Source organism: Dromaius novaehollandiae, chromosome 7, assembly GCF_036370855.1.
Source record: "Dromaius novaehollandiae isolate bDroNov1 chromosome 7, bDroNov1.hap1, whole genome shotgun sequence".
Classification (NCBI taxonomy): Eukaryota; Metazoa; Chordata; class Aves; order Casuariiformes; family Dromaiidae; genus Dromaius; species Dromaius novaehollandiae.
In genome coordinates, this window is record NC_088104.1 from 2,322,176 (window position 1) to 2,573,741 (window position 251,566).

At 49.0% G+C, this 251,566-nt stretch overlaps 2 protein-coding genes and 1 long non-coding RNA gene across 8 annotated transcripts; 2 read left to right on the forward strand and 1 right to left on the reverse strand.

Moving 5' to 3' along the window:
* The first annotated feature begins 1,640 nt into the window (after positions 1–1,640).
* On the forward strand, positions 1,641–122,112 carry CACNB4 (calcium voltage-gated channel auxiliary subunit beta 4). Of its 2 annotated transcripts, XM_026103036.2 has the most exons (14): positions 1,641–1,689; positions 1,797–1,880; positions 86,777–86,896; positions 87,682–87,804; positions 91,623–91,753; positions 93,902–93,978; positions 94,350–94,369; positions 94,490–94,570; positions 96,800–96,858; positions 100,626–100,735; positions 102,675–102,826; positions 107,700–107,795; positions 114,383–114,568; positions 118,575–122,112. In XM_026103036.2, exons 1-14 carry the CDS (start codon positions 1,681–1,683, stop codon positions 118,833–118,835), a joined length of 1,509 nt encoding a protein of 502 aa, XP_025958821.1. In that variant the 5' UTR covers positions 1,641–1,680; the 3' UTR covers positions 118,836–122,112. The 2 variants fall into 2 exon arrangements, with proteins under 2 accessions (XP_025958821.1, XP_025958822.1); XM_026103037.2 differs by lacking the exons at positions 1,641–1,689; positions 1,797–1,880 and adding an exon at positions 44,260–44,411.
* Positions 121,560–129,183, reverse strand: LOC112984860 (uncharacterized). Of its 4 annotated transcripts, none has more exons than XR_010389880.1 (3): positions 129,033–129,183; positions 127,189–127,332; positions 121,560–124,816 (listed from the first exon to the last, which is right to left on the reverse strand). It is a non-coding gene; the product is annotated as an uncharacterized LOC112984860 (long non-coding RNA). The 4 variants fall into 4 exon arrangements; XR_010389879.1 differs by having other exon boundaries at positions 121,560–125,937; XR_003259600.2 differs by having other exon boundaries at positions 121,560–124,155; positions 129,033–129,180.
* A 104-nt stretch (positions 129,184–129,287) lies between these two features.
* On the forward strand, positions 129,288–146,026 carry ARL5A (ADP ribosylation factor like GTPase 5A). 2 transcript variants are annotated; one of them, XM_064514545.1, is made up of 7 exons: positions 129,537–129,671; positions 129,903–130,005; positions 131,215–131,275; positions 134,308–134,455; positions 135,598–135,681; positions 139,225–139,376; positions 140,168–146,026. In XM_064514545.1, the coding sequence occupies exons 4-7, from the start codon at positions 134,312–134,314 to the stop codon at positions 140,214–140,216; spliced, it is 429 nt and encodes a 142-aa protein (XP_064370615.1). In that variant the 5' UTR covers positions 129,537–129,671; positions 129,903–130,005; positions 131,215–131,275; positions 134,308–134,311; the 3' UTR covers positions 140,217–146,026. The 2 variants fall into 2 exon arrangements, with proteins under 2 accessions (XP_064370614.1, XP_064370615.1); XM_064514544.1 differs by lacking the exon at positions 129,903–130,005 and having other exon boundaries at positions 129,288–129,671.
* The last annotated feature ends 105,540 nt before the right edge of the window (positions 146,027–251,566 follow it).

The window sequence follows — 251,566 nt, forward strand, 5'->3', positions numbered from 1 at the left end:
TGGGCTCACGGTCCAGTACTTGTCTGTAGCATCTGCATTCGCAGCTTGAGTCTGCCAAGATCTTGAGTGTGGGATGCAGTGCAACAGAGATCTCCGCGATGGGGACAATTACCATTTGTGCAGAAAACTGAATGCCATAGCATTAGTTATGGTAATTACCGCTAGTTTATGATTGTTTCTGTTCATAATAAAACAAATTTGTCTAAAGATAAAGTATTGTCAACTCACTTCTGAAAATTAAATATCTAGCTAAATACAGATAGACCACTCTTACAGGTTTCAGGTTGTCCGTAAGGGACCTAGCGTAGTTTCTTCTGTCACAGGGAGAGTTGAATCTGGGTGTAATGTCTGATACAAGCTGGGATAACTTGAATGGTTTCACCTAAACTTACTTTGTGCTCTTTAACTTCGAGACAATTTTTCACATGGATGCGTTTCCATCTGTTTTCTCCCATCGCACGCCGTGTCGATGCCAAACTCGGCGCGCACCAGACTGAAGCGTTCGGGCCCGAACTCCCCGCTGCAGAACCGCGTTACCTCAGCTCCCTTCTGCTCCCCGCCGAACCTGCAAAACCAGACGCTGCGGAGCTGCGGGCTGTGCGGGAATCGCCGCGGAGGACGAGGCCACGGCTTGCAGGAGACCGCAACAGGGCTTCCCGGCATGGTGAGCTCTGGTGAGCCTTACCTGAGGTTAGATTCAACCGCGGAGCGTCTGCTACAGGTACATTCAACTTTATTATCATTAGTCGACTCCTGTCCGTGCGGGAACCCCGGGCGGCCCTGTTGGTGGGCCCAGCGGCTCCCCTGCGCCTCGGGGCACCAGTTCCTAGCTGCCCACCTCCGTGCGGCGGGGAAGCTGCTCCCTCGTCAATCCCCTCGGACGCCGAGACCCCGTCACCGCTTCCCTGCGGCACAGAGGCAGCTCGTAAAAGCCTGACAAAACAGAAATGTGTAAAATTTAGCGACACCCATCCCTGATGACCTGGGGGGGTTGGGGCACTTTCACGGCATCGCTGTGGGGCAGCTGCGACGCCATGACTGGGACCGGGGCTCGGGAGGGGCAACGAGGGGCCGGCGCTGCCCCCGGCCCGGCCACGCCGCCTCAGGGGCTCCCGCCTCGGGGGTCGTCGCCTCACGGGCCGCGGCTCCCACCTCAGGGGCCGTTGCCTCAGGGGCCGCGGCGGCCGCCTCAGGCGCTCCCGCCTCAGAGGTCGTCGCCTCACGGACCGCGGCTCCCGCCTCAGGGGCTCCCGCCTCAGAGGTCGTCGCCTCAGGGGCTCCCGCCTCAGGCGCTCCCGCCTCAGGGGTCGTCGCCTCACGGGCCGCGGCTCCCGCCTCAGGGGCTCCCGCCTCAGGGGCTCCCGCCTCAGAGATCGTCGCCTCACGGGCCGCGGCCGCCGCCTCAGGCGCTCCCGCCTCAGGACGGCGCCCTCGCGGGCCGGGGCGGCGCCGCCGCCTGAGGAGCCGCCCGCCGCCCCCGCCCGGGCGGCGCGGCCCGCCTCGCCTCGCCCCGTCTCCCAGGTAGCTCTCTCCTCCCGCCCTGCCTCCTCCTCGCCGCCGCCGCCGCCGCCGCCGCCTCCTCGCTGCTCGCCCGGCCCCTCGGCGCACTCGCTCGGCGGCAGGCAGGCGGGCAGCCCGGCTGCGCGCAGCTCCGAGGTGCCGGCGCCGATCCTCGCTGTCATGGCTGCGGTGGGTGCTGCCGCGGGGGCGGCCGGGGCCGGGGCCGGTGGGGGGGGGGAGCGGAGCGCGGCGGTGCCGGGGGCGCGACCTTGATGTCTTCGCCTTCCCCGGCGCAGGTGACGAGGGGCACGGCGACGCGCCGCAGCCGCCTGAAGCGCTCCGACGGCAGCACCACCTCCACCAGCTTCATCCTGCGGCAGGTGAGGCCGGGCGGCGCCGCCGGGGGCTCGGGGGCCCCGCGCGTCTTTATTCCTCCCCATTTGTTTATTCTTTTTCTCCAAATGCCCAAAACCGTAACTTATTTCCATACCCGGTGCCAGGCTGGCGGGTTTGGGGGGTTTGGGGTTTTTTTTTTCCTCCTCACACCGCCCGGGAAGCGCCGCGGTTCGTCGCTTGCGCCGTGGAGCGAGGACGTGACGGCGCCGGGGCCGGAGCCGCCTCGGGGGCCGGAGCCGAAGGCAGCGGCGTCCCCCGGGGGCTGCTCCGTCGCACTTAACACTGCCCCGTGTACATATACACCTTAACAAACCGTTGGGAGCGCCTTAAGGCATCCGCAGCTGGTGTCTATTTGCCTTTTCGTGTAACTCCGGTTTCAATCGCAAGTGCAAATCTTGATGCAGGAGCAAAGTTAGCAAAGTTTGGGGGCTTTGATGCATTTGTGTTTTTCTTTTGCTTTTTTTTTTAGCGCTGTGTTTAGCAGGGTTTTTTGTGGCGCTGTTACATGGCGCGGCGGCTCCGGGGTGGGGAGCGTAGGGGTCTGGCTCGAGGCCTCGGGACCCCCCGCGTGTGCCGAAGTCGTGAGTACCGGGTGTCCGGGCTCCCCCAGCCCCTGGGGGAAGCTCAGACACGGGGAGCTAAAACTCAACCCCGAGTGCTCAAGCATTATGGGAGAAAGGCCCCAAAAATCTGGCTGAAGTTACAACTGCTTTAAAAAAAATAGCTTTATTGTATTTTGCCTGCAGATTCTGAGCTGCAGTTTATGCTTTGGGCAGATTTTCTAGTTATTCCCTGTGGCAGTGAGGGCAGGAAATACACTTTTCTTGAAAAACAGAGGCTGCGAGTTTAGAGGAGCGGAGGATTTTTGGAAAACGTGCTTGCAGTGCAGTGTCAAGAGCCCTGGCATCTCCGTTTGGGGCTTCAGGCTCGTTGGTGCTAATTATACAGTAGTCCTGCTTCCCCTGGCGCTACAGGAGTCACCTTAGCAATTTAGGTGAAACCTCCTGCTAACAGTTACCTTTTCTTTTTCTATTTCCAGTCGTACACCCTTGTCTGTTAGTTTTTACTTTATCAAGGAGGAGCTAACATCTGTATTCTCACTGGAGCTTTGCTTGCTTTCCGAAATGGTGCTTGCTAGAGAAACTTTGTTAATTTGCTTTAAAAGCAAGTGAGATGAAGTGTTTCTGAGGATTATTCCTTTTTATGTACAAAAAATTTGCCTGGAGCGTGAGCCTGTGTGCTGCACGGACACCCAAACCTCCCAGTGCCGTCAGGAGAAATGTAGGCAATTTCAAGGAAAGCAGGATTAAGTTCTTGAGGAATCTGGGGCCGCCCGTCGTGCGTGGACGTGTGTTTCGCGCCGGATGTGGAAGTTGGGTTGGTCGGTCAGAAGAGGAGACGTAAACGACCCAGGAAAGGTTCCTGTTCAGCAGATGCTGCAGGCCCTTCTTGGAGGTGTCCTGAGGAAGCTTTTGGGTGTCAGAAACGTTGATTTTGTGTCGTACTCGCACAGGCGATTGAGGGCTTGATCCCTCAGGCTGCTGCCCTGGCTGGCTGGTCTCGTTCTTGTGATTTAGACGGACGAGGTGAGTGCGATGGGCTCACACAGCCCCCGGTGTCCGAAGAGCCGAATCTGCAGCATGCGGTTTTCGAAACTGCGTGCATGTGTGCATGCTTGCACGGGCGCCCGGGAGGGCCGCTGCTCGGGTGCGGCAGCCTGGCTTCTCAGGCAGACGAGCAAGAGGTCGTGTTTGAATCGCGCTGCCTCTAATACCCTTTTCGTGTAGAGTGCACTGAAATGTTTCCTGTGATTGGCACTTTCTTCTGTGTCTCCTGCTTCAGGGCTTGGTGTGCTCTGTGAGTACCGTGTATTTCAACGTGTCCTTATCCGTCGTCTTTTGGGCACGTAGACTAGTTTTTACTCCCGAAACCTCCCTTGAAGGATTGCTTTATATTAGATAATACATTGAAGGGGCACTGCCAAATATCTGAGGCCCTTCATTTTGATATAATTGAATTATAAATAACAGTTTGTAATTCTTGCATCCTACAGTTTACCAAATTCAAATGGAAATTGAAGTGTGCAAGGATTATTTAATTGTCCTTTATAGAGAAGGTCCTGTGGCTTCCAAGGATCTGATTTCCGAACTTCAAATACTCGTGTGGATGGGGTGCACCTATTATTGTGTTCTTAACTGGCATGCTTAGCTTAATTACAGAGCTCATAAGCATGTGTAACAGGAGATCGCGACATGAAAATGCACATTTAAATGAGACTGAGGGCAGCTGTATGCCTAAACTCCTAATCAGACCTCGTTAATCTTATTAGAAAAATCAGGTGGCTAAATGCTTATTACTGTGTTTTTTTATTTTTTTTCCTTGTAGCATCATTCCGTATCTATCAATTTCCCTTCCCCCCCCCCCAAAAAAAAAAAAACCCAACTTTCCTTCTGGGCCCAGGGCGATGGTTCGTGTTCTCGGCGCCAGCTCTGCAGCGGTGGCAGCAGCCGCTGACGGAGCGAGCGGTGCAGTCGGGCCGACACGGCTGCTCTTTCCGCGCCAGCATCCGTCCTGCCCCGGCAGAGCGAGCTGCTGCGTGCGTTCAGTCTGTTACATAAATACAACTTCAGCTCCATTCAAAATACTATAAAATAATTGGATCCCTAGCAGACCCCACCTATCCCAAATGAGAGAGAAACCGGCGAATTACTGTCGTTTTCCAAGATGAAACGTCAGAAATTTAAAACAGTAGAAGATCTGCAGTGTTTTACTATCCAGATGCCTTTTACACAGGCAAGTGTGAGAGTTTTCTGTATGAGATCAGTAAGATTTCACTTGAATTGTGTGAGCTGAGCAACAAAAATAACTCTCGGATTGCCTCCCACCTTCCCCTCGCCAGGGAGGGTGTGCAGAAGAGTTAACTTAGGGGTGTTTGGGAAAGGGTCACCTTAGCTCTGCCTGTGAATTTAATATAATATCCCTGCCCATGGGATAATTCGGTTCCTCAAGACAATATTTCCCTTGCGCAATGATGTTTCTGCTGTTCCTTTAGTGCTAGAAAAGGCATTTTTCTCAATCTTCATGACTAATAATTTTTCCTTGAGAATGAGAACAGAAAATTTCAGCTCACAGGGTACATACGTGGAGCAGCTCCAGGTGCACACTATTACTGTGCTTTCAGCCAGGTGTGACATTTTCTCTAATGGTAAGCAGGCTTTTGAGGTGTGAGTGAAAAATGTCCTAAAACGGAAATTTTGTTATTGTCTTCCTTTTATTAAGGGGAGACCGAAACCCCACAAAATGGAATTCTTCACTTCTCATTATATTGCATTTAATTTTTGGTTTAAATTCATTGGTCAATTCAAAGAAGTCTTTACTAACAGAATAATGTGTGGACAAACTTGTAAATTTGTATTTTTGTCAACATTACATGGTGGTAAGTAAAAACAGGCAATCATTTTGAGTCTTCTTATGCATGTGTCAATAAAATGGCAGAACTACTAATTTTGGTATCATGAGTGTGGAAAGCAGACAATGCCCGTAATTGCTTCTTAGCTTCAGAGAAGCTGCGCTGAAAGCGATGGATTAAGTGGCGTACAAATGGGAACAGATAGGCACGTGCTGGAGATCAGTGGGCTCGTAGAGAAGTTTATCACATTCAGTGAGTAAAATCATTCTTATCCTTGGATGACCTGGGGTGCAGCCTGCTTCACAGCCTCGTCTGAGGGCAACTAATTTGCAAAAAGTGAAAAGCGGTGAAATTCATGGCCCTTGTTTCTGCTTAGAAAAGCTTTAAGGCATTTGCTGTGAGTATGTGAATAAAGGGACAGCTCGTACGTGTCATGCCAGGAGTGTGTGCGGGTGCTTTGCTCTGCCAGAACTGTGGCTTTCGCAGTGTCCCATGGGTGTCTATGGGAGCTGCTTCATGCAGAGCTGTATGGGCTGCTCAGGGTTAATCGCCAAAGAGCCTGGGCTTTTTTCGTTGTTGTTTAACGGAAGAAGGGAGAGCGAGGCTGGTGCGTGGGCCACGTGTCCCCGGAGTTGTACGTGAATTCCGGTGGAAAGGGGGTTCCTGTGGTCTTTTTCCCCTGTATTGTTGTAGAAGGTGGCAGTGCATTGAATTGGCTGTTGTGTTTGATACCCCACTGGTTGCCCGTTATGGGCAGTGGCACGTGTTGTGTGCATGCAGTTTGGATAACACTTGAATTCGTATAATTTTCTATCAGAAGTCCATTGAAGTCAGCAGTATTCTTTCTCCTTGATTCCATTTGGATGCAGTTCAGGGCTAAATTGCTTTAGGATACATGGGGATAAATGTTATTTCATTTAATGTCGGTAACTACCTATCAATTAAAGAGCTAATTTGTGAAAACGTTTGCAACTCTTCTTCATTTTAGCGACTGAAAGTTTGCCTTCTACTTTCCTGAAATAGCCTGCGATACTATTTGATCGTAGCGAAGCAGGATGGCAGCTCGCGTGGAAGTTCTTGGAGCAGTCGGGGCACCGCTGGCTGTTGCGCTGTGGAGGCCGAGCGCGGTAGGTGAGCCGGCTCCGCCGCTGCCCCCCGATCCCAGCGATGCCAGAGGGCCCCCGTGGGCTCCGTGCTGCAGAGCCACGGTCCGGTCGTGCTCTGAGCAGGACATCCCGTGTCTGTAGAGCTGCAGAAACTGCATAAAAATTTCAAGCTGTGAAGTGGGCAGCCTCTGTCTTGAGTGGCACAACCAAAGCCATGAGTAAACCTGGCATCGAAGCTGTTAAGCACGATATTTGAGTGAAGAACTGGTGTATAAAATTGTTCTTCTTATGTGGCAGGTGCTGCTCAGTTATATTTAAGAAGCCCCTTAAGGGACAGAAGTCAATTATCGACATGGTGACGTAAGAGAATAAGTAGGTCAGCCGAAAACATATGCTTATAATTTTGCAAACACTGTAATAATAATTCATTGTTTTTCTGGTCAATTTTATGTTTCTACTTCTTACTTGAACAGTGTGGGACTTGTAAGGGTACGCGGCTATCTTTTTATCTTTGTCTTCTGATATCCTAATTCTTACTGCCTATGATTTTTAATGGAATTTATTTCCTTGAGAAAAGTCACGTTACCTGTGAATGGCAACAAAAGTCACCCAAAGGTTATGTGACAGCACCATGTTTTGTCAAAGGAAAGTGACACATGACGTCTACTCCTTTATTGCATGTGACATCTGTCGAGTTAGCTGTGCGGAGATGCTGCAGCTTTTCTTTGTAGGTGTGTGTCGCAGAGGTCATTAAAATCTCTTACAGTATGCTAATACGATTTTGGGGGGAAAAGCCCGTAGAGAACCTCCAGTGCAAGTTTTCTTTAAATATACTAAATGGCTCTATCTGCAGAACCTGGATTACGACCCCCTAGGGGAAAGTTAACGTCTGAAAAAGACTTTCATACGTGGAGGTAGGTTGAAAAATATATTAGAATGGGTCTGCGCTTGTGAAGGTGAAACTGTAACCTCCATTCCTCCTTCCCTTCCCGCCTCGAAACACGGCTGGCGGAGTATGTGCTCAGGTTCTGCCTCGGACCTGGGTGTCTCACTGGTGTTGCGCCAGCGTAGTTACTTTGGTTTGGCACGTGTGAAATGTTTTATGATTTTTTACTAACCAAATTGCAGCCCTTACTGCAGGTGCAATGAAGCGAGCTTACAGTCCATGTGATTCTCTGCGAGAAGAGTAGGAAATGCCTGGATGAAGAGTGTTTTATAAAGAAGTATGTGGAGGGGAAACAGTTCTTCCCTGCTGTAGCTGAGAGTTAAAATGGTGCAACTGCAGCGTGTAGGTTATGGCATGTCTGAGCATGTATATGCTGTTGATCGCCATGGTATCTGATTCTCTGCCTCCTCTTAGCAGATGGATATTTAGTGATAGGGAAGGATTTCTGGTGACTTCCTGGTGCTGGTCTCTACAGGTCCTGTCTCCTCCTCTCCCCACGATATCTGTCTTTCCCTAATTCTAGGTCTCCTTTTGGGGTGCCCTTTTCACTTAGGGAAGACTTGGTTGGATTAAGTTTGGTGAGGTGGAGAATGGTTTTCTTGGTTAAAAAGGTGTCGCATTAGAATAGTTCTGCTTCTGCAGATGTAACCAAAATTGAAGTCCAGTAGTCGGCCCTGTGTTTTGGTCCTTATTCTGCAAAGCTGCTGCCTGTCTGCGTATGTGCCTGACTGCTTTGCTGTGTAAGCTTTGTGATAGTCTGCGTGCCTGAAGTGAAATACCTAGTTATCTGCTCTTTGATATTAGCAGGGTCTTATAACAAAATCTTGCTGAAAAACTCATAGTAGTTAGTGGAAATCCTTCTAAGCTAGCATCAGAAACTTAAAGTGAAGGCATTGAGTGTACCTGTTCATTCCAGGTACGTTTGACTTTAGATAAAAATATATCTAAACATGCAGTTTATTTCTGGAGTTTTTTGGCCACTGTTGTTTAAAGATAGCTGAAGTTAAGCCAATTTCCTTTTGAAATAGAGCAACACAGTGTCGTATCTCACAGTGCTTGTGCTTCCTTCAAATGCAATATTGGGAAGAAAAACATGGTTTTCCATTACTTCACCAGCTCTCAAACTCTAAGAACATTTAAAAAAAAGTAATCACATTCTGACAAAAAAAAAAAAAAAGAAAAGTAATAATCTTTCAAAAGGCTTTTGTTTTTTTGTTTTCGGGATCAGCTTCTTTGTGTGTGGACGTGGGATTGTGTGGTCCTTACTGCAGGGCCAAGCAGGACTCTAGTTGGATGCTGGCATCCAAATTCAAATATCATCTTGTGTAGCCAAGAAAAAATAATTTTGGATATCAGATTTGGGAGGCTTTAAAGGAGTTTGAGTTTTGTTTCTTGTTGTTAGTAAATCTGAGAAGCTTTCCCGTGGCACGTGGGCTGTTACATCCCAAGTGTGCTGTCTCAGGTGCGTCTTCTCAGAGATGATGTGCCCGGCTTCACTTATCTGCTCTGAAAAATGTTGAAAATAAGGGTGTATGTAATGAGAGGAATGCCTGTCCTGAATTGCAATTTTGATATTTTTCCTAGTAGTTCATCGTAGTATTTTCAGACCGTACCGTAAAGTAGTGATTTTATTTAGGGGGAAGGGTGGTCACACTGGATTCTGTTGCCAAACTAACAGAAAAAACACATTCCTGGTACCAGTTAAGAGGAATCGAATTTCATCTTGGCTTGTCAGTGACACATGTAGGCAACTTTAGTGACCAATTCTTATCAAGCTTTTTACAGACATTTGATTTCTTGCTTTGTTCTTGCAATTTTTGTCTTAAAATAAGAGTGAAACAGAAACATTAATCGGTGATCTTGAGGTTTTGATCTTCTGTAACGTGGGTTTTCTGACATGCAGGAGGTGCGTGATGCTGAGGGCTGTCGTCCGTTCCAACCTCAACATTCAGAGAACAGGGCAGTTCTCAAAATCAAACGCTGATTAGATTAGTTACATACATATCTGCAACAGAGCAGATTAGAATTTCAGAACTTACCAGGATGAGCTCAATTCTACTGTGAGTCATTAATGTCTAAAATATAACTTACTGTCATAGAATATGCCTATTCCTCAGACACAGGACTGGATCATTATTTTTCTCTATACAGCATTTAGAAACTGTTAAAGCATTTGACAGGTGAATAAAAGATTCGGTCCTTTCTCCGAAGAAGGTAAGCCTTGTCTGCGTGGCAGAGTGACATTGTTTCAACTCACATTTATTCTTGTATCAGTGTAGCTTAACTAATACAACAGTGAAATCTTTTAACTTAAACCATAGGTTTAAGACCAGTTTACTTCAATTTAACCTAGATCCATAGACTTGCAAAAAACCAAAATAAGCCATGCTTGAGTCAGAAAGATTTCCATGGAGCCGTTGGTTTGAGCTTACCAACCCGCATCTGAATTTGGTGTTGGTTTGCAGCGATGACACTTGCTCTTTTGCACAGCAGCACAGAATAAGTTTACAAAGGTACCTCTGGGCTTTGGGAGGAATTGGTGAGTGTTTAGTGCTGACGTCGCCGGGGCCTGAGTTTGGTTTCCTAACCGCGGAGGTGTTTCTCGGGACAGCCCATCCGCGAAGGGCAGGCGGCTGCGGCCGCCCGGGCTGAGGAGCGCCAGGAGCCTGCGGATGCTGCTGCACGATGCAGCGTGGCCACCAAAATGATCTGAGCCAACATGGCCGGATTTGCCCACGATGGATTGGAGAGCTGCTGTCTCCTGCCGGCTGGTGAGCTGGAGTGACTACAGCCAACTGCTGTGTGGTACGAACACAGCAGGTTAAAAACCTTTTACAAGCACAGCTAGGTTGGAAGAAAAGGTCTGCTGTGACCCTGGTGAGACAAATGATGAAAACTGTCATAGATTATTGAAATGATGAAGGCTGTCAAATGAAATGGTGCTTTGCTAGTGCTGTGTGTGTGTGTCAGTGGTTGAGGGTGTTATATCCAAACCATGTTCAACCATCGTGCTCACTGGTGCTGATGACTCTTAAATAACCTCTCTCCTCTCTCTCCCTTCCCGCTGGACGCTGCCTAGGCAGACTCAGAGTTGCAGGACACGCAGCCGATGCCTTCCTAGAGTTGCTGTGTCATTCGGTTCAAGAGGCTGGTGGACTTGGAGCGTGTCGCCCGCTCTCGGACCCTGTGTTCGGTGCCGCTGGCGGTGTTGGGCTGCGAGCGGCACGTGCGCTGCTGTCTCCTTCCCACCACGGTGCTGAGATCACAGGCAGCCCCAAATCTTGCCTTCACTGGGTTTTTCCTCCCACCGTTGGGCGGAGAAAAGGGGGGCAAGCTTCAAAAGTCTGAAATAACAGTGGAGGCAAATTTAAGCAATTTTTTTTTAAGCGCCTCTTAAGGAGGTTCGCTCGGTTATATTAATAATAAACTCTTGTCCGTACTACTCCGTGAACATGGCCAGCGCAGCACGTGGAAGTGGAGCATGATTCATCTCCCCGGCATGCCAACGTTCAGAAAGCGGTGTGTTCTCCGCTAGCAGTTACTGGCGCAAAATAATAGCTAATAAGATTGTCAGAAATCTTGTGGATGACAGCTAACCACATTAGCACTCTCCTTTATGTGTATTTGATGGACTCATTGGCACAGATTCATAGAAGTCTGAGCCTTTAAAATTCTCACTTAAAAAATTTATATCCTGTTCTTCAGCAGATGTGCTGACCGGCTTATTGTCTCCATGGCAACAAGGTTTCGTTTTTAAAATAGCCTAAAGTCACAAAAGAGAAGTCAGATATTAATAGCAGAATCAGCGTAGGTATGAATAAAGAAACAGGATTTGGCTATTCTGCATCCAAAATTTCCTCTTTTTGGAGTTGTCTGTGTCTCTGTACATAGTGTGGGTGTTTGTTTAAATGTATTTTTCTAGTATGACCTATAAAATTAATTCTCTATTCATGCAATGTTATTACAATGGAATAGTTACATGATTACAGTAACAAAATACTAGCATAATACAAAATACGTAATATTTAATATGTAATCATTTAAAAACGTCTTTACAAACATGGGCTGCATACAATAGTAGCAACATACATTTGTACCATCGTCCGCATTTTTGCAGTGGGGAAGCTTGAGGCAGAAGCTCTTTGTGACCTGAGAAACCCGGCGTTAATAATGGGGCTGGAGTGCCTTTCCCAGCCCGGGTCTTCCACGACCTTGCGACGGTCTCACTGCGATTTCTTTTTCCCCTGGTATTTTTGCTGTATGGTAACAGAATGCGCCAAACTCCGCTTGTGTGATTATAGCGTAACAACGAGAGCTGGAGCCATTCTAACAGATTTTGGGAACTAAAGCCATGAAAAGTCTTTGACTGCATTTGCTGTCATGCAGTTTCTATGGACACGAATAGTTTGTGTCAACTGCAATCTTGATGTGATTGTCTATGCTGAATATAGAGGAAGCAGAGATGATTACATGGGACTCCAAACCTGTATTTGTTAAAATACGTTCTGTTGCTTTGAAAAGAACATGGTACAGACAGAAATAGCTTTTTTCCTAAAAGTCTTAGGCCTCGGGTGACCTGCAGGGTGGAAAAAATAGCTTCCGAACTCCTTTTTGTTTGTTTCGGGGCTATATGGGGAAGCCTGAAATGTATTATCTTCCAAATTCTGCTTTAAAAAAAAAAAATCATAATCTTATTTTGCTGGCGTTCTGCTTTGGCATGCTGGCGTTTAGACTGGAGCTTCTTCGGCCACGTAGGACATTGAAAGGATCTTTTAATACGCTTGCTGCGAGCCAGGAACTGTCAGAAGATGACTTTGATAATAGATATGAGATAATTTGAGAATTGAGAAAAGATATCAAAAACGTATTTAGAGTCTGAGTAGCAATGTCTGTTTTTGTCAGTTCTATTCAGTTTTTGGCTGCTTGCAGTGAGCTCAGCAGCTGTCCGTGATGTCCCGGCGGGGAGCGGGGCGCACGGTCGGATAGGGCTCCCGTGCCGCCGCCTGTCCCTGTTGTTTGGGTAAATCTGAAGCTTTCTTAAAACGCGTTGAGGGAAGACACAGATCTCCTCCTGCTTTCTTCCCGTCCCATTTCTCTGCAAGTCATCTGTGTTGTTATAAAGAACGTGTATTTTTGCCACTGCCTTACTTTGCAACCTTACACAAGCCGTATGACGTGTAAGATGGTGTTGCTCCTCTGTCACGTTTCACCTGCAGAAACATTTTTGGTGGTTTGTTCCCTGGGAGGAAGAGGAGGCAATTTGCTAAGTCAGCAAGCTCTGTGTGCCTGAAATGTTGTAGCGAGGCGTTGCTGCACCTCCGGCCTTCTGGGCACGGTGGTGCGATGCCCTGTGAAACACCTTCTTGGGGACATCATGCATGGGATGCTTCCACTCCTGTGGAGTGTTTTGGGGGCCTTTTGGGGTGACAAAGACGCTTTATACGTGGAAGGTCGCAGCTGGAAATTGTGTGTTAGGGATCAGTCGAAAGGGGTCCGCTGGAGCTAGGCTGGCTGCACATGCTGCTGAAGCCTTTAGGTGTGTTGTGGTCAATTTTGTGATCGTGCTCAGAAGTGAAGGGTGCGTCTGTACGTAATTTAGAGGAAAAAAAGTGATTTTACTTAGACATGGAGATTCCCTTGCCCTGCCTCCCCCGGTTCAGTGTAACGTGTCAAATACTCCTAGGAGGTGCAGCCAGCTCCTGCAGAGCAGCTGTCTGGGTAGGGTGGTGCGAAGGGAAGCCTGGAAGTGCTGCAAGGTCCCACGTCCCTCCAGCAATAGGTTCCCGGCTGCCAGTCATTGGCACAACACCGATCGTTCATGTAGCAACCCATGAAAGGGATAGTTTGTTCTTAAATATGAAGGATGTAGAGGACTGAAAGGAAACCTAATCCAAAATTCAGTTGTTATAAACTGGGTGGCTTGATCTGTCAGGCTTTGAGGGACGTTCGTTCTGCGAGTGATCTGCTCTTAGCAGTTGGAACCGAATCCCCCCCTAAGAGAAATGCCATAAGCCTGTGGGCTTCTTCCTTCTTTTATTCATCTTAGAATGATGAAAATGACCTTGGCACGAGGCATTTCTTGGGGATTAATGACCAGTTGGGGTTAATGGCCCGAGTTATATTAAACTTCCAGCCAGCCATTAATCTTCAAAGTGCCTATGGCTTAAATATTCTGTTCATATATATATATATTTTTATCATCTTGGGCCATTAGCAATAGCTTCACCCCCTCTCTCCCCTCCCTATCTGCCTGGATCGTAGGGAGAAAATCGACGCTGCCCCGTGGGGTGATAATGCAAATGCTCGAGCTGGGCTGGCTGTTTTCATGAGAAGACTTATCACCCCGGGGCGTTTGGCAGGAAACCGCTGGCGGCGGTGACGGTGGTGCTGGGTGCCAGGGATAATGAAGCATGTCTTTACAGCTTTCTGCGGCCTCTGATGGGATGAGACGAGGGAATCTAGGTCTTCTGAAGCTAACCTATTTCTTTCAGAGAGAAAGGTCAAGTCGGAGACAGAGAAAGGAAGAAGGAGACGGGTTAAAAAGAAGCTGCAGGACGATGAGGGAGCTGGAGAAGGGACTGAGGCTGGAGCACGGTCAAGCGACGGCCAGGCTATCGGAGCATGTTTCTGTGCGCTGTCCAACCTCAGCTCCTCACCTTGCTTTCCCCTCCTTCCAAAAATTCCCTCTTGTCCCTGGCCTTGGTTTCCCCGTGCTTCCTCCTCCCGCGTGCCTCTCGTTCCTCCCCCTGAATCCCAGCAGCCTGCGCCTTGCCCGGTTTTGCCTATCCTTTTCCCCGGAGCTAGGCAGCTCGCGCAGACAGGAGCGTTCGCTAGGCAAAGCGCAGGTCAAGCGCAGCTGCTGTAGGACTGTGGCTCTCCAGCCTCTTAATAAATCGTCAGCGTTTGCCGATGGTAACGTACTCCATCTGCCGCGTTTGTAATTGCACTGTTGTACTAGACGGAGTAGGAGAAGGGAAAATCGCAAGTTTTGATTAAAATAACTATTTAAATTTGACCACAGACAATGTGTTTTCAATTTTTCCCTCTCGCGTTCTGTATGTCAAATCTTGTATTTCTCTCTTAAAACTGACAGTGGACTCAGCATGTTGTGACACTCGCTAGCTAACGAGAGCTGCCTGGTATGTGGAGTGCCAGCGTCAGCCAAGCAGGGTGATGCGAAGAGGCTAAAAAAAAAACAGGCAGAGAAAAAGGAGATAAGAAATGGGGAGGGGAAAGGAGAGACTGGGAAAGAAGAGGCAGAATATGTCCCTAGCTGAATGTAAAAATGTTTGCACAACAAAAAGTATATGAACTGAGAGGGTTAGTAGAGGCTTGCCAGAGTGGCCAGCTTCTACACCACTGTGGCCTTCTGTGACTTTATTCATCCATGTTTGTAGGATCCTGGAAGGAAGACTTTTTTTTTTTCCCCCCCCCCTTTTTGAGGGCTGTTTGCAACTGGATGAGTCCTAACCATGCTCCCTGTAGAGTTAGGGAGAGGATTGGTAGAAATATTGGCAAAAAAGAGGCAGAGGGAAGGCCAGAGGAATCTGCCACCACTCTGGTACACGGTGGTCCTGAGGGCGTCCAGTCTCTGCCTTTCTCTTTTCCCAGGGCATTTCTCCAGGCCTAGGATCTGGTTTGTGAGGCTTTTGCAATGCACTGTGATTTTTTTTCCCAGTGTCTTGAAGTCTTGGCTTCAGTCCAGCGCATGTGGCACTGTTTTCTCAGTGGTAAGGACAAGGTTACTCTGTGACCAAAGCTTCAGAAAGCAAAGCAAAGTATACTTAGCCCAAAAGCCTTACCAAAAACCCCTTTCCAGACAATACATGCTGCATGTCTAACTTGTCAGGCACTCATCCAAACTTCATGCAAGGCTCTTGTGATAGGACTAAAATACCTCACACCCTCTTACAGGGTCTGTCCGTCTTGGCCGTGGTCCCGTGTCAGTTCCTGCCATTTCAGCTGTTGGTCGGAGCGTGAGTCTCCTGTCTTTTCCGATTAAGGTGGTGGCTTTATTTTGTGTCGGGCTCTTTGCATTGCCGTGCAGCCCTTGTTCGAGGTAGAACTAGCAGCAGTGATTTTCTCAGGGAATGATGCTCCGAAAGGTTAGGCGCTGCTGCCGTTCCAGTATTGAGGATTTGCAGGAATTGTTCCACAAGGCCTTTAACTCTTGAAGGGAGGGCACCGCTGAGCTGAGAATGCAGTTGGTATCTACCCCATAAAGATACATTACAACAAAAAATGAAGCTGGAATAATGTTCCCAAAGTTACTGCAGTAATTTTAGACTCTTTGCCCATTCTCTCTCTCTTTTTTTCTTCTTTTTAAGTGAAAGCATGAATTTTGAATCTCAATGTTGAGCCCCCAAAAGCTAGTCTCAAGTGTCTGATACAGCAGAGGAGATAAACTAGAAGAGGGTGCTTTATTCTTAGCTGTATTCAGTAGTTGGGAGGTAGACAGTGTTCACTGTCAAACGGAAGATTTTCAGAGCCTGAGTGCATTAAAAAAAAAAAAAATTAATGATATGACCATTGCTGAGCAGAGCACACCCATCTGTTTGAATATCCAGGCCCTCCTTTGTATGATTTTTATAATAATGAATTGCTTCTCATGTCAAGTGCTGAAATAACTATCACGTAGGCTGATTTTGTCTTCCAGGGAACATTGTGAACAGCAGCATACACGTGACGTGTCCCTGCTACGCAGCTTGGCTCCTTGATCCTTACCTGCTTCCCTCTCAGTTCACTTTTAATGTGCTGTTTCTCTTTTGTCAGATGTGGCACTGTGAAGGTATTACTGACGTCCCCACTGCATATCTTTGTGCAACGTTTATACTTCTTATTAGTGCTTATTTTTTGCCTGGCTTCTTGTTTAACAACTGAAACATGGTCAATTTTCTGTTCTTTTCCTCTTTGCTTAGAGCAAAGACTCGTGACTTCAGCAGAGGCCGTTCTGTCCATCGGACATTCCCCGGTGCACTGTGAATTTGAAGTGCTCCTCTGTGCACCTGGAGCCTGATTTCTGCTGGTAGGAGCATTGCTCCCTTCTCTTTCACTTGGGTCTACCTGGCCTTGAGAAATGCATTTGGCCTCTGAGGCCCCTGTGCTGCTTTTCTGGGGGTGTAGACACGTGCTACTTTTATTACAAGGCAAATAGCTGTACATTGTGCAATGAGCTGGGTAATTGCTCATTATGCAGTTTTTATTCCATGTATCAGATTTGTGTGGGTTTTATCCTTATTAGAAGCTAAGGTGTTTTATTTATTCACTTAATGCACTTTAGTTTTTTTCTACTTCAGACCATTAGCAAGTAATTGAGCAGCTTACATCCCTCCATGACAAATCTCCTGGCGCTTTAAACTTCTGTCTAGTCTTGTGCTTTGGGTCCTCCCTGAGATCAGCGCTGGTGATGTGGAAGGACTTCTATATTCAGTTGTTAACTGTGGTCATTAAAAATGGAATAACACTGAAAAGTCATCAAATAGTGAACCTGTTACCAGGAAAATGTTACCTTTTCTAGCTGTCTTGGACCACAGTGTAAGACCTGCAACTATTTAGCTTGTAAATACTTCATCTTGCTTTTTGCAGATGATTGTGTTTTCTGTGATCCATAAATGAGAGGTTACCACTTACATGCAGGAAAAACAGAAGTGTGATGAATTACAAGCCAGTGTAATTTATGCAGAAGCAGTGTGGGGGAAATTGCAGCCCACTCTTGTTCCACATAAATTATGCATGCATCGCCTTGAAAATAGCTACAGAGGGTGTTCAGATTTTTTTGGCTAATGAATCATGCCCTAAATTTCTACAGTACATACATTGACTCAAAAGTCTCACTTTTGCCCCACCATTATTTTTGGATCATCTATGAACTTTTGCTGAACATGCAGTTCTAGATGCTTCTTTATTTTCCTTTTAATAGACCTGTTCTATGAAGACCCTGTTTTGAAAAGGGGCTTCTAAATTTACTACTTCTCCCAAAACACTCCCACGTGAGAGTTTACATCTTCTGCTTTGTGGATCTCTGAAGAGATCCCTTGGCTGTTGTAGTAAGAATATCCATGAATAAACATGTACTTAGCAAGATGCAGCATAGTCTTGTTTATAGTTTTCTCCCCACAGACCATGGCTATAGACTTTTTTAGAGCTGCAGCCTTCACACATGGGTCATGGGGAACATGAAACCTTTAATTCTGAGTACAGAAATAAAAAAATTACCAACAATCTATGATAAAAGCAAAATGTGATCTTGTCCACACCATAATATTGACTTGGTGTTATTGTCCATGACATTGGAGGATGACTAGAGGAACACTGAATATAGCCTAGTCGCTATTCAGCTATGAATAATAACCTGGGAGCAGCAGCAGGGGCATGGTCTAAATTTCTTCCTTCACCTAAGCAGCAACTGGCAAAACAGGAGCTCCCTCTATGAAACAGCAGCTGTAAGAGCAAGAACCGGTGATGGGCAATTTCTGAGGGACGTTTTTGAAGAAATGTGTTTTGAGGAGAGACACCAGAGGTGAAGAATTGTTGTCTGGAACATGAGAAGATGAAACAGCTTGGGACCTAAAATCAGCTTGCTAGAAGAGTATGTTGGATTATAGAGAGAACAAGCAGGAGAAATGTGGTTTTTATTATAATGAAGATGTGGGTAGAGCAGTGTAGGCATTCCTGCAAGAGTGATGAGATGCGGCTTTGGCTGCAGTAGAGGAGCAGAAATGTAAGTAAGCAAGGGCTTTAGCTATTGAGGGAGGTAGTGATAATCATGGATGATGATTTTAATGTCAGTGTGGATGTGAAAAAAGGGGATTTCAAGATGCTGAAGAGTAATACTTAATATATTTTGTTTTCAGGTATTAGAAACTTTCCTAGGGTGTATATATGGTGGATCTCCTGTATGCTTTCTTGATTTTCTTTTTTCCTGTGTTATTTTCCCCTGTTTTATGTTATTTTTAAGCACGATTACTACTTTTTCTTTGTGTCTAAGCAGAGAGTGGTTGCATATTTAGGGCCAAATCTCTTTTGCCTCAGTCCTGCTGAAATCAGTGAGGGCTCTTCCATGCCTGCAGCAAGCAGGGGTGCATGAGCTAATAACACCAAGGGATTTTTTTCCCCGATCTGTCTGTCTCTGCTGAAATTTGCTGCCCTGCACGTCTACATTTTGATAAATGAAGGAAAACCTTGTGTGGGAATGGCACCAAAACCAATTTGGTATAGAACAGAAAAAGAAAATATGATTGGCTTTGGCGAATGATGTATGGTATCAGTCAACCATTAAAGACCTATTCATATTTCATAAATGTTACAGTTGGGAAAAGTAGTTATTTACTTCGGTTTACTAGATATCAACTGAAGGGTCTGTCAGACTAGTGTTAATTTGTCTGGTAAAAATAGTGCTAGATCTTGCAACTTGGTTTGAGGACTTCACGGGGATGGGTAATGCACTATTTTACTAGGTAACGAGAATAATTCTCTTTTGGAATACTTTGAAAAGGGACTTCGGAGTCGTGCAGCGTTGTCTTCCAGCCGGGAGCACCTTGCTGTAGCAGGCTGCAGATGCAAAGCCAACGAACAAACCAACCAATCAACCCAAAAAAACGGGATCAAGAAGTGACCGGACAAGCTAGTAGCAGAAAACTCAGTCAAAGGCTGTCAGATACCTGGTCCCAGCTCCTGGCTCGGGGATGCTGGCGGCTGCATGCCGGGAGCTCAGAGCACACTGCTGGGCACTTGTTCTCCCCGGACACCGTCCTGTACGGACACTGTTGGTCACCGTTAGAGAGGGGACGCGGGGGTAGATGCATCTTTGGTCTGCCCTGAGATAGCTTTTCTTCTCCATGTAAGGGAAGACGTTTCCTGATAAACTCAGTAAACTGTATTTCACACATCTCTTGTCAAGGCACGCGTTTCAGTGCTTTTATTGTTTCTGTAGCTTATTTCTGAATTATTTCAGTTTCTAACATCCTTTTGCTAATGTGGATAATAGAAGAGAGCGTATTCCAGTGATGGTCTCAGTAATGCCCTAAACAAGGTAATGCTGTTTCTCCCCGAGGAGCTACTTGATGCTCCTTTTCTGTTTGTTTCTTTTTGTTCTGCCTAGGCCTCCAAGGGCTGCATTTACCTTATTAAGCACAGTATTGTTCTGGAGCTGCCTAGTCACCTTTTACTCTCCAAAGCTTTTCATGGTTTTGTGGGGTTTTTTTTCTTGATGTTGCTATATTTTAGAAATTGTCTCCAGACTTGTGTAGGCCAATGTTACTTCTCTGAGGTATGTAGACCTTTTATGTGCTTGTGTGAAAACGTATACCTGGCAAGTGCGTTCCCACTCTGCCTGATGCTCATGCGAAGCTGTTTTATGGAAGTTTGCCCAGGATGGAACATTACAGTACTTGCATTATATGCAGGTTGTAGCAGAAAGACAAGACGTATGGTCTCGTTAATTAAGAAAGTACTAAGAGAGTGAAGATATATTGAGGTCTGGTGCTTTTCTAACGTGTGACATATATACACGATGAAGGGAAAATGAGCAGAATTTGTGACCAGGGAGGGAAATGCTCTATAAATTGCGAAGAGGTAAATGTGCTTTTGCCTCACACCAGCCCGTGGCTGCAGCTGCTCCGTCTCGGCTTTGGGGTTGTTCAGTGTCGAATGATTGTCATTTTAACGGCTAATCTTACTGAGCTGGTCAGTTGTTTTGCCTCAGCGTTGGCTTAAAGAGCGCACACTTATGGGAACAGTAGTCTGGTCCATGTTTTTGTTTTTAAATAAGTGGTTTTGCATATGGCTGCACAAAGTGTATATTGTTAAAATGGATTCAACTTACTCGGCGGTCCAGCTCGATCTGTACAAATGACCTTTCTCCATTATCTTTTACTACTGCAACAGTTTTTGCCATTGCAAATTTCATGTGCTGAGTGTGTATTTCCTCCAGATCATTGTGAAGGAGTGATAGCATTTGGCCAAGCTTGGGTCTCCGCAGGACCATGTCATAAGCGTTTCAGTAACTTGTAATGGCTGCTTTGCTGAGAGCTATTGATTAAGCATTTTCTAATCTCTTTAGTATAGACTCGCTCGATATTTGGGTAGTCCAGTCGTCTTATCAGGAATGTCATGCAGATCTCGACCAAAAACCAGTATATGTGAAAGAAAAATCTTTACACGTTTTCAGGTCAACGTTTTCAGGTCAAAACCATGCAAAATTCACTTTATTTGCTGTAAAACCATGCTGATTGACATTATTTTGCTCATTCTCTTTAATTCTTCAGTGACTGTGTTCCAGCTCAGCCTTCCCATGATGTTTTCTGGAGATTGTTCCCGTTTAAATATTTACGCGAAGCTACCTTACTCCTAGTCGTTTGAACGTTCCTCAGTATTTTAAACATGCGTGAAAAAAAAGAGAGTCAGTCTTTAATAATTCAGGGCTCTTTGGCCAATTTTACTGACAACTTTGGGTGCAAATTATCTTGTGTGATGACCTAAAAAATTAATAGTTGTTTTTTCACTCCCCTCATAGTTATTCAAGGAGAAAAAAGGATTTCTTTCTGTGATATGAATACATCATATTACTTATCTCTAAATATAAGACAACAGTATTTATTAAATAATCGTCTCTTTTCTGCATTATGACTCTCATCACGTCATCCTTGTCACTCCTCCTTTTAGTGAAGCTGTGCATGAAGCTGATGATAATGATTTCTTCTGTTTGTTTGTAGCTCTTAGTTTCCCACTTTGTAACCTGCTCTACTTCAAATTGCTCCTTTAGTTTCCCGAGCAGCCCAGGGTGGTTCTGGCTGTCTCAGGCTGACCATGCGTCGTCTTCACTTCCAGCTAGCCACATTTTTCATGTTTGCATTTGTACAGGGCTCCATTTTACCCTTCTTTGATTTCAGCTTTGGTGCTAAGCTGTTCCAAGCACTGCGTATGCACTACTCAATGGGATTATTCTGTTTTAGCAGAGCAAATTGAAGTAGGTCACGGTCACTTGCACGCTTGCAGTCCTGAGTGTTTTAGTTCCACGTCCAGGGTAATCTTTTTTGTCATATTTTAAGTACTTAAGTTCAGGCCCTGAAAATATGCTAATCTAACCGCTTAGAAGCAGTGAAAATTGCATGCATTGTATTAACGTCTAATCATTAATTTGGGGGGTTTTTTTGAAGTTCAACTAAATACGTCTTTTAGGGACGGGTAACATTGCTGTACTCAGCAGTTTCAAGCCATATTTTTGCAGCAGATACTTCTTAGGGTCCAGCAAACCTGAGTTATTCCCCTGGAAGCTCAGTGCTCTGCAACGCAGCTGATTTAATTTCCGAGCCTATGTGACGGACACAACCGTGCACGTGCCGGCCTCGGCCCTGGGAGCGCCGCTGCCCCGTCTCGCCGTCCCGCGCGCGGGCGAGTGAGGCCGGGCTGCCGCGGAGCAGCGGCCCCGGTACCGGGAAGGGACGACGGCGTGGCATGAAACGGTGTTCCCTGGCACTCCGGTTTCCGTATCGGGAAAGGAGTCTTGCCTCCTCTAGGCTATTTATGTCAGAAGTGACCTTGCTTTTTGGGCAGATAGCCAGCAATAATAATAATCTTCCAAAATTTGATGTTTTGACAGAAGTAAATCCTGTATCTTTGCCCGTAATGAGGACAAGGACTATTTGGACTGTCGCGTCAGGACTGTTGGTCAACTGTTACTCTTACCTAACGCAGGAACTGAGCGCAGACGGCTGGGGATATTGTCTAAAACTCCCAGCTCCGACGTTGCATTTATTCCCCAGTAACCGACCAATTTTCACACTGTTTTATGAGATCTTCCGCGTATGAGCAGCTGCCAAGTACCCCCGGGCAGACCTCGCTCAGGCTGCCTGTCTTGGAAAGATGGACGAGACTGAATTGCTTGGGAGTGAAGTATATGGTTGTGGAAAAACAGGAACAGTGCTTGAAATAAGATATTTAGACCTCTGGGCCAGCTGTTCATTTACATAGGAAGTCATTAATTGTTATGCTTACTGCGCTTTGCAAGCCTCTCCTGACCAAAGGTCTCCCTTAGTATCTTAGACGAGATTAAGCTGGCAAATTCTTGCTGCTGTGATGACTGCATTTCTTCATAGGTAAATGTGAATGTAGTTACTAGGGATGTTTTTATCAATCACTAGTGGTAAAAAGTAGCTCGATTTTTCCGGACTGTTGTGTTCTGGTGGCAGCGTTAAGATGCAACGAGATAAAGATCCTCTTATTAAAAGGTGTTGCATCACTTGCCAAGCACGCCTGGTGCCCATTTCCTTGTAATCTCAGGTAAAGCTGTAATAACAGTGCTTGTCTGACAGATAAGTGCCTGCAGGAGGATTTCGCAGGCTGCTTCCCGCAGCTCGCTGGCAGGGAGAGCCGCGCTCAGGCGCGGGAAGGCTGTCGCTGTGCGGTGACGGGCCACGCGAGGGGGCTCTCACTGCAGGGCTGGCTCCAACGCGGAGCGTCCGCAGCCCTGGAGGTTTGGTCCTTTCTCCAAGTTAGACGCAGTCCGCATCCTTTTCACCTTCCTCCACAAAGAGTTTGGCTCAGGTTCACAAGCCCCATGAAGTTCACTTCCAAAAATTAATGCTTGTGCTGAATTTTCTGTAAAATATGCTGAATTCGATGTTTAGTGAGATGCCTAGGTTGTCTCAGGAAATAGAAATCTGCTATTATATAATTGTTCAAATTGCAAGGAGTGCTGTTTCCTGGGATTTGCTCTCTGACTGGCGTAGCCTGGCTGAGAAAGGTAGGAGATCGTGCCCTCGCCCTGAGTTTACGTTTGCAGGTAGGGAGCTTGCAGAGCGCACAGGGCAAAGGGAAAACTTGTAAAAGACAAAACATCTGTTAACCCCTCAAATGGGATATTCCCTGTCCCACTGAGCCGCAGGACAGGGATGTAGATCCTGACTGCTGGGTAGGATTCACAGCACTTTGTGGTTACGTGAACCTACCTGCAGATGGGTGCTGTTGGGTGGCCTTGGGGTGCTGCTGGCCGTGCGCCACAGCTCCCGCTGCTCCCTGCTCCCCCGTTCCTTCTTTAGAGCCAGGCGAAGGCAGAGGAGGGGGAAGGATGGGTTCTGTTGTGCCTGGCTTTTTACCCATGCAGATTTTAATGGGGAGTTTAATTAAACAGATCTTGCTTTTTTATCAGCTCTCAGTAAACACATGGAAATTTCAAATGAATTGGGTAGATTTTTACTTTCCATGAGCAAAATGTTGTATTAGGACTAGTTTTATATAAGGACTTTATATATCAAGGGATTAATATTATATAAGGAACAATTAAGATATTTTTTGATGGGAAATCTTCAATTGATGGTGGACACTGTAAGAGAAGGTAACGTCATGCAACTGTGTGATGTCTCTGCAGTCCTGGATGTGCTGCTCTGTCTGCTTGGATCAAGAAAGCTTCAAAGCGTGTAGGTAGCCGAGTTCAGCTCTGCCTCCCCGTGGAAGAGGAGCGTGAAACTCACCTGAAGCTGGAAACGAGGGATGATTTGGTTCCTCTTTCCATTCGTACCAGGTCATTTCCATTGACCAGTTGTAGTGTTAATTCCACTGGCCTGTTGTAGCTCTGAACAACAGCAGTAACGTTTGTAGTTTATCTAGACTGAGAAATGGGCTAAGACCCCCTCTCTTCACCTTCCTTCACCCCAGGCTGGCTGCTGGTTAGATGATCAGATAGAAACAACATGTTGCTACGGGTGATTTTGATGCAAATCAAAAGGTTTCTGCCCTGTTGAGCCATCCAGGTTGACTTTTCTGCTACTCTTCTCTATACTCTGTATAAAATCTATTCCCTGGAAAGAACATTTTCTCCCAGATGCTCGGGATTCACCATAGACCACCAAGTCGGCTACAGCCTGTTTCCTAGACACGTAAGAAAGCTCAAGTGGGTGAGGAGTTTGCTTGGAAGCGTCTGAGTCTTATGACAGGTCATGTATCTCCCAGACAGGGACAGCAAAATGAATTATATCGGAGGCTCCTCAAGTGCATGAACCTCCTCCTGCTTTGCTATTTAAACTCCTCCTGTCTGCCAAGGCCTAAATCAAATTCGTTGCAAGCGGGGAAGGACTCCCTGCAGACCCCTGACTGGTCCCTGCGCAGGGACCCTTCTTGCATGTTTATTTTGGAGACTTTCTCGCCAGTGACAGAATAAAAGGCACTGGACTGTGATGCTTTCGAGTGCCAGTCCGTGGCTGTTACCTGTTTAATGGGGTTATGGGTAGGGGCCTCAGTGGTGCTTGCTAACACAGTGGTCTTGTGCAGGGTGTTTTCGGGGGGGGGTCATCGCTGTTTTTTTTCATCCACCCTGGCACATACATGTTGGTTCTCTGTTCCTCTTCCCATACTTGCTTCAGTCTGTGCCGTGGTGTGGGGCTGATGCTATCTTATCTGGAGGTTTATATTTTGTACCTTTTAATTCAGCGTGTGCATACCCTAAACTTCACTTGATGAGCTGCTGGATTTTTTGCTTGAAGAATTTGTGACCTGTGAACACATACTTCTCTGAACGGTCGGGTTTGGGTCACCGTAAAATTGTCCAGAAGAAAAGTCTTCTGACAGTTGAAGGTTGGGAGCTGTGAGCTTCAAATATTTCCCCCCTCTTCCTCACTACAAGGAGGAGCTTTTCAGCTGGAGAGGGAGAGAAAATTGTCAGCTCGGTTGCTGGTTTGAAAGGAAACGTCAAATTCTGTACAAACTCAGATCTGGAGCTTTCTCTTGGCACTTCTTGGCAGACCCACAGGTAGAAAAAACCTCTCTGATTGTTGGAAAAACACGCTTTAAAGGGTCTAAAGAGAAACAGACGTAGCCACCGAGCTGTCTCCAAAATGTGTCCTGTGAAGGGGAGATGTGTTGAAAACCTTTCCCTTGATTTCTGGCACCAGCCGCCTTGGGCGTGCGATGGGGACTGCTCCTCCCAGCCATACCTGCGGGCTTCCCCCAAGCCTGTTCCTGTCGTCTCGGCCTGGGGTAGACCTGAGCCACGTGTCTCCGTGCCGGGGGCTCCTGGTGGCCTGTCCCTGTGTCCCCTGCCCCTCTCAGCCGCTGCTCAGAGGGGGGTTTCCTCTTCTGCCGGGACGGGCAGCGCTGCCCGCCTGTTCGGTTAGCGTGGGCACCGTGTTTTACGCAGCCGACACCTCTTACAGCCCAAAGAAGCTCTCAAATCCCTAAAGCTTTACTTTGCCGTGGTGCCCACAAAAAGTGACAATATTTGGCCACCGATGGATTGAAACTGGGAATTAATCTTCTGTTTTATAATCCTGTCTGCGCATCCAAGCATTTGGCTTTTGTTTTTCTACTTACGCCACAGCTAAGTGTGATTTTATTTTGGTGTGTTTTTGATATGTCATTGGGCTGTGGGTCCCTGGAGAGGGGCCGTGGTGACCCTGTCCATCTCCTGTCCATCCTCCCTGATGGTCATCAGGCGACTTCTGCTCCATGCTGGTGCCTGGCCACGGCTGCTCCCCTGGCCACGGCTCACCTTGCGAGTGAGGGCCCAGCACACCCCTTCTCTTTCCAAGTTAGCTTGGTTTTTCTGCGTGCAGTTGTATTGCTTCACGTAAACGTACCCCTGCGCTGTCACTGATCGCAGGATTTGCCCATGAAGTCAACCTGATGTTTGAGAACCTTTTCTCCAGTGCTTATAGCCATGTATCCAGTCTCCTGATGATTAACGCAAGCTGCTGAAGACCACGGGAGAGATGAAGCAGGTTTCATTCTTTGCGTCTTGTTAGAGTTTCTGCCCAGAGCATGTGCTTGTGCTGCGCTGACCCTGCTCATAAAAACAGTTGAGAGTAAAGGACTGGAATTACAGCACACGCTATTAGAAGAAGGAAATTACATGCTATCAGACCGCTAATATACGTGTAGTTTACCATTAAACATCTGAATTTGGAGTTCATAAAAGCAGGAACTCGCATGCAAAGCTTGTTCTGCCTAGTTTGTTTAGCCCAGGGAAATGTGATACGCTGCTGTGCTCAGATGTCTAAATATCCACGGGGCAGTGTGGTAGGGACCTGTAACGTATGGTGTAGTTGCTGAGATTTGCAGTTATGTGAATTAAAGCCAACTTTAAGCTCTTGGTTTTTCTTCCCTATTAAGTTGTAAATAATAATTGGTGGAAGAGAGCCAGATCTGCTACTTCAGACGAGCCCATTTCTGCTGCTTCGGCAGTACGAGGTGGTGAGAAACCTGGTGAAAACGGTTCTTGACGTGTGCTTGCCACAGCAGAGTGGCTGGCGTTGTGCAGAGCTACAGGCCTCTCCGTTGATGTGCCCAGTAAAAGCTTTTTAATGGAGAAAAAAAGATTGTGCACGTCATGCTGTACTTAAAATTTCTGTAGGGAGGAGGTACTGCCTCTGTAAATAGATTCGGCTTGGCAGCGAAGGCAAGAGAGCACTGGCTTGTCCGGAGTCACCGTCCCCCTCCGCTGTTTTCTGTGCTTAGCTACCTGCTCCCGGTCAGTTTATTGCTGCCTCCAAGCTTGCTGGAACGTGGACCATGTACAAGGAAACTAGCAGAGGAAAAGGTCTCACAGTCTTCTGCATGATGACTTTATAGATTTCTAATTAAGTACAAAAATCCATGCCCTTGCAGTCCCGTGTTACATCACGGCTTTGAGGGCTCGGAGTAGTGTGGTGGCTCAGGTTCAGTAAGTAATTCAGTGCTTTGGGCACCAACTAGTCCCTTCCGTAAGAAGTGACTTGACTGGGAGCTTTTGGACGTAGCTGTTCAGCGCTTTCCAGCCGTGTGTGTCGGTTTGTTTTTAGGGCATTTCCTGCGTGTTTGGGGAGCGGCGGGGAACAGGGCTTTCATCTCAGGGTGTCCCACTCGCAGAACGGTTCAGGCCAGGAGGGACCTTGGGGCGGCCGGTCCGAGCCCCTGCCCAGAGCAGGCCCCAGGGTTCAGGCCAGGCTTCGTGTTTCCAGGGCATCAAGAGGATCTCTGTCCTCTCATCAGCTATGCCGCAGAGCGAGGGGCAGCAGGCTGTGATGGTCCTCAGCGGCCTTTGGGGTGCTCCTGCCTCTGCGGGTGTTCGAAAGCCCCGGTCACTGCGGGCTGTGAACACCTTTTCGCATCCATGCTGTGTGCATGCAGGCACCACAGGCAGCTGTTTGGAAAGCCCACGTCCCCAGGCTTGTTTTTCCATCATCAATGGAAACAGAGCTGAAGTAGGTTTTAGACTTCTTGGTGGGTTTGGGTATTAGCCTTTTCTGAGATTGCTTTTGCAGGGTGAGGAAACCACCTCAGGACTTAAAAAAAATCGGTTCACCAACACACCCTTAATCTGTTCTTTAGCTTCCCTGGTGTTTCCCCAAATTCACTCTGGCTTTCAGCCCTTTGCTTTTGTGTTTTTGAAACCCCCAAACACAGTGTGCTGGTATGCAAATCCCTCTGCTTCCTCCCCGGACATGGCATGGCACAGAGAAAATCTTGACTATTCTTTGGAGATGGAATTGTTTTGAGTCATGGAAACACTAATAAATGAGCCTACACGCTTGCAAAACTCAAGCTCAGTTGTTCTAAATAATTATCATTGCTTTAATTCATCGTATTTTATGATGGCCTGTTCACTAAATCATGAGTTTCATGAAAGCTCCAGCCACTGAGTATGTCTGGTAGAAATAGTAAGATAGTATTTAGCTGTTTGCACAAAATTATGCAGCAATTATGACGAAACAAATTCATTCCAGATTCTGCTGATTACCATGGTAACCCACATTCAAAATAGCAGTATAAAAGGCCACTTAGCATAAGAAAAACAGTTTTTTCCCCTTATTAACTGCTGCATACTATAGATTTTGATAATGTAATCCTTAAAATGGAGACACTTCCCGTTTTAATTGCAGGCGCATTGTAACACTGTGAATCTCCTTAGGAAAATGCTAGGAGCGGTCTTGCTGGAGAGTCCCTGTCGCATGATAGCTAGCCTTCTGCTTTGCGTAATGCAATGTGTTACATATTTTTGACTTTCCTGACTAACAGCACTCGGTATGGCAGGACAAGCGGTGTTACAGGCAGAATTCCCAGGTCAGCACGGCCGCCTGTACCTAGGTGCATCCCGAAGGCTGTTGCATTCCTCACCCTGCTTCCTGCAGCCTCGGCTGATACCTCTGTGCTCGGTGGAGCTTGAGCTGTGCGATCGACTGGGCGAGAAGGATCTCGTGCAGGGGCAATCCCTATGGTCTTGACAGCTCCAAGGATTTAGCAATCAAGTGTTGACTCCAAAATATGAAGTTGACTGGATTATTATGAAGCTGAATAGTTTGGGTTCACTCTCTGCCTGTGTGTATGGTGTACTTCTGTTTTCACGTGGTTTGCATTTGAGATTTTTAAGGTTTTTTCCCTCATCGTGTGGACCAGAAGCTTTTAATTTAAAAGCTGGGATTTTTTTGGTGTATTCTTCCCTCTCCAGAAATGTAAGTGTTAAGGAAAGCATTAGGTGTCCTAACACTCGCAGTGAAAGTGAAAGACTTTCTCATCCTGTAACTGTTGTACTCATCCTTGGTGTAAAAGTATGAGCCTTCTTCCGCCAGTCATTGCCCGGCGTAGCTGAAGGGGGGATGCCGGGGCGCTCTGATCGCGGGGTTTGGGCTCGCGGTCGAGTCCCTCGCTGTTTAATGAAGAGCACGAGCCGACACCGAGCCGCCAGGAAGGGGTGCTGCCAGGGTGAGGTGGGGACGGGTCCCCTGCTCCTTGGGGAAAGGCAGAGAGGGTGGAGAGGGGTTGGTGGCAGCAAACCCATGGATAAACGTGCCTCGGGGCAACTGGGTTCTCTCCTGGGGACAAACCAGCTGTCACGGGTGCAGCTTCTCCAGAGCGGCAAGGTGGCTAAAGATGAGTTTAATGGGCGCATAGGTACATATTTTTAAATATCTACTTTCTCTTTGCGATTTTAGTGAAGAGTAATAAGAAGGTATCTGTCTTTCAGGTCTTCCCGTTGTTTTACTTGCCATACACCCACAGCCAGGGCAGGGGCTGGTTAAATGCAGTCCTCCCTGAGGAAGCGGATGCCCAGAAATGGTCAATGAGGTTAAAATGCTGTTATAAGAACACAGCTTTAGCCTTTGAAAATTTGCCCTTACGTACTTACTCATGTCTCCAGGACTTGATGTCTGAAATTCAAGTTCAGGGTACATTTTCACTGTATCTGAAACAGTGAGGTGGAAGCTGGTTCATTTGTACATCATAACTTAGCTGAAACCACATGGCGGTCGTCTTACAAAGACGTCCTTGAAATACTTTCCTCCTTCCGGGAATGGTAGGTGCAAGCATAAAGCCATCTCCCCCCGATAAACTTAGCTAATGGTGCCGTTTCTCCACTCTGCAATGTTATTTACAGTGGTTTATATTACTTTGTAAGGCGAGACGCAAGCTGGCAGTTCAGTGCTCTTGTGCAGGCTGCAGCTTTTCGTTTTCTGGTTACTGGGCCAAATCCAGTCCCAGCTGGGCTGAGCAGTATGTCCGTCTTCCTCACGTGGGTGTTCGGTGGCCTATCAGAAATGCAGGTAGTTGGGGTCCAGGTCTTTAACGCTGCTGCGCTTGGCATTTATTGACGCTGGTTTCAAGTGTCAGACTTCAAGTCTCAGCAGAGACCAAAGACTAAATTTCTTTAGCTCATTTGAAACGAGAAGATGGCCCAGCGTGCATGAAGTACGCCTGTGCCACCCATGTCTGCAGCACATTTATTCCACAGATACTGTAAATACAGCTCATTCATAGGGGTTCTGGTAACTTTAAGGGGTTAAATGTCTTTCAGAGGCTTACGGAAGGGTTGCCGGTGTTGTACATGACCGGTGAAAGAGGAGGAGTCTGGCCGTATTTGCAGGCTGTTTGCCGTTTGTGGCTGGCAAACCGTGCCTGGGACTTCTGCTACAACAAAACCTCCTTCGGGAAGTAGCTTCTTCTCATGTGTAGTATCTCTGAAAATTGACATGTTAGTCTGCTTCGTGGACTTCAGCGAGATGGAAGAGACTTCTGTGAACTAATGCGTGTTAATATTCAGAGGGGAGAGCAAAAATTACCTGCAGATAGAGAGGAGTTTTTGTTATCCCTGCGTCACTGTTCACGTAAGATGAAGGTGTTTGAATGTCTGTCGTCTTATCTGCACGTAGCTAAAGATACTTGATATTTTAAGAAAACGTTATTGTGAAGGTATCAGACCCGCCAGGCTTCGCCTATTGAGCTCGACAGTCGTGCGAGTCAGCTTGCAGCTACTCCTTTGTCACCTGTGCCCTTGCCGCCTACTTGCCACCGCCAAGTCTTAGGTGGGTTCTTCAAAGGATGAATAAAACCGAATGAGTTGCACGAAGAAGAATTCAAGGCTTTCACATTCAGCGGGGAGAGCGGGCGCCTATGTGTGTGGGAAGGAGCGAGTCCACCGACAAAAGACCCTATTAAATCTTTAACGCTTGCTTCCTGCTACTGTGAAAAATATTAAGACTTTGGATAAAAGTCTTACTTTTATTTTTGTTAATGACTAAGTCTGTGAGGCAGCCGTGCTAGTGCTCATTTCCGCAGCGAGGAGATGCTGCACCTCCACACCCGTGTGAAGGCTTGCTGCCCGTTTTGGGTTCTTCGCAGTGTTTGGCTATATTGCTGTCGTAAAAGGTGACTGCACAGAATTTCAGTTATAATGTATTTTTAACTTAACGGTAGGAATTGCTTCCTGTACATCTGCAAAGCAATTACGTCTTATTACCTTCAACGAGTCCTAGCGGTGACTCCCCCGTGCAGTGAGGAGACGCCTGAGCGATACCTCCTCGAGTGACGAAGCAAGGCTGGCGCGCGGCTTCCCGGGACGGCACCGTAGCCAGGCAACTAGCAAAAGCAGAAGTGGTAGCAGGTTATCTTGAGGAACAGCTATGGTGGCATCTGAGGAGAGTTTGTAAAGAATCCAAATATACTGAAATACCTATAAAGACAAGGAGCATCACACAGAAAGGCAGTTGCAGCAGGAAAAAACACGAATTTAGCTTTCTCCCATAAGGTCCCTGTTGATTTTGGGCTTAAAGACACGTGGTGCTTCAGCCTGTGGTTCAGCCGATTCACCTCTCTGATTAGTAGCCAAAGAAAACAGTGAGCACGGGGGATTTTCATTGTTTTATTCCCTGGAGATGCCTGCCATGCCTGGTCTTCACCCAACACATCGACAGTTAGTCAGCAATTATTTAGTTATTTCTGCATTATTTTTGGGCAGGGACGGTAGCTGCATCCTTCCCTGTCACCTCTCCACACCTCTGTTACTTCCCTGCGCCCTCTTTGCAGCCCCTGGCACCCGAATCGAGCCCGGCAGCCCGTGCTGCGATATTCCCACTGCGCTGGGAGAGGCAGCGCTGTGGGTGAGGGAGCCCAACACCCCCCACCAGCAAGACCCACCGGTGTTTCCTTTTCTGGGTAAAATCTTCTTGTTATGGACTAGAAATCCTGCTCTTTGGGCAGCCTGTCAGGCCAGAGAACTAATTGGAAGGGATCTTGACAGGTTATAAACGTGGGCAGAAAATAAAATGCTGATTGGCTTGCAGAAATGCAGTCTGTAGGGAGCAATCTTAAGCATGCATTGAGCAGATAGAGGGATGTATATTAGAAAAACAAGGCCAAAAGTCATCTCACAGAAGATGAGCATAAAACATGCATAGTGTTTCTCAGAAACACAGGTCTCCTGTTAAAGCAGTAGTTCCCCATGAACGTGAGATTTTAATGCTCCAAGTCTTGTCCCTTTATCCAGATAGTTAGAAAAATAGAGCAAGTTTCAATGGTATTTTTATTTGTAAACTGCATATTTTATATGAAAGGAATAATTATCCTCAGTAACCTTTCCTCAGGGTACTTTAAAAGGAATGGAGACAACTCTTCCCAAAAATGAGAGGATAAAAATCTGTGGACTGGGCCCCCGAGCAGTTGCTGTCAGCTGTATTTTAATAGTGAGGATGATTAACCTCCGGAGCAAAGGGAAGCAGCGGATTGTCCTTTTCCTGATGCCTTCAAAATAAGGCGAAATACCCTCCTGGGAACTCTTGTCAGTCCAGTATAAGTTATTCTTCTAACACTATTTTGGGGGGCTCAGTAGAGGGGTGTGCTGAGTAGGCAAAACTCTTTGGCCTGCAGTTTCCAGCAGCTGAAGCTCAGCGGTGGTCTGCTCCGAGCATCTGAACGCGTCCGCTGTGACCTCAGAGGCACCAGAATTATCCCCCTACCACATCGTTTTGGAAAGCCATTCTAAAACCACAGCTTCCCACGGGCCAAATTTCTGACCACATGACTTATGTTGGAGGTTAAGGAAACCTACCCATATATATACGCCAGGGGATTAAGTTTTGTCGTGTGCGTATATCTGTGCATACACAAAGCAGCTCCATCTGCAGAACACCACACGCTAATCTTACTTTCCTGCTCCTGTTCTGCTGAACCAAGAGGTGGCAGCAATATTCATTACTTAAAGATTGTATATGTATTGCTGTACTGTAATGTATCATAGCAGTAAGGAGGGTTCAAGTCATAATTTTATTTCTGGTCTGAATTAGAATCAAACCAGTTTTTCACCCTGGCTGCATCCTGGCATCCCTGCACTTGGAAATGATCCTGCTATGCTCCTGTTATTTTTTTGTTTGTTTGTTTGTTTTGGGTTTTTTTTGTTTTTTTGTTTTTTTTTTTTAGGATAAGCTTTTTTTCTTGGCTCCATCATCATTTATTTTAATAGATTCTAGAATTTTATTACCGTTTGGATAAATATTCCCTTTTGTTGGTTTTGATTTTGTCACCTTTTGATTCTGTGCTCTCGCATCTGGATGTTGCGTTGGACTCTGAGGGCTTCTGTCACTGGCAGTGGTTGCAGGCAGGGCTGGCAGAGCTGCCGTTATTTCATAACTTCCAGTTAGACTGTTGTGCTTCCAGTTGCTTGTAACCATGTCAGTCTTAGCTATTGAAGCTGAATTTTTCCATGGTTCTTCCCAAACGACTTTGTTTTATGTGAAAACATTGCTATCATAATGATAACTCTCTTGCGGACTACACCTAATACTAAATGTTACGTATCGATCCTTCTCCATTTATTCCTGCTTTTTTAGCTCCTGTCTCTTAGATGGTTTTAGATCTAGGACATAACTTTCTTCTCAGCCTTCTATTTAGGGCTTTTTTAAGTAGTCTCTGTAAGGAGCCTGCCAAAGGCCTGGATAAGCTAATTGTTCTGCCTCCCTTTGTGCCTGACTGTGTGTAGGATTGGAGAGACTAGGGAAAACACGTACTTAGCCCCTGCGTGAAGGAGGCAAGGAAGAAAGATGCTGGTGTTTGCACAAATGTCCAGCGCATCAGGAAGGAGCTGATCCGATCAGGCTGCTGCCTGCACCTGAGCTGTCACAGGATTGCACCCTCAGTGCAACGCGTGTTGGTGCATTCATTTCAAACCGGGCGTTTTAAAGGTTTAGCTATGGGTTCAGATAGATATCTGGAAGCTGAGGAGCGGATCCTGTTCTAGTCTGATTCGGTAGCGCCTCGTGCATCGAACCCCTTTTACATGCAGGGCTCTTCATGCCTCCAGCGTGAAGGTGGGCTCTGCTGCGAGGATTTGTATTACTGTGATTGTTCCCTTTTGTACGGAAAAGGCAGAAGATGTTTTTATCGCCCTATGGGGATTTGTGTTTCACACCTAACCTTTCTGGGGGTTTTGGAAATACCACAGATGGGAAGAATTTGGAGCAGGGGTTTGCAGGCAGCGGCCTGGTGGATGCGGCAGAAAAGGCATGCTGCACGCAGGATCGGTGGGAGCCCCGGGTGCATCTGCGGGGATTTTCACCCGGGGGCTTTTAGAGGTGGAACTGCCTGAACAACGAGGAAAGTGGTTGGTATGAAAGAGGATAAACAAGAAGGGTTTTGTATGCGTGTGAGAGATATGGTGAAGAAGGCCTCTTTGTAAAGGAGGAATTACGCAGCTGAAGAGATGAGTCTGCAGAAAGGGGGGGGGGCAAGAAAGGATGGGTTAAGGCCAGAAAAGAGGTTGACTTCCAGAGAGGAGTCTCACCGTGGAGATTCTGTCCAGGAAGAAATGTCAATTTTACCTCCACCTTGATGCGAGAGGCTACAGCGCACTTATGTGAAAGGATGGAAATCATTCCTGTGGCCGTGGGCATATCTTCATGTTGTGACTGAGCCCTGGGCACTGCCAACGCGGGAGACGGCGTGGTCTGTAGGTGAGAAGGCTAACGCTCTTCGTATGTGCTGAGCTATAGCGTCTGTAGGATCCCAGCTGTTAACTGACTGTAGTTCGCCCTGGGTTAGCTTGTTAAAAGCTGGTGAGCCGCAGTCTTTGCATATGAGCTTAGGCTGACTGGGAGAATAACTGCAGAGAGATGTGAACTGGACAGTTTCTGTGACAGGAAGGAACAGAAGTACCCACTGGTGAATCTGAAACCTGTGGTTCAAACATGAAAAAGAAGTGTAACGTTTCATGCTGTATTTTGTGATCGAAATCTCCCAGGCCAGCTGTGGCGACGGAGAAATGGAGGGATCCTGAAGCAGAAGGGCAGGCTGCAGTGAATCCTCTGAATGCAATGCTGAAATAATAAAAAAGTTGGAGGAAGAAAACCGAGAGGACAAAAATGGTCTCAAGAACACTGTAGACGATGATACTGCATGTAGCAGGCCAGGCTGAGGGTGATGAAATACCAGTTCGGAGATTTGGCTGGGAGCAGGTCGGACTTCGGTTTGGAGTGGGCTCTGGTGAACTGGAAGAGAGAAGCTGGAGATTGTGTGGTGGTAAAGGCAAAAAGCTTGAGTTTAGAACTGGATCCAGTTTCTAAGATTGCTCTGATTCAGGTCTGTCACCCTAAACCAGAAATTTTAGCGCTGCAGTGTTAAATTTTTAAATCTGTATTTAATAGCCAAGACAATATGCTCTGATTCCGAAGACAGTGAACAGTATTGCTTTATTTAATGCCCATAATCGGTTTAATTTTGAGGAGTGTTGTTTATTTGAAGTAGCTGGTTTATCCACTTGGATTTGAAATTCTCGTATTAAGCTCTGTGAGCTTTAGTTTTCCATCTATTAGGCGGAGTGGATAGCTATCTCAGGGGCTCTGCGACAAAGACTGGTACCTGTTTTTGAAGTGGTTAGAGAACCTTGGCTGGGAACAGCTGTAAAACTAAAATGTTTATTATTGCGCATTCATATATTTGTTTAAAAGGTTTCTTCTTCCAAGACTAGCAAGAAATCCTTAGTGGGAAGGAGAGGTTGTGAATGTCAGCTGAGAACTGAGAAATTCTGCAAAGGGAAGACGCAAGCGTCTTGTGAGACTCCCCAGTGCCCAAAGCAGATAAGAAGAGGTCTCCCAGAGACTTTACAGCCAGGATCTCCTTATTTACACATGCAGAGCTGAATTCTTGAATCTTTGTTCTTCTCAGCTTGGTTCCCAGCTATCATGCCTAAATGTTTAAAGAAATCAGGTTGGATAAGCAAATGCTCATTCATCGAGCTGTTTCTGGAGCAGTGTCTCCCCTTGGACAGGCGTCATGGAGATCTGCTGCCGGGAACTGAAGAGCTTCCCATACTCCCTTGCCACGAAACTCAAAAGTGCTGCGCTGCGCTGCAGCACATACTGATCAGGTTATAAAGCATAAGAACATGCAATAAATAAACAGCACACTCAAGCCATCCCTGTAAAATCTGGAGAAGAAACAATGTAGGTGAGCTGGTGTCAGGTTTATGTAGTTGTATTTTTTTTTTATTTTGTCCTTTACATTTACCTTTAATCACTTAACAAGAAGATAAAAATGCTCCTTATCACTAGGACTTTAAAATTTTTTATCTGGCTCCTTTTAAAATATCGTTGTCCTAGCCTGTTACCTTAAAAAGGACAGAAAATAGAAACTGTAGATTTGCCAGTTTTCCTAAGAAACATTTCCCATGAGATGGTGTTTTCTAAGGAAGTTGGCTCATCATTTTAGCTAGCAGGATCATCCTTACCAAACCCCAGCTGCTCAGTCTAGACGCTTGTTTTCTCTAAAGAACTGATACTTGATATTTGTAGTTTATCAAAAGTGTATTTTAAGTAACAGTCCCATGAATGATTTCTGGCAAAATTACAAATATTTGAACGTTAATTTGAGAAATTAACACTGACCAGGAGCTTTCTGCGCTGTATGTCTTTTATGAGATCTGAAAACCTTTCTGCTGACTGCTCTGTAGCCTCTGTGACATCCTCCATCTCACAAATTTGGGATTTTGATCAATTCACTTAGGATAACAGCTTAGTACTGCCGCCAGCTAATACAGTCATTTATTCTGATGCATATCAGGTGATGCTGCAGATTTGGATGCAGGCCACATGCGGAGTAGGTAACATTAGCATGTAACGTTAGCCGGGATGCGCCGTACCTGGGGATTCCTGGGCCCAGCGGCCCTGCGCTTGCCGTGCTCCTTCCCCCATCACGCCCTGGCGCCGAGATGGTGCCGTCCGCTCCTCGCTCCGCGGAAGTGCTGCCGGCAACTTTGCTTTTATCAGCCCCTGACTGATAATTGTTGGGTTTTTTTGCTTATTCCGGTACTGCTGAGGCTTTCCAGATTGCAGCGGTGGCTTTAACTGCTGCTGTAAAGCAGCACCAGCTTCCCATAAAGTTTGAAATTGGCTTTTATTGATAGTTTTCCTCATAACTTCATCAGTTGCAGTCTGAAGTGGTATACAGCAACACTCAGCATCAGCACTTAACAGCAGTTACAAAACTGATTAGCACTCATAAGAAGAGGAGCTTAAAGTAAGAAATAAACGCTTAATCCTCTGGCCCATATGGGTTTTGGCATGGAAGTTAAAAAATGTATACCCACTCTGAAAGCCAAACTCCCCTGTCTTCCTTCCAACAAAGACGTGTGACACAATTCAAGCCAAAAAAACAGAGTTTTTTTGAGCTGGTGCCTGTAGCATGAGTCTGTATTTTGGAGCTTTGGTCAGTAGCAGCTTGGTGGTGGGAGCTGCTCGTCAACGGGAGCTTCGCTGGCGGGGAAAAATAAATCTCACAACCTGTTAAATATAGAGGATACCTACAAATGTAGCCCAGTTACCTCTCATTGTAGGTGCTTTACACCAAGGAAAAGTGACAATGAAGTCTTCACACTCCCTTTAATTATAGCAGCCTTTATGTAACAGTGTCAGATAAATGTGTTTTAGAATAGGTGGCACCTCACTTCCTCCAGAAGAACTGTCAAATTAGACCCTACCAGCCTAATTTATTACTTGAAATTCAAAGAATTAAACATACGACCCAGTACTCTCTTTGAATAAAACCTTTAAATGCAGAGAATCCTCTGTGCCAAGACATATCCCAAACATAATACTTTTCTTTTGAAATATAAATACGTAGTTATTTATCTGATTGCTTCTAGGGCCACCAAATACCACAGATGTCATCTAATTCTCATTGCTCATAAGCTGTAAGAAAATAGGGTTAGTGGGGATCTCAGGAGGTTGTCTTACTCATACCTCTGCCCAAAGGCAGGAGCTGTCCTTACTAAACCAGATGCTTATCTAATCTATATTATAAAACAGAAAAAAAAGGAAAAATAACTTTAAACAGAGGAACAGTAAGAAATAGGGCTATGCCAAACACTTAGAAGAGTGCAAAATTGGACTTTTTCCAATTGCTGGAAGCAACTTTGGCCTTGGGTGGCTTGCTGGAGAATGCTGACGGCCCTTTTCCTTTGCGCCGAGGAAACGGTGCTTGGGCTGCTTTGCTCATTTCAACCAGAGCAACGTTATATGGGGGAGAGCGATTTCTTCCAACAGTCCCAAAATTAAGGCTATTGCAGGTCCAAACAAACGCTTATGTTTCATATAAAGTATGCTGATAAATACTGTAGTTTTTGGAGTATTCCACGTGCTTAAAACCGCTAGAATGAGTGAGTTTGTAGCCAATTATGCTGTTAATGTAAATACTAATGCTTTTAGTTAATATGCTCTGAACCTATATGGGATGCTGTCTCATTACCTGTAAATAATGTTATGATTGCAGGATCATAATCTTACTGTTAGAGGAGGAAGAGGGTGGGAAGAACTTCCACCCTGCTTCATTGGCGCCTGTGAACCCAATTTCTTTTTGTTGCTTGAGGGTTAATATTCCTGCCAGTCCTCCTCTCCTGCAGAGCAGCAGGGTAAGGAGGCAGAGAGCAGCCTGTAATCCTGCCGTGCTGATCACAGTGAGTTAGCAGCAGCGAAGCCCCAGGTGAAAGTGAAATGTGTTGAAGTAAGAAAAACAGAGAACTTGCTGACTTCTGTTCTGGCTTTTCGCACTGCAGTGCTGAGATATATGCTTTACTTGGGAATCTAGTTACTACGATTCTATTCAAATAACACTTTAATGTGTTTATGCAGATAGCTGATTGCTGTATCTACTGAAAGCACCATACAAGTGCAGTCATTAGATTGGGCTTCAAATAAAATTTCATATGGTTCTGTACAAAATTCATGCTCTGGGAAAAAATACTATTCCCACATTCAGATAGCTCAGAAATGACCGAATAATTGATATTCAGGAATATATGGGTGCATTTCTCAAAGAGGAATTATATCTTTTTCTGTCGTACTTCAGAAAGGGTCCGTTCTAATCAGAATATGAATAATCTCTAGTGGGATCAGAGTATTTGGAGGAAGCCAAGTATTTCAGAGGTCTGTGGGATGCTCTAAGTATTCTGACTTCGAGTCCTCTCCTTTCTTCCTCCTCCCACCAGTAGAGTGCAATAAAGCATGGACTTTAATGCTAATGCTGGCTCAAAATGCCACAAATAGCTGAATGAGTATTGAGCCCACTGACTTACGTGGCCCCTAACTTCAGGATTAATTCTTTCTTTAGAGTAATTCTTGTTTTGCTTTCAAGTCTGTGCCTGTGGGTTCCTGGATTCCCTGCGTGGCCACGCTTTCAAAGCAAGAGCTGCTGGGAGGAGGAGGAGGAGGAGGAGGAGGAGGAGGAGGAGGTGTAATTCCGTTTCTCTTCGTGAGATCGCTTTCACTTTGGCTGTTGATGAGTTTGGGAACAATATGGACTTCACCTGCCAGCGGTTGTTTCCCATTGTGCTCAGAGGCCAAAGCACCTCTCCAGCAAGCTTGTCCTTGTGACTCCAGACTGCTTGTAGAGCCAGGAAAAGGTCCAGAGGAGGAAGAGGCTTTTACTTCACCACCACTAACAGTACGCAGCCCTTACGGCAATTCCAAATTACACCTTCCTTGTTAAGCTACACGGACTCGAGTTACGCACCTTTGGCAAGGGCACAGTCTAGCTTCTGACAGAGACATTGGGTAGGTCCAATAGAAACCGCATAGATTGTTTTGTGGTCTTTTGTTTTCATCTCCTCCTAAATCCCCTGTGCCTGTAGGAGCACGTGGAGTCGTGGTCTGTGATCACAGGAAGATGTACGTTCCCCACATACCATATTGCAAGAAATTGTGTGAAACTTGCTTCATAGCAGTCCTGCTGACATCGCCCAAGAATGGCAGTCCTCAGACGTGGTTACAGTGATTGCACCGTGATTAAATCCCATTAAAAACAGAGACTAGAATGCTTGTGAAAATACCTATTTACCAGTCTTTGAAGATTAATATTATAAATAAATAGAATGCTACAAACAAAAGGAATAATGCGGCAGCTGACGCCATCTGACAAAAGCAGTTTTGAGGTGCTAGACCTTAAAAAGACTCCGTTCAGCTCATTTATCCATTAGATGTTTTCATCACGTCTCTTACAGCTACATATGCGTGCACACAAGCCTACGGTTTCCTTGGATGCTAGTTCCTTTAGCATTATCCAAGCGCAGGCTGAAGCTGGCAGGTACTAGCGTCTCTCCCCATGGCCGGAGGCAATGGCACTCGCCACCTGGTAGTATCCGATCATCTGTATTTTCTTTCAGAAACAGCCTGAAGATGACTGTGGTCTCTCAAAACCTTCAGTTAATATGTGACCCTCACCTTCTATTGTGCTTGATTTTTTTCTTTTTTTTTTCTTTTAATATTTGAACAGCCTTTTGGGAAGCTCTTCTGAGAAAGATTAAGCTTATAACTATCTTTCTATACGCTTTCCATTTTATTGGATAGCTTAGCACAGGCACGTTGAAATCAAAGAGATTTGTCTTTCTGGAAGCTGACAGAGATGACCACAAGTATATCCAGTGTAACAGTGGTCACTGACTATAAAAACATAACACTTTTATTGAACTAACATCCTGTACTCTAGCAGTAATGTATACAGTCACCTGCATATGTGTAACAGTGAAATAGTGACAACTTGTCACTGAAATCAATAGATCTTGAATTATTTTCTTTAGGCTGATTTATCTCACCCTTTGCAGACCTCGATTGCTTCCTGGGTTTGAGCTGCATGTAGCCCCCCGTTCCTTGTGTATGGTTTAAGGGCCTCATTGACTTTTCAGACCACTTCCAAAGAGTCGGACTTCTTCCCGCTCACCTCAGCGTGCAGCACCTGCACAACGCGGGCACGTGTGCAAATCACCAGTGCACACGCAGGCGCAAAGCTATCCAGGGGCCAAAATGCTCCCTCCCACGTGGAAGCCTGGATTCAGCCGTGCCGCTCCGTGGTGCAGCCGGGCAGACTGCAAGACATGGGCAGGCACGTGTCCGTGGCTCCTGCGTCTGTCTGCACAGGACGTTACCGTTACTGTCCAACAGCAGAGCCGCGCAGCAGCTTCTGCAGAACGGTCCCCCGCGGGGTTCCTTTCCGAAGCTTGGCACCCCGGTCTCTGCTCCACAGCAGGCAGGGAGGCAGCTTCCCTGGAGCTGCCATGCTCTGTTACTTGCTTTGTTTTTAATTGCCCTCCAGGGCAGAATTAACAGTGTTTCTTTGATAAGTTACCTCATAATATTCAAAATCAAACCTGTGATGTAGAGTTCCTGTGTAATTCAGGTATTCATCTTCTTGCGCTTTCGTCTCATACTTGGAAAATACCCCGTATAAATATAGGGGTTCCTTTATACGTACAGCCGTCGCGTTGGCACCACGCAGCTGTGCCAGCCTGCTCAGTGGCAGCGTGGGAGCCCTGGGCTGGTGCCGGGGACGTGTCAGGGGTTGCCCTGTTTGGTGGCAGCACAGACCGCATCGGTTTAAGCAAATTGCGAAAAAGGAGCGTTAGACTCCGCAATGGCGATGCAGAGCACGCGTGTAAGAGCTGCCTGTCCACACTGCACAGGAGGCCACGGCCCACCTAAGCCAGCTGCTTCAAGTCGGTTGTGTGAATGTCCCTTATGTTTAGACCTTTCAAGTACAATCCCTGTTTAATGAGTTATTTGAAATTTTATAGCATCTTTTAGAAGCCTTTCAAGTTGAGTGATTAAATATATATTTTTAATTACCTCTGTATCTGAAAAGGACAGCATGAAAATTTAAGTACTGAAAATCAAATAGTGATTCCCCTGACTTTTGAATTACATTTTCATTACAAATTTATGTGAAAGTGCAGGTTTTTCTTTTTTTTCCTCCTCCTGATTTCACATCCACCTTTATTTTGAGCTGACAAATGATTCTGATGTTGCACTTAGAAATTCCTTCCAGTCTGAAATGTTAATAGTCTCCTACTAACAGTGTATTTGTTTCTTTAGATTCACAACATCACACATTTTAAAGGTGAGGAAACCTGATATATAGCACAGACATTAAAAATTGATCCAGTAACTCCTGTATTGGGCATTCAATGAGCAATTTAAAGGCAGTCTTTAAAAAACCTCCTTCATCTGAACAGCCTGGCTCAAACCAAAACATGCTGGCTGCCTTCTGAACAAGTGATCAGAAGCGGTTTGATAGAAGCGCTGTCTTGTTTGACACAGGCCACTGAAAAGCCATCAGAGGATCATTATTAATTAATTTATTGTTGTGTTTTGTTTGTTGGTTTAACATTGGCAATGTGCTATTTGCACAAGGCTGGAGATGAAGTTGTTACTCTCTGGAAGATCTCGTAGGCTGGAGGCTCTGTCCTGAAAAACACCAAGGGAGACACAAACTTTAACCATGAAGCTGATCAGTGGGATTATGCTTTTTCTGTGTGCAGGCAGGTAAGCTCTTGCAGCCAGGTTGTAGGGACAGAAGCAAAGAATGCACTGGGAGCGTAGAGGAAGGAGTAAACTGTGAATAAGGTTTATTATAATTTGGGGGAATCTTTGAAGAAATTTATAAGAGATTGCAAATGCAGGGAGAATTGTCCTTTTGCTCTGCTTCGAAAGCCTATTGGCTGCTTACCAAAGTGATTAGTGGTAACTTTTCAGAGCTAAATAATTAAGTGTTTGGAAGGAATAGCAGATGAAGCAAACGGAAAAGAAAGATAGGAAGTGTTTATAAACACAGACATGTTTGGTCAGATTGTACTACAGATGGGATTTAAAGTAATCATTTTAATAACCATTTAAGTAAATTACTTCCCTGGGTTTTTGTTTGGTTGGTTGGGTTTTTTTGATCACGTAAGGCTATTCCTGAGTTTTACGCTTACCCACTACAAGTTCTGGGAAGGAAGAGCAGTCCGCTTAAGTATGAGATAGGAAGTCAAGGGGCATACTTAAGTGAAGGGCAGGCTTTGCTACCTGCGCTGATGCTACTTTAGCTACTTGTGGACTTTAGCTACTTCTCTGGACATAGTTTCTTCACCTGTGGAATAAGACGTGCTCTCTCACCGACGTGCTGTGAAGTACAGCGGGTGTTTGTGTAGCTGACACTCTGTAGAAACCAACAGTTGTTTAAAATGAGAGGCAGAACCAGAAACTTCAAGATTAGAGCTCCAGTGGGATCTGTTTTAGAAATTTGTTTCCTAATTTAGTTATAAATAAGGCCAAAACTTTTTTTTTAATTCTTAGGCTATGGGGGGTTTTTTGTTTCCAGCATCACCATACAACATCAGCAGATAAATTAATTTATTCTCTAGAATGGAAATTACTCATGAGAAAAGCTTTCGGATTATTATTTAATTAAAATCTATAATAAGCAGAAATCTTCCAAACACCGCAAACAACGCAAGCGTACCGGCTACGTGCTTAATTGCCCATTTGCTAATTTGGGAAGCTCCAGCTCGTGTTGCAGTTTCCCCACGCTGTCGTCCTCGTGCAGGGATGGCATGTCGCTTCTGCGTCAGCGCTTTGACCCCAGCCCTGTCCAGCAGGTCATCACGAAGCTCGGCCCTGCGCGCAGGCAGCCGCTTCCCGAAATCCCATTCCCTTTGGGAAGCGAGTGAGGACAGACTTGTACCGGACAAAGGCCGTGCTGGCCCCGGCGGCTGCGCAGCTGCCTTCCGGAGGCCGTGGAGGCGTCGGGCGTCCCCGCGGTGGAAAGCGGTGGCACGAAGCCATTCACCCCAGGCGAGCGGAGGAGCGTCACCCCGCCACGTGTTGACTCTCCCCAGCCCCCGCCTCTCACCCTGGGCCATTTTTGTGCAGAACGACAGAGCCAGAACAACCCTCTTTTCAAAGGTGTTTTCAAAGAAAAACGCCATGCGTGTTGCGTGTTTTAAAATAATATAATTTGGTGTTGAAACGCGAGGGGAAGGGCTGGAGCCCCTGCGAAGCGGCGTTGCCTGGGCGGTCCGGTCTCTGTCTCCCCAGGCCCTCGAGGGGCTGCGGAGGGAGGGAGCTGCCCGGGCCCGGCGTCGCCTCTCAGGCCGAGCCCCGCGGGCCGTTGGCGGGCGGTTGGCTCGGGGGAGCCTCGCGCGGCGGCGGCCAATGGGGGCCGGGCGGCGGCGCGGCGCGGCCAATAGGGGCCGGGCGGCGGCGCGGCGCGGCCAATGGGGGCGCGGCGCGGGCTGCGGCGCGCGGGGGGGGTGGGGGCTGCGGGGCGGCGCGGCGCCGGCGGCGGCACCTGCGGCGGCGGTGGGCGCGGGGAGGCGGCGCCGCGCGGCTGGGGCGTCCGCAGCGCTGACAGGGCAGGCTCGGCCCCGCCGCCGCCGCCGCCGCCGCACAGGCCTCCGCCGCCCGCCAGCCCCCGCCGCGGCGCCTCGCAGCGCCGGCTCCGCACCCAGAGAGGCGCCCGGCGTCAGCGGACCTCCATGTACGACAATTTGTACCTGCATGGGTTTGAAGACTCGGAGGCGGTGAGTGTCGCCGCGGCCCGGCCGGGGCGGGGGGTGGGGGGCGGCGGGACACGCACACACGCAGCTCGGTTTCGGGCCGAGCTCGGCGAGCGCCGCGGAGCCACCTGGACTGATGCTCCGTTACGTAACTGCAGCCGGGGGCAGGCGAGCAGCGTAGATGCGTTTGGTTTTTCCTTAACGAAGAAGCGGTGCGAGGGCTCCTGACGTTCAATCCCGCAGCATCCTGATGGCCAAAGGGATCGCCGAGGTGCAGCGGGGCCGGGAAGGCCGGTGCTGCTCGTGAGGAGATGGTTTCCCCACCGCCTCCCCCCGCGCCGGTCCCGCGAGGAGACCTGTGGCCACCTTGGCAAGATGGTTCTCTGGCAGCGCGCGGGCCCCCAGCGCTTTGGTCCGGCTCTGAGCCTCAAATAAGGAACCTTAATACCGATTTCCCGAGTGGCGACTCTGTTCAGCGGCAGCGCCGCGGGAGCCTCCTGGAGCAAAATCACTTGGGGCAAAGGAAACTGCTTCGATCGCCACGGCGATGAGCAGGCTGCTCCATATTAAGCAGGAGCGTGTTACATAAGGTTTTGTGGCCAGCTCATAAAATACACAGATTATAACATAAAACAGAGTGTACGTCAATGCAGACGTATGTGTCGTGTGATGTGGTACCCACAGGAGGACAGATAAGATTGTGTATCTCTTGAGATGAGGCTTTTTCGCTGCCTGACAATGAGGTCTTATCAGTCGAGGACTGTGAAGTGTAGCCTGTCTACGTGTTGCCTCGCATGCGAGAGACTTACCTTAGCAGCAGCTTATTTCAGAGGGAGAGGAATCAGAGCTGTGCAGAATCTGAAATTAATAATGCAGGACACCGTGCTGGGAGGAAGCCTGAAGTATTTGAATCTTTAAAACCTATCCTTCTTTGGGCTGATTTAGGAACTAGTTGATTTCTGTAGTTCCTGCCTTTTTAGATATGCTAATTTTTGTTTTGTGTTTTCTCTCATTGCTGCTTAGAAGCTGCTATGCCAAATGCATATAAGTGTGTTGCTTCCTTTAGAAATGTGTCTTAGGATCCAACTGGATGTTTCTGTAAACCAGGCGTTTATAAGGGAAACCGTGAATTCTTGGGAACTGTTATCATTCCTGAATGCCTGTCTTGTAATGGCATTGTGTCTTTCGGCAGAGTATAGATAGGCTGTAAGAAGATGATTTAAAAGGCATAGTAGTGTGTTTAAGAAGGGTGACTTGCTAGATGGTGGTTGCCGTAGGAGAGGTGATTCATGTATAAAAGCTAGATTTTAAAGGTCACTAAAGATCGCAGATAAACATCTAATGGGATTCTTGGGTGCTTCTGATGTGCTTAATGCCACCTGATTTCAATCAGGCCCCGCTAATTTCTTCCAAGAACATTATTTGGGAAAAGCGGTGCTTGTGATGGCAGAAGCCCAGAGACCTACCTGCTGTACAAACATCCGTGCTATGATTTACACTGTAAGAATCATGTTAGCAACAGAAGATAGGATGTAGGTCTTTAACTGTCAACTTTGGGGGATTGGGATAAAGAAGTCCTTTCTAGGTTCCTTAATATTTCTTCGTGATAATGGTGTTGACAGCTTTTGTAATTTTACAGTCTCTCAGTACTTGACCATGTTTTTGGTAGACTCAACTTCTGGAATTGTGGGAATATGTGAGAATCTCAGCTTTCATTAAAAAAAGAAAAAGAACAAACCCTAAAAACAATCTGGATTTCACAGTCATATGGAAAAGCTAGAGACTCTAAACCCCAAAGGCTCAGACTCAAGGCAGATAAAATTCTGTTGCTTAAAACATTATACCTTATTATTATTTTGGACTCTGACTCATGAACTCAGAATGCCTGCAGTGACAATGCTCTGACAAAGCAGGTAGCATGATAGGTCGTATGAGTATTGCTTTCAAGCCGCAAAGGGACGATGTAATAGAATTAATATACTAAAATATTAATCAAGGGTAGAATACTGGGTTTCCTGCAGTTATTTTCAGAGAAAATGTACTGTGAGTGTGCAAAGATTAAAGAAAAGGGCTCCATGTATTGTTCTGGATTTTAGGACTTGGAAGGCTTTGCCCAAATGTGCAGCTAGTGAACTTAGGGAGGTACGAGCTCCTATACTGTACCTGCTCTTTCATTTGCTGAAGTAAAGGGAGATGTGTTCAAGTACTTGTGCTGCTTACAATGCTTCTAGCACAAAACAGACTGTGTCAGTGAGTCACCCTAGTACAGTAACATTTTCTTAAGGTAGGTATTTGCCCTTATAAAACTCATACTGCAGTTTTCTGTAGTAGTGGCCCGGTGTAAGAAAATCAACTAGTTTCTATGCTTTTCTAGTAAAGAAAAGGTTCATGTTCATAATAAGAAATACGAACCAACAAAATTACATCGTGCTTTTTACCCCAGCTTTCATTATTTTGCACAAGTGCACCGTATTCACTCTGCACTTTCTCTGAAGGAAACCCTGGTGCATGTCCTGAATAGCAGAAAGCTGTGGCAAGCAGGTGGACTGACACTTTTCACTCAGAAGGTCTGTTTCTACCCAGAAGTTGGATGGCAGCTGCTCAGCAGTGAGCACAGCCGGGGTGGCTGCTGAGCGTGTTTTAGGATGTCTCCCAAGCAGGACTTCCCATAGAGGTGCTGCAGGAGCCAAAGCTGTGCGCAGCTCTGATGGAGGGACCAAAATGAAACGCTGCTCGCCCTCCTTTGTTGTGGTTTATGGAACATAAAGAGCCTGGGTAATGTGCCGGGATTGTTGCAGTGGATCTGTTCCTCCGGGCTTTTCCTTTAAATGTATCATTGCATACATTCCAGTAAATGAACTGTCTAGTATGTTTACCGCACTGTAGCATGTCTGCCCTCAAAGGCCCTCTCCAGTGCTCTGCAGTCAGCTTTTTAAAATTTATAGCACAAGATTTTTCTTTACTCCTCCAAAGGCCTGCTTCATCCTCAGTGCAGCCTGTGAAGTTTTCTTTTTTCTACAAAGTATTGCTTTCCGTGTTTGAAGGACTCCTAACAAATGTGGCCGAGAGGGATTTTCAGTGACTAAGCCGCTCCATGGTCTCATATCTGCTTCAAAGATGGTTTGGGCAGATGAGCTTATTGGTGCATAATAGGCCTTATAAATGAAGACAGAGAGAACAGCTGGAAATGCAGCTGTGATCAAGGGTTAATCTTTTAAGATTTTCACTGGGCTGAAATTGATGCATGTTGTTGACTGTCTCCAAATTCTGCATAGCTTCAGGCTAGCCTGGCAGTATAACAATTAGAAATCAGCTGAATGGCACGGTGACCACAGATACCCATAATGAGTTTTTCCCTGATGAAATTTCACCCATTTTGAAGTGCAGTATGTACATATCAATTTTTAATTTGCATTCGAGGAGAAGGTGAAGGATCGGTTTATGGCACCTAAGCAGAGTAAGCATGCTCACTTTAGGAAAGTTACTATAAAATCACAGCATTTAAAGATAGGAGAGCTGATTTTTGTACTAAATTTATCCCTAATTTCTTCTGGTGGAGAGTATACAGGTTATCTGATTAGAGAACACTCTAGGAGAAATGTGCAAAAAGTGAAGGTAGATTTTCCTGTTAAAACCAGGAACAAAGTTGATGTTTTATAACAGTGAACAGATACCTAGATAATAAAACTTTAACCAAAAAAACCCCACACTTATAGTGCGTATGTATATATAAAAGGGATTGGGTGTGTGCATGGGTATTAGAATACATTACCAGCTGTGGTGATTAATGCGAGGTGGGTGACGCACTAGCTAGTATGAAGCTTTTCGGAGGAGGAAAATTATGATGTTGATGCTGAAAAAAAGCTACCAGCGATTATTGGCAAAAAAAGTTGCCACACTGAAGAGCAGAGGTACAGAGAGATAGAAGCATGCAACTTTCGCATACGCAAGTCTCCTTGTAATGAACACGGAGAGGAGGAGGTAGGGTGCAGCCTTTCCTGTGATGAAAGAAGGGGGAAGCATGCTTCTAATGAACGTGAAAGGTTTGGTTTAAGTCTTGCGCAAAGAGAGAAGGCAGCAGAAAGTATCAGGGTGCAGGTGGTCTCAGGGCCACTTGCCGTTTCCAGGAGCCCCAGAGCGGCTGCCTGTTGTTTTGCTGTGCGTTAGGGTAAAGCACAGTGTGTTGAGTTCGAACTTTCTCTGCACTCGTGCAGCGTGACCCAAGGCCGTTTGCTCAGTGTGTCAGTTTTTGCCATGTTTGTTGCCCTGCCCTGTCTGATTTTGGGATTGTTGTGGGCTTTTTTTAGTACTTTGAGTAGTTCTAAAAAGGGTCAACGTTTTTGGAGTGAAAGCTTGTTTGCCTTATAGGGAGTCAGAAGTCTTGCATTCCTGATAACAAGAGAATAGGATAGAAAAATGTAGCACAGATGCTTAAGACAACGAGGTCCACTAAGTAAGAAAATCGTATTGCTTTACTTTCACAGTTATGAGGTAATTGGTATGGTCTGTTTACAGTGAAAAAAATCTGAGCGCTGTTTGGTGGGGCAGTCCAGAATTTCCCAGTGGTCCTTGGTTTCAGTAAAGACTCCATCTTTTTCAGACACAAACATTTATTAAACTTTCTCGTAAGAAATTGCATTTCCTGTAAAGTTTAACTTTGCCATTGAAACAGTGTTTCATTGAAAAATTCTTAGTTAGCAGTGAGCACCCTCTAAAACCAAGTCCATCCCAGCCCCAGCAAGACTGGAAATGACATCCCGTGTAGATAATAGTGTCAGCTTCTTTCCGCATCTGTGAAACCCTCAGGCCAGACCCTGTGTATGTCCAGAGCACTCATTTCAGAGCAACACCTGAGCATGTGAAATGGGTTTCCTCACTTCTTACAAGGTGTAAGATTAATACTTGTCAACACGCAAGCGGCTTTATCTTGTGCACTTCAGTCGGTTGTCAGGGCTGTTGGAAGTTGCTGCCTTTGGGTAGGTCCTGCTTAGAAGTTCAACTTCGTTTTGCATGAGGTGGGGGTGAGGGGATTTTTTGTGCTCCTGCCCAGTTAGGAGGGGTAAGAGTTGGGGGGGAAGGAGGAGTAAAGGACAGAGATGTATTTAACAGAAGAGTACAGAAACGGAGAGCGAGGGGTGGCCTGGCACAGGGTTAGCAAAGAGCCAACTGTGGGCAGAGCTGGGGAGCCAGCTTGGGTGAGAAGCCGCAGTTGCATAGCTGTCGTCATCGTCTGGATGACATGAGGGGCTGTACAGCATCCCAGCTCAGCTGGGACCGGTGACAGACCCCAGGACACTTCACATTCCTTTCTGTTTAATAATGCCAGTGTTTCCCGTTCAGATCATTTTCTTCCTCCTCATGTTCAAGTTATTTAGGATGACATTTCATTTATATCTTTGTTTTACGCCTGTCTTATCATTTCACACTTCTACCTATTCAGTCTTTCTGCAAGGTTGTCTCCTTTTCTAAGCCTTGTATGCACCTTCTTTTCTTGGCCTTATTAGCAGTTTGACCTGCATCCAACCTTTCTCTGGTTTCCTTCAGTGTCGTCTTAGCCCTGCATCCACAGCCTGCCTCCCGCTGCCAGTGCTAGCGGGGGCTCTCAGTGCGACAGAGAATCGGGACCCTTCAGTTACTGGTTTGCAAACCAGTTGGTGATGTGCTTTGATCAAAGGTACTAGGTGAGTTCAGACTCTGTACTGCAAACAGTTTGATAAACATCTTCAGTGTAATTCATTCCCCAGTCCACAAAAGCATTTAAATATTGAAAGCGTCTTGGTGTTTTTAGCAACTAAACACTGGTAAGACCTGCGACCCTGCTAACTGATATTCAAAGTTTGCCTTAAAAAAGGCAGTGCAAAGGAGTTTATGCATGCTTCTGTACACACACTTCAGTAGTTTCTAAAGCCCTAGCACGTTAGCAGAGACCTGGGAAATTGTGTCTGGCAGTGCAATATATAGGGTATCATTTTAATGCTGGTGGTATGGTGGAGATCGGTATGGATATCATCCACAGTGTTACTGGCTTTACATCATACATCAGGTAAGAACGCTCTGCTTGGTGTCACTTCAGTGTTTTCCTGCACTACTAGTGGTGCAAACTACCTGCAAATTTGATAAAGAAAAGGTCCTACCACAGCTGGAAGACAGTGTGTGTTTGCTACAGGAGCCAGAGAGGAGACTGCTGTGATGCACAGCGATAGCACTGGGCATTCCTTCTGCTAGATAAGTTTGTTGTGACATCCATTTAAAAACCATGTTTATCTGTAGTTTTTGTCTCCTGTTACTGCGTATAATCTTTTGAGAGAAGTGTTGCTGAGAAACCTTAGGAAAAGAGGTGGCAGGATTAGTAGGAAAACAGTGTTTATTTTCCCTGTATTTGACAGCACCACATAAATGGTCAGTGCCAGTGTTTTGAGGACAGTCTCCGGTTCAGTGACATTACTCCTCTTGCCAGTTAGTCATTTCTTTTGTTGCTAGTATAGATTTTTCTCATGGCAACTGAGACAGGAAGATTTTCTGGGTGATGCTTAAATAGAAAAGCATTATTGTAGAACCACAAACCTTGGCAGGGGAGTTCGTGTTTAAATATTGATTAGATTTCTGTGTCGTACCTCTCTGATCTTTAGAGGAGGAGAAGAGGTTGTCACTTCTTGCACTATATGTATTCTCAGTTGTGATAGATTGAGTGCAAAAATAAAAATGTTTATACGGAAATGTTCTTCATTCTGTATCCTCGGTGATTATACTACAAAACTCTTTGAGTGTAATTTTAAAGATTTATGTTTTGCATTCTGTTTACTTATAAACTATTCTACAGTAGTGCTTGCAGTAAGTATAGATCCATGCAGAAGGTGCAGCCTAAAACAGCAGTCCCCTGTTTACACAGTGAATATGTTTAAGCTGGCAACTGATGGGCCCTGGTTTCTTATCTCTCTCAAAGGTGAGGTGCCAGGTTGGTTGTCCTGGGAAGGGGGGTGATGTTTATAGAGCACATGACTACAGCCCACATCATATAAGAGTTCTCTTGCACCATCTTCTCAGATTCACTCTCCATGCCCGTAAAGTCATCTTTCTGCTATCTCAGGGCCTGTTAATGCAGTGAGCTTTATAATACCAAATTTCGTACAACATCTTTCTACGGCATTCAGCTGAGATCCAGCAGAAGGCTTCAGACAGCTGCCAAATAAAGTCTGGGATTTTCCAAGGGGTCAGAAGGACTGCAGTGGGTATTTGGTGCATGGTTTCTGCAGGTCTCTGCTGAATTTTTCAAGCTAAAGATTGAAGGTTGGCAGTCTCGACCTGATTACCATTTTGTGTGGCTGGATGGATTTTGCAGGCAGGGATAAAGGCTGCTGGTGAGATTCAGTAACTCTTTCTTTTTCCAGTATGTTTGCCAGCAGGATTCTCTGGTGAAAAGTCTGGTGAAAAACACTGTTTTTACAGTGTACAGAAGAGCTTTCAGGCCTGTAAAACCTTTGCTTGACTTGTAGGTAAAATTAATTGTAGTGTTAGACTGGACAGGGATAGTATGGTTGAGTTGCCAGCCTTACAGACAGCCTGTGAGATGTTGGACGCTGCTTGTGGTTGGTGACGTGAAAGGGTGTGTGAGATGAAGACTGAAGTAGTCTTCCTTTGAGAAGTCTCATTTCGCAGAACAGAGGGTGATCTGGTAAGACCCTGAGCTGTGGGGTTGTTTATGTGCAAAAGGTGCTTAAATTTCCTGTTCTCTCTCACAGAGAAGGTGGGTGTATACGTGAACATGCATATGTGAACGGAGACAGCATAGATTGCAGGGCCATTCATTCACTGATGACACTGTGTTTCTTTTCAAACATAGATACTCTATTTTCCCATTTGAGTTAAGTTTTCTAATGTTTAATCCAAAAAGGTTGAGTAATATCAGGACATAGGCAAAGATCCTGGAATAACTATTTGCTGCAAGTTATCTACTTGCTGTTTGTTCATGTGAGGTTTTTCTAGTTTCAAACACACTGTAAAGTCTGTCTTGACTGCGAACATCTCTGATAATTTCTGTTAATAAGAAATGCTGTTCATCCTCTGTCCATTAAGTCTTCTAAATTCTCATTTAGATTTGCCTTGTAAACAGTTGAAACATTTTGCATTTTCTTGACAGTTTTGAAGTTGTTTCCTTTCCCAGTGGTTCTTAATAGATTCTCACGACTACTATCATGATCTTTCTAACATTTTTCTTATATTTATAGGGCTGTCTGACAGGGATTGGAAGGTTAAACTGTGTTCTGTTTTGGAGCTTCCCCCCCCCCCCCCCCCAGTTTTTTCCTACTAAAATTTCCAAGTTCCTAGTACTGTTGCAATATGAGCTATTTTAGCAGTGTGTAATGTTTTGCTCACATTTAAAATGATTTTCTGTCTGATTCAGATCTTCTGTTTGTTGCGTGTAATGTTGTTGATTTGATAGTATGGCAGTCATAACAAAACTTTCAGTAAAAATCATAAATAATTTTTATTGTCTGCTCTTTCCACTGAGGTATCTTCTCTTTTTTAATTGCAAAAATGTGTTAAAATGCAAAAAAAAAAAAAAAAAAATTAAGTCATGGAACCAAAAAAACATAATGAGGGATAGCTTTAAAAAAAAAAAAAGTTTAAACTGCATGTAAGAACTCACCTGATTGGGGTAGTATATGGGATAGTATATATTTAGATATCTTGGTTGCTCACATGAGGGACTAAGGTGTTTAATTAAACTATGGCTTTAATCCTGCTTTTGAGAACTCTTGAATTATCATGAAGTCCAAGTGAAATGACAAAAGGCTTCCCACAAATGTGCTGATCCTGGATTGTGGATTGCTTTAAAAATTTCCCAGATCTTAAAAAAAATCTGCTTCTAGGAAGCATAAACAGCTTTTACTGAACTCAAGGGCATTTGAGGGTGGAACGTGACTCTTGATACTGAAGGAACACATCATAGAAATAATAAAAAAACAACAAGGGGAAAAGCTTAACCTAAGATCTGTTGATGTCATGACTTGCTTCCTTATCTCCCTAAAACATGTTCTGCTTGTAAGATATTGAGCTATTAGATATTTTTCTGTTGAGTGTGTATTTACATAGATAATAGAGTCTTGTTTTAAATATCAGCAACTTATACAAATGCAGATTACTTTGCGACTAGGACAAGCTTGACAGCCGCTCATGGTCATTTAGAATCCAGGGGTTAATTTTAAAAATCTCACTTAGCTGGCTGAGTGTTGAGCTCTGCAGAGATCGCAGGTGGTGTCAAGATTTGCTTGCAAACTTTCGTCAGATCCCAATTTGTATTTTTCCACAGTGTTTCATTGATGGTTTTCATGCCAAGAGTGAGCTGTTTCCAGCTTCTGAGTGTCTTATTTTGCAGTATCCGTTCCTTCCTTCCTTCCTTCCATGTTTTCAACACGATATATTGTGTTATATTCAGGTGTGGTATGTTTGCATTCATGTGTGCAGCACACTGAGGACATTAACAGCCTCGTGTTGGACAAGTTCTTTGTCTTTGCTGAGGTCGTTCCCCTCTGAATCAGAAAGGTAGATAGCTATTGGGCATATTGGCTCTCTTCTGGTTACGTCTTTCAGATCCTGAACCTGTGTATGTCAGATGAATTCAGCTGCTTGCCAGTCACTCGAGATGTAACATCATCTATATGTAATTGAAGTGTTTTGCAGATTGTTTTAGAGGGAGTTTTTCATTGTTTGTGTTTCACAAACTAAGGAAAAGAAAGATGTGACTGGATGAGCTCCCTTGCCCCAGTAAAACATACTGAGTGACCTAATGGAAAACTACTTGTGCCCATCTTCCCTTGTGAAACTGGGCATCAGAAGGGGTTTTTCCTCTGGGAACAGAGGATGTGAGAGAGCAGTCCCTGAAAAATAAAAGGAGATTCGGACAGCTGTGTGGGTCAGATCAGAGTGCCTTCTGTTTCTCCAGGCACAGAGAGACAGCATAATTTAGCATGTGCTGAATGGCTTCCAGGCCTTCTCCTTCGGGCTCCTGCATCTTTTATTACCTTCCCTACGTCCAAGGTTCGTTCTTTTCTTAACTCGGCTTAGTTCCCAACATCCTCACTTTGTGAACATGATGGTTTGTGTCCGTTTCCTCTGGTGAGTTTGAAGATCTGTCCCAATGTATATATTGTATGTATGTATGTATAAGCTTTTTCCGGAAGCCCATCTTGGGTTGTATTACGCAGAGTGTTGCCAGCAGGTCGAGGGAGGCGATCCTTCCCCTCTGCTCAGCACTGGTGAGGCCACAGCTGGAGTGCTGTGTGCATTGCTGGGATTTCCCCAGACAAGACAGACACGGACATACTGAAGCAAGTCCAGCAAAGGGCCATGCGGATGCTGAAGGGACTGGAGCATCTGACATATGAGGAGAGACTGAGACAGATCGGGTTGTTCAGCCTCAAGAAGACAAGGCTTGGGGGGATTTTATCAGTGCATATAAATATCTAGTGGGAGGGAGTAAAGAAGACGGAGCTAGACTCTTCTCGGGGGTATCCGATGAAAGGACGAGAGGCAATGGGCACAAATTGAAATACTGGAAATTCCATTTAAACATAAGAAAAAAAATATTTTTTACTCTAAGGGTGATGAATCATAGGAACAGATTGCTCAGAGGTTGTGGAGCCTCTATCCTCCTCAAAACGTGACCAGACATGGTCGTGAGTGACCTGTGCTAGTTGACCCTCTACTGAGCTGGGGGGTTGAACTGGGTGATCTCTAGAGAGGCCTCCCAACCTCGACTGGTGAGCGATTCTGTGATTCTCTGAAAACTGAAGAAAGACTTCCAGAGCAAAAAGGGAAGCAGGAGGGCAGAGTTCAGTCTGACTGCAAGTTCTGATCACTCGCTCTTGTGTCCACCTGTCTTCTTTAGGAGAACTTTATTTTTGATTTGGAGGATTACCCATATGCCGGAATCAGTCAAGCTTTCCCACTGTACACGGCTGGAGGAAGCTAGGGATGCCTTTTTACTTGTAAGCACAGGACTTTCAGCTGCATTTTCTAGCCCTGCCAGCCTTGTCAGAATGTGTTTTAAGTTTGTCTTGAGGAAAGGACGATTTCAGAAGGAGCAATAATGGGCTACAGAGCCTGCTCGGGTGCTCAGAGCTATGAGGTTTTTAGTTTTTTAATCTTTCATAAGGACATAGAAAAGCAAGAAAACTCTGGGAGAAGGGGGCAAAGGACTGGTGAAGTCTTTCGGGCTGGTTGGTTTTTATTTTGTTTTGTTTTTTCCTCTGAAGTCAAGTAGTACAAAGGCTGTGTAAGTTAGAACTGGAGCTATTTGGTTGTGCTGTTTCACCATTATGGAAAATGCAGCCTGGCAGTGATTTGATTTATTACAGTGACATGCAAGAAATCCTGGGGAAAAAATATTCCCTATCATCTGGCTTAGCACTGAAGTGGTGAAATGCGCGTTTGAAAGAGCTGCTAACACTTCATATAAAACTTCACAAGCCTTTCTATTTTGAGAGAATTCTGCTTATACTGAATATGTTTCCTCTGTGCATCCTCTCTTGTTTTTCCCCATGCTAGGACATTTCCCTGAAAATTGACTCTCTTACTGATTAGCTCACTTGCTCTTTCTGCTTCTTCTCATGGGATGCTTGTCCTTGATACAATGACATCGCGTTAGTGATTATGTTATCTTAAATGTCAGATTTTCTTTATTAGGTGCTCTTGGGCCTGGTGTTTATGAGGCTGGAGGATTTTTTTGGAATAGCCATATCTGTTATGGCCATACGTGAGCCCTTTATTCCCCTTACCCCCAGAGGAAGAGCTATAGGATGAGGTGGCCAAGATATTCTGCCAGTGCCCTCTTCCTGCCCATGAGATGGGCACAACCTGAAAGCCTCTGACATGTTAGTTCGAATTAAACTTCTTCAAAACCTTCCATCTTTTCATCTGTTATTGTAAGAACCCTGTGAATGAAATTGTTTCTCATGGTTACCCCCCTATTTCCCTCTTTAAAAACTCCTCCTTCGGTACAGGATTCCTTGAGGATATTTTTAAGCCATGTTCCCTCTGCGATTAATGAATCCCCTGAAGAATGTATGTCTCTCTGTTGCCTGGGAAAATGATGTATTCTGACAAATCATCAGCTATTCTCTGCTAGGATATGTATGTCATGAAATACAATGATAAAATTTCATTTTTCCAGAACAATCTGGAAATCTCATCAGGTTCTGACAAAGCAAGCCCCGGAATCATTGTTAGGCAGCGAAGTTTCAATTATGACCAGTGCAGAGGAAACCTCACCAAGGAAAAGATGTAGTGGCAGCTTTAGCTGGCCCTGCCTTTGCCACCAAATCCTGCTGCTCTATGAGAGCTAGCAGCAGCTGCTGGGGCCAGAGGACTCTGTTTTAAACATCGTGATGAAAGCTCAGGAATGAGCCCAGTGCACTCCCAGAATGACAGATACCGTAGAAATATGTCTACCAAGTGACTCCAACCTAGGGAAGGACGTAGCCGTGACTCAGCAGGCCATGATGGTACTCATGCTGCCTCCCCCAAGGCAGGCCTTGCTGTTGACTCAAGCTAGATTAATGAAAGGTTTGTCTAGTGTAGGAACACAGATGAGCTACCAGCGTGAGTATGAACTGCAGCATCATGTGTGGCTTAAATGCTGCTGCTGTACCTAGAAGGGATTGTTTTGCCTCCAATTATCTCCTGACATACCCTTTCCCTGCTGGTGAGCAGAAAACGGCATCTGCAGCTGATGCTACTGTCTGTGCATGGACTTCCCTTACCTGTCTGAGATGTCAGCTGCTCTGTCGAGTCTGGCACTGGCATCCTGTGTATGGGGAATGGGACATTCGCCTATGATACTTCAGAATAGCTCCTTGAGAATTTCTGCAACTGTCTTTACGTGTGCAGAAAAACCAGTTTCTGCCACGCAGAAAAAGGCATCGCCATCACTATTTTCACGTCTGAATACTAGAACGAGCCAAATCTGGAGGAAGTGCAACTTCCCTTGCTACTGAGGATCTCTCCTTTATGCTGCTCGATTAAGGAGCATCACTGGCGCCAGAACCATGACCATTTGATTGCACAGTGTTTCAGGATCTCCAGACAAAGACTGCCAAGACCTGGAGGTGGGATGTGACTTGTATCTAACATATCTTGCAAGCCTCCAGGCCAGCCAGGATTACCAGGACTGGTCGACTTAGCCAAAATTAAGTAAGCACTAGCTGCTGTGACATCAGTGCCAAAATGAGACTAAAGAAAGTCAGGTCAGGGTTTGATGGTCTGCTGTCCTCTGGGTGTCTTGATCAACTTCATAAAACTAACAAATAAACAAACAAACATGAACAGACATCCTATCACAACTTCATTCCCTTGTAATGGAGCCTAAGGAGACAGGGAAATTTGCATGGCCCTGCAAGACACGGTTGGTTGGAAAAGGTGTCTGGCATCGTTTTGCATGTTATACCTACTGGTGGTTCTGTGCTGAGGACAATCGCTTGTTTTATGGGAACTTTTGTTTTGTAAGTAAGTGTTATTTGTGGTTTTAAGTGTGTTGAGGAGTTGGGGGAGGCATTGTCAGAAGAAAAGAGTGTTTTTCTGGAAATAACTACTAATTTGCATTTGTAATAAGGTATACTTACTGAGGTGTCTGTTTAAAAAAAAATTAAAAAAAACAAGGTGTGAACAGGATTATTTCTAAATATATTGGTTTTCAAAGTTTTCCCAAAGCTATGAGCTCTATGCCAGTGTAGTCTGTGCTCATTCCAGTTACAATACTCCCAGGACTTCTTTGTGTGCAATAAAACAGGAATATTGGAACTTAGCACTTTTTATAGAGATCTTATTAGAAAATGAATAGGATACAGATGGATTCAAAAAAAAAAAAAAAACAAACCAAAATCAGATGAATGAATTGTATTTTACCTATGTGCATTTTTCCATGCTAATTTCGTTTGTCTGTTACTCTTCACTGCCTGTCCTGAGGGGCGGAGTGGTGTGAAGTGCTTTAGTACCTTGCTGAGTAGCTATTGTGTTACACCCTGGAGTGGATTCATGTTCCTAATACATTAAATAATCTTTCCCTTTAAAAGGCTAGGCCTACTGTATGTAAACATACAGTATGAGTGGAAGTGTAAGAGAGGGAAGGAGTCATAGATGAGAATATCTGCTGTTATACATATAAAATGCATAGAGAGGTAGGGGATACATAGGGTTTACCCTGCTGAGCTGAAGGAAGAAATTGACTTCAGCTTTGAAGCGTGGCATTAAGTGTCACTTCCAGAATGGGTGCTGCCATGGGTTGTACCTGTGCTGAAGATTTTCTCTCTTACAATATATAAGAACCTTGTTAAATTTTTTAGCTCAACTACTCCTGTAGCAGTAAGCCCTGTGTCCTGAATATATCACATATGAATGTTTCCTTTTGTTGTCTTTGAATCAAATTTGCATGTTTCTATTTTGCTGAAAAACCTTTTCGTAGTATTTTAAAACAAAGAGGTGTCAGATGCTAAATTTCCAAGCTCATTCATTTACTCTATAGGCTTGTATTGTGAAAGAACTTGCACAGGCAGAGCGTTTTGAATGATGTAACCTGTTGGTTTTTTGATTTTTGTATTTTTTTTTTTCCCAGAGAAATCTATTTTCCTGTTATTTTGGTCTCTCGTTATTTTGGTCTCTCTGTCCAAAGACTTTCTCGATGTGTTTGGTTGTTCTTGTTTTTTCTGAGCCTCTCATTTTCCAATATTGTTTTTGAGACAGGGAAAGAGTAACTAATGCTATATGTGCTCTTCCAGATAAACTGCATCAGCATGGAAGGAGAAATCAGTTGACCACTTTGGAATTATGTATATTTCAGCTTGATTCATTGTAAAGCACTGTGCTTCATGAAGAAGGTGCTATATCTCCTCATAATTGGACTGTTTAAATTCAGAAGTTAGAAAAACTGAATTTATATACTACTGAAAAAAATACTTGCAGGACGAGGACTTTGCTGATTATGTCGTTACTAGTTGAGAACAGTCTAGAACAAGATTACTGCACCAAATATTTCCTTGTGCATACATCCCCAGGTTCGAAACACTTAGGTTGATCCATAGCCACTGCTTTTGTACATCGTAAGACCATAGTGTCTTGGGTCTTTAACTACATCAGGCCAAGTGTGTCTCTGGTGCTCACCCAATTTAAAGCAATAGTCATGATACCCAAAGGATGCCTGTGGTGGTCATCTTAATAGGTAATGTGCTCAGTTCTAAAAACTACTTCTAAGATGCTTGGTTATGACACCTAAAAATATCATACTTTCAAACACTTTTTGTTGCCTGCAGAAGGAAGCTTCTGTTTACAAGATTTCATATTCTGGTTCTCTGCATGCAAGTGATATCTGCGAAGTGGAAGAAATTACATTCAGAGGAATGTGAATTTGTCCAGGTATTTTGTGCCTCATTCATAAAAAGGATTTAATTTATAAAGGATATGTGAAATCTGTTTGGCATCAGAACTGAATATTTTGCATTCCATTCCCCCAACAAAAAATATGAATAAAGCTGGACTACTTTTCTTTTCGGTGGTCGGATGTTTTACCAAAAAAGAAAAAGAGATCCTAAGCTATATCCTCAGAATAACGACGACAACAACAATGAACTAAATAAGTTAAAATACTGCAGTGTTATTTTGTAGAAAACTGATGTGTGGGAAGGCATGTCCCGAATCATTACAGCATGCTTTTCAGGCTGATTTTGCTGAACATTTCCAAGTCTATCTGACCTCAATAGAAATTACATATGCCCATTAACTCTGAAAGTCGGGGCCAGAGCTGAACTCAGAGATAAAACTAAAATGAGAGCTCAGGTTTCAGTGGAGCTACACTAATATATTTCAGGGAAGTGCAGCCCTGAAGCCTGGACTCCAGCTCATTTCTTCCAGCCACTAAATAATTTCTCCCTTTGGTTGCGGTGCCTCTTAACCCAACTGCGGTTGCTGCATTGCTTACAAAATGCTTGCTCACAGCAGCTGGAAGAAGATTAACCAGCTTATCAGGGCCAAATGTCCCTCCATCAAACCTTTTGAGGAAGCAAATCGGCAAAGAAATTTCCCCAGTGGCTGCCTGCCTGGCAGGATGCTTACTGCAGTCTCTAGGGATCCTCCAGGCCATTTTTTGCTCTTATTTTTTTGGCTTTCTCCTAGAGCAAGTCCCTCTTTCTCCTGACATGCTGCCTTTGTTGCCCTGAATCGCAGAGGTGCTGCTGACACACAACCTGGCTCCGAGCGGTTCTGTTTCAGATGAGCGAAGGCTGCCAGGAGAAACAAATCCAGTCCTGTTCTCTGATTTTCTCTTAGCAGCTTCTGTCATCTTTCTGCCTCTCAGATAGGAGGGAGTTGGCCAGGCTGTACTAGCAGCACTTCTTAGGGATGATGGGGGAAGGAAGAAGAATTGCTCCTCCTTAAAGCTCAGTGCTTTTTTCCTCATTTATTTGGTACCTCAGGTTTTTCAGGGAGGCATTCAAATTTCAGTGGTATGGCTTACGCTCTTTTCCAGCTTCTGGGGCCCATGTAAAAGCTTCCGAACAGAGAGATGTAAAAGGGACTGCGTTAGGGTGAGAGAGCTGAAACAAGACCAGCACAGATACAAACGTCAACAAGAAACAGCTTGGATGCTTGCTGTGCCTGGGATGGCAGCGTGCTCGTTCTGCGGTTCCCTGTCCACAGCCCTGGACATACATAGAGTAAGAGCAGGACCTAACCGGAGCCTGGGACTCTCGGGCTGCTCGTGGAGCGGGGGCATGTGGAATGTGCATCCGGGGGAGGGCAGAAAGGCAGGAGCCCAGGATTTTGCACCCTGAAGAGGGGGAGCATTTCTGACCCCTCCTCACTCTGCTGTGCTTTGCTGGTAGAGCTGGATAAAAAGCTGCTTTTAGGAAATCACGCTGAGCAGAAGGGTCATGTACATCTTTCTGGAACTGAAGCCTTCACTTCCCCTGTGCTGGTGCTGGAGTGTGGGTGCCCTGTGTGAAGGCGCTTGGCTCCTTGGTGCATCTGTGAAGCGCAGCATGCGCTGGCTGGGGCTGGGGTGCCCATGGGGACAGGGCCGGCGCACTTCCCCCTTCCCTGGAAGTGTCTCTGAAAGCCTGGGCTGTGTTTGTAGCTTGAGCTTCCATACAGCCAAAGGAAAAATAGGGCTTCTATGGCCTCTGCCACCCCCAATTTTCGCAGTCTTTCTCCGGAGCGTGGATGCTGAGCTGGCTCGTCCCTTTGGCTGGGGATGACTGGCCACGCTCCCTGCGGAGCTGATCAGTTCTGCGGCTGTGCTGCTTGGACGAGAATGCTGGAGCGCAGCGTGAGGCCGCTCTCCTCCCTTTCCCACTCCTCCTCCGAGCTGTTTGCTGTCTCTGCAGCATTCCCACCTGCTGCCAAGCTGGGGAGCGAGAGGCTGGGCTCCGGAAGAAGCGCTGGTTTAACAGTAAAGTGCAGCGAGGCTGTGTCCTCCTCACGGAGCTAATGGCACACAGGAGGATTTACAAAACAGACTGAGGGAGAACTCTTCAGTAATTGAATTCTCCTGCAGATTTTGTGCTGCAGAAAGTAAAATACACACAGCAGCCACTGCGTCTAAACACAGACCTGATCCCAGAGGAGAGTTCGACCCTACGGCTTTCTGTGAGTGCTCTCGGGCCAGGGAGTGAGCTCCTGGCCTGCAACACTCTGCAAATGCACATGAAGAATGAGATGTAAAACATCCAGTTAAAGACAAAATGTGTTAAGGAAAACGTGAGTTTAATACAAGCCTCCGTTCTGTGCCAGCTGCTGCAGTGCACTTGGACTCTCAGTGAATTAGTCTGGAGCACAGAGGTGGCTTGGTGGTGTGTCCCCCACGAGAGCTGCCACGAAAGCCAGGCCCCAGGCCCTCGATGGCTGCAGGGGGAGCGGAAGGGGGCCTGACTCGCATAGGCTGTGAATGCGCATAGCGGGGATGAACTTTGGCTGAACGTATTCCCTCCACAGCAAGGACAAAGCCGATGTTTAAAAACCCGTGTTAATTTTTTTCCCCTCAAGACTTAATTAAAAGTATGTCTAAACTTTCGCCCTCGGTGCACCTTCACCCCTCCCTGCAGGCGATCCCCAGCGAGGCCGGAGGGCTAGCCGTGGTCGCCCTGCCCGCTGAGCGGTCTCAGCGGTGCAGGGAGAGCTCTGGACAAGAGGTTTGCTCAGTGGGATGCTGCTGAAAACTGGATTTAAGAAATCAAGACACGAGTGAGTGATGATATGACCAGTTACGTTCTTCCGTTATTAAGGGTCCAGAGGGAGTAATTATTAATCTTTGCATTGATACTAATATAAGCTATGCCTGAGTTCATCCCCAAAATGTTCTGCTGTAGGAGCTAAATATGGATATTATTTATGTGTATGTTTAGATCAAAAATCATGTTATCGTGGCTTAGAAATATTTTATCGTAACAGCTGCAGTGCAAATTGAGGGCTGCCTGCCCAGGAGGAGCATTTTGTGCACCTGAGAATCAAGCCCTGTGTAATTCGCTGCGGTTGCTTCTGCTACAGGCTAACCAAAACCTGGGAAAGTTCTGAAAAATTCAGCTGGCTGGTCTTTGGTTTACATATCTCACCTCATTCTTTAATTTCTTGGGAGTATTGGTTTAAATGAAAACGGTAGTATTGCATTTGACTTTTGTGAGATGCTTATCTATCTGACGAAGATTGACTTTATATAAAATCAACACAACAGTTGTAAGGAAACGTGCAGTCATTTCGGTAAGACTGGATCCCTGAAAAGACCGTGCTCGCCACGCTGAGCAGATTTACTGCAACTTCTGTTCAAGATTTTGTCCCCCACATGGAGGAAGGTAAAATATTTCTAAATAATTACTCATCGCACTTAAAGGACACGCATGCTAATTAACTCAATATTGTCTTGTGAGTTCCCTGTAAGTGCACAGCTACTGCTGCCAGGCGCCAGCATGGGGTGCGCCGCTTCTGCACCCGCGTGCTGTGACATGGCACCTGGGGGTGATGAGCAGAGGCCCTGCCTGCTGCAGCCGGCAGCGTCGCCTTTGATGCGAGGGCAGAGAACAGCAAGGGATCACCGCCGGGGAAAGACAGGATGGATGTAACTGGGCTCCTTATACCGCCAAGGACCAGCGGGTTTGATCTTCTGTGCTTGATAGGAGCTCCTCACCCAGTCCGGCTTTCTGCTGGCAATTCTGCTTTCTGCTGGCAGCAGGGAACTGACTGGAGCTCTTGGTTTCCCAAGGCTGACAGGAATATAGTAGTTACTTATTGACTGGTTCATTTAGGTTTTTTTTCAAAGTACCTGTCTCCAAGAGCATGTTTGAAGTCTGAAAAACAAAAAACATTCTTTTCAGTCTCTCAGCTTAATAAGGATTTGAGTTCCTTACTGGTGGTTTCGATATTCTGATCTTTGGGCACTTTTTTTGGACCTTTGACCAGGCTTTGTCTTCACTCCAGCATCATACTCATTCCCTGCCTTTTTGGTTACGTTTCAGTGCAGATCTGTGAGGTGTTTGCAGAACCCTTGGGAGCAGGGTGTACCCCTTCTGCAGTACCCCAGATAACGGCAAAAGCTGTAGACCCAAGTAGGGCTTTTAAATCTTGTCAGGTTTTTGACAGATTTCATTCCTATCAAGGGAATTTTTTTTTCTTGTCTCGGCAAAGAGCGCTATCCGAGTGCTTGATGTTGTCCTGCCTGCTCTTTCTGTCGATTTCTGTTACTGATTATGTGCAAGACTTTTGATTGAGAAGGAGCTTTTTGCAGAGAACGAGATCTCCAGTGTCTTTCTTTGGTATTACTTTTGCCACGTTAAAGAGGTTGTAGGTATGACAGTGATTCCTAAAGGATTTTTTTCTTTGCTGGAATGCTTTCTGGATGATAGTAGTAAGGAACATTAAATTTATCTTACTGTTTCTACTAAGCTATTTAATTAAGGACCCATTTTGAGTTAATACTAGAGGCAGTTATTAAAGATTTTGTTTTTGAGTTTACAGTTTCTAATTTTGAACTCTCTAAATAACTGTCAAATACTGTTGCATTATGTAAAATGGAAATAGTTTGTCATAAGCTCGTGGTAATCATAAGAGTTTGGGAAAATGTGTTCAGACCAGAGTGCATACCAAAAATACATTATGGTATCTGGAGCCAGTATTACACAGTGGACCATGGAGTTTTGGTGGAGAGTAAGATTTTGGTTGTTTCTTCTTCCTGGATTTGCATTTCTGCCTGCGTAGCTTAGCACCTTCCCATCTGTCCCAATAATGAATACAGAGAGAGATCTGTTTAGCCAGTGGCATCCCAGGATGTTCCAGATATCTGAGGTTTGCTTGTGCTTGCTTCTGATTTTCCCCAAATAAAGGATTGGTTGGTTGGTTGTTCAGTCAGTCTGGTCTACAAATCACATGAGAATACAGGAAAATAACAACAAATACATCTCAAAACACTGGTGCATTTTGAACCTGAGCTAATGCTCAAATCAGAACAGATATGCTAACACTCAGCACACATTATCTGCTTTTATTTCTGTTGCTTACAGTAGCAAATAAAAAGTCTAGTGTGTTTGGGCTAGCTGCTCTCTGTAGCTACTCAGCAGCACTTTCCGAGCTGTGGCAATGGGTAAGAGTTGCTGTAATTGGGTGTTCTGAATTTTCAGCCCTGTCGCTGCGAAGTCCCATCTAGCCAGTGGGCAGCAAAGTACAGGCTATAATAGCCGTGAGGTCCTAGACAGTCCTTGGAGTCCTAGATTGATCACAGCAATTAAGTTTCATAAAGTGTCACTCAGATATTACCTCAGTAGGTATAGCCAGATGCCCTTTCACTTGTGTTTTGCTCTCAGCACGTACAGTTTTTAGATTGCAAGTTTTGGGGGGAAAGGAGCTGCTATTTACAGAGTGCATAGTACTTAGAAAATTAGGGCTTTTTCTTATGAAGATATTTCCAGCAATATATAATAGCTTATTGTGAATTCTGCAGTCATGCCTGATTTCACAATTTGGTCCGTGCTGCAAGAAAACTAGTAAGTGGAGATCACAGCAGTTATAAGAAGAATCCTGGGAAAACGAAAATGGAAATGTTTTTTTTAAAGGAAAGAAGGTGGGGGGAAATGCTCAGTTCATAAGCTTCATTTATTAGTTTTTAAAGCTGTTGCTAAGCCTCTGAATTTGGAAGCTTGTGGAAGGAAACAGACAGCTAATTAAAAACACAGTGCAACACAACATACTAAACCTTAGCCCAAACCCTATCAGTTGCTTGGCTTAAATTAAACAGCATGAAATTCATTTCAACAATGCAGTAACAGCATGTCACAATTCTTTCCCATTCACTACCCAGCGTGAATATTTTAAACGAAGTGATTTTCCTATAATTACACTGAAGATGTAAGTCTGTTTTGGTTTTTTGTGCCCTGGTGAGGCCTTTAGCACAACCCATAAGAGGTGGGCAAAAGCAAAGCAGAAGGATGTCTGAAGCCATTGCTACCTAAATATAATTTGTTGTTGTAGAGAGCCGCAGTCCTCTGTGTAACAAATGAAATTTGGCTGCCCACCAGCTTTTTTTGAGGAAGGATTACAAAGCATGTACTGTTTGGAACCTGACTTCTGTGAATTGGGGGCCTGGAGCAGAGTTAAAATACCAGGAATCTTACAAAATTGCAGATACTCTTTGTGAGTCTGTCTCCAAATGGGAAGAGTTATATAGGAACAACGTCTTACAAACTAGTGGGAAAGTCTCAAAGCCAGTGAACCGTCTGTTTGTGCACTGTTGACGAGTGTTTGGTCTTATTAAATCAGCTTTATGCCATATTGTTAGGAAGTTCAGCATGTTCTAAACCACTTCTGTTAAAAAAAATAAAAATATTCAGGGTTATTTTGGTTGTATAAAACCTGATGGTGTGGGAAGTGGTGACACCACACTAGCAGAAAATTGGGACACTCTAATCATAAAAATCCTTGGAAAGATAAATGTTCTTTAATTTAACTGTTTAAATTAGGAGAAACATGCAATGAAAACAGACAGGTGGCTGGGATCTCTTTGACAATGAGGTCTAGAAGAAAATTCCACTTCTCTCAAATTAGTCATGTTTTGAGCAAGTTCCGCTTTGGGGGCTGAGGGCTTCTATGCCTAGACGACTCCTCCAAGAGAAGATGTACTTTTTTGGAAAGTTGAGAAAAATCATTTTAGCCAACGAACCAGAGGACAGGATTACTGCGATCCTCCTTTTACACTTCTCGCGCTCTCCGTTAGTGCCAAGTCAGCGTCAGAGGCTGAGCAGACGGGAGCGGGGACGGCAAGGAGCCGCGCTTCCCTCCTGCCTCTCAGGCGCTTGGCACCGCAGCGCCGCGAGTCTGTTCCCTGCCAACCATATTGGGAGGGCTGCAATTTGGAAACAGTGGCAATCTGGTTCACCCCGCCGCGTTCCTGTGCCATCAGCTTGTACCGCTCGGGCCCCGTTTGCTAAAATAAGGGCCTTTTTGCACGTAAGCTGTGAAATAGAAACCTGAGGTCACAGCGGATACTGCGGAAAATGAATGTAGAGCAGTCCTTCAAGAAAGTAAAATTACCTTTTTCTTCTGAGCCCTCTAATTTTTCCTTCCCTTAAAGGGATCAACAGATATATCACACATCTCTAATGCTGGTAAATAAATGCTATTCTTATTTCATCGTTACCCACATTGGACACGACTACTGGAAGGCATTCGGAAACCCACAGCTGTTGGTACTCTGAATTTTGGGAGCAAAGTGCATCTTTAGAAAGATGAGAGAGCCGGAGGTGGGGCGAAATAGATTCCCTGGTTAATTTGGTTCTGAGCTCCCCCCTCCCCGCTTTAATAGAAAATTAAGTTGTTGACAATGCACCCAACCTTTTTCATGAAAAATTTAATTAAACTGGTTGTCTGAGATAATGGACTATGGCAGAATGGGAGCCAAGTTACAATTCCTACCCTGCTTCACTTCTGTGTGAGCAAACTCGCTCACTGTTACGGATGGATTTATGGGATGAGCCCCCTATTATTATATTGGAAAACTGATATCCTTTCTCGTGTGGTTTTGCCTGTGTTTCCATGGATGTGAAGGTTACTTTGTAATCCTCTTGGCTAAGGCAGTAATGACTTACTAAATGATCTTTAGGGACTTTGGCTTTATTCTGTTCTGTCTCCCTGAGTTTTCACACTTATTTTATGCAAACTGTGACCTATTCTTAAGACTCCTATGCTGGGGTTTTTTCCAGTTAAGAATATTAACAAATTGAATATTTTTGTTTTCCTTAGTGAAAATAATTTTGAAAACTATTTTCCAAAGCATCACAGTTCCAGTTTTTCCTTCTGATTTGTGCTCAGCGCCAAGGCGAGTGTAGGAAGCAAGCTGCTGCTGCTCTGTCCGGCTCCATGCACAGAGCAGCTTCTCAGGAATGGGTCTGGGTCTGTCCACCACAACAAAAGTAGAGGCAAAGGTGGAGAATGAATTTTAAATGCTTAACTTTTTTTTCCTATTTTTTCCTTTAGGGAACATTTTGAAGAGCATTGGATAACTCTTGTTCATTTAATATGTGACCAGAAACTTAATACATTGTTTCTAGAGCACTGAAAGACAGAGCATGCATTTTTGTCTCTGATAACAAATACAGTTGTGTTTGTGAGGGAACACGAGGTAGTTGTGGAGTGGGGTATGCCGGGCTGTAGGCCGCAGGCATGTGCACCGAGAAGGTGCAGCGGCCGGGCAGGGGCCGGCTTCCCCGGCAGAGGTGAGAAACCCCCGCGGGGAACTGTGTCCTGCCCCGGCTGGGAGCAGCGGAGCCGAAGCCCGCCTAGGCTCTGCATGCGTGACTGTGGCGTTAGACTGACTTAGCTTTGTAGCTGTGCGATAGAAATGCAGCTCTCCCCGTGTGCCATTATTGATTCTGTTTCATGCTGAGTGTTGAACAGACTTGCTTACATGGAACAGAAATAGAAATAATCTCAACACTTTTTTCCTTGTCCGTTGAAACAAGGCCTCTAGATAAAAATCCCAAATTCCCAGCTTGATTTGTACCACTAACTGAATGAAACTTATCTTCAGCAAAAAGTTGGTGGAAGGTTTATTCATATTTAAAGCTCAAGCAGAGTCTGTTCTGAGGTTGGAGGGGTCGTATGAGCTTGTTCTCACCCTCTGCGGAGGGTAAATTCCTGCCAGTAGAAAGTGGGTAAGGTGAAGGGCAGGGAGATTCAAGGAGGAAAGGACAAAGTTGTGACTATCACAGCGAATTAATTGGTGGCCTTTGAGCTATGAGAGACTGTTGAAGGCCGGCTGGGGAAGAAGGGGAGAGGGATCTTTTTTGGAATTGTCTGTGGGAGGTGAAAACTGGCTCATAAATGTAAGATGACATTTGTGGCTATACTTCGCTTTGCATATTGGTATTTCAGAAAGCTTCAAACTGGATTAATAGCCTGATGGACTGATGGGAAATACTGTGTATAAATGCTCCATAAGCCCATTATTCTCTTGAGATTGTATTTTTAATCTGGCTGCTTGGCAAAGGTTAGGGATGTACACCATAACTGATGTTAGATAATGACAGCTGTGCTGATTAAAAAATACCCACTTGCTTTGTTAACAAGTCAGAAGTCTCTTGCCTGGTTATTGCAGTTGTCCCTCAGTTCTGGTAACTACGTCTTTGTGTCAAGTACTTGGTATTGCTGCCATTGTGGCTAGATATTAAGTTCTTTAATCAGATTTTGTACTGCACTACTCAAACAAAACCGGCTTGCATTGAGTATTGTTAAAGCAGCAACTAGTATGTTTAGCTGGTCCTCCCTTGCGGACTTTTTAATAAAGATCCCAAGACTGAAACCTCACGGAGATCCTATAGAGGCAGGTAAACCAGAAGGTCAGATCTCTACAGTTTGTCACTACTGGAGTATTGTTATTAACCCATCTACAAACTTACATGTTTGCTTAAAAAAATCCACCAAACAGGCAAGTGTTGTAGTTGGCCTGATTACCAGGTTCTCGTAAACACAGTCAGAGGATGGGTGCTTCCTTGCCCCCGACTCCTGAGGTGTGAATTTTGGGGTGATGCTCCCCATGCCCAACTAGAAAATACACCATTGAGCAGTCTCTGACTTGTGCTGATAACAACGTACTCATTCAGCTCCCAGTAAAGGAACAAATAATGATTTTTGAATGTGCCAAAAACCCCGTGGTGGCCTGTATTCAAAGGTAAAGTAAGTGCAAGTCGTGAGCAGGCAGACCCCGCGCCGGGCGGCCCGCTTCCCGCAAGGCCCCGTGGGGATGGCAGGCACCTGGGAAACAGAAAACAAAGCTGAGGAGGTGAAGTGGACAGAAGAGAAAATGGGGAAAAAACTGGAACAGAATGAAATAAAGCAAGAGGAGAAATAAGAGCTAAGCCTATTACAGATCTGTTTAGATTAAAGGCTCTTGAAGTTGTGTGAAGGAACTAGATCTAGATGAGGTTTAAAAAAAAAAAAAAAAAAGTGGTCCACCCATGTCAGCATAACACACCATCACATCAAGGGAAGGCCTCTGTAATGTTTATAAGCCTGCTGGTTATCCGTCCTGTGCGTCTCTCTCGACACTTGTGTCCTGATGAGAAGGCAAACAGAGGAGTTTCTGATACGCGGACTTGTTTGTACGAGACCTCACAAAAACAGACTCAAACAACTCAGCTGATTCTTCCATTTCAAATTAATCACAGCATAATGATAATAAAGCTGCCCATGATGCTCTGGCAAGGGCAGGAACTTGTGATCCTGTCGTAGTACATAATACAGTTTGTTATATCCCGAGTCAGACCCATACGAGCAAGCGAGAGGCGGTCTCTTCATCCTCGGATGTTGCACTTCGAGCAGAAGAGATCCCTGAGACTAGCGTGTGTGCGGGGCAGGGGCACCCGAGGGCTGAAGGCATGGCTTAGAAATGCACTTTCTGGCTGGAGACTTCATGCGGTATGTCTGAGGAAACGTTGTGGTAGACCACATATGGTAAACACAGATGCTTGTGTAGTTGGCAGTGTGATTAAACCGAGTTTCATTTCGGAGCAATATTTGTCTCCCTTTTCTGAAGACTTATGGAGCGTTCTTGACTTCCTGGCGGGCTGTTTGGGATGAACACGGAGCGCGTTTCCCGACAAGCCCATTCGGAGTAGCAGGTGCATTTTTATTAGCTCGGTATTATTGGCAGATGTCATAAAACCCAACAGTAGTAGCTCCCCCAGAGCCTTGGAAAGATCACTCGATACTTTCAAGAGCCAAAGTAATTAGAAGAAATAAAGCAGCGCCTTCAAACTGTTGCAGCTTTAGTTGGGGTTTTTTTATCTTTGAAAAAGCACCTTTCTTCTCTCCTGGGCCTTCTGAATAGGTTTCATGAAAAACAGGGACCAGCTGCAAAGATTGAAGTAAAATCTAGACTAGAGGTGTTCAGCTGTCGATTCAGTCTCAGTTCTGACTCTAAGGAGTTGGAATAAAATGCAGACTGGAACATTGCCAGGCAGAGCTTTGCTCTTTTATGATTTGGATTAAAAAAATGGAATTGGAAGGTTTGTATATGACGGATCAAACTTTGTGGTTCAGATACTTGTTTAGAGGAAAACATGCTGCACCTTTAGCCGTTTACCTAGCTTGGATCCTGAGCTTTCAGTTTGCCTGGAGGGTGCAGGAGGAGTGCCTGCGGTGGGGTACTGTGTGGAAAGAGCCTAAATCAAAACCTCTTTTCTGACACTCCTCACCCTCCCCTGCCGCCAATTAAATTGGGGAAGGGGGGTAGAAAAAGAATAAGTAGATTTTCGTGTGTGTCATCTTCCAGTTCTCCTGTGAACGCCGCAGGCATATACATATCAGATAGTGGCAGCCTCCCACTGTGAAAATATCAGGCTAGAGATGCCCCAGAGAAACTCTGCGTGTGGTTGTTTCTCTCGGTATTTGTAAGGGTCTGGACGGCTCTGCGGCACAGTCCCGAGGGCGATCGCGAGCAGACCGGGCCTGGGGCCAAGTGGCTTAGCTGCAGGCCAGCCCGGGTGGTGGGACAGCTTCCATCTCTTCTCAGGCTGCCCATCGCTACGAGTGGCCTCCAGAGCTTAACACTGGCAGATTTTTAAGGACACAGTAGTAATGATTCAGCCAAGTCCTCATGCAGGTGCCTACAGGGACTTGAAAAGTTCCTTTGACATGAAAATTGCTAAAGAAATGTAGGAATGTGCCGTGCTGAGCAAGAGGCTTGGTGTGAGCATGTGCTTGATTGCTTTGCTGAATAACAGCCCAAAATGATACCAGGAGCTAAAACCTGTTCTTGTGAGATGGACTAGGTAACTTTTGGTATCATCGTCGTTGAGGAACCTTTTAGGGCTTTTAGGTCATTTGACACAGTGTGCGTGTGTGTGCATGCATGCTGTATGTAGTTGTTACCCACAGAGGTGAGATACTGGAGTAGTTTTTATTACTAATATGAATGCGTAAATGCATTTTTACGGTCAAGAGAGTGCAAACACTGATAGACTAACTAGTAAAACATTTTGTCCATCTTTGTATTTTAAGCAAACTGTTTATGCTGTCTTTTTTGCCACTAAAAAAATCTCAGTCTAGTTTTGGCCAGTTAGCATTTGAGATTGTGACATGTTGAAGATAAAAAGTCACTTAAGTTTATAGTTATTTATGATGATTAGAAATTAATTTTGTCAAAATGTGAAAAGGAAAAACTTAGAATGACCAACATATCAAATAACCACTAACTTGGTTTTCTTTTTAGTCTACATCGTTCTTTAAACTAGAACTTTTCTGTGTATAACAGCTAGTGAATACCTGTAATACATATGACACAAAATCTTGTACATGTTACATGTTCATACAAGCATTACTGCAAAAAATGCAGTATTTTGGCAGTAAATGTATATATTAATAATACTTTTTTAACCAGATTTCTTAGATGTGAAAACACAATCTGTGCTGAACTGAAGGCTGCTTGAAGAAGATGCGGCTGCGAGATTTTAAACTTGGGGAAAAAAAGAAGAAATCATGAAAAGAAGGGTTAGAACAATTGCCCTATTTTCTAATAATTAGTATTCACAAAGAAAAAACATGTTCTAACTACCTAGTAATTTCCAAATTGCTGAGACACCTAATGAGTTGTCTTAAATAAGATTACCAAACATATAGAAGGAACTAATTACTGAGCATTTAATTCTGAAATCTGAACTCAATGCAAAATGGTTATGCAGCTGGCGTGTGTGTGTGTTGGTTATTCAGCAAGAAAACAAGTTGGTTGGGAGCTGAACCTTGTCCTGTTTGGACTTTCAGTGGCACATTCACATTGTCTCTTAGACTTGCATTTGTGGAAAAGTCCTGCTAAAATGCCGTCCCACAGCTCTGCTATGCCTGGTTGTTTAATGTTACGGCAGCTGTAACAGATTTTGTAATTCTAAGGATATTAGAAACAAAACAGGGGCTGTGCCTCCTATGTAATCTCTACAACTCATTCCACAAAACCTTTACATGTGGGAATAATCCCTTTGGATTAGCATGAAGGGTTGCAGGGTCCAAAGCACATGAGATTGAGTGATTTCGTGCCAAGGGAACAGAAGTAAAAAAGACTAAGGCATGTCAAATCTGCCCTTGCCGCTGCCCAGTTCCAGATCTAGCTTTGGGGATTGCAGCGACCGCCAGGGAATGCTGTAGGTGCAGCAGTCTCTGCCGGCTGCGTGCCGCTGTCGGTGCTTCAGCCTGCGTCTCCTGCCTCGAGTGCCCTGAGGCGGCCGGCCCCAGCGCTCAGGAGAGGACCTCTGCAGCGTTTTACCGGGAGAATCTGCTAGCGCAGAGAGGTGGGTTTTTTCCTTTCTTTTTCTTTTTCTTTTTCTTTTTTTTTTCCCCTGGCCCTGAGTTTGGATTGCAGCACAGTAACAATTTCATGCCAAATACATAAATACCCACTGGTTTGTGTTTGCCTCTTGATTACATCATGTGCCCAGTGATTAAATTTAGCTGCCTGCTGTGAGCACCAAAACCAGGCCAACACCAACCAGGGCCAACAGTAGTGGCCACCGTGTTATTTAAAACATTTCATGTAAGGTCCACGAGTTCCAGTTCCTGCTTTCAGCTAAAAATACATTAGTACCTGTATTCTGTAATACTCATCATTATGTGCTATTCACGTAAGGACCTGTGTGAGTTAAACCTACGTTTTCAGGCAGCGTGGGCAGTACAGATGATATGACTACTGTACATACGGGCTGATCTTGAGCAGAGGGACAGGACAGTGCACAAGTACTGCTGTGAGACAGGGTTCGCACTGGGTCTTGGAGTGAGCTGCGTCCGTAATGAACAGGTCTGCCTTGGAAAAAAGCAGCCTCATTCCTTGAGTGGCGTATGGCAGCATGTGGTCCTGCCTGTCTGTTCCCCTTTCGCAGTGCACTGCTGCGGTTCTGGAGACCTGTTGCCTCATGTGAGATGCACATTGACCTCAATTCTCGCCGGCAGTTAGACTGGCTGTCCTCAGTCCTCTGCTTCTCAAGTTTAGACTCCAATTCTTTATGAATACATCTTGTGTAAAACGGAGACATAACAGATTAATATGCGTTTCCTGATGATGAAATCAAACAGTGTTGCTTCTCCTTTTATCTACTTAGGTTTTTAGCTACTGCAGAAATTACCTGCTTATTAAAGCTTTGTCTGAAGAGTGACTGTGCAGATGGCATTAGGGGATCCTGCGCTGGCTTTGCTGCGACTCGGGTGTTACAAGTGTGTGTGGTTACAGCTGTTCTCCAGTTGTTTAGCTTGAGGTCCAACACCTGAAACCACATCTGGGATCGGAAAGGCAAACTGAATTCTTCCCTGTTCATGGAGCATGGCCAATAATAAATTAATCTTTGCTCTTTTCTACCTGTGCAGCCCTTTGCATGGGAAGGGAGCACATGAGGAGCCCAAATAGAAACCGTTTCTCCTTTAAAGAACAGCTGAGAGATTTCTTGGGTCATTTTGCTTCCAGTTTCCTCCCCTCCAGAGGGAAATAACCATCTCTCTTAGGATTGTCTGCTTTGTGCTAACAGAGCTGGCTTTTTCTGTATAGCTTCTCATGGGCCATGGTGTGCCTGTCCTGCTGACTCAGCTTTGTACATGGTTCTCTGCAGATGTTCACAGCATCGTAGCGGTGCAGCAGCATAGCTGGGTGTGTAATGGGATCTGGGAGCAAGTGCTTGAGTGCTCTAAGAGTTAATTGAGAAATGCAACCCATTTTATATGGGGAGTGTGTATTCCTAACGGGTAAAACAAAGAAATAGGAGTAAAGCTTGTGTTTTCTTTTTGGTTGTGACTTGCTGTGTAATCAGTGTGTACTTTAGTTTATACGTTGATGGTAGCGGGGACACTTGTGTGTATCCAGAAGGTGCTGTGGGACTTCCCTCATCCTGACAGAGCTGCAGAAGGGCTGGTGTTACAGCAGTGCTTTGCACCCAGGTGCTTTTGTAGGGGGTTCAGTGCAGCGTGTGCTCAGAGAAAGGAGATCTAACTTTTTCCCATGAAGGCTTTTTTTTCCCCCTCCAGAACAGTCCTTCCCTTAAGTATCAAAAACCAACAAAAAATGTTAAACTATCGAAACGCTTTCTTGGCTGTCCGTGCATGATGCTGATCTTGAAGCTTTGCACCAAGCAGGAGATCACTGCGCAGCTTTTTTTCCCTGTGCTCTGTGAAACCCTTCTGAGGCTCCAAAAAACATGTGTGCGTGACAAAAGAAGTCTCTTACTCCTTGCCCTCAGGATCTCATGCGATTTCTGTCATGTCTCCATTTGTAATAACGTCTTGGTAGCAGAGTTAGATTCCTCCCTAGTTGTCTTTGTTCATTTAGTTTCCATGTTTTTCTTTTTGAAGGTATCTCTTGATTTTTTTTTTCTTTTGACAACAAGCAGTGCCCCTCTTTTCATGAACTCGCTGGATGGCCATGGACGTGCTGCCAACCCAAAGTACCACGCTATTCCTTTTTTTTTTTTCTCCTTTTCCTCATATTTTTAAAAACCAATGAGAAGGGATATTGTTAAGGATACTTGAGGACTTTCAAGTCACATTTCTAAAACTTGACTCTACCCTTTCTTGTTTTGCATATTTCACTTTCTCAGTTACCCAACTTCTGGTCAGCTTTTTAAGATAAAAAGGATGAATGTTCTCAGCTGCGGAGCTGCTGGCAAGTAGAAAAAGCTGCCTCATGTGTTGCGTTCCCTTGCGTTCTGCAGATAGGAAATACAGGGGAGAGCAGAACTGTTTTTTTTTTAATTGTGTGAATAGAGTTAAGAGGTAATAATTTATGGCTACAGAGAATGTAGTGCCATAAAAGAATATAAAAAAAACAGCTTGAGTCCTCTGATCAATTGCAGAAGTTGGTTTTCCATTCCTGCTTCACCCAGTCATAGGGTGTAGAGAAATAGGTGGCACCTTGTGCCCAGCTAGGGACAGAGCTTTAGGCTTTGGGATATTGGCTTGTTTTTGTCCCAAATCCCACTGAAGTCTGAGCAAGCTCTGGTTGTTTGTTATCAAAGGCAAGAGTGTAAATGTTTTTTATTTTTTTAGAGTCGGTAAATAAATAAGGCAATGGCTGCAATGGAGAAGAAGTGACAAAGTGATGAAGAGTGAATCCTAGTCACAATAAACAAATCTGAAGTGGCTTAAACCTCTCAATAAACGGGAAATAAAACGAGTCACCTCTCTGACAGGATTATATTGATCTTTTGCCTATGTATACTGTCTGGTAGTATAGAAACATCCGTCATTATTGCCATTATTGTCATTATTATAGAGGTGGAAGGGCGGGATTTTAGAGCCGTGCTGCTGCAGAAGTTGCGTGGGCGGCAGCCCTGCGGCTCGCGCAGTCGGAGCCGTGTGGTTGTGCAGGGCCAGGTGACAAAACCGGGCTGCAGCGGGAGCAGCTTAGCAGCCAGAAGACAAGCTGCAGCCTGGGACGTTCTCCAGCTCTAGTTACAGAAATGGCAGAAACTGCCTCTTCTGGCTGGTGTAGATGATACTATTTCTTTGTTAGCAGAGAAAAATGATCATTTAATGGTATTTTGGCATTACAAAGTAGTCACCAGATACTGGGCAAAGTAAGAGGTCAGAGAGAGAGCTGGAACTGGGCAGGCATGATTTGGTTAAACTTCGTGCCTTTGAGAATGCTGATTTATTAAAACCAGTCTTTGAGGGGAAAAGCTTGTTCCAAAACCCAAGAGGAAAAGTTTCCAGGTAGCAAAATAGTTGGCATTTCTGACAAGGTGTGATCTTCTGATTCAAAATAACTTCTGAAAATAATATTGTATCACAGTCAGAGAAGTCAAACTTAGTAAGTTGTGATACAAGATTATCAAAACTATATGCTTCAGTTGTTCCAAACCAAAAGCTTATTTTGAGATTTTAATCTGAATGATTTTGACATCTCAACCTTCTGCCCTCATTTGGGAGGATCAAATCTTGCAGTTTCGTCTACGGGACAGCAGGAATGGTTCTTGCGTGCTTTTGTACAAAATACTATTGTTGAAGTACTCAGATTATTATCGTGAAGCATATCGAATGCAACTGGAATATAGATGTCATAAGTTTAGAATGAACTTTTCCATCTTTTGCTGCTCAGGTAAACTGAGTAGTTGCGCCTGTGGTGGGTTAGAGTACAGCAGGGCTCGAGAGCAAGGGTTACTTTGCTGTTTTCTGTGGTTCTCCCCGAGACTACGTTTCTTTGGACGTTAATGCAGTGTCTAAGAGCAGGCCCTTTATGGCAGCAGCATCCCTGCGAGTCGGTAACCGTGCCGCGTCCCAGCACCGTGGGGACCCGTGCCGGGAGCAGTGGGTGACATGCAAGTCCCTGCTCAGGGGCTGTGACAGCTGGAGGCACTACCGGCTGCACATGCAACTAAAAGCGTTGAAGCCCCATGAATCATGAATGGCTCTGTTCAGTGGGAAGAAACAATTTGATTCTTGCAAAGCGGAAGTCCCAAAAGATTCAAGCCCCATGATGGTTTGTATTTAATTCAGTTCCAAGTGGCTCTTATTCAGCAGTCCTCTTTCCCTTGCCCCGTGGGTTAGCCTAGAAACAAAACTTCCATTTCTCTGCGTGAAAGTTTAGTCTTTCCTGGTAGTACTGTAACAACAGCTCCATTCGTAAACGTGGTACTTTGCTCTTCCTGTGGAAGTTGGAGGTAGGAGAGATCTATCAGGTACAATGTCCAGGGACATCTGAATGTCCAGGGACATCTGAAGTGACCTTCAGTGTGCAGCTCACTCAAGGTAGCACCCAGAAATCTACTTTTGATGCTGTGATTCTTGGTTACGTAGTTAGTAAAAGCCAATAGCTGCGGGAAGGCAGAGGCGTTGTGCCGTCTCTCCCCTCTAGTGTACGCGGGAGCCCAGTCCCAGCTGGACTTGTGGGCCACAAGTGCTGTGTGATGCAGATTTAGCTTAGCAACAGGTTTTTCCTTTTGCTGCTTATTTTAACAGCAGATGGTTCTGCTGGTTCCTGCCCCAGCCTGTGGCCACCGTGGTGGCACTGGAAGCTACTTGGAAGAGAACAGGTACGGTTAGGGAGGAGAAATTTCTAGTTTTTGGAGAAGGAGGAAGGAGCAGGCCCAGCAAGAAACTGCTGGCTGTGCATTTGCTTGCAAACGTCCTGCTGCAGCAAGGACGGCTGCTGCCCGCTGTGTCACAGCGCTCGCTGGGCGGGAGCCTCGGCCTCTGCGTGGGCGAGCAGAAGTAGGGTCAGGGGACAGAGGGAACAGCTGCTACAGGAGACCCGCCGACTTTGAGGGAGACTGGTGCTAGCTGCACCTCGCGCACCGGTTCAACAAAGTTATCGGACAAGCTGGCCGACCTAATAGCAGTGCTGGCACAAAATGCTGCTGAGGGGAAAAGGCAGAAGTCGGTCAGGAGAGCCACTGCTGAAATGCTATGCAGGTCGTGGTGTGAGAGCGCCCAGTGCTTCCTGCACACGTGCCTATTTTAGCTTCACATGTATCACGTACTTGTGAGATTGCATGGCTGAAGGGGGCAAAATACTCTTCCAGGGAAGGAAGAGAAGTAAGGGATAGAAAGTGATGTGGAGATGCCTAAATCTCTTTTAGTATTACATGAAAAATAGAGATAGGCACCAGAAGCATGAGGTATGTGAATGAACCTTTGCTAAAGCACAGCTGGCTTGTAAGTCGTGATCACTGCAGTGTGAATGAGTTACTCTGCAATTTTCTCGAGACTGAAGACCACATAAAGATTGTTTCTGACTGTGTATGCATCAACCTGTGTTCATATCATTAGTTCCAGCAAGTAACTGCGTCAGAACAGTAGAGTCTTAAAACGCTTGTAACACCGAGGAGCTGCAGAATTGTGTGTCGCACTGCTTCTCCTTCCGATTACAGTAATCGCCTTGGGGTTGCTTTAGAGAGTTTTGTGAAGATCATTTATCTTTAAAGAAAAAAGGTCCATCTTGTATCTATAAAATTCTACCACAAGGGCTATTTCAAATCACAGAAATAATTTGAAACATATTACTTTCCTTTTACCTAGACTGGATGAAGAGAAGGAGAATTTTGGTAGAAAATGCCAATTTTTTTCTTTTTTATGCACCGTTAATAAGCAAATTATGCATTTACTTCATTAAGCCAATGATCAAGCATTTCTGTATGAATCTGAAACTTCAGTGAGGTTCATGAATGCTATGCTATATTTTAAGCAAGATTGGATCAAGATGGAAACAAGGAAAATGGCATTATGGCTGCATTTGTTCCAATTGTTAGGGTTTATCCAAATAAAAACCTTGGTGAACTGAAAGTTTAGGGAGAGATGGGAGAGAGTATTGCAGAGAAGAGCGCTTTAGATAGATTTTACTGTTTTACAGTGAGGACGGTCGAGCAGTGCAGCAAGCTGCCCAGAGCAGCTGTGCAGCCTCCGTCCCTGGAGGTTTCCTCTGAGCCGCCTGGACGAAGCCCTGAGCCCTGGCCTGAACCCAGCGCCCGCTCTGAGCAGGGGCTCGGACCAGCCACCGCTGAGGTCCCTCCCAGCCTGAACGATACAGTGTCAGCGTAACGCAGCAGAAGCAGCACGTGACAGATTACGCCATACAACAACTTTCCGTATCTGTATATCCATCTACATACTTTTTCCTACACTAACAGTTAAATAAATTACAGACTTCTTGTGCAGTAGCGCTGCTGTGCAAGAGCCGTCAGTGGGGGATTTGCTGGCCGTCCCAAGCTCACGGAGATGTGAACGTGACAGTGCAAGCTGAGCGTGAAAAGGGGCATGGAGGGGAAAGTCACAATGGTCTTAAAAGATAGTGGCCGTTTTTGGCATTTTTTCTAACACAAAACAACTAAACAATGATAATGAGCAATCTTGTTTTGTACAGTATTGTTCTCCTAAATCTCAGTTGTGCTATGTGTGCTTGCACATGCATGCACGTGCTGGATCTCTAGTAGAAAACTTTCAGTTGAGGTCCCAGCCACCTTAAAAATATCAGACTGCTTCTGGTTCAAAGAATGAATGAAAATAATTTCTTAGTGCGCTGTATTCAGCATCAAGGCAGGACCTTTGTGGTCTTTGGGACCTCGCATACTAGGCCTTGCAGGAGATGAAACTGTCTGGGGAAGCCAAAAGTCTGTAGAGAGGGTTGGAAATACAAAGTGGGATTCCCGCTGCGGGCAGGAGCTAAGAGGAAGGACAGGAAGAGCCGCAGGCAGGGATGAGGACAGGGTGGGACAAGACCGATTTATTTATTTATTTTTCCAAAAAATGTCTCATGCTGTTCCTGGCTCTGATATTATTCAGACTGCAGCAAACCGTTCAAAATAACTAGGTGCCTGGAGGTATGCTGACGCTTCGGCATTTTAAAGCACTACGGATTTTCAAACTGAACTCCCTGTTATTGCGAAGACGTTTTTCAGGCTCTGAGCTGGAAATAATGCGCATGTATGAACACAGATACTTGGGCTTTCCTCTTCAGTGGCACGTATGCTTTATTAAGCAGCGTGACTGCCATGTATGCTCAATGTCTGCTTATCCCTGACTAGGGAGATGCGCTCAGAAGGCCCTTGGCTGTCTCATCCACCGGAGGAGGATGCCTGCAATTAGTGCTGCCCTGTTGTCTTGCTTAATGCAGAAGGCAGAAGCTTTCTCTCTGATCAGGGTTTGGTTTCAGAAGTGCTTTCTGTGTTGTGATGGACTCTGCAGCACCCTAAATCTTTTCAAAGGAGACTACATGTCGTCTGGCTTATTGGAGCTTCTAACGGATTGATGCTTTAATCGCGCAAGCTGTACGACACGGTATTACAAGTTATGGCTGGATAGAGAGCGATTCAGATCTGTATATTTATGGCAGCTGGGAAAGATTTATTTGCAACCTCACTGAAATCTTTATTTTTTTCCTTCTGAAACCATAGCAGCTGAAGGCTGATACTTTATTCTACATTTTCCTTAGCAAGCGGGAAGACTGGCCTATCTGCCTATTGCTCGTAGTGCCCAGCGAGGGGATGCAGGGGAGCTTTAACCTCCCTAACCAGACCGAGGCATGGAAACACCACGGTCACGAGCAATAGTCTTGTTGCCTTTCCCGGCCATCCAGCCAACTTAGCATGTGTCTTTCAGCAGCCTCAAGCATAAAACCACATCAGGGAGCAGAAGGGAGTGACGACGTACTATTATTTTGTAGCTGCTGGATGAACAGACCCAGTGTACTTTCTGCTTCAGCTGAAATACTTTTTTTCTCTGCCATTACTGTGACTGCTTGAAACTTCAGTGTTTTTATCAATGCTGCACTATACTGATTGATGAGAGAAATAAATTGAATAGTTTATTGAATTGACATAAGTAAATTGAAAGAATTTCTTTTGAAACAAATTGAATATTTAATAAATTGATAAATTGAAAAAAATGAATTCACAGCAATGCAAGGTAAAATGGCTGTGGAATATGAAAAAAGTCTTTCATCACCTTGAAAAATATAATTATCTAGCAAAGCCTTTTTCCTTCAAATTGTCAAATCCGGTGTGCACTTGAACTCATGGCGTATATTCCCACTTCACAAGGTTGCTGCATCTCCCAGATGGTCATGAAGTGGAGGTTGTATAACAGTTAGCATGATAACTGGTGCTTGAACAGTATGTGCCAAACTAATGTAATCTTGGTGTAAAATCTGTGTAACTTCACACCCTCAAAGGCCTCTAGTCCCGGCAGGGACAGTGGCCATTCGTGCCCTCTGCTCTGCACTTTGAAAGGTGAGTGTGCCTGTAATGCTTGCATACTACCATGCACACATATGGCTTATCTTTTAGGAGGGATAATTTAGGACTTTGCCATGTGAAATTGTGGACTTATGTGATATGCCCTAAATTATATCAGCAAATTATACCAGTTTGCTGACATAAGCTATATAAAAATAAAGAAAGTAGAAGGAGTTTTTGATAAAGTTTTGGTGTGCAGAAAATTGTCTTCGCTCTTCTTTCTCCTCTCACTTCCCCATAGACTTCTAACATAGTTTGCTTTTTGTTTTATGGTCAGGAAGTCAGTTATGCTTTCCCAGCTGTGAAAAGCACATGGATATATCATAATATTTAGTAAGATCACATCTATGGCAATTTCTACAAATATGAGCTATCAGCCCAGAACTTCCTTGCACTTGGTGCTGTACAGGCTTGAGTATCATGCTTACTCGTTGCACAAGATAAATATGTGAGTATTCTGATCTTCAGTCAGAAATTTTAAACAAAACTAATAAAAAATATAAGAAGTGATGCTTTTTCTTGTGCAGTGATCAAAAAATATTCAGAAGCTGAACTTCTGAGGATAACAAGGATTATTGTGATTTTTTGGGGGCATTTGTGTTATGGGGCATTGTAGTTCCCAGAAGTCTTTGGAAGGACTCTGAGTCCTGTTTTTGAGTAGAAGTCACTAGCACCAAGAGTCCAGTGTGACTAACAAATTCATCTGGACTGTTGAACATAGGTTACAGAAGTCAAGAATGACATTAACAGAAATGTGAGAGGGGACCACGAAGTCCGTGGGATCGCTTGCAAGGGTAGATGTGCATACGCACGTCAGACTGTATGGTCTTGCTTAGTGTGCGGTGTGACAGAGTCAGGAGAGTAAACCTTCATCTTGGTCTTCTGCCCTGAACGGATGGGGACACTCGGACGCCGTGGCCCATGCTTTTGGTACCTTAAAGACTGCCAGTTTTCGTTACTTACCGTGGCTTGCCTTCTCTACCCGTCCTGCCAGTGTTTGCGAAAGCACGCCTTGTTTTCAGTGCGATCCTGCAGCTCGGCATCACATGAGCTGCATTCCTGGGGCTGTATCTTTCGGATAAGGCACTCGCTGTTTGGCACAGCTTGCGAGAGAAGGGCTCGTGCGGATGCGAGTGTCCCAGTCTGTGTCACTGGGCATACGCGCAGCGATCAGTGCTGAGGAGCAGCCTGGGGTGGCCTTGCGGTATCGCTACTTTGGTTCAGGCTGCTGTGTTCTGACAGCACGAAATAGGTCAGTGCTCAAACGCAGACCACTGAAAGCCAGTGCTGGAAACTCTGCATCCAGCATGGGCATCAGTTGCCTTATGGAGCTACACTAAATCAGATTCAGAGGATTTTGGGGGGAAAAAATATATATATATTTACATATCTATAAAAGTGTGTGTGTATGTATGAGCCTGTGCTTTTCTTTTTTTTTTTTTTTGCCCTATTTTACCATGCACAGATGATTTCTCCAGCCAGCCTCCATGTGTGATGTTGGTATCTGTCCTCTCTGTGACGGGTTCTGCATTTTGTTCTCACACACCTTCCAGTACATAGCAAATTAAAAGGAAAACTACGTGGTGGAGGAGCACGTGGGTTATCAACAGTGTCCTCTACTCCTGATGACAGCCAAGCTGGTTCTGGCTCCAGCTTCGGGCACGCCAGGTTATGGTGCGTTCCCGGTGCCGCGTATTATGCTGGGGCAGTTCCTCCTGCCCTGTATTACATACTTTTATTAGTATGCTTTTTGGTTTATTATTTGGAGACCATGATTCTTTTTTTCCTTCTTACTTTCTGCTCCAGTTGAACCTTTGCTGTCTGTAAAGTCATAAAAGCGATGCTCAGCAGCTACATCTTGCGTTTTCAGAATGGCTGGCTCTTCTGGTTTGCCACTCGGTCTGTCTTTGCAGCTCCTGGTCTGTTCTTTTTCTGATCCGTTTTGAACAGTCGAGGCTCTGGAACGGATGCCGGGGTATAACTTTATTTTTAGAATATGTGACCATGTGATTCCCTCTCCCTGGGCTGGAGTTCCCCTTCAGTCACTGAGTGGAGATCCAAGTTGGCAGAGTAGGCCGGGCTCGGGGTCTCCTCTCACCCGTTTAACCTGGGTGCAGTGGGTTGCTGTGCTTTGCACCTCTGATGAGGGAAGAAATGCTGTTATGTCTCTGTTCGTGCTTTGTTTTATGGCTGAGCTGCGGCTGGTGGGTGCCCTGGTCTGCGCTGCAGCCCAAAGGCAGCAGGGGGAAGAGCAGCGTGTCCAGCGTCCGAACCCGGAAAGCGCCCGCGCTGCTGCCAGCAGCGAAGGCTGTTTTCCAGCCTGTTGCTGTTAAATTTGTTCCAGCTCAGAAGCACAGTGCTTGTGTCTCCGCAGAGACCCGGCCGGCCCCGAGGTCCCCTGCGCCGCGCACGCATGCCTGCCCTCGCGGCCACCTCTTCCAGGTGGTCCTTGCTGTGACGGGTGGCCGGTGGTCTTCGGGAAGCAATTTTTCTGGTCTAGTAAGATCATAGCTGAATGTGAGTTAGTGTTAGGCGAATCCTCTTCTTGACATAGAGGAAATATGCCCTCGTTAGTCACGGTACCATGCTTATGGCCAAATTATGAGCATATAAAATGCAGAGAGCATGTGCTTATCGGTGGTTCATTACCAGCAGGCTGCTGATGGATACGTATTCACATCAGTATGTAGGAGTATGTTAGTTTACGTGGGGAGTAGGAATATTGATTTTTATGATAGGTTACACAGAGTATACTTCCTTTTGCTGCAGGACATAAGTGAGTTTAAGCAAAAATACATGTTTGAAGGGCGGTGGCATGGCCGTTCTGGGAGGGCGGGGTGGGACGGTGGCTGCTGCAGAGCCTCTGCCACAGGTCGTGCTGGCACTAGGCTCTTGGTGCTCCAGGCTGCAACCCTCAAACTCTTTCTCTCTCAACAGTAAAGGGAAATATGAAAAAACTGCTAGGGACTAAAATACATATTACATCCAGGCCTGTGTTGCAGCACGCCACAGAGCTCATCTGGTCTTGCAGGGGGAGAGGGAGGGGAGATAAGCCACTTGTGCCCAGGTCCCTGCAACCGCGCAGCATGCCCGAGAGGGCAGAGCACCGCCGAACTTCGTAGGGCTGGAACTACCAAGCCTATTTAAATTGCTTTTGGATTATTAGGGAGGTGATAAGGTACTTGCATCAGCATGAAACACTGCATAAGCAATGCAAGGTCTGAGAGATCTGAAGCTGCAGATGCAAAGGTGAGACATTACTAAACATGTTCTTCACGTTTTTGGCTCTGCATTTTGGCCTCAAGCTCACCATTACCGACTTTACCTAATTTTACTGCAAGACATATGATTGTTTAACTCTCTTTTTTTAGAGCTGTCTGCTTGAATCACTGATGACGAAATAATCTCGGCCTTCATTTCTCTGAAGGAAGCTGCTAACCTGCCTTGTTGAGGGAGAGTGCTGTAAAATGAGAGAGGCAAAAGCTCAAAAAAGGCAAATAAAGGACGCAGATCATATTATTTTAATCATATAACTTCCAATCCAGTCTTGTGATTTGGGAATTGGCCACACCGTATAATAATCCTCTGGCTTTCCACTGGAACTCATTTGGGGCATAATTTATGACATATAGCTATGTCAAATTATTAGTTACAGGAAGAGTGAGGTACTTGTATGTGAAAACAGAATCACGTGAGACTTCAGTTCTCTGCAACCGAGAGCAGGCAGCGATGGATGCTGAGCATGTCGGCCACTTGGACAGCAGCGTACATGAGCAAATATTGCTGTGTTCAGTGGTGGTTTTCCTGTTAGAGGGGGTGTCGCGCTCTCTTCTGCTTTTCTTTGCCTTGTCTAAGGTCTTGAATGAATACAATAACACAGCTAAACATGCGTACACGAGAAAAACCTTAAGTGTTTTCCTTAAAATAAGGATAGAGTTTTGGGGGAGGTTTTTGTACATTGGTGGGGTTTTTTGTGGTTGTTTTTTTCCATGAAAGCGGTGTTTTTTTGTTTTTTTGTTTTTTTTTTTAAACTCTTCTGAAAGTACATGCTTCTGAATTGACTGAGTCATGAATCTTTCATAATTTTGTGTTGCCTGTTTTGTTATTTTCTGGGAGTTTAATTTAGAACTCCTAAGAGTTGTGGTAAGGCAAGATAGTAGTCCATTTCACAAAAAACAATTGGTGTTTTTTGCATAAGAAGTTGTAGTTCAGAAAGAATACGTATTTTTTTCAATTTGTTGCCGGAAATGTGTTGACTTAGAAATTATCTGTTGCACTGGTTCTATAGCACAACGCAAAACACACATTTTTTTCCGTATATTACTCTTTTCCCTTACTTAAAAATAGTGTTTCCTAAAACTACTCATGCATTACAATATGTTCCTCCCATGAAATACAGTGCTGGGCCAGATCCTGCTGCAGCTCTGCATCATCTGGACCCTTTTGGAGTTCTCTACTTCTTTGTGATTGGTGTCTTTGTGTAGTTATTTTTCCTATGATATGTGCAAGATATGTAGGTAAAAAATTAACTGTGGCAATATCTAATTTCCTCCCTTATAAGCTGTTACATTCTGCTTCTGCTCGCATGTGCTGTTTTCATTTCATATCATTGTGTGGCTTTTGTGTTGCCCTGTCGAGTAGCTTTTAATAATGTGACTTTTGCTGCTTTTTTTTGCTTTAAAGCGCAGAACAGTTCTTTGTGTGAGTGGCAGCCCGCAGCAGGGAGGGAAGTACTTACACAATTGTACTATATTTACAGGGAGGGATGACTGAAACCACGCTATATAATACCCTAATTGAATTTGATGTGACCTAGCCTTTGACAAAGAGGTGATCTTGGATCTAAGGTTGTTAGACAGGATTTAAATGTTGTAAAAGACTGCTGTACGGTGCCTGCAGCTGAGTTTTATATGCCCATGCCAGTAAGAAAATGAAGAGATTCTTTGAAAGTGGAGAGATACTTTTTTCTTGGGATTTTGTCTTTGGCTAAATGCATCTAATCTGTAAAGCCAGATTATTTCTCTGCTAAATTCTGCAGAATTTCCTGCTAGACACAGGATATAAAACCTACTCAATAAAATTAAGAAACAGATATTTTAAAGCCATTTAATGAATCTGATGGGGGGTATGCTATATGTTATATATGTTTTTTTAGTGACATGAATTTATTTTCAGGGCTCAGCAGATTCGTACACAAGCAGACCCTCGGACTCTGATGTCTCTTTGGAAGAAGACAGGGAAGCAATCCGCCAAGAAAGAGAACAACAAGCAGCTATACAGCTTGAAAGGGCGAAGGTGTGTTCTTCTTTTCAGCTTTAATGATAACAAAGTTATGTGGCATTTATCAATTGCATAGTGTTATATTCACACTGCCGGTTTATAGTGATGATGATATCTCTTGAAATAGTTTGAGAATCAGGTGATGTTTTCTGCAAACAATATGTTTGGGGGTAATGCAGATATTCCCAGAGAGGAGATACTATTTAAAACAAAAAGTCAAATTCTGTTATCAAAGCTCCAATGAAACTAGTAGGATCTCATTGTATAAATGAGGGCAGAACTGTTGTCGTGCATGGGATAGGGAGTGAAAAATAAGATTCCTACTACAGTAGTATCGCTAGACTGTTCTGAATCTGGATTCCATCAAGGTGCTTGCTCTAGCAATGGGCAGTGAAGGTGGTGTATGTAGTGCTGTCCTGTGCCAACATGATGTATCGTCTGTGCTGATGCCTCTTCATGAAGGATGTGACCCAGTGGTTGTTGCTCTGTTTTTTATTTCAGCAGGATATCGGAGCCTACTCAACATCCTGATGAAATGCATTGCAGATTTCCAGTATTATTTCCGCAGTGTCAGGCATACAGATACTGATCCCATCCACTGCCTTTGTGGTTTAAGTTTAGATCTTCTGTAGTAAGCTGAACTCTGCTGGCTTGTGTGAAATTTTTACGTCTGAATCGGTGTATTTGACTAGTGTCCTCTACTAGATTTTGAGTGATTTGATACAACAGATTAATTCTTGATTCTGAAAAATACAACATCACTTTTATGCTATGTTTGTGATGTCTGTTTCTATTTATAGTCCAAACCAGTAGCATTTGCTGTTAAGACTAATGTGAGTTACTGCGGAGCACTGGATGAAGATGTTCCTGTCCCAAGCACTGCCATCTCTTTTGATGCCAAGGACTTTCTACACATTAAAGAGGTAAAAATAGGAAGTGTTTTTTCCCTTTTCACTTGCCAGGAGCTACAATTTGAGCAGTCAAGTCTGAGCCATACCGAAAAAAAAAAAGAGCTGAGTGGAGGCAGCAAAGCACAGCACGTCTGTCTGATTAGTGATGCTGTGGTGGTACGTCATCCTTTTTGGAGTTCCAGCACCCTGGGCCTTTTATCTTGTACTATTGAATATTACCATTTGTTGTTGGATTTTTGTGCTGCAGGAAGGAAATTCCATCTTGCTAGATTTTAAATCCCCTTCAGCATGGTGGATGCAGATTCTTTTCATCAGATCAAGTTCGTGATGGGTCTGAGACTAGGTAAGAGGATGGGATTGACCAGAAAGTGATGTAGCAGCAGTTTACATCAGGTCTTCATAGAGCGCCGGATAGCCCTGTAAGAGAGGAAATGAGACTGACAATAACACAATAAGAAAAGAAAATATTGAAGAGGCCCTAGGACAAAAAGATACAAAATTAAGGAAAAAGGGGTGGGAATAAATGGATCCTGAGTATGGGGATAGGGCTTTGATAGAGGAAAAATTATTTTATTGCATTTTGAGCGTATTTTCTTCAGTTCTTTGTAATCTCTCTAAAGTGAGCCCTCCAAACTTGCATAATCCCCTGTTGTTTTGTAGATTTGTATATAGGCATGCAGTTTGCAAAAAACATTTTTTCATCTCTGCATTCTGTGGGCAGATTCTTAGGGTGTTCAATACTAATCTGTTTCTTTCTTTGAACGTTTTTCCACCATTGCTTCAAAGCACTGAGCTCCATGAGATCGAACATATTCAAGAGGAAATCACCTGCTTCTTTATCACCAGAGGCAGAGATTGCTGGTAGAGCAGGGGGATTGCTTTAAATTCTTTGTCCCTGAGAAGGACATAGGAGAGGCATTGCGTCCCTCATTCCATTTTCTCTTTTTACTGGAAACAGATGGAAGTTTAATATTTTTTGTGTTTGTGTGGAACAATGCTTACACCCTGGCTGAGGAAGTGGAGCACTGTGAAATTGGAATCTATCGTTGCATGTAGAACTGGTTTTCTCTTCCCCTAGTTCCCCAAGGACGTGTTCTGTTCTTTCCAGCACCACAACTGAGCTGCACTCGATGTAGCTGCACCCCACCTTCTACACCTGCTGCCCATCAGGAAAATGCCCTTTGGCACTTGAAGTTGAATGCAAACAGTAGCTGTACCCATCACAGTAGAGATCACTTTCTCAGCTACCTTCACCAGCATTTTCCCTTTCGTACCAGAAATGCCCCGTACCTGCCATACTGTCTAGTTTACATATTGCCTTATGTAACTGTTCAGGTAGCTCAGTGCATCACCATTTTAACAAGTATTTGCTCTTAGCTTTCCCAGGCAGTGGCTACCCTTATTGTCAGGCTAGTGATTGAACTTAGTGTACTAACCTGCTTTCGTGCTGACCTGTACACTTTTCAAGGTAAGTTCTGAGTCCATTGGCATTCTGCATTTTCTTCCACAGTCTAAGTGGCCAGGGCCATATCCCCGCCAAAGTGCAGGACCCTCACACGGGCACTTCCATTTCTTGTCTCACAGCTGTCAAGCCCCAGCCATCTGACTTACAGGTATTACTCAACTGTGCTAAGGATTTAGCACAGTTTCACTGATAACATTGAAGCTCTGGCTCTGCCTCAGTATGATTTCAGGAATGGTTCCCCATGCTGGAGTCCGTGTCTGCACGGAAAAAGGCTTTGCAGAAATTGTTTTGCAGTAATCCGTCAGGCTTCTGTGGACTAGAGCAAACATGGTTCCGCATTCTAGAATAGCACTAAACTAGGTGGAAGTAAGGTCACCCTGCTGACAAGATGAAACATCAGCAGTAACTGATGAGTTTCTATATTCAGAATGTGTCCTGTATGTCTCATCTGTCTCCTACGAGGCCATACATAATGCACTTACTTAAAAGATGAAGTGGCAACAATTACTGACAATGCACAAGAAATCATAGGCTTGGCAACCAATAGGAATGAATTGTAGTCCTCCCACACGCCGCATGCACAGAGTGACATATGGCAGGTGGTGACCTAATGAAAATATTCCTGTTTTTCCTTACTGCATCTCTATAATTTCTGTTGTTCAGATAGTCTCAGCATAACCCTGATCGTGATCTCATGTATAGAGTGTAAATCAGATGTCTATTACCTGCTAATAGAAGGAGGGTTTGTGTGTTCAAGCCCTGCATTTAGAACCAAAATATAACTGGTGATTCTGATATGACTCAGTTTTTGCACTGGTTTAAATTCACTCATTTACAACAGCAGAATGCTAGATCCTGCAAAGTGAGGAAGTATGTGAAGTAGTTAAAGAATGTGGATAGTTCTGGTTGACATGTTGCAGAAGCAATATATTTAATACTAACCTTTCCATACTGACATTCTCTGAATCAGGATCATAACAGTATGAAGAACATATTTAAAAAGTTGATATGATTAAAATAATGGATCCTTTTGCATAAATAACAGCTATATATGGAGGACAGGTTTTGAAGAGGGGGGTTTATGGTTCACTTAGATGTATACCTAAGTGTGTCTGTGTATGTATGTATGTGCTAATAGGTAGGCGAATATATTTTTCAAAGATGTTGAGGCTCTCTATGTTTCAAAGACTTCAGTTAGTAACTTTTTTACCTTTGACAACTAGTCCATCATGCTTATGTGTTTTAGCAAGAATTTAGGTGTTTGAAAATACAGAGCCAGTAGAACTGGCCATTTTTAAGAGGAGACTTCTGTGATATCTTGCTAACTCATGGTGCAGATAACTTGTTTCCTCAGAGTATGAAAACAGGATTGACACACATGCTGGTCTTAATTACTTGAAGGTCTGTTGTGAAAAGTAATGTTTCTTTTGAACACTGAGATATCTAATGAAGCATAGCAGAGTATAAGGTTTTCAAAATTTATTCTTCAAAAGTTCTACCAGCAGCCAGATGCAACAAATCCTTCGCCAGTGCGATATTGCTCCTCATCTCTCCATCATTAAAGTTAGGACAGATTTTCAATAATGCTGAAAAAAAGTATGTTACTAAAGGTAAATAAAAATAAAATTTTATACTTTCAGGTATGTATTAAATTTTCTGCCTCAAGGCGAATTTTTTTTCAACTCTCGTAAATTGAACATGTAGAGTCCAAGCAGTGTAGCTGCTTCTGCGCAGTAGCACTAGAAGTAAACTCATCAGTAGAGAGGTGGCTCAACCCTCCAGTTAGAGTTCTAGTATTGTATTAAGCAGATAGAGGTTTAATTCATTGCTGGAGCTGTAAGCTTCCTATGTTGTCTTGGGTGGATTAATCTTTCTGTATTTCAGTTTCTAAAGTGGATTTCTAGAGCTTTTCCACCACACAAGGTTTCCGAAAAGTGATAATATGTTAATAATGCCCATACAAGTACCTGGAACAAAGGAAGGAGAAGTAGTGGTGACCTTTAGGGCAGACCATTAATGTTTACAAGAAACCAATAACTGTGGTTTTGATGGTGATCTGAAGGTGTTTTCTCTTTGCTGGACTGTTTCATGTGGCCTCAGTGGGTTAGCTTGGTGGCCATGGTTCACCAGAAGTTGGTCAGGCCCATTAAACTGTTCTCTGGATGTAACATCAGCATCAACCTTTCTAATACTGGCTGACACCTTTTAACTTCATTTAAATTTACACAAATTGTCCAGTTCTCAGACTTCAATGTGAGTCTGGTTTCATTGACTAGCATGGAGTTAAAAATTGTGTGTAACAAAATAAGGGAGTTTAGGACATGGAGCATTTTGAACTGAAGCCGATAACCTTTCTTTGTTCCAGAAATACAATAACGACTGGTGGATAGGAAGGCTGGTTAAAGAGGGCTGTGAGATTGGCTTTATTCCAAGCCCGCTTAGACTGGAGAATATCCGCATTCAGCAGGAGCAGAAGAGAGGACGTTTCCATGGAGGGTAAGAATTCTGTAACCTTTTAAAATAATGTAAAATCATTTCTGACACTGGACAATATTTTCAAAGGTCACTTGATTCTTTTTTTATTGCGTTGTATTTGGATGAGTGTTTGATTTGGGATTCCAAATGAAAAAACATATTTGCAGAGCATAGACGCACCAAATGACTATGAGTAACAAGAAAAAAATGTCTGTTGGCTTTAGGAAAGATGAATTACACAGTGTAAGCAGTAACAACAGAAGTTTCTGACAGTCTAGAGAGTTTAAGTCCCTGCAAGGTTTAGTCGGCTTGGTGCTCAAAAGCTGCCAGATTTTTTCCCTGACTCTCGTATTCTTAAGGTTGTGGGTTTTTTCCGTTTTGGCCAAAACCAAACCTTTTGGATTTCATAGAGGTAAGCTCAGTGGTTCTACACCTCTTCCTCTTCATCTCCCAGTTTGTCTTTTTTTGTACATCCCCACTGCTAGAGCTGGAAATTGCAAGCCCCTTGATAAATATAAAGTTGGGCACAAGCCTAGAAAGCAAAATGGATTTCTCCTAATCTCAGTTTGGACTGTGAAGTCTCTCTTCTATAGGCTGAGTACACACAATGCATTTTACTACTAGCATATTATTCCCACTAATTGAAAATGAAATTTAAATGTTCAAAGAGATGATAAGGAGAACAAAACCTTTAGCTGCTGCAGAGTAAAGAAAGGTGAGCCAATTGAGTCTAGCCCTAATAGATAGCAATAAGAGGAGCATAATTTAGCCTATATAGTACTGCCAGGGAATTGGCATACTAATATACTTAATCAAGGTCAGGAATCGTTTTAAGGATAAGCCATCTGGGGAAATGTTTTTAGAATGATTGAACAGCATTAACTCTGCTTTATCTAAATTGCTTTTGCAATTTTTGAAATGGCTTCAGAGGAAGCCAGTGTATCTCAATGTATGGAAAGAGGAGTATCTAATTCAGAGATGTACACTAGAGAGTATTTAGGCTACTGTTTCAGATACGGTGTATTAGCAGACAAATTCTCTGCTTATGTGAACAGGCATAGCTCCACTGAATCACCATTCCTGTGAAGATTTTATATTCTCACCTGTGGAGAATATTGGGAATAAAATTAGGTATGAAGGGGGGGGAAATATTGCAACAGAAAAATATATTAGGATTTTCAGTAGTTTATACTAACACTCCTGGATCTGTATGATAGAGTTGAAAGCAAGAAATAAGTAACGAATAGTTTCTTTTTGAGCACCTTTGTTACATAAAACTATTTAGTATCTGTATCTTAAGATTTTTTTTGAAAGCTATGACTGTAGTATTAAGGCTGTCTGTGATAAAGAAGAATTCTAGCTTTGTCTGACTAAAGCAGTGCAAGTTCACCTATTAAAGAGGATTTCCAGAGTCTTGGAGCATGATAACTACTGTTAGTGGTTATTTGCAATATCATCTGTGTTACGGTCGTGTCTAGTATATGTATGTTAAGGACTTGCCAAGCCCAGGGGTAAACAATCCCTGCTCTGGAGAGCAAGGACAGAATATTAATTTGGACTAGTACTCACTTGCTATTCAGTCTGCATGGAATGAGAAACAGCAAATACCGTGCTCCAGACGTGCTGGTTGTCCTGTGCAACTGTGGTGTTGCAGGCAGCGATGAGGTTGCTCGAGCAGGCCTCTTCTCCTCCCTTGAACTTGCCTTCCCTTTCTCCCATCTCCTCTTCAGCTGTTTGTGGAACAAACTGGATTAGGTCCCACATCCTGGTAGGACCCCAGAGGACATTGGAGTTGTGTGTGGGTGGGCTTGTGCCGAGCTGGATTATGCGCCCTGTGTGTGATGAATTTAGCAGGTGTGTCTATGCCTAGAACTGATGCCTTTTCCAGCCTGTGGGCAGATGACACAAAAACTTTGCAAAGTCTGTAATAGAACCTGCTCTCCCTTCATAGCCTGTTTGCAGTTGTTGTGGACGTGCAGGTCTATCTAGTTACTGATTTCTTGGTTTCCCTGTGTCCCTGCCTAGTACTCTTCATCTCTCACTATGGAGAGAGCTTTCTCACAGCACAAACGTGGGTGAAGACTCTCTCCTTTATCGTGTTAATTCCTCATGGGGGTGTAGCTGATGCTGCAACCTCACAAGTTAACAGGCCTCTTTCTGATGCCATAGGAAATCAAGTGGAAATTCTTCTTCAAGTCTTGGAGAAATGGTTTCTGGCACATTTCGAGCCACACCCACTTCTACCGGTAAGACAGATTTTTATTTAAGGAAATTCCTGCTATTTCTAATCCTTTAATTTTAAAAGCTGCATATGAAGAATGTGGGCTTTCCCCCCTTTGCTGACATATTAAAATATTTCACTGAAAAGTGCTTGCATGTGGAGGTGGAGAAAAAGACATCTATTTCAGGATGTGTAGTAGCTGCTAAGGGATTGGAAAAAAAATCTTGAAAAGTGGCAGCTCCCCCCAAAATCAAATAAGTGACCAACTAAAGTAGAGCTGATCAGAAGGGAGATGCAGTGAGAGAAGTCAAAAGTTCATAAAGGGATTTTTGTTTGCAAGTGTTATGTTTATTACACACAGTATATGTTTAACCAAATTCTCATTTGGTCTTTTAGCAAAACAGAAACAAAAAGTGGTAAGTACTTTTGTTTTCATTTTATTTTTTATTTTTTTTAATTCTAGTACATAGTTTCCAGGATTTTCATCCTGATCTTCTGTGATTAATGGGATCTAATGAGATATTTTCTTCTTCTAGACAGAACATGTTCCTCCATATGATGTAGTACCATCAATGAGGCCTGTTGTCTTAGTGGGTCCGTCACTGAAAGGTTATGAGGTATGTATTCCAGTTGCTTGCAATTAATTAACATCTTTTGTCCATGATTTGCCATACTACATTTGATCTGTGGAAATGGTTTACAGCAATTTTAAGTGATCTGAGCTAAAATAATAGAATGTTATATATAAGACCTAAGAGCGTAGTTAGTACTTTGTACCTATTAGGTGAGGTACCAACAAATTTTACTGTACACTGCAACAGAACAGAAGCTGTTGTTTGTGACATCTAAGTTGAAAGGTAGGTAACGTAAGTATACCAGGACTCTCTTTGCAGTTGTACTGCTTTAAACACAGTGCACATCCATTATTTTCAGTACATTTATTCTTGGTTATATCAAGTAAGAAAAGAGAATTGAGGTCCATTACAAACAAAACAACCGTTGCAACAGTCAAGTTAAATTAACTAGACTTCCATATATAGATAAAATTTTAGTTAAACTAGCAGATGCTTTGAGTGTAGAAAAGACTTCAAGTAACCAAATTTTTAAGACGCTTTCCCCATAAGCTTATCGTTCTCCCATTATATCATTCATGAAAATTTTACATCTTGCTGTGAAACTTGGCGTTGGCAGATGAAGTAGCTAGACTATTCCAGCATAGTCACTTTTGTTCTCCAGCACCAGAAGCTGAATTTTGGAACTGATCGTTATCACTTCAGCATTTTTTCTTGACTTTTTTCTTTTTTTAAGATTATTGCTATATTAGAATGTACAGATAAAGAAGCCTGTAGCTTATCTAAATTATTATCTTCTCTTCAACATGAAAATAGATATGGTAATATGCCTCAGTACTATGCACAGATAAACAGGACACTCATTTTTCAATGTTGCTGCAGATTCAAAAGACCATTTAATACTTGCTAAATTTGAACATAGTCTCTATGCAGGACATTTTGGTGAATACCTGCATTTAATCATCTCTTAAGTGCTTTGCTGATTTAGGATCTGAATTAACATTAAAAGTAAATTAACATAAAGATACACTTCATTTAGTTTAATTAATTTTATTCGTACTTTATATGATATTGTTAAATGTATTGGAATGGTTCTTAAGATAATGAGTCCTAAGAAGATTGCAGAATGGTACTATTATTAGTGTAATGCACTGTTCTTGCATCAGATTTTTTGATACGAGTGATTAAATGTGTAGTTTAGCAAAGCAGGAATTATGTATTTCATTTTCTACTATCTACCTTTTAATTTTATGGTGATTTTCTTGAAAGGAGAAAATTTCATCCATTGATTTTCGTGGTGCTGCACCATAGGTTAAGTTACCCTAGGGACTCCCGAATTTGGGAGGGGAAGGGCTGTTTGTCAATACAAACCCATCTACAAATAGGTGCCCCACACCCATTGTGTAAGAAAATATACTGAATATGATATTTTGGACATAAAATGGTGCATAAAGTACTGTTTTAAATGGTAATAGAGTTAGGATATTAATTTTAGTTTAAAATAGTGGGCTATAACAGGGACACACTTATCTTACTTTGCAACACACATGGGAAGTTTCTTTTGACATTTTTTTCTGACTAAATTCTATAAGAACCACTTCAAAAGATAATACAGGAGAAATAAACTGCCAGAGGCCTTGGGGCTTTGACCGAGTTCCTGTCTAGACTGGCAAATAATGAACGTCAGTCTGAGTTGTACCAAAAGGGACAAAGAGTTCGCTCAATAAAGTAGATTACAGCTATTGGTGCCGAGCATCTCTCAGGTGTTTCCCCTCGTACAGGATTAGAAACATCCTTTTTTTTTGCTTGTGGACCTCACTGAGATTGCTTCTGCTGTTGTTAAAACACCATAAAACAGGATAGATTTTGTATCTGAAGTTCTAAACCAGTTCTAATAACATAGCTGTAGGGGAAAAAACAAATGATCTGTTCTACCCCAGTATTCCCGTAAGTTTCTGACATGTGCTCGAGCCTGTTGGATATGATACAGTTGTGGAAGTTTGAGGAGTGTTCTAATATCTCAGTGCAAATGAAGAAAAGATTATTAGGAGTGACAGCTCTCACGTCCTCCGTTCAGCATTTTACAGAATGAGTCAGAAAACTTGCAAGAATTTATTACAAAGCATGCTGCCAAGACCATGGAAACTAAATGATTGCTGCCTATAAAAGGTATTGATTGTTGGCAGTATCCTTATCTTTTACCTCTTTTCTTACTTTTGACTTCTTTTTCTCCCTGTCAATCCTTCCTGTTCAATCTCCCTCACCTCTGCAAAGGTGACAGACATGATGCAGAAAGCTCTCTTTGACTTCCTGAAGCACAGGTTTGATGGGAGGTGAGAAATACTGTCCTTTTCGTGCTTTTTTCCCCATGTATTAATAACATTTTTAGAGACTTCTTTAATGCAAGGAGATTGATGCATGTTCAAAACTGATTCACTAGCTTTGTATCAGTACTGAAACGCGGCCAATTCTGGGGTGAAACACAACTAATGTATTTTTAGAAGTGCACGTATCTTCATATCTGCTATGTCTGTAGAAGGATTTTTAGGTTTGACTGAATAATTTTGCCTCAGGATCTTATCAGACTGAAACTACAGAAGAACTCTAGATGAAAGGTGACTAGGGCACCAGGAAAGAGCCATAATATCGTTAAAGATGGCGTTGTGAGGCTCAGGCTTTTAACGCTGCCCTGGAAGCATCGGGAGCAGGCTGTGTACCTCTTGGCAGGTGCTGTCACACGTCCACTATGTTTGGTCTAAGTTCATCGCAGTACCTTTTGTCAAGTTCCAGGCTCCTATACAACAGGCTGTTCTCTAAATAAAACTAATCACACCCTAGCCCCGAAATAAGTATCAGAAAGAGAACAGATCTCAACAGTGTGCAGAAATGGTGCTTCAGGCCAACACCTAAGAAAATCGGCTCTTAAATATTCTTGGTAGTCAAAAATACTTAAAAAGGTAATTTGAAGAAGGAAATGCTAGAAACTAAAATGTAGGGAAAATGTGTCAGAACTTAAGAAGCTGTAAAGAGAATTCAACCTGTTCAGCTGGAACAAAGAGGAAAAAAAAATCCCAAGGAACTGTGAGGAGGGATATGTATTTGGATTTCTGCATGAAGAACGTGTGCTTCGTCCCTGTCATCTCTTCCTTTCCACTGGAACTCGTTGATAGTTGTAGGCATGAGCTGCATCTTGGGTTGTTCTGCCTTTTCTTCATCCTAATTTGTTCAGTGTATTTGAACTGTATGTGGAGAAGCTTGTACTATACTAGCTGATATATGAGAGTAAATCAGGTTTGAAAATACCTAAAACGTTGGCACTAGGACAATGAAAATAAAACTGTCTGTTGCTCAGAAGAGGTGAAGTAGGGCTTACAGGCAAGGTAGCTTGTGGGGTGCAGTGAGGAGATGGCGGTGCTGAATTAAGCCATGAACCAACAAAACATTTAATGATGGACTTTTTTGCAAAATATCTTGTCCCTTTCCCAATTTTTAATTGCCCAGTTGAAGCGATTTTAGCAGACTCTACAAATGTAGTGATTGATTTAAAATCTGACAGATGAAGCACTGTATGTGGCAGCCTGTGGTTAAATTTGTCATTTTTCTGAGCTGTTCATGCATCCTGTCAGTAGATCTCCCCGCTCCTGAGCAATTTGACTGATCTTATTTCCCCGCAGTTTATTGCCCGGGCTCCCGCGCACGTTTGTGCGACGTGCAGGTACAGAGCCGTGGCATATGTTGTCTTCCCAGCCGTTGGCATATGCCTGTCAGCTTTGCATGCGCCTGTGATAGCTGAAAGTCATTGTTTTTGGTAGGAGAGCATGGCAACTGGAATGACAAGTCATATCAGGATGCCAGGATGTGACTGCTATGAATATATCCTTTGAGGTATATTTTTATACCCTATACGAAAATGTACTGAGCAGTGTCCTGAACCCCAAAGATCAGCAATGCCTAATTACAGAGATGGAAACATAAAGCCTGCTTAGAAGCACCCACGGAGGCTGCCGAGCGGTGGGGTTGCACCTTGCCTTGCTGTCCTGTTTTTGCCCATCCTGCTGGTGGTCTGTGCAGAGGGAAGAAGGGAGAGGGTCTGCCTGGAGTGAAGTGGCTTTTGGAAGTCCAATTGCTATTAGCTATTGACAACCAGATCGGGCAGAAGTGTGAATTTTAAATATGGAAGAGTTACATGCCACAGGCAAGCTGATACAATTGATTTTAGATCCGAATGACTTTAGAAAAATGAATTCAGTTCCTTTTTAGGAAGCTCAGCTCCTTCTTGATCCTCCTGCCCATTTTTATGGCTTTGCAATCTTTTTTCCCCTCTTTCTTTCTTTCTATTTATTTATTTGTTTATTTTTCTCCCCTCTCTGCTGCCATTCTGTGACAGATCCATATTACCAACACGGGAAATGACTGCCCAGGGACAAGCTTTTCAAAAGACTTCCCCAGCAGGACTTCAGCTAGCAGGACTTCTTCCTATCTCTCAATATGCTTGGCTTCTGTGAGCTCCTCCTTTTCTGTCTGCCCCAGGCTCTTGTGGCCAGTGAGCTGCAGGAAGGCCGAGGGCTGCGTCTTGTGCAGACCTGCTGAGAGGGCTCTGCTTAGCTGCTAGGCACCATTCAGGGAAAGGCTGCTGCAGAGGTTCCAACGGTGTCGTTTTCTAAATGTGATGTATTTAATCACTGTTGTGTAGACCTGGCCCAACTCTACACAGTGTAAACAAAAGAGAGGAAAAGTACATTTTTTTTCTTAACAACCTTCAGCAACAGTGATGCTTAAGATTACTCCTTTATTTGGGAATGAAACGCTCTGTAAATCTGGCTGCATTCGGACAGACCAAAGACCCAGTATCCTGTCCTCAAGGATGCTCAAGGAAGGATGTAAGAAGAGGCACATTAGATTTATGATCATTCCTTTCTTGTACTTTCCAGATTCCAGGAGTGAGAGATCTAGAGCTTCCTGAGCCAGAGATGGGCTCTAGACCACTGGGTTTTCTGGCCACCTATAGACTCATAACCCATGAATTTCTTCTGTTCCTTTTTTTAACCCATTGATATTTTTGGCCTCCACTGTATCCTCTGCAACAAATTTATTTAGGTATTATGTGGGAAAATGCTTCTACTGCTTTTACCCCTCTACCTGATAACTTCATTTAGGGCTGCCAAGACCTTGTGTTGTGAGGAATGGCTGCTAGTCATTTCTAGCTTGCTTTCTTTTTGTTGTTCATGGCTCTTTGGATCCCATCGCAGTCCTCCTGAATGGTTTTCATGTGAAGTGAATGTGTGTTCTTTGTTTTATAATCTGATTTAAAGGAAATCCTCAGGCATAGAATCCTGAAATTGCATTGTTCCCAGTCCTGATGCACATGCACAAGATCTAGGAGGGCACTTACCTTTTGTCTCTTGTCAGCTCGCTGACAGATCTGAAAAAATTGCCCGCCCTAAGTTAAAGAGGAGGCTCCAGCGGCACAAATAGTTGTGGCTCAACTTGCTTCTCTCCTGGCTGACCTTGAGCAAGTCATTTAGCCTATAGCCGTAGCTCTGTGTTTGTAATATGAGCATCTGTTGGAGGACTGATCTCCCAAAGTAGGCTATGTCTCTTCAGTGACTCCTAGATGCTCAGAAATGAGACATGGGCCACTCAGCTACCCAGATATTCCTTCCTTACCTGTCAGAAATGTGAGGTCTAATCAATGTTGGCAAGCTATTTGGGAGAAGTACTATTACTGTTGTGACTCCTGTTGTTCTGTGTACTCGAAGACTCACTTTATCCTGTAGTGTTTATGGTATTTTATAAATTCCTGTTGGAGATGGGTGAGAGTTGGGGAGGGGTAAAATTAACTCATGATATTAAGTAAGATAGCAGAAACTCTGCAAGAGTCTACAATAACACAGGCAATAGAAATGTTAGAAAATATTGTACAGTTATGCAGCATTCTCTTTAGTTGTACTTTAATGATGTTACAACTTGGCTATAAAACATGTCTGAGTGGTGGTTTATTGTATTTGCACTCTGCGATGGAATGTAGCTGTATGTCATGCACAGTGCAATGGAAATGTGACTGCTGTGTTTTTGTTCTGTCCTGTGTTCTTGCTCATAGGATATCAATAACTAGAGTGACAGCTGACATTTCTCTTGCTAAGAGGTCTGTTCTAAATAATCCAAGCAAGAGGGCAATAATTGAGCGGTCAAATACAAGATCCAGTTTAGGTAAGACATTGACACAGATGTAATTCTGAACATAGTTACGTGCTGGAAGAGAGTGACAGCGTGTCAGCCTTAAAGATGTCATATAAATTCTTCAATTCTAAATGTGTCTACAGGATTTTTATATATAATTCTGAATTTCATGTACTCTGTTGGGAGACAAAGTTTATCTGACTGAGGAGTGGCTCCAGAGCACCGTGTACTCTGTTAGCCTCGCATTAAGCAATTACAAGGACTAGAACAAGCAGTATTATAGCTGTTATCTACAAAAGGTGAGTTAGGGGCCTGCAGTCAGGATATGGAAAAACTGGGTTCAATGCTGTTTTCTCCCAGGGGTGATGTGGCCTCACAGCTGCTGCTTCTCAGACTGGTGCTCTTAACTTTGCACCACAAGCTGCTGGAGACCTCTCACCCTGTCAAGCTGGGAAAGAAACATATTTTTGTTTCTGACCCAGGGACTGGTTTTGTAGTTTATGCTGAATAGCTGCTGTTTTAAATTCCAGTCTAACTTTGAGAGCAGACTGGGACGTTGGTCTTCCCACTCTCTTCTCGGTATCATGACTGCTGGGCTACGTTGGCCCGATGAATTTTAATTTCTTTAATTTCTCCACTAGAGGTGGAAATCTGTGTGTATGTATGTGCATGACAATAACCTAGTCTCTGGGACACCATCCCAGGAGATAAAAGGTATTGGTATTGAATCTTCTCAGGAAGAAAAGGCACCTAAACCCAGTTCTCTGACATTCTGAGAGTGTTTGAACTATGGAACTAGAATGCCTTTTTAGGCTTTTTTTTTCCAAGGAAAAAGTGGGCCCGGCTCCTCTTTTAGGAGAAAGAGCACAGCAGTTTACCTTCAGGAGGGGCTCCACATCTTGTTTAAGTGCCTATCCTCAGGAAAGTGATATGAGAGAGGTCTACTGTAGCATTGCCTGCTCAGCTGGAGAGTGAACTCCTCCCCTGTGCCCTGCCCTGTGGGAATGCCATGCTGAGGCAGCTCCCTCTCTCTATATATACATATATGGTATAGGAGGTAAGATGTGTCACTCATAGTTGGCATCCTAATATGAGAATCAGGCCCCCCAAAATTAGGTGCTCCAAAGGTGAGTGCTGTATCTACTAAATCTTGGGCACATGTACCTCTGTGGGAGACCTACATTGGGGTAGGCTTAGCTTTAAGTGATGTTTCTGTTAAATCACTAATACTGCCAAAAAGACAAACTTAAGTTTAGAAATAATCCTTGTGGTGATATGTTAGGAGGGACTTCAGAACACCAAGGTGTGAAGTCTTAGCCAAAGACTTAGGATAAATTTTAATAAGTAATCGTGTACCTTAAAAGTTATTGGAACAGCACTCAGGCAAATTAAATGCATGTGAACTATTGACATACGACTTTCTTGAACATTGGTGGTAAAACTTAAAAGCTTTAATTTGTGCTGATTTTATCCATTTAAAATTCCTCACATCAACGTGCACGATTAAGAAGGATTGGAACAATATCAGAAATGGTTTTATGTGGGAGTAAATTTCTCATTTTTCTTCATATAAAAATGTTTAGATGTGAACGTAGCCATTAGTGTCTTTTTAAATAATATTTTATCAGTTTTTATCATAAGTTATTTAGAAGATTTGGAAAATATGCTTGAATGTATTTTGTTTTACTAGAAACATGCATTTAATTGTACCGAATGTCTTGGTCACATTTATCTTATAAGTCATTATAGTAATTACATATTTTCAGGCAACAGAATGTTCTCCAAGGTAATATTTCTTTAAAAAATATAGTACTGAGTAATAGGTTATTTTGTGGAAGTTACATTAATTCACATATGGAGTTCATACACTGAACATATACAGTCCATGTAAATAAATGGATGATTTTATTTTTGTCTAAATAATGCTGGGTTTGAATGGCTTTGACACTTTTTTTTTTCCTCTTATTAGCTGAAGTACAGAGTGAAATTGAAAGAATCTTTGAGCTGGCGAGGTCCTTACAACTGGTTGTGCTAGATGCAGACACGATCAACCACCCTGCACAACTTATCAAGACATCTTTAGCACCAATTATTGTCCATGTTAAAGTGTCTTCTCCAAAGGTAATGTATCTCGCCATTAAAATATGTGCATTTGAGTTTTAAAACACTTATACAACATTCCCAGAGGCAGGATAGGTTCTTTTTCCTTTCCAGCAGTAGCAGCAATACAAACAGCTTGAAGCTCTCAGATCCTTCAACAGCTTTATCGCTACTGCTTTATGCCTCCAGAAGTGCATGTAATGATGAGTAACATCTGTCATGTATAGTTCGTTTCTTTTCTCCAGTTTTCTCCTCTGGAGAGGAAAGAGGAGTTGGACATGCAACTGTTTTTCCTTAAAGTTGTTTTTTAGTTTTTAGCTAATGCTGCATTAAGCACACTGTTTAGGGAAGATGCTGATCAACACTTTACAATCATTGTTTTTCCATGAAACAGGTGTTGATTCTCCCCATTTTATCCTCTTCGTGAGCTCTCTCTCTCATTTGGAGAGACCACTTTAAAAGGAAAATGAGTTCAGTCCTTGGCATCATGGGTAATTCATGCTACTGCCCACTCTACTGAAGATTTTCAGGACGTCTTGTCAGTTCTTTAATGGAGAAAACTTATTTCTCAAAAGACATGAAAACCAATTAAGTCATTTTTATTTCCTTAAGACAGTCAGCCTGGCCTACCCAGGCGAGGATTCAGCAGAAACCGAACTGCAGCATCAAAAGCAGCCTAATTGCATTAGCACAGCATTTCACTTGGGCTAATTTACCCCGCTGAAAACACAGCCTGCAGCAGTAATGCATCTCATCGAGGGGGTACCCTCCCAGTGCTGCTCTGGGTCACAGGGCTGTGTCCTACTGGCTTTGGCTTTTGCAGCTGTCCCCTAGCCTAGCTCCTCATAGCTTCATTTGGCCACTCTAGCACCAGTGTCACAGTCTGCTTGGCTTGCTGGCTGGGCAGCAGCAGCCAAAAAAGACATTGGGGGGAGGAGATATCTTGCTCTGCCTTGGGCATGGGTATATAGACATGCTATTTCACCATGATGTGTGGATGTACCCTGCCCTTGTCTGTATTAAAAGTTCCATCTTTAACATAAGATACATCTTAAATTATTTTTAAAGCTTAGCTTATATTAATGAAATTCAACCCCGTTACTAGCCAAATGAAATCTGTTAGGGCTAAGAAGTTTTAACAGTGTTTGCCAGTGGCAGAGGTGTACCAGTGTCTGTTTGGAAAAGTGATTTGATGAAACTCCTACAGAGTTCATACTAGAAAAGAACTTTGTTATATAGCAAATCCTTTTTTAATTGTTAGAATTTTGAACACAGATGCTACCCGCTAAATCCAACACCTTGCCACTGGCTGGCTGCAGAAATTTATTCTCTTCTCAGATCTCCTTGTTGAGCTCTGTGTGATCAGTGAATGCTTAGAGGGTTACCACTTCGAGCCAGGGTAGCTTAAACTGAGTCTTTCCTAACATGGCTTGTTTAACACACTACAGATGACTAGCTCAGGTAGCACATCTGAAGCAGGCATAACCTCCAGTGGGAACACAAAGGGCAATCACTAACCACTGAGGATGAGGAAGGGAAAAAGAAATTTTCTTACAAGCATAGGTGGATTGAAAGAAGACATTGGTCCTCAACTTGTGTTTCGTATATTCCATTAGAACGTGCCTTTTTTTGGGGGGGGGGGGGGGGGGGGGGGGCAGGGACAGGATGGGACGGGACATTGGTGTGAACATCTTTTTTGTTGTTTTTTTCTTGGGGTTTTTTTTGTAGTAATGGCTATTAATGCAGCTTTTATACTAAATAATTTGTCTCAGATCTTTCAGTGTGTTTCCAGGCAGGCAGAAAGTAAAGGGAGGTGCTTGTTTTCTAAGAAAAAAGGGCCAGATTCTCAAAAATGAATATTATAGTGAATTGCTAGTCTGCTGCTAGAGATTTGGCTTACATTTTGTTAAAAGAACAACTGCCCTGTAAGGGCCTTCGTTGAATATAAATCATGTAATTTAAGTTTATCAAACAGTTTGCTTATTCCCTGAGTACTTAAGCTGCTGAGCTGCGCCAGAGGTCCCTGCGGTGCTGGCAGTCTCACCTACTGAACGGGACCTGGAGGGCAGTGTGGTAGTGAGCAGGGCAGTATCTGCACCTTAGGAGAGAAGGGTGAACATTTTAGTTCTAAGGCTTGACTGTGGGATGCTTGAAATGATTCCTTCTCTCTACCCTAAACCTTAACCTAGCCCTAGGCTGAGCTTTAGACAAGGCAGCCAGCATTTCCGTGGATGAAAAAATTCCTCAGGAGCAAATTCTTTCTGCAGCTCAGTTCCCAGCCCCCCCCTTCCCAACCCAGCCGTAGGTTTTCTCTCTACGAGCCCTAACCCTAGGCTGAGCCTCGAGCAAGGCACCCCAGCCCTCTCTCCGCTTCCCATGCAGTTGGCATGACAGCTGTCTGTTGGTCACAAACAAAGCCAGTGTCTGCTTTTGTTTGTGGCTCCTGTCTAGGGAGTGCTTACACCCCTATCCTCAGCCAAGTCCAGCCCAGGGTGACCAGGCTGCTGCCCAGCTCCTGCCATGGAGCATGAATTCAACTTTAGAGCATGGCATGGACCCCACAGCAACCATGGCTGGTAGTGCAGAGGGGGCCTGGAGTTGTGACCGAGACTGTGGGGTTCTGGAGTCAGCACAGTGATGGTGGGATGCTGTTCAGCACCTGCCCATCAGAGGTGCCTGCCGAGAGCCACAGGCCAGGTGTTGGTGCAGGTGCCCAGTGGGTGATGGGAGAGGCACAGCTGGACCTGCTACTGGAGAAACAGGAGGACCTGGTTGGGGCTGTGAAGGTCCAGGGCAGCCTTTGCCACAGCAAGGAGGAGCTTAAGATCCTGAGAGAAGTGAGCAATACAAATAACAGAACTGCTACTCTGGACTCCAGAACAGGCTTGTTCAGGGACTTGTTCAGCAGGATCCCATAGGAGTCTGTTCTGGACGGCCAAGAAGCTCAGGAGAGCTGGACAATTTTTATGGACAGCCTTCTCCAAGCATGAGAGTGGTCCATTCCTGCATGGAGTTGGGCAGGAAAGTGGTGTAGATGAACGGAGAACTGCTGCCTGACTCAAACACACAAAGGGAGCACACAGATGATGGCTGCAGGGACAAGCTACCCAGGAGGAACACATATGGGGATAGAGGGATGGAGTTAAGAAAGCCAGAGTCCAGCCAGAGCTGGAACTAGTGAGAGATGTGAAGGGTAACAAAAAAGGCTTCTGTAAGGACTTGGGCAGCAAAGGAAAACGGCCTGCTGCTGCGTGGGGCAGGGACCTGCAATAGAGGAAAGTTGATCTAGGGACCAGTTTACCTGGGCATACACGAGTCTGAGCGACCAGATGGATGCATCAGAGGGTGCTGAAGTAGCTGGCTCATGCCATTGCAAGGCTGCTGTCTCTCTCACAGTGGTCATGGGACGTTGCTGACGACTGCAAAAAGGCAGACATCACACCATCTTCAGGAAGGGCAAGGAGGAAGATATGGGAAGCTGCAGGCCTATGTGAACTACATGGAGGACAAAAAGGTGACTGGGAGCAGCCACAAGGGATTTACCAAGGGCAAGTCACAGCTGACCAACCTGACTGCCTTCTGTCATGAGATGACCTCTGAGGACAAATGGAGAGCAGTGGATGTTGTTGACCTTTGCTTTAGCAAGGACTTTGATGTGGTCTCCCATAGTATTTTGGTAGCCAAATTGGTGAGATATAGACAGGATAAGCAGACTATAAGAAGGGTGGAAAACTGGCTGGACTGTCAGGTTCAAGGTGCTCATCAGAAGTACAAAGTCCGACTGGTTACTAGTGGTGTCCCTCAGGGATCGATAACAGGGGCAGTACAGTTCAGCATCTTACTAATGACGTGGATGACAGGACAGAGTACACTCGCAGCAGGTTCGTGGACAATACCGAGTTGTGGGGCAGGTTGATGTGCCAGAGGGCAGGGCTGCTGTTCAGAGGGACCTTGGCAGGTTGGGGAAATGAGCTGTCAGGAACCTCCTGAAGTTCAGCCAAAGCAAATACCAAGTCCTGCCCCTGGGCTGGAGTAACCCCCTGCCACAGGCCAGGCTGGGGAGCAGCTGTGCTGCAAGGGACCTGGGAGTGCCGGTGGACAACAAGCTGAACAGGAGTCGGCAGTGAGCCCTTGTTGTAGAAAAGCCACTGCTTGCTGGGCTGTATTAGCAAGAGTGGGTAAATACAGGAACGGGGGCCCAGCGAGGCTGTGGGATCTCCTTGGCGATACTCAAAGCTCAACTGGACAAGGACCTGAGCAGTCTGATCCAGCTGGCCCTGCTGGGAGTGAAGGGTTGACACAGAGGCCTCTAGAGGTCCCTCCAACTTAAAAATATTCTGTTGGTCTATGATCCTACAATTTTCTTAGAGAGTTTACAGAGAAATAATTCAGAATTCCTATTTTTTTCCCCCACCTCTTAAATTCTAGTAATGAACATAGTGGAAGAAAAAATAATGAGGTAATATGAACTGTGTGTGTTAAAATGATTTCTCTACTCAATATGTACCTCCGAACAGATTGAGTCACTGCATTATTGCTGCACAACATAATACGCTGCTACTGTTGTGCTGCAGTCAATCCAGTGTAATTCTGTAATTTTCATGGTCCTCTAGAAGATTACATTTGTCAAAAATAACCTATTACTTAAAGTAAAATAAAGCAAAATCACCACTTGTGTTGCATTTGAAATACTTGAAAGAGGTTGAATGTGACGCAGAGAGAAATGTGCAGCTTTCAGGGAGGTTATCAGAAAGATTTCTGCTTATATTCAAAGACAGTATTCTATCCATTTTACTAAACATAACAGCTTCGAACTTGGTAATCCTCCAGTGACATGTCAGTCTCTGAACTTATGTGATCCTTAAACTCACATTTTCCTCTTTTCCTCTATCAGGTTTTGCAGCGACTGATTAAATCTAGAGGAAAGTCACAAAGTAAACACTTGAATGTTCAGTTGGTGGCAGCTGATAAACTTGCACAATGCCCACCAGTAAGTACAGAAGAAAGGCTAAAGAACTTGGGATACGTGGAGTTTTAAAGATATCTGCTGTGTTGGTCCTTGATTATAACTGAGTTCTCGTGTTATCACTTCACTTTACGGTGATTCAGACAGCCCTGCAATTGCAACCTTAGATCAGCTTTTATTGCTAAGAAAGAAAAAGAAGTTTGAAACCTTTATCTTAATTATCTACTAACTAAGCTGGATTAATTGGCAAGATGTCAGGTCCAATATGACTTGTATGGTAAAACTGATCTTCTAGCACACGAGCAAACATGTTCCCGTTTCATCATTTGTGGGAGCAGTGCGGTGTTCAGGCAGGGTCCTGAAGGGCCAAAGCCTCAGACCGCCGGGTTGAGAGGAGGCTGCGGAGGCTGTTCCGTGAGCTGCCTCCGGAGCCTGGGCCCACTCACTGCAGAGTGAGTCACGGGTGGCTTCGCTCCCGTGACCCCCGGAGCGTCCCGGGCTCCTGACACAGCAGCACCTTTGAGCTGCTCCGGTTATCTCACTGGAGCTACTCACTTATTGCAGGCCGTTTTATCAAGGCTGACGATTACTCGGTTTGAGTAGTGTGCTTTTTAAGGAGCAGAGGTCCTGGACAGATGATTAAGCAGGCAGGTGCTGTGTGCTTAAACATACCTGTATTTAGAGAAGGCAGCTCAAAGTTGTTTTTATTTTTAAAAACTGAGCACAGCTTTTGTGACAGCAAGGCACTCAGCTGAAAAAACTTGGATGAGGACTTGCTTTTTACAACTTAACAGCTGTGAATGACAGTGATCTGGTAGTACAGAGGAGGCTGCAGCTCATGTCAGGGAAATTATCAGAAAATCCAGCCTATGGCTTACCACATTGTCTGTCTTTGTCGTAACAAAGAATTGCAAGGAGATACCAGATTAGTTCACGGCATTTCAGAATAGACACCAGGAAGGATTCCATGCCGATACTGTCTGATTTAAAACAGGCAAAGTGCTGTCAAAAGGAATGTCTTGGAATGATCTAGGAATGAGTTTCAGAGATGAGATCAACAAAACAGATGCCCAACCCTTAATGGTCAGATAATGCTTCCAGAAGACTTCGTTTTCTGTTATAAAGACCTTAAAGATAATGATGATGTTTCAGGTGGCTTTTCTCCTTGATTCAAATGAAAGTGATAAAGTTCTTTTATTATGGAATATTTTTTTAACAGCTGTTTTTAACAGCTTTTGTTCTGGAATGACTACCCAAGCAGGCCCTGGGGGGTGGTGGATCTCCCTTTCTCCAGCCCCCGGCGCTGGCTGCAGCGTTCAGGATGCCCCAGGCAGCTCCGTGCTTCCCCGGCGGGTGGGGACTGAGCAGCCACTGCCAGAGCTGGAGCCACCTCCCTTGCCTCAGCACCACGTGCGGCTGTGCAGTTGTCCAAAGTGGTCGATGGCCACTACATATGTGTGTGTGTGTATGTATACATGTACACAGCTATTTGCATTGCGAAGCCAGCATGAGCATGACACGTGCGGTAGGTCTAGTGCAGCTCTGAGGCATCAGACTCCTTTTGCGTGTCCTGTCCAGCACCCCCGCCCCTGTTTCTGTCCAGGTTTCCTGCATGGGATGGACGCCGTGGCCTGGCGTTACCTGGCAGGGACGTGGCTGCTGTGCAGCCTCCGGTTCCTTTGCTGTGTTTGCACTGCAACCGTTCCTGCCCACGCCCGAAATGCTCGAAACAGCCATAACATGGGCAAGGCGTCACGTGTGGGAGTGGGAAGGAGATACCCATCTTCCTGAACATAGTTGTTTCTCCCCTCTCTTCTGAAAGCAGCATCTTTTTGTCAGCTTCTGGTTACAGTAACCGTAGAAGGCTTCGCTCGCTGTCATGCTTGTTTTTCACTTTGAGCAGCACTGAAAGGTTTTCAAGCCAGCTCAAGTTCTTCTAGAGAAGTCAGCTATATTATGTTTCTTGCACGTAATTTTCCACTGAATTGTATCTCTTAAAGTGAAGGTGGAGAATTCCTGTGAGCCATTCAGATCCCATTAACTGGAACAATATTGAATGTTTCTCTAGTAGAAAATAATTTCTGTAGAAGCATATACCTTTCTAACTTGTGATGGACATGAGCCCAGTTAAAAGGAATCGCATCCGCACCCCTTTGAATAGGGCGTGTGGTATTTACCCTGCACACAAACCTGCCTCGTATTCCTCCTATTCTGAAAGATGTATTTATTCACTTGTGTGGAGAAGGTGTATTTATTCACCCGTGTGGAGAAGCCGGTGTATATTTCACAGCCTTATTTGCTCTTCTATACAGTGCTTTCCCCTTACTGCAGTTCGCTGTGCTCACATCAGTTGAACTGAGGCACGCGGCTGTGCTGATGGAGATGAACAGTGTGCACCAGCAGGGCCTGTGCTGTTGCTTCTTGGTTGTGTCGCAGCGCTTGGGATGTCCACACCAGCGTCTGGTAAACTCTGCTTTAGTACCAGGTCCCGCAATTGCACTTTGTTGCCTAAGACAAAGTGAGACCTCACCTGGATAAGAAAAACGTTTCCAAATTTCAGCGTGTCCAAATTTGAGACATGTAACCATATTCCATCAGAGGCCGGTTTCCACTCTCAAACTCACACAGGTTTCTACCAAAGTCAAGTGATCCAACTTTGTGCTGCTTCCTTTCAAGACGATCATTCTTGACTTACAGTGCTCCAGGGGAGATGGCGGTCTGGCCAGTGACCCTATGGGGCATTCAGGTTCGTTTGTGAGGGGAGAATCTAGTCTACAGTGAGTAAAATAAAGGCTTATATTCTGTCTTTAAGGCAGAATACCAGTGCAGTGCAGGTATATGTCTAGTTGCTGCCCCTCAGTACCCGAAGTAGCTTTTTTGGCAGCGGAGGCGCTCCCTCTGCCCGGCCTGCGCTACACCGTGTGGTTTTCCACATCGGCCTCGGTGCTATCGCTGGAGCTCGGCCTTTGTGAACAAGAAAACAGGCCTGAAATCTTCTGTCATCCAGAATGCTGATTGTCCCTAGCTAACCAGCAGTTTTTTCAACTATAGTTCAAATTAGCTAGTAAAGCCTTCCCGGCAATTGAATCGCTATGAAATCAAAGCAAAGACTTGCATCATTTTAATATTAAGTCGTCACAGGGCCTTACATGAGTAAGTGTTCCCTGTTGGGGGTGAATGTGCATTTTTTGCTCTTGATTGTTCAGGTTTGGTTATGTTTAAATTAAAGGACCAAGTTAATCCATTATTTAATTAAGTAAAAGTATACTGTTAAGACCAAGGCCAGTACTGTCGTTGTGCTGTGACCAGCTTCATTGGTTTTACATCTCAAATTCCTTCAAGGGGAGTATTTGTTTAAAGTGAAGATACGTGAAAGCTATAAAAACTCACTTTTTTGAGTCAGTCTTAAGTAATCAGATAGCACTGTATTCCTAGATATTTTAAAAATAGCTGGTTTGTTTGGCATGTTTTAAGTTCAGGAACTGCTTTCTTTATTAATTCCTTGTCAATCTTTCACTGGTGCTGCTCAGGCCAGTGCTAAGCCTGTCTGTCACTGCATGGCTTCATTAAACAGGAATAACTGTATCGCGTGGCTCAAAGAAACATGATAATATAATATTCCTAATAGTATAGCTTTAAATATGCTGGTCATATACAGTTCATTATGATTCTTTTAACTTTTGGATTCATGTCAATGCCAAGAGAGTGCATATCCCGCTGGTCTGCTTGACATAATTTAAAAGATGCCCAAAATTATACCCTGGCCTAACTAAAATGCATTGGTATAATTAACAATAGCCAGTTAGCCAGACAGATTCCTGCTACGTCGCTGGTCCCCCCATCCTTGCGGTTGCGTCTGCAGGGTCCTTTCGCGGGAGCCTCTCCTGCCCTCGGGGTTGCCCTCGGCCGCCCCAGCCGGGCCGCGGCACAGGCAGGCGCCTCCGGAGCCGTCACGGCAGTTTTATCTTGTACTCCTCGCGTGGAGCAGTGCACCTGCAATTTTCTGCAGTGGCAATGCAGTAAACCAGAGGAAGTAGCAGAGGGCAATGACTGCTAATTTTATCTTCCCTAAAGAGGCAGGAAAGACGTCTGTATTGATGTACAACACTTAAGAATACTACTAAATTGAATTGCTTATATGATAAATATTCTGCACATCTAGTAAAAATAATGCAATGAAGTATAAAATACATTTCAAGGAGAACTGGGAAGAAATCTATTACAACCAAGGATTTTTTTAAATAATTTTTTTTAACTCCCAAATACACAGAAATATAACAAATGCGGTTTAGCTACGAGCAGAACTCTAATACACGAAAAAAATACATGGTTTCTCTATAATTCATTTTTCTTGTAAAAACAAAAAAAAACCAGAGCCCTGGAATCAAAATCCCACCAGTTCTGCAGCTTTTCCAGGTGACCTTCAAATGACAGCCTGAGGAACTCGCACTTACTGTGTTCCTCATATTTTTTTTATAATTAACTTAAAAAGGAGACAGTTCTACTGTAACTGCTAAAAGATCTTCTTAATAATTTCAGTTGGATTGAGATCACTGTCAAAATATCACTTGTGCAAGCTGCATACTGTCACAGACAGCTAGAGCCCCTGCCCTCAGAGCAGTGGGCACTCGTGCAAAGAATGGGAAGCACAGGAAAACTGTTTGCTATTCCCAGGTCAGAAAATAGCAATATTGATTCCTCATTATCAGGAAACAGTACATTCCAAATAAAAGTATGTAATGTACTTACATTTCAATTCACAATTCTAACATTTCTTAACTTAACTATCTTTGACAAATGATGATGTGTGTGATGCAGCTATATAACGCAATGTGTAGTTTTATCAACATTAATTTAAATGGCAGAGCAATGTGTCAGGTGTATATGTAGATAGCAGACAAGTAGCAATAGACATTGAATTCAATCAGCATTACTTGGGTGAAGAAAACAGTTTTAGGAATGGCTTAGAGAATGTTACAGGCTTATTCAGCCCACTGATCCTTCGTTATTGAGTGACTATTCAGTAATATGACTCAGTTTAAAAAAAAAAAAAAAAGTTGAGAGTTTTGAACATGAATATATCCTGACTTCCATTATTTTTGGGGTCCCTTGTAACTAGAAGTAGAGGTGAGCTGCTTTTTCAGACTGGAAAATTACTCTTCTTATCACAAAATAAAAAATTGTTAAATGACCTTTTATACAGAGAGTAGTTAGGACTTAGTGTATGGCTCCTCTTATTTTTCCAAAGGACGTAGTGGTAGGAGTATTCTTGTTAGTGCTGAAGGTGAAGGAAGGAAAATCTGAACATGTGGCCAGAGCAGGAGACACTTCTCTACCATGCTGATTGGGGGGAAAGGAAAATGGTGGACCAGACTTTTGGGAAGAAGGTAGATGCACGATCAAGGTTTATGATAAATTTATGTGGTTTTATATCTTATCCTGTAGACATCTTATCCTGGAGACATCAGCTCTATGTATACTGAGTAGATCTATAAGTATGCATGGGGGAAAACCAGTCTGTGGTTTGCATCGGTTACTCTGAACACCTGCAACACCTGCGCTTTTCATTTCCTGTGATGTTGTCACAATAGATTTTTTTTTTCCCACTAAGATGAGAGTTAAGGTTCAAGATGAGGTGCAAAATTTCACCACTGAAAATGCGTTTGTATTTTTCTAGAGGGACTAAATTTGCGATGGTTCATTTAAAAGTAATTAATTTGGAAAAAGTGGGGGAACGTTTTGTTTTAGTATGTATTTCTTATGATTTATTGAAGATGACACTATAATGCAGCACTACTTGTGTGGACAACCTGAAAGCGCAGTCTGCAGTGCCCTCCTGGCTGCCCGGGCAGCGCAGAAGCCGCGTGTCTCTCGTGGCCTTCCACGTTCCCTGGAGCAGCTCTCTGTGGGTTTGGCGGTGGGCAGGTCTGAGGCAGAGCACCGGGGTCTGCGCTGGTGCTTAAGTACTGTCCCCAGTGAGGAGATTACCGGGGAAAAGTCTGTACTTTCTGGATCTTGCCAATTTAACAGGCGTCAGACTACGCAGGTAGGCATGAATGAAGGTAGTCACAGAAGCTGTGCGTGATCATAGTCTCTGACGAATTCCCACCTGTAAACAGCTGAACAGCTGCGTGTCCTGCAGCAGGGTTTTCTAAGCAGAACTGTATATCGCATTCACTAGAGGAGAAATGGTTTTTAGCAGCATGATTCAGTGCGGAACTGTATTCGTAATCAGGACAAGAGAAATACGCGTGAGCCTGCATCCAAAACCAAAGTAGAGCATCCCTGTGTTATTCGGACATCTAGCTTACCATTACATCTTCTGTCATGGTTGGGTTTTAAGTAAAATAAAGTAATCAATGTACAGAGTCCCGCACCTTTGAGCGTGGCAGGCCTCGTGCGGTGTCTAGAGGGTCTCGCTGAAAGGCTTCTGTGGTTTCTGAGAGCTTTGGCCTTTGATCCCCTTTAGAAACCCAGTCGTGTCGTTTTCCTCTGCGGTCCTCATGCTCTAATTATTTATTTCATTTTAAAGGATTAGCACGATGAGAATTGTTTAAGATTTCTCTCATCTGTAACATTGTAATGAACCAAACTTTTGTCGTTGTGATCAGGAAATGTTTGATGTAATTTTGGATGAAAATCAGCTTGAAGATGCTTGTGAACACTTGGCAGAGTATCTTGAGGCGTACTGGCGTGCTACTCACACCACCAGTAGCACACCTATGACCCCTCTTCTTGGGCGAAATTTAGGATCCACTGCACTCTCACCGTATCCTGCTGCAATCTCTGGATTACAGGTATGAAAATACATTTCAGCCCCGAACACCAATGCAGATCAGATTTTTGTGTATGGGAAAACTGTGTAATATGTTTCATACAGCGTATCCTGTGTTTGCTTTGTTACTTACTATTCACTGTTTGGCAACTGCCAGCAGTCACATTGCGAGCTGGAGCCCCACACTCAGTCAGTCGAGTGCTCCAGCACTTTTGACTGCTTTTGCTTTAATGGGAAATAAAATGGCCATAAATTTTCTAGCAAGGAGTTAGTTCTTGAGGAGGAGAAGAATGGCACTCTCTCAAATGCTATTATAGCCATACTAGAAAATAGCATTTTTTTTAATCTGGAAAAAATGTCATTAGAAATGAAAGCCTTTCAGATTGCAAATAAGCATGTACAATATGTCACAGCAGTTGAGCTAACAGTTACTATAGTTAAGGACACAGAACAGTTTCTATAATAATTCCATTTTTTGCCCTCATAACTTCATAAAGTGTTCACTTTTGGGTGAAAACTTCCATGTTTGTCTCTTGTCTCAGCAAAATGCCTTCACCTTTTTGAGTTCTTTGAGTGTGAATAAAATACATTTTTTACCCATTGAAAAAAATTCTGACCATTTTTTTCCACAGGGATAGCTCAAAAACGGCTGAACTTTGAAACTTCAAACGTGGCATGTAAATAGCCCTTAATGAGAAGTACGTGCTTTACTAAGTTTGAAAACAGAAAATGTTTTTGAAGTTACAGTTATGAATGTTTGAAAAGCTCAGGATTGCAGTGAACTTTTACATTAAGCCTGAAAGTTTCAGAAGGAGTCGTGTGTGTGTGTGAGGCTTCTGAGGAGTGTGCGCTTTCTGATGTAGGTCAACAGCAGAGTTGAGCGAATTACAGTTAATGAATAATTCACCTGACAAATTTAACCTCTGTTCTGCTTATAGAATATCTGGAAGCAGGTAATAATTTTGGAGGAAATGTTTCAGTGTTTTCAATTAATATAAAGCTATTTTTTTGTGAGTGAATTGCACTGCACTGAAGGTGCATGATATTTGATATTCACATTTCTAATGATGTGCTTAATTTATTAGGGTCAGTAAGTCACTGTTTCCTGACTGGCTGAGCGCACAAGCACTGTTCTGTTACTGATAACATGCACATGTAAAATGTTGTTTCCATTTTCACTTGCCTTTAAAATTTCAGTTTTCCATCCCTTCATGACAACAAAATACCATCTTAGACCTTTCACCTCTTCAGTTTCATTTTAAAAATTGGGTGTATCCACAGAATTTTTTTCAGGCATTTATTTATCTCTGATCAATGGACACCAGCAGTGACTGTGAAATGTTGCTCCATTTACTTAGGGAAAACTCACACTGAAGATGAAAATCACCCCTGTGCAGTGGGCTGGCTGAAGGTATGCATCACTTAATCCCCACTTCACCCGAATTGTGAAGACTTAGACGGGACTTGAATGGTGCTAGTTCTCTGCAGAGGGGTAAATTTCACCCTGAGTGAATGATGCCCAACTAAAGGCTGCAGGATTTGGCTCTCAGTGCCACTTTTAAGTGTTCAGGCCCATTTAAAGAGTTCGTGTTTTACATGGTTATCTCACATTTAAGACTTCCATCATCTGAAGTGCTTATCTGCCTAAAGGATTTATACTAATTCAAGCCTTTGGAAGGATTTGCATCAGTTTTAAGTGTAATGATGTGATACAGTGATTAAAGTACTCATGCAAATCCTAGGAATTAAACTAACTTAGGTGCTTGTTATGCAGTAAGAACTTATGCTGCTTATGACCTTATGACTGCTTGCCTTTGGGGAAGAATTCAGTTCAGTCCTTGGGGCACTGAATATCAGGAGCCTTGTAACACTGATACCTGAGAATGATACAGATTTGCTAGGACAGTCTGTTCGTACGTGACCTGATTGGGACTTGGGAGTATTTTTTTTAATTGATTGTGGCTTGGAGTTTTGTTTACTGAGAATTGAAACATCTAGTTTAACGTGAATATTTGGGCTTCGTGAAGGTCATCAGGGTGAAGTGAAATGCCACAGATAAAGAAAAAGTCAGAGTGCTCACAGCAGCATGCCCCAGCTGCGTCCCATCCCGCAGCATGTGGTCTACCTGCCAGAGCCAGCGGCCAGCGGTCTTTGGTCACGACCTTGTCTGAAAGGGCAAGGTGTCCACATCCAGCTGTGTGCGTCTGCCGTCCTCCCTAGGAAGTACGAATTTTGTCCTTGCTAACTCCCAGGGGCTAGTGGTTAGCCCTTGTGGCTAATACCTGGCTAGGTCTAAACCTACGAAGTTCAGTCTAATTCCAGCTAATAGACTTAAATTCTTTAGTTCAGGTGTTGGGGTATGTGATTCTTAGGCTCCAAAGGACTCCTCACTGAAGAAAGGGTAATATTGTTTACCATTCAGATTGCGCTGAGAAACCAAAGGTTATTTTGTGCATAACACCAACATGAAACCACAGCAGTTTTGTTCCACGCTTGCATGTTTCGGGGGGGAAGAGTGAGATCAGATTGACTACACGCTCAAGGCAGTGAAACAAAGGTTTCTAGAAAAGAGCGGGTTGCATTCATTGAGGTAAATGACTGGGTAGGTAGAGGGTGTGAGCATAGAAAGCTAAATGAGTTGCATATTGACTAAAATTGTATGACTAGATCAAATATTTGAGAAGTGTAATCCGTGAAGAAAGTACGTGGACCTTTGTGATAGGAAAGAACATCAACATAAGATCAGTACTAAACCATGGTGCCCTAAGAAAATATATATATAGTGTGTTTACATATATAGTATAGTATGGTCAAAGGTGCTCCACAGTAAGCTAGTGTGGGCATTTGCAGAACTGCACCTGTCCTGTATTAACTCTTTCTGTGGAATCTCTTAGTGAGTAACCTTGGTGGCGTCTATCTATATTAAGAGACGGGACATTGTATCTGCTACACTGTAAATCTATACCCTAAGCGGTTACTTCCCCATGCAGACACACCTTTTGTTATAAATTATGCAGTTAAACAGTTGGCATACAGAAGGGACGAAGCAGTGTGAGGGAGGATCTATAGCGTACAGAGCACCAGAAGAAAATTCAGAGCTGGGAGGACCAGATGACACTGTCCGTGTGGACATGAACCTGAGGCCACAAGAATGCACCACCTTAGTAGCATTCTGTTATCAATTACCGGGTCAGAAGATCAACACTGGGTGTAAATCTTGAGAAGGAGAAGAATTGACTAAGTTAGTTCTGAGGATACGGATCCCTCCACCCTTGAGAGGTTTAATCTGTGGTAACGATAAACAGAGTGTTGTTTTCCCTGCATAGGCGGCTACTTCACTGCACTAATTTACTGGCAAAAATAGGAGCTAATTTTGTGCAGGTGACAAAAGTAACACATTATCATTATGGGAATGTGAGGATAGCAAAGGCTAAATCTTTTATTTAATAAATGAGCTTAGTAAAGATCAACTTATTTGAAATATTATGTTTTAGTTACAAGACTTTGTTAATATATAATACTTTTAACCATCCCTCAGCTACATGGTTAGCTGTCCATAATCTCCTTGTCATGTAAAAGTTTTTAAATGGGCTCAGAGAGCTGCACCTTAAAAAAAGAAAAGACAAAAAAAAGCAAAATTAAAAAACTCTTCAGATGTTTTCTGAACCCTCATAAGTCAATGATCAAAATTTTCTAAGCAGAACAGAAGCATGAATGTTATGTTCATGATCAGAGAAGAGTGATAAATGCTGAATATATCAGCTCACTTTTCATGCAAAATGACCTGTAATATTTCACATGACGAATTCTGTAAGATATGCATTATAATGCTGTGTTTGGTCTCCTTTCAGCTCTAGGAACCAGACTATTCTTGTAACCCATTCCCATAGCAAACAAATTTTAACATAAAGTGAATTACACAAAAGTGGATGGATTCTGAAAGACCTCAGAATAAGTCTCAAAACTAGCATAAAATAAACAGAATACTTTTTATCTGTATTAATCTTCGGATTCTTTAACACTCGTAGAGCCAGCGTATGAGACACAGCAACCATTCTACAGAGAACTCTCCAATTGAACGGCGAAGTCTGATGACCTCAGATGAAAATTACCACAATGAAAGGGCTCGGAAGAGCAGGAACCGCTTGTCTTCCAGTTCCCAACACAGCCGAGATCACTATCCTCTAGTGGAAGAAGAATACTCTGACTCATACCAGGACACTTACAAACCCCACAGGACCCGAGGATCCCCTGGAGGATATAGCCATGATTCACGACACAGGCTTTGAGTTAAGAACCTGGGGAAAAATAGTATTCATCAGTTGATAACTTGCCATAACGTAGCTAGGAAAAATAAATCATCTTAATTTGGCAGAGGTAACATCGTTATACTGAAGTTACACTCTGCTGTCATTTGATGTTAAGTAGGGGGCAAAAAAAGTTACCATGCCCTTATGTTTATGCCCAACCATATAGGTTGTTTTTTGTTATTTTTGTTGGGTTTTTTTAGTACATTTGCATTTATAGCCATACCTTTTTCTCATCGTTAGATATTAGACTCGTCAGTTTGTAATTTAGGGTACTTATCAAGGCACTTATAAAATAATTTCCTGTGCTGGAAATTCCAAATGACCAGTTCCAGTTGGAACCAATTTATAAACCAATTCCTGTTGGAATTTGGGTGAATTGACTGGAAAGTCGACTTGAGCATGTTGCAATCAATTGAAAAAAATGCAAATGAAAAATCTGAAAATTACAGACCACTAGAAGCCAGAAAATCAGCTACAGTATTTGTTTGCTGGAAGCTAAATTTATACTTAAAGTTAGAATACAGGCATTTTTTTCTAACCACGTATTTCCAGAATGGCTTTTTCGGACAAACCAGACATAAACTGTCTGTAGTGCCAAATATCACAAATTAATGCAGCGGTTACAAATTATTTTCCTGTTTGAAATTATTTTTAAATCTGGCGTGAATGTTGCAGCAGAGTGATTTTTTTAGTTTAGCCAGTACTGACATTTTTGTTGTGGTCAGCGGTGATGAGCTATGACAGGATAAGGGGAAATAGAAACAGGAAAACGAACAAACTCAAGAATATTCTTTAGTTTGTATGATTAAAGTTGGAGAATAGTCATTTCTTTCTCTTGTTTACCAGAATACAGCTAGTAGTCCCAAAATAGAACATCAGTGTATAGATATGTAATATTTTTTCCCATTTTTAATATTCTGCCTTTTTAAATGGAAAACAGTACACTCTCCTTACCTAGTGTGTAGAGTACCTACATTCCAGTACATCTGAATACCTATATGTTACATCTTTCAAAATCCATCTTTGAATGTCTGCAAATTCCAGCATCGCACAAGAATTCTCCAGAAGAACATCAGTTTAAATTTGAGTGATGAAATCTAAGGGGGGGGGGGGGGGTGTTAAACATTCAGAAATGATGAAAATTCAGAGTAACATGTTGATCAGAATTAGCTTGCAATAAAAATAAGAGTATCAAAAAATAACCTTGCTCACAGTAACATTGTAGAGCTGTCATTTTTAGTTCAAAGAACTATGATAACTCTTTGGAGATGTTGCTGCCTTACTTCCTTACAAAAACTTCTTTTCACCTACTGAGTCTTTCAGTTTTTTTTAAATAGATAAATTTATGTAATTAGACCTTATGTCTTACATTATCAGTGAAGCCTTAGATCCAGTATGATTGAAATAATTACCGTAATTGACCATTTTATACAACCCACTGATGTATTTAAGCAGAGACTCCTAAAATTCCACACTGCATGCATTTTCTAAAATTGACCAAACTGTGCTGAACATGCATTTTTTTATGCAGGTTCATGTCAAAACTATTTTTTTTTTTTTTGAAATGAGGATTGATAATTTTTATATTTGCTTATTTTCTTCCCAAAGCCTGCTAAAGTAGGCTCTAGAAGCATGTAGCAGTAAATGCAGTTCCTGAGTATTATGAGGTCTTTTACTTTCTGGACCAATTTGCAAAGATCACTGATATTTTCTACCACCATTGAGCCTGGTAATCTTCTTGATGTTAACAACTAGAAAAGTAATTCATCTCATATGTGGTACAGCCAAAAATAATGTACATCTCTAGCAGCATTAGAAGATAGTGGACGCACGATTAGCTTTTTGAACAACTTTACTGCCTAAAAGAAGGCCTTAAACATCACTAGATGATTGAAACGAGCCAGTTACCAGGATCAAAAATGTAACATATCTGCATCCATTGCAGTAACAGTTAAGAGTGGATATGAAAGACCTGATCCTGTTTGGTTTTCTCAGGCTGAATTCTTGCTGATTCCAAAGAGCATTTAGTTTGAGAAAGCATCGCAAGATCTGGTCTGCGAATGGTAGCTTAAGCTGTCTTCTCTAATACTTTCTGCTATAGCACAGTGGAGCATTCTCCAGTAATTTTTACAAATATTTGTTACATGTACAGCACACATACCTGCATGAGAAGGAAGGCATTAGGCAAAACATTTTTTCTATAAGCTTTAATAAGTTTCTTGTTTGTGTGCATTAAAGTATTAATTGCAAAGGATGCACTGAGATGTATAAACCTAGATTAGACAGCTGTTTATCTTTATTCTGTAGTAGCATTAGGGATCAGATCATTAACTGCTTGAAGATATTTGCATTTTAATGGCAGGTAGCTGCAAAGCACCTACATATATTTTCTAGTAAACAAGGTTACTGCTTTATCATTTCCTCGACAAAAATGTCATTTATTCCTAGAGCCTTTTGGAGCCTTGTTTTGAAGTCTTCCATGTCATGCTAGTAAAGGGAAAGATCTACATAACACATATGCACAAATTCCATCAACAGCAGTATCTGAAGTGCCAAAACTACTTTGTTCTAATAAAAACAAGCTTTTGAGGGAAGTCATGTATTGTCTTGAAAGAACACGTTGAGTTCCTTTGTTGTGTGGGTTTAAGTTTACTTTACAATTGTATGTAATTAGTTTACCCTCTTCTCCCCCACACCCATTCCATTTTAATATAAGCAATCAGTTATAAAAGATCCAGCAGAACTCCTTGCTTGGTGTTTTTTTTATTCTTTGAAGATAGTTATATCTTTAAGTACAAATATACCGAACGTGCTAATAGATTATTAATTTATTCTAGATACAAGCTATTGGAACTCTTTCATTTTAAAAATAAATTATTTTTAGGAAACACAGTAATCAATAAAAGTTGCAATGTTGATCAAGACATGTAAACTCATAGTATTTGTATTAGACCTTCAGCAATGCTAGCCAGCTGTGTTGTGATTTATTATGCGATGGCGTTATATAAAATTGTGAAGTTCATGTATTCCTGAATGAATACGAATAAGACTAATTTTCTATTCCTCATGCCATTTCTTCTTGTTGTTATAATATTATTACAGCAAAGATCAGAGTTCTGTTCCTAAGCTGTGGCTTATACAGAGGATTTTAGAAACGTTTCTAAAATGTTGATGAGTTTTTGCTATCTGAGTTTTTCATTAGGACACTTTGGGATTAATGCTGATTTACTCAATAAAGGTGACATGACAATCTTAATATCTAAAGACAATATACTTCAGTGCATTCATATCTTTATAAATGAATTAGCAAAGTATTTTAAAAATCTTGAGGCCGCCTTAAAGACAATTCATTGTTAACCTTTCAATTTAAAATATTTTCTTCTTGGCACGTTGTATTTGATAGATGTACAGGTTCTTTTAATAATGACATAGATGAACATTTATGCCATGGGACATGCAACTTGGAAGTGATTATGTTTTATGCCTGAGTATATTAAGAAATTATTGCTTAAAGGAACATAACTAAAGCTGTTTTATATCAAATTTTAGTTTATAAACAATGGGGCAAATTACATAATTATTTTCTAAGCAGGTCTGATTGATTGACAAAAATCACTTCCTCTGCTTGAGAATCCATAGTATAGTATGGCCCTACACCTGGATTTTCCTCTGAAAAATTATCTCAGCATGGAAACTAAGTGGTGCCCCAGATTTTGTGCTCCATAAGCCAGAGTAGTTTCTGATGGCGCCAGATACTTTGCGTGTGCTTGGGATGGGAGGTGGCTCTGTGCCTTCAGCAGACACCTTTCCGGTGATCGTACTCAGAGCGCTAGTTTTGGTTTTGCAGCAAGTAGAAAAATATTTTAGTGGTTTTTTTTCCACCAGGTTTGAGAGCTCCTTCTGCAGATGGTATCTGGAGATTTCATCTTTATATGCTCCTTGCTTTTAAAATAATGCTTAATGAGTACTTACGATAGTAGATTACAAACAGGAAGAAAGGTAGTTGCAAGCTCCTGGCGAGAGCGCGCTTTTGGCAGGTCTCTGCTGTGCCACCAGCTCGCTGCGGTGCTGGAAGTGCCACGTGGTGGGAGTTGCTGAGATGTGCGCAGGCCCGTCGCTTTGGGGTCAGTTTGACTCCAGGTCTTCTGAGTTCAGTGTCGTCTCAATTCCACTGACTCCTCTGAACTTCCCCGAATCTCACATCTTTACAGACATTACCATTCTCAAAATAATATTGCTAATACTTACTATTATTTTATAGCATACTGGTCTGAGCGAATTAGGGCTTTCATCAGTCCGTTACTTTCTTTAAGAATACATTAAATGTGTCCTCTACTATATGTTTTTTTTCTGAATTCTGTGTTTATGAAACCTGTCTTTGATTCCACAGTCTTCATTTTTTTTAAAGCAAAAATAATTAGTGACCATTAATGAAACAATCAGATGCATATTGTGTAAAATACCACTTACACAAATCTGTCTTTTTTCCTAAAAATCTTTATTTTAAAACTGGGTTCTGTTGCCCCAATTGGTATTAATATAAGTTTGGATACATGGGGTTCTGCTATAATGTATTTTGTTGCAGCTACCTCTTACTCCTTCACATAGTAGTTCTACTATGTGTATCCGGACTGTAAGATAATGTAGCGTAGCCAACTCGAACTTTGGGGAAATTAAATTCCCACTATCTTTAAAATGATGCCAAAAGAGAGTATATTGTTTTAAGAAAAGTAATTTGAATAACCTTTATTATATTGTTATCCAAGTCCAGTTTATTTTATCAAGAAAAATAAAGGTATGTCTTTAAAAATAAAGGTACATTTTAATAATGTTGTAGAAAATACATATGTAAGGAATTGACTTGGATAAAGAGCTGTAAATGCTACTTAGTATCAAAATTTTTGTTAGGTTGGAGAAAAAAATCTTTTTCCTGAGTTGTGGAATCCATTTAATAAGTCAAGAGAAATACTCTGAATCCATATAGAAAGCGTGGGAGAAGGTAGGATTGTTTTTAAAACGTTAATAGGACTGTAGCATTCCTCTTGTGCTTCACGGTCACTTCCTTTGGAAGTGGTGAAGCTGGAAGTGATGTTGGCTTGGTCTCAGTGACGCTTCGCAGACTTGCCTTTTCCCTTCACGCTCTTAGCCGTGCGCTGCTCTGGATTCTCCCGAGAACTCGATCCTGCAGACAACCGCTGCTGGGCACAGCCTTTATGACTGTCGTGTCTGGAAGCCCAGCAGTTGCAAGGTCTGACCCTAAATGTCACACAGCGCTTATCATATGCCTTACAACTATTTCCTGAAAAATTAAAAATGATTGCCACAGTCTCCCCTTTGATATTATTTCTACTCTGTATAAGCAGTAGAAAATCAATATAGTAAGAAAATATACTGTACAGTACAAAATGATATATTTTGCCGATGACATGAAAACAAAGCAAGGAAAAAAGCACATTTATAATAGCACAAATTTACAAGAATTCCACTATTACATTTGGCACGGTATTTTTGAAAAAATAGGTAATTTTTTTGATTCAGTGTCAATGAATTTATTGCATTTTCCATCAGTTTAAATTGCTGCCTGATACTTCCAACAGTTTATTTCTAAGCCTTGCATTTTGCATATGTGATTTGATTTTTCAATAACTTGTATTCCTTCCATGTTAATTAATGAAAAATATTTAATTAGAAAGTCCCTGCATTCATTTGTTGTAATTTCCTCCTCAAAACTGAAATTACGTGAATACAAGCAGATTTCTAATTATGGCCGATGTACAGATTTTGTCATATGACTGATGAATATTCCAGTACTGTTGGTAGCCCAAGGTCAGGAATGAAATACTCCCAATAAGCAAGTTCTTGGGGCTGTAATGCTACTTGCTTTTGTGTATCAGGAGGGAGGGAAGACATTACATTATAAGAACTGTGAAAGAGTCCACCCAAAACTTCCAGTGACATTGCTGAAAATTTAAAACAAAAAGGAAAGTAAGCTTACAGAATGCATGCTTAGACCCAGGGTGTGTTTGCATTCGAAACAGGCCTTATTCTGCTCTAATATGTGCAAGATAAAGTCAGTGAAATTGTACAAGAAGAGCATAGGAAAAGAATCAAGCGAAATACAATTTTATGTACACACAAGATGTAAAATGATAAAGTAATAAGATGAAAGCAGTCATTCAAACTCTGAACCATGGGCCTTGGGCTTTTCAGTTCCCAGAAAACCTGTTTCTCACCCAAACTAGTTCCCAGTGATAGCCTGACTGTGTCTTCATTTGGAGCCAGTTCAGACTCACCATGGTAAAGACGTTATTGCCTTTACAAAAAAAAAAGAAAAAGAAAAGAAAGAAAAGAAAAATGTATGTTTTCTTCTTTGCTGATTTGCCCCTTTCTGTCCTTACTTCTATAGATACTGTATGTGTAGCATTCTACAAGGCATGCTGGGTAAACTATACTATGCAAATGTGTACAGTGTTGCATGCTTTGCTCTCCCTCTGCTTTAGTGGCTTTCAAAGAAAAAAAAGTGTTGGTATTTTTGTGAACAGAATCATTTAAAAAAGAAAATGGCAGACTGCATGCTTGTAGTATCCTCATTTCTATGGATTTGTTTTATGGGATTTAGATGTACAAAAATGAGCTGCATTACAATAACTTTTCTACAATAAATCAAAAACCATACAAACAGTGTTTAAAAGTCTTTTTTAAGTCTCTTTTTGTATTCTGCACTCAAAAGATTGGAAAAATGCTCAGAAGAGTCAATTAAGAACAAAATGTTGCAGGGTTTTTGTTGTTTGGCGATAGCTATTGGCAGCAGCTTAATGTGTTAACTTTTTTTAGTAAAAATTAATGAAATTGTGAAGAAAGAGATGCATCTGGTCTGTGGAATGAATGATTTATTTTTAGAGCTATCTGCTCTAAATGGTTGCAAATCAGAAGTACAGAAATACAGATTATAATTCACTATTCCGTCAATAAGTAAAATACTTTTGGCCAACTGAAATCAATGGATTTCATGATTCTCATGAATGTTAATGGCTTTTGGATTGATCTTCAGTATGATCTCGTATTAATTTAAAACCTGCTCCTAGACAGAAACAAGCATAAAAATAATGTGAGGTTATTAAGGAATGAAGGAATAGTTAAACCAAATACAGTTTATAATATCTCGAAAACAAGAAAGGGCTGAAAGGTACTACCTTGAGCCTAATCCAGAGAACAATCTTAGGAGTGGAATTAGAGGGCGAGTTCCCATATGGAGTTTGCTCCACAGGGATGCAAAGAGGCTTTTTCCCTCAAAGTGAGCCCACGACCTAACAAAAAGGCTGTGATTGTCGAAAAAAATGTGGAAATACTGTGCTTTCAAACTGGCTGCAGCAGCCGGGGCCCACACGGGCTGTATGGAAGCACAGGTTTGTAACGAGCACCCCCAGACTGGCACAGAAGTTTGGCCGTGTGCTCTCCCTTCTTCAGCCGCGTGTGCCCCCAGCGGCCCTCGGCTGCTGCCGGAGGGGAAGCAGCAGCCGTTGGTGAGCCCGGGCACCGCTCACCCGCGCAGCTCTCCCGGCAGCGAGCCCAGGGCCGGGATCACCGCCTCCGCAGTGTGCTTCGCCCCTGCTGCTGCCAGCCGCCTTCTAGAGACGGCGAGATAGGCTATCAGGGAAGCTGCACCTTACATGTGAATTAACTTTTGCCGCACATTTCTAAAGGACGTGCGGAGCTTTTTAAAATTCATTTAACTGAATTAGCTTAACTAAGAGTTCAAAATGAGATATAAAGCATGTGAGTTTTAATCTAAGCTGTTAATAAAGTTCTTACGATCTTCCAAACAGAAAAAAAAAATATGCTTTTGTGTGTTTTCATATGTTCCTATGAGTTAAAAGTTTATTAAGCCACCTCCTCTCTTGTCCATCTTCTCTAAATGTTCGGGTTTCTTCTATATAGTTATTTTCCCCTCCATTGGTGAAATGACACCACAGGGAGACTGCGCAGTTCTGCACACGAATACCCAAAATGATGCACAGTCTGCGTCACGGGCACTTGGAACGAGGCTTTTAGGACTTCTAGGAGGAAACTGTGTCACTCGTATTTGCTATAAACTGCAGTGACTATTTTCTTAGCATCCACCAGCAATGGCAAGTCTGACATTAATGTTACCATATTTAAAAAAAAAGTCCAGTAAATGTTAAATCAGGCTGTAGTACAAATGCCTTCAAACCATGATTTAACTACCAGTAGGAAGCCATAGATGAAAACTTAACAATAGCCTCCTAGTCCTAAAATACACCATATGTTCATCTTGTAAAAAGGAAAATCCATTTTTGCAACTGTTGTGTACCTGCAAGCCTTTGAGAGTTGCGGGATGGTGCCTGGCAGAGTGGAGGAGCGTTGGCAGCACTGAATATACAGTCTTGCGCAGTCTGATTTGGCTCCAACAAGTGCGGGCTGCAGCTTTTTAAGTTGCTTCAGTAAGTCACAGGGTCTAAGAGGAAAAGTACATGGGAAAAAAATGCCTTTTTATTTAGAGATTTGAAATAAATGGCTTAACTGAATTTTGCCTAGTTGGGCAAGTTCTGTCACACCTACGTGAATCTGGACTGAGCCCACAGACTTCAGCAAAATTACTCTATGTTTACACTAGGGGCACAGATTATAGAAATTTATCAGCATCTGAAATTTGCAGCGGAAGTACAGCAGAAAGAGAGGTAATTGTAGGCTAATGAGTAACTCCATTGCAGGCTGAATGCTCAACTTGTCAAACGTGTATCATGTTGGAGGATTTATTTCATTTGCCTGCCCGTTACACATCCCATCCTAGTGAGTGGAGCTCTAGCGGGGAATGACATTCTTGCTGGATACCTCAATTTCCCTTGTCCATTACCTGATGGACTCCTATGAAGAAGCCATTGCACTCAGCTATTAGACTTCCTTGTTTGTCCTAAGAGGACAAACTAAGCATTTGCACAACGGTTCACAAGTGCAAAGGCCTTGAGGCTAAAATCCAAAGGTGCCAGGCATTAGAGGTACTAGACAATTCAGAGATGACAAAAGGGAAATAAATTTGTCTGTCTATGCTTTTTAAAATGAGCAATTCCTTGGACATGGACGAGAGAGACGAGGGTGTAAATCCTGCTTGTCTTGTCACTAGCCTATTATACCAAGATGCGGGTAGCCTATCTATTGGTTGTTCTTTAAAAGAAAGTAGCTTGTGCTGCTGCTGTACGTTGCATGGACATAGCTCATAGATGTTCTCTGAAAACACTTCTGGTTTGAATTTCTCTGAAGGGGCAGGCAGAAGTGAATCCTACCTCCGGCAACACTCAGTTGCTTCGCTCCCTTGAGAGACTGTCATGTTTGTACAAACAGCGTAATTTACCTTTAGACAATCTGGGTAGTTTAAAGTGAAAGAAAATGAGGCTACAGAACTTTTAGTCACCTGCCCACCAAGCAACAGCTCATCGGTGACTTTCAGAAACGTGGTCTTGGATGGAAAGACCTACATTCCAGCTAAGTTTTAGTTAAGTTGCTGAAGTCCGTTTTTGGGAGTCTGACCCGAGTGCCTTCTGCACCGGGAGCTGCGGAAAGGCAGTCGAAGTCGCAGCTCAGCACTGTGCGGTTTGCTGGCGCGGTCGCGTGATCGCATTCCTTCATTGACATTACACATGCCAACAGCTACAGCGAGCTCCGCTCCACTGGTGGTGCTAGGAGAAGCCATCAGCACGCACGCACTTCCCTCCCCGCCGGTAGCAAAACCTGGGTTTTTTTTTAGAGCAAGAAACTTACTCTGGAGAGATCAGTTAGAATCGTCAGCTGGGTCCCGAGAAATCACCAACTGTTTTAAAAACTGGTATTTTAAAGCAACACATCGGAACTTTTTGCCTGCTGCTGTTGATCCTTCTAGTATTTACGACTGAAAGCTCTCCCCACTGTGGTAATTACGAAACGTGTTTACTCAAAATCGAGATTCCCACGTAAACTCCTGATCCCAGGAGGCGGGCCCTGCAGGACAGCACCACGCACTCCCCTGGATAAAACCCAGGTGCACCGGCACCCCGGGAGGGAGGGAGGGGAGTCACGGAACTTCGCCCTTTCGAAAATCATCAGCATTTTCCTGGCGCACTCCGCCTCGCTCGCTGTGACATCGCATACGCGGCCGCAGCGCGGTGCCGCCTCACGACGTACCCCGCTCCGGGTCGGCTACAGCTCGAAGCCCTGCGCAACACCGTCTCCGGGAGCGCCGGCGCCGCGCTCCCCTCACGGCGGGGGGCGGGGCAGGCGCTAACGGCCGCCCCTAACGGCCGCCCCTAACGGCCGCCGCGCGGAGCCCCGCCCCCCTGCGCGTCACCGCGACGCGTCTGGCGGCGGGGCGGGGCCGGCTGCGCCCCGCTCCCTGCCCCGCCTCCTCCCGCGCTGTACGGTGGCCGGCGGGGTCGGCACGGCGGCGCGCGTTGGTCCCTCTCCGCTCCGCGGCCGGGCCCGGCGGGGCGAGGCGAGGCGAGGCGAGGCCGGTCGGCGCGGGCGGAGCAGCGAGGCGGAGCGGAGCGGAGCGGAGCGGGGCGAGCGGCGATGTCCGTGCGCGGGGGGCGCACGGCCCGCAGTGCGCAGCGCGAGCAGGCCCGGCGCGGCCCCAGCCCGCCTCTGCGCCGGCAGGCCGGGCGCCGGGCCGGGCCCTGAGCCGCCGGGCCGGGCGCGGCCAGCAGCCCCGCAGCAGGTGCCGAGGAGCCCGCGGAGCCCCGGAGCCGCCGCCGCGGGGAGGGAGGCGGCGGCGGCCGAGGATGGGGATCCTCTTCACCAGGATCTGGAGGCTGTTCAACCACCAGGGTGAGGGCGGTCGGGGCGCGCGGGGCCGCCGCGGCCATGGCGGCTGTGGCGATGGCGCGCGGCCGCCGCGCGCCCCCTCAACGTCTGCCGGCGCGCGCGCCGCTCCCTGAGGGGGTGGGGGCCATTTTAGCGACCCCCCGGTCCCCGGCAGCTCCTCGGCGGCCGGCGCCGCGCGGAAGCGGCCGCTGTCGCTGGGCGCCAGCGCAACAGAAATATATTTTTATCTTGTAGCGTGCGGCCCCACTTCAGGCCTCCGGTTCCAGCCGATTTCCTAGCATCCGCTGGGCTGGCAGCGCCGCGCCTGAAGCAAAGCCGCCTAGTTATGTGGGGTCAGGTAAGCAGACACGTTTACAATATTGTGCAGTTATGCAAAGTTATTTAAAACTTGGGTTTGTATCTGATGGCCTATGAGACGACTCTGCAAAACCACACAATATTGGTAAAATCGAAGCGAAGGAACCCCACTTACCTGACCCCTGTCCCCCTCCCTCTTCCCTTTGTAATAAATCGCTGCGAGTGTGCTCTGCCGGCGCAGGAATTATCTCTGGTGGTCTGAAGCTTGGGCAGATGTATAATGGCTTTTTGTTGCCCTTTCGGACTACTGGGGGGGGAGAAAACCCCTTCTCACAAAGCATTTAATGGCATGAATAGCTCTATTGAAGTCAACGCTCTTTGTGCAAGTAAAAGTTGTGTGCTGTAGCCTAGAGCAGGCAGCACGCACTTGTCCTGGAAGCTGTAAATTAGAAGGTGCTTGACAACACCAGCTGTAGCATTCGGATTCGGTTTTGTGATGTATAGGAAAGAAGGTGTTAAATAGAAACAATAATCGATTCTTGGCATCGAGCTCCCAAATATATTCTCGTATGTGTCAGGGCAGTTTTGTGTAGTACTCATTGGTTTATCTAAAGCTAAACTGGTTGAATGAGTGCTGTAAAACATTCATCGGCAAAGGTGTCCTCTAGTTCGAAACCTGATGAAGGGAAATGAGGATGCTGTGGCAGACAGGTGGATCACCCTTGCTACGGTGCAAACCACCTTCTCTTTTTCTTCTTCCTTCTTTTTTAGCTACTTGGAATGAGATTAAGGTGTTGCTGGCCATAATAAAAGTATGGCATTGGAAGTGAACGCTTAACATGTAAGAGCATGTGTTTTGAAGAACAGCTTAACTATAGGAAGGAAAATGGAATACATTCTATTACATTTTAGTTGTATTTCAAAAATGTTTAGAAGTTCCAGAAATTATTCCAGTATGAGATTGCGCTAGCAGTCTAGAGAAGGAAAAAAACCTGAACTTAATCTGTTAGAAGTTATTCACGTAGATGTGTAGACAGGGATGATGACAGTAACTTATCTATGCAGGTTTGAACACCTCCATGTACAAACTCCCTTTTAGGTATGGCCCATGAAATATGGCACCCGAAATATGACAATGTTTGCTTACGAAATCAGTCTAGAAATGCAACGTTAACCTTGTTTCGTAACACATCTGTTATTTTCATAGCGATGTTAACTAGGTGACTTACCGGTAATATTTTTGTTTCAGAGCACAAAGTAATCATTGTTGGTCTGGATAATGCGGGAAAAACAACCATTCTTTATCAATTGTAAGTATAAACTGCAGATGATGTGTAATGTATTTCAAGGTGTATTTTGTACATATTGCTCTGACTTATTTCAGCTGCTTTCCCTGCTTCTTTTTTGACTTTGAGAGCATTATGCTAAAGCTGGTTGAACAGTATAGGTGCTGATGGATCACTGTGTGTGTCTGCATGTATGTGTGTGTGTCTGCGTGTGTGTGTGTGTTCAGAGTTTGGAAAGGGCTGTATTTTGTCTGACGTATGAATAAGATTTTGTTGAGGGCTTTTATTTATCAAATTACATTGCTACTACTGCCCAAGTGCAATTACATTTGTCACAATGTAGGCTGTTTGCCAGCTATATAAAATACAATTGTATTGAGGATTAGCCATAGGTCAACAGTGTTAAAATGATCCCTGCAACGATATGTAAATATTAACAAATTGTTCCATGAAAAGGAAAACCAGTGAAGCCTGACCTCCCCCTGCTCATGATTTGTGTCTTACATACAAGATCTACTTGATATCATTTGTGATACAGGATGAAGGAGGGAGGTTAAGCATCAGCTGAGCACAGGATGGTCCTGAGCTGCCTGGTCAGGGCTGTGTTTTGCACCACCAATGGGCTCCACATCCTTGGTAGCTGTCATCCTTGTTGTGCAGCTTCTGGCCTTGACTTATATTTTATCCTTTGTGAACCTTGCTACTCATTTATGTGAAACTTGTATGAACTTCGTATCTCTGAGTCCTCAGCTACGTTTTGATAAAGGAGCAGAAATTTGTCTGCAGGCTCAGAAACTTCTAGCTGGGACATGCAGCTCAAGGTCTGTTTGAAAAAGAAACAGGTTTGCGTTTTCTCACATTAAGTAGTCTGGTATTATAAAGTATTTCTGATTCAATATCAGAAAAAATTCATGTTAAGTGATATGGCCATTCTTGTCCAATCCTAAACTTAAATTATAGGTGCTTGGTAGTCAAGTTATGATCTGCTTTTGCCTTTCTGAAATGTGAAGTTCATGAAGTGTTTTCCAGCCCTTATGTTCTAGCATGCTGTGCAAAGAAAGTGCAAGAAGTGAGGGTGGTTGTCATTGTTCAGATTGGGAGGGAGAGATTTAGAAAAAAACATAAATAGAAAAAAGTACCCATTTTAAAACTAGTAAGTACTGCTGCTGAGGGCAGTATTTTAATGCTGCCTGTGTCTTTCCACTTCCTCCACAAAAGTCTCATGATCCTTTTTACTTGCTTCAGTTTCTGCAGTCTCAGCGTTTTCTTTTCACTTTCGTACAGCTCATCTCTATACGCCTGCTTTTCCGTATATGCTTTTTAGCCCTACAGGACTTCCCCATTCTGTCTTCCTGTATTGCCCTTCCCCAGCTCTGCTCGCTCCTTTGGAGCGCTCTGCACCAGCACCGTTCCTCAGTTCTTCCTGCAGGCTCTACCTTACACCCTGCCCTCATCTTGTGTATCCCATTGTTTTCTTCTTTTGTGCTGTTTTTTCATGGAAGATACATGTTCTGAGCTTGAGTGTGTTTAACTGTTTCTATATGAGATGGGCAGAGGTAACTAGCAGGAATATGTTGGTTAGTGTCCTGACCACTACTCTGATGATGTGGACAGTCACAGCAGACACTGGAGTCGTGGTTCTTCTAACAGATACCGGCAGCTCCACAGATGCTTCGTTTCCTCCAGGTCTCATATTCAGATCTCATCCCTCCCCGGTAGCCGTACGATTTTGCTCTCCCATGACTAGAAATGCCATTACGCTTCATGTTTATCTTGTTTCAGTGGAGGGGAAAAAAAACCCCCTATCATATTGCAAGCTGAGAGATGGCAACAGTTTGAGTGTGAGAGGTAGCAAGTTCAGCCAAGGAAAGGGGATTCATGATTTGCCTTTTCTAAACATTAAAAGAACTCTGCTGAAAACTTCTTTTTAAATCTGAAATCAGCCAAGGGCATCTTGCTATATCACTGTTGTTCTTAATTCCATTTATGGTTCTTTCTCCTTCTAATCCTTCTTTCCCTTGTGCTTCCTTAAAATGCATGTGGAGAAGGTATCGTGTTGTATGCTGTTAAGACACTGGATAACTAGGATTGCTTTTCAGAGTACTAGACTGTCCATGTATCTCTTCATGTCTTCAGTTCTTTGTATCCTCTTCAAGTAATTTTCTGGCACTATTCCAAGTCTCAGATTGCTGTCAGTGTAACCGAAAGCTCTGCTAAAACTTCAGAAACTTTTCATATAAAATGATGACTGTATCAAGATTATTGAAAGAAAAAATAATCAAGTTTTTTGAAAATGGTTGACTTTTCTTTCTTTGAAGCTGCTTTTAATTTTTCTGTATGTTCAGTAGAGTAGAGTTTAAATAACTTTAACTTCAGGAGTATCCAGAGCACAGATTTGGTTGTTACTGTTGATGTGAAACTGGTTGTCTTGATGACAAAGTTACACCAAGCATCTCTAAAACAATATATTGTCTGCATTCATCTCTGAAAAGCAGAGTAATTGGACTGTATAGAGGGGAAGAGAGAAGAAAGTTTGGAAATAACGTAACTGCAGCGTTTCTGAGTTGTGAAGAAAGTACGCTAATAGAGAAATATGTAGTATATTTGGAGGAGTTGGATGATGAGTTGTTTTTCTGCAACCTTGGAAATCTTGCGGCTTAACGGCATTCTTGAAGAAAAACAACTGCTCTCTCCCATACTGCATTGCATGCCAAAAATCAGCTTGGAAAAAGAAAAAGTGGCTTCTGAAGCACATCCTCTCTCAGCTTTATGATTTAATTAATTTTAATATAGTTTTCTTCAAAAACGCTTTCTCAGGTTTATAATTTAATTATTTAAAATACAGTGTTGTTTGCAGAGTCCTTTCTTATTATTTTCCCCCTCCATGCATCTTGTCTCTGTTTGCTGCATAGGGTGTGTTTGCTAGAATTCCCCAGATAGCTGTCAACCTGAGTTTTTAGAGAAAAAGGTCAATTTGGAGTTCTAACGTATAATGCAGATAACTTGCCAGTTTTGCGTAGGCAGTTTCTCACTGGGTTGGTCTCTTCCTTTTGCAGTTCTATGAATGAAGTGGTACATACCTCACCTACAATAGGCAGTAACGTAGAAGAGATAGTGGTTAATAACACGCGTTTCCTAATGTGGGATATTGGAGGGCAGGAGTCTCTTCGATCTTCGTGGAACACCTACTATACAAACACTGAGGTAAGAATGAATGCCTTCTTGTAAGATTTGTGTTAACTTTTGCTGATGAAGGAAGTATAACGTATCTGAGATTTGTACCAGACACAGTTCCAGAAAATTGTGTTAACTATGCTTTGAATGTTCCTGTAGCTTCCTCAGGTATTCAGGATACTTGTATTTTGATTTCCAAGTCTCCTTGTTAGCAAGATGTTGTGCAATATGATTGTGTATTTCTTATGTAAGACGCATAAAATGGATTGCAGTTAAAAACACCTTGTTTGCAAGGATTCTGTGTCATGGGATCTGCTGCCTTGGGGCAGGTGCTCAGTCTGTCTTGGTGTTGCAGATCCCCGTGTTTACAGCGTCCCTCTTGTGGAACGTGAGTGCTGTATCTCTGCAGCAAATGCTCTGAAAACCCCGGAAATTCTTCTTCAAAATTCTGGGAGCTCTGCCTTGCAAGAGCCCAGGATCAATTTACATAAGCACCCCCAAAAGTTTTGAGAGCTGTTGTTAGCGAGAAAATTGTAGGACAAATATATAACTTGGTTAAAATAGTAATTTAAGTCAAAGTTTCTTAGTTGGTATCAACTGTGGTTTAAAAAAAAGTTAATTTTCATAATAATAATAAACCTTGTTTTCATGTGCTTCACTATGAGATACTATGATTATATCTGCATATATGCACTTGATGTATGGAGCTTATGTTTTTTAAATCCATTGCGAGTTCTTACGTACGTATTTAGTATTTGAAGTGGAGGGAGAAAGCTAATATCCTATGCCTTTCTATGGATGGAACAAATTATTTGAGGGATCTGTGTGCCACCTCAACTATAGTAAGCAAAGTAAAACCGGATCTAGGATGGCATAAGAATACTTCCCTTCAGTATAAGTTTTTCACTTGAAAATGGAAAATAGAAATTCCGAAAAGGTGATATGTCAGAGATACTTGTATACAAACAACAATGTAAGCTGTAAACCCCACCAGTGCTGGGGGTAATCACAGTCTGTGGCTGGGAGTATTGTCTGCAATAAACTGGTATCTGATAATGCAGTTGACTCTCTGGATATTCTCATGGGGATAATATTTTGTTTTGTGTAAGGATGTGTGATCAGAAATATGTAGTTCTCTGAAATGCTGACTAATAACTTCTAACTTTTTAAAGTTTGTGATAGTTGTTGTGGACAGCACAGACAGAGAGAGAATTTCTGTAACAAAAGAAGAACTGTATAAAATGTTAGCACATGAGGTGAGTAGACCCAATGTTTTCAATTTTCTTATATTTATTGTGGATAAGATTTGGCTGAAATACATAGTAAGGGAAACAGATTCACATACTACTTGTGATAGCTCAGACTTAAGTCTGCCAGCTGGAGGTAAAGACAGACCTGAATGGCGGGAAGCCTCTGCAGTGAAGTCCAAGGCAAATGTTAACATTGTATTCCCGGCTGCAGGTAGTATCAGAGCTATCTTGTTCCTGCTAGAGGCTCTGTGTTTTGTAAAGCTCCCAATAAAGTTGTAAATTAATATGGAGTTACTGAAGTGAGCTCCTACAAAAGTAGCTTTTCACCTTGAGTGCTTCAGAGAAGTAGGAGTTAGGACCTAGAAATGACTTCTGTGTCTTTGATCCTTCAGCCCATGTTACAACCTGAATGGGATCATTTAAAAAACTTTGTTTTCCTCCAAAAAATTAAGTACCATTTTTGATAGCTTCATGGTTGTTGAATGTTTTCCATAGTGAAACAGATACGGGCTTTTAAAAGTATCTTATAGCAACCAGAAAACTAAAGACTGTGGCCTTTTTGATGTTTGGAAAGTTAACGTTCTTGCAGCTGGGAGAATGTTTGGGGGTGCATCAGCGTATGCTTGCCCTGTTAATGTAAGTTTACCTACATACCTTCTATTGCCCACTGTTCTTGCTAATTTTTTTCCCCTCTGTTAGGAACAGGTGTGAGTTTTCTAAGAAACAGGTTAAATAAAAGAGGAGTGAGAAAAGAGTGAATAGAGACCTTGAGATGACCCCAAGGGCATTAAGCTTCCAAACTTAGAAGTGTCAGAATACACATGTGTGCGTAAAATACATGGTTTTATGTGCCAAAATACTACATCTATATTTAAACTGTAGCCCCTCTTTACTAGATGGCTGTGGGAAGGACAAAAGCTATGTATGTGTTTCCTTTGATGTTTATCTTATTAAAACTTAGACATAATTTGGTGGGCTATAGCTTTTTTACTTTGTGTTTGCATGTGATGCTCATAAGTAGATAAACTTCAATAAAGTAAATGCAGTTTAAGAGAGGCTGCTCTCAGGAAAGCTGGAAAAGCAGGGAAGGAGGATAGGCAAGCCCGTCTTACCTGTGGTGTGTTCTTGTGATTAACTCGTGTGGACTTGTGTTAGCTGGGCTACTGAAAGGTCCTGCTGTGTAGCCTTGTTTTTTGTTTTTCTTTGTTTCATGCCTTCCTTGTGTTAGTACCACTAGTATGTGTCCGGGCTTGAGTCACTGATGTGGTTGGCTGTTTAGCCACCGGAGCGGCAGAGCTGGTGTAAAACGAGTTATGAAACCATAGGTGAGGAAAAGCCCTGGACCTAGAAGGTCTGCCTTTTTTGGTTGCAGTGGAATATTAAACGTGGCATTGGGGGACTGTTGCCGTTGGGTCTATTGCTGTCATACTTCGAATTTCTGTGCTGTACTACTTAGTCTGTTGAAATTGTTAAACAAAATCTGTATGTTCTTTTTCATAATGTAAAAATGAAGATGCAGGTGGTATTAATGACCTTACTTTGAAATGAGGGAAGTTTTGAACTCCAAGCAATATGGTTGTACTTGCTTTGTGTTGGGAGATTATTTCTGTGCTCAGAAAGCACCCATCCAACAGTAAATGTGCCTATTCTCTTCAGTCAGGATGTTTTGAGTATTTTCTGCTAACTTAGCAGATGCTATGACATTTGAAAAGAACTACGATACATATAAAATGAAGTGAAAGTCAAATACGTATTTAGAACAGCTTTTCTATGAAATCTTTGAAAATCTTTTATTTCTGCTAACCAGCTGAATTAAGTTTTTGTTAAGGCCAAATTGAGTTGCCTAGATCAGTTCCAACTATTTTCTGGACCGGTGGACCATTTGGGAATTAATTTTACTGTTGCTAAAAATTAGTGCTCCTGTATAGGCATTTAAGTGAAGGGGAAGACTTTTTCTTTATGAGGGGCTGGTTTTCAGTAATATGTACTAGCGCAATTCCAAGCAGCTTGAGATAAAATAAAATTGCCGCTAGAATTGCTGTTCTCTAATTCTGTTAGTACTGATGTTTTAAGTATTGCATAATCCTTAAAAGAGACATTTCTCTGTTTGCAGTGGGGTTGTTCATGGAGACCCCCATGTTTTGATGCTAAAGTACTGTAAGTGATGATTTTCTAAAAATTTAGGGCATCCTGTACATGGGGTGTTGTGGCTTGCTTCACGCTCGGCCAGTGGAAGTCTTGATGCTTCTTAACTGGTGGGACTGTCCCTGGCAGAAGGCGGCTGCATAGGCCGAGCACACGTCTGGTTCTGGTGTGCTGTGGTGCCAGGCTTGATGCCAGCACGTGTGCTGCCCACGCTTAGTGCAGTAAGGCTTGGCCAGGCTTTACCTGTGTTTAAAGTGTTCTGGTGGGGAGGGGCCCCACCGTCCCCCCAGGTAAGAACTGCCCCAGCAGTCAGCTGCTTTGGTGCTACACTCAGTCTTACAGAGAAGTGTCTTGTGTCTTGTGATGTGGTGTTCTTGATTAAAGCCAGGTGTAGCAAAACGCCGTAGTTGCTTTGGTTTGGGTGCAAAGGTAGGAATGACCTGCCAGGTGAGGGTTAAGTGGAAGGCCTGGACTGTTAAACAGATGTATAGAGTAACTGTAAGTGCGCAGTACTGTGCTCATTACAGAGCTATATGGTGCCTCTGCTCCTCAGGGAGGTAGCAAAATACTGTAGGTAGTGGACATTTTGGTTTGCACTTTTTTTGTGAGGGGCTCAAGATCCACTAGTTTGCTGTTGCATCCTTTGCCTCTGAGGGCTGATTCGTAGCCATCTGGCCGTAACGGACCTTGGTTTTTGGGGCTGTCTGCAGTCCTTATTCAGTGCTACGCCTCTTGTCTCTTGAAGTGTGAAAAAAGCAGCAAACTTGATTGGTGAGAATTGGTTGGCCAGGGCTAGGGAAGCTCCCCCTTGGCTCCTGCTGCTGCCTACAAGTCGTTAATCTTTCGCGTGGTCATCACCTTGCATTGAGACCTTATCAGAGGTGGATGGGTGGCTGTTGATTCCTCCAGTTCTGGAAGCTAAGTGACTGTCTCTTAGGTGAGGTAGGGTCTATAAGCCCTCCCGCCTGTCCCTTTAATTCCGTTACCTCATACCACTGTAGCAGCGACTAACCTGGGCTCAGTCTCGCCCTCTGTTGTCCTTCCCCACCGGATGGGGCCCTTAACTACTGTGAATATACTCTTAAAATCTCTTAAGGAGTCGCAGCTGCGCATGGGAAACATTCCAGATTAAATGTCCAAGGCAGTAGCTCAAGCAGATGCTGTTGGAGGTGAGTACTTTTATTTTGAAAATGAATAGCTTTGGGGCTTGAAGCTTCCAGACTCCAAAATCAGAATTTGAACTTGGTATTCAAGTGAGTGGCACAGCTAAGCATGGGTATTGCAGTATTCACGGACACTCCCAAGTCAGGACTTCAGCCTCGTTAGATTTCTGGTAGAAGATAGGATTAATTGTCCCTTTGAGATTTCATCTTTTTTTTTTTTTTCCTCCTTCTCTTTCACTAGGACTTGAAGAAAGCAGGTTTGCTCATCTTTGCTAACAAGCAAGATGTTAAAGAGTGTATGACAGTAGCTGAAATCTCTCAGTTTCTGAAACTAACTTCAATTAAAGATCACCAGTGGCACATTCAGGCATGCTGTGCTCTAACTGGAGAGGGGTAAGAATTATTCTTGTTGGGGGAGGGGAAGCATGAATTTTGTTGGTATTTTTATTGTGGTATCTGTGGTTTCACACAGATTCCTATCCTACCATTAATGATGTAACACTTCACATTTTTGTTTTTAAAATGTTTTGACTTAGGATCATGTGTGACTTTGCTTCAGCAACAAATTAAAAAGGTGCCAAAAGAATTTTGGGATGTGGTGGTTGTTACTGCTTTTAAGAATATCTCTTTAGTACACCCTGTCACTTGCTTACTAATGTCTGTGGCTGCAGCAGTTGCAATGAAAAGCAGATTTCTTGGTGTAGAAAGCATGTGCTTGCTCAAGTGAACAGGGAATTCAGGCTTCTGGTTTCTTTTCTGATCTTGCTGAAATAAGCTGAAGTGGAGATCAGTGATTTGAAGACCAGTTTTCACATCAAATCAGCAGTCTGACCTCTCGGTGGTATAACTTAAAATAATTTGGGCCTAACTGCGGAAAGGGGAGTGGGGAGGAAATTTCCTGGCCTGTTAGATCACCTGATCATAATTAGAGATAACTTCAGTGTACATCCTTGAGAAATACTGGCATCTGAAGGCTCTCGCCATAGATCGCATAATGAGATCTAGCAGTGTTAGGAATTAATTGGTTTTGCAAATGATTCCTTTGGTCAGAATTACAGAGAGCTTAGGAGAAGTGTAACTGTTGTTCATATAAGTTGGTGTCATGGAATTATCTTTTAAATTATCCTGAGGAGTGTATGTATTCCTTAAAAATTGTAATTATACTCATCTCTCTTTGTTGACAGACTGTGCCAAGGACTCGAATGGATGATGTCAAGACTTAAGATCAGATGATTTTTAATGACCGGTTTGCACAGACGTTGCTTTAAAAAAAAGAAAAAAAGAAAAAAAAAAAAGAGCTGTACCCATGATTACCTTGACGATGGCAGAATTAATGGGTTAGATGTATTTATAATGAACCGATTTCAACTTCATTTTCTACATACATACAAACACATATATAAATTAAGACCATTCGGCAAAAAGAAAGATGCCGTTGATGGCTCCGGTTTGGTTTCCTGTTTGTTTTTGCTCTGGGGATGCGTGTAAAAGCTGTGATCAACCTTCTCTTCAAGATACAGCCACTCAGAACAGTCTGAAGCTGAGCATGGTGAAGATGAAATGGGAGGAAGGAGCTTTTAATTTTGAGTTTTATTATTCCATTGTAGTCCTCTCTAGTTGAAGGTATTGGCTTCATTATTCCAGTAAATTAGCAAGCAAATCAATGGTATAGATATCAACTTTCCAGTATTTTTAAAGTTACTGATGTTACAAATGCAAAAATATTTTCCTGTATGTGTACTGTACATATTTGTGTATATTTATACCTCAATTTTAGGTTAATTGCAATCTGTTCAGACCAGTGTGTAAAACTGAATCAGTATGTTGGCAATAGTACTAATATTTGACATTTCCAACATGTCACAACTTCTTTTCCTTTGTTATCTGTATAGCTGTAATGTCCATCAGACAGTTGACTCACCACAACTTTATAAAGCAAACTCTCTCTTAAGACAATTGCTTGTTTCTCCCATGATTTTTTTTCATCAGAGAAGATGCCATAAAGGATTGGGACATACAGATCAAATTTTAAACTATAGTATTAGCAAACAACAGTGAAAATTTGCCAGAGTTTAAAACAAAACAAATATTTAATTGTAGTTGTCATTGGATTAGATGATTTCAAAAAGTGTATGTCATTCTGTCCTATGCTACTGCTTTTTTTTTTTTTTTTGCAGTACCTGTTCATTTATGATTGAAGCCTAGTAGAAATACCTTTAGCTTTCATAAAGGGAAAAACGTCTTTTTCTTTTTTTTTCCCTTAACCAAAGAAGAGGCATAAAAATATGTTTAAAAGTCCCACTGAAATCTTACAACACTAGTCTTACTCTTTATTAAGTGTTTTTCAGAGGAAGAGGCACACTTCTCTCTGATATTCCAAAATGTGTATGTGTATATATATATATATGTCTGTGTGCAGTGGATTGGACTGGGATGGGGGAAGGGGAGCACGCTAGATCACACTACTTGCAGAGCTGAGGTTCTGCAGAAGCTCCTGGCAGTACTGCTTGAAAGTAACTCCTTTGCATGATCCCCAGGTGAGTTATTAAAAAAAAAAAAAAGTGTCAAAACACTCAAAACACTATGTGGTTATCTTTTCTCACTGTATTAATTAATGGGATGGATGGCCATACAGAGGAAGTTCAAAATTATCCTTTTAAAGGATACAGGCTTTTCATTAGGATGAAAGTTGGATGGTTTGAAATGTTGTCAGTATTGTGAAAGTGTATACAGCCTTAATTGTAGGCTTTTAAGTTTGAGATGTGTTTGAGGAGTATTGTAAAATGAAATAAAACCTTGCTTAAAATGTCCTTCCCTTTCTTAGCTCATGAATTTGATAAGGATGGAAAAGACATTTTAAAGAAAAAGCTTAGTTTGAACTTTTTAAAGTGCTTACAGACAGCTCATCTTCGGTTACGTGGTAATGTGGTCAGTACACCTGCCTTCCTGCTTGCCTGCTTTGCTGGGGATCATGTTGTGAATTTGTGGAGGGGAGAAAGGGAGACAATTTCAAAAGTCTGTATTAAATAAAGGCAGGTAAATAATTCAACTTTTTAATATATTTTTGGTATCTTTATTATGCTAACTGGTTAGGGAATCTGCACTCTTTGTTAAAACATTTTAATGTGTACATGCATATGTTTATAGTGCATGCACATAGGTATTGGTGTTTAACTGGTGTATTGCAAGATGTATAAATGTTTGAAGAAGTAATTAATGCAAAGACTTTTTCACTTTATCTGATAGTATCTTCAAGAAACAAGCTCTGTGCACACTTGCATATAAAACCGAATTGTACATTTTATAGTCTTAGATCAGACTTGCTTATGAACATAATTGGTTGGGTTTTGAGTCTTACGTCTTCCATCCCTTTAAAATACTTCACTGTAGTATTTTTAAATTCTGTATTTTGCCTGAGTGTGTGCAGGTTTTGTGTGTGTTTGTGTGTGTGTGTTAAGAAAATGAGTTGTTAGTGGAACAGAAATCATGGAGCAGTGTTCTGATACCTACTTTTTGCTGGAATTTGCTGCTCACTCTCTTGCTTAAATTTTTAGGACTTGGTATGTTCGTATAATGAAAATGTACTGTTTTTTTGCAGGTATGGCTTATGTTGCAATAAGATATCTACTGTTTACTCTCACTCTCCTTTTCCCTCTCAGTATTCTGGCTATTTCCACTTTCTCTGGCCTCTACAATACTGCACAGTCCACTTAATTTTTATTCCACAAGTGGCAAGAGACCCTAGTAGGGAGATGAGAATAACAGTGTACATGGAAGACAGCCTGTTAAAGCAATGTCTTTTGTGCCCTGAAGTGCTTATAATCCAAAAAGTAGACAGATACCTGTGTGTTGAACAGTAAACAACAGAGCCTTGACCAACTGAAAGCGTGGACGTGCGTCGTATCACATATAATGATGAGGCTTCTTTTCTATTTTGTTATCACTTGGGATTTTAGAGGGAAGATTTGCTGTTCAGTAGCCAGAATTCAGCGGTGGCCAATTCTGACTGAAGCATCATGTGCCTGTAGCGTTCTTGACTGGGCTGTAGCAATCAAAGGAAGACATGTCTTAGTTTTAAGTGCTATATTTGCGGTTTCTGAGAATGACGGTGGCAACTGAGTGAGTGGCTCCTTGTCCCCCTTTGGTAAACAGAGGTGACAATCCAAATTCTCACCTTGCACGATTTTTGGACTTTGCTTAAAGTTAAGCGCAGAGATTCTCTCAAAGCAGAGTCAGAACAGAGTATTTGCATCCGTACGTTGCCGTGAAAGTTTCTGCAGAAAACGCCGCCTGAAGGTATTTCATGAAAACAAGTGTATTTACTCCAAATACTAATGAGATGATCATTAGCAGAATTGATAAGTATATACCCTTGTGATAGTATTGTAGCTGAGACAGTCTTTTCCTACACACCTTGCCTTTTGTGTAAGGTGTGTTTGTTTTTGTTTTCTTTTGTAAACTTAGTCACTTGGGAGAGTTGGGGAAGAGTAGAGAAACTTTTGAACACAAAAGTTCTTTTTATGTTGTTGTTTTTTAGAACTTTCTTTTCCCCTTAGGACATGTCAGCCTTTTTTGCTTACCTCTGTGTATAGTAAAGGAAATTTGTCTTTATATCAGTGCTATTTTCAACTCATTCACTTACTGTTTAGATGTCATTGTCTTAATAATGACTCATGAATTCATTTATTTGTACTGCTTTTGTGTTTTCACCCTTTGTGTGTGGTGTTGTCTTGACTTTCAGCTAAAACTTAAGATTACTTGCTGCCTTTGTTCTTCGTATAATTCATTCTTAGGATATTATACAGAAAAAGGGATGGCTTTTAAAAATAGTTATTTAACTTGATGCTGCAGAATGCCATTTTCCTGGCAAAAAATACAGCAGTAAATCATGTATTTCAATAACTTGATATTTTAAGATGTTTCTTTTGGGTTAGCAAATAAGTTTGGTAAATCAGCTGTAATATATGCTGCCTCTGACCTGGGAATTACACAGGTTTTTAAATTGCGAGAAGAGGTAGGATACAGAACTTTGCAAATGTGAACAGGGATCTAGTGAGCATCGTTATTTTGTTTTTTTTTTCAGGGAGGCTTAATAGCTGTTTTCCTATGCATTACATAGTACGTTCCCAGGTGATGTGTGCATGTGTGAATGCTAAATGTATCCGATAGGCACCTACTACAGTCTATGCAGCCCAAGTGCCTAAAACTAATTCAGTAATCAGTTTTTCCCTTTGTATATTACAATTTCCATTTTCTTTAAAAATAGATATATTTGTATAAAAGCATCTAGCTGTGTTTAAATGAGTGTTCTTTCCCCTCACTACATACCAGATTTAACATGATTTATGATAAATTTATTTTTTACAATTCTTGAAGCTTTTTACTGTCTACATTCCAAGCACTTTACCATTTATCAAACATGATATAGAGAGCTTCCTTTGTGGAAGGAAACACTAAATTTATCCTTGGAACAGATGGGTTAACTAGAACTCTTTCAAGAAACTATATTTAAATAACTTAATCCAAGAATACTTGGCCTTGTAAGCATCCTCGTGTAAGTAGTTCCTTTCTAATTGGCTAATAAAACATAAGCTTTGCTACTCAGACAAGTTACGTCTGAAAAATATTTTTTTCTGTTAATTCAAATGAATGTAATACTAAGCCTTTAAATGGTGCATCGTTGAGCATTATAGGATGAGAATGATATGATGTTAGGAAGAATGGCACTAAGAAAGAAAAAATGTCTTTGCATATAGTTGTGATATGTGTTATAAATACATATGTGACTTGAATATAATTGTTGCAGTGACTATATTAAACATAAATAAATTCTAAGTGGTTGCCATTGTAACTTTTTTACAATGTTCTTTAGACTCATAAGCAGAAATAGCATTCTTGCCTTACTAGGGTTTACCGGCTAATTTTTATAAATGCTATTGTACAGAAACTTTTTTTGAAAACTTTCTTCACATCAGATTCTAGCTTTTATTCAAAACAGGAACATATACACATACCACCCTGGGCCCTTCAGGCCAGTTTTCTCGCGAGTAGGCACACAAGTGGGCTGGGGTTTTTTAAGCTTTTCCTATCTGTAAATTTGGAGGACTAAGTTAATTCAGTATCAGCTAAGAAATTACCTAGAAGGTTATAAATCATTCTTTGTAAAATATCAGCTCAGTGTTACTTTCATCTAAATACTTCTTGTATCAAACACTGTGAAGTGGAGAGTAGAAGAGGGCAAGGAAAGGCTTTTTCTCCTACAAATGGATTCGAAGAATAAAAAACAGAGAACCTGAAATTGAAAGCAGGAGCCCTTTTATGGCTGCTGAGTTCAAGATTGGTAGTATATGACAGAGGAATAGTAACTGAGCCTGTTTAAACTGTCTGTTTGGATGATGCTTATGTTTGAGTGTTTTCAGCATGTCCTCAGCTTTTCTTACTACATTCTTTTCAAAACTATTAATCCTTCAATGGCAGTTCTGTACCTGATGTGCGCTTACTGCTTTAGTTCCAAGTCTGCAGTTCTGGTTCTCCGAGCGGAGAAGCCGGCAGGGGCCGGAGGGGAGCTCTGTCCTTGGACCTTAGTGAATACTGGATTACAGTGCGAACCTCCCCCGCGAAACCTGGAATTGCTTGCGTATGAAGTGAAGTTCTCAAGATGGGTATACTCATGATTTAGTTGCATTATCGTATATTATCTGGCTGGTTTTTTACAAATGCAAAGTCATGTCCTTATGTGTATGTATTAAACATATGACCAGGGTCATATTTATTTTGATCACTTGTATTTTGTACTTCTCTTTCTAGAAAGTTTGTCTTCTTTTTGAAAGAAACAGATAAAATATATGGCTAACACTGATACTGCAATAAAATTTCATTCCAGAACTTCCAAAACTCTTGCTTAAAATTAGTACAAAGACTTGTGAAGGTTGGCTTGTCCTGGCTTGAACACTTCTGTGTCTCAAATTTAAGTATGTTTATTAATGTAGCTAAAACTTTATAAAGCTATTTATTATAATAAAGTTCAGTTACGATTCTGTTAAGTAACTTTTTCTCTGAAACCTTGAATTGTTTCCTCCTTATCTCTTTCTGTCTTTCCTGGCTTTTTAAATCTTGTTTTTCTTTTACTAAAAGTTCTCATTAAGGAGAGCTGAAGTTAAAAGTTCATTTAGTCTGGTTCTTTTAATTCTTGTTCAAAGAGGTGAAACAAGCACCAGTTTGGTCTGGAGCTGTCAGGTGGAAGGGGGGGATCTGTGTGCCATCGTATGTATGTGTTTATATGAAACTTCAGAATTGCTAATTCCTGGAACATGAACGTGTCTGTTACTTTAAGATGAAAGCACCTGGTACCATGGTACTGTTAGCTTTAAACCTCTTCTGTTCTGTGGCAAAGCTGCTCAGAGCAAACGTAAGGTTTCTGACCTGGCCTGTGGGGCTGTCTGGATAGCTGTCTGCCTGGGGCGCGCTGGTCACAGACTGGAGCGGTGTCCTGCCGAAGGGCGTCTGCAGCAGCCTGGAGGGAGCGAGTACACGCTGGTGACACGCAGCTGTACGGTGACAGGGCGGTTGTGGGAGGTGGTTTGCAATGTGGTGCACGTTCGATCATGAGTACGCGTCTGCTGGTTTTAAATAGAAAGGACAATAAAGTTACCGTGTGAAATGCTCTTTTTCTGTAAGAAATAGGAAGTTGTAGTGGGGTACCACCCATACGACCTCGCGTGTCCCACGCTAGTACGTGCAGCCGTGTGAGGTGAGGGATTACAGGTGACTTCCCGTAAAGGGAGAGAGATAAAAGTGAAACCATTTCAAAAGAAACCTGGCATGTGCCTGCGCTGGAGGCGTGTTGCTGGGCAGCTGAATGCTGCCCGCCCTGCACGCCTGCGTGCCGGACTTGGTTTTATCTCCAACTGCACAGTGTTTGTGCAGTAACCCGGCTGTAGAATCAGCTTTCTGTTAGTGCATCGGGAAAACTGCCCTTGTTTTTCTTTTGAATCCAATTACACATGGGGTGATTTTATTTTAAAAATATATTTGTCAGATACTTTTTTTTTTTCTGTCTGTTTTAATACAAGGTTTCTCTGAAATGTTTGTTCCTCAGGCCACAGGCCTGGTGGCTGCCTCGTGTGGTGCTGTCTGATCTTAGTCTGTGGAGCCACTCTGTATTTGAGGACATTAAAAAATATATATACATATATATATATATACAAAATAAATATTTCTGAAAGTTCTTACTCCAGTATGTTTTTAGAGCTAAATACCTTTATTCTTTCAGTCTGCGCACAAGAATTTGTTTGCCACTGCTAAACTCCAACCACTTAACTTCTGCATCCAACACCTGAATATTTTGTGTGGGTTCAACTTGCTGAGGTGACCCTTGGGTTAGTCATTAATGTCTATTGTATGAAACTGTAAATAGATTTTTTAAATGAAAATACTGTGTTGCTTTTTGCCTTTTTTTCCCCCTTGACCATGTGAAAATTAAAGAATGCTGTGTTCTCTTTAAAAGTCCTGTTTCTTAATTAAAACATAATGTAGTCCTTTTTACATCCTCTTACAACTTTTTTAAAATCACGAGTTGTGTCATTATTGTTCTGTTGTGCAGTTTCTGGTTTGTTCTCTCTCCGTATGTAACAGAGTTCTTCAATATGATGTGGAGTTAGATGCGAAGCAGAGTCATTAACATCGTGAGAGCTGATAGCTGTTACTAACTCTCTTGTTCTCTCTTGGGTTTTGCCTGTGATCCTTCACAGTTGGAAGGATTCCCCCCCCCCACACACACACAGATGTACGTGTGTGTATGCAGACAAACTACTCGGGTCATGCAAAGGATACGTATCTTGGAGTAACGTAAATTGTCTAAATTTTGTACATAAATAAAGATATATAAAAATACTGGTACTGTGGAAGACTTGCTTCTGAGGTCCTTGTGCTGTTGAAGCCTAAAAACCATCCCATTACTACCTGTATGTGTATCTTTAAAACATGAGTTGATGGCTGCATATTTGAGCTGTGTAAACACCTAATAAACATAATTATTTGTATTAAGTTGGCAGAATAATTTGCCTCTTCATTTTTAAACTAACTGTACCATTTTCAGAAGGGGACTGAAAATGTTTTCCAAGGCATATGTGTGTTCTAACAGCTTCCTCTGTGGCTTAGCCTCGGGTGTTTTGCCGGTAAAGTTGCTGCTGCTCACGACAGCACGTGAGCGCTTGTTGACCATGTGGTTAGTGATGACTTGGGCAAATGTTGGGTTTTATCGTACCGAAATGGCAACCGGTTGACGGGGGGGGATGCCGACCTCAGAAGAGCGTTGAACGTGTGCCAAGTTCACATTCAAACAAGCAATAACTTTGTAATTTGTATCCTGTGATGACACCACCACCACAACAGGTTGTGGTGAAGCTCTTCCAGCGCAGGGAAACACATGCTGAGAGTTGCCTGGTGTAGGAGACCCGAGTCTCGGCCCTCCTGCGCCTGCCTCGGCGAGCCCCACTACCACGTGAGGCTGTGCGGGACGGCGAGTCTTCCCCTGCTGTCGCACCATGGATTGCCTGGGCCTTTCATAAAATTGTAACACACGATGCACTAAATGGCTCCTGGTCTAAATGCGCTGGAGACTGAGAAAATGTATTTATTTTCTTGAAAGGCTTTAAATAAATAATACATTGGACAACACTTGAGTGCAGGTTGTTTTGCTTGTGGGGCTCTATTATAAACTGTGTTTATGTCAGCAGGCAACAGGCCCCGGGGGGGGGGGGGGGGGGTCTCTTTTGCTCCAAGATGCTAAAAATTTTGTAAAATTTATGCTGTAGTGAACAGGCTAGCTGATAAATGAAGGACAGTCCTGAATTTTACTTGATACGTGAATTTTTATAAGGACTGTCTGTATCTCCCTGCCTCGTCCCTCTCCCCACCCCCTCTTAAAACACACCTCAAGAGACAGAGTGAAGCGCATGTTTAGTCTTCTTACGGATGTGTTACTGGAACAAGAGAAAGCTGCTTTCCAAAGATTAACTTTCAGTTTTGTCTTGCTGCAGAGCAGCTTCTGTGTACATCAACCCAGGTGCATGAGTGAGGGATCAGACCTGTTGTGAGTTAATAGTTAAAGTAATAAATTGTCACTGATCCTTGTATCGTGCCTACAGTTGCTCATGAATGAATGTGTGCAAAATACCACCAAGATGGCTGTAGTGCAGTATTTCTGCATGCTTTTCAGTTAGTGTCTTTCTACCCTGCTCAAAGTAGAGCTGCACAAAATAATGCAATAATTACAAGTGTAATTTGGGAGAAATACATCCTTTCACTGGGGCTGGAGGATATTGCATCATTACCAGAATCCTTTTCTTTTTTTTTTTTTTTTTTTTTTTTTTTTTTGCCCAAACAAGGCTCGGTTAATGGAATAAGCAGTATATGCTTCAAAAAATTTTACGAGCTCTAAAATTACTAACAGGTGTCTTTGGTAAGTAAAAACATTTGTAAATAGGCATTTAACATGCATGAAGAGAGCCTTCTGAATGGTTACGGTACTTGGAGCAAAAACTTGTTTGAATCTTCTTCCCTTTCTGCTTTTTCTCCTCTCCCAAACAAGTTTGGGAGGCAGCAGAAGTAGCTGCACGCTGCAGGGTCGTCCATATGTGGCCAAGATGAGTTTTTTTGCTTAAATGGCTCCTGTTGCCAGGTTTCCATCCTGTTCCTTTTACTTTCATTGGTAATTTTTCTGGTTTTGGGAAGACAAGGCAGATGTTGTCTTCCGTTCTGTCGTGAACTGCTTTTTGGGATAATAGAAGAAAACCCAAAGATTTTTGTCTTCTGAATTTTCCATATGCCCTGTTTTGCTATTTAATTTTTTTTTTTTTTAGATGGTCCTTCATAAACATCCATGAAAGCATCTTATTGCAGTTGGAGCTCTTGAAAGTGTGAACCTAGTCCTGTTCGGGGCGATATTTGCTCACCAGAGCAAGGGCCATCTCCTTCTCTCCTTAGAGAGGAGTTTGTGTTCACTCTGGTTTAATCCATGTCCCAAAATCCTACGTGTAGCAATTAATGTTTCTAGCTTGAGTTTTTCCCTTTGGTAACTATTTCCTGGTGGGTGGGTGGGTGGGTGGGTGCGCGCGCACATGCGTGCATGTGTGCGTGCATATGTGTGTATGTATGCCAGTTAGTTAATCAGAATTACTGTAGATGATTTAGCTCATGAGAATTCAGATTGATAAGCTGCCGTTGTTCTTTCACCAATAAAAGATAAAATTAAGTGTTTCTGTAATCTGTTGATAGTTGAGGCAGGCCTGGAAAGTGCCTGCTGCTGAGGCTGCGTGGAGGCAGATGCTGCTCTGTTGCCTGCCGGCCCTCTGCCGCGGGGCTGCAGGGGTTCGTGTGCCATCTTCCTCCCACAGCGGTTCAGGTGCTTTTGCTCTCCTGCTCGCCTCCAAACCTGGGTGTGAAACGGGAATGAACCTGCTTCATTGTGCAAGACACAAAGTGGCTACTTCAAACAGTAGCTTTTACACAAAATACATTACGCAATAGTTGGGAAGCTTTTCACCTCTTTGTAGACTTAAAATGTAAATTATAAGTGCAAAGTTTTTTAATAAGTGTGATTTTTGAAGTTATCCCTTTTTTATTCCTTTTATATTCAAAAGATGGAGATGAAATAAGTGGCTGCTAAGTGTGTTCAGCTATGTGCATTTTGCTATGTGCAGGGTCTGGGTTTTTGGATTTTGGCAGCAGCAAAGCAAGCCCCTTGTGGGTGGTGAATCGAGCTGTTGCTAGCCCTAGTAAATAGTTGCTGGTAAACTGGCCCTAGTTCCTGGCAAATGCGTGCACAAACAATCCTCCCTCCAGTAACCTCTGCCCTGATGAACTGCTGCAGGCAAACATTGTTTTTATAAGTTGTGTATACTATTCCTTTAAACTGTTCAAGCAAGAACCAACCTCCCTTTTTTGCTGTTATTCTGGCTCAAAGAGGCCTAAAGCCTGATGGAACTTTCTTCATCATGTGTTTACACTACTAATTCTTAGCTATCCTGAAGCCTTTAAGAGAATCCTTGGATAATGTAAAAAACACGCATTGGTAAGCTTAACTGAGATAAGGTGATATACTTACTTCTTACATGAGATTTTTTTTCTCCATAGCAGTAGTCAAGATTTTTAGCAGCCTAGAAGTAAATTTTCTTGGCTTACTAGTTCTTCAGTTGCTTATGTTCTTTCAGAGATGACATTTGAAGATGACTTCTACATTGACTAAGGAGAAAGAGTTGGCTCTACTTCTTACACGTAAATAGTTCACTTCCTTTCATTGTAGTTTCTTCTTCCATCGGAAACGCGTGCGTGGGGTGGGTTGAGCTGGCGGCGGTAGGTCCAGGCCCACGGGAGGAGACGCAGCCTTGCAGCTCGCCACTGTCTGGGCAGAGGGGCAGGAGGGAGCGAGGGGGAGAAACCTGGGCAGCAGCTGGCTGTGGTTGATAGCGGGAGGCTGCGGGAGCAAGATGGGGAAAGCATTTCAATGGATTTCAGGCTCCAGCTGATTTGAGATTTAAAACAAAACCTTTTTTTTTTCCCCCTGCCCTCTCTCTGCTGCTCTGAAAGCAAAAGGTCCCTCTTGATTTTGGTCAACATGCTATTTATTGAACTGATTAAAAAGCTGAGGTTTTTCCTCTTCCTTCGTACCAGTGGCCCTTGGGGAAAGACAGTTCAGCTTTGTGGGTTGAATGATTTAAAGAGGGCTTCACTGCTCTTTCAGAAGCAGTTTCTGCTATCTTGAAAATGTAATACAGACTAAGTGATGTGGTAGAGATTTATAGAGGCAAAACTAATTGTTTTTCCATTTTTTTCAGTGATGGGCACAGACTTACTAAGGCAGCTAAGGAGACTCTGGTTCTCTCCCCACAGTAGCACCATCTGGTGAGGCCTATGTATTCCCATTCACATGGCACCGTGGGACCCATCTGCACCCCACAAACAAATGAAAGCCTGACTGGATCTGCTCCAGAACGATTATAATTCCCTCAATTTTTCTGTCAGTTAAACCAAAACCTGAGTTACTGCATGTCTTTGTGTGCTGAAAGCAGCTACGAAGCAAGCGCTGGTATCCTGTTCAGCCCTCCAGCGTCTAAACCCTCGTGAAGGATTTCTGCCGTTGCGGGTACGCTGACTTGGGCAGCTCCCTTCTGGGGAGGCCAGATGGGGGCAGAATCTTCCTTTTTATTAGCAAATATTTCAAATGTAAGATAAGAACTTCTTTTTTTGCTACAGGAATTGAACTACATCCTAAGTGATTGAACACTTTAAGCCTGTACTGCCACCAGAAGTCACCGCCTTCCCTCCTCCTCTCTCTGCGCTGCTCCGTCCCTGCAGCACCATGCATGCTTCCACGATGGCGCATCGGCCTGGACTGCAAACCTGATCTGCGATGAGACTACTTCTATTTGTAACTTTTTCAATATTTTTTCACTTGCTCAGCTTCTCAATATATTTCATGCTGTGTTGGCTCGAGCAGCTTTTCAGTACTGAAGTGAAGGGAGAGGCCAGAGGATAGCAAGGGGTAGAAACGGGGACGAGCAGAAAGAGGCAACATGGAGATGTTGGGAGGGTCACGTGTTTTTTTTCTGGTAGTAGTGCTGCAGCACTTGAGCCTTCCTTTAGGAAAGTAGATCCCAGCTTTCATATGCAGTATAATTTCAAATAGTTTTGCTGATGTTTGTGCCCAGAGAACAGTTTGCTCGTAGACTGAGACACAGACCAGGCAGCCCCGCTCTGGCGTAGCGTTACACTCGGTCTTGTTTCGGAAAAACAAGGAAAAAACTTTGCATGTCGAGCCAGGAATATGTTAGCATAATGTTTTAACAATCTAATCAAACTACAACAGTTGTTAGTCTAGTTACGCTGATACTACTACTACTAATTTTCATAATCCTATCTAATCAATACAAAAAGACCTAATTAATAATACAGTTAAAATTTTTATACAAGTTAAAATTTTTATACATAAACTTTGTAATATCTATGCCTCTTCCCTAGTGTAATGCTCCCCTGGGGCCAGTGGTTGATAGTGCCCCTCCTCATCCGGAGAAGTGGGGGTGTGAGGGCAAACCACGAGGATCCTGGATTGTTTGTGAGGAGGGGTATGATGTTCCCAGTGAAGGTTGCATTCCACAGTGTGCCAGAGGTAACATTAATAGCTGAAACCCAGCTGGGGAACCTTCCCACATGGAAAGCTCCAGGTGCCACATGTAGGCGTTCTGTCCATGTATCACATCCACAGCTATCGATCCCTCTCACTACGCAGGGATCCCTCTCCATCTCCAGAGGCTGCCACACCGGTGCATTTCCAATCCACCTTGCAGGGATCCATCGCACGAGGGGACAAGAGGTCTCAGGAGCTGTGGAGATCCATCCCTGCCCATAGCCATCGATACCTCGCGCTCGCCACAGACAGCTGCGCCTTTCGCACTGGGGAGAATTCTGCGCTTGGGAGCCATCGAAGGCCATCGACAGCGATCACTCTCAAAACTGAGCCGCATCGAAGCCTGCCCAATTCCAGGCCCATCGATAGGGTTCGAGATCGATATATCGATCTCGAACCCTATCGATAGGTCCCCAAACCGCCCATTCTCCCCAGACATGCATAGCTTTGGCTCTGGGGCCCATGTTGCTCTGGGGAGGCGACGCCGACTAGCGACACTGACCGTTTTTCAGGCCGGCGGGCCTCGACGAGCACCCACGTCCCGACCTATCGCCAGGGCACCACGTCCACAGCTATCGATCCCTCTCACTACGCAGGGATCCCTCTCCATCTCCAGAGGCTGCCACACCGGTGCATTTCCAATCCACCTTGCAGGGATCCATCGCACGAGGGGACAAGAGGTCTCAGGAGCTGTGGAGATCCATCCCTGCCCATAGCCATCGATACCTCGCGCTCGACAAAGCCAGCTGCGCCTTTCGCTCAGGGGACAATTCTGCACTTGGGAGCCATCGAAGGCCATCGACAGCGATCACTCTCAAAACTGAGCCGCATCGAAGCCTGCCCAATTCCAGGCCCATCGATAGTGTTCGAGATCGATATATCGATCTCGAACCCTATCGATAGGTCCCCAAACCGCCCATTCTCCCCAGACATGCATAGCTTTGGCTCTGGGGCCCATGTTGCTCTGGGGAGGCGACGCCGACTAGCGACACTGACCGTTTTTCAGGCCGGCGGGCCTCGACGAGCACCCACGTCCCGACCTATCGCCAGGGCACCACATCCACAGCTATCGATCCCTCTCACTACGCAGGGATCCCTCTCCATCTCCAGAGGCCGCCACACCGGTGCATTTCCAATCCTGCTTGCAGGGATCCATCGCACGAGGGGACAAGAGGTCTCAGGAGCTGTGGAGATCCATCCCTGCCCATAGCCATCGATACCTCGCGCTCGCCACAGACAGCTGCGCCTTTCGCTCGGGGGACAATTCTGCGCTTGGGAGCCATCAAAGGCCATCGACAGCGATCACTCTCAAAACTGAGCCGCATCGAAGCCTGCCCAATTCCAGGCCCATCGATAGGGTTCGAGATCGATATATCGATCTCGAACCCTATCGATAGGTCCCCAAACCGCCCATTCTCCCCAGACATGCATAGCTTTGGCTCTGGGGCCCATGTTGCTCTGGGGAGGCGACGCCGACTAGCGACACTGACCGTTTTTCAGGCCGGCGGGCCTCGACGAGCACCCACGTCCCGACCTATCGCCAGGGCACCACGTCCAGAGCTATCGATCCCTCTCACTACGCAGGGATCCCTCTCCATCTCCAGAGGCTGCCACACCGGTGCATTTCCAATCCTGCTTGCAGGGATCCATCGCACGAGGGGACAAGAGGTCTCAGGAGCTGTGGAGATCCATCCCTGCCCATAGCCATCGATACCTCGCGCTTGACAAAGCCAGCTGCGCCTTTCGCTCGGGGGACAATTCTGCACTTGGGAGCCATCAAAGGCCATCGACAGCGATCACTCTCAAAACTGAGCCGCATCGAAGCCTGCCCAATTCCAGGCCCATCGATAGGGTTCGAGATCGATATATCGATCTCGAACCCTATCGATAGGTCCCCAAACCGCCCATTCTCCCCAGACATGCATAGCTTTGGCTCTGGGGCCCATGTTGCTCTGGGGAGGCGACGCCGACTAGCGACACTGACCGTTTTTCAGGCCGGCGGGCCTCGACGAGCACCCACGTCCCGACCTATCGCCAGGGCACCACATCCACAGCTATCGATCCCTCTCACTACGCAGGGATCCCTCTCCATCTCCAGAGGCTGCCACACCGGTGCATTTCCAATCCTGCTTGCAGGGATCCATCGCACGAGGGGACAAGAGGTCTCAGGAGCTGTGGAGATCCATCCCTGCCCATAGCCATCGATACCTCGCGCTCGACAAAGCCAGCTGCGCCTTTCGCTCGGGGGACAATTCTGCGCTTGGGAGCCATCAAAGGCCATCGACAGCGATCACTCTCAAAACTGAGCCGCATCGAAGCCTGCCCAATTCCAGGCCCATCGATAGGGTTCGAGATCGATATATCGATATATCGATCTCGAACCCTATCGATAGGTCCCCAAACCGCCCATTCTCCCCAGACATGCATAGCTTTGGCTCTGGGGCCCATGTTGCTCTGGGGAGGCGACGCCGACTAGCGACACTGACCGTTTTTCAGGCCGGCGGGCCTCGACGAGCACCCACGTCCCGACCTATCGCCAGGGCACCACATCCACAGCTATCGATCCCTCTCACTACGCAGGGATCCCTCTCCATCTCCAGAGGCCGCCACACCGGTGCATTTCCAATCCTGCTTGCAGGGATCCATCGCACGAGGGGACAAGAGGTCTCAGGAGCTGTGGAGATCCATCCCTGCCCATAGCCATCGATACCTCGCGCTCGCCACAGACAGCTGCGCCTATCGCTCTGGGGACAATTCTGCACTTGGGAGCCATCGAAGGCCATCGACAGCGATCACTCTCAAAACTGAGCTGCATCAAAGCCTGCCCAATTCCAGGCCCATCGACAGGGTTCGAGATCGATATATCGATCTCAAACCCTATCGATAGGTCCCCAAACCGCCCATTCTCCCCAGACATGCATACCTTTGGCTCTGGGGCCCATGTTGCTCTGGGGAGGCGACGCCGACTAGCGACACTGACCGTTTTTCAGGCCGGCGGGCCTCGACGAGCACCCACGTCCCGACCTATCGCCAGGGCACCACATCCACAGCTATCGATCCCTCTCACTACGCAGGGATCCCTCTCCATCTCCAGAGGCTGCCACACCGGTGCATTTCCAATCCACCTTGCAGGGATCCATCGCACGAGGGGACAAGAGGTCTCAGGAGCTGTGGAGATCCATCCCTGCCCATAGCCATCGATACCTCGCGCTCGCCACAGACAGCTGCGCCTTTCGCTCGGGGGACAATTCTGCGCTTGGGAGCCATCGAAGGCCATCGACAGCGATCACTCTCAAAACTGAGCCGCATCGAAGCCTGCCCAATTCCAGGCCCATCGATAGGGTTCGAGATCTCGAACCCTATCGATCGGTCCCCAAACCGCCCATTCTCCCCAGACATGCATAGCTTTGGCTCTGGGGCCCATGTTGCTCTGGGGAGGCGACGCCGACTAGCGACACTGACCGTTTTTCAGGCCGGCGGGCCTCGACGAGCACCCACGTCCCGACCTATCGCCAGGGCACCACATCCACAGCTATCGATCCCTCTCACTACGCAGGGATCCCTCTCCATCTCCAGAGGCTGCCACACCGGTGCATTTCCAATCCACCTTGCAGGGATCCATCGCACGAGGGGACAAGAGGTCTCAGGAGCTGTGGAGATCCATCCCTGCCCATAGCCATTGATACCTCGCGCTCGCCACAGACAGCTGCGCCTATCACTCTGGGGACAATTCTGCGCTTGGGAGCCATCAAAGGCCATCGACAGCGATCACTCTCAAAACTGAGCCGCATCAAAGCCTGCCCAATTCCAGGCCCATCGATAGGGTTCGAGATCGATATATCGATCTCGAACCCTATCGATAGGTCCCCAAACCGCCCATTCTCCCCAGACATGCATAGCTTTGGCTCTGGGGCCCATGTTGCTCTGGGGAGGCGACGCCGACTAGCGACACTGACCGTTTTTCAGGCCGGCGGGCCTCGACGAGCACCCACGTCCCGACCTATCGCCAGGGCACCACGTCCAGAGCTATCGATCCCTCTCACTACGCAGGGATCCCTCTCCATCTCCAGAGGCCGCCACACTGGTGCATTTCCAATCCTGCTTGCAGGGATCCATCGCACGAGGGGACAAGAGGTCTCAGGAGCTGTGGAGATCCATCCCTGCCCATAGCCATCGATACCTTGCGCTCGCCACAGACAGCTGCGCCTATCGCTCGGGGGACAATTCTGCACTTGGGAGCCATCAAAGGCCATCGACAGCGATCACTCTCAAAACTGAGCCGCATCGAAGCCTGCCCAATTCCAGGCCCATCGATAGGGTTCGAGATCGATATATCGATCTCGAACCCTATCGATCGGTCCCCAAACCACCCATTCTCCCCAGACATGCATAGCTTTGGCTCTGGGGCCCATGTTGCTCTGGGGAGGCGACGCCGACTAGCGACACTGACCGTTTTTCAGGCCGGCGGGCCTCGACGAGCACCCACGTCCCGACCTATCGCCAGGGCACCACGTCCACAGCTATCGATCCCTCTCACTACACAGGGATCCCTCTCCATCTCCAGAGGCTGCCACACCGGTGCATTTCCAATCCTGCTTGCAGGGATCCATCGCACGAGGGGACAAGAGGTCTCAGGAGCTGTGGAGATCCATCCCTGCCCATAGCCATCGATACCTCGCGCTCGCCACAGACAGCTGCGCCTTTCGCTCTGGGGACAATTCTGCGCTTGGGAGCCATCAAAGGCCATCGACAGCGATCACTCTCAAAACTGAGCCGCATCAAAGCCTGCCCAATTCCAGGCCCATCGATAGGGTTCGAGATCGATATATCGATCTCGAACCCTATCGATAGGTCCCCAAACCGCCCATTCTCCCCAGACATGCATAGCTTTGGCTCTGGGGCCCATGTTGCTCTGGGGAGGCGACGCCGACTAGCGACACTGACCGTTTTTCAGGCCGGCGGGCCTCGACGAGCACCCACGTCCCGACCTATCGCCAGGGCACCACGTCCAGAGCTATCGATCCCTCTCACTATGCAGGGATCCCTCTCCATCTCCAGAGGCCGCCACACTGGTGCATTTCCAATCCACCTTGCAGGGATCCATCGCACGAGGGGACAAGAGGTCTCAGGAGCTGTGGAGATCCATCCCTGCCCATAGCCATCGATACCTCGCGCTCACCACAGACAGCTGCGCCTATCGCTCTGGGGACAATTCTGCACTTGGGAGCCATCAAAGGCCATCGACAGCGATCACTCTCAAAACTGAGCCGCATCGAAGCCTGCCCAATTCCAGGCCCATCGATAGGGTTCGAGATCGATATATCGATCTCGAACCCTATCGATAGGTCCCCAAACCGCCCATTCTCCCCAGACATGCATAGCTTTGGCTCTGGGGCCCATGTTGCTCTGGGGAGGCGACGCCGACTAGCGACACTGACCGTTTTTCAGGCCGGCGGGCCTCGACGAGCACCCACGTCCCGACCTATCGCCAGGGCACCACATCCACAGCTATCGATCCCTCTCACTACGCAGGGATCCCTCTCCATCTCCAGAGGCTGCCACACCGGTGCATTTCCAATCCTGCTTGCAGGGATCCATCGCACGAGGGGACAAGAGGTCTCAGGAGCTGTGGAGATCCATCCCTGCCCATAGCCATCGATACCTCGCGCTCGACAAAGCCAGCTGCGCCTTTCGCTCTGGGGACAATTCTGCACTTGGGAGCCATCGAAGGCCATCGACAGCGATCACTCTCAAAACTGAGCCGCATCGAAGCCTGCCCAATTCCAGGCCCATCGATAGGGTTCGAGATCGATATATCGATCTCGAACCCTATCGATAGGTCCCCAAACCGCCCATTCTCCCCAGACATGCATAGCTTTGGCTCTGGGGCCCATGTTGCTCTGGGGAGGCGACGCCGACTAGCGACACTGACCGTTTTTCAGGCCGGCGGGCCTCGACGAGCACCCACGTCCCGACCTATCGCCAGGGCACCACATCCACAGCTATCGATCCCTCTCACTACGCAGGGATCCCTCTCCATCTCCAGAGGCTGCCACACCGGTGCATTTCCAATCCTGCTTGCAGGGATCCATCGCACGAGGGGACAAGAGGTCTCAGGAGCTGTGGAGATCCATCCCTGCCCATAGCCATCGATACCTCGCGCTCGACAAAGCCAGCTGCGCCTTTCGCTCGGGGGACAATTCTGCGCTTGGGAGCCATCAAAGGCCATCGACAGCGATCACTCTCAAAACTGAGCCGCATCGAAGCCTGCCCAATTCCAGGCCCATCGATAGGGTTCGAGATCGATATATCGATATATCGATCTTGAACCCTATCGATAGGTCCCCAAACCGCCCATTCTCCCCAGACATGCATAGCTTTGGCTCTGGGGCCCATGTTGCTCTGGGGAGGCGACGCCGACTAGCGACACTGACCGTTTTTCAGGCCGGCGGGCCTCGACGAGCACCCACGTCCCGACCTATCGCCAGGGCACCACATCCACAGCTATCGATCCCTCTCACTACGCAGGGATCCCTCTCCATCTCCAGAGGCCACCACACCGGTGCATTTCCAATCCACCTTGCAGGGATCCATCGCACGAGGGGACAAGAGGTCTCAGGAGCTGTGGAGATCCATCCCTGCCCATAGCCATCGATACCTCGCGCTCGCCACAGACAGCTGCGCCTTTCGCTCGGGGGACAATTCTGCGCTTGGGAGCCATCGAAGGCCATCGACAGCGATCACTCTCAAAACTGAGCCGCATCAAAGCCTGCCCAATTCCAGGCCCATCGATAGGGTTCGAGATCGATATATCGATCTCGAACCCTATCGATTGGTCCCCAAACCGCCCATTCTCCCCAGACATGCATACCTTTGGCTCTGGGGCCCATGTTGCTCTGGGGAGGCGACGCCGACTAGCGACACTGACCGTTTTTCAGGCCGGCGGGCCTCGACGAGCACCCACGTCCCGACCTATCGCCAGGGCACCACATCCACAGCTATCGATCCCTCTCACTACGCAGGGATCCCTCTCCATCTCCAGAGGCTGCCACACCGGTGCATTTCCAATCCTGCTTGCAGGGATCCATCGCACGAGGGGACAAGAGGTCTCGGGAGCTGTGGAGATCCATCCCTGCCCATAGCCATCGATACCTCGCGCTCGCCACAGACAGCTGCGCCTTTCGCTCGGGGGACAATTCTGCGCTTGGGAGCCATCGAAGGCCATCGACAGCGATCACTCTCAAAACTGAGCCGCATCGAAGCCTGCCCAATTCCAGGCCCATCGATAGGGTTCGAGATCGATATATCGATCTCGAACCCTATCGATAGGTCCCCAAATCGCCCATTCTCCCCAGACATGCATAGCTTTGGCTCTGGGGCCCATGTTGCTCTGGGGAGGCGACGCCGACTAGCGACACTGACCGTTTTTCAGGCCGGCGGGCCTCGACGAGCACCCACGTCCCGACCTATCGCCAGGGCACCACATCCACAGCTATCGATCCCTCTCACTACGCAGGGATCCCTCTCCATCTCCAGAGGCCGCCACACCGGTGCATTTCCAATCCACCTTGCAGGGATCCATCGCACGAGGGGACAAGAGGTCTCAGGAGCTGTGGAGATCCATCCCTGCCCATAGCCATCGATACCTCGCGCTCGCCACAGACAGCTGCGCCTTTCGCTCGGGGGACAATTCTGCGCTTGGGAGCCATCGAAGGCCATCGACAGCGATCACTCTCAAAACTGAGCCGCATCGAAGCCTGCCCAATTCCAGGCCCATCGATAGGGTTCGAGATCGATATATCGATCTCGAACCCTATCGATCGGTCCCCAAACCGCCCATTCTCCCCAGACATGCATACCTTTGGCTCTGGGGCCCATGTTGCTCTGGGGAGGCGACGCCGACTAGCGACACTGACCGTTTTTCAGGCCGGCGGGCCTCGACGAGCACCCACGTCCCGACCTATCGCCAGGGCACCACGTCCAGAGCTATCGATCCCTCTCACTATGCAGGGATCCCTCTCCATCTCCAGAGGCCGCCACACTGGTGCATTTCCAATCCACCTTGCAGGGATCCATCGCACGAGGGGACAAGAGGTCTCAGGAGCTGTGGAGATCCATCCCTGCCCATAGCCATCGATACCTCGCGCTCACCACAGACAGCTGCGCCTATCGCTCTGGGGACAATTCTGCACTTGGGAGCCATCAAAGGCCATCGACAGCGATCACTCTCAAAACTGAGCCGCATCGAAGCCTGCCCAATTCCAGGCCCATCGATAGGGTTCGAGATCGATATATCGATCTCGAACCCTATCGATAGGTCCCCAAACCGCCCATTCTCCCCAGACATGCATAGCTTTGGCTCTGGGGCCCATGTTGCTCTGGGGAGGCGACGCCGACTAGCGACACTGACCGTTTTTCAGGCCGGCGGGCCTCGACGAGCACCCACGTCCCGACCTATCGCCAGGGCACCACATCCACACCTATCGATCCCTCTCACTACGCAGGGATCCCTCTCCATCTCCAGAGGCTGCCACACCGGTGCATTTCCAATCCTGCTTGCAGGGATCCATCGCACGAGGGGACAAGAGGTCTCAGGAGCTGTGGAGATCCATCCCTGCCCATAGCCATCGATACCTCGCGCTCGACAAAGCCAGCTGCGCCTTTCGCTCTGGGGACAATTCTGCACTTGGGAGCCATCGAAGGCCATCGACAGCGATCACTCTCAAAACTGAGCCGCATCGAAGCCTGCCCAATTCCAGGCCCATCGATAGGGTTCGAGATCGATATATCGATCTCGAACCCTATCGATAGGTCCCCAAACCGCCCATTCTCCCCAGACATGCATAGCTTTGGCTCTGGGGCCCATGTTGCTCTGGGGAGGCGACGCCGACTAGCGACACTGACCGTTTTTCAGGCCGGCGGGCCTCAACGAGCACCCACGTCCCGACCTATCGCCAGGGCACCACATCCACAGCTATCGATCCCTCTCACTACGCAGGGATCCCTCTCCATCTCCAGAGGCTGCCACACCGGTGCATTTCCAATCCTGCTTGCAGGGATCCATCGCACGAGGGGACAAGAGGTCTCAGGAGCTGTGGAGATCCATCCCTGCCCATAGCCATCGATACCTCGCGCTCGCCACAGACAGCTGCGCCTATCGCTCTGGGGACAATTCTGCGCTTGGGAGCCATCAAAGGCCATCGACAGCGATCACTCTCAAAACTGAGCCGCATCGAAGCCTGCCCAATTCCAGGCCCATCGATAGGGTTCGAGATCGATATATCGATCTCGAACCCTATCGATAGGTCCCCAAACCGCCCATTCTCCCCAGACATGCATAGCTTTGGCTCTGGGGCCCATGTTGCTCTGGGGAGGCGACGCCGACTAGCGACACTGACCGTTTTTCAGGCCGGCGGGCCTCGACGAGCACCCACGTCCCGACCTATCGCCAGGGCACCACATCCACAGCTATCGATCCCTCTCACTACGCAGGGATCCCTCTCCATCTCCAGAGGCCGCCACACCGGTGCATTTCCAATCCTGCTTGCAGGGATCCATCGCACGAGGGGACAAGAGGTCTCAGGAGCTGTGGAGATCCATCCCTGCCCATAGCCATCGATACCTCGCGCTCGCCACAGACAGCTGCGCCTTTCGCTCGGGGGACAATTCTGCGCTTGGGAGCCATCGAAGGCCATCGACAGCGATCACTCTCAAAACTGAGCCGCATCGAAGCCTGCCCAATTCCAGGCCCATCGATAGGGTTCGAGATCGATATATCGATCTCGAACCCTATCGATAGGTCCCCAAACCGCCCATTCTCCCCAGACATGCATAGCTTTGGCTCTGGGGCCCATGTTGCTCTGGGGAGGCGACGCCGACTAGCGACACTGACCGTTTTTCAGGCCGGCGGGCCTCGACGAGCACCCACGTCCCGACCTATCGCCAGGGCACCACGTCCAGAGCTATCGATCCCTCTCACTACGCAGGGATCCCTCTCCATCTCCAGAGGCCGCCACACCGGTGCATTTCCAATCCACCTTGCAGGGATCCATCGCACGAGGGGACAAGAGGTCTCAGGAGCTGTGGAGATCCATCCCTGCCCATAGCCATCGATACCTCGCGCTCGCCACAGACAGCTGCGCCTTTCGCTCGGGGGACAATTCTGCACTTGGGAGCCATCAAAGGCCATCGACAGCGATCACTCTCAAAACTGAGCCGCATCAAAGCCTGCCCAATTCCAGGCCCATCGATAGGGTTCGAGATCGATATATCGATCTCGAACCCTATCGATAGGTCCCCAAACCGCCCATTCTCCCCAGACATGCATACCTTTGGCTCTGGGGCCCATGTTGCTCTGGGGAGGCGACGCCGACTAGCAACACTGACCGTTTTTCAGGCCGGCGGGCCTCGACGAGCACCCACGTCCCGACCTATCGCCAGGGCACCACATCCACAGCTATCGATCCCTCTCACTATGCAGGGATCCCTCTCCATCTCCAGAGGCTGCCACACCGGTGCATTTCCAATCCTGCTTGCAGGGATCCATCGCACGAGGGGACAAGAGGTCTCGGGAGCTGTGGAGATCCATCCCTGCCCATAGCCATCGATACCTCGCGCTCGCCACAGACAGCTGCGCCTTTCGCTCGGGGGACAATTCTGCGCTTGGGAGCCATCGAAGGCCATCGACAGCGATCACTCTCAAAACTGAGCCGCATCGAAGCCTGCCCAATTCCAGGCCCATCGATAGGGTTCGAGATCGATATATCGATCTCGAACCCTATCGATAGGTCCCCAAACCGCCCATTCTCCCCAGACATGCATAGCTTTGGCTCTGGGGCCCATGTTGCTCTGGGGAGGCGACGCCGACTAGCGACACTGACCGTTTTTCAGGCCGGCGGGCCTCAACGAGCACCCACGTCCCGACCTATCGCCAGGGCACCACGTCCAGAGCTATCGATCCCTCTCACTACGCAGGGATCCCTCTCCATCTCCAGAGGCCGCCACACCGGTGCATTTCCAATCCACCTTGCAGGGATCCATCGCACGAGGGGACAAGAGGTCTCAGGAGCTGTGGAGATCCATCCCTGCCCATAGCCATCGATACCTCGCGCTCGCCACAGACAGCTGCGCCTTTCGCTCGGGGGACAATTCTGCGCTTGGGAGCCATCGAAGGCCATCGACAGCGATCACTCTCAAAACTGAGCCGCATCAAAGCCTGCCCAATTCCAGGCCCATCGATAGGGTTCGAGATCGATATATCGATCTCGAACCCTATCGATTGGTCCCCAAACCGCCCATTCTCCCCAGACATGCATACCTTTGGCTCTGGGGCCCATGTTGCTCTGGGGAGGCGACGCCGACTAGCGACACTGACCGTTTTTCAGGCCGGCGGGCCTCGACGAGCACCCACGTCCCGACCTATCGCCAGGGCACCACATCCACAGCTATCGATCCCTCTCACTACGCAGGGATCCCTCTCCATCTCCAGAGGCTGCCACACCGGTGCATTTCCAATCCTGCTTGCAGGGATCCATCGCACGAGGGGACAAGAGGTCTCGGGAGCTGTGGAGATCCATCCCTGCCCATAGCCATCGATACCTCGCGCTCGCCACAGACAGCTGCGCCTTTCGCTCGGGGGACAATTCTGCGCTTGGGAGCCATCGAAGGCCATCGACAGCGATCACTCTCAAAACTGAGCCGCATCGAAGCCTGCCCAATTCCAGGCCCATCGATAGGGTTCGAGATCGATATATCGATCTCGAACCCTATCGATAGGTCCCCAAATCGCCCATTCTCCCCAGACATGCATAGCTTTGGCTCTGGGGCCCATGTTGCTCTGGGGAGGCGACGCCGACTAGCGACACTGACCGTTTTTCAGGCCGGCGGGCCTCGACGAGCACCCACGTCCCGACCTATCGCCAGGGCACCACATCCACACCTATCGATCCCTCTCACTACGCAGGGATCCCTCTCCATCTCCAGAGGCCGCCACACCGGTGCATTTCCAATCCACCTTGCAGGGATCCATCGCACGAGGGGACAAGAGGTCTCAGGAGCTGTGGAGATCCATCCCTGCCCATAGCCATCGATACCTCGCGCTCGCCACAGACAGCTGCGCCTTTCGCTCGGGGGACAATTCTGCGCTTGGGAGCCATCGAAGGCCATCGACAGCGATCACTCTCAAAACTGAGCCGCATCGAAGCCTGCCCAATTCCAGGCCCATCGATAGGGTTCGAGATCGATATATCGATCTCGAACCCTATCGATCGGTCCCCAAACCGCCCATTCTCCCCAGACATGCATAGCTTTGGCTCTGGGGCCCATGTTGCTCTGGGGAGGCGACGCCGACTAGCGACACTGACCGTTTTTCAGGCCGGCGGGCCTCGACGAGCACCCACGTCCCGACCTATCGCCAGGGCACCACATCCACAGCTATCGATCCCTCTCACTACGCAGGGATCCCTCTCCATCTCCAGAGGCTGCCACACCGGTGCATTTCCAATCCTGCTTGCAGGGATCCATCGCACGAGGGGACAAGAGGTCTCAGGAGCTGTGGAGATCCATCCCTGCCCATAGCCATCGATACCTCGCGCTTGACAAAGCCAGCTGCGCCTTTCGCTCGGGGGACAATTCTGCGCTTGGGAGCCATCAAAGGCCATCGACAGCGATCACTCTCAAAACTGAGCCGCATCGAAGCCTGCCCAATTCCAGGCCCATCGATAGGGTTCGAGATCGATATAACGATCTCGAACCCTATCGATAGGTCCCCAAACCGCCCATTCTCCCCAGACATGCATAGCTTTGGCTCTGGGGCCCATGTTGCTCTGGGGAGGCGACGCCGACTAGCGACACTGACCGTTTTTCAGGCCGGCGGGCCTCGACGAGCACCCACGTCCCGACCTATCGCCAGGGCACCACATCCACAGCTATCGATCCCTCTCACTACGCAGGGATCCCTCTCCATCTCCAGAGGCCGCCACACCGGTGCATTTCCAATCCTGCTTGCAGGGATCCATCGCACGAGGGGACAAGAGGTCTCAGGAGCTGTGGAGATCCATCCCTGCCCATAGCCATCGATACCTCGCGCTCGCCACAGACAGCTGCGCCTTTCGCTCGGGGGACAATTCTGCACTTGGGAGCCATCGAAGGCCATCGACAGCGATCACTCTCAAAACTGAGCCGCATCAAAGCCTGCCCAATTCCAGGCCCATCGATAGGGTTCGAGATCGATATATCGATCTCGAACCCTATCGATAGGTCCCCAAACTGCCCATTCTCCCCAGACATGCATACCTTTGGCTCTGGGGCCCATGTTGCTCTGGGGAGGCGACGCCGACTAGCAACACTGACCGTTTTTCAGGCCGGCGGGCCTCGACGAGCACCCACGTCCCGACCTATCGCCAGGGCACCACATCCACAGCTATCGATCCCTCTCACTATGCAGGGATCCCTCTCCATCTCCAGAGGCTGCCACACCGGTGCATTTCCAATCCTGCTTGCAGGGATCCATCGCACGAGGGGACAAGAGGTCTCGGGAGCTGTGGAGATCCATCCCTGCCCATAGCCATCGATACCTCGCGCTCGCCACAGACAGCTGCGCCTTTCGCTCGGGGGACAATTCTGCGCTTGGGAGCCATCGAAGGCCATCGACAGCGATCACTCTCAAAACTGAGCCGCATCGAAGCCTGCCCAATTCCAGGCCCATCGATAGGGTTCGAGATCGATATATCGATCTCGAACCCTATCGATAGGTCCCCAAACCGCCCATTCTCCCCAGACATGCATAGCTTTGGCTCTGGGGCCCATGTTGCTCTGGGGAGGCGACGCCGACTAGCGACACTGACCGTTTTTCAGGCCGGCGGGCCTCAACGAGCACCCACGTCCCGACCTATCGCCAGGGCACCACGTCCAGAGCTATCGATCCCTCTCACTACGCAGGGATCCCTCTCCATCTCCAGAGGCCGCCACACCGGTGCATTTCCAATCCACCTTGCAGGGATCCATCGCACGAGGGGACAAGAGGTCTCAGGAGCTGTGGAGATCCATCCCTGCCCATAGCCATCGATACCTCGCGCTCGCCACAGACAGCTGCGCCTTTCGCTCGGGGGACAATTCTGCGCTTGGGAGCCATCGAAGGCCATCGACAGCGATCACTCTCAAAACTGAGCCGCATCAAAGCCTGCCCAATTCCAGGCCCATCGATAGGGTTCGAGATCGATATATCGATCTCGAACCCTATCGATAGGTCCCCAAACCGCCCATTCTCCCCAGACATGCATACCTTTGGCTCTGGGGCCCATGTTGCTCTGGGGAGGCGACGCCGACTAGCGACACTGACCGTTTTTCAGGCCGGCGGGCCTCGACGAGCACCCACGTCCCGACCTATCGCCAGGGCACCACATCCACAGCTATCGATCCCTCTCACTACGCAGGGATCCCTCTCCATCTCCAGAGGCTGCCACACCGGTGCATTTCCAATCCACCTTGCAGGGATCCATCGCACGAGGGGACAAGAGGTCTCAGGAGCTGTGGAGATCCATCCCTGCCCATAGCCATCGATACCTCGCGCTCGACAAAGCCAGCTGCGCCTTTCGCTCTGGGGACAATTCTGCACTTGGGAGCCATCAAAGGCCATCGACAGCGATCACTCTCAAAACTGAGCCGCATCGAAGCCTGCCCAATTCCAGGCCCATCGATAGGGTTCGAGATCGATATATCGATCTCGAACCCTATCGATAGGTCCCCAAACCGCCCATTCTCCCCAGACATGCATAGCTTTGGCTCTGGGGCCCATGTTGCTCTGGGGAGGCGACGCCGACTAGCGACACTGACCGTTTTTCAGGCCGGCGGGCCTCAACGAGCACCCACGTCCCGACCTATCGCCAGGGCACCACATCCACAGCTATCGATCCCTCTCACTACGCAGGGATCCCTCTCCATCTCCAGAGGCTGCCACACCGGTGCATTTCCAATCCTGCTTGCAGGGATCCATCGCACGAGGGGACAAGAGGTCTCAGGAGCTGTGGAGATCCATCCCTGCCCATAGCCATCGATACCTCGCGCTTGACAAAGCCAGCTGCGCCTTTCGCTCGGGGGACAATTCTGCGCTTGGGAGCCATCAAAGGCCATCGACAGCGATCACTCTCAAAACTGAGCCGCATCGAAGCCTGCCCAATTCCAGGCCCATCGATAGGGTTCGAGATCGATATATCGATCTCGAACCCTATCGATCGGTCCCCAAACCGCCCATTCTCCCCAGACATGCATACCTTTGGCTCTGGGGCCCATGTTGCTCTGGGGAGGCGACGCCGACTAGCAACACTGACCGTTTTTCAGGCCGGCGGGCCTCGACGAGCACCCACGTCCCGACCTATCGCCAGGGCACCACATCCACAGCTATCGATCCCTCTCACTATGCAGGGATCCCTCTCCATCTCCAGAGGCTGCCACACCGGTGCATTTCCAATCCTGCTTGCAGGGATCCATCGCACGAGGGGACAAGAGGTCTCGGGAGCTGTGGAGATCCATCCCTGCCCATAGCCATCGATACCTCGCGCTCGCCACAGACAGCTGCGCCTTTCGCTCGGGGGACAATTCTGCGCTTGGGAGCCATCGAAGGCCATCGACAGCGATCACTCTCAAAACTGAGCCGCATCGAAGCCTGCCCAATTCCAGGCCCATCGATAGGGTTCGAGATCGATATATCGATCTCGAACCCTATCGATAGGTCCCCAAATCGCCCATTCTCCCCAGACATGCATAGCTTTGGCTCTGGGGCCCATGTTGCTCTGGGGAGGCGACGCCGACTAGCGACACTGACCGTTTTTCAGGCCGGCGGGCCTCGACGAGCACCCACGTCCCGACCTATCGCCAGGGCACCACATCCACAGCTATCGATCCCTCTCACTACGCAGGGATCCCTCTCCATCTCCAGAGGCCGCCACACCGGTGCATTTCCAATCCACCTTGCAGGGATCCATCGCACGAGGGGACAAGAGGTCTCAGGAGCTGTGGAGATCCATCCCTGCCCATAGCCATCGATACCTCGCGCTCGCCACAGACAGCTGCGCCTTTCGCTCGGGGGACAATTCTGCGCTTGGGAGCCATCGAAGGCCATCGACAGCGATCACTCTCAAAACTGAGCCGCATCGAAGCCTGCCCAATTCCAGGCCCATCGATAGGGTTCGAGATCGATATATCGATCTCGAACCCTATCGATTGGTCCCCAAACCGCCCATTCTCCCCAGACATGCATACCTTTGGCTCTGGGGCCCATGTTGCTCTGGGGAGGCGACGCCGACTAGCGACACTGACCGTTTTTCAGGCCGGCGGGCCTCGACGAGCACCCACGTCCCGACCTATCGCCAGGGCACCACATCCACAGCTATCGATCCCTCTCACTACGCAGGGATCCCTCTCCATCTCCAGAGGCCGCCACACCGGTGCATTTCCAATCCTGCTTGCAGGGATCCATCGCACGAGGGGACAAGAGGTCTCAGGAGCTGTGGAGATCCATCCCTGCCCATAGCCATCGATACCTCGCGCTCGCCACAGACAGCTGCGCCTATCGCTCTGGGGACAATTCTGCACTTGGGAGCCATCGAAGGCCATCGACAGCGATCACTCTCAAAACTGAGCCGCATCAAAGCCTGCCCAATTCCAGGCCCATCGACAGGGTTCGAGATCGATATATCGATCTCGAACCCTATCGATAGGTCCCCAAACCGCCCATTCTCCCCAGACATGCATACCTTTGGCTCTGGGGCCCATGTTGCTCTGGGGAGGCGACGCCGACTAGCGACACTGACCGTTTTTCAGGCCGGCGGGCCTCGACGAGCACCCACGTCCCGACCTATCGCCAGGGCACCACATCCACAGCTATCGATCCCTCTCACTACGCAGGGATCCCTCTCCATCTCCAGAGGCTGCCACACCGGTGCATTTCCAATCCTGCTTGCAGGGATCCATCGCACGAGGGGACAAGAGGTCTCGGGAGCTGTGGAGATCCATCCCTGCCCATAGCCATCGATACCTCGCGCTCGCCACAGACAGCTGCGCCTTTCGCTCGGGGGACAATTCTGCGCTTGGGAGCCATCGAAGGCCATCGACAGCGATCACTCTCAAAACTGAGCCGCATCGAAGCCTGCCCAATTCCAGGCCCATCGATAGGGTTCGAGATCGATATATCGATCTCGAACCCTATCGATAGGTCCCCAAATCGCCCATTCTCCCCAGACATGCATAGCTTTGGCTCTGGGGCCCATGTTGATCTGGGGAGGCGACGCCGACTAGCGACACTGACCGTTTTTCAGGCCGGCGGGCCTCGACGAGCACCCACGTCCCGACCTATCGCCAGGGCACCACATCCACAGCTATCGATCCCTCTCACTACGCAGGGATCCCTCTCCATCTCCAGAGGCCGCCACACCGGTGCATTTCCAATCCACCTTGCAGGGATCCATCGCACGAGGGGACAAGAGGTCTCAGGAGCTGTGGAGATCCATCCCTGCCCATAGCCATCGATACCTCGCGCTCGCCACAGACAGCTGCGCCTTTCGCTCGGGGGACAATTCTGCGCTTGGGAGCCATCGAAGGCCATCGACAGCGATCACTCTCAAAACTGAGCCGCATCGAAGCCTGCCCAATTCCAGGCCCATCGATAGGGTTCGAGATCGATATATCGATCTCGAACCCTATCGATTGGTCCCCAAACCGCCCATTCTCCCCAGACATGCATACCTTTGGCTCTGGGGCCCATGTTGCTCTGGGGAGGCGACGCCGACTAGCGACACTGACCGTTTTTCAGGCCGGCGGGCCTCGACGAGCACCCACGTCCCGACCTATCGCCAGGGCACCACATCCACAGCTATCGATCCCTCTCACTACGCAGGGATCCCTCTCCATCTCCAGAGGCCGCCACACCGGTGCATTTCCAATCCTGCTTGCAGGGATCCATCGCACGAGGGGACAAGAGGTCTCAGGAGCTGTGGAGATCCATCCCTGCCCATAGCCATCGATACCTCGCGCTCGCCACAGACAGCTGCGCCTATCGCTCTGGGGACAATTCTGCACTTGGGAGCCATCGAAGGCCATCGACAGCGATCACTCTCAAAACTGAGCCGCATCAAAGCCTGCCCAATTCCAGGCCCATCGACAGGGTTCGAGATCGATATATCGATCTCGAACCCTATCGATAGGTCCCCAAACCGCCCATTCTCCCCAGACATGCATACCTTTGGCTCTGGGGCCCATGTTGCTCTGGGGAGGCGACGCCGACTAGCGACACTGACCGTTTTTCAGGCCGGCGGGCCTCGACGAGCACCCACGTCCCGACCTATCGCCAGGGCACCACATCCACAGCTATCGATCCCTCTCACTACGCAGGGATCCCTCTCCATCTCCAGAGGCTGCCACACCGGTGCATTTCCAATCCACCTTGCAGGGATCCATCGCACGAGGGGACAAGAGGTCTCAGGAGCTGTGGAGATCCATCCCTGCCCATAGCCATCGATACCTCGCGCTCGCCACAGACAGCTGCGCCTTTCGCTCGGGGGACAATTCTGCGCTTGGGAGCCATCGAAGGCCATCGACAGCGATCACTCTCAAAACTGAGCCGCATCGAAGCCTGCCCAATTCCAGGCCCATCGATAGGGTTCGAGATCGATATATCGATCTCGAACCCTATCGATCGGTCCCCAAACCGCCCATTCTCCCCAGACATGCATAGCTTTGGCTCTGGGGCCCATGTTGCTCTGGGGAGGCGACGCCGACTAGCGACACTGACCGTTTTTCAGGCCGGCGGGCCTCGACGAGCACCCACGTCCCGACCTATCGCCAGGGCACCACGTCCAGAGCTATCGATCCCTCTCACTATGCAGGGATCCCTCTCCATCTCCAGAGGCCGCCACACTGGTGCATTTCCAATCCACCTTGCAGGGATCCATCGCACGAGGGGACAAGAGGTCTCAGGAGCTGTGGAGATCCATCCCTGCCCATAGCCATCGATACCTCGCGCTCACCACAGACAGCTGCGCCTATCGCTCTGGGGACAATTCTGCACTTGGGAGCCATCAAAGGCCATCGACAGCGATCACTCTCAAAACTGAGCCGCATCGAAGCCTGCCCAATTCCAGGCCCATCGATAGGGTTCGAGATCGATATATCGATCTCGAACCCTATCGATAGGTCCCCAAACCGCCCATTCTCCCCAGACATGCATAGCTTTGGCTCTGGGGCCCATGTTGCTCTGGGGAGGCGACGCCGACTAGCGACACTGACCGTTTTTCAGGCCGGCGGGCCTCGACGAGCACCCACGTCCCGACCTATCGCCAGGGCACCACATCCACAGCTATCGATCCCTCTCACTACGCAGGGATCCCTCTCCATCTCCAGAGGCTGCCACACCGGTGCATTTCCAATCCTGCTTGCAGGGATCCATCGCACGAGGGGACAAGAGGTCTCAGGAGCTGTGGAGATCCATCCCTGCCCATAGCCATCGATACCTCGCGCTTGACAAAGCCAGCTGCGCCTATCGCTCGGGGGACAATTCTGCACTTGGGAGCCATCAAAGGCCATCGACAGCGATCACTCTCAAAACTGAGCCGCATCGAAGCCTGCCCAATTCCAGGCCCATCGATAGGGTTCGAGATCGATATATCGATCTCGAACCCTATCGATAGGTCCCCAAACCGCCCATTCTCCCCAGACATGCATAGCTTTGGCTCTGGGGCCCATGTTGCTCTGGGGAGGCGACGCCGACTAGCGACACTGACCGTTTTTCAGGCCGGCGGGCCTCGACGAGCACCCACGTCCCGACCTATCGCCAGGGCACCACATCCACAGCTATCGATCCCTCTCACTACGCAGGGATCCCTCTCCATCTCCAGAGGCTGCCACACCGGTGCATTTCCAATCCTGCTTGCAGGGATCCATCGCACGAGGGGACAAGAGGTCTCAGGAGCTGTGGAGATCCATCCCTGCCCATAGCCATCGATACCTTGCGCTCGACAAAGCCAGCTGCGCCTTTCGCTCGGGGGACAATTCTGCGCTTGGGAGCCATCAAAGGCCATCGACAGCGATCACTCTCAAAACTGAGCCGCATCGAAGCCTGCCCAATTCCAGGCCCATCGATAGGGTTCGAGATCGATATATCGATATATCGATCTCGAACCCTATCGATAGGTCCCCAAACCGCCCATTCTCCCCAGACATGCATAGCTTTGGCTCTGGGGCCCATGTTGCTCTGGGGAGGCGACGCCGACTAGCGACACTGACCGTTTTTCAGGCCGGCGGGCCTCGACGAGCACCCACGTCCCGACCTATCGCCAGGGCACCACATCCACAGCTATCGATCCCTCTCACTACGCAGGGATCCCTCTCCATCTCCAGAGGCCGCCACACCGGTGCATTTCCAATCCTGCTTGCAGGGATCCATCGCACGAGGGGACAAGAGGTCTCAGGAGCTGTGGAGATCCATCCCTGCCCATAGCCATCGATACCTCGCGCTCGCCACAGACAGCTGCGCCTTTCGCTCGGGGGACAATTCTGCGCTTGGGAGCCATCGAAGGCCATCGACAGCGATCACTCTCAAAACTGAGCCGCATCGAAGCCTGCCCAATTCCAGGCCCATCGATAGGGTTCGAGATCGATATATCGATCTCGAACCCTATCGATCGGTCCCCAAACCACCCATTCTCCCCAGACATGCATAGCTTTGGCTCTGGGGCCCATGTTGCTCTGGGGAGGCGACGCCGACTAGCGACACTGACCGTTTTTCAGGCCGGCGGGCCTCGACGAGCACCCACGTCCCGACCTATCGCCAGGGCACCACATCCACAGCTATCGATCCCTCTCACTACACAGGGATCCCTCTCCATCTCCAGAGGCTGCCACACCGGTGCATTTCCAATCCTGCTTGCAGGGATCCATCGCACGAGGGGACAAGAGGTCTCAGGAGCTGTGGAGATCCATCCCTGCCCATAGCCATCGATACCTCGCGCTCGCCACAGACAGCTGCGCCTTTCGCTCTGGGGACAATTCTGCGCTTGGGAGCCATCAAAGGCCATCGACAGCGATCACTCTCAAAACTGAGCCGCATCAAAGCCTGCCCAATTCCAGGCCCATCGATAGGGTTCGAGATCGATATATCGATCTCGAACCCTATCGATAGGTCCCCAAACCGCCCATTCTCCCCAGACATGCATAGCTTTGGCTCTGGGGCCCATGTTGCTCTGGGGAGGCGACGCCGACTAGCGACACTGACCGTTTTTCAGGCCGGCGGGCCTCGACGAGCACCCACGTCCCGACCTATCGCCAGGGCACCACATCCACAGCTATCGATCCCTCTCACTACGCAGGGATCCCTCTCCATCTCCAGAGGCCGCCACACCGGTGCATTTCCAATCCACCTTGCAGGGATCCATCGCACGAGGGGACAAGAGGTCTCAGGAGCTGTGGAGATCCATCCCTGCCCATAGCCATCGATACCTCGCGCTCGCCACAGACAGCTGCGCCTTTCGCTCTGGGGACAATTCTGCGCTTGGGAGCCATCGAAGGCCATCGACAGCGATCACTCTCAAAACTGAGCCGCATCAAAGCCTGCCCAATTCCAGGCCCATCGATAGGGTTCGAGATCGATATATCGATCTCGAACCCTATCGATCGGTCCCCAAACCGCCCATTCTCCCCAGACATGCATAGCTTTGGCTCTGGGGCCCATGTTGCTCTGGGGAGGCGACGCCGACTAGCGACACTGACCGTTTTTCAGGCCGGCGGGCCTCGACGAGCACCCACGTCCCGACCTATCGCCAGGGCACCACATCCACAGCTATCGATCCCTCTCACTACGCAGGGATCCCTCTCCATCTCCAGAGGCTGCCACACCGGTGCATTTCCAAACCACCTTGCAGGGATCCATCGCACGAGGGGACAAGAGGTCTCAGGGGCTGTGGAGATCCATCCCTGCCCATAGCCATCGATACCTCGTGCTCGCCACAGACAGCTGCGCCTATCGCTCTGGGGACAATTCTGCACTTGGGAGCCATCAAAGGCCATCGACAGCGATCACTCTCAAAACTGAGCCGCATCGAAGCCTGCCCAATTCCAGGCCCATCGATAGGGTTCGAGATCGATATATCGATATATCGATCTCGAACCCTATCGATAGGTCCCCAAACCGCCCATTCTCCCCAGACATGCATAGCTTTGGCTCTGGGGCCCATGTTGCTCTGGGGAGGCGACGCCGACTAGCGACACTGACCGTTTTTCAGGCCGGCGGGCCTCGACGAGCACCCACGTCCTGACCTATCGCCAGGGCACCACATCCACACCTATCGATCCCTCTCACTACGCAGGGATCCCTCTCCATCTCCAGAGGCCGCCACACTGGTGCATTTCCAATCCTGCTTGCAGGGATCCATCGCACGAGGGGACAAGAGGTCTCAGGAGCTGTGGAGATCCATCCCTGCCCATAGCCATCGATACCTCGCGCTCGCCACAGACAGCTGCGCCTTTCGCTCGGGGGACAATTCTGCGCTTGGGAGCCATCGAAGGCCATCGACAGCGATCACTCTCAAAACTGAGCCGCATCGAAGCCTGCCCAATTCCAGGCCCATCGATAGGGTTCGAGATCGATATATCGATCTCGAACCCTATCGATAGGTCCCCAAACCGCCCATTCTCCCCAGACATGCATAGCTTTGGCTCTGGGGCCCATGTTGCTCTGGGGAGGCGACGCCGACTAGCGACACTGACCGTTTTTCAGGCCGGCGGGCCTCGACGAGCACCCACGTCCCGACCTATCGCCAGGGCACCACATCCACAGCTATCGATCCCTCTCACTACGCAGGGATCCCTCTCCATCTCCAGAGGCTGCCACACCGGTGCATTTCCAATCCTGCTTGCAGGGATCCATCGCACGAGGGGACAAGAGGTCTCAGGAGCTGTGGAGATCCATCCCTGCCCATAGCCATTGATACCTCGCGCTCGCCACAGACAGCTGCGCCTATCACTCTGGGGACAATTCTGCGCTTGGGAGCCATCGAAGGCCATCGACAGCGATCACTCTCAAAACTGAGCCGCATCAAAGCCTGCCCAATTCCAGGCCCATCGATAGGGTTCGAGATCGATATATCGATCTCGAACCCTATCGATCGGTCCCCAAACCGCCCATTCTCCCCAGACATGCATACCTTTGGCTCTGGGGCCCATGTTGCTCTGGGGAGGCGACGCCGACTAGCGACACTGACCGTTTTTCAGGCCGGCGGGCCTCGACGAGCACCCACGTCCCGACCTATCGCCAGGGCACCACGTCCAGAGCTATCGATCCCTCTCACTATGCAGGGATCCCTCTCCATCTCCAGAGGCCGCCACACTGGTGCATTTCCAATCCTGCTTGCAGGGATCCATCGCACGAGGGGACAAGAGGTCTCAGGAGCTGTGGAGATCCATCCCTGCCCATAGCCATCGATACCTTGCGCTCGCCACAGACAGCTGCGCCTATCGCTCTGGGGACAATTCTGCACTTGGGAGCCATCGAAGGCCATCGACAGCGATCACTCTCAAAACTGAGCCGCATCGAAGCCTGCCCAATTCCAGGCCCATCGATAGGGTTCGAGATCGATATATCGATCTCGAACCCTATCGATCGGTCCCCAAACCACCCATTCTCCCCAGACATGCATAGCTTTGGCTCTGGGGCCCATGTTGCTCTGGGGAGGCGACGCCGACTAGCGACACTGACCGTTTTTCAGGCCGGCGGGCCTCGACGAGCACCCACGTCCCGACCTATCGCCAGGGCACCACGTCCACAGCTATCGATCCCTCTCACTACACAGGGATCCCTCTCCATCTCCAGAGGCTGCCACACCGGTGCATTTCCAATCCTGCTTGCAGGGATCCATCGCACGAGGGGACAAGAGGTCTCAGGAGCTGTGGAGATCCATCCCTGCCCATAGCCATCGATACCTCGCGCTCGCCACAGACAGCTGCGCCTTTCGCTCTGGGGACAATTCTGCGCTTGGGAGCCATCAAAGGCCATCGACAGCGATCACTCTCAAAACTGAGCCGCATCAAAGCCTGCCCAATTCCAGGCCCATCGATAGGGTTCGAGATCGATATATCGATCTCGAACCCTATCGATAGGTCCCCAAACCGCCCATTCTCCCCAGACATGCATAGCTTTGGCTCTGGGGCCCATGTTGCTCTGGGGAGGCGACGCCGACTAGCGACACTGACCGTTTTTCAGGCCGGCGGGCCTCGACGAGCACCCACGTCCCGACCTATCGCCAGGGCACCACATCCACACCTATCGATCCCTCTCACTACGCAGGGATCCCTCTCCATCTCCAGAGGCCGCCACACCGGTGCATTTCCAATCCACCTTGCAGGGATCCATCGCACGAGGGGACAAGAGGTCTCAGGAGCTGTGGAGATCCATCCCTGCCCATAGCCATCGATACCTCGCGCTCGCCACAGACAGCTGCGCCTTTCGCTCTGGGGACAATTCTGCGCTTGGGAGCCATCGAAGGCCATCGACAGCGATCACTCTCAAAACTGAGCCGCATCAAAGCCTGCCCAATTCCAGGCCCATCGATAGGGTTCGAGATCGATATATCGATCTCGAACCCTATCGATCGGTCCCCAAACCGCCCATTCTCCCCAGACATGCATAGCTTTGGCTCTGGGGCCCATGTTGCTCTGGGGAGGCGACGCCGACTAGCGACACTGACCGTTTTTCAGGCCGGCGGGCCTCGACGAGCACCCACGTCCCGACCTATCGCCAGGGCACCACGTCCAGAGCTATCGATCCCTCTCACTATGCAGGGATCCCTCTCCATCTCCAGAGGCCGCCACACTGGTGCATTTCCAATCCACCTTGCAGGGATCCATCGCACGAGGGGACAAGAGGTCTCAGGAGCTGTGGAGATCCATCCCTGCCCATAGCCATCGATACCTCGCGCTCGCCACAGACAGCTGCGCCTATCGCTCTGGGGACAATTCTGCACTTGGGAGCCATCAAAGGCCATCGACAGCGATCACTCTCAAAACTGAGCCGCATCGAAGCCTGCCCAATTCCAGGCCCATCGATAGGGTTCGAGATCGATATATCGATCTCGAACCCTATCGATCGGTCCCCAAACCGCCCATTCTCCCCAGACATGCATACCTTTGGCTCTGGGGCCCATGTTGCTCTGGGGAGGCGACGCCGACTAGCGACACTGACCGTTTTTCAGGCCGGCGGGCCTCGACGAGCACCCACGTCCCGACCTATCGCCAGGGCACCACATCCACACCTATCGATCCCTCTCACTACGCAGGGATCCCTCTCAATCTCCACAGGCTGCCACACCGGTGCATTTCCAATCCACCTTGCAGGGATCCATCGCACGAGGGGACAAGAGGTCTCAGGAGCTGTGGAGATCCATCCCTGCCCATAGCCATCGATACCTCTCGCTCGCCACAGACAGCTGCGCCTTTCGCTCGGGGGACAATTCTGCGCTTGGGAGCCATCAAAGGCCATCGACAGCGATCACTCTCAAAACTGAGCCGCATCGAAGCCTGCCCAATTCCAGGCCCATCGATAGGGTTCGAGATCGATATATCGATCTCGAACCCTATCGATCGGTCCCCAAACTGCCCATTCTCCCCAGACATGCATAGCTTTGGCTCTGGGGCCCATGTTGCTCTGGGGAGGCGACGCCGACTAGCGACACTGACCGTTTTTCAGGCCGGCGGGCCTCGACGAGCACCCACGTCCCGACCTATCGCCAGGGCACCACGTCCACAGCTATCGATCCCTCTCACTACGCAGGGATCCCTCTCCATCTCCAGAGGCCGCCACACCTGTGCATTTCCAATCCACCTTGCAGGGATCCATCGCACGAGGGGACAAGAGGTCTCAGGAGCTGTGGAGATCCATCCCTGCCCATAGCCATCGATACCTCGCGCTCGCCACAGACAGCTGCGCCTATCGCTCTGGGGACAATTCTGCACTTGGGAGCCATCAAAGGCCATCGACAGCGATCACTCTCAAAACTGAGCCGCATCGAAGCCTGCCCAATTCCAGGCCCATCGATAGGGTTCGAGATCGATATATCGATCTCGAACCCTATCGATAGGTCCCCAAACCGCCCACTCTCCCCAGACATGCATAGCTTTGGCTCTGGGGCCCATGTTGCTCTGGGGAGGCGACGCCGACTAGCGACACTGACCGTTTTTCAGGCCGGCGGGCCTCGACGAGCACCCACGTCCCGACCTATCGCCAGGGCACCACATCCACAGCTATCGATCCCTCTCACTACGCAGGGATCCCTCTCCATCTCCAGAGGCTGCCACACCGGTGCATTTCCAATCCACCTTGCAGGGATCCATCGCACGAGGGGACAAGAGGTCTCAGGAGCTGTGGAGATCCATCCCTGCCCATAGCCATTGATACCTCGCGCTCGCCACAGACAGCTGCGCCTTTCGCTCGGGGGACAATTCTGCGCTTGGGAGCCATCGAAGGCCATCGACAGCGATCACTCTCAAAACTGAGCCGCATCGAAGCCTGCCCAATTCCAGGCCCATCGATAGGGTTCGAGATCGATATATCGATCTCGAACCCTATCGATCGGTCCCCAAACCGCCCATTCTCCCCAGACATGCATAGCTTTGGCTCTGGGGCCCATGTTGCTCTGGGGAGGCGACGCCGACTAGCGACACTGACCGTTTTTCAGGCCGGCGGGCCTCGACGAGCACCCACGTCCCGACCTATCGCCAGGGCACCACGTCCACAGCTATCGATCCCTCTCACTACGCAGGGATCCCTCTCCATCTCCAGAGGCCGCCACACCTGTGCATTTCCAATCCACCTTGCAGGGATCCATCGCACGAGGGGACAAGAGGTCTCAGGAGCTGTGGAGATCCATCCCTGCCCATAGCCATCGATACCTCGCGCTCACCACAGACAGCTGCGCCTATCGCTCTGGGGACAATTCTGCACTTGGGAGCCATCAAAGGCCATCGACAGCGATCACTCTCAAAACTGAGCCGCATCGAAGCCTGCCCAATTCCAGGCCCATCGACAGGGTTCGAGATCGATATATCGATCTCGAACCCTATCGATAGGTCCCCAAACCGCCCATTCTCCCCAGACATGCATAGCTTTGGCTCTGGGGCCCATGTTGCTCTGGGGAGGCGACGCCGACTAGCGACACTGACCGTTTTTCAGGCCGGCGGGCCTCGACGAGCACCCACGTCCCGACCTATCGCCAGGGCACCACATCCACAGCTATCGATCCCTCTCACTACGCAGGGATCCCTCTCCATCTCCAGAGGCTGCCACACCGGTGCATTTCCAATCCTGCTTGCAGGGATCCATCGCACGAGGGGACAAGAGGTCTCAGGAGCTGTGGAGATCCATCCCTGCCCATAGCCATCGATACCTCGCGCTCGCCACAGACAGCTGCGCCTATCGCTCGGGGGACAATTCTGCGCTTGGGAGCCATCAAAGGCCATCGACAGCGATCACTCTCAAAACTGAGCTGCATCAAAGCCTGCCCAATTCCAGGCCCATCGATAGGGTTCGAGATCGATATATCGATCTCGAACCCTATCGATCGGTCCCCAAACCGCCCATTCTCCCCAGACATGCATAGCTTTGGCTCTGGGGCCCATGTTGCTCTGGGGAGGCGACGCCGACTAGCGACACTGACCGTTTTTCAGGCCGGCGGGCCTCGACGAGCACCCACGTCCCGACCTATCGCCAGGGCACCACGTCCACAGCTATCGATCCCTCTCACTACGCAGGGATCCCTCTCCATCTCCAGAGGCTGCCACACCGGTGCATTTCCAATCCACCTTGCAGGGATCCATCGCACGAGGGGACAAGAGGTCTCAGGAGCTGTGGAGATCCATCCCTGCCCATAGCCATCGATACCTCGCGCTCGCCACAGACAGCTGCGCCTTTCGCTCTGGGGACAATTCTGCGCTTGGGAGCCATCAAAGGCCATCGACAGCGATCACTCTCAAAACTGAGCCGCATCGAAGCCTGCCCAATTCCAGGCCCATCGATAGGGTTCGAGATCGATATATCGATCTCGAACCCTATCGATCGGTCCCCAAACCGCCCATTCTCCCCAGACATGCATAGCTTTGGCTCTGGGGCCCATGTTGCTCTGGGGAGGCGACGCCGACTAGTGACACTGACCGTTTTTCAGGCCGGCGGGCCTCGACGAGCACCCACGTCCCGACCTATCGCCAGGGCACCACATCCACACCTATCGATCCCTCTCACTACGCAGGGATCCCTCTCCATCTCCAGAGGCCGCCACACTGGTGCATTTCCAATCCACCTTGCAGGGATCCATCGCACGAGGGGACAAGAGGTCTCAGGAGCTGTGGAGATCCATCCCTGCCCATAGCCATCGATACCTCGCGCTCGCCACAGACAGCTGCGCCTTTCGCTCTGGGGACAATTCTGCACTTGGGAGCCATCGAAGGCCATCGACAGCGATCACTCTCAAAACTGAGCCGCATCAAAGCCTGCCCAATTCCAGGCCCATCGATAGGGTTCGAGATCGATATATCGATCTCGAACCCTATCGATCGGTCCCCAAACCGCCCACTCTCCCCAGACATGCATAGCTTTGGCTCTGGGGCCCATGTTGCTCTGGGGAGGCGACGCCGACTAGCGACACTGACCGTTTTTCAGGCCGGCGGGCCTCGACGAGCACCCACGTCCCGACCTATCGCCAGGGCACCACATCCACAGCTATCGATCCCTCTCACTACGCAGGGATCCCTCTCCATCTCCACAGGCTGCCACACCGGTGCATTTCCAATCCTGCTTGCAGGGATCCATCGCACGAGGGGACAAGAGGTCTCAGGAGCTGTGGAGATCCATCCCTGCCCATAGCCATCGATACCTCGCGCTCGCCACAGACAGCTGCGCCTTTCGCTCGGGGGACAATTCTGCGCTTGGGAGCCATCAAAGGCCATCGACAGCGATCACTCTCAAAACTGAGCCGCATCGAAGCCTGCCCAATTCCAGGCCCATCGATAGGGTTCGAGATCGATATATCGATCTCGAACCCTATCGATCGGTCCCCAAACCGCCCATTCTCCCCAGACATGCATAGCTTTGGCTCTGGGGCCCATGTTGCTCTGGGGAGGCGACGCCGACTAGCGACACTGACCGTTTTTCAGGCCGGCGGGCCTCGACGAGCACCCACGTCCCGACCTATCGCCAGGGCACCACATCCACAGCTATCGATCCCTCTCACTATGCAGGGATCCCTCTCCATCTCCACAGGCTGCCACACCGGTGCATTTCCAATCCACCTTGCAGGGATCCATCGCACGAGGGGACAAGAGGTCTCAGGAGCTGTGGAGATCCATCCCTGCCCATAGCCATTGATACCTCGCACTCGCCACAGACAGCTGCGCCTTTCGCTCGGGGGACAATTCTGCGCTTGGGAGCCATCGAAGGCCATCGACAGCGATCACTCTCAAAACTGAGCCGCATCGAAGCCTGCCCAATTCCAGGCCCATCGATAGGGTTCGAGATCGATATATCGATCTCGAACCCTATCGATCGGTCCCCAAACCGCCCATTCTCCCCAGACATGCATAGCTTTGGCTCTGGGGCCCATGTTGCTCTGGGGAGGCGACGCCGACTAGCGACACTGACCGTTTTTCAGGCCGGCGGGCCTCGACGAGCACCCACGTCCCGACCTATCGCCAGGGCACCACGTCCACAGCTATCGATCCCTCTCACTACGCAGGGATCCCTCTCCATCTCCAGAGGCCGCCACACCGGTGCATTTCCAATCCACCTTGCAGGGATCCATCGCACGAGGGGACAAGAGGTCTCAGGAGCTGTGGAGATCCATCCCTGCCCATAGCCATCGATACCTCGCGCTCGCCACAGACAGCTGCGCCTTTCGCTCTGGGGACAATTCTGCACTTGGGAGCCATCAAAGGCCATCGACAGCGATCACTCTCAAAACTGAGCCGCATCGAAGCCTGCCCAATTCCAGGCCCATCGACAGGGTTCGAGATCGATATATCGATCTCGAACCCTATCGATCGGTCCCCAAACCGCCCATTCTCCCCAGACATGCATAGCTTTGGCTCTGGGGCCCATGTTGCTCTGGGGAGGCGACGCCGACTAGCGACACTGACCGTTTTTCAGGCCGGCGGGCCTCGACGAGCACCCACGTCCCGACCTATCGCCAGGGCACCACGTCCACACCTATTGATCCCTCTCACTACGCAGGGATCCCTCTCCATCTCCAGAGGCTGCCACACCGGTGCATTTCCAATCCTGCTTGCAGGGATCCATCGCACGAGGGGACAAGAGGTCTCAGGAGCTGTGGAGATCCATCCCTGCCCATAGCCATCGATACCTCGCGCTCGCCACAGACAGCTGCGCCTTTCGCTCGGGGGACAATTCTGCGCTTGGGAGCCATCAAAGGCCATCGACAGCGATCACTCTCAAAACTGAGCCGCATCAAAGCCTGCCCAATTCCAGGCCCATCGATAGGGTTCGAGATCGATATATCGATCTCGAACCCTATCGATCGGTCCCCAAACCGCCCATTCTCCCCAGACATGCATAGCTTTGGCTCTGGGGCCCATGTTGCTCTGGGGAGGCGACGCCGACTAGCGACACTGACCGTTTTTCAGGCCGGCGGGCCTCGACGAGCACCCACGTCCCGACCTATCGCCAGGGCACCACGTCCAGAGCTATCGATCCCTCTCACTATGCAGGGATCCCTCTCCATCTCCAGAGGCCGCCACACCGGTGCATTTCCAATCCTGCTTGCAGGGATCCATCGCACGAGGGGACAAGAGGTCTCAGGAGCTGTGGAGATCCATCCCTGCCCATAGCCATCGATACCTCGCGCTCGCCACAGACAGCTGCGCCTATCGCTCTGGGGACAATTCTGCGCTTGGGAGCCATCAAAGGCCATCGACAGCGATCACTCTCAAAACTGAGCCGCATCGAAGCCTGCCCAATTCCAGGCCCATCGACAGGGTTCGAGATCGATATATCGATCTCGAACCCTATCGATCGGTCCCCAAACCGCCCATTCTCCCCAGACATGCATAGCTTTGGCTCTGGGGCCCATGTTGCTCTGGGGAGGCGACGCCGACTAGCGACACTGACCGTTTTTCAGGCCGGCGGGCCTCGACGAGCACCCACGTCCCGACCTATCGCCAGGGCACCACGTCCAGAGCTATCGATCCCTCTCACTACGCAGGGATCCCTCTCCATCTCCAGAGGCTGCCACACCGGTGCATTTCCAATCCACCTTGCAGGGATCCATCACACGAGGGGACAAGAGGTCTCAGGAGCTGTGGAGATCCATCCCTGCCCATAGCCATCGATCCCTCGCGCTCGCCACAGACAGCTGCGCCTTTCGCTCGGGGGACAATTCTGCGCTTGGGAGCCATCGAAGGCCATTGACAGCGATCACTCTCAAAACTGAGCCGCATCGAAGCCTGCCCAATTCCAGGCCCATCGATAGGGTTCGAGATCGATATATCGATCTCGAACCCTATCGATAGGTCCCCAAACCGCCCATTCTCCCCAGACATGCATAGCTTTGGCTCTGGGGCCCATGTTGCTCTGGGGAGGCGACGCCGACTAGCGACACTGACCGTTTTTCAGGCCGGCGGGCCTCGACGAGCACCCACGTCCCGACCTATCGCCAGGGCACCACGTCCACACCTATCGATCCCTCTCACTACGCAGGGATCCCTCTCCATCTCCAGAGGCCGCCACACCGGTGCATTTCCAATCCACCTTGCAGGGATCCATCGCACGAGGGGACAAGAGGTCTCAGGAGCTGTGGAGATCCATCCCTGCCCATAGCCATCGATACCTCGCGCTCGCCACAGACAGCTGCGCCTTTCGCTCTGGGGACAATTCTGCGCTTGGGAGCCATCGAAGGCCATTGACAGCGATCACTCTCAAAACTGAGCCGCATCGAAGCCTGCCCAATTCCAGGCCCATCGATAGGGTTCGAGATCGATATATCGATCTCGAACCCTATCGATAGGTCCCCAAACCGCCCATTCTCCCCAGACATGCATAGCTTTGGCTCTGGGGCCCATGTTGCTCTGGGGAGGCGACGCCGACTAGCGACACTGACCGTTTTTCAGGCCGGCGGGCCTCGACGAGCACCCACGTCCCGACCTATCGCCAGGGCACCACGTCCAGAGCTATCGATCCCTCTCACTACGCAGGGATCCCTCTCCATCTCCAGAGGCCGCCACACCGGTGCATTTCCAATCCACCTTGCAGGGATCCATCGCACGAGGGGACAAGAGGTCTCAGGAGCTGTGGAGATCCATCCCTGCCCATAGCCATCGATACCTCGCGCTCGCCACAGACAGCTGCGCCTATCGCTCTGGGGACAATTCTGCGCTTGGGAGCCATCAAAGGCCATCGACAGCGATCACTCTCAAAACTGAGCCGCATCGAAGCCTGCCCAATTCCAGGCCCATCGATAGGGTTCGAGATCGATATATCGATCTCGAACCCTATCGATCGGTCCCCAAACCGCCCATTCTCCCCAGACATGCATACCTTTGGCTCTGGGGCCCATGTTGCTCTGGGGAGGCGACGCCGACTAGCGACACTGACCGTTTTTCAGGCCGGCAGGCCTCGACGAGCACCCACGTCCCGACCTATCGCCAGGGCACCACATCCACAGCTATCGATCCCTCTCACTATGCAGGGATCCCTCTCCATCTCCAGAGGCTGCCACACCGGTGCATTTCCAATCCACCTTGCAGGGATCCATCGCACGAGGGGACAAGAGGTCTCAGGAGCTGTGGAGATCCATCCCTGCCCATAGCCATCGATACCTCGCGCTCGCCACAGACAGCTGCGCCATTCGCTCGGGGGACAATTCTGCGCTTGGGAGCCATCAAAGGCCATCGACAGCGATCACTCTCAAAACTGAGCCGCATCGAAGCCTGCCCAATTCCAGGCCCATCGATAGGGTTCGAGATCGATATATCGATCTCGAACCCTATCGATCGGTCCCCAAACCGCCCATTCTCCCCAGACATGCATAGCTTTGGCTCTGGGGCCCATGTTGCTCTGGGGAGGCGACGCCGACTAGCGACACTGACCGTTTTTCAGGCCGGCGGGCCTCGACAAGCACCCACGTCCCGACCTATCGCCAGGGCACCACATCCACAGCTATCGATCCCTCTCACTACGCAGGGATCCCTCTCCATCTCCAGAGGCCGCCACACCGGTGCATTTCCAATCCTGCTTGCAGGGATCCATCGCACGAGGGGACAAGAGGTCTCAGGAGCTGTGGAGATCCATCCCTGCCCATAGCCATCGATACCTCGCGCTCGCCACAGACAGCTGCGCCTATCGCTCTGGGGACAATTCTGCGCTTGGGAGCCATCAAAGGCCATCGACAGCGATCACTCTCAAAACTGAGCCGCATCGAAGCCTGCCCAATTCCAGGCCCATCGATAGGGTTCGAGATCGATATATCGATCTCGAACCCTATCGATCGGTCCCCAAACCGCCCATTCTCCCCAGACATGCATAGCTTTGGCTCTGGGGCCCATGTTGCTCTGGGGAGGCGACGCCGACTAGCGACACTGACCGTTTTTCAGGCCGGCGGGCCTCGACGAGCACCCACGTCCCGACCTATCGCCAGGGCACCACATCCACACCTATCGATCCCTCTCACTACGCAGGGATCCCTCTCCATCTCCAGAGGCCGCCACACTGGTGCATTTCCAATCCACCTTGCAGGGATCCATCGCACGAGGGGACAAGAGGTCTCAGGAGCTGTGGAGATCCATCCCTGCCCATAGCCATCGATACCTCGCGCTCGCCACAGACAGCTGCGCCTATCGCTCTGGGGACAATTCTGCGCTTGGGAGCCATCAAAGGCCATCGACAGCGATCACTCTCAAAACTGAGCCGCATCGAAGCCTGCCCAATTCCAGGCCCATCGATAGGGTTCGAGATCGATATATCGATCTCGAACCCTATCGATAGGTCCCCAAACCGCCCATTCTCCCCAGACATGCATAGCTTTGGCTCTGGGGCCCATGTTGCTCTGGGGAGGCGACGCCGACTAGCGACACTGACCGTTTTTCAGGCCGGCGGGCCTCGACGAGCACCCACGTCCCGACCTATCGCCAGGGCACCACGTCCACAGCTATCGATCCCTCTCACTACGCAGGGATCCCTCTCCATCTCCAGAGGCTGCCACACCGGTGCATTTCCAATCCACCTTGCAGGGATCCATCGCACGAGGGGACAAGAGGTCTCAGGAGCTGTGGAGATCCATCCCTGCCCATAGCCATCGATACCTCGCGCTCGCCACAGACAGCTGCGCCTTTCGCTCGGGGGACAATTCTGCACCTGGGAGCCATCAAAGGCCATCGACAGCGATCACTCTCAAAACTGAGCCGCATCGAAGCCTGCCCAATTCCAGGCCCATCGATAGGGTTCGAGATCGATATATCGATCTCGAACCCTATCGATAGGTCCCCAAACCGCCCATTCTCCCCAGACATGCATACCTTTGGCTCTGGGGCCCATGTTGCTCTGGGGAGGCGACGCCGACTAGCGACACTGACCGTTTTTCAGGCCGGCGGGCCTCGACGAGCACCCACGTCCCGACCTATCGCCAGGGCACCACATCCACAGCTATCGATCCCTCTCACTACGCAGGGATCCCTCTCCATCTCCAGAGGCCGCCACACCGGTGCATTTCCAATCCACCTTGCAGGGATCCATCGCACGAGGGGACAAGAGGTCTCAGGAGCTGTGGAGATCCATCCCTGCCCATAGCCATCGATACCTCGCGCTCGCCACAGACAGCTGCGCCATTCGCTCGGGGGACAATTCTGCGCTTGGGAGCCATCGAAGGCCATCGACAGCGATCGCTCTCAAAACTGAGCCGCATCGAAGCCTGCCCAATTCCAGGCCCATCGATAGGGTTCGAGATCGATATATCGATCTCGAACCCTATCGATAGGTCCCCAAACCGCCCATTCTCCCCAGACATGCATACCTTTGGCTCTGGGGCCCATGTTGCTCTGGGGAGGCGACGCCGACTAGCGACACTGACCGTTTTTCAGGCCGGCGGGCCTCGACGAGCACCCACGTCCCGACCTATCGCCAGGGCACCACATCCACACCTATCGATCCCTCTCACTACGCAGGGATCCCTCTCCATCTCCAGAGGCCGCCACACCGGTGCATTTCCAATCCTGCTTGCAGGGATCCATCGCACGAGGGGACAAGAGGTCTCAGGAGCTGTGGAGATCCATCCCTGCCCATAGCCATCGATACCTCGCGCTCGCCACAGACAGCTGCGCCTTTCGCTCGGGGGACAATTCTGCGCTTGGGAGCCATCAAAGGCCATCGACAGCGATCACTCTCAAAACTGAGCCGCATCGAAGCCTGCCCAATTCCAGGCCCATCGATAGGGTTCGAGATCGATATATCGATCTCGAACCCTATCGATAGGTCCCCAAACCGCCCATTCTCCCCAGACATGCATAGCTTTGGCTCTGGGGCCCATGTTGCTCTGGGGAGGCGACGCCGACTAGCGACACTGACCGTTTTTCAGGCCGGCGGGCCTCGACAAGCACCCACGTCCCGACCTATCGCCAGGGCACCACATCCACAGCTATCGATCCCTCTCACTACGCAGGGATCCCTCTCCATCTCCAGAGGCCGCCACACCGGTGCATTTCCAATCCTGCTTGCAGGGATCCATCGCACGAGGGGACAAGAGGTCTCAGGAGCTGTGGAGATCCATCCCTGCCCATAGCCATCGATACCTCGCGCTCGCCACAGACAGCTGCGCCTATCGCTCTGGGGACAATTCTGCGCTTGGGAGCCATCAAAGGCCATCGACAGCGATCACTCTCAAAACTGAGCCGCATCGAAGCCTGCCCAATTCCAGGCCCATCGATAGGGTTCGAGATCGATATATCGATCTCGAACCCTATCGATCGGTCCCCAAACCGCCCATTCTCCCCAGACATGCATAGCTTTGGCTCTGGGGCCCATGTTGCTCTGGGGAGGCGACGCCGACTAGCGACACTGACCGTTTTTCAGGCCGGCGGGCCTCGACGAGCACCCACGTCCCGACCTATCGCCAGGGCACCACATCCACACCTATCGATCCCTCTCACTACGCAGGGATCCCTCTCCATCTCCAGAGGCCGCCACACTGGTGCATTTCCAATCCACCTTGCAGGGATCCATCGCACGAGGGGACAAGAGGTCTCAGGAGCTGTGGAGATCCATCCCTGCCCATAGCCATCGATACCTCGCGCTCGCCACAGACAGCTGCGCCTATCGCTCTGGGGACAATTCTGCGCTTGGGAGCCATCAAAGGCCATCGACAGCGATCACTCTCAAAACTGAGCCGCATCGAAGCCTGCCCAATTCCAGGCCCATCGATAGGGTTCGAGATCGATATATCGATCTCGAACCCTATCGATAGGTCCCCAAACCGCCCATTCTCCCCAGACATGCATAGCTTTGGCTCTGGGGCCCATGTTGCTCTGGGGAGGCGACGCCGACTAGCGACACTGACCGTTTTTCAGGCCGGCGGGCCTCGACGAGCACCCACGTCCCGACCTATCGCCAGGGCACCACGTCCACAGCTATCGATCCCTCTCACTACGCAGGGATCCCTCTCCATCTCCAGAGGCTGCCACACCGGTGCATTTCCAATCCACCTTGCAGGGATCCATCGCACGAGGGGACAAGAGGTCTCAGGAGCTGTGGAGATCCATCCCTGCCCATAGCCATCGATACCTCGCGCTCGCCACAGACAGCTGCGCCTTTCGCTCGGGGGACAATTCTGCACCTGGGAGCCATCAAAGGCCATCGACAGCGATCACTCTCAAAACTGAGCCGCATCGAAGCCTGCCCAATTCCAGGCCCATCGATAGGGTTCGAGATCGATATATCGATCTCGAACCCTATCGATAGGTCCCCAAACCGCCCATTCTCCCCAGACATGCATACCTTTGGCTCTGGGGCCCATGTTGCTCTGGGGAGGCGACGCCGACTAGCGACACTGACCGTTTTTCAGGCCGGCGGGCCTCGACGAGCACCCACGTCCCGACCTATCGCCAGGGCACCACATCCACAGCTATCGATCCCTCTCACTACGCAGGGATCCCTCTCCATCTCCAGAGGCCGCCACACCGGTGCATTTCCAATCCACCTTGCAGGGATCCATCGCACGAGGGGACAAGAGGTCTCAGGAGCTGTGGAGATCCATCCCTGCCCATAGCCATCGATACCTCGCGCTCGCCACAGACAGCTGCGCCATTCGCTCGGGGGACAATTCTGCGCTTGGGAGCCATCGAAGGCCATCGACAGCGATCGCTCTCAAAACTGAGCCGCATCGAAGCCTGCCCAATTCCAGGCCCATCGATAGGGTTCGAGATCGATATATCGATCTCGAACCCTATCGATAGGTCCCCAAACCGCCCATTCTCCCCAGACATGCATACCTTTGGCTCTGGGGCCCATGTTGCTCTGGGGAGGCGACGCCGACTAGCGACACTGACCGTTTTTCAGGCCGGCGGGCCTCGACGAGCACCCACGTCCCGACCTATCGCCAGGGCACCACATCCACAGCTATCGATCCCTCTCACTACGCAGGGATCCCTCTCCATCTCCAGAGGCCGCCACACCGGTGCATTTCCAATCCTGCTTGCAGGGATCCATCGCACGAGGGGACAAGAGGTCTCAGGAGCTGTGGAGATCCATCCCTGCCCATAGCCATCGATACCTCGCGCTCGCCACAGACAGCTGCGCCTTTCGCTCGGGGGACAATTCTGCGCTTGGGAGCCATCAAAGGCCATCGACAGCGATCACTCTCAAAACTGAGCCGCATCGAAGCCTGCCCAATTCCAGGCCCATCGATAGGGTTCGAGATCGATATATCGATCTCGAACCCTATCGATAGGTCCCCAAACCGCCCATTCTCCCCAGACATGCATAGCTTTGGCTCTGGGGCCCATGTTGCTCTGGGGAGGTGACGTCGACTAGCGACACTGACCGTTTTTCAGGCCGGCGGGCCTCGACGAGCACCCACGTCCCGACCTATCGCCAGGGCACCACATCCACACCTATCGATCCCTCTCACTACGCAGGGATCCCTCTCCATCTCCAGAGGCCGCCACACCGGTGCATTTCCAATCCACCTTGCAGGGATCCATCGCACGAGGGGACAAGAGGTCTCAGGAGCTGTGGAGATCCATCCCTGCCCATAGCCATCGATACCTCGCGCTCGCCACAGACAGCTGCGCCTTTCGCTCGGGGGACAATTCTGCGCTTGGGAGCCATCGAAGGCCATCGACAGCGATCACTCTCAAAACTGAGCCGCATCGAAGCCTGCCCAATTCCAGGCCCATCGATAGGGTTCGAGATCGATATATCGATCTCGAACCCTATCGATCGGTCCCCAAACCGCCCATTCTCCCCAGACATGCATAGCTTTGGCTCTGGGGCCCATGTTGCTCTGGGGAGGCGACGCCGACTAGCGACACTGACCGTTTTTCAGGCCGGCGGGCCTCGACGAGCACCCACGTCCCGACCTATCGCCAGGGCACCACGTCCAGAGCTATCGATCCCTCTCACTACGCAGGGATCCCTCTCCATCTCCAGAGGCTGCCACACCAGTGCATTTCCAATCCACCTTGCAGGGATCCATCGCACGAGGGGACAAGAGGTCTCAGGGGCTGTGGAGATCCATCCCTGCCCATAGCCATCGATACCTCGTGCTCACCACAGACAGCTGCGCCTATCGCTCTGGGGACAATTCTGCGCTTGGGAGCCATCAAAGGCCATCGACAGCGATCACTCTCAAAACTGAGCCGCATCGAAGCCTGCCCAATTCCAGGCCCATCGATAGGGTTCGAGATCGATATATCGATCTCGAACCCTATCGATCGGTCCCCAAACCGCCCATTCTCCCCAGACATGCATACCTTTGGCTCTGGGGCCCATGTTGCTCTGGGGAGGCGACGCCGACTAGCGACACTGACCGTTTTTCAGGCCGGCGGGCCTCGACGAGCACCCACGTCCCGACCTATCGCCAGGGCACCACATCCACACCTATCGATCCCTCTCACTACGCAGGGATCCCTCTCCATCTCCAGAGGCCGCCACACCGGTGCATTTCCAATCCACCTTGCAGGGATCCATCGCACGAGGGGACAAGAGGTCTCAGGAGCTGTGGAGATCCATCCCTGCCCATAGCCATCGATACCTCGCGCTCGCCACAGACAGCTGCGCCATTCGCTCTGGGGACAATTCTGCGCTTGGGAGCCATCGAAGGCCATCGACAGCGATCGCTCTCAAAACTGAGCCGCATCGAAGCCTGCCCAATTCCAGGCCCATCGATAGGGTTCGAGATCGATATATCGATCTCGAACCCTATCGATAGGTCCCCAAACCGCCCATTCTCCCCAGACATGCATAGCTTTGGCTCTGGGGCCCATGTTGCTCTGGGGAGGTGACGTCGACTAGCGACACTGACCGTTTTTCAGGCCGGCGGGCCTCGACGAGCACCCACGTCCCGACCTATCGCCAGGGCACCACATCCACAGCTATCGATCCCTCTCACTATGCAGGGATCCCTCTCCATCTCCAGAGGCTGCCACACCGGTGCATTTCCAATCCTGCTTGCAGGGATCCATCGCACGAGGGGACAAGAGGTCTCAGGAGCTGTGGAGATCCATCCCTGCCCATAGCCATCGATACCTCGCGCTCGCCACAGACAGCTGCGCCTTTCGCTCGGGGGACAATTCTGCGCTTGGGAGCCATCAAAGGCCATCGACAGCGATCACTCTCAAAACTGAGCCGCATCGAAGCCTGCCCAATTCCAGGCCCATCGATAGGGTTCGAGATCGATATATCGATCTCGAACCCTATCGATAGGTCCCCAAACCGCCCATTCTCCCCAGACATGCATAGCTTTGGCTCTGGGGCCCATGTTGCTCTGGGGAGGCGACGCCGACTAGCGACACTGACCGTTTTTCAGGCCGGCGGGCCTCGACGAGCACCCACGTCCCGACCTATCGCCAGGGCACCACATCCACAGCTATCGATCCCTCTCACTACGCAGGGATCCCTCTCCATCTCCAGAGGCTGCCACACCAGTGCATTTCCAATCCACCTTGCAGGGATCCATCGCACGAGGGGACAAGAGGTCTCAGGGGCTGTGGAGATCCATCCCTGCCCATAGCCATCGATACCTCGCGCTCGCCACAGACAGCTGCGCCTTTCGCTCGGGGGACAATTCTGCGCTTGGGAGCCATCAAAGGCCATCGACAGCGATCACTCTCAAAACTGAGCCGCATCGAAGCCTGCCCAATTCCAGGCCCATCGACAGGGTTCGAGATCGATATATCGATCTCGAACCCTATCGATCGGTCCCCAAACCGCCCATTCTCCCCAGACATGCATAGCTTTGGCTCTGGGGCCCATGTTGCTCTGGGGAGGCGACGCCGACTAGCGACACTGACCGTTTTTCAGGCCGGCGGGCCTCGACGAGCACCCACGTCCCGACCTATCGCCAGGGCACCACGTCCACAGCTATCGATCCCTCTCACTACGCAGGGATCCCTCTCCATCTCCAGAGGCTGCCACACCGGTGCATTTCCAATCCACCTTGCAGGGATCCATCGCACGAGGGGACAAGAGGTCTCGGGAGCTGTGGAGATCCATCCCTGCCCATAGCCATCGATACCTCGCGCTCGCCACAGACAGCTGCGCCTTTCGCTCTGGGGACAATTCTGCGCTTGGGAGCCATCAAAGGCCATCGACAGCGATCACTCTCAAAACTGAGCCGCATCAAAGCCTGCCCAATTCCAGGCCCATCGATAGGGTTCGAGATCGATATATCGATCTCGAACCCTATCGATCGGTCCCCAAACCGCCCATTCTCCCCAGACATGCATAGCTTTGGCTCTGGGGCCCATGTTGCTCTGGGGAGGCGACGCCGACTAGCGACACTGACCGTTTTTCAGGCCGGCGGGCCTCGACGAGCACCCACGTCCCGACCTATCGCCAGGGCACCACGTCCAGAGCTATCGATCCCTCTCACTATGCAGGGATCCCTCTCCATCTCCAGAGGCCGCCACACTGGTGCATTTCCAATCCTGCTTGCAGGGATCCATCGCACGAGGGGACAAGAGGTCTCAGGAGCTGTGGAGATCCATCCCTGCCCATAGCCATCGATACCTCGCGCTCGCCACAGACAGCTGCGCCTTTCGCTCGGGGGACAATTCTGCGCTTGGGAGCCATCAAAGGCCATCGACAGCGATCACTCTCAAAACTGAGCCGCATCGAAGCCTGCCCAATTCCAGGCCCATCGACAGGGTTCGAGATCGATATATCGATCTCGAACCCTATCGATCGGTCCCCAAACCGCCCATTCTCCCCAGACATGCATAGCTTTGGCTCTGGGGCCCATGTTGCTCTGGGGAGGCGACGCCGACTAGCGACACTGACCGTTTTTCAGGCTGGCGGGCCTCGACGAGCACCCACGTCCCGACCTATCGCCAGGGCACCACGTCCAGAGCTATCGATCCCTCTCACTACGCAGGGATCCCTCTCCATCTCCAGAGGCTGCCACACCGGTGCATTTCCAATCCACCTTGCAGGGATCCATCACACGAGGGGACAAGAGGTCTCAGGAGCTGTGGAGATCCATCCCTGCCCATAGCCATCGATCCCTCGCGCTCGCCACAGACAGCTGTGCCTTTCGCTCTGGGGACAATTCTGCGCTTGGGAGCCATCAAAGGCCATCGACAGCGATCACTCTCAAAACTGAGCCGCATCAAAGCCTGCCCAATTCCAGGCCCATCGATAGGGTTCGAGATCGATATATCGATCTCGAACCCTATCGATCGGTCCCCAAACCGCCCATTCTCCCCAGACATGCATACCTTTGGCTCTGGGGCCCATGTTGCTCTGGGGAGGCGACGCCGACTAGCGACACTGACCGTTTTTCAGGCCGGCGGGCCTCGACGAGCACCCACGTCCCGACCTATCGCCAGGGCACCACATCCACAGCTATCGATCCCTCTCACTACGCAGGGATCCCTCTCCATCTCCAGAGGCTGCCACACCAGTGCATTTCCAATCCACCTTGCAGGGATCCATCGCACGAGGGGACAAGAGGTCTCAGGGGCTGTGGAGATCCATCCCTGCCCATAGCCATCGATACCTCGCGCTCGCCACAGACAGCTGCGCCTTTCGCTCGGGGGACAATTCTGCGCTTGGGAGCCATCAAAGGCCATCGACAGCGATCACTCTCAAAACTGAGCCGCATCGAAGCCTGCCCAATTCCAGGCCCATCGACAGGGTTCGAGATCGATATATCGATCTCGAACCCTATCGATCGGTCCCCAAACCGCCCATTCTCCCCAGACATGCATAGCTTTGGCTCTGGGGCCCATGTTGCTCTGGGGAGGCGACGCCGACTAGCGACACTGACCGTTTTTCAGGCCGGCGGGCCTCGACGAGCACCCACGTCCCGACCTATCGCCAGGGCACCACGTCCACAGCTATCGATCCCTCTCACTACGCAGGGATCCCTCTCCATCTCCAGAGGCTGCCACACCGGTGCATTTCCAATCCACCTTGCAGGGATCCATCGCACGAGGGGACAAGAGGTCTCGGGAGCTGTGGAGATCCATCCCTGCCCATAGCCATCGATACCTCGCGCTCGCCACAGACAGCTGCGCCTTTCGCTCTGGGGACAATTCTGCGCTTGGGAGCCATCAAAGGCCATCGACAGCGATCACTCTCAAAACTGAGCCGCATCAAAGCCTGCCCAATTCCAGGCCCATCGATAGGGTTCGAGATCGATATATCGATCTCGAACCCTATCGATCGGTCCCCAAACCGCCCATTCTCCCCAGACATGCATAGCTTTGGCTCTGGGGCCCATGTTGCTCTGGGGAGGCGACGCCGACTAGCGACACTGACCGTTTTTCAGGCCGGCGGGCCTCGACGAGCACCCACGTCCCGACCTATCGCCAGGGCACCACGTCCAGAGCTATCGATCCCTCTCACTATGCAGGGATCCCTCTCCATCTCCAGAGGCCGCCACACTGGTGCATTTCCAATCCTGCTTGCAGGGATCCATCGCACGAGGGGACAAGAGGTCTCAGGAGCTGTGGAGATCCATCCCTGCCCATAGCCATCGATACCTCGCGCTCGCCACAGACAGCTGCGCCTATCGCTCTGGGGACAATTCTGCGCTTGGGAGCCATCAAAGGCCATCGACAGCGATCACTCTCAAAACTGAGCCGCATCGAAGCCTGCCCAATTCCAGGCCCATCGACAGGGTTCGAGATCGATATATCGATCTCGAACCCTATCGATCGGTCCCCAAACCGCCCATTCTCCCCAGACATGCATAGCTTTGGCTCTGGGGCCCATGTTGCTCTGGGGAGGCGACGCCGACTAGCGACACTGACCGTTTTTCAGGCCGGCGGGCCTCGACGAGCACCCACGTCCCGACCTATCGCCAGGGCACCACATCCACAGCTATCGATCCCTCTCACTACGCAGGGATCCCTCTCCATCTCCAGAGGCTGCCACACCGGTGCATTTCCAATCCACCTTGCAGGGATCCATCGCACGAGGGGACAAGAGGTCTCAGGAGCTGTGGAGATCCATCCCTGCCCATAGCCATCGATACCTCGCGCTCGCCACAGACAGCTGCGCCTTTCGCTCGGGGGACAATTCTGCGCTTGGGAGCCATCAAAGGCCATCGACAGCGATCACTCTCAAAACTGAGCCGCATCGAAGCCTGCCCAATTCCAGGCCCATCGATAGGGTTCGAGATCGATATATCGATCTCAAACCCTATCGATCGGTCCCCAAACCGCCCATTCTCCCCAGACATGCATACCTTTGGCTCTGGGGCCCATGTTGCTCTGGGGAGGCGACGCCGACTAGCGACACTGACCGTTTTTCAGGCTGGCGGGCCTCGACGAGCACCCACGTCCCGACCTATCGCCAGGGCACCACGTCCAGAGCTATCGATCCCTCTCACTACGCAGGGATCCCTCTCCATCTCCAGAGGCCGCCACACCGGTGCATTTCCAATCCACCTTGCAGGGATCCATCGCACGAGGGGACAAGAGGTCTCAGGAGCTGTGGAGATCCATCCCTGCCCATAGCCATCGATACCTCGCGCTCGCCACAGACAGCTGCGCCTATCGCTCTGGGGACAATTCTGCGCTTGGGAGCCATCAAAGGCCATCGACAGCGATCACTCTCAAAACTGAGCCGCATCGAAGCCTGCCCAATTCCAGGCCCATCGATAGGGTTCGAGATCGATATATCGATCTCGAACCCTATCGGTAGGTCCCCAAACCGCCCATTCTCCCCAGACATGCATAGCTTTGGCTCTGGGGCCCATGTTGCTCTGGGGAGGCGACGCCGACTAGCAACACTGACCGTTTTTCAGGCCGGCGGGCCTCGACGAGCACCCACGTCCCGACCTATCGCCAGGGCACCACATCCACAGCTATCGATCCCTCTTACTACGCAGGGATCCCTCTCCATCTCCAGAGGCCGCCACACCGGTGCATTTCCAATCCTGCTTGCAGGGATCCATCGCACGAGGGGACAAGAGGTCTCAGGAGCTGTGGAGATCCATCCCTGCCCATAGCCATCGATACCTCGCGCTCGCCACAGACAGCTGCGCCTTTCGCTCGGGGGACAATTCTGCGCTTGGGAGCCATCAAAGGCCATCGACAGCGATCACTCTCAAAACTGAGCCGCATCGAAGCCTGCCCAATTCCAGGCCCATCGATAGGGTTCGAGATCGATATATCGATCTCGAACCCTATCGATAGGTCCCCAAACCGCCCATTCTCCCCAGACATGCATAGCTTTGGCTCTGGGGCCCATGTTGCTCTGGGGAGGCGACGCCGACTAGCGACACTGACCGTTTTTCAGGCCGGCGGGCCTCGACGAGCACCCACGTCCCGACCTATCGCCAGGGCACCACATCCACAGCTATCGATCCCTCTCACTACGCAGGAATCCCTCTCCATCTCCAGAGGCCGCCACACCGGTGCATTTCCAATCCTGCTTGCAGGGATCCATCGCACGAGGGGACAAGAGGTCTCAGGAGCTGTGGAGATCCATCCCTGCCCATAGCCATCGATACCTCGCGCTCGCCACAGACAGCTGCGCCTTTCGCTCGGGGGACAATTCTGCGCTTGGGAGCCATCAAAGGCCATCGACAGCGATCACTCTCAAAACTGAGCCGCATCGAAGCCTGCCCAATTCCAGGCCCATCGATAGGGTTCGAGATCGATATATCGATCTCGAACCCTATCGATCGGTCCCCAAACCGCCCATTCTCCCCAGACATGCATACCTTTGGCTCTGGGGCCCATGTTGCTCTGGGGAGGCGACGCCGACTAGCGACACTGACCGTTTTTCAGGCCAGCGGGCCTCGACGAGCACCCACGTCCCGACCTATCGCCAGGGCACCACGTCCACACCTATCGATCCCTCTCACTACGCAGGGATCCTTCTCCATCTCCAGAGGCCGCCACACGGGTGCATTTCCAATCCACCTTGCAGGGATCCATCGCACGAGGGGACAAGAGATCTCAGGAGCTGTGGAGATCCATCCCTGCCCATAGCCATCGATACCTCGCGCTCGCCACAGACAGCTGCGCCTATCGCTCGGGGGACAATTCTGCACTTGGGAGCCATCAAAGGCCATCGACAGCGATCACTCTCAAAACTGAGCCGCATCGAAGCCTGCCCAATTCCAGGCCCATCGATAGGGTTCGAGATCGATATATCGATCTCGAACCCTATCGATCGGTCCCCAAACCGCCCATTCTCCCCAGACATGCATACCTTTGGCTCTGGGGCCCATGTTGCTCTGGGGAGGCGACGCCGACTAGCGACACTGACCGTTTTTCAGGCCGGCGGGCCTCGACGAGCACCCACGTCCCGACCTATCGCCAGGGCACCACATCCACAGCTATCGATCCCTCTCACTACGCAGGGATCCCTCTCCATCTCCAGAGGCCGCCACACCGGTGCATTTCCAATCCACCTTGCAGGGATCCATCGCACGAGGGGACAAGAGGTCTCAGGAGCTGTGGAGATCCATCCCTGCCCATAGCCATCGATACCTCGCGCTCGCCACAGACAGCTGCGCCTTTCGCTCTGGGGACAATTCTGCGCTTGGGAGCCATCAAAGGCCATCGACAGCGATCACTCTCAAAACTGAGCCGCATCGAAGCCTGCCCAATTCCAGGCCCATCGATAGGGTTCGAGATCGATATATCGATCTCGAACCCTATCGATCGGTCCCCAAACCGCCCATTCTCCCCAGACATGCATAGCTTTGGCTCTGGGGCCCATGTTGCTCTGGGGAGGCGACGCCGACTAGCGACACTGACCGTTTTTCAGGCCGGCGGGCCTCGACGAGCACCCACGTCCCGACCTATCGCCAGGGCACCACATCCACACCTATCGATCCCTCTCACTACGCAGGGATCCCTCTCCATCTCCAGAGGCTGCCACACCAGTGCATTTCCAATCCACCTTGCAGGGATCCATCGCACGAGGGGACAAGAGGTCTCAGGAGCTGTGGAGATCCATCCCTGCCCATAGCCATCGATACCTCGCGCTCGCCACAGACAGCTGCGCCTTTCGCTCGGGGGACAATTCTGCGCTTGGGAGCCATCAAAGGCCATCGACAGCGATCACTCTCAAAACTGAGCCGCATCGAAGCCTGCCCAATTCCAGGCCCATCGATAGGGTTCGAGATCGATATATCGATCTCGAACCCTATCGATAGGTCCCCAAACCGCCCATTCTCCCCAGACATGCATAGCTTTGGCTCTGGGGCCCATGTTGCTCTGGGGAGGCGACGCCGACTAGCGACACTGACCGTTTTTCAGGCCGGCGGGCCTCGACGAGCACCCACGTCCCGACCTATCGCCAGGGCACCACATCCACAGCTATCGATCCCTCTCACTACGCAGGGATCCCTCTCCATCTCCAGAGGCCGCCACACCGGTGCATTTCCAATCCACCTTGCAGGGATCCATCGCACGAGGGGACAAGAGGTCTCAGGAGCTGTGGAGATCCATCCCTGCCCATAGCCATCGATACCTCGCGCTCGCCACAGACAGCTGCGCCTTTCGCTCGGGGGACAATTCTGCGCTTGGGAGCCATCAAAGGCCATCGACAGCGATCACTCTCAAAACTGAGCCGCATCGAAGCCTGCCCAATTCCAGGCCCATCGATAGGGTTCGAGATCGATATATCGATCTCGAACCCTATCGATCGGTCCCCAAACCGCCCATTCTCCCCAGACATGCATAGCTTTGGCTCTGGGGCCCATGTTGCTCTGGGGAGGCGACGCCAACTAGCGACACTGACCGTTTTTCAGGCCGGCGGGCCTCGACGAGCACCCACGTCCCGACCTATCGCCAGGGCACCACGTCCACACCTATCGATCCCTCTCACTACGCAGGGATCCCTCTCCATCTCCAGAGGCTGCCACACCAGTGCATTTCCAATCCACCTTGCAGGGATCCATCGCACGAGGGGACAAGAGGTCTCAGGGGCTGTGGAGATCCATCCCTGCCCATAGCCATCGATACCTCGCGCTCGCCACAGACAGCTGCGCCTATCGCTCTGGGGACAATTCTGCGCTTGGGAGCCATCAAAGGCCATCGACAGCGATCACTCTCAAAACTGAGCCGCATCGAAGCCTGCCCAATTCCAGGCCCATCGATAGGGTTCGAGATCGATATATCGATCTCGAACCCTATCGATAGGTCCCCAAACCGCCCATTCTCCCCAGACATGCATAGCTTTGGCTCTGGGGCCCATGTTGCTCTGGGGAGGCGACGCCGACTAGCGACACTGACCGTTTTTCAGGCCGGCGGGCCTCGACGAGCACCCACGTCCCGACCTATCGCCAGGGCACCACATCCACACCTATCGATCCCTCTCACTACGCAGGGATCCCTCTCCATCTCCAGAGGCCGCCACACCGGTGCATTTCCAATCCACCTTGCAGGGATCCATCGCACGAGGGGACAAGAGGTCTCAGGAGCTGTGGAGATCCATCCCTGCCCATAGCCATCGATACCTCGCGCTCGCCACAGACAGCTGCGCCATTCGCTCTGGGGACAATTCTGCGCTTGGGAGCCATCGAAGGCCATCGACAGCGATCGCTCTCAAAACTGAGCCGCATCGAAGCCTGCCCAATTCCAGGCCCATCGATAGGGTTCGAGATCGATATATCGATCTCGAACCCTATCGATAGGTCCCCAAACCGCCCATTCTCCCCAGACATGCATACCTTTGGCTCTGGGGCCCATGTTGCTCTGGGGAGGCGACGCCGACTAGCGACACTGACCGTTTTTCAGGCCGGCGGGCCTCGACGAGCACCCACGTCCCGACCTATCGCCAGGGCACCACATCCACAGCTATCGATCCCTCTCACTATGCAGGGATCCCTCTCCATCTCCAGAGGCTGCCACACCGGTGCATTTCCAATCCTGCTTGCAGGGATCCATCGCACGAGGGGACAAGAGGTCTCAGGAGCTGTGGAGATCCATCCCTGCCCATAGCCATCGATACCTCGCGCTCGCCACAGACAGCTGCGCCTTTCGCTCGGGGGACAATTCTGCGCTTGGGAGCCATCAAAGGCCATCGACAGCGATCACTCTCAAAACTGAGCCGCATCGAAGCCTGCCCAATTCCAGGCCCATCGATAGGGTTCGAGATCGATATATCGATCTCGAACCCTATCGATCGGTCCCCAAACCGCCCATTCTCCCCAGACATGCATAGCTTTGGCTCTGGGGCCCATGTTGCTCTGGGGAGGCGACGCCGACTAGCGACACTGACCGTTTTTCAGGCCGGCGGGCCTCGACGAGCACCCACGTCCCGACCTATCGCCAGGGCACCACATCCACACCTATCGATCCCTCTCACTACGCAGGGATCCCTCTCCATCTCCAGAGGCCGCCACACCGGTGCATTTCCAATCCACCTTGCAGGGATCCATCGCACGAGGGGACAAGAGGTCTCAGGAGCTGTGGAGATCCATCCCTGCCCATAGCCATCGATACCTCGCGCTCGCCACAGACAGCTGCGCCTTTCGCTCGGGGGACAATTCTGCGCTTGGGAGCCATCGAAGGCCATCGACAGCGATCACTCTCAAAACTGAGCCGCATCGAAGCCTGCCCAATTCCAGGCCCATCGATAGGGTTCGAGATCGATATATCGATCTCGAACCCTATCGATCGGTCCCCAAACCGCCCATTCTCCCCAGACATGCATAGCTTTGGCTCTGGGGCCCATGTTGCTCTGGGGAGGCGACGCCGACTAGCGACACTGACCGTTTTTCAGGCCGGCGGGCCTCGACGAGCACCCACGTCCCGACCTATCGCCAGGGCACCACATCCACAGCTATCAATCCCTCTCACTACGCAGGGATCCCTCTCCATCTCCAGAGGCCGCCACACCGGTGCATTTCCAATCCACCTTGCAGGGATCCATCGCACGAGGGGACAAGAGGTCTCGGGAGCTGTGGAGATCCATCCCTGCCCATAGCCATCGATACCTCTCGCTCGCCACAGACAGCTGCGCCTTTCGCTCGGGGGACAATTCTGCGCTTGGGAGCCATCGAAGGCCATCGACAGCGATCACTCTCAAAACTGAGCCGCATCGAAGCCTGCCCAATTCCAGGCCCATCGATAGGGTTCGAGATCGATATATCGATCTCAAACCCTATCGATCGGTCCCCAAACCGCCCATTCTCCCCAGACATGCATAGCTTTGGCTCTGGGGCCCATGTTGCTCTGGGGAGGCGACGCCGACTAGCGACACTGACCGTTTTTCAGGCTGGCGGGCCTCGACGAGCACCCACGTCCCGACCTATCGCCAGGGCACCACGTCCACAGCTATCGATCCCTCTCACTACGCAGGGATCCCTCTCCATCTCCAGAGGCTGCCACACCGGTGCATTTCCAATCCACCTTGCAGGGATCCATCGCACGAGGGGACAAGAGGTCTCAGGAGCTGTGGAGACCCATCCCTGCCCATAGCCATCGATACCTCGCGCTCGCCACAGACAGCTGCGCCTATCGCTCTGGGGACAATTCTGCGCTTGGGAGCCATTGAAGGCCATCGACAGCGATCACTCTCAAAACTGAGCCGCATCGAAGCCTGCCCAATTCCAGGCCCATCGATAGGGTTCGAGATCGATATATCGATCTCGAACCCTATCGATAGGTCCCCAAACCGCCCATTCTCCCCAGACATGCATAGCTTTGGCTCTGGGGCCCATGTTGCTCTGGGGAGGCGACGCCGACTAGCGACACTGACCGTTTTTCAGGCCGGCGGGCCTCGACGAGCACCCACGTCCCGACCTATCGCCAGGGCACCACATCCACAGCTATCGATCCCTCTCACTACGCAGGGATCCCTCTCCATCTCCAGAGGCTGCCACACCGGTGCATTTCCAATCCACCTTGCAGGGATCCATCGCACGAGGGGACAAGAGGTCTCAGGAGCTGTGGAGATCCATCCCTGCCCATAGCCATCGATACCTCGCGCTCGCCACAGACAGCTGCGCCTTTCGCTCGGGGGACAATTCTGCGCTTGGGAGCCATCAAAGGCCATCGACAGCGATCACTCTCAAAACTGAGCCGCATCGAAGCCTGCCCAATTCCAGGCCCATCGATAGGGTTCGAGATCGATATATCGATCTCGAACCCTATCGATAGGTCCCCAAACCGCCCATTCTCCCCAGACATGCATAGCTTTGGCTCTGGGGCCCATGTTGCTCTGGGGAGGCGACGCCGACTAGCGACACTGACCGTTTTTCAGGCCGGCGGGCCTCGACGAGCACCCACGTCCCGACCTATCGCCAGGGCACCACATCCACAGCTATCGATCCCTCTCACTACGCAGGGATCCCTCTCCATCTCCAGAGGCTGCCACACCGGTGCATTTCCAATCCTGCTTGCAGGGATCCATCGCACGAGGGGACAAGAGGTCTCAGGAGCTGTGGAGATCCATCCCTGCCCATAGCCATCGATACCTCGCGCTCGCCACAGACAGCTGCGCCTTTCGCTCGGGGGACAATTCTGCACTTGGGAGCCATCAAAGGCCATCGACAGCGATCACTCTCAAAACTGAGCCGCATCGAAGCCTGCCCAATTCCAGGCCCATCGATAGGGTTCGAGATCGATATATCGATCTCGAACCCTATCGATAGGTCCCCAAACCGCCCATTCTCCCCAGACATGCATAGCTTTGGCTCTGGGGCCCATGTTGCTCTGGGGAGGCGACGCCGACTAGCGACACTGACCGTTTTTCAGGCCGGCGGGCCTCGACGAGCACCCACGTCCCGACCTATCGCCAGGGCACCACGTCCAGAGCTATCGATCCCTCTCACTACGCAGGGATCCCTCTCCATCTCCAGAGGCTGCCACACCAGTGCATTTCCAATCCACCTTGCAGGGATCCATCGCACGAGGGGACAAGAGGTCTCAGGGGCTGTGGAGATCCATCCCTGCCCATAGCCATCGATACCTCGTGCTCGCCACAGACAGCTGCGCCTTTCGCTCTGGGGACAATTCTGCACTTGGGAGCCATCAAAGGCCATCGACAGCGATCACTCTCAAAACTGAGCCGCATCGAAGCCTGCCCAATTCCAGGCCCATCGATAGGGTTCGAGATCGATATATCGATCTCGAACCCTATCGATCGGTCCCCAAACCGCCCATTCTCCCCAGACATGCATAGCTTTGGCTCTGGGGCCCATGTTGCTCTGGGGAGGCGACGCCGACTAGCGACACTGACCGTTTTTCAGGCCGGCGGGCCTCGACGAGCACCCACGTCCCGACCTATCGCCAGGGCACCACATCCACACCTATCGATCCCTCTCACTACGCAGGGATCCCTCTCCATCTCCAGAGGCCGCCACACCGGTGCATTTCCAATCCACCTTGCAGGGATCCATCGCACGAGGGGACAAGAGGTCTCAGGAGCTGTGGAGATCCATCCCTGCCCATAGCCATCGATACCTCGCGCTCGCCACAGACAGCTGCGCCTTTCGCTCGGGGGACAATTCTGCGCTTGGGAGCCATCGAAGGCCATCGACAGCGATCACTCTCAAAACTGAGCCGCATCGAAGCCTGCCCAATTCCAGGCCCATCGATAGGGTTCGAGATCGATATATCGATCTCGAACCCTATCGATAGGTCCCCAAACCGCCCATTCTCCCCAGACATGCATAGCTTTGGCTCTGGGGCCCATGTTGCTCTGGGGAGGCGACGCCGACTAGCGACACTGACCGTTTTTCAGGCCGGCGGGCCTCGACGAGCACCCACGTCCCGACCTATCGCCAGGGCACCACATCCACAGCTATCGATCCCTCTCACTACGCAGGGATCCCTCTCCATCTCCAGAGGCCGCCACACCGGTGCATTTCCAATCCACCTTGCAGGGATCCATCGCACGAGGGGACAAGAGGTCTCAGGAGCTGTGGAGATCCATCCCTGCCCATAGCCATCGATACCTCGCGCTCGCCACAGACAGCTGCGCCTTTCGCTCGGGGGACAATTCTGCGCTTGGGAGCCATCAAAGGCCATCGACAGCGATCACTCTCAAAACTGAGCCGCATCGAAGCCTGCCCAATTCCAGGCCCATCGATAGGGTTCGAGATCGATATATCGATCTCGAACCCTATCGATCGGTCCCCAAACCGCCCATTCTCCCCAGACATGCATACCTTTGGCTCTGGGGCCCATGTTGCTCTGGGGAGGCGACGCCGACTAGCGACACTGACCGTTTTTCAGGCCGGCGGGCCTTGACGAGCACCCACGTCCCGACCTATCGCCAGGGCACCACATCCACAGCTATCGATCCCTCTCACTACGCAGGGATCCATCTCCATCTCCAGAGGCCGCCACACCGGTGCATTTCCAATCCACCTTGCAGGGATCCATCGCACGAGGGGACAAGAGGTCTCAGGAGCTGTGGAGACCCATCCCTGCCCATAGCCATCGATACCTCGCGCTCGCCACAGACAGCTGCGCCTATCGCTCTGGGGACAATTCTGCGCTTGGGAGCCATTGAAGGCCATCGACAGCGATCACTCTCAAAACTGAGCCGCATCGAAGCCTGCCCAATTCCAGGCCCATCGATAGGGTTCGAGATCGATATATCGATCTCGAACCCTATCGATAGGTCCCCAAACCGCCCATTCTCCCCAGACATGCATAGCTTTGGCTCTGGGGCCCATGTTGCTCTGGGGAGGCGACGCCGACTAGCGACACTGACCGTTTTTCAGGCCGGCGGGCCTCGACGAGCACCCACGTCCCGACCTATCGCCAGGGCACCACATCCACAGCTATCGATCCCTCTCACTACGCAGGGATCCCTCTCCATCTCCAGAGGCTGCCACACCGGTGCATTTCCAATCCTGCTTGCAGGGATCCATCGCACGAGGGGACAAGAGGTCTCAGGAGCTGTGGAGATCCATCCCTGCCCATAGCCATCGATACCTCGCGCTCGCCACAGACAGCTGCGCCATTCGCTCGGGGGACAATTCTGCGCTTGGGAGCCATCGAAGGCCATCGACAGCGATCACTCTCAAAACTGAGCCGCATCGAAGCCTGCCCAATTCCAGGCCCATCGATAGGGTTCGAGATCGATATATCGATCTCAAACCCTATCGATAGGTCCCCAAACCGCCCATTCTCCCCAGACATGCATACCTTTGGCTCTGGGGCCCATGTTGCTCTGGGGAGGCGACGCCGACTAGCGACACTGACCGTTTTTCAGGCCGGCGGGCCTCGACGAGCACCCACGTCCCGACCTATCGCCAGGGCACCACATCCACAGCTATCGATCCCTCTCACTACGCAGGGATCCCTCTCCATCTCCAGAGGCCGCCACACCGGTGCATTTCCAATCCACCTTGCAGGGATCCATCGCACGAGGGGACAAGAGGTCTCAGGAGCTGTGGAGATCCATCCCTGCCCATAGCCATCGATACCTCGCGCTCGCCACAGACAGCTGCGCCTTTCGCTCGGGGGACAATTCTGCGCTTGGGAGCCATCAAAGGCCATCGACAGCGATCACTCTCAAAACTGAGCCGCATCGAAGCCTGCCCAATTCCAGGCCCATCGATAGGGTTCGAGATCGATATATCGATCTCGAACCCTATCGATCGGTCCCCAAACCGCCCATTCTCCCCAGACATGCATACCTTTGGCTCTGGGGCCCATGTTGCTCTGGGGAGGCGACGCCGACTAGCGACACTGACCGTTTTTCAGGCCGGCGGGCCTCGACGAGCACCCACGTCCCGACCTATCGCCAGGGCACCACGTCCAGAGCTATCGATCCCTCTCACTACGCAGGGATCCCTCTCCATCTCCAGAGGCCGCCACACCGGTGCATTTCCAATCCACCTTGCAGGGATCCATCGCACGAGGGGACAAGAGGTCTCAGGAGCTGTGGAGATCCATCCCTGCCCATAGCCATCGATACCTCGCGCTCGCCACAGACAGCTGCGCCTTTCGCTCTGGGGACAATTCTGCGCTTGGGAGCCATCAAAGGCCATCGACAGCGATCACTCTCAAAACTGAGCCGCATCGAAGCCTGCCCAATTCCAGGCCCATCGATAGGGTTCGAGATCGATATATCGATCTCAAACCCTATCGATCGGTCCCCAAACCGCCCATTCTCCCCAGACATGCATACCTTTGGCTCTGGGGCCCATGTTGCTCTGGGGAGGCGACGCCGACTAGTGACACTGACCGTTTTTCAGGCCGGCGGGCCTCGACGAGCACCCACGTCCCGACCTATCGCCAGGGCACCACATCCACAGCTATCGATCCCTCTCACTACGCAGGGATCCATCTCCATCTCCAGAGGCTGCCACACCAGTGCATTTCCAATCCACCTTGCAGGGATCCATCGCACGAGGGGACAAGAGGTCTCAGGAGCTGTGGAGATCCATCCCTGCCCATAGCCATCGATACCTCGCGCTCGCCACAGACAGCTGCGCCTTTCGCTCGGGGGACAATTCTGCGCTTGGGAGCCATCAAAGGCCATCGACAGCGATCACTCTCAAAACTGAGCCGCATCGAAGCCTGCCCAATTCCAGGCCCATCGATAGGGTTCGAGATCGATATATCGATCTCGAACCCTATCGATCGGTCCCCAAACCGCCCATTCTCCCCAGACATGCATACCTTTGGCTCTGGGGCCCATGTTGCTCTGGGGAGGCGACGCCGACTAGCGACACTGACCGTTTTTCAGGCCGGCGGGCCTCGACGAGCACCCACGTCCCGACCTATCGCCAGGGCACCACGTCCACACCTATCGATCCCTCTCACTACGCAGGGATCCTTCTCCATCTCCAGAGGCCGCCACACGGGTGCATTTCCAATCCACCTTGCAGGGATCCATCGCACGAGGGGACAAGAGATCTCAGGAGCTGTGGAGATCCATCCCTGCCCATAGCCATCGATACCTCGCGCTCGCCACAGACAGCTGCGCCTATCGCTCGGGGGACAATTCTGCACTTGGGAGCCATCAAAGGCCATCGACAGCGATCACTCTCAAAACTGAGCCGCATCGAAGCCTGCCCAATTCCAGGCCCATCGATAGGGTTCGAGATCGATATATCGATCTCGAACCCTATCGATCGGTCCCCAAACCGCCCATTCTCCCCAGACATGCATACCTTTGGCTCTGGGGCCCATGTTGCTCTGGGGAGGCGACGCCGACTAGCGACACTGACCGTTTTTCAGGCCGGCGGGCCTCGACGAGCACCCACGTCCCGACCTATCGCCAGGGCACCACATCCACAGCTATCGATCCCTCTCACTACGCAGGGATCCCTCTCCATCTCCAGAGGCCGCCACACCGGTGCATTTCCAATCCACCTTGCAGGGATCCATCGCACGAGGGGACAAGAGGTCTCAGGAGCTGTGGAGATCCATCCCTGCCCATAGCCATCGATACCTCGCGCTCGCCACAGACAGCTGCGCCTTTCGCTCTGGGGACAATTCTGCGCTTGGGAGCCATCAAAGGCCATCGACAGCGATCACTCTCAAAACTGAGCCGCATCGAAGCCTGCCCAATTCCAGGCCCATCGATAGGGTTCGAGATCGATATATCGATCTCGAACCCTATCGATCGGTCCCCAAACCGCCCATTCTCCCCAGACATGCATAGCTTTGGCTCTGGGGCCCATGTTGCTCTGGGGAGGCGACGCCGACTAGCGACACTGACCGTTTTTCAGGCCGGCGGGCCTCGACGAGCACCCACGTCCCGACCTATCGCCAGGGCACCACATCCACACCTATCGATCCCTCTCACTACGCAGGGATCCCTCTCCATCTCCAGAGGCTGCCACACCAGTGCATTTCCAATCCACCTTGCAGGGATCCATCGCACGAGGGGACAAGAGGTCTCAGGAGCTGTGGAGATCCATCCCTGCCCATAGCCATCGATACCTCGCGCTCGCCACAGACAGCTGCGCCTTTCGCTCGGGGGACAATTCTGCGCTTGGGAGCCATCAAAGGCCATCGACAGCGATCACTCTCAAAACTGAGCCGCATCGAAGCCTGCCCAATTCCAGGCCCATCGATAGGGTTCGAGATCGATATATCGATCTCGAACCCTATCGATAGGTCCCCAAACCGCCCATTCTCCCCAGACATGCATAGCTTTGGCTCTGGGGCCCATGTTGCTCTGGGGAGGCGACGCCGACTAGCGACACTGACCGTTTTTCAGGCCGGCGGGCCTCGACGAGCACCCACGTCCCGACCTATCGCCAGGGCACCACATCCACAGCTATCGATCCCTCTCACTACGCAGGGATCCCTCTCCATCTCCAGAGGCCGCCACACCGGTGCATTTCCAATCCACCTTGCAGGGATCCATCGCACGAGGGGACAAGAGGTCTCAGGAGCTGTGGAGATCCATCCCTGCCCATAGCCATCGATACCTCGCGCTCGCCACAGACAGCTGCGCCTTTCGCTCGGGGGACAATTCTGCGCTTGGGAGCCATCAAAGGCCATCGACAGCGATCACTCTCAAAACTGAGCCGCATCGAAGCCTGCCCAATTCCAGGCCCATCGATAGGGTTCGAGATCGATATATCGATCTCGAACCCTATCGATCGGTCCCCAAACCGCCCATTCTCCCCAGACATGCATAGCTTTGGCTCTGGGGCCCATGTTGCTCTGGGGAGGCGACGCCAACTAGCGACACTGACCGTTTTTCAGGCCGGCGGGCCTCGACGAGCACCCACGTCCCGACCTATCGCCAGGGCACCACGTCCACACCTATCGATCCCTCTCACTACGCAGGGATCCCTCTCCATCTCCAGAGGCTGCCACACCAGTGCATTTCCAATCCACCTTGCAGGGATCCATCGCACGAGGGGACAAGAGGTCTCAGGGGCTGTGGAGATCCATCCCTGCCCATAGCCATCGATACCTCGCGCTCGCCACAGACAGCTGCGCCTATCGCTCTGGGGACAATTCTGCGCTTGGGAGCCATCAAAGGCCATCGACAGCGATCACTCTCAAAACTGAGCCGCATCGAAGCCTGCCCAATTCCAGGCCCATCGATAGGGTTCGAGATCGATATATCGATCTCGAACCCTATCGATAGGTCCCCAAACCGCCCATTCTCCCCAGACATGCATAGCTTTGGCTCTGGGGCCCATGTTGCTCTGGGGAGGCGACGCCGACTAGCGACACTGACCGTTTTTCAGGCCGGCGGGCCTCGACGAGCACCCACGTCCCGACCTATCGCCAGGGCACCACATCCACACCTATCGATCCCTCTCACTACGCAGGGATCCCTCTCCATCTCCAGAGGCCGCCACACCGGTGCATTTCCAATCCACCTTGCAGGGATCCATCGCACGAGGGGACAAGAGGTCTCAGGAGCTGTGGAGATCCATCCCTGCCCATAGCCATCGATACCTCGCGCTCGCCACAGACAGCTGCGCCATTCGCTCTGGGGACAATTCTGCGCTTGGGAGCCATCGAAGGCCATCGACAGCGATCGCTCTCAAAACTGAGCCGCATCGAAGCCTGCCCAATTCCAGGCCCATCGATAGGGTTCGAGATCGATATATCGATCTCGAACCCTATCGATAGGTCCCCAAACCGCCCATTCTCCCCAGACATGCATACCTTTGGCTCTGGGGCCCATGTTGCTCTGGGGAGGCGACGCCGACTAGCGACACTGACCGTTTTTCAGGCCGGCGGGCCTCGACGAGCACCCACGTCCCGACCTATCGCCAGGGCACCACATCCACAGCTATCGATCCCTCTCACTATGCAGGGATCCCTCTCCATCTCCAGAGGCTGCCACACCGGTGCATTTCCAATCCTGCTTGCAGGGATCCATCGCACGAGGGGACAAGAGGTCTCAGGAGCTGTGGAGATCCATCCCTGCCCATAGCCATCGATACCTCGCGCTCGCCACAGACAGCTGCGCCTTTCGCTCGGGGGACAATTCTGCGCTTGGGAGCCATCAAAGGCCATCGACAGCGATCACTCTCAAAACTGAGCCGCATCGAAGCCTGCCCAATTCCAGGCCCATCGATAGGGTTCGAGATCGATATATCGATCTCGAACCCTATCGATCGGTCCCCAAACCGCCCATTCTCCCCAGACATGCATAGCTTTGGCTCTGGGGCCCATGTTGCTCTGGGGAGGCGACGCCGACTAGCGACACTGACCGTTTTTCAGGCCGGCGGGCCTCGACGAGCACCCACGTCCCGACCTATCGCCAGGGCACCACATCCACACCTATCGATCCCTCTCACTACGCAGGGATCCCTCTCCATCTCCAGAGGCCGCCACACCGGTGCATTTCCAATCCACCTTGCAGGGATCCATCGCACGAGGGGACAAGAGGTCTCAGGAGCTGTGGAGATCCATCCCTGCCCATAGCCATCGATACCTCGCGCTCGCCACAGACAGCTGCGCCTTTCGCTCGGGGGACAATTCTGCGCTTGGGAGCCATCGAAGGCCATCGACAGCGATCACTCTCAAAACTGAGCCGCATCGAAGCCTGCCCAATTCCAGGCCCATCGATAGGGTTCGAGATCGATATATCGATCTCGAACCCTATCGATCGGTCCCCAAACCGCCCATTCTCCCCAGACATGCATAGCTTTGGCTCTGGGGCCCATGTTGCTCTGGGGAGGCGACGCCGACTAGCGACACTGACCGTTTTTCAGGCCGGCGGGCCTCGACGAGCACCCACGTCCCGACCTATCGCCAGGGCACCACATCCACAGCTATCAATCCCTCTCACTACGCAGGGATCCCTCTCCATCTCCAGAGGCCGCCACACCGGTGCATTTCCAATCCACCTTGCAGGGATCCATCGCACGAGGGGACAAGAGGTCTCGGGAGCTGTGGAGATCCATCCCTGCCCATAGCCATCGATACCTCTCGCTCGCCACAGACAGCTGCGCCTTTCGCTCGGGGGACAATTCTGCGCTTGGGAGCCATCGAAGGCCATCGACAGCGATCACTCTCAAAACTGAGCCGCATCGAAGCCTGCCCAATTCCAGGCCCATCGATAGGGTTCGAGATCGATATATCGATCTCAAACCCTATCGATCGGTCCCCAAACCGCCCATTCTCCCCAGACATGCATAGCTTTGGCTCTGGGGCCCATGTTGCTCTGGGGAGGCGACGCCGACTAGCGACACTGACCGTTTTTCAGGCTGGCGGGCCTCGACGAGCACCCACGTCCCGACCTATCGCCAGGGCACCACGTCCACAGCTATCGATCCCTCTCACTACGCAGGGATCCCTCTCCATCTCCAGAGGCTGCCACACCGGTGCATTTCCAATCCACCTTGCAGGGATCCATCGCACGAGGGGACAAGAGGTCTCAGGAGCTGTGGAGACCCATCCCTGCCCATAGCCATCGATACCTCGCGCTCGCCACAGACAGCTGCGCCTATCGCTCTGGGGACAATTCTGCGCTTGGGAGCCATTGAAGGCCATCGACAGCGATCACTCTCAAAACTGAGCCGCATCGAAGCCTGCCCAATTCCAGGCCCATCGATAGGGTTCGAGATCGATATATCGATCTCGAACCCTATCGATAGGTCCCCAAACCGCCCATTCTCCCCAGACATGCATAGCTTTGGCTCTGGGGCCCATGTTGCTCTGGGGAGGCGACGCCGACTAGCGACACTGACCGTTTTTCAGGCCGGCGGGCCTCGACGAGCACCCACGTCCCGACCTATCGCCAGGGCACCACATCCACAGCTATCGATCCCTCTCACTACGCAGGGATCCCTCTCCATCTCCAGAGGCTGCCACACCGGTGCATTTCCAATCCACCTTGCAGGGATCCATCGCACGAGGGGACAAGAGGTCTCAGGAGCTGTGGAGATCCATCCCTGCCCATAGCCATCGATACCTCGCGCTCGCCACAGACAGCTGCGCCTTTCGCTCGGGGGACAATTCTGCGCTTGGGAGCCATCAAAGGCCATCGACAGCGATCACTCTCAAAACTGAGCCGCATCGAAGCCTGCCCAATTCCAGGCCCATCGATAGGGTTCGAGATCGATATATCGATCTCGAACCCTATCGATAGGTCCCCAAACCGCCCATTCTCCCCAGACATGCATAGCTTTGGCTCTGGGGCCCATGTTGCTCTGGGGAGGCGACGCCGACTAGCGACACTGACCGTTTTTCAGGCCGGCGGGCCTCGACGAGCACCCACGTCCCGACCTATCGCCAGGGCACCACATCCACAGCTATCGATCCCTCTCACTACGCAGGGATCCCTCTCCATCTCCAGAGGCTGCCACACCGGTGCATTTCCAATCCTGCTTGCAGGGATCCATCGCACGAGGGGACAAGAGGTCTCAGGAGCTGTGGAGATCCATCCCTGCCCATAGCCATCGATACCTCGCGCTCGCCACAGACAGCTGCGCCTTTCGCTCGGGGGACAATTCTGCACTTGGGAGCCATCAAAGGCCATCGACAGCGATCACTCTCAAAACTGAGCCGCATCGAAGCCTGCCCAATTCCAGGCCCATCGATAGGGTTCGAGATCGATATATCGATCTCGAACCCTATCGATAGGTCCCCAAACCGCCCATTCTCCCCAGACATGCATAGCTTTGGCTCTGGGGCCCATGTTGCTCTGGGGAGGCGACGCCGACTAGCGACACTGACCGTTTTTCAGGCCGGCGGGCCTCGACGAGCACCCACGTCCCGACCTATCGCCAGGGCACCACGTCCAGAGCTATCGATCCCTCTCACTACGCAGGGATCCCTCTCCATCTCCAGAGGCTGCCACACCAGTGCATTTCCAATCCACCTTGCAGGGATCCATCGCACGAGGGGACAAGAGGTCTCAGGGGCTGTGGAGATCCATCCCTGCCCATAGCCATCGATACCTCGTGCTCGCCACAGACAGCTGCGCCTTTCGCTCTGGGGACAATTCTGCACTTGGGAGCCATCAAAGGCCATCGACAGCGATCACTCTCAAAACTGAGCCGCATCGAAGCCTGCCCAATTCCAGGCCCATCGATAGGGTTCGAGATCGATATATCGATCTCGAACCCTATCGATCGGTCCCCAAACCGCCCATTCTCCCCAGACATGCATAGCTTTGGCTCTGGGGCCCATGTTGCTCTGGGGAGGCGACGCCGACTAGCGACACTGACCGTTTTTCAGGCCGGCGGGCCTCGACGAGCACCCACGTCCCGACCTATCGCCAGGGCACCACATCCACACCTATCGATCCCTCTCACTACGCAGGGATCCCTCTCCATCTCCAGAGGCCGCCACACCGGTGCATTTCCAATCCACCTTGCAGGGATCCATCGCACGAGGGGACAAGAGGTCTCAGGAGCTGTGGAGATCCATCCCTGCCCATAGCCATCGATACCTCGCGCTCGCCACAGACAGCTGCGCCTTTCGCTCGGGGGACAATTCTGCGCTTGGGAGCCATCGAAGGCCATCGACAGCGATCACTCTCAAAACTGAGCCGCATCGAAGCCTGCCCAATTCCAGGCCCATCGATAGGGTTCGAGATCGATATATCGATCTCGAACCCTATCGATAGGTCCCCAAACCGCCCATTCTCCCCAGACATGCATAGCTTTGGCTCTGGGGCCCATGTTGCTCTGGGGAGGCGACGCCGACTAGCGACACTGACCGTTTTTCAGGCCGGCGGGCCTCGACGAGCACCCACGTCCCGACCTATCGCCAGGGCACCACATCCACAGCTATCGATCCCTCTCACTACGCAGGGATCCCTCTCCATCTCCAGAGGCCGCCACACCGGTGCATTTCCAATCCACCTTGCAGGGATCCATCGCACGAGGGGACAAGAGGTCTCAGGAGCTGTGGAGATCCATCCCTGCCCATAGCCATCGATACCTCGCGCTCGCCACAGACAGCTGCGCCTTTCGCTCGGGGGACAATTCTGCGCTTGGGAGCCATCAAAGGCCATCGACAGCGATCACTCTCAAAACTGAGCCGCATCGAAGCCTGCCCAATTCCAGGCCCATCGATAGGGTTCGAGATCGATATATCGATCTCGAACCCTATCGATCGGTCCCCAAACCGCCCATTCTCCCCAGACATGCATACCTTTGGCTCTGGGGCCCATGTTGCTCTGGGGAGGCGACGCCGACTAGCGACACTGACCGTTTTTCAGGCCGGCGGGCCTTGACGAGCACCCACGTCCCGACCTATCGCCAGGGCACCACATCCACAGCTATCGATCCCTCTCACTACGCAGGGATCCATCTCCATCTCCAGAGGCCGCCACACCGGTGCATTTCCAATCCACCTTGCAGGGATCCATCGCACGAGGGGACAAGAGGTCTCAGGAGCTGTGGAGACCCATCCCTGCCCATAGCCATCGATACCTCGCGCTCGCCACAGACAGCTGCGCCTATCGCTCTGGGGACAATTCTGCGCTTGGGAGCCATTGAAGGCCATCGACAGCGATCACTCTCAAAACTGAGCCGCATCGAAGCCTGCCCAATTCCAGGCCCATCGATAGGGTTCGAGATCGATATATCGATCTCGAACCCTATCGATAGGTCCCCAAACCGCCCATTCTCCCCAGACATGCATAGCTTTGGCTCTGGGGCCCATGTTGCTCTGGGGAGGCGACGCCGACTAGCGACACTGACCGTTTTTCAGGCCGGCGGGCCTCGACGAGCACCCACGTCCCGACCTATCGCCAGGGCACCACATCCACAGCTATCGATCCCTCTCACTACGCAGGGATCCCTCTCCATCTCCAGAGGCTGCCACACCGGTGCATTTCCAATCCTGCTTGCAGGGATCCATCGCACGAGGGGACAAGAGGTCTCAGGAGCTGTGGAGATCCATCCCTGCCCATAGCCATCGATACCTCGCGCTCGCCACAGACAGCTGCGCCATTCGCTCGGGGGACAATTCTGCGCTTGGGAGCCATCGAAGGCCATCGACAGCGATCACTCTCAAAACTGAGCCGCATCGAAGCCTGCCCAATTCCAGGCCCATCGATAGGGTTCGAGATCGATATATCGATCTCAAACCCTATCGATAGGTCCCCAAACCGCCCATTCTCCCCAGACATGCATACCTTTGGCTCTGGGGCCCATGTTGCTCTGGGGAGGCGACGCCGACTAGCGACACTGACCGTTTTTCAGGCCGGCGGGCCTCGACGAGCACCCACGTCCCGACCTATCGCCAGGGCACCACATCCACAGCTATCGATCCCTCTCACTACGCAGGGATCCCTCTCCATCTCCAGAGGCCGCCACACCGGTGCATTTCCAATCCACCTTGCAGGGATCCATCGCACGAGGGGACAAGAGGTCTCAGGAGCTGTGGAGATCCATCCCTGCCCATAGCCATCGATACCTCGCGCTCGCCACAGACAGCTGCGCCTTTCGCTCGGGGGACAATTCTGCGCTTGGGAGCCATCAAAGGCCATCGACAGCGATCACTCTCAAAACTGAGCCGCATCGAAGCCTGCCCAATTCCAGGCCCATCGATAGGGTTCGAGATCGATATATCGATCTCGAACCCTATCGATCGGTCCCCAAACCGCCCATTCTCCCCAGACATGCATACCTTTGGCTCTGGGGCCCATGTTGCTCTGGGGAGGCGACGCCGACTAGCGACACTGACCGTTTTTCAGGCCGGCGGGCCTCGACGAGCACCCACGTCCCGACCTATCGCCAGGGCACCACGTCCAGAGCTATCGATCCCTCTCACTACGCAGGGATCCCTCTCCATCTCCAGAGGCCGCCACACCGGTGCATTTCCAATCCACCTTGCAGGGATCCATCGCACGAGGGGACAAGAGGTCTCAGGAGCTGTGGAGATCCATCCCTGCCCATAGCCATCGATACCTCGCGCTCGCCACAGACAGCTGCGCCTTTCGCTCTGGGGACAATTCTGCGCTTGGGAGCCATCAAAGGCCATCGACAGCGATCACTCTCAAAACTGAGCCGCATCGAAGCCTGCCCAATTCCAGGCCCATCGATAGGGTTCGAGATCGATATATCGATCTCAAACCCTATCGATCGGTCCCCAAACCGCCCATTCTCCCCAGACATGCATACCTTTGGCTCTGGGGCCCATGTTGCTCTGGGGAGGCGACGCCGACTAGTGACACTGACCGTTTTTCAGGCCGGCGGGCCTCGACGAGCACCCACGTCCCGACCTATCGCCAGGGCACCACATCCACAGCTATCGATCCCTCTCACTACGCAGGGATCCATCTCCATCTCCAGAGGCTGCCACACCAGTGCATTTCCAATCCACCTTGCAGGGATCCATCGCACGAGGGGACAAGAGGTCTCAGGAGCTGTGGAGATCCATCCCTGCCCATAGCCATCGATACCTCGCGCTCGCCACAGACAGCTGCGCCTTTCGCTCGGGGGACAATTCTGCGCTTGGGAGCCATCAAAGGCCATCGACAGCGATCACTCTCAAAACTGAGCCGCATCGAAGCCTGCCCAATTCCAGGCCCATCGATAGGGTTCGAGATCGATATATCGATCTCGAACCCTATCGATCGGTCCCCAAACCGCCCATTCTCCCCAGACATGCATACCTTTGGCTCTGGGGCCCATGTTGCTCTGGGGAGGCGACGCCGACTAGCGACACTGACCGTTTTTCAGGCCGGCGGGCCTCGACGAGCACCCACGTCCCGACCTATCGCCAGGGCACCACGTCCACACCTATCGATCCCTCTCACTACGCAGGGATCCTTCTCCATCTCCAGAGGCCGCCACACGGGTGCATTTCCAATCCACCTTGCAGGGATCCATCGCACGAGGGGACAAGAGATCTCAGGAGCTGTGGAGATCCATCCCTGCCCATAGCCATCGATACCTCGCGCTCGCCACAGACAGCTGCGCCTATCGCTCGGGGGACAATTCTGCACTTGGGAGCCATCAAAGGCCATCGACAGCGATCACTCTCAAAACTGAGCCGCATCGAAGCCTGCCCAATTCCAGGCCCATCGATAGGGTTCGAGATCGATATATCGATCTCGAACCCTATCGATCGGTCCCCAAACCGCCCATTCTCCCCAGACATGCATACCTTTGGCTCTGGGGCCCATGTTGCTCTGGGGAGGCGACGCCGACTAGCGACACTGACCGTTTTTCAGGCCGGCGGGCCTCGACGAGCACCCACGTCCCGACCTATCGCCAGGGCACCACATCCACAGCTATCGATCCCTCTCACTACGCAGGGATCCCTCTCCATCTCCAGAGGCCGCCACACCGGTGCATTTCCAATCCACCTTGCAGGGATCCATCGCACGAGGGGACAAGAGGTCTCAGGAGCTGTGGAGATCCATCCCTGCCCATAGCCATCGATACCTCGCGCTCGCCACAGACAGCTGCGCCTTTCGCTCTGGGGACAATTCTGCGCTTGGGAGCCATCAAAGGCCATCGACAGCGATCACTCTCAAAACTGAGCCGCATCGAAGCCTGCCCAATTCCAGGCCCATCGATAGGGTTCGAGATCGATATATCGATCTCGAACCCTATCGATCGGTCCCCAAACCGCCCATTCTCCCCAGACATGCATAGCTTTGGCTCTGGGGCCCATGTTGCTCTGGGGAGGCGACGCCGACTAGCGACACTGACCGTTTTTCAGGCCGGCGGGCCTCGACGAGCACCCACGTCCCGACCTATCGCCAGGGCACCACATCCACACCTATCGATCCCTCTCACTACGCAGGGATCCCTCTCCATCTCCAGAGGCTGCCACACCAGTGCATTTCCAATCCACCTTGCAGGGATCCATCGCACGAGGGGACAAGAGGTCTCAGGAGCTGTGGAGATCCATCCCTGCCCATAGCCATCGATACCTCGCGCTCGCCACAGACAGCTGCGCCTTTCGCTCGGGGGACAATTCTGCGCTTGGGAGCCATCAAAGGCCATCGACAGCGATCACTCTCAAAACTGAGCCGCATCGAAGCCTGCCCAATTCCAGGCCCATCGATAGGGTTCGAGATCGATATATCGATCTCGAACCCTATCGATAGGTCCCCAAACCGCCCATTCTCCCCAGACATGCATAGCTTTGGCTCTGGGGCCCATGTTGCTCTGGGGAGGCGACGCCGACTAGCGACACTGACCGTTTTTCAGGCCGGCGGGCCTCGACGAGCACCCACGTCCCGACCTATCGCCAGGGCACCACATCCACAGCTATCGATCCCTCTCACTACGCAGGGATCCCTCTCCATCTCCAGAGGCCGCCACACCGGTGCATTTCCAATCCACCTTGCAGGGATCCATCGCACGAGGGGACAAGAGGTCTCAGGAGCTGTGGAGATCCATCCCTGCCCATAGCCATCGATACCTCGCGCTCGCCACAGACAGCTGCGCCTTTCGCTCGGGGGACAATTCTGCGCTTGGGAGCCATCAAAGGCCATCGACAGCGATCACTCTCAAAACTGAGCCGCATCGAAGCCTGCCCAATTCCAGGCCCATCGATAGGGTTCGAGATCGATATATCGATCTCGAACCCTATCGATCGGTCCCCAAACCGCCCATTCTCCCCAGACATGCATAGCTTTGGCTCTGGGGCCCATGTTGCTCTGGGGAGGCGACGCCAACTAGCGACACTGACCGTTTTTCAGGCCGGCGGGCCTCGACGAGCACCCACGTCCCGACCTATCGCCAGGGCACCACGTCCACACCTATCGATCCCTCTCACTACGCAGGGATCCCTCTCCATCTCCAGAGGCTGCCACACCAGTGCATTTCCAATCCACCTTGCAGGGATCCATCGCACGAGGGGACAAGAGGTCTCAGGGGCTGTGGAGATCCATCCCTGCCCATAGCCATCGATACCTCGCGCTCGCCACAGACAGCTGCGCCTATCGCTCTGGGGACAATTCTGCGCTTGGGAGCCATCAAAGGCCATCGACAGCGATCACTCTCAAAACTGAGCCGCATCGAAGCCTGCCCAATTCCAGGCCCATCGATAGGGTTCGAGATCGATATATCGATCTCGAACCCTATCGATAGGTCCCCAAACCGCCCATTCTCCCCAGACATGCATAGCTTTGGCTCTGGGGCCCATGTTGCTCTGGGGAGGCGACGCCGACTAGCGACACTGACCGTTTTTCAGGCCGGCGGGCCTCGACGAGCACCCACGTCCCGACCTATCGCCAGGGCACCACATCCACACCTATCGATCCCTCTCACTACGCAGGGATCCCTCTCCATCTCCAGAGGCCGCCACACCGGTGCATTTCCAATCCACCTTGCAGGGATCCATCGCACGAGGGGACAAGAGGTCTCAGGAGCTGTGGAGATCCATCCCTGCCCATAGCCATCGATACCTCGCGCTCGCCACAGACAGCTGCGCCATTCGCTCTGGGGACAATTCTGCGCTTGGGAGCCATCGAAGGCCATCGACAGCGATCGCTCTCAAAACTGAGCCGCATCGAAGCCTGCCCAATTCCAGGCCCATCGATAGGGTTCGAGATCGATATATCGATCTCGAACCCTATCGATAGGTCCCCAAACCGCCCATTCTCCCCAGACATGCATACCTTTGGCTCTGGGGCCCATGTTGCTCTGGGGAGGCGACGCCGACTAGCGACACTGACCGTTTTTCAGGCCGGCGGGCCTCGACGAGCACCCACGTCCCGACCTATCGCCAGGGCACCACATCCACAGCTATCGATCCCTCTCACTATGCAGGGATCCCTCTCCATCTCCAGAGGCTGCCACACCGGTGCATTTCCAATCCTGCTTGCAGGGATCCATCGCACGAGGGGACAAGAGGTCTCAGGAGCTGTGGAGATCCATCCCTGCCCATAGCCATCGATACCTCGCGCTCGCCACAGACAGCTGCGCCTTTCGCTCGGGGGACAATTCTGCGCTTGGGAGCCATCAAAGGCCATCGACAGCGATCACTCTCAAAACTGAGCCGCATCGAAGCCTGCCCAATTCCAGGCCCATCGATAGGGTTCGAGATCGATATATCGATCTCGAACCCTATCGATCGGTCCCCAAACCGCCCATTCTCCCCAGACATGCATAGCTTTGGCTCTGGGGCCCATGTTGCTCTGGGGAGGCGACGCCGACTAGCGACACTGACCGTTTTTCAGGCCGGCGGGCCTCGACGAGCACCCACGTCCCGACCTATCGCCAGGGCACCACATCCACACCTATCGATCCCTCTCACTACGCAGGGATCCCTCTCCATCTCCAGAGGCCGCCACACCGGTGCATTTCCAATCCACCTTGCAGGGATCCATCGCACGAGGGGACAAGAGGTCTCAGGAGCTGTGGAGATCCATCCCTGCCCATAGCCATCGATACCTCGCGCTCGCCACAGACAGCTGCGCCTTTCGCTCGGGGGACAATTCTGCGCTTGGGAGCCATCGAAGGCCATCGACAGCGATCACTCTCAAAACTGAGCCGCATCGAAGCCTGCCCAATTCCAGGCCCATCGATAGGGTTCGAGATCGATATATCGATCTCGAACCCTATCGATCGGTCCCCAAACCGCCCATTCTCCCCAGACATGCATAGCTTTGGCTCTGGGGCCCATGTTGCTCTGGGGAGGCGACGCCGACTAGCGACACTGACCGTTTTTCAGGCCGGCGGGCCTCGACGAGCACCCACGTCCCGACCTATCGCCAGGGCACCACATCCACAGCTATCAATCCCTCTCACTACGCAGGGATCCCTCTCCATCTCCAGAGGCCGCCACACCGGTGCATTTCCAATCCACCTTGCAGGGATCCATCGCACGAGGGGACAAGAGGTCTCGGGAGCTGTGGAGATCCATCCCTGCCCATAGCCATCGATACCTCTCGCTCGCCACAGACAGCTGCGCCTTTCGCTCGGGGGACAATTCTGCGCTTGGGAGCCATCGAAGGCCATCGACAGCGATCACTCTCAAAACTGAGCCGCATCGAAGCCTGCCCAATTCCAGGCCCATCGATAGGGTTCGAGATCGATATATCGATCTCAAACCCTATCGATCGGTCCCCAAACCGCCCATTCTCCCCAGACATGCATAGCTTTGGCTCTGGGGCCCATGTTGCTCTGGGGAGGCGACGCCGACTAGCGACACTGACCGTTTTTCAGGCTGGCGGGCCTCGACGAGCACCCACGTCCCGACCTATCGCCAGGGCACCACGTCCACAGCTATCGATCCCTCTCACTACGCAGGGATCCCTCTCCATCTCCAGAGGCTGCCACACCGGTGCATTTCCAATCCACCTTGCAGGGATCCATCGCACGAGGGGACAAGAGGTCTCAGGAGCTGTGGAGACCCATCCCTGCCCATAGCCATCGATACCTCGCGCTCGCCACAGACAGCTGCGCCTATCGCTCTGGGGACAATTCTGCGCTTGGGAGCCATTGAAGGCCATCGACAGCGATCACTCTCAAAACTGAGCCGCATCGAAGCCTGCCCAATTCCAGGCCCATCGATAGGGTTCGAGATCGATATATCGATCTCGAACCCTATCGATAGGTCCCCAAACCGCCCATTCTCCCCAGACATGCATAGCTTTGGCTCTGGGGCCCATGTTGCTCTGGGGAGGCGACGCCGACTAGCGACACTGACCGTTTTTCAGGCCGGCGGGCCTCGACGAGCACCCACGTCCCGACCTATCGCCAGGGCACCACATCCACAGCTATCGATCCCTCTCACTACGCAGGGATCCCTCTCCATCTCCAGAGGCTGCCACACCGGTGCATTTCCAATCCACCTTGCAGGGATCCATCGCACGAGGGGACAAGAGGTCTCAGGAGCTGTGGAGATCCATCCCTGCCCATAGCCATCGATACCTCGCGCTCGCCACAGACAGCTGCGCCTTTCGCTCGGGGGACAATTCTGCGCTTGGGAGCCATCAAAGGCCATCGACAGCGATCACTCTCAAAACTGAGCCGCATCGAAGCCTGCCCAATTCCAGGCCCATCGATAGGGTTCGAGATCGATATATCGATCTCGAACCCTATCGATAGGTCCCCAAACCGCCCATTCTCCCCAGACATGCATAGCTTTGGCTCTGGGGCCCATGTTGCTCTGGGGAGGCGACGCCGACTAGCGACACTGACCGTTTTTCAGGCCGGCGGGCCTCGACGAGCACCCACGTCCCGACCTATCGCCAGGGCACCACATCCACAGCTATCGATCCCTCTCACTACGCAGGGATCCCTCTCCATCTCCAGAGGCTGCCACACCGGTGCATTTCCAATCCTGCTTGCAGGGATCCATCGCACGAGGGGACAAGAGGTCTCAGGAGCTGTGGAGATCCATCCCTGCCCATAGCCATCGATACCTCGCGCTCGCCACAGACAGCTGCGCCTTTCGCTCGGGGGACAATTCTGCACTTGGGAGCCATCAAAGGCCATCGACAGCGATCACTCTCAAAACTGAGCCGCATCGAAGCCTGCCCAATTCCAGGCCCATCGATAGGGTTCGAGATCGATATATCGATCTCGAACCCTATCGATAGGTCCCCAAACCGCCCATTCTCCCCAGACATGCATAGCTTTGGCTCTGGGGCCCATGTTGCTCTGGGGAGGCGACGCCGACTAGCGACACTGACCGTTTTTCAGGCCGGCGGGCCTCGACGAGCACCCACGTCCCGACCTATCGCCAGGGCACCACGTCCAGAGCTATCGATCCCTCTCACTACGCAGGGATCCCTCTCCATCTCCAGAGGCTGCCACACCAGTGCATTTCCAATCCACCTTGCAGGGATCCATCGCACGAGGGGACAAGAGGTCTCAGGGGCTGTGGAGATCCATCCCTGCCCATAGCCATCGATACCTCGTGCTCGCCACAGACAGCTGCGCCTTTCGCTCTGGGGACAATTCTGCACTTGGGAGCCATCAAAGGCCATCGACAGCGATCACTCTCAAAACTGAGCCGCATCGAAGCCTGCCCAATTCCAGGCCCATCGATAGGGTTCGAGATCGATATATCGATCTCGAACCCTATCGATCGGTCCCCAAACCGCCCATTCTCCCCAGACATGCATAGCTTTGGCTCTGGGGCCCATGTTGCTCTGGGGAGGCGACGCCGACTAGCGACACTGACCGTTTTTCAGGCCGGCGGGCCTCGACGAGCACCCACGTCCCGACCTATCGCCAGGGCACCACATCCACACCTATCGATCCCTCTCACTACGCAGGGATCCCTCTCCATCTCCAGAGGCCGCCACACCGGTGCATTTCCAATCCACCTTGCAGGGATCCATCGCACGAGGGGACAAGAGGTCTCAGGAGCTGTGGAGATCCATCCCTGCCCATAGCCATCGATACCTCGCGCTCGCCACAGACAGCTGCGCCTTTCGCTCGGGGGACAATTCTGCGCTTGGGAGCCATCGAAGGCCATCGACAGCGATCACTCTCAAAACTGAGCCGCATCGAAGCCTGCCCAATTCCAGGCCCATCGATAGGGTTCGAGATCGATATATCGATCTCGAACCCTATCGATAGGTCCCCAAACCGCCCATTCTCCCCAGACATGCATAGCTTTGGCTCTGGGGCCCATGTTGCTCTGGGGAGGCGACGCCGACTAGCGACACTGACCGTTTTTCAGGCCGGCGGGCCTCGACGAGCACCCACGTCCCGACCTATCGCCAGGGCACCACATCCACAGCTATCGATCCCTCTCACTACGCAGGGATCCCTCTCCATCTCCAGAGGCCGCCACACCGGTGCATTTCCAATCCACCTTGCAGGGATCCATCGCACGAGGGGACAAGAGGTCTCAGGAGCTGTGGAGATCCATCCCTGCCCATAGCCATCGATACCTCGCGCTCGCCACAGACAGCTGCGCCTTTCGCTCGGGGGACAATTCTGCGCTTGGGAGCCATCAAAGGCCATCGACAGCGATCACTCTCAAAACTGAGCCGCATCGAAGCCTGCCCAATTCCAGGCCCATCGATAGGGTTCGAGATCGATATATCGATCTCGAACCCTATCGATCGGTCCCCAAACCGCCCATTCTCCCCAGACATGCATACCTTTGGCTCTGGGGCCCATGTTGCTCTGGGGAGGCGACGCCGACTAGCGACACTGACCGTTTTTCAGGCCGGCGGGCCTTGACGAGCACCCACGTCCCGACCTATCGCCAGGGCACCACATCCACAGCTATCGATCCCTCTCACTACGCAGGGATCCATCTCCATCTCCAGAGGCCGCCACACCGGTGCATTTCCAATCCACCTTGCAGGGATCCATCGCACGAGGGGACAAGAGGTCTCAGGAGCTGTGGAGACCCATCCCTGCCCATAGCCATCGATACCTCGCGCTCGCCACAGACAGCTGCGCCTATCGCTCTGGGGACAATTCTGCGCTTGGGAGCCATTGAAGGCCATCGACAGCGATCACTCTCAAAACTGAGCCGCATCGAAGCCTGCCCAATTCCAGGCCCATCGATAGGGTTCGAGATCGATATATCGATCTCGAACCCTATCGATAGGTCCCCAAACCGCCCATTCTCCCCAGACATGCATAGCTTTGGCTCTGGGGCCCATGTTGCTCTGGGGAGGCGACGCCGACTAGCGACACTGACCGTTTTTCAGGCCGGCGGGCCTCGACGAGCACCCACGTCCCGACCTATCGCCAGGGCACCACATCCACAGCTATCGATCCCTCTCACTACGCAGGGATCCCTCTCCATCTCCAGAGGCTGCCACACCGGTGCATTTCCAATCCTGCTTGCAGGGATCCATCGCACGAGGGGACAAGAGGTCTCAGGAGCTGTGGAGATCCATCCCTGCCCATAGCCATCGATACCTCGCGCTCGCCACAGACAGCTGCGCCATTCGCTCGGGGACAATTCTGCGCTTGGGAGCCATCGAAGGCCATCGACAGCGATCACTCTCAAAACTGAGCCGCATCGAAGCCTGCCCAATTCCAGGCCCATCGATAGGGTTCGAGATCGATATATCGATCTCAAACCCTATCGATAGGTCCCCAAACCGCCCATTCTCCCCAGACATGCATACCTTTGGCTCTGGGGCCCATGTTGCTCTGGGGAGGCGACGCCGACTAGCGACACTGACCGTTTTTCAGGCCGGCGGGCCTCGACGAGCACCCACGTCCCGACCTATCGCCAGGGCACCACATCCACAGCTATCGATCCCTCTCACTACGCAGGGATCCCTCTCCATCTCCAGAGGCCGCCACACCGGTGCATTTCCAATCCACCTTGCAGGGATCCATCGCACGAGGGGACAAGAGGTCTCAGGAGCTGTGGAGATCCATCCCTGCCCATAGCCATCGATACCTCGCGCTCGCCACAGACAGCTGCGCCTTTCGCTCGGGGGACAATTCTGCGCTTGGGAGCCATCAAAGGCCATCGACAGCGATCACTCTCAAAACTGAGCCGCATCGAAGCCTGCCCAATTCCAGGCCCATCGATAGGGTTCGAGATCGATATATCGATCTCGAACCCTATCGATCGGTCCCCAAACCGCCCATTCTCCCCAGACATGCATACCTTTGGCTCTGGGGCCCATGTTGCTCTGGGGAGGCGACGCCGACTAGCGACACTGACCGTTTTTCAGGCCGGCGGGCCTCGACGAGCACCCACGTCCCGACCTATCGCCAGGGCACCACGTCCAGAGCTATCGATCCCTCTCACTACGCAGGGATCCCTCTCCATCTCCAGAGGCCGCCACACCGGTGCATTTCCAATCCACCTTGCAGGGATCCATCGCACGAGGGGACAAGAGGTCTCAGGAGCTGTGGAGATCCATCCCTGCCCATAGCCATCGATACCTCGCGCTCGCCACAGACAGCTGCGCCTTTCGCTCTGGGGACAATTCTGCGCTTGGGAGCCATCAAAGGCCATCGACAGCGATCACTCTCAAAACTGAGCCGCATCGAAGCCTGCCCAATTCCAGGCCCATCGATAGGGTTCGAGATCGATATATCGATCTCGAACCCTATCGATCGGTCCCCAAACCGCCCATTCTCCCCAGACATGCATACCTTTGGCTCTGGGGCCCATGTTGCTCTGGGGAGGCGACGCCGACTAGCGACACTGACCGTTTTTCAGGCCGGCGGGCCTCGACGAGCACCCACGTCCCGACCTATCGCCAGGGCACCACATCCACACCTATCGATCCCTCTCACTACGCAGGGATCCCTCTCCATCTCCAGAGGCCGCCACACCGGTGCATTTCCAATCCACCTTGCAGGGATCCATCGCACGAGGGGACAAGAGGTCTCAGGAGCTGTGGAGATCCATCCCTGCCCATAGCCATCGATACCTCGCGCTCGCCACAGACAGCTGCGCCTTTCGCTCGGGGGACAATTCTGCACTTGGGAGCCATCAAAGGCCATCGACAGCGATCACTCTCAAAACTGAGCCGCATCGAAGCCTGCCCAATTCCAGGCCCATCGATAGGGTTCGAGATCGATATATCGATCTCGAACCCTATCGATCGGTCCCCAAACCGCCCATTCTCCCCAGACATGCATAGCTTTGGCTCTGGGGCCCATGTTGCTCTGGGGAGGCGACGCCGACTAGCGACACTGACCGTTTTTCAGGCCGGCGGGCCTCGACGAGCACCCACGTCCCGACCTATCGCCAGGGCACCACGTCCAGAGCTATCGATCCCTCTCACTACGCAGGGATCCCTCTCCATCTCCAGAGGCCGCCACACCGGTGCATTTCCAATCCACCTTGCAGGGATCCATCGCACGAGGGGACAAGAGGTCTCAGGAGCTGTGGAGATCCATCCCTGCCCATAGCCATCGATACCTCGCGCTCGCCACAGACAGCTGCGCCTATCGCTCGGGGGACAATTCTGCGCTTGGGAGCCATCAAAGGCCATCGACAGCGATCACTCTCAAAACTGAGCCGCATCGAAGCCTGCCCAATTCCAGGCCCATCGATAGGGTTCGAGATCGATATATCGATCTCGAACCCTATCGATAGGTCCCCAAACCGCCCATTCTCCCCAGACATGCATACCTTTGGCTCTGGGGCCCATGTTGCTCTGGGGAGGCGACGCCGACTAGCGACACTGACCGTTTTTCAGGCCGGCGGGCCTCGACGAGCACCCACGTCCCGACCTATCGCCAGGGCACCACGTCCAGAGCTATCGATCCCTCTCACTACGCAGGGATCCCTCTCCATCTCCAGAGGCCGCCACACCGGTGCATTTCCAATCCACCTTGCAGGGATCCATCGCACGAGGGGACAAGAGGTCTCAGGAGCTGTGGAGATCCATCCCTGCCCATAGCCATCGATACCTCGCGCTCGCCACAGACAGCTGCGCCTATCGCTCGGGGGACAATTCTGCGCTTGGGAGCCATCAAAGGCCATCGACAGCGATCACTCTCAAAACTGAGCCGCATCGAAGCCTGCCCAATTCCAGGCCCATCGATAGGGTTCGAGATCGATATATCGATCTCGAACCCTATCGATCGGTCCCCAAACCGCCCATTCTCCCCAGACATGCATAGCTTTGGCTCTGGGGCCCATGTTGCTCTGGGGAGGCGACGCCGACTAGCGACACTGACCGTTTTTCAGGCCGGCGGGCCTCGACGAGCACCCACGTCCCGACCTATCGCCAGGGCACCACATCCACACCTATCGATCCCTCTCACTATGCAGGGATCCCTCTCCATCTCCAGAGGCCGCCACACCGGTGCATTTCCAATCCACCTTGCAGGGATCCATCGCACGAGGGGACAAGAGGTCTCAGGAGCTGTGGAGATCCATCCCTGCCCATAGCCATCGATACCTCGCGCTCGCCACAGACAGCTGCGCCTTTCGCTCGGGGGACAATTCTGCGCTTGGGAGCCATCGAAGGCCATCGACAGCGATCACTCTCAAAACTGAGCCGCATCGAAGCCTGCCCAATTCCAGGCCCATCGATAGGGTTCGAGATCGATATATCGATCTCGAACCCTATCGATAGGTCCCCAAACCGCCCATTCTCCCCAGACATGCATAGCTTTGGCTCTGGGGCCCATGTTGCTCTGGGGAGGCGACGCCGACTAGCGACACTGACCGTTTTTCAGGCCGGCGGGCCTCGACGAGCACCCACGTCCCGACCTATCGCCAGGGCACCACATCCACAGCTATCGATCCCTCTCACTACGCAGGGATCCCTCTCCATCTCCAGAGGCTGCCACACCGGTGCATTTCCAATCCTGCTTGCAGGGATCCATCGCACGAGGGGACAAGAGGTCTCAGGAGCTGTGGAGATCCATCCCTGCCCATAGCCATCGATACCTCGCGCTCGCCACAGACAGCTGCGCCTTTCGCTCGGGGGACAATTCTGCGCTTGGGAGCCATCAAAGGCCATCGACAGCGATCACTCTCAAAACTGAGCCGCATCGAAGCCTGCCCAATTCCAGGCCCATCGATAGGGTTCGAGATCGATATATCGATCTCGAACCCTATCGATCGGTCCCCAAACCGCCCATTCTCCCCAGACATGCATAGCTTTGGCTCTGGGGCCCATGTTGCTCTGGGGAGGCGACGCCGACTAGCGACACTGACCGTTTTTCAGGCCGGCGGGCCTCGACGAGCACCCACGTCCCGACCTATCGCCAGGGCACCACATCCACAGCTATCGATCCCTCTCACTATGCAGGGATCCCTCTCCATCTCCAGAGGCTGCCACACCGGTGCATTTCCAATCCACCTTGCAGGGATCCATCGCACGAGGGGACAAGAGGTCTCAGGGGCTGTGGAGATCCATCCCTGCCCATAGCCATCGATACCTCGTGCTCGCCACAGACAGCTGCGCCTTTCGCTCTGGGGACAATTCTGCACTTGGGAGCCATCAAAGGCCATCGACAGCGATCACTCTCAAAACTGAGCCGCATCGAAGCCTGCCCAATTCCAGGCCCATCGATAGGGTTCGAGATCGATATATCGATCTCGAACCCTATCGATCGGTCCCCAAACCGCCCATTCTCCCCAGACATGCATAGCTTTGGCTCTGGGGCCCATGTTGCTCTGGGGAGGCGACGCCGACTAGCGACACTGACCGTTTTTCAGGCCGGCGGGCCTCGACGAGCACCCACGTCCCGACCTATCGCCAGGGCACCACATCCACACCTATCGATCCCTCTCACTACGCAGGGATCCCTCTCCATCTCCAGAGGCCGCCACACCGGTGCATTTCCAATCCACCTTGCAGGGATCCATCGCACGAGGGGACAAGAGGTCTCAGGAGCTGTGGAGATCCATCCCTGCCCATAGCCATCGATACCTCGCGCTCGCCACAGACAGCTGCGCCTTTCGCTCGGGGGACAATTCTGCGCTTGGGAGCCATCGAAGGCCATCGACAGCGATCACTCTCAAAACTGAGCCGCATCGAAGCCTGCCCAATTCCAGGCCCATCGATAGGGTTCGAGATCGATATATCGATCTCGAACCCTATCGATAGGTCCCCAAACCGCCCATTCTCCCCAGACATGCATACCTTTGGCTCTGGGGCCCATGTTGCTCTGGGGAGGCGACGCCGACTAGCGACACTGACCGTTTTTCAGGCCGGCGGGCCTCGACGAGCACCCACGTCCCGACCTATCGCCAGGGCACCACATCCACAGCTATCGATCCCTCTCACTATGCAGGGATCCCTCTCCATCTCCAGAGGCTGCCACACCGGTGCATTTCCAATCCTGCTTGCAGGGATCCATCGCACGAGGGGACAAGAGGTCTCAGGAGCTGTGGAGATCCATCCCTGCCCATAGCCATCGATACCTCGCGCTCGCCACAGACAGCTGCGCCTTTCGCTCGGGGGACAATTCTGCGCTTGGGAGCCATCAAAGGCCATCGACAGCGATCACTCTCAAAACTGAGCCGCATCGAAGCCTGCCCAATTCCAGGCCCATCGATAGGGTTCGAGATCGATATATCGATATATCGATCTCGAACCCTATCGATAGGTCCCCAAACCGCCCATTCTCCCCAGACATGCATAGCTTTGGCTCTGGGGCCCATGTTGCTCTGGGGAGGCGACGCCGACTAGCGACACTGACCGTTTTTCAGGCCGGCGGGCCTCGACGAGCACCCACGTCCCGACCTATCGCCAGGGCACCACATCCACAGCTATCGATCCCTCTCACTACGCAGGGATCCCTCTCCATCTCCAGAGGCCGCCACACCGGTGCATTTCCAATCCACCTTGCAGGGATCCATCGCACGAGGGGACAAGAGGTCTCAGGAGCTGTGGAGATCCATCCCTGCCCATAGCCATCGATACCTCGCGCTCGCCACAGACAGCTGCGCCTTTCGCTCGGGGGACAATTCTGCGCTTGGGAGCCATCGAAGGCCATCGACAGCGATCACTCTCAAAACTGAGCCGCATCGAAGCCTGCCCAATTCCAGGCCCATCGATAGGGTTCGAGATCGATATATCGATCTCGAACCCTATCGATCGGTCCCCAAACCGCCCATTCTCCCCAGACATGCATAGCTTTGGCTCTGGGGCCCATGTTGCTCTGGGGAGGCGACGCCGACTAGCGACACTGACCGTTTTTCAGGCCGGCGGGCCTCGACGAGCACCCACGTCCCGACCTATCGCCAGGGCACCACATCCACAGCTATCGATCCCTCTCACTACGCAGGGATCCCTCTCCATCTCCAGAGGCCGCCACACCGGTGCATTTCCAATCCACCTTGCAGGGATCCATCGCACGAGGGGACAAGAGGTCTCGGGAGCTGTGGAGATCCATCCCTGCCCATAGCCATCGATACCTCTCGCTCGCCACAGACAGCTGCGCCTTTCGCTCGGGGGACAATTCTGCGCTTGGGAGCCATCGAAGGCCATCGACAGCGATCACTCTCAAAACTGAGCCGCATCGAAGCCTGCCCAATTCCAGGCCCATCGATAGGGTTCGAGATCGATATATCGATCTCAAACCCTATCGATCGGTCCCCAAACCGCCCATTCTCCCCAGACATGCATAGCTTTGGCTCTGGGGCCCATGTTGCTCTGGGGAGGCGACGCCGACTAGCGACACTGACCGTTTTTCAGGCTGGCGGGCCTCGACGAGCACCCACGTCCCGACCTATCGCCAGGGCACCACGTCCACAGCTATCGATCCCTCTCACTACGCAGGGATCCCTCTCCATCTCCAGAGGCTGCCACACCGGTGCATTTCCAATCCACCTTGCAGGGATCCATCGCACGAGGGGACAAGAGGTCTCAGGAGCTGTGGAGACCCATCCCTGCCCATAGCCATCGATACCTCGCGCTCGCCACAGACAGCTGCGCCTATCGCTCTGGGGACAATTCTGCGCTTGGGAGCCATTGAAGGCCATCGACAGCGATCACTCTCAAAACTGAGCCGCATCGAAGCCTGCCCAATTCCAGGCCCATCGATAGGGTTCGAGATCGATATATCGATCTCGAACCCTATCGATAGGTCCCCAAACCGCCCATTCTCCCCAGACATGCATAGCTTTGGCTCTGGGGCCCATGTTGCTCTGGGGAGGCGACGCCGACTAGCGACACTGACCGTTTTTCAGGCCGGCGGGCCTCGACGAGCACCCACGTCCCGACCTATCGCCAGGGCACCACATCCACAGCTATCGATCCCTCTCACTACGCAGGGATCCCTCTCCATCTCCAGAGGCTGCCACACCGGTGCATTTCCAATCCTGCTTGCAGGGATCCATCGCACGAGGGGACAAGAGGTCTCAGGAGCTGTGGAGATCCATCCCTGCCCATAGCCATCGATACCTCGCGCTCGCCACAGACAGCTGCGCCTTTCGCTCGGGGGACAATTCTGCACTTGGGAGCCATCAAAGGCCATCGACAGCGATCACTCTCAAAACTGAGCCGCATCGAAGCCTGCCCAATTCCAGGCCCATCGATAGGGTTCGAGATCGATATATCGATCTCGAACCCTATCGATAGGTCCCCAAACCGCCCATTCTCCCCAGACATGCATAGCTTTGGCTCTGGGGCCCATGTTGCTCTGGGGAGGCGACGCCGACTAGCGACACTGACCGTTTTTCAGGCCGGCGGGCCTCGACGAGCACCCACGTCCCGACCTATCGCCAGGGCACCACGTCCAGAGCTATCGATCCCTCTCACTACGCAGGGATCCCTCTCCATCTCCAGAGGCTGCCACACCAGTGCATTTCCAATCCACCTTGCAGGGATCCATCGCACGAGGGGACAAGAGGTCTCAGGGGCTGTGGAGATCCATCCCTGCCCATAGCCATCGATACCTCGTGCTCGCCACAGACAGCTGCGCCTTTCGCTCTGGGGACAATTCTGCACTTGGGAGCCATCAAAGGCCATCGACAGCGATCACTCTCAAAACTGAGCCGCATCGAAGCCTGCCCAATTCCAGGCCCATCGATAGGGTTCGAGATCGATATATCGATCTCGAACCCTATCGATCGGTCCCCAAACCGCCCATTCTCCCCAGACATGCATAGCTTTGGCTCTGGGGCCCATGTTGCTCTGGGGAGGCGACGCCGACTAGCGACACTGACCGTTTTTCAGGCCGGCGGGCCTCGACGAGCACCCACGTCCCGACCTATCGCCAGGGCACCACATCCACACCTATCGATCCCTCTCACTACGCAGGGATCCCTCTCCATCTCCAGAGGCCGCCACACCGGTGCATTTCCAATCCACCTTGCAGGGATCCATCGCACGAGGGGACAAGAGGTCTCAGGAGCTGTGGAGATCCATCCCTGCCCATAGCCATCGATACCTCGCGCTCGCCACAGACAGCTGCGCCTTTCGCTCGGGGGACAATTCTGCGCTTGGGAGCCATCGAAGGCCATCGACAGCGATCACTCTCAAAACTGAGCCGCATCGAAGCCTGCCCAATTCCAGGCCCATCGATAGGGTTCGAGATCGATATATCGATCTCGAACCCTATCGATAGGTCCCCAAACCGCCCATTCTCCCCAGACATGCATAGCTTTGGCTCTGGGGCCCATGTTGCTCTGGGGAGGCGACGCCGACTAGCGACACTGACCGTTTTTCAGGCCGGCGGGCCTCGACGAGCACCCACGTCCCGACCTATCGCCAGGGCACCACATCCACAGCTATCGATCCCTCTCACTACGCAGGGATCCCTCTCCATCTCCAGAGGCCGCCACACCGGTGCATTTCCAATCCACCTTGCAGGGATCCATCGCACGAGGGGACAAGAGGTCTCAGGAGCTGTGGAGATCCATCCCTGCCCATAGCCATCGATACCTCGCGCTCGCCACAGACAGCTGCGCCTTTCGCTCGGGGGACAATTCTGCGCTTGGGAGCCATCAAAGGCCATCGACAGCGATCACTCTCAAAACTGAGCCGCATCGAAGCCTGCCCAATTCCAGGCCCATCGATAGGGTTCGAGATCGATATATCGATCTCGAACCCTATCGATCGGTCCCCAAACCGCCCATTCTCCCCAGACATGCATACCTTTGGCTCTGGGGCCCATGTTGCTCTGGGGAGGCGACGCCGACTAGCGACACTGACCGTTTTTCAGGCCGGCGGGCCTCGACGAGCACCCACGTCCCGACCTATCGCCAGGGCACCACATCCACAGCTATCGATCCCTCTCACTACGCAGGGATCCATCTCCATCTCCAGAGGCTGCCACACCGGTGCATTTCCAATCCACCTTGCAGGGATCCATCGCACGAGGGGACAAGAGGTCTCAGGAGCTGTGGAGATCCATCCCTGCCCATAGCCATCGATACCTCTCGCTCGCCACAGACAGCTGCGCCTTTCGCTCGGGGGACAATTCTGCGCTTGGGAGCCATCAAAGGCCATCGACAGCGATCACTCTCAAAACTGAGCCGCATCGAAGCCTGCCCAATTCCAGGCCCATCGATAGGGTTCGAGATCGATATATCGATCTCGAACCCTATCGATCGGTCCCCAAACCGCCCATTCTCCCCAGACATGCATAGCTTTGGCTCTGGGGCCCATGTTGCTCTGGGGAGGTGACGTCGACTAGCGACACTGACCGTTTTTCAGGCTGGCGGGCCTCGACGAGCACCCACGTCCCGACCTATCGCCAGGGCACCACATCCACAGCTATCGATCCCTCTCACTACGCAGGGATCCCTCTCCATCTCCAGAGGCTGCCACACCGGTGCATTTCCAATCCTGCTTGCAGGGATCCATCGCACGAGGGGACAAGAGGTCTCAGGAGCTGTGGAGATCCATCCCTGCCCATAGCCATCGATACCTCGCGCTCGCCACAGACAGCTGCGCCTTTCGCTCGGGGGACAATTCTGCGCTTGAGAGCCATCAAAGGCCATCGACAGCGATCACTCTCAAAACTGAGCCGCATCGAAGCCTGCCCAATTCCAGGCCCATCGATAGGGTTCGAGATCGATATATCGATCTCAAACCCTATCGATCGGTCCCCAAACCGCCCATTCTCCCCAGACATGCATAGCTTTGGCTCTGGGGCCCATGTTGCTCTGGGGAGGCGACGCCGACTAGCGACACTGACCGTTTTTCAGGCTGGCGGGCCTCGACGAGCACCCACGTCCCGACCTATCGCCAGGGCACCACGTCCACAGCTATCGATCCCTCTCACTACGCAGGGATCCCTCTCCATCTCCAGAGGCTGCCACACCGGTGCATTTCCAATCCACCTTGCAGGGATCCATCGCACGAGGGGACAAGAGGTCTCAGGAGCTGTGGAGACCCATCCCTGCCCATAGCCATCGATACCTCGCGCTCGCCACAGACAGCTGCGCCTATCGCTCTGGGGACAATTCTGCGCTTGGGAGCCATTGAAGGCCATCGACAGCGATCACTCTCAAAACTGAGCCGCATCGAAGCCTGCCCAATTCCAGGCCCATCGATAGGGTTCGAGATCGATATATCGATCTCGAACCCTATCGATAGGTCCCCAAACCGCCCATTCTCCCCAGACATGCATAGCTTTGGCTCTGGGGCCCATGTTGCTCTGGGGAGGCGACGCCGACTAGCGACACTGACCGTTTTTCAGGCCGGCGGGCCTCGACGAGCACCCACGTCCCGACCTATCGCCAGGGCACCACATCCACAGCTATCGATCCCTCTCACTACGCAGGGATCCCTCTCCATCTCCAGAGGCTGCCACACCGGTGCATTTCCAATCCTGCTTGCAGGGATCCATCGCACGAGGGGACAAGAGGTCTCAGGAGCTGTGGAGATCCATCCCTGCCCATAGCCATCGATACCTCGCGCTCGCCACAGACAGCTGCGCCATTCGCTCGGGGGACAATTCTGCGCTTGGGAGCCATCGAAGGCCATCGACAGCGATCACTCTCAAAACTGAGCCGCATCGAAGCCTGCCCAATTCCAGGCCCATCGATAGGGTTCGAGATCGATATATCGATCTCAAACCCTATCGATAGGTCCCCAAACCGCCCATTCTCCCCAGACATGCATAGCTTTGGCTCTGGGGCCCATGTTGCTCTGGGGAGGCGACGCCGACTAGCGACACTGACCGTTTTTCAGGCCGGCGGGCCTCGACGAGCACCCACGTCCCGACCTATCGCCAGGGCACCACGTCCAGAGCTATCGATCCCTCTCACTACGCAGGGATCCCTCTCCATCTCCAGAGGCCGCCACACCGGTGCATTTCCAATCCACCTTGCAGGGATCCATCGCACGAGGGGACAAGAGGTCTCAGGAGCTGTGGAGATCCATCCCTGCCCATAGCCATCGATACCTCGCGCTCGCCACAGACAGCTGCGCCTTTCGCTCGGGGGACAATTCTGCGCTTGGGAGCCATCAAAGGCCATCGACAGCGATCACTCTCAAAACTGAGCCGCATCGAAGCCTGCCCAATTCCAGGCCCATCGATAGGGTTCGAGATCGATATATCGATCTCGAACCCTATCGATCGGTCCCCAAACCGCCCATTCTCCCCAGACATGCATACCTTTGGCTCTGGGGCCCATGTTGCTCTGGGGAGGCGACGCCGACTAGCGACACTGACCGTTTTTCAGGCCGGCGGGCCTCGACGAGCACCCACGTCCCGACCTATCGCCAGGGCACCACGTCCAGAGCTATCGATCCCTCTCACTACGCAGGGATCCCTCTCCATCTCCAGAGGCCGCCACACCGGTGCATTTCCAATCCACCTTGCAGGGATCCATCGCACGAGGGGACAAGAGGTCTCAGGAGCTGTGGAGATCCATCCCTGCCCATAGCCATCGATACCTCGCGCTCGCCACAGACAGCTGCGCCTTTCGCTCTGGGGACAATTCTGCGCTTGGGAGCCATCAAAGGCCATCGACAGCGATCACTCTCAAAACTGAGCCGCATCGAAGCCTGCCCAATTCCAGGCCCATCGATAGGGTTCGAGATCGATATATCGATCTCAAACCCTATCGATCGGTCCCCAAACCGCCCATTCTCCCCAGACATGCATACCTTTGGCTCTGGGGCCCATGTTGCTCTGGGGAGGCGACGCCGACTAGTGACACTGACCGTTTTTCAGGCCGGCGGGCCTCGACGAGCACCCACGTCCCGACCTATCGCCAGGGCACCACATCCACAGCTATCGATCCCTCTCACTACGCAGGGATCCCTCTCCATCTCCAGAGGCCGCCACACCGGTGCATTTCCAATCCACCTTGCAGGGATCCATCGCACGAGGGGACAAGAGGTCTCAGGAGCTGTGGAGATCCATCCCTGCCCATAGCCATCGATACCTCGCGCTCGCCACAGACAGCTGCGCCTTTCGCTCGGGGGACAATTCTGCACTTGGGAGCCATCAAAGGCCATCGACAGCGATCACTCTCAAAACTGAGCCGCATCGAAGCCTGCCCAATTCCAGGCCCATCGATAGGGTTCGAGATCGATATATCGATCTCGAACCCTATCGATCGGTCCCCAAACCGCCCATTCTCCCCAGACATGCATACCTTTGGCTCTGGGGCCCATGTTGCTCTGGGGAGGCGACGCCGACTAGCGACACTGACCGTTTTTCAGGCCGGCGGGCCTCGACGAGCACCCACGTCCCGACCTATCGCCAGGGCACCACGTCCAGAGCTATCGATCCCTCTCACTACGCAGGGATCCCTCTCCATCTCCAGAGGCCGCCACACCGGTGCATTTCCAATCCACCTTGCAGGGATCCATCGCACGAGGGGACAAGAGGTCTCAGGAGCTGTGGAGATCCATCCCTGCCCATAGCCATCGATACCTCGCGCTCGCCACAGACAGCTGTGCCTTTCGCTCTGGGGACAATTCTGCGCTTGGGAGCCATCAAAGGCCATCGACAGCGATCACTCTCAAAACTGAGCCGCATCGAAGCCTGCCCAATTCCAGGCCCATCGATAGGGTTCGAGATCGATATATCGATCTCGAACCCTATCGATAGGTCCCCAAACCGCCCATTCTCCCCAGACATGCATAGCTTTGGCTCTGGGGCCCATGTTGCTCTGGGGAGGCGACGCCGACTAGCGACACTGACCGTTTTTCAGGCCGGCGGGCCTCGACGAGCACCCACGTCCCGACCTATCGCCAGGGCACCACATCCACAGCTATCGATCCCTCTCACTATGCAGGGATCCCTCTCCATCTCCAGAGGCCGCCACACCGGTGCATTTCCAATCCACCTTGCAGGGATCCATCGCACGAGGGGACAAGAGGTCTCAGGAGCTGTGGAGATCCATCCCTGCCCATAGCCATCGATACCTCGCGCTCGCCACAGACAGCTGCGCCTTTCGCTCGGGGGACAATACTGTGCTTGGGAGCCATCAAAGGCCATCGACAGCGATCACTCTCAAAACTGAGCCGCATCGAAGCCTGCCCAATTCCAGGCCCATCGATAGGGTTCGAGATCGATATATCGATCTCGAACCCTATCGATCGGTCCCCAAACCGCCCATTCTCCCCAGACATGCATAGCTTTGGCTCTGGGGCCCATGTTGCTCTGGGGAGGCGACGCCGACTAGCGACACTGACCGTTTTTCAGGCCGGCGGGCCTCGACGAGCACCCACGTCCCGACCTATCGCCAGGGCACCACGTCCAGAGCTATCGATCCCTCTCACTACGCAGGGATCCCTCTCCATCTCCAGAGGCTGCCACACCAGTGCATTTCCAATCCACCTTGCAGGGATCCATCGCACGAGGGGACAAGAGGTCTCAGGGGCTGTGGAGATCCATCCCTGCCCATAGCCATCGATACCTCGTGCTCGCCACAGACAGCTGCGCCTTTCGCTCGGGGGACAATTCTGCGCTTGGGAGCCATCAAAGGCCATCGACAGCGATCACTCTCAAAACTGAGCCGCATCGAAGCCTGCCCAATTCCAGGCCCATCGATAGGGTTCGAGATCGATATATCGATCTCGAACCCTATCGATAGGTCCCCAAACCGCCCATTCTCCCCAGACATGCATAGCTTTGGCTCTGGGGCCCATGTTGCTCTGGGGAGGTGACGTCGACTAGCGACACTGACCGTTTTTCAGGCTGGCGGGCCTCGACGAGCACCCACGTCCCGACCTATCGCCAGGGCACCACATCCACAGCTATCGATCCCTCTCACTACGCAGGGATCCCTCTCCATCTCCAGAGGCTGCCACACCGGTGCATTTCCAATCCACCTTGCAGGGATCCATCGCACGAGGGGACAAGAGGTCTCAGGAGCTGTGGAGATCCATCCCTGCCCATAGCCATCGATACCTCGCGCTCGCCACAGACAGCTGCGCCTTTCGCTCGGGGGACAATTCTGCGCTTGGGAGCCATCGAAGGCCATCGACAGCGATCACTCTCAAAACTGAGCCGCATCGAAGCCTGCCCAATTCCAGGCCCATCGATAGGGTTCGAGATCGATATATCGATCTCGAACCCTATCGATCGGTCCCCAAACCGCCCATTCTCCCCAGACATGCATAGCTTTGGCTCTGGGGCCCATGTTGCTCTGGGGAGGCGACGCCGACTAGCGACACTGACCGTTTTTCAGGCCGGCGGGCCTCGACGAGCACCCACGTCCCGACCTATCGCCAGGGCACCACGTCCAGAGCTATCGATCCCTCTCACTACGCAGGGATCCCTCTCCATCTCCAGAGGCCGCCACACCGGTGCATTTCCAATCCTGCTTGCAGGGATCCATCGCACTAGGGGACAATAGTTATCAGTAACTGTCAGGCTGTCACTAATGTAAGGAGGTTCCTGATTAGAAGACATCGGCTCAAACTGTTGACGTATTAGATTGTCCTAGACTGCAGCGGTCATGAGATCTGTATATTTTTCTTAATGCACCCACTAGTAGTTAGGGGCGCAAAGCATGTAACTGCATAGCATGTTAAGAGGGTAAGGAAATCTTATTCAAGTCTGAAATTTCAAACTTGAGTGATCAGTTAAAGATGTGAGGTGGCTCACCTTTGCCTAGCAAAAGAAGTGCATCCATTTGAGGTCTCTTCTCATGATTCCTAGCCATAATAAGCTATTAATCTACTAATGTAAATCTGGTAGAATTAAGGGTAAAGTCTTGGGACAAAGCCCTCAGTCTTGGGTGAGGTTTTATGTGATGGTTTTGATGGTGGGTGTTAGGGACAGAAGACTCCCATGAAAGCATGGATATGAAGCAGAATTACTTATCGCTGCCGAGTTTCTAATTTTGTGTGGCGCTGTGGCGTTCTGCCCTGCTGTGATGTGGAACTGACCTGGACGCTTAGGGCATGCGTGGCATGCCATACGGGGGAGAGGAGGTCTGCAGTGCCTTCTGCGGTGTTGTGTTTGGGGGAGGACCCTGTGATGCGCAGCCCCGTCCTGCAGTGCAGCTAGAGCGACGGGCACCCCAATGCTTCGGCAAGCACGCGTGTGCCTGAAGTGCTGAGCTGTCGCTCTGCTGTCCTCGTGTGTAAGCCTGTCTGAACAGATTCTCTGTTACGCAGAAGAGAATGGAATAAATAGGATCAGATTAAACGAGATGCAATTTTGAGTCATACCATCTGTGTGGGTAGGATGTGTCACATAAACTGCCTCATTTCCCAAACTGTGGCATACATAAACTTACTTTCTTTTGCACTTAACCGTTACTAAGCCTTGCTTAGGCAAATGCCATTGGTTTCCCTAGTAACTAGGCACTTCAGAGGGAAAAGCAGAAAGTGTCTCAAATGACAGAAGAGTGTCAAGAGCAATATCATCATATTTTGCCAAATGCAGTCCTACTGTCAGTAAGTCCGTAACAGCTGCTACCCCCAGGTGGAAGTCGGGCGATGCTTGGAGGAGAAATCTCCTGAGGTTTCTCTAGTACTAGGTTTCGGAGGGCTGCATGCCCCCACGCTGCCTGGTAAGTCCTGCTTTGCTAGACTACAAACGCTCGTGTCATACCTGAGGGTAAGTTCGCACTCTGTGTGCGCGTGCTGGAAGCAGAGAGCGGTTCCTGCTGCATAGCCACGACAGCTGAACTCCTGTCACAATAAAAAAAATTCCATTTTAAAAAGCCGGAGGGGGAAATGCTGGGAAGGAGGCAGCAGAAAGAGGCGCATGTCCCCTGCGCCGTGCCCTGTGTGTTAACGGTGGTATCGGTAGCTCCTTCTCTCCTAGCAGGAGCAGCAGGGCCATGTACCGGGGCAGCTTTCGCTGCTCCACCGACATAAGCACGCCGCCAGCCCCCAAGCCCTGATGTCAGAGCTCAAACCAGCCAGGCATGACAGGGCAGCGCCTTCGAAGCAGAGACTCACCTCTGTGGGGCAATGGAGGAACAGCCCTGCCCAGCTGGCCCTCATGCTGCTCCCGTTCTTGTTCCCAGCCTCTCTCTGTGGTGGGGAAATCCTGCGTGTCCCCAGAAAAGCCACTGCCCCTCTAGTTTAAGCTGGGGATGGTGTTTAAGCACGTGATCTGGCTGCAAACGATGCATGCGGGTGTCTTAAAAAGTTTGGTCAATTCTTGCTTACAGTGCTAAAACAGTCACAAAATTCCACCCAAATTGCAATTTAATTCTTGTGACAAAACCAAGGGCAGAGTCTGAGAATTGTCTCAAAAATAGAAATCTGAATGTAGAGTTTTGACTGAATCCAATCTAAAAACTCAATGCTTACTTCAGTATTTAAACTGAATGCATACTCTTCCCATCTTTGCACCCTAGGGTCCTTCCTGTTTGCTTCCCGGCAAACCCTGCCTTGCACAGTGCAGGGTGCTCGGAGACCTTTTTGAGAGCGTGTCCACGTGTGTAGCCGTGGCGTGTGTGGGCTTCCCAGCGTTGCCCTTGAGCAGGGCCTGCGAGGCTCAGGCCTGCCCCAGCCCTGCTGAGCCGCGGGAGGTGTGATGCCAACTTAATGCATTTTTGCCTCGCGAACGCACACGCAGAGGTGTGAGCTGTGCCGAGGTGGTAGGGAGCCCGCCGTGCTCGCTCCGCCGCTGCCCCGAAGGACTGAGTCGTAGTTCCCTGCTTCCTAAGCTGAAAACATAGGGAAAGGAAAAGGGTTAAAAGCACAGCAGGACAGAAGGGCAGGGATCTGGGGTACTTCTTGCAGAGCATTCCTAAGGCTAGTTGGTGGTAAGTGTGTTGGGAGCCAGGTGCAGCTGTCTTCGCAGGTAAAAAAACCCCACACCCTCCTATTCCCACTGTCTGCCATATGGCTGTGATCTTTCCTCATTAAGCATAAGAGTGGCCTTTATCACAAGGGTTAATACCTTAATATCTTTGCAGTAGCAGCTTCCCTGTACCACTGTGCTGTTTAGAGGATTTAGGTTTTGGCAAACTCTGCTTAGTCTGTTGCAAATTACAATCGAGTAGAAGCTAAAAAACTAATGGAATGAATGTCATTCCTGGTTTTATTGCATAGTGCTTGGTGCTTTTTTATGTGTACGAGCTAACAGCTCAGGAGCTGGAGTCAAAGGTCATGTTCTCTGTTAAATGTGAAGTGAGCTCACGCGGTAAAAGCTGTATGCTGCGTAATGGCGAACGCGGCAGCTGCTGTCTCGGCGTTGGCAGCGACAGGAAAGCCCATGGTGATAGACAGCTGCTGTGTGTTCTGCAGGACACTTGCCTCAAATTTTCCCACTAGGCAATGCAGTGTAAAAACAAATAAGAAGCAAGGATTGAAGAATTTTTTAAAATTCTAACTTAAAAAAAAACATTGCTTAGACATACTTAGCACCTGCATTAGAAAAGTCTGACTAACTATAAGCCATGCAATAATTCTATAAATCTAGATCTTTGCTGCAGTGACTGGTGTTAGGTTGGTTCTTATTCTTTGAGTCAAACTAATGGATAAGCTGGGCCCCTGTTTTAGTCCAGTATTTAACCACCCTCATGGTCAAAATCATTTTCCTAATGCTTAGTTAGACATTTTTCCTTGTTGCAACTTGTGGCTGCTGCCCGTGTCGCTGTGCACCTCTTGTGGAGAGTGTCTCCCTCTTTTCTGTACTCTCGCAGGAGGTAAGTGCAGAGAGCAATAAGGTCCGTCCTCACCTCTCGGCCTTCTCTCCCTGAGCTTGAGCAAACCCATCTCTTCCAGGCACTGTGGTGTGTCCTGCAACACGGCCCGGCTTGGTGGCCTTCTCTGGAGTTGCTCCTGCTTCTCAACATCCTTTCCTGGGGAGCCCAGCACTGGACGTGGCACTCGGATGTGGTCTTGCCTGTGCCAGAGAGAAGAGACAGGTCACTTCCCTCCCTCAGCCTGCTGCCTGCACCCTGCCCAATGCAGCCTGGGCGCAGCCTCATCTGCACTTAAAAGAAGAGCTGCTTTTAACCTCTTCTGAGGTTTCAACCTGCAGTTCTGCAGAAATGCAGTGTTTCTGTAACAGGAATACTTTCAAAACCATAAAGCCACTGCTATGGGAGCCAGGTTAAGAAAACCCTACTGCCAAGCTGTTGTTTTTCCTCTGTGCAGCAGTTTGTTCTCTCTCCTACTCCCTTCTGCGTGTATCCAACTGCTTGTGAATAACGCTCAAAATATGTGTTTTTTACATCTGAACCATTTCAGTGATCAGCTCTCACATGTGAACCTACCAGCAGTTGCATTGGCACACTGAGGAAACAGCAAACTGTGGTTTGGTATACAGAATAAGCAGCCAGGGATAGAAACATCTCAAACTGATGTCACAGCAGAGAGGTAAAGATTATAGCTCTAAAATAAGTTGTCAACATGTGAGTTAGGCATCTAGGTCCCAGTTCCCTAAAGATAAGTAGCTGCTTAACTCCAATGGATTTCACTGGCAATTGGATACTCAGATACCTTTTAAAACTAGGATTAATAATGTAGGCCCCACTGACAGATGTATGTCGCTTTTGGGAGTGGGATGTAGACACTTAAGGCACTTAGTTTGTGAAAACCGTATGCTTTAATCTCTCTCTTTTTGGTTCTTTTTAAAAAAGCCCTTCTTCAGCAAATTTGAAATCAATACGTTTCCCTGTATTTTTAAACGGTGAAGGAAATAGACTGTTTTCAAACACACAGTTCTTTGATAGTTTTAAACAGACAGTTCCATTGTGGGAATGACTCCATTCAAAACTGAAAATGATGTACTCGATTTTCAGTGTCAAAGCTAAGAAAGGCAACAAAGTAAACAAAAGAGAAAATATTTGGGTATTCTACTTTTACTGCTCAGAGATCTGCCGAGTAAAAATACGACTGCAGGAGTTAGACTGGTTTTGATTCATTACTGTATGTTTCAGCAAGATACTATTTACTGTATATTTCTAACACTACTCAACCTCACATGGGCCTAAGCCACTGCCCTCTCTGGCGTAGGTCCCAGCAAGGACTTGCTGCAAGCCTGAGGAAAGGTGAGGAGCAGCACTGAGGAGGAGGCCTGCCACCCCGCTCTGTGCGGGATGAGCACCTGGCCCCAAACGGTGTCCCCAAGCGGAGGCAGCGGCATGGTTTGCCTCAGGATGCTTTTCCCCAGTCCCGTGGTGATCAAAAGCTAGTTTTCAGATTTGCCCTAGGCAAACTTGTCCACTAAACTTGCTCTCAGTTTTGATTTCAGATTATGGAGTATCTCCACTGAAATTATTAAGATACTTTAATAGCATTTATTGTCATATGGTTACTCGATTTTTCAGTGACCCTATATTTACACTTTTATTCACTTTGTAATCTGAAGAAAGATGAGTGCTTTAATGTGCACCAGTCAAAACCAAAGATAATGTACTGTAATGAAAAGTGTTTGTACTTTATGTAACCTCATTCTTGTGTTAGATCATTACACTAAATTTTCAGACTGCGAAGTGAATGACTTCATTAAATCACATGATCTTTCAATAAACGGTCAGCTCTAATGATTATAAATTAAAAATCTGCTAAAGTATAGCAAGAGCTATCACAAGAGATCTTCAGTTGTCTGTTTTATTGAAAATAGGTGTTTCCTATGTAGTGTTCGTACTAACTTTCTGTATCTTGCAATGATAAGCAACCATGCATTTCATTGCTGTTGTTTACAAGGCAGCGGACAGCCAGACGTGGTGGAGGCTGACTTACTGAAGGCCACAGCGCCCAGGGTATCTTTTCCAGAGACAGGGTAGTTCTGCAGCTGTTTCTGTCCATCCACTAGCATAATTTTGTTTTATAAAAAGATCCATGAAGTAATCAGTAGTTTAGCCTCCCATGTAATGTTTTTCAAGGAAATGAGCTGAAAGATTGCCAGACTTATTGAAATGAGAACTATTTAACAAATAGTTTTCCTCCCCCTTGTTCCCTTATTACAGAGGGAAAATGTATCAACAAATCTGAGTCATTTTTGACAGATATGAGAGAACACAAAAGGATCAGTACAGCTGACTTTGAACAAGTGAACTAGAATACATGTCTGTGTGTGAGCAGGGAGAGACATGGGGCAGTGAGGGGGCAGCTACAGCCCTATAGGCATGGAGGCGAGCGGAAGTACAGTGACTTACCTGAACTTAAAAATCAAGTGAAGGGCTTGCAGTTTTGCTCCTGATGACATAATCTGCAATGTTGAAAATGCTGTGCAACCTAAGGGTGAAGAAAATAAATTATCTCCAAGGGACTGAATTTTAGTTTTTACAATTTATACTTTCTTTGGTTGCGTCTTTTTGTTATGTCCCTTAGTGTGAGTTATTCAGGTAAAATCTCCATTTATGTCATGGGGATATCAATGAGAGGACTTAAGTTTGCAGAAGTTAATGTTAGGTTATGAACTGCTGCAAATCATATCACTGAAGATATTGCTCTTAATACTGAATGACATAATGGCAGAAGAGTTATAGTATTTGTGATGATATAATTTATGATTGCAATGAAACACGGTTTTCTTGATTTTAGCAATGAAGTGATTATCTTATTGTCTAGTACCATTATGGAAACAAGCAGTAAGAGAAACTGAAGTTTGTTTATGGCTGGCTAGTGCTGTTAGTAACAGTCCAGAGAAGAATTTCTCATGGTGAGTGCTGTGCTAATGACCTTTCATGGAGCATTCTGCTACTGGGAACTGCTTCTACAAAATGCTACTGACCACAACTGGCTAGTAGTCTTAATATTTTATTGACTACTGCAGATTGTATTTCAGGATATAAGATATCATTTCAACAATGTAAGTTAGGAATACAAAGCATGTAGCAATCTTTCCCCTTCGCTTTATAGTTGGAGGTGTTAGTATCCTTTTATATAAATGTGTTCCATTTAAAGAGCAGGGTTAGAGAGAGAAAAACTTCTCAAAAAGGCTAAGACTCCACTTACAGTTAACAAAAGTCTGTAACACTGAAGCTTAGACACGTACTAAATCATTACAGTGTAGGTATATCACATTGAAAGGATACTGTTAATAAAGTCATATATTTTATTAGGCCGTTACCTAGCTGGCATCCTTTGCGTGAAGGAGACTAGAGATAAGTGAATTACATATTGATGGGAAGACTCACCAGACTACTCTAGTTATTAGAGTATTTCTTGGGTATACTGCTTTGAACTTTGATCTAAATCTTGACCTTCTTTTATGGCAGCTTTTGTGATCTTGCCCTGGGACAATTCTTTTAGAAGCCCAGGTCTGCTTCTAAATTGCATGTTTGCCTTTTCCAATTACTATGGAAACTGGTTTGTAATACAGGAGAGACAGAGGAGTTAAGAAGGCAAATGATCAAGTAGCAGTGTATGACCTACTAGAAGCCTTATTAATGAACCCTGCCTGACTTTGAAAATTCCTCAAAATGGCTAGATGTCATAAGGGAGACTGATAGTAGCACTTCTCTTAAGAAAAAAAAATAAATTTAAAAGGACTGTTCTCTAAATCACACCTCTCTGTTCATGGTTTGTTCACTTTTTGGAAGAAAACATGTTCTTGGTGAGAAAAGATATTGGAGCCTAAGAACTAAAGAATTGATTCATTCCCCTTGTAACACATAGGGCATGAATATCTTTCAGTAATATCAATGCAATTCTTGTTGAACTTAAAAAGGCAGCAGGGAAGATTTCAGAATCATGAGGGATTGATCATAATTTTTTTGCAGAAGGCAAAAAATGTGTTCAGTCTGCCTCTTCCTCCCAGATGATTAATGACAAGGAATGTCTTTTTTGCATAGCCATGTTTATCCATGCATTTATCTGTTGCTGCTGGGGTGATGTGGAAAGTTGGCAAAGCTATCCAAAGCCACGTGAAACTTTCTTGCTGCCAAGCTTTGTTACAAATAGTAGACTTAATGTGAAGCTTTAATAAGTATACTGAATGTGGACTGGGATATAAATGAATCTGGATTGTCTTGTACTTTCTCAAGAAATTGTTTCAACCACAACAATCACACGTTTAAATTCACTGCAAGGCTCTGCTCAGTTCAGTAAGAAGCGGGGTTGGGGGAGAACACATGTATATTGAAACTAACAGGTCTGAAAAGTCCAGGAAAAATTAAGCTGATGAGTTGTGAGCAAACTGGACCATGTTGTTTATGGCCAACTGCATTTTGATTACTCAGGTGGAGCGACTCTGTGTGTGCCTGAGGTGGCGTGACAAGAAGAAATTGTATTTCTTCCCTCAGCATGAGCAAAAACATAAGCAACCATAGAGGGTGGAAGAAAAAAGGACAAATTATCAAGCAGTAGGCACCAAAAAGGAGGTGTGATGTTGTGTAGCCCTCATCCCACTATTTTCTTACTGAGTGCTTAAAAGGGGATAGCAATTATTTACTGATAATACCCCTGTGTTACTCCAGAGTTTCTTTGCTCTTGCAGTCAGAGTATACCTGTTGTCTGCAACTGCAACACTTTCCCTCTGCAACTGTTTATTGGGTGTCTATGGCTCTAAAATATAGATTAATATGCTTATAAGATATCACCTACAGTTTTTACAGCAGTTGCTGTAAGCTAAGAATTTGCAACAATGGTAATAACGAAAAGGTTTGTTGAAGGGTAAAAGATCTGTGTTACCTTTGCCGCATAAATAGGAACACAAAGGCAGAGGCTTGCCCAAAGCTACATGTGTTGGAGGCAGGATAAGACCTCCTAAAATTCTGGGTGTCACTTGCCATATGGCTTTTCACTGGCATTTACAGGTGACACTTGTACCTCTGTTCTAAAAATATAAAAGTTTACCCTATAAAGCTCACACTGGGAGATCGAATCAGTAGAATCAGAGCTGGCTTTGTATTCTTGAGGAATCTTTCCTCAGTGCCTCTTTTCTGCTCCATGCCTGTTCCTGTTTTCTGAACACTAGCAGGAGGGATAAATTAGGCTGTTCAACATCATCCCTTTGATTAATGTTTTCTTTCAAGACTCTCAAAGAACCTAAGTAAAGAACAGTGGAGGCTGTGACAGATGCTGTCAAGTGAGGAAAACTACCCTTAATGCAAACGACCCGATTCAGTTTGAAAAAAACAAAACAAGGCCGCTGATGACTGTTAATTATGAGTAAATGGCTCATAGCAATATATACTGTTATCTGCTGCACTGTGGTTTCTTATCTTCATTTTTTAAAAATTCTTCTTTTATCCTAATTTTTGAAGTTTCTACAACTTATTGAGCAAGGCTGAGATGCATTTATTTGTCTGAGTTCTCTTTCCTTCCTGACATCTCCTCTGGAAAAAATGTTAACAAATATTTGGCAACCAGGTCATATCCTTCTCAGTAGTGGTTTTTCCCCTTTGAATCAACTCTTGATTCCATGCCTGAACTATCCCTATTGGGGACTACCAGAGGTAGTCATGTGAGATTAACATGAATGTGCAAAGAAAGCAAATATTCTGTGTAAGTGAGAATACTTGTTTTTTTGAGCACATATGTCTGCAGCAAGCAAACAGTATGTTGGTATACATGTGTTTCCATGTGACTTCAGACAAACTCATTCTGGCTGAAGTAGTACAGGGTGCTAATTTTGAATGCTGCTTGACTGTATGTTACCTAGATGTAAGATGAAGGAAGTGAACTACCTTGGAGATTTTTTCACTAACAGTGTTTTACTAAAAACTTGTGTCCTATACCCAAAGACCATCAAGCACTGGAATAACTCTTATCTGGATTTTAATTTGTGTCTTGGACCTGTCAGGACAAAAAACTGATTGTAATTTCACTAATATGTTATTTTTGGGGGTAAACAGAAGCTTGACATGTAGACAGATTTCCTAACCAAGCAATTTCATCAGTAAGATGACAATTCCTTCTCTGCCCAGAAACATAGGAAGCATATAATGAATTTTGGTTTCATAACCACTATTCCCTTCCTCCCCCGTCTTCTGGCAAAGTCTTTCTGACTCATGGCAGTATGCGAAGTGATTAGTTTAAGTATCATAAAGCTAGTAGCTTGTGGTGCTACTCATCATATATTAAACTGTCAGTATCAAAAATAAACAGGAAAATAAGCACTGTAGATGATTTGATCATTGCATTTTGATTGCATTGCCTCTAAGTATATTATGTTATGATCTAATATTTCCTATTATTACCTTAAGAAAAATGATCAGCAGCACAAGAGTAGAAGTGCAGTTCATCTTGTTAGAACACATCTCTTTCCCTAAAAAGAAAAAGAAAACAATGAAAAAAACTTGTACAGGGCTTCTATTTAAAAAATAGTGTTTGCAAATATTTGTCATGATTGGCTGGATAAACTAACACATATAAGAAAACTTAACTGTTGTTTTTAAAATGACCATGTTACTTTTACAAATTTATAGGCAATGAATATTTCTGATTGCAGTGAACAGGAGCAAGAAAAGTTTTTCTTTTTCTCCCCCATCCCTTTTTTTGAACTTTCCAGGGAGTTAACCAATCAGCAGTTAATGAGTTACGAAAGCATTCATCATTATATCATTAGATATTAGCTTGCCTCCTCCTGTGTTCAGGAATCATCACAAAATAGTGATTCCATGACATTTTAATGTTCAGATTCTCAAATGCCTCAAAGCTTGGGACAGTGGCACACCGAGGTCGTAGCTCAGGCCTGTCTCGTCATTGTGGCTGTAGATGGATTTACAGCCTGTGGGCAGTGACTCAGTGCTAACAGGTCATTGTCTAGTGGCTAGACATCTATCATGCAAAGACTGTGGGTTTTATTTCTTGGTGCTTTACATCTTGTCAGTTCCTATGTTTATCCATAGTTTAAACAGTTGAATTCCCCGTCAGATGGAAATGTTCATTCCTTAGCCAAGACAGGATCACTGACAGTGCATGTGCTCCTAGCCTGTTTTAATGCAGAAGTAAAAAAGGTTGACTTAATCTACTGCCAGCTGTCACACGGCAAAGGGAGGTCCCAGGGAAACACACAGAAATGTGTGTCATTCTAAGACAACCACTTTTATCTGTCCCTTCATCTCATACTTTTTTGGTAAAATTTTTCCCCCACCTGCCACAATTTTTCTACATATCAGACTAAAATTTTTCTAGCTCTGCTGTGCAGTTTCTGGACAGTGGATCCTTGCAGTTAAACAATCCCATGGATAAACTGTTCTAAAAGGTCAGCCTGACTGATTGCTACTGTGGATGCTG

What these genes read in the sequence shown, in the direction of transcription:
- CACNB4 (XM_026103036.2), top strand. An exon ending in CGTCACTGAAAGGTTATGAG is followed by an intron (nt 94,571 to 96,799) that starts GTATGTATTCCA and finishes ACCTCTGCAAAG; the next exon opens with GTGACAGACATGATGCAGAA. An exon ending in TTAAAGTGTCTTCTCCAAAG is followed by an intron (nt 102,827 to 107,699) that starts GTAATGTATCTC and finishes TTCCTCTATCAG; the next exon opens with GTTTTGCAGCGACTGATTAA.
- ARL5A (XM_064514544.1), top strand. Translation starts at nt 129,626, where the DNA reads ATGGGGATCCTCTTCACCAGGATCTGGAGGCTGTTCAACCACCAGG. An exon ending in CCTACTATACAAACACTGAG is followed by an intron (nt 134,456 to 135,597) that starts GTAAGAATGAAT and finishes AACTTTTTAAAG; the next exon opens with TTTGTGATAGTTGTTGTGGA. An exon ending in TGTGCTCTAACTGGAGAGGG is followed by an intron (nt 139,377 to 140,167) that starts GTAAGAATTATT and finishes CTTTGTTGACAG; the next exon opens with ACTGTGCCAAGGACTCGAAT.